We start from the raw sequence: 261,294 nt of genomic DNA on the forward strand, positions 1-261,294 counted from the left end.
TCTCGAGATACACAATATTATGTTTTTTTGAAATTGTTAATAATTCTTTAAGTCAATATTCTTAATTCTTTGCAGTCAGAGTGACAGTTATGTTGGCATGCTGGCATGTTGCGTTGTCATTATGAAATGTGAATATGCGCACTAAAATTCATTTAAAAATGGGAAATCTATTGTTTCTATGGCACAATAAACAATTTTAAATTTACTTCAACAAACTGTGAATTAATATAAAGGGTTAACATGCAGGACAATAAGAAAATGCAAAATTCTTTTATTTCTTTCAATTGAAGGTTCACAGTGATTGTTTGTATAAGTAACTTATAGACAATGCATTAAAACTGTATTTAAATAAAATTTTCGGTAAGTATTCTATTTAGGTGATTTATTAGACTGGAAATTTAGAAATGATTGCTGAATCACCTTACTAATGATATATTAAGTTTTGTTATTATATTGTATTCGTTAAGTGAGCGAATGTGCGTTGGTAATCGACTGTGATTACGAGTAACTATAATGACTTATGAACAAGAACCATGTAACATTTGTATTTGAAATATTGTTACATTGTTACTGTACATGCTGTTTTCTGTAAACAATTCTAAAAATAGAAGTCACTTATTTATGCACATGATATTTGTGTTTAATTTCCGTATCTTAATTACGTACACATGTTAAACAAGTTTTTGTTTGTCGTATGAATTTTGAATTTTCAATTCACGTAATATAATAAAGTTAGATGTTTTACTATATAAAATATAGTATATAAGTATAATAATTTATATATACATTCTAGATGTATAGAAGAAATATTATAAAAAATATAGTGTAAGAAATATACTATAAAAGGAAATATTTTTTATTTTAAATTAATCTAAAAATTTCCACGAAATTTTGTACAGTAATATGAATGTTGATAGTAACTGATGAAAATAATCGAATATTTCACGTTTTATTTATAATGAAATATTACATTATTATACAGTTAATAAAAACGTTAATTGGCTTGTTTAAAATTTTTCAAAATTGACAGAAACCTTTTTAAAGAATTTTTCGTTAAATGTTACTTTTTTAGAGAAATTCTCATTAAATACTTTTGATAAGTCTTCCGATAAAACAAAAGTACATATGCATAGCATGTATATTTATTTAGAGAAAGGAAGGTGCTCTAAAGCTTCACCTTCAGTTTATGTTGATTTTCCGCTTTAACCGACTATATAACTTTCAATCTGATTACAGTTTTGCAATAAATGTACGAATGAATATGAACGACTTATACCTTGAAATGTAATTTTAACGTCAGTTCTTACATTGGTCCTCATTTTTATCTTGCATTGAATTATAAAAGTATATTACTATATATTATTATCAAAAGGCATATTCATTCATAATTCAAGCAATAATGTTTATTTAAAAGTTTTCACGTTTTTGTACTCATAAAATACGAGACGTAGATATTTTTGAAGCAAGGATCGTTCGAAAGTAGAAAGAAAAGTGTCGAAGATATAAATAATTTATTTGAGTTAAAAAAGTATTTGCATATGTACGTTATTTCTTTTACATAATCACCATGGACTTTGACATACTTTTAATACCTACAGTGTCATATTTTTTTTCATTCGAATGTCAAAAAAATTCATCACTAGAGTCTTATATCAATAATCAACACCATTCTTTAATTATGTATTTAATTACCATTTGCTGATTATTGTTATGTCCAGTTCTATTCTAAATATAAAAATAAGTAATAATCATTTGATATAAGATGGATGCTTAAAAAGTTCTCAATGAAATTGCTCTAAAGTTTGAACGGTTCGAAATGTGGTGTGTAGTCGAGCATTGTGTAAGAAAGTATCACCACTTTTGTTTTTATATAGTTTCAATTTTGTTAAAAATTTCACACTATGAAATTCGAGAAATGAGAGATTACTTATTATAGAAGTCATTGTTAGTTATTGCTATACACTAAGAAATACGAATGTAAATAGCACGTTTACGAATGCTTTATGAAGCTGACTTTGTTTTTAGTAAAGTTCTACGTCGGAACGCAAATGTGTTTGACTGAACTAAACAACACACCAAAGTTTATCTTTTTTCTTTTCTAACAATTGGTAATTTTATTCCATTTGTTTTGTAAAAAAAACGTTCAATACCCAAATTGAAACAAAAGATGGTTAATAGTTGGCTTGTATATATTTACATTGTTGACAATCATAGCCGCCTTGTCCGTAATAATTGTGTTAAGATTAAACAGTAGGCAGGTAGTTAAAACATTGAAAACAGATACTATATAAATGCAGTGTCGTTTTTACAGCGGCTTATTTTAAAAATACGCGTTGATAAAGTTTATCTGGGAATTTTGAGGACATTGCATGCCAATATATTGCAAAATAATGTAAGTGATAACAAGAGAAATAAATAATTCATATAATAACATCGGATATAGGTACTATATTGATCCATAAATAATGTATGAACAGAAAAGCGGTTTTTCATTTGATTTACTAACATAATTGTTAATTAATTAATATTCATATTCTTTGTTATGTATTTATGTATTCATTTAAGGAATTGAATTTTCTTCTTGCTGGTATTATTTATATTAATTACTCTTTAAAGTAATTCTAGGGTACATATAAATTACAAAATTTGTTTGCAAACTTTCGTACAAACGGTAACGACTACTTTTTTCATTGTTTGTTAATGTTAAATTGTAACTGCACATTGAGATAATTCATAACGGTTAAACTGTATTTAATAACTACATCTTGTAAAATAAATTACAAAAAAATGCATTAATTGTATTTTTGAGAACTTCGAATTATTATTTGCATTTTAGCAACTATTTTAATAACTTGTTTTTATATATAATGGATTAATAACAAAATTAATTAATTAATTATTAACAAAAATGCAACTAACACATTTTTTTTGGTAATTTATTTTACCAGGTATAGTTGTTAAAAATGCAGTCTATAAATTATATAAATTGATTATTTTTTTGAGCCCTTAATTACTTAGAATAATGTTTGACATTAATTTTGTAGTATAATTGTTTGACCGTATTAATAGTTACATTTTATTTTCATTGGAACAAATGTTATTCTACTATGTAAAAAATGATTATCTATATAGATGACAGGTAATAGATAAATAGTATAAGAGTGCTTTATTCTTTATTTTATTACAAATACCCAATAAACAAACATTTCACAAAACGTCAAGATTTCCTTGGTCTCTCAGAAATCGCCGAATTGAGGACAAAGATAATAAATGAATGACACCATTGATTCTTTTTTTAACACGTATATTTCACTTTCCGTTGAAAAATAATGCCGTAAATCGTCGTAGGAAATAATAGAATCTGCACAAAAATCAACTCACTCGGCGCACCACTATGATTCGCTTGAAATATTTACAGTGATTGAAACTCTCTCGCGATGTGAGGTCTTCGGTTACGTACAGGGGGTTGGCGTTACACGACGGAGGACGCATCGGACCCTTCTCCGCCATGTTTTCGTGCGAGAACCCTCGTAAGAAGGAAGGAAGGAAGGAAAAAGAAGGGTTTTGGACGAGGGTAACGTGGCTCTGGAAAAGTGTGGCGTTTCTTTTCATTGTACAGCGATAGCGAAAACGTGTGCAGTGCTAGCCTACCCTGTTCCTCCATTAATATCATAGAAAGACATCCAATAAACAACGAATAACGGACACAGTGTACCATAGAAAACGACGATTCCGTGAAACAAGTTGAATTCGTTACTTATTTTTTTTTCTTTCCTCTCTTAGGACGTGTCGTCGTGACGTAATAAATAACGGCGAGCGATAGTTAGTTTAAATAGCAATATGAATTATTAGTAGTGGAGTTTGCTGGATAGCGGTAGTTGCGAAGCGAGATCATAGACTCAGCTTGGCGACTTTTTTTTTCTTCCTTTATAATGTCGAAGTATAGTCGTAAAAGGGAGCTGGGGGAAAGGGGCGAAAAAGAGAGAGTGCGATAAAGTTTAATGGTCGTAGTCAGGAACATGCGACATTTACACATCGAGTACATTATACGTCCGCGTTACGTCATCCCGCGTCTTTTTCGTGGATTTTCTGCTGCGATTATCATCGCTACCAGATATTCAAAGGAATTCAACGACTTTCTTCCGCAGCGCAAAAAATACTGGATTCCCTTCTGAATTCTTTGTTGTATAAGATTAGAAATGGATTGATTTTGCTCTTTATACAAAGTCAGTGTCTCTTCGCGAAGAGAATTACACGAAATCAAACCTGGGACAAAGAGTAATTACTTAAGTATGTGATCGAGTTTTACGATCGAAAGGATCATTTGAAAGCAGACGTTTTTTTTATAAGGCAATGAAACATTATGGTCACTTTCAATTGAAAAGTACTTCACAATTTCGTGTGATGGGGAAAGATGTACAATGCTGGCAGAAATTTTTGGAGAATTTGAATATTTTTAGGCTATTGAACAATTTCTTCTGATTTATTACACAAGGAAAATGTAGAAATAATCTGTACAATGTTTAAATTTAAACATAGTTTGAACTATCGAAGTTATTCATAATTCTAGATCTTAAAAATTGTTTAGTAGTGCCTTTTAATTTTTTACAATATTTCCATAAAACAAGAAGTTTTTATTTTTTAATTTCTTTACATTTCAAGTATTCCTTTCATTGTTAAGTAACTGTATCATTTACAGTGAATATAATAGTTCGAACAGGCTTTTCAAGCACAAGGAACTATTACAAGGAAAATCTAAGCAATGAATAACATTGTTAGTGTTTCATTTTCTGTTGTATTATGATGTATTCTTTAAAACAGAAAAAGTGGTCGGAAACTTTCCACCAGCACAATACATATATAATAGAGATTGTTTCCAAAATATACAATTTAAAATTGTACTTTCAATTGATCTTCGAAACTTCAGTTTAAATTTAATTATTAGACTGCGAATCATTACACATTTATGTCAAATACAAATATAAAAACCACGATAATACACCAAATGCAATTAAATGTAATATTGTCCAGGCTCTAATGGTAAAATATTAAAACGAAGAATATTAATTTCTATTTAATTCCAATCTATCGAGAGAAATTATATTTGACACGCAAATCCGCAGTCTATTAACACTACTTCTATCGAAGATGTCAAAAAACACTTTTTGAATTTTTGACTTAAAATTATTTTCTCAGTTTAATTATGTTTCCTCGTTTGAATTTTGGACATTCCCTATAGCTAATTTTATAATCGTTATTAGGAAAGCCGAAAAGTCAATTCAGAATATTCGACTAAGCTTGGGAAAGAATTTTAAGTTAAAATTTCAAAAGGTGTCTTTTGATGCCTTCGGTAAAAGTAGTGTTACTGATACATGGTTTTATGTTCAATTATATGTACTGAATTAGCTACATCGAAATTAATTTTTAAGGAAAATTTGCATAATGTTCTTCGGATTACTACACAAGCAATAGTGTTTACTTGTAAACAATAAATCAAAAGAGAAACGATCATTTAAAAAAATGATTAAATAGAATTGATATTCAATTGATATTCAATTCTATTACTATTGAAAGAATCCTATTAAAAATTCTTATAATGTATAGAGCATCCTAAAAGTAGTACACCCTCAAAATTTCATAATTTGATAATTTTGCTACAATGAAGTAAAAAAATTTTCAAATTGATTAGGAAATATTCGTGTACTAATTTGTTGAACATGTATTATTACGAAAAGATATCACATGTTTATTATACACTATTCTCGCGAATAGTATCCAATTCGATCTGTAGAATTAGTACCCGGTAGTAATGTCCACCACTGAAGGTTGAGTCCTCTCAACAAGCCACGAAGCTCGACAAACGGATAGTTTTAATATGATACGTTGTTCAGTGGTGGTAGATATCGGTGAGACAATACTAATTCAATGATAACACTTTTTATAACGGTTTTTTTGCAAATGAAACTTTTATCAACACATTTGTGAGATTCTTCTGATTAAAACAAACCCAAACATGACATACTTCATTTTCTTCTAGTAAATTGTGATTTAAATTACTGTAATTTATTAAATAAGGAAATATGTTTTAAAATATATCGTGTTTGATCTTCCTTTAATCAGAAAAACTTGGCAATTCAATTGATAAAAGTTTCAATCAGTAAAAGTGAGAAATAGAAAAGTTTAACGTTATTGTAACGCAATTGCGTTAATATCCTCTCACCTATCTGTTTGTTTTGATTGTTCCGAAGTTTGAATCTCTTGCTCTTTCATTCGTGTCGTCCTTCTCTACAGAAGACAACCAGAGGGCTCGGCTCGGATCTTATCTCGACTTGGAATCTATACCTCTGGACGATTAGTGCTCGGTTGCAGTCCCGATTTTCGGGTACTAATCACGAGAATGTTGTAATAAGTATTAACACATTGTTGGTGGGAGATGCCACTAGGCGTCTTCCCTTCACAGACATTGGTAACCAGAAATACTAATCAGAAATAATACAATTATTTAAAAATTATTAATCATTTAATCTTCATTTAATTCTTCTGAATAGGCGTATACCGTCAACAATGTGTTAAACTATTATTCCAGAATAATACTGTGTAATTTGAGAGTACATATATACATGCACTGAGAATGAAATAGAGACAGACACTTTCGTTTAACATTTGGAGTATCGAACTGAGATTTGTCCTCCTTAATTCCCTGGATCACGACTCTTGTACGAAACGAATATTTACAACGATTACACTTTTTAGCAGTTCAAGTCATAAATATTACATTAATACTATATACACTCATCTTTCTCTCCGACTGTGTTTACAATATTCGAGTCCCATTTCATCGCTGTATCGTTGTATATAATTACAGTTTTTCAATGACATTGGCAATTACATTGTTGAAAACTGCTTGCTTCTGGTATTCTTATAGAAAAACACCTGGCCTCGCGACCGTGAGATCAACTGACAAGTCAAGATACTCTTGCGAGCCAGTAATAATATACTACAAAACTTTCAATTACGAGGAATACATTTTTATTAATTTCCTTCAAAGTGTTCGTGTTATGCAAGGGTGCCTACTATTTTTTCACGTCGTTGTGTTAGTACTAGAATTACCACATCCGTCAAAATGACGTGTTACAGTTTTCTTATTTCGCAATTATTGGTATTTTAAAAGTGTTAAATATCATAATTAATTTTAAAAATAAGAAGTTTTAAAAATAACAAATCGAAACAGCTGTCGTTACAGTTATTATAAGAATTAAATATTAATCATGTTAAACGTTCGATAGTTCTAGCGTTAGCGACTTATTTATGACCGATTATGCAGTACCTTACTATACTTCTTCCTTCTGAATTAAAAAACAGAAGTTAGATACTGTCTAATTACAATTGGAGGACGATAAAAATATTTAATGACTTTTTCGAATTGCAAATGATTGATGATCAGAACAATCCTAAAAATTTCTTTATTTTTAATTACTTTCACAATAAATGTTGAACTTTAGATGGTAGTCTTGATTTTTAGTCGTCAGTACCCCTAAGTTTATTAAGTGATAATTTCTTATTACTCGGAAGTCTATCAATTTTTTAATACTGGTGTTAATGAACAAGCTACCAAACTTTTGAAATAACAACTTAAAGTATCGTCATACAAGGTTACATCGTGCAACGATTGCTCCTAAATAATTAACGTCAGCGATGGTATGTACTATGTACATAGCATTGTATATGTAATAAAAATGGACGAAGAAACTTCGCCGTGTTGGTGGCGATGGATCTGGCAAAAGTATTTGGCGACAATGACTAGAATTGGAGGAAGAGCTTTATGAGCGATATTATTTGTGACACACTGGAAATGCCAGTTCAAATTTATCTTGTAATCGATGCAGGGTTTTTATACATATATTTGCAAGGCAGTGTGTCGTTAGAATTAAATGCAGTTCATTTTGATTTTGTGCTTTCCTACGTTCGTTATTCGGTATGGCAGTTTTTGCTATTTTTGATGAAACTATTTGCAAATATTAAACTCATCCAAAATTTAAATACAAATGTGTTACAAATATATTCTATAAGAAATTATAAATAATTAGATGCTTTGATTGAACCCCAGCTTTCAAGAATTATTTTATTAGTGTAACCAGGAATGAAAGATACAAGTTTCCATTTCATTCGAATTTAATTGTTGAGCTTGGAAATTTTTCTTTTAATAAATTCATAGTAGTTTCGATAAATATTGCAAATATTATTGAATAATGTTTGAAGATATAGGAAACTATAGAAACGAACATCAACTGAGGTAACTAAGAGCGAGAAGTAACTTTTTGTTTCTATAAAACAAAATAACAATATTTAAATAATTTAATATTTGTACTGTAGTGATATTTTGTAATAGTATAATTTTATTGATCGTTTATAAAGAGAACACCTAAATCGCTTTAATCTGTATTAAAAAGTTCTAAAATCTTGAAATTTTATTTTGTCTTCAAACGTACTTTACACAATACAGTTTGCGTCGGTCTCTTTTGATCATATGTACCTACTTAGAATCAGCGCCTAATGGTATCGAAACTGTACTGAATCGTGGAGAGCGAAATGCTCTGCGAAAACTACAACGTCACTTTGTTTGACAACCTGTGTAATTTGTGCTACCTGACGCCATGAACATGTAAGAAGATTTATTATTAATGAAGCAGATAATTTTAACATTCCATTGTAAAAGAACCATTCTAAGTATTGAGAAATACTTTAAAGCGATTCGAAAGTATACTGTTGGAATTTTATACAATGTCTTTCATGGTTATTGTAATAAAATTTCTAGATAAAAATTGTTCAGAGTGACGATTTTAATGAATCATTGTTTCTTATATGTTGGTCAACAAGTATGTAGTTTCAATTTAACCCTTTGTGATTCGAAGAATTTTAAATTTCTCACTACAATAAAGTACAAAATATATAGCACACAGCATTAATATATTAAATAATAAATGATAAATAATAAATAATAGATAATAAATAATAGACAATAAATAATAAAGAATAAATGATAAATAATAAATAATAAATAATAGATAATAAATAATAGATAATAAATAATGTGCAATAAATAATAAATAATAGATAATAAATAATACATCCAATCAATAAAATTAATCCAATTAAATACATTAAATTAAAATTGGTGGCGCTAAAGTACATGATATAATTATAATATTATCTACAAATAATTGTAGCAAAAATGTATAAAATGCAAAGTGATTGGAATGAAATTTAATTTTGAGTCTGCCTCGATATGGACCTACAAAAATTATCACTCTGTATTCTCTCTCATGTTTTCTATTAGAATATATCAAAGTGTTGCTTTGCTTTTCTTTCTTGTGAATTCAAAATTCCAATAATGTGATTCGGTCGTTGTTGCTATAATTGATGGAAATCTGTTGATGTATGTCAAAAATTAATATAAAATGTTGGACCACCGCATTGATATGTGTTGTAAAAAGAAGAATGAACACACTGGACCTCCGTGGGTTACCTTAACAAAACTGTAAGAGTATACCGAATCAATTTAAATCGCGTCTCGATACCTCCAACAGTTCTTTTTTTAAGACACTTTGAATTTAGTTGTTTCTTTTCTTGGAAATATGTATGCCAAACCTTGTCTTTCATGGATAACAGATACACATATATTTAGGTAACAGTGCATGTTTGCCAAAGGTCGAACAAGATAATGAGATTCGTGTTTGATTCTGAACTTTGATTCTGATTTCTGCTTTTTCTTCTTTTTGGTCTTGTTCCAGTGAAGATTGACCTTCGAAATCGTGTTCGCTAACAAATAATTGTCGAACAAGCCATACTCTCGGGCGGTTTAATGACCTAGTCACTTGGGAATCTCCTCAAGTGGAGATGGTATTTCATTGAAATCGCCGACTCAACATTTGAAGTGATTCTTAATTACTTCGATAAATGAATCTCGTGGTTTTGCAATTTCCGCCGAATAAGCATTAATCTGTTTCGAATAACACATTACTTGGGAATGAAAATTAAAATTCTTTTGTAACCTCTTCGAGAACCATGATTAAGAAATATTGATTACGAATAACAGATGTTTATGGGGGACTTTCGCCATTTAGAATTAATTAATTATTAATACTCTTTATTAATCTGCAATGTACAATGTACATTGAGAACATTAATCTCCAAGGAGAATTTAGCATTAAAAGATTGCACAAAAATATTTATGCAGATATAATTCAATTTGATTATGTTGTTGCTCGTTAAACTATTTTTTTGTGATACATTTAGTAATATTGATTTGATATTACTGTTAGAAATTAATGTATGATATTTAATGTAGGATTTTGATTATGCCATTGAATCATTTCAATTATGTCTCATAAACTTCTATACAAAATAAAACATAACTTGAGTAATTGTTATTTGTAAGTTCATATGCATTTTTCTTTGGAATTTTTAGAAGACCATACACCTGTTCGGGTAACGTAAGAATAGAGAAAGAAATGTCTTCTAATATATTAGTTTGTGAATAAATAAAAGTTTTCCAATATATTATTTTGTAAATACATAAGAGTTTTCCAATATTTTAGTTCGTAAAAAATAGAAGTTTTACTAATAAGATGAAAATATGGTATATACATACAGTGTTGGTTAAAAGTTTGGAACCACTTGATATGTAACGTCATAAATTAGAAATTACATATCTGATAAATATATAAAATAAAATAACAAAAATTATATACTTTTATATTTGAATAATACCCATACGTCAATGTTCCTTTATCATACACCAAAGTTTATCAATGAAAGTTGTTTACAAAATATGGAAGTTTTTCTTTTAACCGATGTATTGGTGTCAAACTTCTGACCGACAGTATATATTAAAATCATTGAAGATAAGCAGCTGTAAATTGTCAACTGTTGAGTACTCTAGACTGCATATCATAAATTACTCTCAATTTTTACTCGTGTTATATAATTAGAAGGTGTTAACTAAAAAGAGAATGAAACCTAGGAACTTTCCCAGGGAACTAATATATAAGTACATCTTGTTACATATATCATCAAATGATATTTCCCATTAACTCAGAAATCCACGGAAAGTTACTCCCGTGGTTACACAAGAAATATCGCCTATGTGATTAATTTGAAAGTTGTAAGCCTAAAAACCGCGGATATATTACGAAGACAACAATGTATAACAGATGAAAGAAAAAGATAGAATGTTTTGTTCGTATGATGCGAATTTTTATATATGCTGATTACCATCGAAAATTTTAATAATTATTGATGCAATACATAAATTCATTTCATGTAATGTAAACATGAGTTATATATTTAAATTTCTTATGTGACTTTGTTTTAGAAGTTTCTTTTGGAATGAATTAATATTATTTAAGGAAAATGTATCCGTATATTCTTGAAATTTGTATAGTATCAATTAATAGATGAATGTTGATTGATACGGTATACTCGTATATTTTTTTAAAGAAAATATACATTTCATGGTTTTGTAGATTATGTTTTGCAAATGTACGAGATCCATTTAGAGTATCTTTTCCTTAAAATTATTCAAGTGGCATCTTTCTTATTATAAACGTGTTTTTAACCAAATTTAAGGCGAGGATGTACATAATGTTTCAGCATGTACGTTGTACATAATTTAATTTAACCCTTCCACGATTTTTAGTTCACCTACTCATTTGAAATATTATTGCAGAAGTAAGAATTCATATACTAAAATAATGTTGGTATATTTTTTTAAATTCAGAAGTGTTCTTGAAGGAATGAAAATGCAACTATAATTTCCAAATGATATTTAATGTATTTACCAAAGATTGAACATATAATATGATTCGTGATTGTAAGGTAACCACATGTTTTCAGTTATAATATATTAATATTTACAATTGGAATTAGGGGAATTACCTGTTTTTGAAATCAATTCTAGTTTTGTACTAACGATATAAACACTACTAAATTAACTTAACATTTACTTAAAAATTGGGTCATTTTTAATGTGTTTTATAGTTCGAATATTTATTTTTTTAAATATATTTTTAGATTGTTGATCCTAAAATCATAATACTATTAATGAATAATCGAAATCGATTAATCAAATCTGATTACACTGTCGATTCGTATGATGGAAATTCAAATAATTAAATGCTTGATAAATGTTCATGAGATTACTAGGAATCTAAATAAATTAGACCTTTCAAGTAAAACAGTTTTGCATATTTCTCATATACTTTTCATATAAGGATTGGAATTTTACTATTTTAGAATGTAAATGTATGAACAAATATTTGTTTGAAAAATTAAGTTCCTCTTCGTATATTTAAGATATAACACAACTCCGATGTTTTACTGCATTTAAAATTTTTTAAAGGTCCTGTTATTTATTTATTATATGTGCGCCGGAACAATAAATAAAGAAAAACAAAACAAATGTTAACGAATTTAAAAAAAATTAGTACATATTTGAATCAGAAAATATCTAAAAAAAATCGCGGTAGAATACATTTTAATGTAATTTATGTGTTACGAAATTGAACACGTGAAACATTATTACATGTAATCCATCTACTGTAATTCATTTTGAATGATGCGTGTCATACACGCTATTATTCTTTTACCAAACTCAGAGTCCAACAAATGCCCACAACAGAATCACTCGAAATTAAAGCTATCTTAAAATTCTCTGGAATTACAAGAACCAAGGTTTAGAAAGCCTAGAAATCAATCAGAGTAAGTCACATTTTTGTTTTACGTAATTTAAAACTGTTTTCATCGTTAAACCTTCGAGTTGCGGTCTCAACTCGAAAAAGTTTTAATGATAGAAACATTTCTAAAATTCTTTAAATGCAAATCTGACTAACATATTCGACTTCTGAATCCTCCATTTATGTATACATGAATTTTCAATCTTCCAAACTTGTGTATGTTTTAATCTTTACATACAACATCGTACGTTAAGGCTGAAGCCAAAATGCATTCCACAGTTGTATCACCTGATGTATGAGACGCAGATCAACATACTGATAAATGTCCTCTCAGTGCCGCGTATTTTCGGGTGCTGTGTATACTGTATACCGTCAAAATTTCAGAGTAATCCGAGCTGGTCGCTGAAGACACGTAGAATCCCAGCTGAGAACCACTGTAATTCATCGAAACTCGGTTTCCAGACTGTTGAAAATCCGCTAGACCGTGAAGAAAGAATGGGAATATAGCAGAGAATAATTTCGAAGGGGCGCCTGTGCAACGAAGACGCGACTCGCGCGCGTCACGGCGGTTGCGAGGTTGCAGGCGCCGTCGCGGTTTCATCTACTGTCACGCTATAAAAACCGTTGTGCGCGTTCAAGAGAGCATTCTTCTCTTTTAACTGCTATGGACGGATGTATACGCGTCGATCGTTCTCTTCGTGGACCGGGCTGCCGGCTCAAACTTAAAATCAAGGAGTGCTGGCTGCCCGATCGACGATTTTGCTTTTGATTCACCAGTTTCCTCCAAATAGAATCCCCAAAACGTTGCGTAGGAATGTCGAGAAGTATCGCCGTGGAAAATCGATAATCGGCGAACGAGCATTGAATTCAACTCCGTACGGTTTGATTTTCCACTTTAAACTTTTGTTTCGATCGAGCATTCCGATCAAATCTCCGCGTACTTTCTGATATTCCGTCTTTTCATTGCATTGATCAGCTTGCCGTGCTGCCTTGTCAACAAGAGTCACTGTGTCCCTCTCGATTAGTTCTTTCAGATTACAGATCACTTCGGAGCTATCCTGGCTCATAGAGAATCTCGCGGAGGGCTGATCTTCCTACTGCACGTCGATGTTCCAGGGAACAATCAGTTCAACGATCGGATTAGAGTGCTTTAGATCAGAGGTGTCTAACTTACTCCCCTCGCGCTAGTAACTCGGAAACAGTGTTCACCCACTACCTCTACTCAAGAAGCTGCCCCGGACTGAGTATGTGGACAGTTCTATGTAGTGTTCAATACAAATGGGTAAAAGTAGGCAGGGAGAGGGTAACTTTTCGCGAGGGGAGTGTCACCACAGTGCCCATTGGCACTGATTTAGACACCCTCGCTTTAGATGAAACCGCCCAGAGCGTCGTGGAAGTCTTGCAGATAGGCGAGCAGTTGGGGCATCGTTGGACGATCCCTGGACAGGCCTAGCCAGCACACCGCCATTACGGCGAAAAGTTCGTCTGGACACGGCCGTGGTTGGGCTAATCGGTAGCCGTCGCGGAGACACGCCATCATCTCGAACGGGTCCACTTCGACATACGGTTGTTGACCCAGCGTTGCTAATTCCCAGAGGAACACTCCGAATGACCACTAGGAGAAAAATGCGGAAGGTGATTATTTATGGAACTTATACAGTAATGATCGCTTAAATTCCACAATTTGAGACTTCAGCAATAGAATTTAACCGAGCAGAAAATACAGGAGGAAGCTATTTCCTTCCAGTAACTGACTCGAGCACATCCTGACAAAGGCAGAGAATCGATACAGTGAGTGGAAGCGGGATAGATTCGCCGAAAATCAAGGGTTGAAACGCGGGACTTCAAAGCGATGCCGTACGCGTTAAATACAAACATGCAATAAAGAAAATTTCAATTGTAGTCATTTTAATATTACCTTCTCAAATGTAGTACCAGTGGATTTCTGAGATTATTATGATTAAAATGAGTCAAAACACGTTGGAAATCAGAGTAGCCTTACCGATTTAATGTAATTAATGGAATTAAAGGTTCATTTCCCCTAAATCTATAAAGCTAGACCGATTTACGTCGTGTTTGCACTTAGGTTAATGAGAAGAATCTCGATGTTCTATCGATACTATGACTGAGAAGGTAAGCTTGAAATGACTGCAACTAAAATTTTCTTTATTGCATGTTTGTATTTGGTCCGTGCGGCATCACTTTGAAGTTCCGCGTTTCGACCTCCGATTTTTGGCGGACTGTGACTGTTCCCCGTGATCCGTCCACAATGTGTTAACATAAAAATACTACTCGCCTCTTGCGTTATCTCCATTGGCCATCAAGCTAAAAGTGGGCAAGAGCAAGGGGATTATTCCACTGACGAAGCTCGGGCAATCTCGACTTTCTATGCATGGTCATTAGTGGTCCACAGCAATAACAAAGGATGGAAGCGAGATCGGATGCGACGGAGTGAGATGCAACTATAGAGAATTTTACTTTTTATCGTTACGTCTCACTTCATCGCATTCGGTCTCGTTTCTATCCCTTGATATTGACGCACGCCAATAATGAGCATGCGTCAGAAGCCGAGTCGGCCCAAGTACCATGAGTGTCTCCTTGCCCCTGTCCACTTTTAGCTTGATGGCTGATGGAGCTAACGTAAGAGATAAATAGTATTTTTATGTTAACACATTATGGACGGATCACGGGGATTCTCATGTTTTATATTCTAGAACTTGTGGCAATCACGAGAATTCTCGGCTTTTCATTGTTGTTATTTATCCCTTCAATAGAAACATACCTAGTCAATGAGTACAGTTAGAAATAAAACTACTGGTTCTTAATGTGTTAACTTAGTAAACAAAGAAAGCAAGTCAATTCATTTTTCTGTTTTACTACAATTTTCAGTCAATTTTTAGTTCCTTATTATAATGTACCGTAAATAATAATAAACATAATTTAATCTTTGGAGCTTTTTAATGTTAACTATGTTCCATAAAGGTTTTATTTTTAGCTTTCAAATAGCGTTAAATTATCTGCAGTTATTTTTGATGATATATAAATCGGGTGATTTTACTGATTATTTTAAAGTTCTAATTTTGTTGTTTGAAAGGTTCTTTCTTAAAAAGCTTTTCAAGCATATAACTTATTTATTATAGCAATTTATTGGGTATGTTATTGTCTGTATGAAACGTTTATGTTTGAGAAAATCAATAGTGAAACATAAGTGTTAAAATATTGGTAGACAACGAGATCTTCAAAGTAGACGATGACGCGTCTTATCAATGTCAAGTTATGATGCGACGGAGCACATAGATTGTAAGATACAAGTGGAATAAATTTCGATAGGCTGGAAACACTCGTAGATCACGTATGCCGGAACCATCGTTTAGTTCCGAATTTTATTGGAAGCCGATCGCTCGTTGTCTCCAGCAGACACCTAGGTGTCAACGTTTTATTGGCATTCGATACAAATTATGACCGTACCACGTCCGTAGCTGTGCTATATTGATTGTGCTGGAGTGTTTCCAAGGCCATCCAGCGAATGGGTCTGTTCTCGTTGTCGCCGAGACAATGGTAATCCTGAGGAAAGAGATCTCGCGCCAGAGCAGTGTCAGCTAATCGTACTCGAAGACTGCTTGGCTCGATTAGGCAATTTCGGGCAGCGATGTCCCTACAATCAACAATCGATTACATATAATAATACAATAATACAATAATAAGATAATATAATAATATAACAAAGTCTACATCTTTACATGTACTGAAAAAGATCAGTTAAAGGAAAAGAATGTTACTGTGATAAGAAATGTTGAATGTTATGTAAAAAGATATACAAGAGAACCTCGATTATCCGATTTAATTAGGCGACTTAGTCTATGTAAATAAAGACTTGAGAAGACATTTTTTAAAGCATGTTTACAAAATTCGATCGTATATATTTTATAATTTAAGAATCTATATTATTAAGATGGTGGATACAATAACTGTTAGACTCTTGGAATTTAAATATTTCGTAATATTTATTGGATTTACTATGAAACAGTTATAATTTATTGCTAAGTACAAAGAGTTCGTCATTAACATAACATTTTTAATTAAAAATCTCGTTAGGAAACTTCTACGAGACAATGCAAGGTCATAGATAGCAGAAGTTATGATAGAGAATATTTGAAAACTTAATTGCGAAATTTTCTATAATTTATCCTTCATGTTTTTATGCTTTATGTATAAAAGGAAATTAATATTTATGAAAATAAAATATATTGCATTGAGAAAGGATTGTTGCAAACAATAACAATTGTTTGAAAGATTAATGGAATTGAAATGATAATAAAACGATATGAATTTTGATGAAATTTACATTCATGATTATTTTTGGAAAAATATTTGATATGTAGTTTTTCATAGGCAATCATTTATGATGGAGAGTTATGAGCAGTACTCAAAGTTGTGTTAAAAGAATATTTTTCGGAATATGTCGAAAATTAGAAGTTATACGATAAAAAAGTTATTCTCTTTTAAATTATGTACTTTGCAATTGGGAATTTTAATTTCACATAAAAGTTTGACAAAAAAAATCATTTGCTTACGCTACATATTAAAAATTTGAACTTTTCTTGCAATTTTTCCTGCTAAATGTTAATTGATTTTCATACAACTTTGTTAGTGTAATTTATGAATCAAAAGAAATTGAACATGCTTTCAGAATTTTTTATTTTTCACCATGTAACAATAATCACTATATTTTTTGTTTTCCCCATTTCCAGATAAAAAGTTATAATTATAAGCATTTATTATGGACACTATCTTTCATATAAATTTCATCAAAATTGGTCATGCATTGTCTCGTAAAGTGTAAATATCTTTCTCTATTTAGCGATTAAAAAGTTTTTCATTTCTTGCTGAACCCCTTTAACTCTCGTGTATATTGTAAGGCCTTTGATACTTTTACAATAATGTGTAAAATACTGTTATTACTTTCAAAATTTTTAGGGACATTCAATCATCAATCATCAATTCGACATCCTGAGATCAGAACACAAAATAAGAAATATGTTTTTTGAAATGTGTTTTTTTATTATTTTAATTATATTAAAATTCTAACCGTAGAATATCGAAAATATCAACGAAATAGTAGTAATACATTGAATAAAACTTAAATATCAAGAAGTTAATGCTTAAGATGTATTATTTAATCCCTTCTGCTAAAATGACGAATCTGATTCATGAGCTTTTTACGCCAATGTAAACAATTATGAGCTACACTTGCCAGTACGTAATGTAAAACTCAGTAGTGGAATTATTTGATGATAAATTGTCAGTGTAGAAATCATTATTTCGGAAGGAAACATTAAATATCGTAAACAATATGTAAAAATGGTACTAATAATATTGAATTCCATAAGAATCAACAATTAGATGAGAAATAATTTAACATTTTATTAATCGAACAGGGCAATCTCCCATTTCTTTTACGCATCTCGAACGTTGCCTTTTGACTTCTATACTTTCTGTTTCCTTTTTTTCCTATCGTTTGTATAGTTAAGTTGTAGAAATTAAAATATTAATAATAATATTTATTTGAGAAAGTTGCTACACGCTTGTGAAAAATATGTAATCAGTAAGGTGATAATTGTGCAAGAAATAGTGTTTGTGGTGATACAATTTCACTTGTTCAAAAATCTGTACGACTAATTGTGAAATAAATATTACTGCCCAGTAATAACCAACTTAAACTGCTTATGCAAGAAAACTGTACGTTTCTAAATTATTCACTGTTCTACAAAATTAAAAACCATTAAATTGTCTGCCCGTGCAACATCACCTGCAAATACATTGCAGCAAAAGGGGTTAAACAAAATTTTCGCGAACTTATTCAGTTTCGCAACAGTAAGTTAGAGTAACAGATGCAATTACCTGTGTAAAAGCCCCCGACCGTGCATGAACGCCCCCGCCCTGGCAACCTGCGCGCCAACATGCACCAGATCCCTGGTCACAGGATGATGATTCCCGTCGGTAAGGTATAACTTTAAATTCAGCTCGCCCGGCGTACTGGTGTACGCCAACAACGGGCAAGAACTATCCAAGCAGGCGGCTGCGAGCGACGCTATGTTTGCATGCATTAATCCAGCCAACTGGGAACCCTCTACCACCAGCAAAGACGCCTGATAAGCGGACGCCACTTCTAAAAGTTCAAAGTTTTCGCATTAGTTGGACGCGCCATCAATTCTTCATAACGCTTTGACGCTTTAAAACTCAAGGCAGGTGTGCTTGAAACTGTTCAAAGTTTCTAAACGATTGTAAGCTTCAGGCACAATCTGTTTCTTTTGATGAACGAACATTTGGCGACCGTTACTTTGGCTTGCATTTATTAAAATTTTAAATAGCTATGTTACTTGTCGTCAACGCGGTATTGGGCAAGATATTAATGTTTTGTTATTAATTATTAATAATTAATATTTTATTATATTTAGACATAATAAGACTGTTTCTTTTTTTTAGTATTTTTGTGCCTCTTAGAAGAAGAACGCAGACTTTCTTCTTAGACACAATAGGCTACGTATACTTGGTTTGGAAAGCTAAATGCTCTTAAGTCTAGTTTAAACATTCATTTTTTTGAATTCTGTGAAGTCTTACGTAGTTCATCAATTAACCGTTCTACTTATGTGCGTAGAGTGCGCTTGAGTAAGAGGACATTTTGACAGTATCGGTAATACAGATCATAGACAAAAAATTCTATTTTATGTTTGGTTTACAAGTAATCTTAAATTTGTAAAAGTCTTTACTCCATAAATAGCCTATGTCGTAGTCAACGTATATTTCAAAGGATTTTTTAGTCGTGCGCAGTACAAAACTCTTGAAATATGAAATTCTTTGCCTAGATTAATCTATTTCATTTTTCGTTTGTGTTATTGTTTCGAATATCAACGGTTGGTACAAGACTTCCTACTTTATCGTGAACAGTTACTGCAGAGTTCACAGTGTTTTTATTGTAATAAACATGTAATTACTTTATTTATCTTACAAAAATTTTAGTATATGTGTTGTTTATGAAGTATAATACTTATAAACATTTTGAATGACAGATATATATTCTAAACACAATTTTTATGAGCAGTTTTCCAATTATAATGTTTTCAAGCTAGATGATTAAACACATTGTTGTTTATTTTGTTATTAAATAAGATAAGGAGGAAAAATTATATGTGTTTTTTTATAACGACGAACGATAGTTCTGTAATTTATCATGTAATTAAAAACTTATACACTTCTTTTGAGAAAAGTATAATTAATTTATATCTACAGTGAAATAAAAAATAAGAAAATTTTTGTAGACCAAAAGAAGTATTTACTATCAAGGTATTAACTCCTCACACATGATAGTCTTAACTTAACATCATTGTAATTAAATTTCTAGAGCTTCATCGCTCAGACTTAACTACAAAATTTGCAAACCACGTTTCAAAACTTGTGAAACAGGAGCTACACAATTAGACTATGCATACTTATGCAAATCTATGTATAAAACTTCACAGATAAATTCAAACAAATGTAAACAAAATGTAATTTTCTCCACGAAGAAAGGAAACCGTGCAGAAAATTTCCGTAAATTAAACATCCACAATACAAAATTTTAGTTATATTTTACAAAATTCTGTATATTTTTACATCTTTCATAAACCTGTACGTCACGCGCCCGCAATTTTTCATGGTCTATTTACACCGTGTTGTTTCGCTTACCATAATATCATACTCCATACGTACATTCGTATGCATACTGACATAAAATCCGTAGCCCGTTGATCCGCGTAACTCGTTAAACGCGACGGTAAACACTTGCTAATGTAATATTAATACCTGTCACTGTTTTAATGATGACTTCCTGTTCACGACCAGCCAACTCAAGAGTGCCTTTGTAAACGCGGCCGAACGTGCCCTCCTGCACCAGATTGCGACAGTAAAGCGCGGACCTGGACACAGCCAGCGCTCTGGCCTTCTCGCAGGGATCGTTCGTCTGCAAATTAACAAGGTGGAAACGACACGGATATTAAACCCGGTGTTCACAAACATCAAAGGGATTCCTAAACAATTCGCGGCCGTTCCACGGCTTTCGATAGTCCCATCCGGGATGCATAATTCATCACCGAACAAAATCCCTTCGCGTGCTGGCGGCAGAGACGAAGGGGATAGCGGAGGGACTCATTAAAAAAGCATTTGTCGCCTGTAACGAAACGCGAATAAGATCGCGGAGCTTCCGAAGGACAGGCAAGAAGAAACCAAGTAAGGAAGGACAATCCCTCGGCTTCGTGTCCGTCGTTATATCGTCGTTCCCATCGCGCGTTTCCCTTTGTTCGCCGACAGTTTTCCCGCTCTCGGGGGTTCTTGCGTCACGAAGCCCAGGAAAGCTGCAAAGCGGCGCGACTACGCGGCGAGCAGGCCCGGGAGGGTGGCCGGTTATTCATTAATTTCAATTTTCCGGAGTTTTGCCTCCGGCCCCTCCCATTCCATTTGCGCGCGCTTAGGCGTACGCGTTCGGGGCTCTCTGTGCGTGTTTCCGCGACCCGTGCACGCATGACCGCGGGGCCGTCGAGGGGGAAAAATAGGAGCAAAAAGGGTGAAGAGGGAGAGAGACGGGAAGGTGGAAGACAGTCGAAAACCAGCTCGGAACGTATTAGCATGGCGCAAATTACTGGACGATGTATTGGATTTGGAAAGGGTATGATGACAGTGTTGGCAGGGAAAGGGATGAAGAGGATGGAACTCTGCGGAGTTGACCGTCATTTGGCGGAACTCGGGGCGCGAATGGACACGATCCAATAGTTTTATATTGAAACGCGAGGGGTGTTTGATATGTAAGGACGCCGGTGTGATGAACGGCTGAACGAAGTGAATTTGGGAAAATTTTTATTTGAAAGCTTTTTCACCTTTTGCATTACAGCAACGTCTCAGACCCGTGGTGAAGATTTTAATTTATTAATTGTGGAATTTAGTTTTAAAAATGTCTCGTTTTGCACGCGATAAAATCAGAACATGAAGTGTGTACTCATCTAACGCAAAAGGAATGCTAAGGTACATTTTAATGAAAAACTGAAGCAAACAAACAAGAATTATATGTTCATTTGAAAAAATAATGAATTCATGGTTGAAAGAATTATTTTATTGCAAACCTTAAGATAACGTATATACTCGTCGAACACCATTAACTGCTTAAAGAGAATCTAAGAGGGATAAATATTATTCTTTTGTTATGAATAATTATTTTTTGAAGTATATACGTAGATACGCCTAAAATTGTTGCTTTTTTAATAAATTATTAATGGTAAAGTAGTTGTATCGATTATAGCTGAGAAGTAAATCATAAGGCAAGGTGTTAAGTTCATTGTTGAAGGGGTTGGTGTCTATTCTCTTTAAAATTATATTTTAGTGAATTTAAAGTAGCTTTTCTTAGAAATGTCAATTCCTTAAAATGATTAAACCAGCAATCATTGATTATTTCTTTTTATTAATAAAATTATTGTTTTTTTATTTAACAGGTATTTTTAAGTATTTGCATTTTAAATTCGTGGAGTGTTTCTCTTTAAACGTTTCGGTTTGACAACAGGTAGAAAATAAATAAGTACTAAATTATGTCTTTTATAGACATTTTTCCATACATTTCCCTTTTAAATAATTAATATGGCATACAGAGATTCGTTGAGTTGAGGTACTTCAATTTATTTAATGATTTTTTTTTATATTTGTTTTATTTATTGCTGACAAAGTATATTTTATTTGGCAAAGGAAAGTTCACTGTGAAAGAGAATTGCATTTATGTTTAAAAAACACGTTTTGTAGCATTTGGAATTAGAGTTAACTGCTTTTGAACTCTTGCAGTTGCATTTAAATAGATGTCAGCGTAGTGGACACGTGTACAAGGTCTGTTTAATTATAATTACCAATCACAAAATTCAGCTGAATCGTGTGTCACAAACTGACAAAATGTACAATACGTTGCTTTTGTATTTATATTGCTTTTTGGTAAAAGTATTGAGTACTAATTAATGAATATGTAACAAATTTGGAAATTCTTCAAATAATTTTAATATTCGAAGAATTGCAATTACAATTTTATAAAATTTAATTACGATTCTAGGAATTAAATCAATTTGATTATCGAAATCCAAATTAATCTATTGACTTCTATCATATTTCTATTGATTTGTTTTAATTTAGTTTTCATCGTAATTTTTAATTATTTTATACATAGTCCTATAGTTTCTTGCTATTCAGCTAGAGATCAGTGATTAAAGAAGATTTTAAAAGTGTTTTATACAAATTAAATAAAGAATCGATAGTAATTCGTTAATGTTACATATAAAGCAAAGTAAATAATTTAGAAAACAGGTATAAAAGAAATTAAAGAGCCAATTAAGTATATTGAGCGGGTTACCCTGTTTTTATTATTATTACGCTTTAGAATCATAAATTTAAAGAGAAATAATGCGATCACTTTTTGCAATCAATTATTCTTTCAATTATAGATTGCCTCTTCAAAAGCACTTGATATTATCATGTTAAAATTTAATATGGCTTCAATAAAACTATTGCTGACATTTGTTTTACTTTTTAAAACGGCAGAAGTGTTGCACTTGGTTGATTCTCGATACGCTCAACTGCGAATCAGCAATAATAATGCAAACAGCAGTTCATCTCCTTTCTAATTTTGTATACATAAACTTGTTGTGTGTAGTTTCGCATTCGTAGCTCGGCGCTTTCGACAAATTTAAATTGTCTCATCACGTTTTCATTAACAAACGAATAAGGGAGAAAAGAAGGCGATAAGCAACACAGGATTCTAGTGCAGTGGAAATGGACAGAGGGAGAACGAGAAAGCGAAATCAACGAACGGACGGAACACGTCGATGAAAGGCGGAAATAAAGAGAGAGAAAGAGGATTAAATTGGAAATAGACTTGTTTTTGGACGCGAAATTTTAATAGCTGCCTTACCGACACCCGCGTTGTTATAATAAAGGTCAACGTGACGTATCCACAAAGAGTTTCACTTAAATTGAATATCTAACGTTTTGTAAGTATCACTGAAGATTTGAGACGATGACTAATTATAAGAGATGTCTATGTAATTTCAATAATGTCATTTTTAACGTTGGTTCAAGGTCACCGTTATCTATTTGTTATGCCGATATCAGCTTTATATAATTAAGAGAGAATAATAAATATGGTATTTTAAAGACCTAATAAAGTACACTAAATAAAATTGTAAAATAAATTCAAATAAATCAAATAAATAAAGAACATTGAGAGTAGCAAATTAATTGTTCACGTGTACCTATATATTATAAATAACATTGACTTTCATTAAATTGTTCTAAAAATCTTTACCACGGATTTCATTCGTTATTACACGGCAAAAAGTGAAAGAAGATATCTTTCTGAATACAATTTCCAGGAAAAGAGTTAACCATACACATGCTTTTTTAACACGTAGATACCTTATTCATCGATTCATTGCACTTCATAAAATAAATTGCCGTAGGACGATAAAATTAAGCCTTTTCTATACTTACAGGCAACGTGTATAATTGGGAGCATGCATTGCTATTAGTCGACGAGAAAAAAGAAAGCATAACGGGTTCGCGATTGCCGCGGTAAATGAATGGGGAACGGAATTGAACCGTCGTCCGAACGTTTTTTGTTGTAATGAATGTAGACTGACGAATCGCTTTTATACAATCACAATCGGGCTATTGATTTAACGGCGCCGCGAGCGAACTTTTTTGCTAGATGCGCACGTAGCGGCAATTCGTTTTATTTAGTGGGAGGATATCGTCAAACATCGCCGCGCCGTTTGTTTTTCGCGACGGTGAGCACTTTTAATGCTTTATTCCTAGAAAACCGGACTCCTCGCGCCGAGGACAAGGTTTCCATATAGATCCAGAAATTTATAACAGATTTTTCAATTGAATACATTTACATCGCGAGGAAGTATGAAGAAAAAGGTCCTTATCATCAATTTTTAAAACTTTTATTTAACCCTAATCGTACCATGTGTTTTAATAACGAATCATACCACAATGTGACTCTCAGTCACTTATGAGAATAAAAGGAACGATTAAAATGTTATTGTTTTTGTTTATAGAGCCTAAATTTTAAAAGTCCCAAAAAACTTTTGGAAATTCAATATGAAATAATCAAAAAATTAAGTAAAAATTTCAAATGTGACTCAGAGTCACATCGTGGTTCGATTACGGTTAATACTAGGTTTACGGACATTTATTGTATATTTTATTCTACGGCTCCTAGCAAAATGTTCGTTCCTTCGGATTTTGGAAATTAGAAATTTAAAAATAGATAATTGAAGTACATATTAGTATAATTGCCTCAATCAAAGCCGACGTAAACATATACTAAATAATGTTTATTAAATTCAATACGCGTCAAACTGACGCGCTCCATAAACCTAGTGTTAACTAGAAAAATTAAAAGTAAAAAGAACTTTATATTTCAGCATTTTGTAATAGAAAAATAGAGAAAATAATATAAAATGATATTTCAAATGTAATGAAACGTGCATAAGAAAGAATGAATCGCAGAGATGTGGTATTGATGTTGATCTCTTCTGATAATGATCAACAAAATTGAGTGTGTATATATATATGCTCCGGTGATAGTGACCAGGAAAATTGAGCGTATATATACATTAATGATGCAAATGGGTTAATTGAACCGAATCAAATCGTTCACGACGAAAGATGCTATCTGGGAAAGTGGATTTGATTTAATGAAAAAAATGAATTCAGGTAGATTGGGTCAGATAGGTAAATACATAGAGTTGGCGTGTCTACTTGAGATTTCATAGCTAACGGTAAATGTCAGCATGTGGTGATTTTATATGATTCAATATATCAAATCGTCGACTGAAATTTATAAACTTTATTTGTTAAATGTTTACGACATTTTTTATTGATTTCACTGCTCGAATACGTATTCTGATTGATTATTTTTGAATCCCAAATTTTGAGACTTAAATAAACGAACATCAATTGTTCTAGGAATAGTAGAATAAACTAAAAAATAAATGTTTGTAAACCTAATTTTTGTAAACCTGGTGTGTTAACCTAGTGTAAATTATTTGTTGTTTGATAAATTCGTGACATGAGTAATTTTCTTCTTCTGTTGTCTCCGTGTAATGTTAACATTCAAATATCTTTTAAATTAACAGTCTTTTTTATATAAATATATAGTTTAATGTTTTGTTAACACTTATATCAATTAATTTATTAGAATCTAAACGATTCTACATAAAGAAACACATGTAATTTTTTGTATCTTGTATGCGTTCATCTGTAACAAAATTACATGTGTCCAAATTATGTCCTCGTGATATCAAATAACTTTAATTTTTACACCAAATGTTTAATTTACTATATATGAATACTTGTAAGATTGATTAGGCAAGTTTTATTGAATCGATGTAGGTTTGAATTTGTTCAAGAGTCAAATTAAATTTTTTTGGAAACGAAGTTAACTATGAAATAACTTTCTTTTCATTTACCATGATTTTTATAACCGTTACATAAAGAATCGTATAGGTTATTTAAACATTCAACAGTTTCCTTGTAAATCATAAGTATACAGAACAAATGAAGAAGAAAAATGTTTTGACTGTTTTTTATAAACATTATAATAGCATATGTAAAATTTTTACATACTTATATTTGCAGTATCTTTAATGGATTAAAAGTGACTTTTAATTTAACTAAATACATTTCTCAATGTTAATAATTATGTTTTTATGTTGTTGTCAAAAGCTCATTCATTGGATTAATAAATTTATTTGTGCAAATTACAGTTGATTCAATTACTTAGAAATAACCAATTATAAATTTCAGTGTACTATGATAGTGACTTACTTGCAGTGTCCGTGAGTATTCCATGATAATGAATATTAAATTCACAGAGTTGCAAGTTACTTTCTTGTGAATGGAACCTACATTGAACAGCCTACGTTGCCTTATGAATAAGAAATAATAGTAACTACCATAGTACAAGATATTAGAACTGTTTTTTTCTAATTTTAATCATATTGGATCTTCAAGACCACCACACATTTACACATACTTATAGATCTCCCGACATGTACTTCCATATGGTACAAGAAAATATGTAATACACTTTTTTAAATTGAAGATCATCTGTGTTTTTTTTAAACATTATAAAAATAAAGTATTTATATGTGTTATTATATTCATTGGAAATACCAATGCAATTTTTGTTTCTTTTATTCTTTTTATATTTAATATTCATACAATTGCTTCGACAAGTGGGTTAACATTTTTTTCAAACCACCCCAATGAAATAATTAAAATTTCGATATAAACATATAAACATGTTCGTAATCCACATGAAATATTATTATACGCATCAACGTACGAGAATATAAAATTCTTAATAACAATATACGAAAATATGTTTCATTTGATGTGAACATATTTTTCTTGAAGAATTTAATATAAAATTAAAAAAGATATTCAATTATTATTTACTTAATGTAACATTAAAAATTTGTTTGAATAAAACATCTGTGTCAAGTGGAAATATGTACTTTTCTCCAGCCCAAGAGAACAAGGATGAAAATTATTCAAAGAACTGAGAAGTTAATTTTCCGGGTATGAGGTTTATCTAGAAAGACGTTCTCAAAACAGCAAGGAATTTGCAACTAAAATGCATATAGTACGAAGCTATGCATATTAAAAACATACCGTCCATTTCCGTAAACTGTTCTGGCAGAGGAATGGGCAAACGGTGGCGCGCGTCTATCGAGAAAATCGGGAAGAAAACGGGGTTTGTTCCTGTGCCGAAGGCTTCCGGTAGACGGGGATGGTAATGACTTCTTCAGCAATGGGATCTCAAGCGTATCATTTTACAAAAGGGATAAGACGTTGCCGGATTACATGACTGGGTGAGTTTCAAAGACCGGTGAATACGTTTTTCCTAAAATTCGTGGGTCCGTGTCCACCGAATATTTTAACCTTTATCTTAGCAGCCAAAATGTTTATGTTTCTACAAAGTTTAGTGCTACAGTATTTTCGCATGAAGTTTTTTATTCTGAAAGCAAAAATCAACGTAGAAGTATTTACAGAATTTTGATCAGTGAATTTTGTTAAATTTTCACAGAGACGTGACAAATTAGTGTAGAAAAAGATATAAAAATAGGTAAGGTAAGGCTGCTTAACCATTTAATTACGTTTGAAGAGTACACACTTCATTTTTTGATTTTATTATACGCGAAACGATAGATTTTTGAAACTAAATTCCACAGTGAACAGGTTAAGCAGTACCCCAAGTAGCAGCACAAAGAAGAAGAATGTATAAATTATAAGATATATTAAATAAACAAAAAATGGTTGCTTCATTCAAAACTTTAGTGAACATTAGTACTATTTATTTTAACAGAGTGCGAAATTCCAATGCTCTTACATATAATGAACATATCTTAATATATTAAGATCAGTATTTTATTTCAATATTTCATATATTGATATATCATACAAAATTTCATATTACATATCAAACTTTATAATTTTGCTGTATTAAATCAAATAACAACTGGGAATCGTCTCTCGAATGGAAAGGGTTAAGAGTTAACCACTGAGAATTAATCCGTTCAATAACAGCTCCGACTACAATCAGCTTCCACGTAAAGAGCTGTATGTATGTAGATACTATCGTCATCTATATGCCGACATTTGCTTGTCTGTATTATTACATCGTGAAATAAAAAGAAATTTTCATTTGTTACAACAGAAAAACTATATAGTAAAATCATCAATAGAAATTATTAGGTGAGTTTAACAGTACAATATCAGATAACTTTGTTAAAGTTTACATCTTTTCAGAAGGATTGGAAAGACATACCACGTGCGTCGAGATGATTTTGTTCTTAAATTGCCAATGATGTTTTACATACGTCACTGGTCTTGTCGTATTACACACACTAGACTGTTTTAAAATATATCACTCTATACAAAATTGTAAATAAACAAAATTTGTGTACAGATCTAAAAATAGCTAAAAACAAAGTTCTTCGTTCAAGATTTTGCGAAATCATTGAATTAATTGTCAGCGTAAGAAGTTAATAGTTCCATTTTAAAATTGTATCGTATAAAATTCCTGATCAAAAAATTAGAGCCATTATAATTTTTAACATTTTTCGCGATAATCATAATATTGGAAGTTCATAGAAGGTAATTTAATAACAATTTAAACTAACTTGACGGGAAATCGCACATAAATTGAGGAGAGAGGTTAAAGATTTGTACAGAAAGCTCATTTGTGGTAAATAAGAATTAAAAATCAATTCCTCCAGCAAATATGTAAATTTCCTAGCACAACTATTTCAGAAGCATTCTGTATTAGAATAAAAGAATAAAAGAAATTAATATTAATAGGATAAAAAAGGTTATGATTTTGAAATAATATTTAAAATAAGTTTAAACATAATTCAAACATTTAACTTTAAAATTTCGTTACATTTTAAGCTAAATACGGATAGAGAATTTAAACATTAGGCGCTCAATAATTTCTCTCATATTTTATTCAATGGGATGACTTTATATTAAACTTTTTCATTTGGACTGTCCTTATTGACCTATGTCACATTTACTTGAAACATTTGTTTAATTCTGTATAATTAAAGAATTCAATTTTTTGTAATAAGAGCAATAGTCATTAATTTACGTTCTACGCACTCTTACAAAACAAGATCAAATTGAGCTAAATCTGTTTGCAAGGGTAGCCAGCAAACATAATAGATAAGATAGATATAAATTTTACAAATTACATTTACATACTGCTATGTACAGTAGTATTTTGCACAAGGCGGTTAAAAAATTCCACATTATATTGATTTCATGTTTACGAAGTGCGCGTTAAATTCGCTTTTTCGATATTGGTCCAACTTTTGTTTCTGTTTGTATTATTTTCTTATGAAGAGTGTTAAACTTTTATAGTTATTTTTCAATAGCTTTTTACGCGTTATTTAATCGCAACTATTTCAGAAGCATCTTATACACTTGCAGAGCCATGCCAGACACGAACCATGTTTACGTTCCTGTAAACGCTTCCCTTTTCCTCGTTCTTCGTGACGGATCACAAACCGCTGGTTCGAGGGTCGGGCGTTTCGAGACGGCGACACGAAGGGCTCCGGCGTACGCGTACACCCGGTAAATTGATCCGAGATCAAAGCCGAAACAATCACAGGACTCACTTCCAGTTTCCCTTGCCCTTTTCCCCGCTTTTCAACGTCGTTCCCCCGGTGTTTCTCCGGTTGCGGAGGGTTCTACCGGCGAAGAAAGGTAACCGCGTGTGTAACCTCACCCTCTCGCCCCTTCAACGACTTCCTCTTTGTACTACGGAGCCCAGGTGATACCGCGCTGTTTCTTTCCTCTCGGGGAAATTAATGTAAAACGCTCTTTTCGCAGCGGAAACTGCCGGTTAGACTTCGTTACGCGAATGGAGCTACGGTCAGCTGCTCTCGCGGAACTCGATTGCATATTTATTCGACATTTCCGCGATCTCTGTGTGTTTCTTCCCTTGCCTCCTACTCTCTCTTCTCGCTCGAGCCGCCAGTGGAACGGGGAAAGGTTGTTATTCTAATCACCCGCGTCTTCTCGGAACGCTCGACGAGACTTTGAGGATTTTACATAGCTTTTTTCAGCTGGATACGGCGACACTTTCGGTGGACGTGGTAGGTACTTTGTTCGCAGAGTGTTTTCTTTGACCGGTTGTCTTATGAATTAATATTTAGAATTTAACATGGAATATGAACTTTTTCTATTCATGCTTTTTAGTATTTGAATATATTGTGAGAAATATATTCATCAGAGACAGTCAAATTAATCGTAATATAGAAAAACAAATCTGTTAAAAATAGTCGACGTTATTATCCTGAGTTACCTTAGGTTAATAATTTTTAGTACAAAAAGAAATTTCAAATATATCTAAAAGATATGAATAGTTCTTTATTTGTGCTCTTTAGTATTTGAATATATTATGATAAATACATTCAACAAGGAAGATCGAATTAAATATAATATGGAAAAAATTAATTTGTCAGAAACAACAACATTATTGTCGCGAGTTATTTCGGGTTAATAATTTTTAGTACCAAAAGGAAATTTTAAATATAACTACTCGGAATAAAGAGGCAAGGGATTAATATTTTGAGTGCTGTATCACCTTTATATAGTTGACGCATAAGAATTAATACTTATGATGAAATGTGAAACAGTATTAATTTAACAAAAAGTAGTATGATATTAAAAAGTATATTAAAGATTTATCAAATTTTAATGTTACTTTTCATATTAAACAATGAGCTTCAAAAATATATTTTCATAAAGTAACACTAAACATACTGGCAATTTAGCTACCGATCATACTTTTTGTTGAGTTTTTAATAAATAACAAAACTTTTATTAAATACACAAAGCGTAAATACATAATATAAACCGCAAGACACCATAAACAAGTAAGATATGAACGTTTAGTGTTAAAGACGCTTAACGGTACTATAATAATATCAACCGTGTGTCTATAAAATACGCTGTTGCAACGAGTTTTGATCATTCAATAAGTTAATCAGGTAGTTATATATTATTTTCAACATACCGATATCCATAGTACATTTTCAGAAATAGTAGCACAATCTGTATTAACAAGTCCAATCTAATATATTGCAATTTTTTTCGTGCCGAATTTCACTTTGAAGGGTTGAAATCACCCCTTGAAAAAAATGCAAATTTCTCTTTCCCGTTGATTATCTTGAGAACACTAAGAAGTTGCGGAAAAAAGTTTCAACAAAAAATATATAGTTCTCCCGCGTCTATAAAATTGTAAAATAAAATTTTCAAATTAATCATGTTCAACATTAAAAGTTGAATTACTCACACACAAACTTTCATAATTTTTTGAATTTCCAGGTTCGATACAGTTCTTTGTAAGACATTTTTTATATATACGTTAAGTACAAATTCCTTCCTCATTGGTATCATAATTTTCCGATAAGTCTCTTGAAAGGAACTCTTCTTATCGGACAGTGGCGCATCGCATCGTTCCGTATATCGTTCGATTTAGCGGGACCCATTGAAATTTGAATTCCAAGCGACTAAAGGAATCAACCGACTGGTGATGCACCGACCGAAAGCGGCGACGGAAGTGAATAGGGGAGATCGTATTCTTCAATTGAGAACAAGAGGAGGCAAAAGACCGAAAAAAGGAGCACCACCCCGTATTCGTTCCTCCACAGTAGACTGCACCCTATCGGAGACGGATATAAATTGTAAATTGCTGATTTATCCGCTTTATTCGCTCAAGTACAGATGATCGATTACTCAATTACTCTAGCACCCCTTTATACAGACGACGAGATGTGGCGAGAGATACGCATTTGCATTGATAAAGGAATGCTCGAGATTCTAGTTACGATTGGCAGCTAATTTCCCTATGTTGAATAAGGGAACTTCTGTGACTTTTTGTTTTCAATGAAAATGTAGGATATTTTTAATTGTGGAACAGACAGAGGAAAATTTTAATCTGATTATTTTTACTTAAGTAAATTAGCCTTACAAACATTATTTGCTGAAATATATCACTATAGCTGTAGTGTGTATTTTAAATAAAAATTATTACATAATAGAATTATATCATAATAATATCATAATTATATTTCAACATCCTATACAATAATTTCCTTATTTTATTTTTTTTAAATATGAAACTGTGGACGAAATTTTAAAGGATCTATTCAGATATCTTTTAATACGTTAATGTTAATAAAGGAATACACACCATTATATTCTTTAAATATGCTTCCGGTAATACACAGCAGTTCTTTTTATACAAAATATTATGAGTTACAAATATGATAAAGAAATTTATTTATTTAAAACTGGGTATAATGTAAGTAGTTTATCAAGACATTTTCCTTTCTACTTTATTCTATTATCTCAGATGGTTCTTTATACTCATGTACTTATTCCAGTACGTTTTAATGAAACATAATGTTTATACAACGGAAGTTCCTATGCTAATAAATTCTTTCGTGAGAATGCCGAACGCTGGGAAATGTGAATATGAATTAAAGATAAGGGGAAACAAAACATTTTCTTCATTATTAACTTCTCATCAAGTAACCTCGAGTTAAGAGTTTTGTCAGTCAAGCGGTATTGATGGCACTGAAGCTTAAGATATTAAGACATAAAAGAGATAGAATGCATTCATTTGTCGCCATATGAAATACAATATATTATACATTAAATATTCTTTCACTAGAACAATAAAGAACAGCTTATTTTTTATTCATTTCTTTTATCCTTTTTGTTTGTTCAGTTTATATGTTTGATTAATAAAATTCCACAATTTTTACTATTGTTTGATTTCACGTTACCATTATCATTAATCGTAAATAATCCTGAATTCCTACACAATAATATTTGCAAGTTCTCTTATTCTTAGCATAAAACGTAAAATCTGTTCGAACTGTCAGCTTCTCTAAACCTCGCGTTAAGACTATCAAAAGATTAAGATCATCCTTTTACCCGATCATTGTTCAAAAGTCTTGACAAATACCATACGTTCTCTCGACGAAAGAAATCTGGATATTTCACACCTTTCCCGAAGGGGTGGGCACTGGTTGATAAAATGAAAATCTCGACAAAAGAATCGAAAACGAAAAGAAAAGTAATATAAAGGAAGAAAGGAAAAGTACTATACATTTTGGAGATTGTAAGTTGGTAGTGCTTGAAATAGCTGAATAAAGGATCGAAGGGTTGGAAAGGATCGAAAGTAAGAAACTGAGAGAGCGCAAGGGAGAAACAGTGATAGAAAATGCAGAAAGGAGAGGCAGCGGGAAGAAGTGAGATTGAAAGAGAGATAGAGAGAACACAGAAAGGAGAGGGAGAGAGAGGAAATGGGAGACAGAGAAAAAGAGAAAGAATGTATGCATAAAAGAGTGTCTGTAGAAGAGAAAATGAGATAGTTGTTAGTAGAAAGTACTGTGAATTGTTCAGGAGATAAGTCTTGAAAGGAATGCGGGTGTAATTAGTCAACTTTTATCTTTTCTCATCTCATTTACGATACTAATTTCCTATTCGTCAATATAATTACACGTATTATTAACACTAAAACTACCGAGAAATCAGAGTGACATATTTTCAATTTTTTATCAAAATTAGAACAACACGTTTCTTGAGATTCGGAGGATATCTTTTTTTTGTATTTGAGTTTATTGTAATGTGGTCACATTAACAGTAAAGTCTTTAGTGGCCACCAACATTCGGATACATTATTTATTACTTAATAGTACATAATATATAATACAAGATTTTTTGAATAGACACAAGTTAATTATAACGAACTCAGGAGGTTGATTTGTCTGAAAAACTTAAGTACATTCTGAATACTGGTGGGATTATTCAGGTTCGTCTTCATATCAGATTTGATGTTACAGTTGTTTCTTTTATAGAAAACACGAGGGCAACTTATTAGAATGTGTTTAATGCTTAGAGGTATTTCACAAAGTATGCATTTAGATGGAGATTGCAGTGTTAGTAAATATTCCTGATTTGTGCAAATACACGAATTCCATTGAAAATTTATCGCAAAAACGCCTTCATAATTTAAATACTCGTAAAATATAAATTCTGAAGTAGGTCAATTTGACGAGTCCGGCAGTTTTACTGTTAATCGTTACACGTAACTAAACAAAACCATAAATAATATATCTCGTAAGACACTTCTCTTGTATCTGTACTGTCCTGTTGCCTCCCTGACGTTTTAGCTTGTTGGATAACCGACGTCTGTTCTTCGTAAGAGCTAACCAAGGCCGCAAATTCGACAAAGTTTTACGCGCGTTGCTTGCACACGAAGCCAGACGGAGAGTAGCGGAAGCGTTTTACGACTTCCACTTCCTACGTGGGTGATGAGATTTCGCAACTCGAAATGAACTAACATCACTTCACTTCTTTACACTGTCACAAGCTTAACACATTGCGTACCGGCTATTTTTCAGAAAACTGAATTGTACGGGTAGTGATTTTCAATGAGATCAACTTATATCACTAGATATAGAAAAACTCAGGTATCATATTGTTATGTAATATACTTTAAATAGATAATCAATTCGAATTAAATTTAATATTTTTTTCTTAAATGTTGCGGTAATTAGCAAAGTTGTATAGCTAAATGTCTTTATATAAAAACGAGATTTCTCGTTACCAGTACGCAATGTGTTGACGTGGGAAAAGGGGAGAAAAAAGAGAATATGACTGTCTTCCGTGCTCGGCGAAATCGAATTCGTTTATTCCGGGTCCTAGAGCCGTACTGTCCGTTGCACGAGAAAAGGCGAGAATTTGAAATGCGTTTCTGAGTGGTCAGACCTGAAAGAGCTCCGCCCGTTGCTTCATGCATTTTCGGTTTTAACGTGCGATTGGCTGAAACGGTCCCATACACTGAATTCCTTGCGTCACGTGACGCACATACCGTAAGATCTATACTGTCTCGCTTGCCTTCTGTGGTGCAATGGATGGTACTGACAGTACATCTCTCACATTTGCTTCGGCGGCTTTGCGTTTAACCCTTTGCCTTCTAACAACATGCCAACATGCCTCAAAATCAAAGTAAATATTCTTCTGTAATCAATTATTATCTTTTTCCAATAAACTATCAACAACAGTCGTATCGATCAGAGTTGAGAAAGAAATCATTAGGCAAGGCGTTAGAAGTGCACAGGGGCAAGGGGACTCTTCCACTTACAGTGTTCGGGCCGCTTCGACATCCGACGCCTGGTCATTTTTGGCGTGTGGTAATAACAAAGAACGGAAGCGAGAATGAATACAACGGAGTGAGACGGAATTATAGAGAATTTTGTTTTTTATCGTTACGTCTCACTTCATCGCATTCGGTTTCGCCTCTGTCCTTTGTTATTGCCACGCGAGAATAGTGACCAAACGTTGAGAGCTGAGGCGATCTGAACATCGTGAGTGGGAGAGTCCCTTTGCCCCTGTGCACTTTTAGCTTCGTGATCGCTGAAGTAAAACGTGAGAGCTGCACTGTAAGTATAGTCCTGCTCTGACGCGATGGCGTGTTACTCGCGAGCGATCAGGACCGACCGGCAAGACGATTCTTCCACTCAGAATGTTCAGGTCGCCTCAATCTTCGATGCGTGGCCGACATTGGCCGCGTCGCAGTAACAGAGGCCAGAAGCGGGACTAAATGTGACTGAGTGAGATGTAACGATAGAGATCAAAGTTCGTAGTGTCTCTAACTTCGTTCTCTATCGCTACAACTCACTCCGCCAATAATAATCATGCATTGAAAACCGACGCGGCCCGAACATTGATAGTTATATATTGTAGAACATCGATAGTCCTGACCGCTCGCGGATAGCACGTCATCTCGTCAGAGCAGGACTGTACATATAAGTGCGTACATTGAATGGTAGGGATGATGAAATTTCACATGGCATAATCCAAAAGGGATGACAAGGTGGGTCAAGGTTCGCTAAAGACAACGTAAGGCGGGCGAGGATCATGAATCCGTCACTAGCTCTGCAAACAACTGGTTTCACAGATGCTGAAGAAAGGGACGGGAAATTAACCTAGAGAGACAGAGTTTGTAGGAAACAGGAGAGACAGGCCAAAACCGACACACAGTGCTCCATTTACCTGAAAACGTGGCCAAAATAGAAAAAAAAAGCTTCCAGTACACGGAATCTAATTAATGGCATTAGTAGGTAGGATATCTATGTACGATTCCCGGAAGTTTTTAATGTTTTAACAGCAGCTTTTTCGAAGATATTCAACTTCAAAGCTGATGGTTAGAATTTAAGATGCTACTTTGAAATTAGATCACTGATTATTAGCTCATTCTATTAAAGCAAAAATTATAAATTACAATTTAGAATCATATGGACTATGTCGTACGCTAAATTAACTCCTCGACCTACAGTGTTATAACAGACTCGTGACGAAAGTTCAAACTAAATTTGAGGAAGCTAAGTGTCGTTTATTTTGTTTAAGTATAAATTAAATATTACTTTTCTATTAGTCCGTTCCTCGTCTGCGTCCTCAGTGCGTTCGACATTGTCTCGTGCACTGTACTGTTGCAGAGCACTCGATTCTTAAGCGAAGCTGGCCAGGTAATCCTTACGCAGACTCAGTTCCGGTTACCGTGAAAATGTTTTCGCGTGTAAGTTTATTTAATATAGCAAGTTCTTGAAACTTTTGTGATTTGAGTAGCCCGGCGAAGACTCCGCCCACGGCGGAATACCGCAGCGGATTACGCCTGGATATTAGTGTGTAAGAGGATTAACTCAATTACAGTTTATTAACTCTTTTCAACGAATATACGGTATGACAGCTGCCGGTGAGCCTGGAACTTTATGGTGAATCTGGCGCTGGTGAGCCATCAAAGAGCACTGCCAAAGAAATGCCACTGGATCTAATTACCTTGTAGGCATTAAGAGTGCGTGGAAATAGCGATTTTGTATCAGAGAGGATAATTGCAGGCTGTTGGGAGGATTTACGCTCCACTAGCCAACTTTCAGAGAGATTTAACTCCTTGCTTCATAACAACGCGTCAAACTCGTGGTGAAGATTTAACAAACATGAATATTACTGAGTTCATTCAAAAGTAAATATTCTTCTTCTGTAATCAATTATTATACTTAAAAGGTAACATAGGCATTCAATATGCCTAGAATTTTTCTCTTCTTGCAATAAATTATTAATGTCAAAGTATTCTTATCGATCAGAATTGAGAAATAAATCACACGGCAAGGGGTTAAGATTCGACGTCTTCTATTTTATGAATATTAACCCCTTGTCTTATGATTCTTTTTCATAACTGCACTTATTGGAACTACTTTATCATTAATAATAGTAAAAAAGAAGAATTCTATGTTTGTCCTATGTCTACATTTATTCCAGTGATTAACAATTGATAATAGAAAAATAATAAATATTTAATTTCAAAGGAACTGAACGTAATGATATTTACATTTGCTAACACCTGTTCGAATATTTCGTCACGACTCTGACATGATATTGTAACACAAAGTGTTAATTTATTAATTAATCCCTCAGGGGCGGTACCCTGTTATTGGTTTCCTTCAGTTCCTTTAAATTCTTCTTACTGCGTTACAAATATTATAATTTGTTGATACTTTAAGGTTTTCTATATTTTTTATTGCTGTTCTTAATTTTATGAGGCATAAACAGTGGTAATTAAATCCTAACGAAGGAAATAAATGCGCTGAAGATGAAATCAGAGTCAGTACCCTGCGCAGACGTCCTTCTTGAAGGTTTAAATGATTTGTAAATATTAACAAGTTTTTACAAATTTGTGTTTTCAGTGTATCTCTATTTTCTTGTGACAAACAACGACGTCAGCAACAGATGTAAAAAGTGATGTTACTTTTTTACAATCTGTCTACTTTTAATCTGTAAATCTTCGGCTCAAATATTTGGCTCACCCTGGATTACCCGTATGGATTTTAAATATTTCCAATGTATACTCCTGCACCTATATATACAATTTGAGCGACAGGCAAAACTCAAGGTTTATGTATTTTCCATCTTCTTTGACAGTAGATGGAATGATCAATATAAAATACAAATATAAATAAATTCAATGTTTTCTTATCCTTATTTTTTCTAATTTAGAAAATCATTTTAAATACATAGCTCTAACTAGTTAGTATAATTAATTACAGACTGTTTTCATTGGAATTATCTTCACTGTGGACACTTTTGCAAATCATTAAAACATTACAAAAATTCGGCAAGAGGTAGTAATAACGTTATTAATACAGCTACCTGAAAAATTTGTATCATGATGCTTTTTAGTTTAAATGACCTAAGAGATCTATCTTTCACTTATATGAAAACAAGTTTATTAAATACATAATTTTCTTTACCGAGAATTATTTACATGGTAATACTTGTTCAGAAACAAATTTATTTCTATCATAAAGAAATCAACTAATAATTGCTTTTAGACTTAATAATTAACAAACTATGAAAATAATAACGCTAAAACCGTTTGTTAAGGTTTAATCCTTTATTCTATGATTTCTAACACAACTTACTTCATAATACTTCACCCATAACAATTTACGACAAACAGAAAAGAATTTAATTTCTACGTTTCCTCCGAAGGTTAATGATTTACAACACAAAACTAACACGTAATACATACAAAAATAGTAAACAAACCTCAAATTTGTTTTAGCTAAAACTTCTCATCTCAAATCTAACTTGACATTACAGAACAATGGATTAATCCTATGATTTATGTTTCAACTGTGATCGATGCAACAACATTGTCAGTAATAATTAATTGAAAAAAGAGAAAAATTCTATGCATGTTCTATGTCTACATTGGCTCTAAACTATAATAATCAATAACAGAAGAATATTATTTATATTCGTTAAATTCTATTTAAAACATTCATCACGAGTCTCACAAGTTATTATAAGTCGAGGGGTCAACCAATCCTCCAAAACTCATAAAAATGCTCATTCTATCAATTAATACGTCAGTCCCGAACATCCTCATCCCAGAGCTACATAGTACCCTTTACTTAGTAGTAAAAAATGTATACTCGAACTCTTCATAATCCTCCTGTAATCCCGAACGGTGTTCAATGGAATATAAAATTCAGTGGATCGAAGCGCGGATATTGTATCGCGCTTAAAGTAAAGCCGGTTAAACATTTACAGGCTTGAACGCGGCGCGCGCGCGCGGCTGTTCCGAGTTTCATGCAGCGGGGCCCACAGGAAGCGGCCGGGGGTAGTAGATACTTAATGCAATATCTTCGCCAACTTCCCATAAAATCATTTTCCAGCGTACCTGGCTTAGATGCGTCATATGGCTGGAAGCGTAGTAACTCGCCCGAGAACCGCAGGGTCTCGCATAGAGCGGCTCCAGGTCTGCAATGGTCGCGTAACTTCCGGAATTCGCGCTTCCGGGTCGTGGGTCGACCCTAACCAGAACAGAACTTCTGGGCAAGCCGCCGGTGTCTGCTGCTGAATAGCTGCAGCAGGGCAGTGTTTTCCTAAAAGGACAGACGACTCTGTAGCCACGTAATGATTATACACGGAGTTAATTATTTCTGTAATGCGCGACATGCTCCGCGCCGACTATACCGCTGCGTAAATAATAATCCAACCGGATATGCGTTACCACCACGCCACCGGCTCTTCCCTCAGCCCGTCTTATCCTTTAGCTTTGCTACTGTTCCCGTGACAATTAGAGCTACGCGAGCTAATACGTAAATTAGTTATATTCATGGGGATTTTCGGTTTTGTCAGGTTTTGTGGAATGAAGTTTATTCCTGGGAATTGGTTTTTCTTTTAGGTATTCTTGGAATGTTGTAGGGATGCGTGCCGCTATTAAATTGTATGTTTAAATATTCATTACAAAGAATTATATTTTTAAACTGGATTTGTTTCACTTTTTAAACTGCAATTAATTATGTAAGATTGGTTTGGTTTTTGTGATTTGAATGTTTTTGAAATTGAAATTAATTTTTTCTTCCTTTTTTTCTTATAATATTATTTGTTGTTGATAAACGTTAATTTCTATTGAGCCTGGTGCTAGTATCGCCATAATGTATTTACAATATTTTTATCTTTTGCTACATATTTACATGTGTCGTTAGGGTCGCAAAAATATGAAAATATATTGTTACGAATATATAATAGTATTGCCTGGTAAGGAATAAAAAAATAATTATTGGTGGTGATTATTCCTTAAATAGAAATGACACTTTTAAAGCTATTTCTGAACAGCATGGTGATTGAACAAATTTAAAAGAGTATTTACTTTTTTCCCAAGAATGTAATTATAAGTAGATTACAAATGTTTGTATAAATTCTCATTTTTTATTAAGACGGATCTCAAGTAAAGATAACAATTAAAGGATCGAGAGACATTAACGATACTTCGCGCACATGCATGACGAATATATATTTCAAAATTTATTTTACTAGGAAGTAAATTATTCTTTCTACATTCATTAGATTTAGACACAAATAGTTTGTATATGTGTTTTATGGATATAAATTCTAAGGCAGTATGTACGTATGGCTAATATATTTTGATGGGACTTTGATGGAAAAAAGTTTTAATAAAAATATTTGACACACATTTATTTTGTTAGTTACCAATCACATTTAAGTAAAGAAAGCAATTCTGAAATTTCGAGTGAGAAATTGATTTAATCAAATCTCTTGTAAATGACTGATGTTAAAAAAACGTCGCAAATTAACAGATGGTGTTGTTTGAATAAGAAATACATTTGTGTAAATTGATTTTGGAAAATGTAATTTATTATATGTGCACTTAACAACTTCATCTCGTTGAAAATATTGTTCAGAAGAATAAGTCAATTAATAAAAAATGTATTACTTTATATTATATCATTTAAAACAATGTAAAGCACATTAGTTTCATTTTTTTGTAGCATAATAAGAAATAAAAATTCAAGCTGCTAAAGTTAACTTAATAATTTCTTTCTGAATAATTGAAAAAACGATTTTATTCTAACAGTATATTGTCAAATGTATTGTAATGTTAAATAAAATATGATTCAACAGATAGTAATTAGATTATAGATATTATGGTATTATACCTTTTTGTATAATTCTATAATTACATAACCAGAATTTGATTTTTATACACTATTTCGAAGTTAATAGCATTACCTTTCAAGATGCAAATGCATCTCAGACAGCCGCTTTTCCACGACTATTTTATCTTTCGTAACTTCTTTCCCACTATGATGGTATAACTTCTTTCAGAAATTGTAGTAAAAGTATGATGGATGCTTTCAAAGTATTTTGTGAGCGATTTCAACTCGTCCGATCGGAAATGAAGTGCACGACACGAGCAAATGTTGAAGCTGGGAAATACTTAAAACTTCCAAAATTACAAAACATTTTTTCGTATCGCACTTTGGTTTACGATTTTAATAATAATCTTATAATTGTTATATGACAAAATTAATCTGTGTTATTAGTGTGTGGAGCGATGAAAGAAGTGTGATATTAAGCAGCTTAATAATTTTATAAATAATTTTATATGAATGCAACACTTATTCGTGTTAATCGAAACTGATAGATGAAATAATAGGTGAAATAAGAATAGATATAGTTCATTAAAGAAAGGTAATACTTTCATTGTTATATTTTTGAAAATCTAAAGTTGAAAAAGTCATATGTCAAAGTGACTTTGCGATTACAATTTATTTACTATTTTTATAATTGAGTGTCTTTGAAATAATAACTTCAATTCGATACAGTTATAGATTTAAATATTTTTCAATTTTGAAGTTCAATACATTTCCCTGTTGAAGTAGTCATAAAAGTATTGAATTTCTGTTTAAAGAAAATATTTTTTAAGATATTGAAATACAGAGAGAGTACAAATATTTATTACAGGTATATTCAAAATTGAAATCGAACAGTGTTTAAAGAAGCTAATTTACGACTTCGTTATTTACAAAAAATGATTTTAAGTATCGTAAGTAAAATGTTTATGAATAGGAAGTACATTTTCTTATATTTTCAAGAAAATGATTGATAGAATATTTAATATATCATCATAGAATATGTAAATATTTGAAGTTTATAACACTTTTAGCAACAGAAAAAACACGTTTAATTTTTTAAATGCAATAATGTATTTATATATTTTTCAACAATATATGACAGTATGTGTCCATATGGCTCAACTATATGCAGCAGAATGGCACGAATACATTTGTTTCAAAATTTTGTCAGCAGTGCGAATAGTTCATTATATAAAAATTACTAACTTTTAAAACTGTAATAATTTTCACAAAATCAATAAAAACAACAAAATGAATCCCTATATAATTAATTTCAATATAAAACATAATCCTTGAAAATATACATTTTCAATATATTTTCTCTAAACTAACTGATTTCCAACTGAATATCCCCTTCAACCCTTCCATTCCAAATATCGAAATAAAATAGCATGGTTCCTTAATTTATGCGCGATTCCCCGATAAGTTAGTTTAAAGAAAAATTTCCCTATACCTTACCAGAAAATATAGAATATTTCCAGTGAAAAACTTTCGACTGCAAACCGTTAAATACACAATATACGTCCTAAAACATCCTACAAAAAGGCTAAAGTCCTTTGGATCTGGAGAGTAGACTTGTCTGTTATTTTACTACGTGACCGAACCGCGAACCGTCCAGATTTCGACGCGACTCCTTTGGCCATGCTTATCCACTTCCGTGTCAAACGACTTTCCCATAAAGTCGGTGGAGAGATCTCTTCCTTTTTTGCCGGCCTCGCGTTACGAGACACGCCGGAAAGTTCCCGAATACATCCGCCACGGCATCCTCGTTTGATCGATTCCGCCGAAGGTCCTCGTAGCGTGTGAAATTACCGCTTAGCCCGCGGGGAAAAATTTTCAAAGAGGGTCTTTTCTCCCTTTGCAGCGCGATATTAGAGGCGGCGAGAGGTTCAAAAGCGGCGAGATAGGAGACTTGGGAGAAAGGTCGTGGAACGAGGCTGGAGATAGCGAGAAAACTAAAATACTGCGAGAGAATTCGTCGAAGAACGCCGGGTTCCGATATTTCCCCGGATTTATTGGCCGTTTTGCGCATGTAAATCCGCCCCGGCACGATTTGGCAAAAAGTTGAGCGAAATACGGCGGAATGCATTGCGCCAACGATTTCAAACATTCCACGTTTCGCTTTTTTTTTCTTTTCTCTTCCCGTTGCCTTTTTTTCGGGCGAATTTCCGTATCTATGGCCGAGGACCTCTCGACTGTATTTTACGGTGCGCTGAAACTTTCGATTTATTTTCCTTCATTTACTTTGTTTCCTCTGTGCCGATGGCTTCGAGTGGAAACGTCGTTCTATGAAGATGCGATAATGATTTCATTGATACAATAGGTGGAAGTAGGGGATTAATTATATTTGTGGATGTCTGTGATCTGTTGCTGGAATTAATGTTTCGTTCGGCTTGTGTGACGCCGCGTTTCTGTTTCAGTTGCTGCGAAATGCTTGCTGTGTTGAAATTTTCTACTGTTAGAAACAGTATATTTTTATTCGTTCGTTAGTTTTATATTCGATTAATTTTTTATTTTATTTTTAATTTACTTGGTTTGTATTGTATCTTGGGAATTTTTCTTTCACTAATCTTCAATCTGCATTGTTTTAACGGCTCTCTGGTTTTATAGAAACAACCCTATCTACTTTATTAAGATAACCTATTTGTATACGATGAAAACAAACGTGCTCCAATTTGTGAAATCAAGTTAATCATTGATTATTCTACTCTATTTTGTAATATATTTAATTACAAGAAGGAACTGCCAGATCTATTCAGACTTATGAGAAAGTAAGATCCGCCTAACGAAGATGCGACAACTATTAGGACTTCTAAAAAATATAACTTTTTTAAAAAAATTATAGATTTATATATCAAATGTCTAATAACCTAATTTTAGAGACTGATATGACTTTAACTATTACTAAAAAAAGAAATGTAAAGAATATACATTAAACTAATTTATATTCTTAAAATCTTAGCATTAATTAATTTTTATTTGTTAGTAAGAAAATATTCATCATTTATCTACGAAATTAACACTGATATAATATACATTTCAAATAAAGTAACGGAGTAAACAAAAAAGAACAAAATCCTTCTTATCTGTAATTACTTGCAGACATCGGGATAAAAACGGACTGAGATTGGGATTCCCTTGTGCTCTACTAAACGCGGATTTCTTTTCTCATTAAGGGTTGGTAATATTTTTTGTCTTACTAGATTAAAAAATGTAACCCGTAGAATACTACACTTTTTATTAGTGTTACGAAATATAATTCTTTTTCTTGTACCTTTTTCATGGTCAATATTAGAGTTTGTACGGTAAGTGTTTGTATCTTCTTTCTAATATATTTTTGTATCATTTATAAGTAAGTCTTTGTATAACCATTAATTTTTTAATTGAAAGTGATGACAACATTACGTAAGGCATAATCATTGCAAGTGTATGTGTATATCCGCTCTTCTGTTCAATATTTTGTTTTCTCTTGTACCAAGGGACCTTATTTACGCAATTATCATTCACATACAACGCATCCACGCGGAACAAATCTTCGTGTAAATGACAGTCAAGTGTACATCATCATAGTCGAAATTATCCCGCGTTTCCTTCTCTATATTCATTGATGTCGTCAGAAGCATGAAAACATAAAACGATCTAATACATCCAGCAAGACACGAGTCTGGTAGACTTTCCCATCCTCATTCGCGAATCGAGCATTCTACCGCAAAGAGCGGCGTGTCCCTATCGAACCCCAAAATCGTCCTTTTCGCGACGAGATAGACGGGGGTGAGAGTGCGAGGGTGTATTCTGTGTTTACTCGAGCGAGCGGATGTAAAATCTGTAGCCTCGTCCCCGCAGGGAACGCACAAGGGGCAGGGAAGGATCCAGAAGCCTCGTTTTCCCGTGCGTTATCATGCTAGAGAGTCTCAAAAGAGCTAATATATCCCTCGAGAGACAATTGGCCGATGCCGAGACTTTCCCAACGCAAAAGGTACCGCGGAGAGAAAGAAAGGGAAGCTACTCTCGCCCGTCTCTGCCTCGCGAAGATTCTTTTCCATAAAATTACCCGGTGTATTAAAGTTTGAAAATATTGAGCCACTCACCGACGCGATGCCATTATTTAAACCATGTTTGCGGAAGTACAAAACGTTGAAGGCACAACGCAAGTTTGAATTATAAACGGAGATTTCCGTCGGTTAGAAATCAGTGGTTTTGTAGAGTACGATATGAAGCATGTTTCGCCATGAAGTCGATAATCTTGGGAATATTCTCCTGACAATGAGTGAAAACTGTTATTTTTCTTGCGTTATATACGTAAATATGAAAATTTTCAGCTTTGTAACATTAAAACTACTAAGCAATCCGAGTGACCTATTTCTAAGTTTTTATATAAATTTGAACAATATATTTTTCGAGATTTGATAGGTCCCTTACTGCTGTATTTGTACAAACACACAAATTTATTTTACAATTTTCTGCAAAAGCCTTGTCATAATTTAAATACTTGCAAACTAAACATTCTAACATGAGTTAGTTTGATCTGTCTGGTAGTTTTAGTGTTAAAAGTAATATATAAATTTGTAAATTTTGATAACTTTATGCTAAAACGATAAATATGTATCGAATGCTAATTAGCATTGGTTTTACTGTAAGTTTGAATATGTTATTGTGCCGTTTGATAACGGTAAAATGTAAATGTGGAATATTTATAGCTTTAGTACAAGAGAAAGACACTTAATAAGTAAATACATGAACGAACAAGGTTATGGTTACTGACTGTTCGATTTAAAATAATTTAATGTGATTTTATCATGTTTTATCACGTTAACAATATTGTCCCGTTTAATTTGCATATTGATACTGAAAATATCTGCTTTTTTAAAATTCTGTTAGCATTTACTGTTACTGTTTATTATGGTTATAAATAATAAATATTATACGTGTATGGTTTCGAACAAGTATCTAAATGAAAATGGAGAAAATATATGGGAAATATTATTTTACTCTTGCACCTGAGTGTGGTATGAAACAGACATGTGCAAGGAAATTAAAAAAAGATAAATAGTTTGAAATAATTATATCTTAACGTACAAATGAAACTAATTACTAATACACGAGTTCTTTTATTTACAAAAATTCCATGTACCATGCTTCTTAACACTAAAACTACTGAGTAATTACATTGACTTTTTGAAATTGGTCTATAGAAACTCCAAGAGTGCATATATTAAAGCTTTAATTAATTTACAATTCAGTATGTATATTGCTAAATCAATTTCTTTAATAATTTCTCAGAGAAATGATCTGCTATCTTTTTTATAATTGCGAACAGAGGAAATCAGGAATGGGTCATTTTGACCCGCTTCATAGGTTTAGCATTAAATACTCTTATTATTTATTTTCATAAAACAATAGTCTAATGTAATTTTTTAATATTATCAGTAATCATCTGTGTGAGATACTTCAGCACGTTTAATAATGTTTCAAATATATTCAGCTTATTTCTATTTAGATTGTCGATTAAGTTTCTTTTATTGCAAGGAAAAATGTGTGCAGTAGAAAGTATAGGAATCAACAACAGAAGGCACAGGAATAGCGATTGAAAGCTTCAAAAGATTTAATAAAATCCGGTAAGGGACAATTGGACCACTTAGAGGGGAATTGGAAAGGCGGATTGCGAAAGGGGATAAAGATGAAACGGAAAGATGACGTCCTTATGTTGCGTGCTTTCCTTAACCGCATTTTTCAGAATTTTAATATGACGAAATTCATTTCGCAGATATTGCGCGGCACGGCGAGGGAATATTTAAATCGTTAATGCGAAAAACAACTATCGTTCCGGTGAACGTGTAATTAATATGCACAACCGAGAGATTCTCCACCGTACTCGTCGTTAAGTAGATTTCTGGTACACTCGAGGTTTAATGCGAGTAACGCAAAGAGCGTCTCTTAATTACAGTTAGACTTAATAAGGGTTTTAATTGAATAACGTGGCAGCCATAATATCTCATGGGATACTTCTGTTAATATAACTTATTATTTTGTTGCAGATTCTCAGAGACTTTATAAATTGAGAAAAGATTGTCTGCTACCTACTTTCATCCTGGCTGAATAGTATTAATAATGATACAATGTATGATGTCATTACATTTGAATTCATTTGATGATGTATAATCAATATTACAATTATAATATTGAGAGAAAAACAATTATAATATTCTTTGAATTACTTTAAATCATTAGGATTTAAAAACCATTTTTTTAGATAATCTAATTTTAAATAATGGTCTCAGTATTGAAATGATATCAATTTATAATTTAAAATCATTTTTCTTCGTATAATACGTAATGTTGATAATACTTTTCTTATCATTCAGAATGATAAAATATACACTATAAAAACTTTGTTTTTATTTTTACCGAAGTCATAATACATTACTAACTAGTTAGGTATCATTTTCTTTACTATTTTGAAACCTAACATTTTATAAAAATTGAGACAGATTTATTTCAGTATTAATATCAGTGCGACTTTGAAACTCATAATGATAATGGAAGTAATTTTCATTTCAATATAGTTTTCTTATTTTTTTCAAAGGTTAAATATTAATTCCTTTTTTTTCTTTGCGTTATTTTATGAAATTTACTAATTTCTAACAAATGCATTGCAATAAACTTTGATACAATAATAAAAATTTACCTGTAATTAGCGAATACATTTCGCTATGAATTACAGATTCTTCTTTATTTCATAGTAAATTTCAAAATTTTATTTGCCGTTCTATATCAATTTAGATTTAAATGTTAGTGGATACAAATGAAATAAATGCGAAATATCTTCTGAACGAAATTTAATTTTCTTTTAACTGGATTTCATTTATTAAAGAAAAAATGAATAAAGATGAAATAGATCTTGTTTCGCGGATTTAAATTATATCTTTTGTAAGTAAATCGCGCGTAAAATCTCGTGCCGGAAGTCTCGGAAGAATTAATATATTCAAAGGAAATATGACAAGTCTGCATAAAGAGGAAGGAAGAGAAGGGGAGGGATGAGAAGACGGGCGAAGAAGGAAAAGTTCTCCGTTCCCTGAAACTTTGTCTCAGATCTTCTTTTACAGGAATTTTGTTGGATAAGATGTTCTTGGTAGATATAGTTAATAATGTATGCATCATAAAATAGGTTATAGAAGCTTCGCGGTGAAGCTAAGCTTTTAGGGGAAATGGATAATAACATTTTTTTACTCTGTGTTAATTAAAGTTGTTAAGACACTTTTGAAGTTTATGTTTTAAAATGAACTTTCTGATGAGAAGATGATCTACTGTGTTCTATTAACACTTAAGCACCTAGCAATTTCAGAGTATGAAATATGTTGAATACCGGACGTTTTATGAAATCATTTAGTGAAAATCAATTCTGTTTTAATACGCTAAAAACAAATCGATTTAAAAAGAATATACAATGGTGTATATACTTCTGATATGTACATAAATATGCATTAATTAATGAATTAATTAAACAAAAACACATAGTAATGTGTGACAAGGTGTTAAACTGTTAAGATACTGTTCCATTTTATTGCTAATTCTTATGATTAGCTTGTAAATCTCATTAATGTAGATAATATTAGAATGTATAAAACAGAATGAAAATGATCATTTATGTTAAAACTAGAACTATTGCATCCACAAAAATGGCGAATTTCAATTTACTTATTATGCAATTATTGATACCTTAAAAGTGTTAAACATTCGAAATGATTTTAAAAATAAGTAGTTTCACTTGAATACTATAATGACTGTATAAAGAAACCAAAAGAAAGTACATTGTTAGAATTTTTATAGAGATTATACATTAATCGTATTAAACGGTCGGCAGTTCTAGTGTTAAAAACGTTATTATTTTAATTTTGAATGAAGAACACTACGAATAAAATGTGCAAAGTAAGTTTAAATATAAGAAAATGAATTTAAATATAAAAATAAAATGTGTAAAATGACTTTAAATATAAAATTAATAGGATATTTTAATTTAACACGGATTAAATTTATACTACCATACTGACAATGAAATACCTATTTTTTAACAACGACTCTAAGAAGATGAACATTATATTACAAACACCACTTTACAATACCAGAATGAATATTACGCCATACAGCCATAAACATTATAGTTCATAGTGACGAATTCATGAAAAAATATGTGCTCCAATTTACAAAGAAGAACATTCATAATTTTGGAATACTATTTTAAAAGAAACAATATTCTTTTTATTACAATAATTGTTTCTTTAAAAAGAACGTTTCTCACTTAACAAATTTGTTTCCATGTTATTTAAAGCAATAGAGATATTTCAGCTTCCACTTTTATATAAATAACTTGTATAGTAATCATTAACAATCGCTTTTAGTTCTTTTCTAGACTCTTTGTTTTACGTACTGAAAAGAAATACCGTGTAAATGGTGCCATAAACTACAAAGCCACGTGCAACAATCACGTTGTTCTCACGCTTCAACGAAACCAGAGCATCGGGTCACGATATGTATTCTACATACAGTACATACACACGTGAATTTTACTTAATAACAGAATTACTGTACCAATAAAAATGACTAGTTCTAAATTTTTCATTTTGTAATTATTGTTGTTATAAGAGTATTAAATATTCAGAATTATATTAAAAATTAATAACTTCACTGACATATTATAATAAATGGTGATAGAAATTAAAAAGGAATACGTTACAATTATAGGTATAAAATATATTAAAATTATCCTTTTAATTTTTATATAATGTACATATCAAGCATATTAAATAATAGAAAGTTCATGTGTTAACGGGTTATAGATTCTCGTAATTATTTTATTGGACATTTCAATAAATTACACTTTATGTATAGTATTTATTCATGTACAATTCTGAAATCAAGCAAACATCATTGGGGGGTTTAGTACTTTTCAATATGAAAAGAGACTACTTTACTCAATCATGTTACTAGACGTTTCTCTGTTGAATTTATGCAATGACTCATAGTATTCAAATGATTAATTACAATTATTTCTAGGTTATTTAGAAGGTGTCAACACTTTTTATTTTTAAGTAAGAAATGGTTACAAACATAATATACGTAAAGTCATCATTTCTACTTTTCTGCATATTTTAATAGCACAACTTTGCAACATTTAACTAGAGAATTTTAGAGTAACCGTATATGTCATTCAGCTAAAGTTTTCGTGTTAGTATTATTGCTTTCAAATTGTTAATAATTATCTTACATGTGGAGTCATGCGAATGGTTAAATAATCCCAACAAAGATATGTATATAAGGTGTCTCATTCTAATCTATAAATGTAATTATCTCCGAAACTATTCATTATCTTAAAAATGTTTCAATTATAATTTTTTCTGTTCTTTTTTAGGGTGCAATAATTTGTTACACCTAATTTGCTTCTAGGTAACTTAGTTTGTCTCATGTAACTTCATTTAGATCACTCGACGCGGGAGGTCATTCTCTACAAAAAAGTGTTAACCTATCTACATTGAAATAATTGAATTCATAGACTAAAACGGAATATCCTGTATACTTATAAAGAGAAAATACGAAGTATTGAGGGCTCGGTTCCATAAAAGAATATTCAAAGTTAAAATGAATTTACTACTGAACACTTTACATTGTTGTTGATTAATTGATCGTTTAAATATAAAACATAATAAGCAGAAATAATATAACAGTTACAAAATAAAATTCTGCATAACTTAATACGACAAAGTTCGAAGTAAATTTTGTATTTTGTTTACATTTTATACAGATAGCACAAAAAACAAGTTTATAAGAATTTCAATTACATTATTCAATATTTTCCCGCAAAATTTATTATATTTTTTAGCTTGAATTTGAGGTATCGTTGAACCTTAATCTTTAAAAAAAACATACAGTAAAAATTAATCCCGATTTGAGTCGAAAAAAACCCTAGGCCCCGATCAAGATTAAATAACGAATAATATTAAAAATAATCAATTTTATAAATGAAAATGACACTCTCCGCATAATCTTAAAATTATTTTTCCCAAATGCAGTAGTTATCCTAGTGCCAAAGAGGAATGGGTCTCTAGCTGGAGGGCAGGATCCATTGTCTCACATGATCATTATAAAACAAGGAAGATATTATACGTGTTAAAGTCATCTTCGATTCGAACATCCGCGGAGAAGACAAGTGGTTCAAGCAGAGGGAAGAATATCCGGGCCGGAAGGGCTAGGGAAGAGAGTGGTTTCTCTCCCTCCGGTTCTTACATCCTCTCCCGGTGGAGTTCCCTTGAACGCCCTTGCGCGTACCCGTGCAATAAAATGTCGGCTGGCGTGCCAAGCGACCGACGGATCACTAGGGCTTATTGAAAGGATATTTCATGTGGACGAGTTCTTCCTATCCAGCTTATCCATCGAATACCCCGCGGGGTGTAGGAACTTTCAGTCCTACTGTTTCTGTCCCTCCGAAAAGGAGGTATAGCTAGCTTTTAACGAGGTTGGGCATTATTCGAATTGTTCCTTTAATGAATTCTTGTTAGCCCAATATTTCAGCCGGATAATGATTATTCGATACTCGCTGTAAATTATTATATTTATTTGTAATAATTTAATTATTTATTCGAATGTCGATGTAAATGATTTTGAACGAGTGCATATTGCTTCGATGCATATCTATTGGGGTGAACAGAAAGTTTTATCGGTAAAGAGGAAAATGTAAATACTTGATTTTTAAAAAAACGAGGAGAAATAAAAGGTATTTAAAAAATGATGAAGTAGAAAATTTCCCAAATTCATAAGAATTTTCCTGACAAACGAGTTTCATATTTCATTAATTCTTTAAAAGTTTTACATGCACTAACATTCATAGTTCATTTATAAACAATTATTCAAATAAATTATTTTGCAATTGATTGTCCGTTATACGAATTATTTTTTCCTTGGACAGAAACCAGTTGTGACATGAAGTAGAAACCACTATTTCTATAAATACGACATTAGAAAACATTATTTTCAATAATTTCTCTGAATACCAATATAGGAAAACTGAAGTTTTTATTACTACATTAAAACTTCTCATTCCTCGCATTTCCTCCAAAATAAAGTTTTCCTGTGAGGAGTAATTTTTATCGTTATCTACGATATAAATGATAATTGATGAAAAAATACGTGGCACATATTTTTATGAAGACCACTTTCACTCGAAACCTCATGAAAACCGATGTAACTTTAGAATGTCGCTTGTAAGTTTTTGCATCCAGTGGAAAACTCGTGACAGTTTGTAACGCCGGCTGACGACGACTTTTCGCTCCGGCTACTCGAGGGAAATGAGAATGCGCCACGCGATACGTGAAAATCCGCCAGACGTGCGTACCTTACGAGCAACCGAGCCTGTGCACCCGCACTCCCTCTCCAATTCTGATTTATTCGCGTGCGATCGCGTCCACGTTTGCCGCGCGGATGGAATTATGGATTTAATAAGCGGGACACGCTCGATAAATGCATAATCGCGCCCGCTTCTCTGCGCAGAGACGCTTGTTACTGTGGAATTGTTTCGCTTTGATTTTATCGACTCTCTGCAAAGACTGGATAATTCATGCATTACTTGATCATTACTTTGGATTTGCTTGCAACTCTCTCGATTGTGCTGGAATAATAAAGAAAGTACTAATAGATTGGTTCTAGAAATGTTGTGGGATTGTTTATTTATATATGGATATGTTACCATTAAGACAATCTTATGAAAATATTGTACTTTCATATGTACATTCATAAAAAAGGTGGTTCTACGCATTATCAAAATATATTTAAGTAGTTATAGCATAAAAGATTTATCGTTATTTAATGTTGTTGTTACACTGGTGCTATAGATGTGCATTTGTAGAAAATCACATTTATTAATATATTTACTTTTGTATGAATGTTATGTATTTACTTGTTTCATTAAATACATATTTTTAACATACTCCGTTCGTGTTATTATTGACACTTAAAAGTTATTGCTTGGCATACTAGAATTATTAAAAACTGTAGTGCTGCTATAGCTCTACTCCGCTGGGTAGATAGGTAAATAAGTACTCTTGCATCCTACGATGCTCCTATAGTTTTGCCTTAAGTTCATTTGCCCGCACAGAGTGAATTTCAGAATTACTTTGAATTAACTAAGAATAATGTTGTTGTGAAATTGTACTCACTGTGATTCCTGAATGCGAGCCTTGCTGTTGCGAATATACAGAGCGCTTGCGACACTGCCGACGACTAATATTAAAGCGCACGCACAAGTCGCAGCGACGTAAAGTGCCCCGGCACCATTTACCAGGGGTCCTGGTTCCAAACGAACCGAGTCGTTTCTCGGAGGTGTCTCTATTCCTGAAAACAAATAATAATTTTCCTTGTTTACGTAAATTTAATGTTTTGCTTTCCATATTCATAGAATACGTAATATTTCGAGCATGGTTTTATTTATTCAAGGTTTAATTAATCCTAACCCCATAAGCGAGGAAGAATTTTTACAAATTATTCGCTCGATAGGGAACGTTGGTTTAGAATATGGAAACGTAAAATATTAGGAAATACTTGTTTTATTGTTGCATTTTTTACAGTGTATCAGTATGTAAACTTTATAGGTAACATATGTATATTATTAGGGGCACCCATAAATCGTCAATCTTTTTTAGATAGCTGAGTTAATTTAAGCTGACTTATATATATTGATCAGTGAGAATATGTTTTTTACGATATGTTGCAAAGTTTTAATAAGAATTTATATCTTTTATCTAAATAATAAAAAAATTATGTAAACTTAAAAAATGTTTAATATTAAAGTATTTTATCTATTATATTATTATATAATATAATAACTATATTATTTATATTAGAATCCAATAAATTAACAAACTAAATATAAATAAATAAATTTACGAACATTTTTGCAACTAATTTTTCCTCTCTAAAACGAAAGTCTTGACTGCAAAAATGCACTAAAGTTATTATCGCATTGTAGCACACTTAGAGTCTAAAAGATGAACAGTATAAAACTTTCACACAATACACAATTTTTTCAAAAACAATATACGTTTATTTCGTAGAAATAACAATCTCTTCTCATAGAATAGCAACACAATTATTCCGTTAAAACGTTTACCATAGATCGCGTTTATACCATTAAAGTTATGGCGCTAAAGTGAGACTTTGATTGCATAATTGCGGGGAATCCCGCCGATAAGCATAGTTTTTTAATCAGTGGACTTTTGTGTCATCGTGAAATAGTTGCGCTACTAGCGAGAAACGGGTTTAAGCCGCATTACGCTATGGACAATCCATTTTGTCGATTAAATCGTTTCCTGCGCATTGTCGTTAGATGATTCGAGTTGAAGGATCCTCTAGCAGTGTTGTTTAATCCGCGGCTTATTTTAAAATTTTTATTACCATCACGGTGTATTGATATTTCCCTTGATTTCAAAACTTGACAAAAACTGTTAAAACAGTAACTTTATACGGTTTATTGTTACTAAAAATAGTACGTTTCTTCGTTCTATCTGTTTTTATCTTTTTAGTAACTTTTATTTTGTTTTACTTAAATTTAGAACTTTGTAGTAAGTTATAATTATTCCTGAGTTCTCCTTTTGCAATTGTTGAGAAGATATAGATAATCTTTTGAGAAATTATTAAATTATTCAATATAATAGTAATATATCATAACTACGCTAATCCGATAACTGTGGAATTTAGTTTAAAAAATATCTCGTTTTGTGCGCATCAAAAAATGATGTATGTACTCATCAAACGCAGGAAGGATGCACCTAAAATATATTTGAATGAAAAACCAAACCAAAGCAAAGAAAAATTATATGTTTATCTGAAAAAATAAAGAATTCATCATTGAAAAAATTATTTTCATTTCAAGCTTTAAGATAACGTTTATACTCATCAAATGTAGTTAACTTGTTAACGGTTGAATGGAGGCCTCGAATAAGGATCTATGCTATATTTACTACATTCGTGTTATTTTACTTGTTGTTATACGTTTTACAGATAGTCCCAGGTAAATAACATGAAATCCTTACTTTATTGAAACAATTAGTAGAAATATTACTAGTTTCATAATATTTATATATTAATAAATAAAAACTGTGTAATGTCATTTAAATAAGTAAGAGAGCGAAATTTTTAAATAATTGACAAATCTTTTTGCAAATATCTTAAAATATCTCAGAAACGAAAACTGAGTGGTGCTAACATGTAAAAGGAAAAATTTGCTCGGAATCACATCTTCAATAACACATTTCATCAAGATCGATGAAGAATCGCTAACCTATGTGTTAGAAATATTCAAACTCTACGACAAAGTTAAAAGCATTCAGTTTTGATTCGTAATTGATAACATTTTTTTGTTTAAACTTCCATGTAACATCTATTTCATTTCCTCCGAATCTTGTTACAAATGAAATCAATTCCCATTTCGTTCTTTAAACATAGTGCATTAAATTAATCCAATTCTTATTATTGTCCATCGATGAAAAAGTTTTGAAGGTTTTTATAAAATATAAAAAAAAGGGTTTTTTACTATATAATTCCCATTGGTTGCTATTACCCTCTTCCACCTTTTTATAAGCTTATTTATTCCGCCATTGCAGAAATTCTATGATTTCGAATAGAAAAATGAATCCAGTGATATTTTTTTTATTTCAACGAATGTATAAATGTACAATAAATACATTTACATGTATTATTAATATATTAAATAAAATCAATAAATATTTAACAAACATACAAATGCATAATATACATATATATTTTTTAAGTATTATAAATATCGAATATATTAATAAATATGTACATATATTGTACATTTGCATATTTATTGTTCATTTGTACATCAATCTTTCCATCAATCAAATGATATTTTATACGCAGAACGTTGTGCATTATTGGTTTATCCAATCCACGTGATTCATTTATATTCGTTGGCATCAAATGAACGAGATCGACTAAGAGAGCATAGAATTAAGGACAAAATAGAACTGTGGAAAGGATACTTGAACCAAAGACAGGAAATCCCTTTGACATTTTTTTTACTACGCATAGCCACCGTTGGAACACGGTAGCATTAATTTCTTTTCACGTGGCTCGGCCGCTTTCCGCTCCACGCAACGCTGCATTTCCCCTTTGTATTCCGAGAAATTCCTTACTAAACAAGAATACAACTCTTTTTCGCTGTGAATAGTTTTAGGGATGTCACGTTGTAAAGTCTTTAGTACGACCGTTTTAGTGCTTTGCGATGTTGCGTACTAGATGACTTTGTGACAGTGTTTGTTAAACAGACAGGATTGCATATGTGAAGACATTTTAAGCACATATCTGAATTTTAATGCATTTATTTCTTGAATTATAGCATGAGAAACCTATACATTTTTATTTTTTGCATTGTGATATCGAGAGGAATTTGTTCTGGAACTTTCAAATTCAATAGAATATATTGTCAAATTTCTTGCAGTACAACCGCTATTCATTATTGACAGTTAATGTTTAGGATAAATATAGACTAGCTGTGCAACTCAAATTTCTGTTCCTTCTAATAAAATATAAATATAATTCTAGTGCAATTGTTGAAAAAAGAAGGAATTAATTAATTATATAGTACCTACAGTTTTAACATACAAGTTACATTTATCAAGTTAATTTTTTAGATTTTTTATGCTGTTTTTTCTCCTTTTCTTTCCTTTTCCTGTACTTCTCTATTTTTCCAATCTTAATAAAGAAATAAGATTAAAAAAGGGAAATAAAAAAAATTTCCTTTTTTTCAAATCTGTATTATTCCTTTTGTCTTTGGTTGTCATTATATTTGGGTATTAAGAAATATTTTCTTATGTATATCATCAAACCAACACTATTCATTTATCCTTTATATAATGAAAATTATTCTGTACTAAAAGTTGATGACCTAGTAAAATCTAACAAATGTGAGATATACAAAGCGAATTTGAAATTCTATCAAATTCACAATGAAAATCCTGTTATGTTTTCCAATAAGCCTATCCATAATGATAGGTGGGTATTACAACTATCAGAAATTTCTCATTATGTTCTGTAGAATAATATTTAATCAATATTGAGATGACAATAATATTTAATTCAATAGATTGACAATAATATTTAATTCAATGGATTGACAACAATATTTAATTCAGTAGATTGATAATAATATTTAATTCAATAGATTGATAATAATATTTAATTCAATAATGAGATTCGGAATGTTCAATATCACGATAATTTAATGAAAGAAAGGCATGGCTGATTTAATTTGCATTTAATTGAACACGAAATCATTCAGGTCAAATTTCCCTAGTGTCAAAATTTCTATTCAACTTCTGAGTGCTAATAATGATATTTTTTAATTTGCTAATTGTCTGTGATAGAACCATTGAAAAGATCATTAATTTATTGTTTTTATATAAGCCTGTAATTATTAATAAATCACAATTCTTCTGTTCATGATAGACTACATAAAAATTCAACACAATATTGTAACGTGTAATACTATTCTTTAATTATTTTTAACAAACATACAATATACATTGACATAATTGAAAAGTTTTAACTATTCATTTATCATATAAGGTACAAGAGATAAAAAGGTAATGCGGAGTGTACAAAAATAATAATATTGCATTGAATTCTTTAAATAGTGGTATTGAGAACTGGTATTAGTTTTTCATGTAGAATATAAAGTAGCATCGGTTATTATATAAAAAAAACATATGAATTCATTGAACAAACTACAGATGACCTTGAAGTGTCGAAATCTCTTTCACTCGCAAAAAAATTATTACTGCTACAATATAATCATTATTATATCGAACAACGTATCGTTAGGAAGATCTATTCTCTATTGTAATTTTATTTTTACAACTGTATTTCTAAAATTTTTTATTTGTCTACAGATTCGCAGACTATTAACACTAGAAACAGAGCGTTTAATACGATTGATATGTAATCCCTATAAAAATTGTAACAATACATTATTTTCAGTTTCTTCGGACATTCATTATAGTATTCAAGTAAAACTGTTTATTTTCAAGATGATTTTGAATATTTAATGCTTTTAAGATGTCAATAATTGCGAAACAAAAAATCGAAATCAGTCATTTTGACTGATATGGCAGTTCTGGTGAAGACTACGCAAATATCGCCAGTGACAATCGACACTCGGCGAGAAAAATGTGTAGTTAAACTGTCAGAAAGATAAAAAAATAAAATTTTAACTTAAGCTTTTAACCAGTTAACTGCGTTTGACGAATATATACGTCATTTTAAAGGTAGATATGATACCATAATTCTTTCAACGATGAATTATTTATTTTTTCAGATAAACATCTATTTCGTCTTTGTTTTGCTTCGGTTTTTCATTAAAATATATCCTAGGTACATTCCTCCTGCGTTTGACGAGAACGTACTTAATTTTTTACTCTATTGCGCGCAAAATCAAAAATTTTTCAAACTAAATTCCACAAGTTAAGAATTGTCGTTAACCCTTTAGTCCCGAATGGTACACATAGGTACCATAAGCATTTTAAATGATCGGAGATCTAGAAAACGCCTAGATAAAAGAAAATTGTACCACACAGGAATCTTTGCTTCTAGATGACAGCTTAAATATTAATCAGTTGTCGGTACATGTGTTTTGGTTGATTACTGCACAGCCGTAAGTGTTTTTTCACAAAACTGATATTAACAAAAAATACATATTCAGGGACAAAAGGATTAAAGATCCTCTCAGAGTTTTAACTGGATCGGTTAATTTGTTGAGATTACTCGAATCAATTAATTTTCTTCGCGTAATCTTTGAATATTGCACGATGTATCATCTATTAAGCACGAAGAACCACCGACTGTAGTTGGAAAAAAATGCATTTAAAGTTGGAAAGAAGCTTTACTCTGTGATCCTGTTGCACTGATAAGCTTGTTGTCCTCTTCGTCCGTAAAACTGTCACTTGATGGTTACATCTAGATTATTGGTATTCAGCTGCTTATGCCAGACTGGTCTCAAAATTCTCTGAATTCCTGGAGGAAGATGAAGTCTCCCTCCAGAGTCTACGTGTACCTTGTGGAGGAATGTTTCTATCAGCGAATTGGAGTTAGTTTGGGTGGCTCCTAAAAAACTGCCCTTTCGTAAAGTGGCGATGATTTCGCTGCTGGTTAACTTAGTACATTACGTAACGGCTATTTTTCATAAAACTGAATTACGCGGATAGCAATTTTCAGTGAGATCAACTTATATCGCTATATATATAGAAAAACTCAAATATCATATTGTTATGTAATATATTTTAAATAGATAATAAGTTCGAATCAAATTAAAAATTTTTTCAAATACTGTGGTAATTAGCAAAGTTACACAGCTAAGTGTCTTGATATAAAAACGAGATTTCTCGTTACCAGTATGCATGTGTATGTATGTGTTAACAAATTAACTTAGTTTTTTAGGAACCGTCGCAAACATTTTCCCTTGACGTTCGACTTGCGTATGGACTTATGATACGCCATAGCTACTGAGCTACCAGAAGACCTTCGAATTGTCTATTACTCACTTACAGCCCTAAGGTCTTCCGGTCATAAACACTGGCGATCGCTACGGAATGCAGAACTCTGTTACGTGCTTAAATTTCTCAAAAATAGCAGAAATCACTTATACATCGTAAATCCAGCATAAATTTACATTACAAAAAATTAAATATTCAGGGACAAAAGAGTTAAAGTTAACTAAAACTACCGAGCAGTTAAACTGACTTCTTGAAATTCTTTTATAGAAACTTCAAAAGCGCATCTATTGAGACTTGAATTGATTTTAAATTTAGTTTGCGCATTGCTACATCTATTTTTTTAAATAACTTCCCAGAGAAACATCTGTTATCTTTTTAATAATCGTAAAAAGAAGAAATCAGGAGTGGGTCAGTCTTAATTAGTTTTAGCCTTAAGTAGATCGGTCAATTAGGACTGAAAAAAAGTGGCGCGAACCATTTGAAAAAACGAGGTTCCGAGAAAAGCGCATAATACGCATAATGTAAACTGGTGTTTCGAGTCTAACGAGTCGTATCCTTTTTGCCCGTCTGCGTTATCCTTTCCGTTTCGCGGCGCGGCGTAGCGCGGCGCAACGGGAAAAGCCAGGGGCGGGTGCTTTCGCCAGAATAAATAACGCGAACCAGACGGATGAACTTTACACGATAACCGACAGGAACGGTTCGCGAAACACTCGGACGAGGAAGAATTCGCCGGTGCGCGATGAGATGTGCAGCGGAAACAACGGGAGGCAGGGAAAAAGTTAAATAAATCGTGCGGGACTTCGGCCGCGTTCGGCGCCGCTCCCAACTTCTCCGGGGGATCTTTGCTTTTTTATTTACGGCCGGACGACGTCTTTTTAAACTGTCCTCTCTTACACGGCACAATGCTCACCGAAGCGGACCACGCCGAACTTTTTAAGTAACTTTAGTTTTCATTCCCTCCACCGCATAATTTCAGACGGGAACTCGTACCGCGGACGCGCCGGTTACGTTCTGTTGTTTCTTCGTCCGTCCGCTTCTCCGGCCGGCCAATTGAATTGTTGGCAAGTTTACTTGTTCGTTGATTATTCTCTCGGTTAGCTGGCGTAATTACCGTGTGAGGGGTAATTGCTGCTCCCCTTATACAAAATCGTTTGTGTTTCTTAACATAAACGGAACTCGCGTTCCCGGTCATTTAAGAGCAGCGCTATCTTTAACCCTGTATGCTGGTAACGAGTTTAGAGGCTCGATGAAGTCTCGCGTAAAACATTTTGTTTTCATTAAAATGTGCTGTTAACTGTGGAATTTAGTTTGAAAAATCTTTCGTATTGCGTGCAATGCAATCAAGAAATGAAGTGTGTACTTGTGAAACGCAGGATGAATGTTACGTGAGGTACATTTGAATGAAAAACCAAAGCAAAAGGAAGATGAATTAGAGTAGACCGAGGTGAATCGGATCATTTTCTGTTTGATATCAAGGAATTAAAAGTACTTGGATGTTAACGATGAAAAGCGGACAAGAATTTTTTAATCATCCGGTAGAAAGTAAGAAACAAAAAATGGGAAATATAATTTACGATATAATAAATGTGGACTGGATTCTTATTTCAATCCAATTCATCGTATGATCCGATTCGCCTCGGTCTACTCTATATATTTATGTGAAAGAGTGAATAATTCATCGTTGATAGAATTAGTGTTATTCAAACTTTAAGATGACGTGTATACTCGTCGAACGCAGTTAACTGCTTAATCTATTGTCTTATGATTTCTTTTAACTGCGCTCGATTAAACTACTGTATTGCTAATAATTTCATTGAGAAAGGAAAGACGCTAATGATTCTTCTGGATCTACCTTTGTTCTAAAGCTTAAAGATTTATACTGGACAAGTAATATTTAATTTATATAAAAAATAAGTAAATCAAATTTAGGCTTGGGGAAGTCGGTTGAAAATGTTTATCACGAGTTTGACTTGACTATCCGGGGTTAATGACTGTATATAGAATGATAGATTTCAAAACAATGTGGAGTATGTAATGCAATAGGACTATCGACCTGTATACGTCATTGCTATTTTTGGAACAAAAATTATTTATTTTAGAAATGATTTATTTATCAATTATTTTTTAAAAATTGAATGTAAGTAGATGCTTCAGCCTGTATTACTTGGGTCTAGAGTTTTTATGTTATATTCAAGTGTTATATCTACACACTCTGCTTTTAGGAGCTTGAAAGCATGATGCAAGTTGTAAGAAGTATACGAAACAGTATGATGTTAAAAAAAGTATTGTACAGTCTATTAATTTACTATTATTATACTAAGTGTTAGAATTTTTTAAGACAGTTTCGAATTTGAATGAAACCCATAGCTTTATATGCTTAACAAGAACTTAATGTTTATTATTGTTAATTTATATTAATATAAAATGAGGTGAGGAATAACATAACAAAAATAATATACAGGAGAAAATTACCGTATCTTAAGATGATAACTAAAAATACTGTGTATTTGATTCTGAACTGGACTGGTTAGGAACTGAATTTAATTTAGACCATACAGAATTATTATCGCCAAAGAAAATAAACTAACATTACTTTCTTAATTTTAAAAAAAGTGTCTCCACAATATTATTATTACGTATGAAGTTAGCCATCCAAACTGTATTTTTATTTTTAATAGTTTTCAAGATAAATTCAAGTGTGTCAATTTCTGGAGAGTCTTCACCGATAATTCTCTGATAAACACATTTTTCAGTAAAATGTCAAACAATAATTGCAATTTCCTGAACGCTTCCATATTTCAATTTATATTCAGTGACCCAATGAAACAGATGCCACGATGCAAAAAAGGATCTCAGCAATTAATGGCTGAAAGCGTGCGAAGAAACCTAGGTGCCTGATTTTTAATTACAAACGCCGACGGAAGGGTAACGGTTGGCGGGACAAAGGAATCAATTTGCCCGCGTTGCTCGAGCACAGCAAAGGATCGATTAAACTTCGCTTTCGTCGACGCACCGACAAGTAACTTGCGGGTTTAAGAACAAGCACAAAGTCGAGAAGCCACGTTGAAGGCCCGGTAGAGGTATATCTCAGTTAAATCCTGGCCGGCGATGCTATCCGACACTATCAAACAAACCTTAACCGAGATTTACGGAGGCCCAGAATTAAGTCCCTGTGGGATTAATAGAATGACCCTCCTCGAGCCGCATTCACCGAGTCACACCAGGCTCTCTTCTGTTGAAACAAATTTTATCCGAACGTGGAACACGCGCAAATTGCGGTAAATCCCGTGAGGTGAACAATATTTTTAATTTCACGTTATTAACAATCTACGGTTGGCCGGTTTTAACGAAAAAATATTACTGATGATAACGTCGGAGAAAATGGCATTACATTGCGTCAGGAGCACTAGAAAGCACATCTGAGAAACAATATCATCCTGTTGAGGCTTTGAACGTTTATAATAAAATTAATAAAATCGATGGAATTCGTTTTTTAATACGAAATCATTTTTAATTTGTTTTCTTTTCTTATTTTAAATGTGGCTATAATGTATATATTAAAATTATTTCCTTCGCAAAGTTAATTTGATTTAGATGGCATTAATAATATTTATTGATAAGATGTATACGAATAAGCATATACCTATAAGCATATGTAAGGGAACAATAATTAAAAATACGTCAACTAAAAATATGTATAAAGGATGGGAAAAAGTTAGAAAAGAAATTAAGAAACTGTATACATGTGCCATTCTCTAAATATCTTCATAAAAGTATTTCACGATAAGATAATAGGTATTAAATATTAACGTTTGAATTTCAAATTTTTTGTATTGTAACTCTCTTTCAAAACAGTGTGTCACCATCTTGTTAACATAAAGTTGGACAATATGTGAATAGCGTTCTGTATCTACTTTTACGTAATCTGATATAAAAAATTCATTATCTCCTATTTAAATTAGAACGTGTATCCCATTTAAATACAGAATTTTCTATGCGAATATAAATCTTTGTACACGAAATAGTACTTGAAAATTTCAACTATTGATTCAATCAATTCTCGAGCCTCAGGTACAATATCGGTGTATGTCAATGGGACGTTATTGATGATGCTTGATGCGTACGTGAAAGGCAGAGCACATGAATTTAATAATTCTGTATAATTTTATCTGGAACAGGCAGATAGAATAACACATATAATTCAAATATTTTGATCCTTGTGATTCAATATTCATAATTTAAGGTATATTTAAATGAGTATCTAGAAAGGCCAATGTTACACTTTGTAAATTACTGCACACTGTAGTAATTGTTAATAATAATAATTCAATAATTAAGAAGTAATTTATTACTTTTTAAAACCCCAAATTGAAGCAACTCCTTTCGTTGTTTTTGCTAATCAATCTTATAAGGTTTTGGTACATTGCATGAAATTTGTAACATAGACCATTCTCCATATAATCATCAATTTTACTTTTCCTTTGTGCATAATTTCTGATATTTAGCATAATAATTAAGTGTACCACAGCCAATTTATCAATTAGGGCAGATCCAGGCAAATCGGGACGAATCGGATAAAAATAAGAATATTAGTCACATTTGTTACATTGTTTTAGGAACCAACATGCTGATCGTCCATATTATTTTATACACATTCCCTACACTTATTTCAAGGTTTCGCTCCAAATTCTAGGGGTGGATATTTCTCACTTTCCAGTTTCTTGTTTATAAAATGAAGATTTTCAAGTTTTTTAATATTGAAGCTGAATGTGTATTAATAACAAATTTATGAAACAAATGTCGATTCTAAGTTTTAACTATTAGTTCTTCGCTGTTAAATCTGAACTGGACCGATTCGTCTCCGTTTACCCTATTTCATGAATGATTTTATCATGCTGCCCTGTAAGATCCGGCCTTCCTTCAAGCACTATCATATTCGGCAAAGGTTTATATTTATTATGCATAAACAAATTTTTCCGCATATTTCCGCCTGTCTTTTAGAGCATTTTATCTAAAATGTAATACGAAGCGTTCGAATTGACCATGCGTAGCCGTATACTCGTATAATTCTATTCTATATTATATAATTAATTGCAAACATATATTATTACCTAATATGTTATTATTATTTATTTTTCTATATACTGCAACCCATTCTATATAAACATGTAGTTTTTTTATATAAAGTATTTTATATATAATTAACAATATTTAATATTCACTCATTTATTATATTCTTCATAAGTAATTTTTAATTTATATACAATCATTTCTTGTCGAAAAAATTCGATACATAGTTTTAATCTTGCCCGGCTGAAACGGCGAAATCGGCCACTGTGCGACGTTACAAGGCAATGGATTAACGTCACTAATTCCTCCCTGTCGGCGCGTTCCCTTTCCTCGAAGATTCCTCCCATGACCATCGTCAAGCGTTTTCAACGTACCACCGCGCACACAGCCCGGAGGACGAGTACTCGAGGAGCCAACACGGGATTCGATTATTTTCGAGTGGTCTCTAGGCGATTTCGGATTTTTGCAAGACCTCTTAAGAACCGGAGGACCCGGGGATGTTCGTCTGTGGGGGATGGAAACCCGGCAACGGGTCAAGAAGAAAGCAAATCCCGCCGAAAAAGGAACTCTGTACACGGCGCAAGTACTCGTCGGCCGGCGAACCCTCCCTCAGAGGCGATTACTTATTTTTCTCCCTTCCGGCGTTCCCCTCGCCGTCATCTCCCACCCCATCGCTGCAGCGAACGCTTCTCATCTTCTTTTCTACGCGGTCGATCCTCTTGATCTTGGACGGCAAGATCTCCGCTCTCTTCTTCTTTCATTAAATACACCTACTCCCGACGAGATTCAATTTTATTCGGCGGATTGCTTTTCGTTGTAACGGCGACTACGCTGGTAACCGGATCCGGATCAGTGTCTGTCAAGCCTCTGCTTCTTACTGTTTCTCATTTCCGTCTCTCCCTTCCCGTTTTCCATCTCCTTTGTCTTTGTACACCTCGGTTTTTAATTTCCATTTTTCTCGGTTAGTTGGGTAGAAAGTGGCGTCTGTGCGTCAGTAATCGTTATGTTGTGGGTTTTGTTAAATAAAACATATATTTTAATGAAAATAGACAATTGTATAGGGTATCGGTGTCTAATGTGAATCGCTCCCTTGCCAAATTGATTAACTCCACCTTCAGAATTTTTTTTAAGCATTAGTGTTAAAGCAATTGATTTATTCTCAACTATTTATATTTTAAAAAAATGTCTTTATTAATAAAGATTAATACCACTAAATGACAAAATTTATTTGGCCACTGAATATTAAATTGTTTATTTCAGAAACCAGTCTAAATAATTTCATACTTTAGTTAAAACTTTTGCTAGTTTTATTAATACGTAATAAAACTTAGTTAAGAATTTTTTAATGACATAATGTAGTACGAAATGATAACAGTAAATTGTTTGTTATTGTTTCATCATCACAAAAACAAATGCACTATAAAAATTATTCAATCTGTTACAGGCAAACTGCCACTGAAGCAAATACTTGTGAATTTTTTGACAATTATCAAATATATAATATATTAATAACATCTTCAATAAAAAAATGTATATAATACAGTTTTTCTGCCATAATTTTTATTTAATCTTTATTTAACTCCCATAATCATGCAAAAATTGTAGTAATAATAACGATTACTTCAAGGATATTCTATTTTATATACTTTATACGTCGTTAAATAAGAAATACATCTGTAGTGATACATTTTAAAATGTTTATTTGAATTTATAATTTAAAAGGAATTTTATAAATCATAGTGTATTATTTTATCGTTTATCTCCACTTTTGTTTTTGGAGTTATCCGATTTGGCAAGTGAGTCATCTATATGGCGCAGCTCCTAACATGGAACACCATATTTCGCAAAATAAGTAGCTTGACGTGTTAGTTACTATGGAAAATACATCAATAGTAATAGAAAACAATCATATTAATAGTTGAATATTTACACTAAAACTATCGAGTAATTAAATTGATATTTTGAAATTCGTCTATAGAAACTCAAAGAGTGTATCTATTGAAACTTTAATTGATTTACAATTCAGTTTGTCAGACAATTTCTCAGAGAAACATCTGTTGCCTTTTTAATAATTACAAAAGCTACGTCTGGTAGTTCTAGTGTTCATTAGGAATTTGTGTTATGTAGTACGTTACGAACATTATTGTGTTTGGTAGTACGTCCAACTTTCTAAACACTTGTCTATATGTGTGTATTGTTTTAAAATTCACGGCTTCAATTATAAGAAAATGTGTTATAATATATTAAATGGCAAAAGAATTGAAACACACAGTTGTAGAGTACGTATGTGTATAAGCAGAATTGAATATTAAAAGTAAATATAATTATGTAGAAATGTGTAGAATTAAAATTCCTTTTTCTCATTGCGAAATTTATTCGGTAGTAAATAATATAAGAATTTCTATATATCTTTAATGAATATGCTGTTTTAATATATTTATTTATTTATAATTGAAATACAGTGGCGTTTAAAAGTTCCCGGCCAGATCGTTTTTGAAACTTTCCTCACACGATGAAGGCTTCATGAACTTTTATGTATTGTATGAAAAGATACTATAGAAAAATCAATACCATCTATACTTTATACATATTTTTTCAGAAATAAATGATTCAGTATGTTCAAAGGTTTTCGATCAGAGTGTTTAAAAAAGGAAATAAAGCTTGTTTTTTATTATAATAATAATTTAATGTATAGTGTTTGACATATTACACTTAGTATTTTCTGGCCATACCCTTTGCATTAATCACAGCGACACATCGATGTGGCACGGACTCAATTCTAAAAACGATCTGTTCGGAAACTTTTGAACGCCACTGTGTATGCAGATTGCATGTAATTAATCATATTACATCATTATTAACGCATTAAGGCAAATGACGGCTGTAGCCGTCAAATCTTTGTTTATATGTGTGGTATTAATGGAAATTAAATATGTTTTACTTAAAAAAAAACATAGGAATAGTTAATTGCATAAAATACAAATAAATAGAAACGATATAGCTCGCAGTGTACAGCTCTTTTCTCTTTTCAGGTCAACGCAGCTCTCTCTAAAATCTCGCGCCATCCGCACTTAAAAATCATTCTCTCACTCACACGTCCAACAAATTCTCAAACACACCCTACTCTCACCACGACGCAGTCATCATCCTTGCTTACGCATCCCTTGAGAAAACCTACCAGCCCTTGGGCCTAGTTTCCATGAGTCCCTTTCTCTTTTATGGCCCTCTGAATACTCGCTGTCCCACTGTCTTAAAATTATGATACTACATATGCTAGTAAATGGCGTCTATGGCATATTTTTTGTTATAAAAACTGGAACTAATATTTCTCGGAAGCAAAGTGTTTTGATATAAATTTTTGAAGTATAAAAAGGACAAATAAAAAAATATGTGCAAAAAAGTGTACGTGAATCAGTCATTTACTGTGCTCACTCGTTTTGTACGCGAATATAAATCTACTGCTAAATCTCTTCTGTACATACGTTCAAAGTATATGTTAACTTCCCAACATTTTTATGCTCTGATTTTCCAGCAACGAATTATTTTTCATTTTCATCTTTTATCAATATACGCATAAAATATTCACATTGTTTTTAAACAGCGAATGATACAAGAAATATAAATATGCAGAAACTATGAAAAAGAAACATATTAGATATGCTCGATTACATTCTCAATATATTCATTTATCAAAATATATAGCAAAAAATTGATTTTTCTTTATACATTTTCGTGCATGTCATATCTTATTAATTATTAACTCCAAATTTTATATTGAATTAATAAGAATATATTGAGGGATCTCATAAATAATGCGTTTTTAAATATTTCTTTTACATTATTATGTTGTAATAATACGTTATTTATATTTTATACTTCTCTAATGTTACACTTATAATTCTTATAAAATAATCTCCTTCATTGAGTATAGATCACGCAGAAGAATATATGAATCATTTATTTTGAAAGTGTCTTAAATCCATTTTCAAAAAAAGTCAACTTAATGGTTACAATTCCAATTCTATATTATCTTTTTATTTTTAATAGGTTTTTCTTTTCTCTCTAAGGGACTTAAGCCACATTCAAAATAAACTGCTCATATATTTATACACAATTACATATCTTAAATTAATAAAAGTTCTGTTTATCTCAAAAACGCATTATCTATGGGACGACACAATACAAGGTACACGGAATTTTCATTATTTTGACGTGGAAAGTCCACCGTGAAATAACATCGCACGTTTGTATTAACACTCAGTATACTCGGTTTCTTTATTCCTGTGTTGAGCCTTTCTCTATCCCATACTCTGTTTCTTATCCGAGGGTGTAAACACGGATAGTTTCGACCGAGAGGAAAGTCTAACTCCATCCACCTGTCTGGCGAAATGTTGTTCCTACTATTTCCACGATACTCTCGATGTTCTTGTCGATTTCCTGCCGGGAACGGGATGTTTCCTCGCCAGTCGCTACAAGAATCACGTCTGAACGTCATATCGTATCCCTTCGCGCCACGAAACGTTCCTTTCGGAAGATTGAAGAGAGAAGCTACGAGATTTCGGATATCTGCGAGTCTGTGTTTATTCGGAATACGGAAAGATAACTCGTTTTCCTCTCGCCAATATGAGCGTGTTTCTCTTTTTTTTCAAGATGCTTAAACTGAATATTGCATATCGAAGAACGTCAAGCATGTTTACTTTGATGTTGAAAGGTACGAATAAAATTGAAAGGCAGACTCTATGACATGCGAATATCTGATAATCCGGATCTGTCGATATCTCGACCTGAATATTCGATTAATCTGAATGTCATTTAGAGATACCGGGATGTAGTATTTAAATACTTATTTAATGGTAAATAATTATCAGCAGTTTCATCATTTCAGCTTTTAGACGGCTGCTAATTTGGAAGGAATTGATTTTAAATTATACGTCAGTTATATACACATAATTTAATATTTTTTATATTATAACATAGGATAAAATACGTAATACGGTTCGTAATGGAATAAATAGAAATAAACTAAATTATTTCTTTTTTAATAATCAATACGAACTATTACCTTTTCGAGCTGTTATTGATGACCATTGTTAGACTTGTGCTTTGTACAAAATGGATATTCGATAATTGATTCATAATGTGCTTCTATACTTTAGAATTATTATTTAAATTTGATTATTTCGCATTACTATAAAACACAATGCCTAGATCACATGGAATTCAGCATTTTAAACTCTACATAACTTTATTTATTTTAAGAGTATACTTATATTGTTAATTATTTATATTAATCATACAAAGAGATCAACCCATGTTAAAGAACAAAGTTTATACGAAAATAACGATCGAGAAATATAGAAAAAGTGATAACAAAAAGTTCGATTGAATATAAGCGATGTTACCTGTGAAGTGATTAAAAACTGTTTATACTTCAGAAGCTAAGAACTAGAATAATAGATTTCAAGTTTGCTGGAAATTGTTATACAAATTTTTATTCTTGTTGTTTGTACCGTCACAAATCTGGCTCGAAGGATCAACAAATGTTACGTAGTAGATCCGGCTCGAAGTACCGAAAAATGCGACGTCGCCCGTACACGAATACTAACGCGGATTAAATTCCTCGGCTGGGGTTGTAAATCCCAGCTTTAACTTTAGGTCTCGTTAATACTCGCGACGCGTCGATTTACAAATTTCTTCAGAAATCGACTGATTCGACTCTGATCTCCGAATGGTTGAGATCAGATCACTAGTTGTAGTTGTCCCGAACGATGGACTGACTACTGTTTGAATGAATGAATGATATCTCGTTACTCCGAACGATTGAGTATCTGAGAATATCGTCACTCCGAACGATTGAGTGATTTCGTGATTGATTGTGTGTCCCGAACGATGCACTTTTCCGATTAACATTTAAAAATTTACATGATACCATAAAGCTTTCTACTAAAACTAAAAATTATGGATTTCTTTCTCGGCCTCTTAACCCCTTCACCTACAATGTCATATCAGACTCGTGACGAAAATTTCAAACTGAATTTGAGAAATCTAAGTGTCATTTAGATTTTTTAAATATAAATGAAATATTACTTTTCTATTACTAATCATCAACCTTTGAAGCAAATGTCAACATAGAATAAACATAAAAATTGTGTCTTTCCCTAATAAATTACTAACGATAAAGTAGTTGCATCAGTCATAACAAAAAATAAATCATAGGGCAAGGGGTTAATATGTCTTCTGCATCAGATAAACATCATCATTTTATTATTTTATTAAAAATTCAAATAACAGAATGCGAGTAAACGCAAAGTGCACTTCACTTATATTACGTTCAACGTGTAAAAAAAAATTACACTACCGCGAGCTGGAAATCTTACGCTCGAAAAGTCATGAGTTCAAATTGCTGGGAAAATGGTGAAGAAGGAACTTTTCAAGCATTTTTAAAGAAAATAAAAACTTCGTGTAACCATGTTTAAATAATGAAATCATTTAACAATAAAATGGAGCAGTTGATCAAGTAAATAATAGCTTCAAATGTTCGTAAAGTAAGATACAAATCTATACTTTCTGTTTACGTCTTAATTAATTTTGCAGTTTTACGAAGTATTATTTCGTTTCCGTTTTAACGAACGAGGAATGATTCTGCTTCCTGCTTCAACACCTGTCTGCCATGATCGAGTAGCTATTGTTCGTTGGCTGTCCACGAAATATCGCCTTTGTAATTCTTTCTCGTTTCGTCTGCAGCGTACAGCGGCGCGCGGCGGATTCCTAAGAGGAGCGCCGAAGTTTCGCGCGTCAAATGAAGTTGCTACAAGATAGATCCAAGTGCTCTCCTCGCGAGTCTCAATGAACTCTAACGTTTCATGTTCTTTGTCTCTACTCGCCTTGCAGGTGTCTAAAGTTTGTGGAATTCAGGGAACTAGTTGCGAAGGAATCACGAGTGTTCTCCTTTGACACTTTTTAAAATCACTTTCCGAGTAGCATGAAACAGCGATATTAAGAAACTGGGATTTTTTAATGATCATATCTGGATATTTTTATTAACCAGTGCCAGAGATTTTTTCTATACATATGCGAAAAGTTCTAAAATAGTGCGGGAAATACTTTGTATCAAAGTTAATTTTGAAGTATTTCTTTAGAAATTTGTACATGGTATTTATGGCATATTAGGTTACATTTAATTAACATAAAATAGAAAATAGTGTTTCAAACCCTATAGCAATGGATAATCGGTCATTCTGAAAAAACATTTATAAATAAAATTAAAACAGACTTTATGCAATAAAACCAATTATTGTATTTATATTTAATTAATTGTTTTTACAATATATATAACACATAACTTAGATTTAGCAAAATAAAAAAAATTAGAGATCATTTTTAGGAACATTTGTGTTTACTCACACACAATCTGTGTAGTCCTTTCTTGCGGTTTGAGCATATAAGGTTAGATCTTTTTACCGGTTTTGCTAGATTGCACTTCTTCTGCACCATGTAATGCACCGTTGTTTCTAGTAAACTTTGCCTTGGACGATATAACTGTGCTAGTTCATGGAATTATTTAAGTGTCACAAAACAACGTTGTTTTTCTACTTTATTGTAACTGATGGCGTGATGGCGCGATGGCGCTCCTCAGCACTCAAATGGTTATTTTTATTTGAATTTATCACATGTGTAAGGAAAAAAGATCTGTAGTGTAGGAAACAAAAATTTATATTCCACTCTTTTTCCTAATATGTACATGAAAGGATGTATTTAAATGAAAAATCGAATAAAACTGTGGTCGTTTCTAATATAGGTAGCGTTAGAAAATAATGTGAACATATATTCTGTACTATATATAAACATATTTATTTTTATATCTTTATATAATGACGACTGAATAATGAGTGAACAAAACAAACTATTTCTGATGAAGTACATATCATATTGATCGTGTTGCTATGTTTTTTATATAACATTTTGAGTGATTTTTAAACCTAGAAAACACTATTCTTACGTACATTTGAGAAAAATCAACGAAGATAATTTAATATGGGTTTCGATAAACGAATATATTATTAATAACTGTTTTCGTTACATGAAATTTACGAATATATGTGTGAGCTGTTTTATAAATTAGTGGTTTAATCGAAAAGTATATGATTATACAGGGTATCCCATTATCATACATAAATGCAATTATTTCTGCAACTATTTATTTAAAAAAGTACCTCAAATGTACTTAAAGTGTAGTTTATCTATGTAAATAGTTTAACGGTTTTTTGTGAAGAATGAACTGCTGGATCGATTGATGCAAACAACTTACATGATTATATGATAAAACGAAGTGTGTTTTAAATAAACTTAACTTAAATAACTCATTCTTACAACTGAATGAAATATTTTAAACAGATTAAATTTCATTTTTAACCAGTTCAGAAGAAATGAAAAGATTGATACAATTTTTTTGTTTATATCAATCTTTATTACAAACCTTATAATTATCTTATAATTACAAACAAAAACTAAATGCTTTGAACTTTGATGCGCGTTTTGAATATTTCTAATATTATACTTGGAAAAATTGTAGTGATCTTCATACTTCTTACACAAGCCCACTTAGAAACAAACTAACAAGAAAAGTTATCGAACCCAGAAATTCAAAAAATTATGAAACTTTGTTTGTAAGTAGAGTAGGTCAAGGATAATATATTGCAATTTTTATTCGTACCGAATTTCACTTTGAAGGGTTGAAAACACCCTCTGAAAAAATGCAAATTTTTCTCTTCCGTGAATTATCTTGAAAACGATAAAATATAATGAAAAAAGATTTCAACAAAAAATACGTTGTTCTTTCACGTCTATAAAATTGCAAAATAAAATTTTTCAAAATTTTGAACTTGAACTTTGAATATTAATATTAATTTATTTATTTTATATAATATTTTCAAAATTTTAAACCTGAGTTTTGAATATTTTATTTTGTAATTTTGTAGGCGCGAAAGAACAACGTTTTTTTCGTTGAAACCTTTTTTCGCTATCTTTTAACGTTTTCAAGATAATTCATGGGAAAGAGAAATTTGCATTTTTACAACGGTGGTTTCTCCCTTTTCATGTAAAATTCAGTACGAACAACAATTGCAATGTATTCAGCTTGAGTTACTCTATTTACACACAAAGTTTCATAATTTTTTTAATTTCCGGGTTCGCGATACTTTTCTTGGTACGTGTGCCAAATTGCTGTCCTTTCAAAACAGAAAAAATTGCATTTAAGACATTTTTTAAATAATGAATAGTTTCGGAAACAATTGATACACTTATAAATTAAAATGGGACACCTTGTATAGGTAGAAATAAATTGAAAATATACAATAAAAATGTTTCAGTTTGAAGCCCTGGTTTAAAAAAGTTCGAGTTTAAATATGTTTCGTCAATAGGTATACAAATACAAGTGTGCTTGACAAATTTTTAAGTTTAAAATTTGAGAACGTGCTGTTACATAAAAAAGATTATTTTACATTTTTGACTGATTTTATCATGCGGAATAGCCTCCTGCCTATTACAACACTTGTATTCACTTTGAAGCATTCAAGTGCATGCGTACTCCACGAATTTTCAATCCAGATTTTATCGAAAACATATAAAATTTTATTTTATTTGTTCAACGTGTCTTTTACATGGAATCACACCTTGTCAGTTGCATCGCCAGTTAAAAGTCACGCTGTAACAACATTTAATTGAACAAATTTTGTTAGGAAAATACGTCTACACAAGTTTACGTAATTTAAGAAATGTTTAAGGGAAGAATCCGCTACGATCAGAACATTCAACTTTTCCATCTTTAACATTCTGCTTCATCTGCATAATTTAATTGACTTTCACAGTGTAATGAAAGAGAGTAATCGTATTTTAATACAGTTAAATGAATTTATTTTACTCATTTGTGCAATCGCATTTTAATCACTAGATTTCCACAGGTACCGAGCAAATATGGCGACGACGATCTGCATACGTGAAATTCTAATATGGGAAATTATGCGCTGTCGTTGTTGACAATGGTTACATAGAGGGCCATAAATCGTGCGTAGAATTCGTGTCTGAAAGAGACCATTTACGAATGTTTTAACCACGCGTGCATCGAAATTATTGTAATGAAGGCATTGGCCGATCCCTGTAGACGAACTAATTAAATTCACGATTATGTAAAACAAATAATTATTGATCCATCGTAATGTTGAAACATCTGTGGACAAATGCACTGGCAGTGTAGAATAAGCATTCTAGAACAGGTTCACAGTCATATTATGTGTTTACGTTGGGTTAAAATTCGAGAGGAAAAATCACCAAAGATCTGGACAGCTTTGCCAAAGCCTAAATCGATATTATTTTAAATTATAGCAGGTCGTTTAAATATTTTCCTACGGGCTCTGTTAATTACACCATTCTTTTGCAAAACAAGGATATATAAACAATTGTTTCAATGTTTTAATATTAAAAGTAGAAAAAGATTCAAAGGTGGGGTTAGTTAATTTGTTTTTTAAACAATCCAACTGTAAATTAAAGGAAAAATGGTAGTAAAATATTTAATAATTCCTATATAATGTAAATGTATCAATAACTGACCAGTCAAGAATGTAAGGACAGCATATTATTATAAATATAAATACAAATATAAATATAAACATAAACATAAACACAAATACAAATACAAATATAAATATAAATATAAATGTAAATGTAAATATAAATATAAATATAAATATAAATATAAATATTAAAATAAATATTTATATTAGATTTTAAATAATAAATATTAGATATTATATATTAAGATGAAATACTTATATTTACATTATCTTAACTGCTTAGTTATTAATTATTATTACATTTACCTTAGTAGGATAAATGAAGGTCTTTGCAATTACCTTTGAAGCAGATTTTATTTCTCTTGAAAACTAGAACGGTATCGTTGTGTTTAGTCCCAGGTGGAGCAGTGACATTCAACCTTAAGGTTAAAGGAATTTCGGCACTCACGCGGCCTGAACAAGCTAATCGGATCCTGAAAACCTGCAATGTGACGGGCACCTCTCCTCTCTCCGACACGTTTACGTTGGGCGGAAGCAGAGCCATCATTCCGGAAATGCCACCCGGGACACCTACTACGTCATAATCCAGCTCCATTGAGTACGCTAGCTGCAAACAAACGACAAAGGTGAAATCAATTTTCACAAGTTTATCAAATTATTTCTAGAGATTCTATCAATTTACATCATTTATAATTTCAACCATTTCATTTACAATTAAACTAAGTTTTATTTGTTCATTTATTTATTTATTTAAAGTCATATACTATATTTAAAGTCATCCATCACTTTTTTATTAGTTATTAATGTTAAATAAATTAAATATGTTAAATAAATAGAATTAACTAATTTATTTATATTAAATACGTTCATTTCATTTATCGGAATATGAGAAAAGATATATATATATATATAATTTAATATATTAATATATATTAAAGTACATATATGAACATATATGAAGTACATTTATTTATTTAACGATTTATTACATTAATTCTAACTATTATTATTTAATGTCATTTCATAATATTTACTTTTATTGAAACAAAAGTTGTATATAGAGAAATGTAATGATTGCAGGATAATAAAGTAATTGTAATTATTGAAATCTTAGCGAATCGCAATTTTTAAACTCATATGAATGAAAAAATATATAGTATAATTTTTAATTTCTTTCACGAAATAATGATAACAAATATTGTAATTCCGAGATGCACAAGAAAATACAAACTGTGGGTCGCATCATTTTTGCATTCAACCATTTCTATCATAGAAAAATTTATACAGCGTTCATAGTTATTAAAAAATAATATTAATGTGTTAAAGAATAATACACTTATAATACAGAAAAATCTTAAGTTTATAATATATTACAATAAAAATATAGTTAAATGTTTTTCTTGAAAAGCTTGTAGTAGTAAGAAACGTAGCAACAGTAATAATAATAATATAATAATAATAATAATAATAATAATAATAATAATAATAAAAAATAATAATGATAATAATGGAATGAAATACGTCACAATGTGAAATCACATGATAATCAGATGCTTTCACGCCCTATTTACACTTTAAAATACTGCATTTTCTTCGAAAAATCTTCGTTCGTAAAAATAGAATAACTTCGATCTTCAATTACTATATAATGTTCCCCTTCTCCGTCCGAATTTCATATATGTAAATTAGAGACGTATGAATTTCGTGTATCCAATTTTCATGTTAATAAAGCCCTGCACACAATTATTGACATTATGTACTATCAGACTATATGCGCATACAAGATCTATGAATGCCCACAAACTGTCTACGTAGTTCTATATTCTATACGAAGATAGTTTGCAGACTAGTACGGCCATCTTTTTGTCTCCCATTGGAATTGAAAACAAGAGACAATGTCTGTGGACGAAGTCTCATTAGTTGAGTCGCTGAGGTGTGCAGTATAGTCTCCCTATCATTTGTCGGATACGAAAGTTTCGTCATATTATATTGTTACATGTTATTGCTTCACAATGGAAAAGAGGACTTACTATAAAACTTTTATTTCTAATTAACTTTACAATCTTGAAATAGTATTTTTAATTGTTCTGTACAGTATAGAGGTCGTAACATATTTTTAATATTCAAATATATTCTGGAAATTAAATATTCTACAATACTTTTTATGTACAATACATATCTAATTTCTAAATAGATACAAATACAAAAGCCTAATATACAATACATCTAAAATTGTGACAAAAAAAGGAATTTCTGCTGAAATTTCTGTTATACAAAGCAGAACAATTTATATTTATAAATATAAATTTATAAATATAAGGGATTCACTACAAGGAGGAAGATTTTAGTATATACTTATATTGTAAAACTAAAATAAACGTTGAACCATAGCCTTTTGAGACTTTTCACTGTCTTAAAATCTTTTTTGATATTTACTAGATATTTCATATAGAATATTCATAGATCAAGTTAATATTGATCATCTGCAGAGAAAATATTCTTTTGAAAATAGTTAAAACAAAAGGAGATAGAGAACAGAAACGAAGATTCTAGGGTTTGCGAAAGTAAGACGTGACATAAGAAGTATCCTAACAATAAGTTTCTCTTGTTCGCATTAAGCACGGCATTTACGGTGAAACGAACGATAACGGACATGCAATAAAAATACTTTGAAAACCATAAGCCTCCAGGCTTAGTGTCACGGAAACTTAAATGTCGTCCCCTTCCAGCAAGATATGATTCTAGATATGCGACATTTTACACTGAATCCTTGAAGACTTTTTTATAGAATCGGTATCTTTAGGTATGCAGTGTTTCATTTCTGTATACTTTTAACATTTTCTGATGTTATCTGAACGATTTGAAAAGTAAAGATTCGTTAAAAATATAGAAAATACGAATTTTATGTATTACATAGAATTTTCAAACGTGAAAAACACAATGAAATACATAATTTTACTAAAATATTAAGTAACCTCTGTATTATTAAGAAGCTAAATTTTGTTTAAATCCATTTTCCCTAATTATTGGGTCATCCCATAAGTAATGCGGTTTTTATATTTCTTTTATTTTTTAAAATAAAGATAAACAGCTGTTTTTAATCGAAAACATATTCCCCTTCATTATCTATGAATTGTCTACCTATACATCAGAATTAATTTAAAAAAGGTTTTGAATATCTTTATTTTTAACAATAAAAGGAATATAAAAAACCGCAGTATTTATGGAATGACTCAATGCTACGTTTCTAGAGAAACTATTTTTCTGTTACAGTATTTTTATAAAGCACGTTTTATGCAAATTAAATTTTTGCATAATATGAAATTTGGAATACTATAGCAGCAGTGTTACACTTACGTTTCTGAAGTATGAACAATTTGTTATATTATACGATGTGTATATCAAGAAGAATGTTAAAAATGATTCAAGATGAATTTAAGTATAATGTTTATAGCTTTCATAATTTATAAATGATATGGTCACATAATTTTCATATGATATTTGAATAATGGAAATTACTTTTAAGATAATGTAACACTGTCTACTTAGAATAGAAGTTGTGCTGAAATTAATATTCTTGCAATTTCTCTTTTTACACAATTGTTAATCAATTATAAATTACTGTTTTAAATTTCTAGTAACTTACTGTTTTAATTTAATTTTAATTATTGTTTAATAAGTTAATTTAGTAACTATAGAACAGAAAAATTTCATATTCATATAGTTGCCATAAATAATATTTTATCAGCTTTCACTTAACAATAGCTATCTCCGTAGTACACTGGCATTAGTCAAACCGACGTTCACGTGCGTAACAAAAATATCTTGGAAAGAACTGGTACATTAAAGCGACAAGAAACCCCTCTTAGGATGCATATGATTACACACATGCAATCTTTCACACTATGTAGATTCATCCGTAAGTTATTTCATATTTGCTGCGGGTTTATAATCTAAATAACTTCATTACATTTGAATTATAAATCTTAATATCTACTGTTTAAATATGAACAAATTTACAAGCTTCGTTCTTTTTCGCACAGAATTTTGAATTATACAAAAATAAAATCAGTAACTTTTATGTAAAATTTTAAGTTGTATCATAACATTTGGTTTGCACGATAACTACATGAATACGTAACTTATATAAAAAGAGATAAATTCATTAATAGCTTAATGCAATATAAATCCTGCGACTATTTCGTACTGTAATTTCCACATGTTCTTACAAGAGTAATTATTGAATCACTAGATTGTTTAGTTTTCATTAGTTATATATTACTAGGATATAATCTGACAAAATATTTACACTTTTCGCACATATGTTAAATTTTAATGAGAAAGCTCTTAAAGGATAAAATCATATATTTTAATTGAATTTCGGATAAGTGCTGTTTTTACTGAAAATTTCCCTTTCATATTTTAAGGACAGTATTTATTCTATGAAAACATCAATAATTTGACCGATTTCTAAACAGTTCGACTCTTACTACACAACAGCTCTTATGGAGTCATAGTAAATCCATGTAAACAGAATATATAAAAATAGAAAAATCTAAACACAAAAAGTTCTACATCATTTATATGTTAACAAACACAAAAATTTCACTGATTTCTAGTACCTATCTTCAACACAGTTGTTAAAACAACACACCAATTCACACCAACATCTACATTTCTCGATTACACCAACCCAAGACATTTAACACTAGAACTACCAAGCATTTTACATGATTAATATATAATCCTTATGACAGCAGTAACCAAAAATTTTCTTTGGTTTCTTCATATCATATCATATTTTTCAAATCATTTCAGGTATTTAATACTTTCAAAACATCAATAATTGCGAAATAAGAAAACTGAAACCCATCATATCTGACAGATGCAATAGTTCCAGTATTAACGTTCAAAGTCCAATTATGTTTTTCACACAATCAATCCTTTTTCCACCATAACATATTTCAATAAATATTTTAATAAAAATTTTAATAAGTATTTCAATAAATGCGTACGTATGCTGTGCGTTATCCAAAGATCCCTCTCCCGCGATTCAAACACGAACTCCAACCACATGCTAGGACCGCGTAACGTTTAGTCTCCTTCAAGCATCGCTGATACAAGCAATCCCACTATCTGGAGGTGGTGGATTTCGCAAACAGCGACCCTCTCCCCCTCGTCCGCGGGGTTCTGTGTAACTCGACGGCGAAAGGGAATGGGCGATGGCAACGAGTAGTGTGTTTAAGCACGCCACAAGTTTTACGAGGTGGCATAAATAATGTGGTTAGTGCTTCGTGATGCAATGTCAACGGAGGCGATTCCACCCTCTGAGACCCCTCAGGAGAGCCTCCAGTAATCGTCGTAATCGTCGCGTTGGGGGGTTACGATGGCGTGACACCTGCCTATCCCGTTAGTTCGGTTGAAACTTTGCCGATTCTTTTTCCATGTTTTCCTTTTTATTCGCTTTCTTACGTTTTCGTTGCCCCAGAACGTATACATTGAAAGTGACACGCGTAAACAGTCGATTTGCGATAAGATGAACGCAGAAATTTTACTTTTCGCTAATTCCTCTCTGCGGTTGAAAATTATTGTTACAGGGTAGTGCACGGTGTGTGTCAAGCGCTATCATTTTCTTTCCTTTTGTTATTTAACACTTTGACTGCCACGTCAACCGAATTTGGGAGTTATGTTGCCACAGCACACTGGAGGAGTATTCCCGATAACGAGGATGGGATCTTGCCTGGATCCAGAGGAACACCAAAGTTGCTTAGATTTTGTTTCTTATTGGGTCATACGATGGTGAGTTTGAATTAGAAAAACGTGGTTAACTTTCTGTTGACGGTCACATGATTAGAATAATTTTGTTCTTCTTTTTGGCGGATGGAATTTAGGAAAGCTCGGGAAAGACAGAATTGAGTAGTAGAGAGGGGGAAACATTTGGGCCTTGATGATTCAAGTTGGAGGTAGGAGTGACTAAGAATTTGGATGTTGGACTGTCAGTTATTTTTAGATTTCGTTAGATGTACAAGATGTTTACAGAGTGGTTAAGTTTACAAGTAAACTTAGTTGTAATTGTTGTTTTTAGATAGGAGTGATGGTAAATACATTTTCATGATAGGTGTGATATGAATAATAATAGATATTATGAATGTATAGGGTGTCTAGCAGGATAAGATGTAACATCAGGTGATTCTCGGTAACGTATCGAACGAACCGAATTTTGTTTAATATATGAAATATAAGAAAGATAGTAGAGCAATCGTTATAAAGAATTGTGACTTTTTAGTTTCTGCTTCATTAATACTATTGTTTACAGACATTCATTGTACAGTTTATTCTATTCTTCTCAAAAGGATTCATGTTCGTCCGTTTAAATCTAAAAAATCAAATGTTTAAAAATGTATTATTCGGAACCATAATCACGTAATTATAAAAATAATGTTTATAAAATTCAATATGAGTCACATCTTTTGGTTCCGTAAATCTAGTGTTAAGTAAAATGTTTCGACTACATTCGAGTTTTGATGAGTGTTTGTTTTGCGGTCAACGCGTTAACCCCTTCAGATTTTTGAGTTGCATTATAATGTGCATTGTTGTATAACTTTCAATATATGACAAAATATTAAAATTGTCACAGGCAACTATATGTATACTATTGCGTTAAAGTTTGATCGTTTAAAACTGACAAAGAAGCGTATCAAACCTGGAAATTAAAAAAATTATGAAACTTTGTGTGTTAGTAGAATAAGTCAAGCCTAATACATTGCAACTTTTTTCGTCTCGAATTTCACTTTGAAGGGGTGGAAACACTCCTTGACAAAAATTTCAAATTTTTCTTTCTTTAAGTTGCTGCGATGAGTTTCCATTTTCGTATATTCTATTAATAGGTGTTTTATTGTCAATATTTTATTGCATGTATCATCACACCATGGGCTAGGTTGGATATTAGATGTGTGACAAACTAATGTATCCAATTACTGTTCTAAATAATTTTGTTTGGCCTCGTCTATTTTTTAAAAGTTCCGTGAGTGTAGATTTACTGGCTAACATTTGTTTTTTCATTCTTAACGAGGTGCTCAGAAATCTGTCTGAAGGATATTTTAGTCTGATAAATGGTGCAGCTTAGTTTTCTTCTACAGCTCAATTGGCAACGTAATACTACTTCGTATCCTAATACAGAGATTTGAAACGTAGGCTAAGTCAGAGTTTAGTCTCTCTTGAGTTTAGTCTTGTTCTACCTCAATTCGGAGTATAATCTTAGTGTATATTTGAGGTTTAGTCGAAGCTATAACTCAAACCAGAGTCGAGTCTCTTACAACTGACATAACTGAATCTAGTTCAACATTGTGAAGTTAAGTAAATAACAAAGAATCAACATCTACAGTATTTATTACGTAACACCCTAAGTTCACTAAACTGTAGTGTTCTGTTCAATTGAGAATAGAACATAGTTCTTAATAGACATTAACACGTTGCTTTATGTCGGTCACTAATGACTGACGCTGCTGAACTACTTGAAAACAATTATAATATGACTGATGCTGAATAAAATTGTTTATTAACGTAAATAAGTTGATAATAGTGAAATGCAAGGATTGTGATACCGAATAATTAGTAATTGTTCGTATTTATCTTTGCTACAAAGGAATAAATGTTATTTTGAATAGGAACATTAAACATTAATAATTAACTTTTATTAGAAACATTTTTTCGTCAAATTATCTTTAAAATTGTGGCGACAATTTTCTAAGACATCCTGTACAACCAACAGTTTTAAAAGGAAGTTTCATATTTTTAATAATTAAAAGAATTCTCAATTAGATTTGTGATTAATTATTAAACCATTAAATATCTTTGATATATTTATCTCTATTGGTAAAAGTAATTCTAACGTATAAAGTTTATAAAAATTACATATCAAATAAAATTTGTGTTATGTTTCGATTAAAAACGAACTGATAATTAACAATGAATATTTTTAAACAACGATTAATTATTAGATATTAACTTGGTAATTAATGTTAATAATTAACCACTGAAGAGTACTTTTATCACTCGATCAAATCAATCATGATTATTGACAATTGATTTCTTTTAATCATAGATATTAATTAATCAATTGAATAAAAAAGTATATTTAAAAACATACCAATGATACAAAATTTCATTCATAATGACTTTGAAGGATCAAATATGGAAAAAGCTCTTCTATATCTTAATGGAATATGAAAGTACCTAGGGGAGGGTGCTGCATGCGCTACGCTGGTCACCAGATCGTAACCCCTTTTTTAATTCATATGCTGTAGCTGAGTTAATTGTTGAGATATACTGCTGCATGAATAACTATGCCGCGAAGTGCGAACTAAAGGTATTGTACATTACTAGAATGTAACAGCTATATAAGTTTTAATAATTTCATTACTTTTCTTTATTAGTACTTTGTTACATATAGTAACTTTTATTTATTTCTATTAACACTTTCAATATTCTAGGAATAGATCTGTATAGTAGATTTATATAAATCCCATGGAATTTTTTAGAATTCTTTGTGTAAAACAGATTATTCTAAAATCTATGAGAGCGATATTTTGTTCCTACTTTCGATTTAATACTGTTTAAAACTTATACTGGTTGTTTAATTCATTGGATACGTTTTGTATTATTTTCTTTTTTCTTCAAAAACAGCACGATAATAAAATTTCCAATTACACATTGCACGTACCTCTCTATAAAAACACTACTCTTTTGCAAAAAATGCCGAAAATCGAACTCTAAGGCCTTAAATATTCTAAAATTACTAAGTACGTAACTAATAACTGAAAATAATAACTATATATATATATATATATATATATATATATATATATATATGTATTTATATTAAATTGTACATATATATTCTGTTGAATATTACTGTGATTGCGATACATATTGTCAAAAGTATTCGTGATTTTCTAAATACAAAAATAAAACAATTCTACTACCATAGATGAAATACTAAACTCGTAATATGACTTCAAATCTTTATACAAAAAAAAATCTACTAATTGTCCTTTACGAAAATCATAGTTAAATAGGAATTTATTTTCTATGCTCATGATTTGAAATGTTGAATTTAAAACAAGTTTTATATTTTGTTAAGTTCTTTATGTGCATATGTGACGACAATGCGCATCTACATATATACTCATCCACATTCTGTTCATAAAGCTTACAATTAGAGAATTTTGTGAATAATTAAAAGAGTTTGATTACAACTGGCAATTTAATTTCAATGACATTTTCGATGGCATTCAAACTGAAATATCTTGCGCGATTTAGTATCATTTCGATCATACTCAACGCCCTTCCGTTTATAATTATTGGAAGGGTTGGTACCGATGACACGGCATCAGCCCACTCCATTTACATCCCTATGAAGGGGTGGCAACTTGGTTTTATCGCCCTATTTCGATGATGTCAGCAATTGACTGAAGCACTTTCAAGAGTGTTCACCATTCAAAAATAAAAACTTAATTTTCCGTGGTTGCCATTTTTTCTTATACGCATATGCACATGATAATTAATTAACGATTAGTCTGAAAAATACATAATATTTGTTTGCTCTGATATTAGATAACACAAAATAATACACTTCTGGTAAATATATTTGTGTTTATAACTCTGCGTCTTTTCATTAAATTAATTACAAATCCGTTTTTAATTTAAATATTTTCCTGCTATGGTGGGATTATTTTTAATTGCTTTAAAAGTGATACTAAAATCGTTGAAAGCATTGACGATTATTTCGAGGATCGAGCGATATATGATTTTTTTGTGAATAGAAAATAAAATCATTTTTAAAAGATGATACAATTTTTGCACTTAAAATTTAAACTACTTTACTTCAAATTTAAATTCAACTTAAAAATTAAAATACTCTTCGACAGTCAATCAATTTTGTCTTATTTACACTTTTAGCAAGCTGTTAAAGCTCTTAGATAGTACCTCGGGTAAAATAGATGACAGTCAAATAATAATTTTAAAACGTAATGTAATGTAAGTATGTACTAGAATGCAAAGAAAATAATAAGAAAACGAAATTAATTTCAAGACTAAATAATCTTAAAACATTTGAATATATTTTGCCACAAGTCGTAAAAGAATATAAACATTATGAATTAAAAAAGTATTATGAAAAGTATTATGTATTGAAAAAAATATTATGAAGAAAACGGTTTGTGTTACAAAATTTGATTTCCCCTAACACTGAAATAAGAATGAAGTAGGTAGTATTTTTCAGGACCTTTCAAATGCTAGTATTTTTGTTCAGCATACTTGGTACTTACGACTGTCCAGAGAAATTAAATGTCATTTTGATAAACGCAATAATTCCGTTGGGATAAATGTACCCTTTCGTAATTGGGGAAGAACGTCTTTACATAACCAACGAAGTTTCTCTTGTTCTCGTAATATTGATTAATTATAATAATTAGCAGTTGCAGTTAAACAATTCACGGTAATCGCGCTAATTAAAAAAATAATAACACTTGACAATCTGCAGAATAAGGAAAATAAATGACAATCTAAAAACTCAACATAAATATTTCGCTCCAAATATTACTAAAAATATGAAAACACAATTTAACAGGGAATTTGAATTAAGAATTCGAAGAATATTCAAAGAAACAATACTCAATGAATAAATTCTAATTATTAGAGATGACGTGAATTCCAAAATATGTAGATGAAAAAATATTCAGACAATTAAACACTGATTTTCCTTATTAACGATTGTTAATAACATATAGAATATAAGAAGTACAAATTCTTTTCTTAGTTACGAATTTAAATGTCACGACTTATTTACGACTTCATTTCTAACTTTAATGGTTAACTACCGAGTTCGAGTCCTAAGAGACTTACTGAATTTTCTTCCTTAAATGATAATATTGTATATTAATAATATTATATACTATTATATTTGATACAAACAAAATTTTCCTGATTTTAATGTGCACAGAAAATTAACTTGAATAACTTAGTATCAAAAGAAATATCAATATTTTTTGGGGTCGACAGTTGAAATCACCTAAATATGTTTTAATTTAAATTTTAATTAATCTCATTGTCGATTTATTTTTATTTTTAAATGATATTTATTAGCATATAATATGCATCTAAATACTTTCCGCTTCAGAAATATTTTAATAGTGTTTATGTAAGTATATTAAAAAACAAATACATACGTTCATATAAGAAATATTTTTGCAAACTTTCATACGAAACAGACATTTTTTGACTTTTTTCTTTGTTTAAGCGGACAAGTCGTAATTTCTATTATAAGAAATCAGTCCACTAAATAGTTTATAGCAATGAACTGAGATCAAAGATAGCTTGATGTCTTAACACTAGAACTATTGTACCAGTCAAAATGACTGGTTTCGATTTTTTGTTTTGCAATTATATCTTAAAAGCACTAAATATTCGAAATGATCTTGAAAATAAATAGTTCCACTTGAATACTTTAATGAATATCTGAAGAAGCTGACAATAATCTGTTGTTACAATTTTTATAGGGGTTACATATTAGTTGTATTAAATGCTCGGTAATTCTAATGTTAACCCCTTGCTCTACAATATCATGTCAGAGTCGTGGTGAATATTTCAAATAGAATTTGACCAAAAAATATTATTCAATTCGTTTGAATGCAAATTACATATTATTCCCCTAATATCAATGATTATATTTTAGAGTACACGTTGACATAGGAATTTTCTTTTATTTTCAATAAATTGTCGATAACAAAGTAATCAAATCGATCACAGTTCGAAAGAAATCATAGGGCAAGGGGTTGAATAACCCGATAAACTTCCACTTAATTAGATATTTAACCCAAACAAATTGCGTGGAAAGCGTTTTCGTATTATCCACTCTGGATGATTTTAATAGCCTGAAAATGTTTTCCCTGCCAGCATCCGCTTCAGTACGAGAACGATTTCACGGGCGCGCAGATTTCGAAGCAGCTACTTTGAATACTTCAACTGCTTTCGAATGGTACACGGCTTCGCTCGTATATACGGCATTGTGTACGGAACAAACTTCCATTCGACGAGAGCCCGTACATCGGCCGTTATTGTTGGCGACGACCAAAAGGAAGCCGTGTTGTGCATGACATCTAGCGCGCGCTGCGAAATGAGGGGGCAAACGTGCGTACATAAATAAAATACATAGACTTCCAATGATTCTTATCGTTCGCAGCTAAACAGCCTATGCACTGAGAGTCCATTTGTTTGAACCAAAGGTTGCATGAAATTATTAAAATCTCGCATTCGTTAGAAAATAACCGTTGTTTTATTACTATTATTACCTGTCTCGAGGAGCTGTTATAAAATGCAGTGTTTTGACTGAAACTTCTCTATTCCATATATTTTTGTTTAAATAAGAAACTTTTATTTTCTTGGAAGATGAGAAAGGTTTTAGTTAAATACTTATTTAGAGAAATGTTTATTTCGCTGTGAAAATGTTAAAGCTGTGGTAAACAGACTTTTTGGAATTACTTAGAGGTGAGTATATTAGAAGCTGAAACCTTGAACCATTCGGTGAAGTTTTATTCTATAAAAATCAGAATGTGCTTTTTGCTCTATATTGTCCTTGCTTTAAATTTCTCAAATGATGATAGTTTAAAAATATTCTTTTTATACTTTATCCTTAAATTTTATCCTTAATTGAATATGAAATAGCTGTGAAAACAGAACTTTTACAATAAAGTTATTGCGTTAATGTACAAAATTAATATAAAATACAAAATAAATTACTTGAAAATCAAAAATTCGGTAAATAATTTTTGTTCATAAAAATAAACAATTTCTTTCAATCTCTGGTTTGAAGCTGTTGGAGGACAGTCAGTTAATTGAATTATTTAAACAATAATAGTCTGTTTATAATAATAATAATAATGCAACACTTTAATAACGCTTCAATAAAGCAACGCTTGTCCTAAAGGACTTTTACGGTTGGCTTAATTTTCATATATGTGTTTCGTAACATTAGATTTATGGAACTGGGTTTGATAAACTTCAGAATTCTCAAATGTTTTTGAACAACTTATATTAATTCATATATCGATATGAATATACGCCCTAATTTACTCCTCTGTCGATTTCTTAATATCCAATATTTATATGTAGTATACAGTGCACTTATTTTCCCGGAAACAACAGATTAAAATATAGAGCCAGAATAAATCTAGACTTTGACTATTCTTTATTTTGCAAATACGATTTACATTCAGTAATGTAACTGGTGGATGTAATGCTTGATCAGTTTGCGCAGTCACCACTTTCCATTTCTAACAATTTGAATTTGAATTTGAATACAAGTAATGGATTCTTCACTGGAATCTCGAATAACTGATATTAGTTGTTTACATTGTACAATTTTGAAACAATCTGTTTAAGTTTCTGGAATACTTATTATTCAATAAATTGGAAACGCTCAAATTAATATTTACTTCTGTTCATAAATATTACCCGGTTAAAAAAAGTAATATTTTGTGTAAGGTTGCAACACATCTATGATATTTAATACATTTGATAATTTAGTTATATTATAGTAAGTTTTATACATTATTTTGACATTTACAAATAAAAGAAAATTAATGTTTAATAAAAAAAACAAACATCTATGAAAATATCTAATAACAAATACTGTCTATCAAAATTTATAATTGCTCCATATAAAATACACAGGATATTAAATGTTCTTAAAAAGAAAGGAAGCACAGATAACATAAAGTAAACATTTCTTCTTGTTTCGTCTTACTTCTTTCACGTTCTCATATTACATAAATAACGAATTTAACAAGATTCTAGTTACTTTGAGAAATACTCGTTACTAAAAAAATTCCTCGAGATTTGTTTACGGCGCCGAGTATAATCTCCTTTTTTAATTGATTAATACTGGAATCCTCTGGGCTGTTCCGGTGAGTGGAGCACGTCGCGTTGGTAGATTTCGATTGCAATATTTACGTGCGCGATATGGAACGCGGCCTGTGAAACTGAACATCCGTGGAAAAACTGCGATGATAAACGTGGAATGAAGCCTGGCGAAAAAGATTACCGATGACTGTTGTTTGGAGTGATTAATCGGCGTGCATGGTTTACGAGCAGCATTTCGATATTTCCAGTCAGACACGTTTAATCAGTTATTGCCCACTGCCATCCGAAAACTGGTGCATTTTAATTTAACAAAAAAATATTGTCCGGAGAACACGATTGGAAAGGTGATCGGATGAACACGATTCTAATAAAACACTCGTAAACGCAACCATACACTATCAAATTATAAATTTGAAATGAATTTAGGTAGTGTTGGTTATGAAACTTATTCTTAACTTGGAATTTCTTGTTTGTTAATAATACATTAATAAATATTTTATTTTAATGATTTGTGAGCACGTGTATATTTTCATTTTAAGAAGAATTGTTATAATTTAAAAAATAATGATATGTTTATAGAATAAATCTTTTATTGGATTGAAAATGTCATATCAACTAGATGTGTATTCTATGAATTTATAGCATTTTCTTATTTCAAATGCGAATGCATTTCTCGATTTCAATTCCTATATATTAAAACACAGGATTCTGTATTTGCATAAAGATCTGCAATTTAATTACTAAATGTTCACATTAATTTATATCTCAAGGCGATATAGGCCTTTATAATATGATTCTCGATCGTATTCATCAGTTTAAATCGTTGAATCGTCGCAATATATTACACGTAAGTAATGTACATTGAAGTCTAAAAATATTTTCATTTCATATTCGTCAGCAAAAAAAATGGCCAACTGCATGTGAAAATTTCCAACAAAATCACCGATCAGCAAAGTGTCAAAGCCTGCTTATAACGCAAATTCTATTACAGGTCAAAATGGTTATCCATCACACGAGCTCCAATCCACTGTACCTTTTTCTATCAGTTTGAATACGAAAGTCCGTGCTCCTCAAAAATAGCGATCCGCGTCCCTGACACGGTAGCTGAAAAGCGTGCGATCAATAACCGATTGTCCAGCGGCCGTAGATCTCAGGGCCACTAGAATGCCAGCAAACACGAGTAATCGGCGACCTCCGCAGTCTCTCGGCGACGGAATTATAAAAATTGTCTCTCGTTTTTCATCGGGTGCTCCGCTCGAAGTGCCATTTCATCCGTGAAAAAGGCAGGTAACACACGCGTGGCCCCGATTCGGTCGTGCGCAATCAATTGTCAGATTCACTGAGAAGAAGGTGCACGGCGGAAAGAAAGTGGAACGCGATTCGTCACGTACCGATCGATTCAAAGACAGCGGCCGTGTCTGAGCGAAGAGTACGTTCTCCAACGACGTTTGGTAACTGTCCATAGAACTAAACGAGCAAGGAGCGGCGAGGGGATACGTCCCTTCGCGAAGAACGTCGACGCCTCGGTCTCAAACGGTTTTGTTATTAACTGATTCGCATAAACGAAGATCGCGAATGAAATAGAATACCACGAAATGAGATAGAAATAAGAACGTGACGTCCACATTCACTCCCTATCGTTTTTTTATTGTATATTTTAAGTTCCGTCAACCCTATCGAGTCATTGGCAACTACTTTAAATTATGCAGATGATTATCTATGTATATGATTGTACTGTGTATTTCTTAATTGTGGATGGCTGATTAAATTAAATGTACTATTTCGATTTCTTTTAAAAATTTCAAAATATTAACTTTTTGCACTCGACAGGTGATACTCAGTCGCCATCTAATTTGATGTAGCAAAATCATAAAGTTCGATATTTAACATTAAATTTTGTAAAAAGCATCAATATATGAAATATTGAAATAAAATATCTTCGTTTCTCAGTTTATGCGTGATTTCTCGGTAAGTTAGTTTAAAAAATGTTGTCTATGTCTCATTAGAAAGCGTTGAAGATTTCTAGTGAAAAGCCTTTGAATGCTAAGGGTTAGAGCACGAGTGAATTGTTCGGGTTACTTTTTCAGGGTTTTCTTGTATTTGATATGTATCTTACTTTGTTGTATTCTGTTTCATTTGCGCTCTTCGTTACTTCGAGCACATCCTGACAAAGGCAGAAAATCGATATAGTGAGTGGAAGCAGGATAGACACAGATCTCCGAGCATTGAGGGTCGAGACGTGAAACTTCAAATAATGCCGCACGCGTCCAGTACAAACATGCAATAAAAGAAAAATCAATTTTATTAATTTCAATCTTATTTTCTCAAACGTAGTGCCAGTGAATTGTTGAGATTATTGCGATTAAAATAAGTCTGAACACTATGTAAGTTGGACCAGTTTTACCGACTTAATGTAATTATTAAAATTAAACATTCATTTCCATAAAACTCTGATTTACACCGCGTTTAGACTTATTTTAATCAAAACAATCTCAACAATGCAGTGGCACTACGTTTGAAAAAGTAAGATTAAAATTAATGAAATTGAGATTTTCTTTATTACATGTTCATATTTGACGCGTGCGACATTGTTTGAAGCCCACGTTTCGATCCTCGATGTCACGCCCTTATTTATATCTCACTTAGTCGTATTCTGTTTCATTTGCAATTTTCGTGTACGCGAGTCAGCCAATAAGAAAGACGGCTGAAATCGAGGTGTCAACGTTGATCGCGAGTGGACTTGTCCCCTTGCCACACTTGCCCCTTCAATTCGAGGGACAAGTTACCAAACGTCGTTGGAGGACAGTACAAAGAGACACGGAGTTCTGTTATTACGAAATACCATTGTTCTTTCCCCGCTGGAAAAAGTTTACGCTCTGATTTGTTTTTCCCTAGTTTCCTGTCGCGTCGCGCGACCGCGGGACCGTCAAGTTACCTATCGGCGTCGCGTCGAGATTAAATCGGCGGTCTTTGACAGAGAGATAGCTCGGGGGGGGGGGGATACTTCGTGCACCCCGGGAATTCGCGGGTCGAACTTTGTTTCAATGATCGGCCTTCAAAGCACTAAGTATCACAAAGCGAGAATTTCGATTCCAAAGCGATTCTTCCGATCGTTTGCTGCTCTTTTCTACCCCCCTGGGTCTAAGAAGGTAATTGAACTTTGGGGTCGTTTGATTCTGACCCCTGCATTGCGGGTTTTCATGCAGATTTATAGGTTTGCGGATTAGTTTGCGAAAGCTGGAGTGAACGTGTGAACTGGTGCGATAATTATTAATGAGTGGTGATTAATTGATCGCTGACGTTGCTGGAGTTATTAGCGCTGGAACCAGATGAGTCTGAATGATCTAATTTAGATCCCTTAATATTACTGAAACTGTAAAGGTGTAATTATTGAATATTATTGGTAAATATTATGAAGTAATTGGTAAGTTTTGAGATAAAAGTTTTTATGAGCGTGTCATGTTAATATATTCTTGAAAGTTTTGAAAGAAATTAAAAGCAAGAAACTGTAGCTACCTGGCACTTCTAGTATTAAATATTAAACACTGAAAAGTATATGCTTACAATGTAATACTAATCTTTTAAAATTCACGTTGGAAAGTAGTCTTTAACTTATATGAAGGTATTAATAGTGATGATTCCATTAAAGAAAAAATTAAAACCTATAATTTTAAAACATTGAAAAGTATATTACAGTTTTAAACAAAATCCTTTTTATAAGAATATTTGTTTTGAAATAAATAGCTTCTCCCTTAGAATCTCTCATATCAGTAAAAAAAGACTCTGATACCTTAGGTGACTCTATAATCTATACCTAATTATAAAAAATTTTTTTAATTACAAAATTTAGAAAATTTAATAAAATTTTCATATACCTATATAGATGTTTCTTTTCAGTAAATTCATTAATATAGCTAATGCAATTTTTCAAGTTTATTTATTAGACACGCATATATAAAAATTTTAATTTGTATAAATCTTTTTGTAATTATTTTATTGAAGTTTGTACGCTCAAACATGTTAAGACTGCATAATAATATGTAATGGTCTTATAAGCTTATAAATATTAATATAAACCAATCAAATTGATTACAGTAAACTGCGTGATTATATAGCTCGTAAAAGTTGAAAATTTGATCGAGTTTGTTAAATTAAATTTTTAAACGACCGAGAATGACAGAGAGACATAATTTTAGTTAAATATTCGATACACAAAGTTCCGCAGGAAAATATTGAGCAGTGTAATCGGAACTCATAAAATTATTTATTGTGGTACATACATAAAATGTGTACAAAATCCAGAATTTATTTCGGACTGTGTCGTATTAAATCACCTAAAATTTTATTTTGTAACCGTTTTTTTTTATTTTTGTTTATTATATTTTATTTTTAAGCAATTGATTATTCAACAACGATGAAAAGTGTTCAGTAGCAAACTAATTTTTACTTTGAATATTATTTTATGGTAGTAAATTCTCAATGTTTCATATTTTGTTTTTCTAAGTATACAGAATGTTCCATTTTAATCTATAAATATAGTGATTTCTAAAACTATTTGTTACTGAGAAAATGTCTCGAATGCAATATTTTCTGTTTCGATAAGTTTTCGGCGTAAATAGGTTATCACTTTTTTGTGGGGAAAAATATGGTGCACCGATTGATGCAAATACTTAAAAATTAGAATAGTGATCTTCATATATCTTATACACATTCGCCTAGAGACAAACTAAGGGAACCAAATTACTATTCTTTATAAAAAAGAAATACATTTCAGATATTTTTTAAATAATAAATATTTCCGGAAGTCATTGTATTTATATATTAAAATGAGACATCTTGTATATTCGTAATTTCTTTTAACAGTGTGCTATTCTGCTCTAATTCAGACTATAGTAAATTCTGTGATCAATGCTGCACAGTATAAGTTTGCGTGGGCACAATAGTAATTGTTTCCTAATCTGCCTTGGCCGCAATTACTGCAAGTTTCTGCATAGTCTTGAACCAAGTTTCACGACCCTGAGTCATTAACCTCGATAAGAGTGGTAAAAATTCTCCGTTAAACTGATGTACTAACTACGATTGCTCATAATATTGTCCATACCGCGATGAATATAATTGAATTTGAATAATAATGTTATTAAAAATGATACAATAATATTTTTAATATTTAAAATATATATATATATAGCAATCTGTTATAAAAAGTTTTGCTGGTAACATTTAGGCAACCAACCAAATAATAATTAAAACTATAACTTTTTTCATTAACTTTAATGGAACTTATTTAACAGATTTCATTGAAAATTGTCTTTTATAAAAACAAAAAGTGTTTGGTGTGAAATGCAAATAATACTAGTTCAAGACTTACTAAATAACAAAAGAAAAAATAAACAAAATAAACGGCAACGCGTTGCCAAGGAGAAAGTAAATATTTATAATGAAAATAATTTATTTCTTGATCTGAAATATGTGATTCTTTATTTCCTTACCTTTTAAGCATATATAAATAAAAGGTACTTAGAAAACGACGAAATCCTTAAAAAAATTTCAGAAGGTCATAAGAATTTTTCCAGATGAACCTTTTGTTAAATCCAGTAGTAATAAAGTATAATTTAAACTACAAATAATTAAATGTAAACTATTAATTCGATACTAAAGTATTCACTGAAATATCAATTTTTCACAAAATATAAAATGTATTTTGAAAATAACATAACATTAAATTAAATACTAAATTAAGAATTATTAAACTTCTTTTACAAATCTAAAAAATCCAATGCTTTTATTATTGTTGATGACTGTTAGAAATTCGATTTATGAATTTCTTCAATGCGAGTGCACGCGATGTTCAGTGTGATTTTGGTTCGCTAGTGTATTACGTTTTATTATATGGCGATACATTTTGATATTACGTTAAACGTTGTTGTTTGTAGCTTTAAATAAATTCTGTTCTCGTATATTCCCCGATTAAATAATCCGACAAAAATAATTCACAGGATGTAATACGAGATATTAAAGAATATATAAAATTATGGTTTACATTTCCAATAATTACTTTCCTACCACAACTTTGAAGTGTAAATGAATTTTGAACGAAGTGGAGTTAAAGTATAATAAGAGTTAAAACTGACATACGCTTAAGGAACATTCATTTAGTTTTTAAAGGATATTCCGGTTTCCGGGATATGAGCTAAAAAGATAAATCCTGAGAAGTTTTGCATGTCATTTAGACCAAGAAATTTACATAATTCCCTTGAATTTTGCAAAAGCTGGAACTTAAAAATAAGTACAACGTTTGGATCGCATAACCAAGAAATATTATGTAGAGAAAATTGCGCGTAGAAATGCACTTCCTGGATTACGGCTAAAGTATACAATTTATGTTTGTGATTTTTACTTCAGAATTACGTTTATAACCGTAGAAGTCCACAAACTTTCTCAATAAGAAGACTAACAAAAAATCTAGATTTTGTATCTAGAAACTGTTGTAATAAAAATAGATGTATTAAGTTTCATTACTTAGCTGTTTGTGTTTAACTTAATTAATTTTCTAAATTTTACAGTATGAAAATTATATAACAAAATCTTCATAAACAAAAGCAGTTTTAAATGTTCTATGTTTCCTTTATTTTTAAAAATAAAGATAAACAGCTGTTTCTAATATAAAAAATAGTCTCCTTCGTCATCTATAAATTGTCTATCTATACACTATAATTACTTCAAAAAAAGTTTTGTTCATCTTTATTCTTAAATATAAAAGAAATTAATTATTTCTAGAGAAATTATTTTTCTGTTGCGGTATCCTTATAAATCAAGTTTTACACAAATTAAAGTTTCGCACAATATGAAGTTTGGAATACCATAGCAACAATGTTACACTTACGCTTCTGAAGTTATAACAAATCTCTAATATTATACGATCTTTACAACCAAAAAGCTTGTTCAAAATTATTCTAGATGAATATAGATATAATATTTATAGCTTTTACAGTTTAAAAATGATACGGTTACATAATTTTCATACGATATTTTAGTAATGCAATTCATTCTATGGCAACATTAAAGACTATCGATGTGTATAAGGCGTCATTGGCAATTATGGAACAAAAACTTCTCAGCGTGTGTGGCACGTTTTGCCAGCGCAAGAGGACAAATATCCCGTTCAATAGCGTCCTCTTTAAATTTCCCTGACTTGTCCATTTATAAATTAAAAGGGGTCAATATGGATAGTGAAGCATCGCGTGTGTGCTCTAGGGACTCCATCGTCTACGATATCGATAGTAATTCTATCGTCGTCATGAGCCGTTTTTTCGGAGGCACGCGAATACGTCGGTCCTCCCTGGAATATTTCAATAAAACATTTAGTGTGTAATGGACTTGTGCGTAGCTAGACACGAACGCAAGGAAACTGCACCGCCGGAAAAGGATTCCCTTCCCCTTCTTCTCATCTTCCTCCACCTGTTTCCCTTCCTCTGTTTTATCTCTTTGAGTTGAATAACATTTATGTATAGGCGGCTTAATACCAGTTCTAACGACGCGATGAATTAATCATTAACTACCCATCTCTGTTATCTGCTAGAAGCTCGCCTCGCCCACGTGCATTACATGCTATGGTATTTAGAGGAAAGTACCTCAAAGCAATGGACTACTGGCTGACACATTTAATCGGGGATGATCATTAGTCTTGAAACTCGAATCGTTTCGGATTGTTGGGAATAATGGAACTGAAAGACAGCTATTACGGTGAACAATTTGTCGATCATTGTATGCATTTGAATGTGTAATTTGTATCTGCTTAGTTATTTAGTCAGTTGGTTGTAAGGGATAATAGATACTCGCGTACGTGGTTTTATTTAGGTTGAAGTGGAAATAATATTTTCTTTTATTTTCATACTTTATGGTAGATTTTTATTGTATCATACAATATCTTCGAAAGGAAATAATATTAATTTTTTGAAAAATACTGTATATACTCTTGGTTTTATTTTGAAATATCTCATCAAGCAGTAGATTAAGCTCACAGTTATTAAAGTAAAATTTTATTTCATTAGTTATTCGAATAGAGTTATTATTGTATTTTTGTTTTCTTTGTGATTTTATTGTAATTTTTGTTATGAGGAATATTATATTCGAGAAATAAGTTCTTAGAATATCTTTTGAAAATTTCTGTTTAGAATTAAAATATTGATTCATCTGAATGGTATACATAAATATTATGGTACACATACAACATAAATATTACTCCATTCTTTTGAATTCAAATTAAATATTATTTCTGTGTTATCAATTATTATACTTTAGAACAAACATAGACATAAAATTTTCCTAGAATTCCTCTCTCTCTTTCAATAAATTATTAGTGATAAAGTATTAATATTATAAAATTACACTTTATCTTATTTTGTAATTATGTTGTAAATACTTCATAAACAAAATATTGAAAAAAGTATTGCATGATGCTATCCAATATGTTAACGGTAAAAAACGTAAGTATACATTTTTTACACTAAAAATTAGCATAATAAACGAAATTATTTATGAGATAACTTAATATTAGTTCTACTCCAAAGTTCTGCCTGAAAATGTCATTTCAAGTTTCCAAAGATGAGTCATTCTAAAAAAATGGAATCCACAAATTATCATAACGCTGCGAAGAGGTCATTGGTAACGATGGAAATGATATTGTTGACTAAATATTACTAAAAATATTGAAAATGTATTATTTTCTTTCAATTCAAAAATAGACAGAACTTCTCTGTAGACCAATAGTTACATCGGTAATAGTTAAGAAAACAATCATAGGTCAGAGGGTTAACAAGGTACTAGGTGCTACGTTCTGGAGAACATATCCTCGATGATGCCGGTAACGACAAACTCAATTTAACGAGCGGTTTTAGCGACTTTAATTATTAGCCTGGCTGTACTCTAGAGGGTCTTTTGGATTATGCAAGCGTGACAGAAGCCTGGAAAGAAGGAGAGGGCCAGAACGGAGGGTGAGCGAGACAGACAAGGGCTGTTTGCACCCTCGGTGTTAACGCAATATGCTCGACTTTGTAGGAGATGGAAACGTTTATACGCGAACGCTCAGGTTGCCTCTGTCTGCCTGCACTTTGACTAAGCGGTTGGTCACGTTTGTCCGTATTCCCTTTGTTTCCCATTTCCATCTCTCTTGTTTCGTCTGTTCGGTCTTTCTCAATCTTGCCTCCCGACTCCGGATTCGTGTGTAATCAGCAGGGCTCTGTTTATCATTGCCCCAGTTCCATACCAACTACTGTATAAATCATCCAGTTGTTCAGGATATGAAAAACGCGTTTGAAGCTTTGGGGATGCCCGCAATCGCTAAGGATTATTGACTTAGCTTTCATGAATATGTCTGACCAAATTGAAGCCAGGATTTAATGAAATTTTATTCAGGTGTATTTTAAGAACAATAAATGAAACTGTTTCATGATATGGTAATGAGATGCCTCGATCTCATTTAGATTTTCAAATATTTATGTTCTAATTGTTTTTAGTAGTATACTGAATCTTGTACAGAAGCCTATTTAATTATTCTTTTTATATATATTTATGTTCATTAATATATTTTTCTCTTGTTAGATATCAATGACATTTATGATGTAATAGTTGTTTTAAAACGAGTGCGCAATCTCTCCTGGATCTACCCTGTTTTCTGTATTTTTTAAGAATAAAAATATATTTCAATAATTATTTGTTTGATTGTTAGGTGCTGGTTCTATTATTTTGGTAAAGGATTACATTAAGAAATTTTATTAAATTGAAAATAGTGAGTGAGTAAATAAATGAGTAAATTGAAAATATAATATATATTGATGAACACAGTGATGAAATATGTATCTATTTCCGTATACGTAAAAAAAATTGTACATCAAACGAAGGAACTAACTTTGAAAAAATATATTGTAATAAACAAAAAATTAAATTATTTAGGTTGTCAGTTGTTTATTTAGAATTTAGTAGTATTACATACCGTTTAACTTTATTTTTAATTCACTAAAATCATTCATGAAAATAATAAAATTTGTTGTCAATAAAGATGTGACTTTGCATAAAGTTCAACAGTCTGGCTATACTAATATTATTTATATTGTTAGGGCTATCTAAATTTATTTTTTTCTTATCAGTAAACAAAATGCATTTTCATCTTTTCTTCGTCATTGTTAAACTTTTACGCTGTGAAATTCTATTCATGACACAAAACGATAAAAATCATATTTTCCAAAGTTTGTAAATTTTGTAAATAACCATACCTAACATTACCAACAAAACTTTAAATAAGATTACAAAAATATTAAAATTTTTAATCTAATATTGAATAGTGTAATAGTGTTTTCGTTATCGTATTTTCTTTGATCTATCAATCATAGAAACTTCAATAGTACCTCTCGAAATTCCCCTTTCTCAAATATTTATATTTACTTCCCCTGTACGTACTACATCTCTAGTTAGAAGCTTCGCAGACCTTCAAATCAGCCGCGAATCTATCGGGTTTCCCACAGACTCCCAGACAAAGCAGATCCAATTCGCGATAGCAATAAAGTGTCAACCCTTCCTTCAGCTTGTAGAAACATTTCGGTTCCACGTGTCTACGCGGCTGCAAACTTTCACCCTTCGGCATTGTCCTCCCTGGATTCTCCGAGACCATCGGAAAACTGTCAGGGCGATTGCGCCCGATGCGTGATGAGGCGTTCACCCGGCCGGCAAACGATAATGTACACGAAACAGAACTGCGATGTCGAAAAGAGGAAACTTACGCGTGACAGCAAAAGTCTCGCAATGGAGACCCCGATGAATGGTGTCAAACTTTTATGTAGCGTGTCGTATTACTTTTACACTTGCCGCTTGTATATACAGTGAACGATAAACAGGAAAAAGCGCGCAATGTAAAATACGCACAGTTCATAACCCGTACATATAAGAATTGTACAATTGCAAAGCAAAATCGCAGGCGGGGTAGGGACTCTGCATATTTATTGAATTATTGCAAAAAGTACTTACTCATTGTTCAACCAATTATTTATACTTCGGCAATTCTTCTTAAATACAACAGTTTTCTAGTAATTTATTATAAGTATTAATGGCTGCTGCTGCTCTGTATTCAAAAGAGGTTTCTCTGTTTTCTGAGGAATGGAAAAATTTATCACAATTTTCAATTAAAGTATTGTGTAAATCCTTATCAAAAAGGATGATAAAAATAATTGAGAACCACGAAAGTCTCATACATTATCAAACACAGGTACAGTTATATCATTTTCATATTTGTCTATTTTAAATTTATGTAATATGGAATATTTTTCAGACGTGCTATCATTTTGTCTGTATTCATTTGAGTATTTGTATTTTACTAAGAGAATTCGTTGAATAACGGTCAATAAAAATTATGTTTACATATTAGCAGGCGGTAGTCTTTATATATCATTTGCACCTGCCCTATGCCATAATTATAACGCGAGAAATTAAAGATAGCGCATGTTTAATTTACTCAAACAGTATCGGTTGTTAAGAGGCTTTGTGAACATAAGTGAAGGTGTATATTAAATAATATACAATTAAGTTTTAACAACCGATACTGTTTTATCCACTAGAACTCCAATACCCACAATTTAACATCTCATTATTATCATTAAAATTATATTATACTTTCAACGGAAAAGTTTTCTACTTTTTAATCTGTCTTGTAGTACTAAAAAAATACTTTCGACCATATAAAGCGTGGCTTTTAATATCGTAGACAATATAAAACCTTCAAGATGTAGTTGTATATTGAATAAGATTACGATATCATTAAATTTAAGACTCTTTCTATCGAACGGAAGTTATTCCATCTTCTAAAGGACAACGACGTTAAAATTTCACTTCGATGGCCGGCAGGAGGGGTCGACGAGTCGGCAGATAATAACGATAAAAATAAAACCGCCAGTTGTTGGTTAGCTTTGTCGGCTTCACCGTGAAAACTCGAGGGTGCCCGCGTCGAGAAAAATATCATTCTTGTTTATTTCGTCTCTGCCCCTTTCTCAGCTTACTTCTTTCTTTTTTTTATTGCTTCCCCTTTCACCCTTCGTCGATTCATATTTATCTCTTCGGTCCATTGTGCGCATCGCTTGATCGTAGTCGCCTTCGCAGGAAAATAAAACAAAAGGAGATACGACTGCTTTGGTTCTCGTAATGGAAATCCGGACTGCAAAAAGGAATTAATTTACCCGATAATCAGAGGTCGTGGAAATGATCACCGATCACGTCTGTAGCATTTCAGACTTCATCTCTCCGTGATAGGTGCAATTGTCCTTCTTATATTGATGAGGACAAGGTTGAAAATGGATTTTATATCGATATGATCGTCGAAAGTGTTAACCCTTTGCACTCCGGATGTGTGTATGTCATGCTGAAGATGACAATACAAATTTGTTATAGAACGTTGGAAATTGTTTTAAAAAGTACCACACTTTAAAAGATTATAAAAACTAAATTTTATTATAATAATAATAAATTAAATATACATGTAACTTTCAATTCTGTTGCTGCAAATTACTTTAATTCAACAACATTGAAAATAAATCGAGTGCAAAGGGTTAATCCTTATTGAATGCTTGCCTTGTATGCATGATTCTCTCTAGGTTGTAGTTTTCTTTATATTTGAATTTATTTTATGGTGACCACATTAACTCCTTGTCTTAAGATCTATTTTTCAACTATGATCGACACAATTACTTTGCTATTAATAATTTATTGAAAAAGAGACAAATAGGTGTATTCTATGCCTACGTTTGCTCTAAAGTATAATAATTGATAACAGAAGAGTAATATTTAATTTGAATTCACAAACATTCAGTAATATTTGTTTGTTAAGCTCTGTTTAAAATCTTCACCACGATTTTCACACGTTATCATAAGGCAAGGGGTTAACAGTAACGTCATTAGTGACCACCAACATTTGGATACATTACTTGCTTAATAATACTTAATACATAATGACTTATAGTATAATAATATACTAGTTATATGAATAATAATACAAGATTTTCGGAATAGATATAACTTAATTATAATGAATTTAGAAGATTAATTTATCTGAAAAACTTAGGTTGTAGTTGTTTTCAGTAAATGTGTGAAGAACTGTCAGTATTGTAAAAGCAACATTTTCATTAGAAATGATTTATCTTATAAAGGAGTATTACGAATGTATGAGTTGCAAATAATTATTTATAAATTCTCAATATATGATATTCTTTTAAAGAATTTCCGACATCAGGGAATAGTTGTCGCACGTTCCACGGAAGTATATGCTTATATCACTATCCAAATTCATAAAATTATCTTCGTTCATTTTATGGATTCAAAATATTAAAATTTGATGTAAAAAGTCACTGTTATATCACTGGATATATTAATCGTTCTGTTGGTAATGTTCAACTGGCAAAGCAATTGTGGGCACATTCTACGGACAGCAAGTTTCGACACGATCCGTCTTGACACGTCACACGTGCTATATGACTGCAGTGACAAAGTACTGTTGTCACGTCAGAGGTGACTTACGACCGTTAAGGGTTACTAAAATTCTGTGTTTATCCAGGAACTAAAATTGAAAACTTTTATTTCAATGTGTACATGTAATTTTTGAAGATTTATCCTTATAATTCGGATAATATCCGAAAAGGAATATCTTTTGTATGCATTATGTTATAATGATAAATATTTTGTAAAGACAAATGCATATGTAAAACATAATAAAGAAAAATTCATACGTAGGTATTAGTAGACGATTCAGTATTTCTCAAAAGTATTTATTAAATGAAGTAATTTTCACATTTGTGTTAAAACCATTTGTACAGAATACGCTTTACTTTTTAAAATATATAAAATAGGACAGTTAAGTTTTTTCTATATATAAGTATTTTTATTATTAGATAGCATTGTACAGTGTTTTAAAGGATGTTAAAATGTAAAATTAAATTACAAAATGAGTAAGGTAAGAAAATGATTTAAAAGTATAAATAAAAAAGAAGATTTTTACACTACAACTATATGTCCTACATTTTACGTATGAATCTTTTCACTGAACGATCAATATGTCAAACCTTTTAATAATGAAAGAATACTTTTCTTCCCCAGTCTGTACTGAATATTGATACAAATTGACTCGAATAACCTATGAGAACCAGTGATTTCAATAGGTCTGATACATTATTTATTTATAATAACATTATTTAATTGAATAAGAATATTAGAAAAATATTCGAAGTATCGAGGATTGAAGTGAATTGTTATTTTTTATAAAAATGACAAATCTGTGTTTGTCATATGACTTCAGCATTTGCAAAACAAAAAATTATTAATAAGCCATACTGAAATACTTTTAGAAAATGCTCAATAAAACAGTCATGAAAATAATTTCAGTTAATCATTGTATTAACCCTTAAAAACCAACTATACTTTTGTACTCCAAATAATTAATAACTTCAACATTATATAACAATAAAGTAAATAATGTATTGTCATTATACTATACAAGTTACTAAAATAAACATTATATTAAAATTAAGTAAATAATCTACTGTCATTACACTATACAAGTCATAGTTATTATGAAAACCAATTTCCATACTATAATTTATTTACAAAAGTATTTTACTCAAACAGATCAATTTGAAAATGTATCTGTTAAACACTGCATAGTTAAAAGCTAAGAATTTTCTTTACATTGTGTAACATTTGATGTATTATAGTCAATCGATGAAAATTCCAGTTATCATTCTAAGATTAAAACAAATTTGCATGAGTATGCTGCTAAGTATTTAATTATATAATTTGATACAACGAAAAAACATGAAATATTAAGGAAATATTTTCCTGACGGTGATCTTGTGCCTCGTTGGCTGCTAGAAATCGCACGGGATTAATTTTACGACAAGAAAATCCGGTTAATCGACGCCTGTAGCGTATAAACTGCGCTGTGACAGCGACGTCGATTCCGTCGGTTAACGACGGTTTGTCCCCTAATACGAAAACATTGCGTCCCTCTGGTGCCACAAAGCAGGTGGACCTTGGGGTCGGAGAACAAAGTCTGGTAAAGGATTGCAGAAACTCCGAGAAAAGTTTCGTGCACTGTTCAACTCGGTTAGAAAACCGCAAATATCCAACATAATCTTGTCATTCGTTCATTTATTTATCTATTTTGTTATTATATATGTATTTTATATAATATCTATGTATTTCAATTTACCATTTACAACATCTTTTGCTACGACTGATGAATGTTAATTGATAAAATTCGTTTTTTTAAATGTAAGCATAATAATAGATTTATAAAATCGTCAATTTGGGAAATGAATTCTGTGAATATTATTTATCAATAAATTAAGTTAACTTTGATTGTTGTAATCATTTGAATAGGTATCCTATTTTATTTCTACAAACCTACTATTTATCTGTACTAATATAATTATAAACTTTTATGCGTTGAACCATTATGTAGTAGACTTCAAATAAAATATCATTTGGATCTCATTATTAACGTTATTTGTTTAAAAAGTTTTATTATCTTTTTTATGTACTTTTTAGAAGTCGTTAATTCCGATATTTTGATTAATATTTAGAAATTGACATGTATAATTATAAAGAACTGCAATGCCATTAGATCTTTAGTTTCATGAAGAATTTATAAATTAATTATTTTTTGTTGTGTAAAAACAGGCTGGGTAAAGTAAAGCGTATAAAACGCGCCACAATGAAAAATATAACAATATTTTATCATACATATTTAAAAATGTATTGATAACAGTGTTGTGTATATATGATTTGTGACTCTGATGTTTTATTCTACACACTTTAAAGATACTATGTACTATGTTATTCTATTATGCCTTGAAATGGGTGTGGAATAGAATAAATCGAATGTTCGTGGTAGTAAAAGAATTCAGAGAATGATAGCGTTACATTTCAAACATGAAGTTGAGATGAAAGTTATTCTGTAACATTTGTAATTTATGTAACACTCTTCCTTCTTTCTGTTTTTCTTTGCTCTGTGGCAAATAAAATAAAACTAGAAGTTTTATGAATCGGTATCTCGTGTCACGTAATTTATTAGAATATTTCAATTTACATAAAAATAGTAAGAAAGTTTCTTCGTCTTATGTTCTTTTAAATTTCTATTAAACAAAAAAACAACTTAACACAGTAACTAGAATTGGAAATAAAATTCTTAAATTCGAGAGGAAATTCTAAGAAAAGGTCAGAACTTTTCTAAGTAATTGTAACAAAATTTATGCAGTATGAAATTAATAAATATCAACCTATAAGTACAAATTAACAATATATTCAATAGTTCTAATAATTTTATTCAAACGAATATATTTTGTAACTTTGAAGTTACAATGACGTCGAAAGTTTACCCCTATGTGTATAAAAGTTTAAGTTAGTTAATTATTTAATTTCATTCATCATTTTGCGGTAAGAAATTAAATAAATCAATTTAAGATTGCAGAATATTTCTTTGGAGGATGTTTTTGTACGTTTACTGGCGCAGTAATTCACGTTTTTCCTATCTACCGGCGAAATTCTTAAAATTTCTGAAAATACTAAAATTATCGTTAAATTAATTATTGATTATAGAAATTAGTTTTTAATTGCGCTGCTAATCAAAAGTTTAGGACCACATGATGTGTAATGTCACAAATTAATGACTATATGTCTCATAAATATATAAAATAAAATAACAAAAATGATATATCTTTATGTTTGATTAATACAAATATGTCCATGTTCCTTTATCCAAAAAACTTTTTCTTTTAACCGATGTATCCATCTCAAACTTTTGACTGACAGTGTATATGGCAATTTTTTTCTATTTAAAAACCAGTTTAACCCTTTAACCTGCAATATCGTATCACACTTATGACGAAAGTTTTAAACATAATTTAAGAAATCGAAGTGTTACTTATGTTTTTCAAATATAAATTAAATATTACTTTTCCGTTATCAATCGTTAATATTTGAAGTAAATGTAAACATAGAATAAGTATCAACATTTTTTCTTTTCCTAATAAATTATTAATAATAAAGTAGTTATCGACCATAGTTATGAATTAATCACAAGGCAAGCAGTTAAAGAACTACATATTTGATGGTACATGCCGTCTGGTGTGACATCGAAATGTAAGCCATCAGTAATACACGTCGTTTAATGTGATATCGAAGTGTGAGTCACCAATGATACGTGCCGGCGTGAACGTGTTAACACTTTCGCTGCCACAGTGATGCCATGGGACCGGAGCTTCGAAATGACTTGAAAACGATTATAATTCATAAAACAACCGACGTTGAATAAAAATGTTCAATTGCGTAAAAAACTAGATAAAAGTATAATGTAACAATTCTGTTAGCAAATAGTTAATAATTGTTTCTTTTTATTTTTGCTACGAAGGAGTAAGTGATACGTAAAAAAACGCTGATGATTTCAGTGGCAGCGAAAGTGTTAAGGTTTACCTAAGGAACTTGTTGTCAATTTGGTTCAAATTGATGGAAAAATTATTACTGCTCACTGTATTAACATCCTAAGTAGAAATTCACTGCAATGAATGGAAAAATATGCTGAAAGAAGTTTTCCTGTCAACGAGATAATGACCTCGAATAAATTTCAAGAATGACATTTCCATGTTTTACCGAAAAGAAGTTGGAAAAATCCACTAACCAGAGTAATTATGAGATCTCAATCCCATTGAGAGTTTGCGGACTGTTTTAGATGAGCATATTTGTTTAAGTTTCTATACCAATAAAGATTCGTTCCGGAAAGTAACAGTGAACGTAATGTGCTTTCTCAACAAATATATCACAACATTCAATTGATGGTATGTCGAAGGGGCTAAATTGAAGTTTGTGATAGAACAAATAGTAATACCAAAGATGATTCTATAGATAATAATTCTTCATGATAAGTCAAATCACATAAAATTAATATAGCATTGATAATTAATTGTTTATTCGAAATACATTGAACAATAATTTTACTAAAGTCTAATAATGTTTTTGTTATTCCTAATTCAATAATATCCTTAACACTAAAAGAAAATTTCAGTTGCATTTTATTTCTTCTCATATTAATACAGAATAATGTACAAGAATTCATAGTTATTTAATGACTTCTCGAAATACAAAAATTTAATTGCAAAATTTAAATAAAATTTAATTATTAGATAGAAGCTGCAAGTCGTAACAAATGATAAGGAAACACATGTCAAATATAAATATTGACAAAATATTAATCTAAAAGTACGAAATACATAATCTTATATCTATGTAATCAAATTTATTTTCATCCACATAATAATTACTTCATTCCTTCAAATAAAATACATTCTTTTCGTTTCTAATTCACAATTTTCATGTTTCTATTACATTATCCAACGTACTGATATACTGATCCACAAGGGTACTTAAATTCGGTATATTTATAATGAAAATGTATTCATTGAATAGCAGATATTTTGAAATTTCCATATGTATTATGCTTAGTGCAAAAACATATAAGAATAATGTTGCAGAAACTTTTGGAACACATAGGAACTGTAGGAAGTTAGTAATTTAAAAGAATATTATACAAAATATTAATCGACTTTATTATTTTATCTCGTAAAATTGTACCAACGTTTATTAATTTTCTGGTGATTTCATTATTGAGTATTATCCGATCTTTCTTGAAATGTTTTTTTCTCATTTTTTTGCATCAGGTATTTACACTGATCCACAGAAATACTTAAAATCGATATATTTATAATGGAAATGTGGTACTCATTGAATAGTAAATAATTTGAAATTTTTATATATGTATATATGATGCGTAGTGTAAATATACATTCCATTCAAGTCAAATAACACACGCCTGAGATATCCATTTCCATCACAAACACCTTAACATTAACCCATTGCCTTATGCTATCCGGTCAACCTCGTGATGAAAATTTCAAACTAAATTTAACAGATCTATTATTATTTATTTTTTTAAAATATAAATTAAACATTTCTTCCCTATTATTAATCGTCAATGCTGCAGTAAACATGGCGAATAGAATAAGCACCAAATTCCTTTCTTTTTAATAAATTATTAACATTGAAGTACTTCTATTAAGTGCAATTGCAAAAGACATCACAGGGCAAGGGGTTAAATATCTCTATATACCACTGTACGTTTCCAAAAACCTCTGTAACCATCTGAACTCCACTAACACAAGACAATAGTATCCCTTTCGTATCATTTACCTTTCGCTAACCCGTCACTGTATAACATTACACACTCAACCAGCGACCAGTCGTTTATTTTACACGATCCGAATATGTTCGAACAAGAAACAGCGCGGCGTGTATCGTGTCGCGTATAATCGAGATCGAAGAGAGCGAGCTGTATCAAAGCTCAGGAATTTTGTGTACCAGGTACAGCAGAACCGTTTATCGTCGCATTCGTAACGCGGCAGTTCAGAATTACCGAAGTCTTGATGAAGGGTGCCGGTGGGGGGAGTATGAGCCGGGGGTCAGAGGGAGGGGGTCGAGGGTACGTAGGGCAATTTTCGCGTAATTCGATGGGGCGTGATCGTCATAGCAACTCCCGATACCTCCGTCCACCCTCTTTGGAAGCCGGAGCCTGTTCAAACAAGCCTCAAACTCCATACCCGGGGCCTCGTATCCACCATCAGCCCCTCTCTATTTCACCCCCTTGCCCGCCGCTATCTTCCGAGTCTCTTTTCCCGTTCCGGCTGAATTCCCTTTTCATTCCAACCGTTATTTGTCAGTTTCACTTCCCATAACTATCCTTTCTCTCCTTCGCGCGCGGATTCACGGACGCCACTCGAACGCCGGGGCTGCAATAACTATTCAGATTTCCTATCCGCCGCCGTGATCGCGGCGACCCGATCGTTCCGTCGCAATTACGAGGATCTACGGCGCGGCGCGCGACTGCCGAATTGTTTTTCGTGATTGTTATTGCCGGCGGACTGCGGATGTTCACGCCGACGCGTGTCTCCGTTGGGGATGGATGGATTAATTACATCCCTCCGCGAAATTAAAGGTCATTCGTTTATGGAGAAATCGATTCAACTTGTGCAGTTTTCGTGAGTTTTGAAGAGTGAAGTTTCGATTTTTGCGTGGTTTATTCAGTTTTTTAGAGAGCCCTCGTTTGTTGTATAGTGGAGGGAGAAATTGATACGTTGCTGCAAAAGTTTCTGGAAAGTGTGAGGAAAGTCACAAGTAAGGTTGAACTAATGATTCTATTGTTTTTTTTTTAAATATTCTCCTTCGGTATTAATATATTTTCGGTTGGGTTGTGTTAGCATGTTGTAATCTTAAAAATATAAAGCTGCATGAAAGTAATATAATAAAGTAACATGTACCTATACTCATTATATATTAGAGATTATAATGTATGCTATCTATTTTTTTTCTTGAATTAATTTAGATAAATCTGAATTCTTTAAATAAATGAGTAAACTGATTAACATTAATACACGATGAAATTTTAATAAACTGATAAATATTAATACGCGATGGAAGTTTAAACTTCGAAATACAAAAGTATGCTCGTTACTATAAGATTCACAATGCATTAAATATTCAACAAGAGTTAAATTTCCTTCATTCTAGAAAATATGTATTTCAACCCCTCCAACCCCTTTCTATTGATTAGAAAAATAGAGTTTGATATTTCTTCTATATCTACATTTGCTTCAGATATTAACTCTTTGCCCTATGATTTTCTTTCTAATTGCGTTCAACAGAGGTATTTTATTGTTCATAATTCATTAGAAAAAGAGGATAATTTTACATTTATTCTATGTCTACGTTTGCTCAGTAGCATTACAATTAATAATAGGAAAATAATATTCAATTCGAATTTGGAAGAATGAAATGATATTTATATTCCTTAAATTCTATTTGAAATCTTCACCACGAGTCTGACACGATATTCTAGGGCAAGGGGTTAATAATACAAGAGTAATATCTAATTTATATTTGGACCGTTTATTTTGAGTGGTGTAAGTCCATTTTTGAAAAAAATGAGATATCACGTAATTCATGCTTAATTTAATGTAAATTTTTTATGTATAATTAGTTGGTGTTTAATTTCTTAAAAAATTCCCATGTTTTGTAAAATTTAAAATTGGTCGGTAAATGAAATTGCATAATCATCGATTATGAAAGTGGTGTAAGTCCAATTGACAGAGGTAGGTGGCTTAGCAGATGGTTGCCGATCAGTAGCCTGTTATTTTACATTTGTTTTATATTACGTGTAACACAATGTAGAAAACATGATAAATTCATTTTACATGAAATGAAACGAAAGAATTTCGTTTTAATAAAAAATCTTCAAAATGCGATTAAAAAACAGATAAAAAAACACTAATGGAGAACAGGTAAATTGGTTGCAAATATGTTGGATGAGGTTTCTCAAAAGTGCACCATACACTATTTTATATAAAACATTGATGAAGGACAAAGAATTTAAAACTATAAATTTATTACCTATACGTCCTGGAAGACAGCTAAAATTTGAAAAAATCGCCCTGGCGCCTTTACACCAAGATGCCAGGCCTATTACTTATGAAAAATATAAAGACATCAAACAGTTATTACCTTATATACCTCCGGTGCATCATGCATATTTCGAAACACTGCCACATGCAGAGCATAAGTAAATACTATCAATATCTTGTAATTTTAATAGTGTAATTAGCGTCTAAAATTAAAAATATTACTTCTATTTTATGCCGTGTCATTATTTGTAAACAAAATTGGATTAATATGAAGTATATTTTAAGTGATATTTGATTTTTCAAAATTGAAATTAAATGGTTGTTACAATTGTCTAATTTTGAAAGTGGTGTAAGTCCATTTGCAGCCCGTAAGTATACATCAGTTTAGTAAAATACGCCTAAAACAAATTTATATATCCAAATTACATATTGATAAAACAGTAGAAACATTGCCAGACTTCATACAATTTGCCTAAATTTTTTAATTAACAGATATGTTAACCTTTAATTTTCTCGAAACAAGAGAAAATGGACTTACACCACTTTCAAAATAAACGGTCCATTTAAAGAAAGTAAATAACAGTTAGATTCGTCAAATTCGTTTTAAAATTTTCATCATGAGCTTGACACGATATCATAGGGCAAAGAGTTAAATTGTAAAAAAGATAAAAAAAAGTAATGTGCCCACTAAATACGTTTAAAATGGAAACAAATAATAGTATAATAAATATGTATAACATACCCATGAATGATAACAGACTAGATTCATAAATTTTATTCTCTATCTCAACAATCGTAAAGATACAAACATAAGTACTGTATTACTGTAAACTTTATAATATAAAGTTAAGTTCGAATATCAAGAATAATAAAGTCACAAACTTTACACAACCCCGCAGATTAGTTACTTCTACTGCGCTATATTCGTCACGCATGACCTTTCGTTTCAATAATTTCTTCTACTTTCTTGTAAGAGGTATTTTTAATCGTTCTACCTTCTCGGAACATGGGAACAATAATTTAAAGGCGCGATGAATCAAGCATAACCTATTTGCATATACGTTTAATCCATTCTAATTATGCCAGTTCTACAGCCCAAAGTTATTTCCATAACTAAGCCGCTTGCATAATTCAGCAATGCCTCTTGACGCTACTAATTCATATTATTTTGTAGTCAATTACTGGAAAATTATGAGTATAGGGTATATCAAGAGAAGATGATCCTTACTCGTGCCTTTAATAAGACCTTCATTTCCGCTCGGAATAAATGTTCTTAAGTATACGTTGGAGTAGGTATTTGTAATGGAACACTTCTGTATATTTGCCTGTGTATAGCGATTTATAGCATACAACGTTTTTAAATAATATTGTTAATTATTTTATGACGAAGTTCTTGATTCAAATATTTTGATATTAGCAAGAAAAATATATTTTCTCTAAGCATGGGACACATTATGTATCAATCTGACAAACATTTATAAAAATTGCATTGCAAGCTTATTAGCTTGATGATTTAATATGTTTATCCATATTATATTTTAGATAATTATAAACATACATATTTATTGCAATGTTAAATACACGATTAACGATTTATGTGAATTTAAACAAAATATTCAACATAACATGAAGCCATTAACTTGGTTAATAAGTTTGGTTAGGATGTGTGAAGACAAATTTGCTCATTTTATTTCACAACTTTCTATCAACTTTGAATATATTTATTACAAATATTCATGAAATATTAATGAAAAATGATAAGACCTTATGGCCAATTCGATCAATCAATTTTTGTGGTCAAATGTCGCCGTAACGAAGACGTCGAGCTTCGATATTTAAAATCGAAAACTACAAATAAATAATTTAATTATTCAACTAACGAGAGACTGACATGTGTTTTTTTTCTTTTGGCATTTAAGACTTTGATGTATAATTCAGTATTTAATGAAAAGAAATGTTAGAAGCTGAAAACAGTCTCATCCGCAAAGAGATAATAGAAAATTGTCGACCATTATGGGTTAATATCAGTTAAAATATTCCAATAGAATATTGTTGATGTTGACAATTAAAATTTTGACAATTTAAATTGAAAAAATATTTTATACTGTAACATGAAATTCTATAAAATATCTTCTTTCCATTTCAGTTATCAAAAATATAAAAAATATTGACATTAGTAAATATGCTTTTCTTTTGAACATTCGTATAAATTGTTGTATGCATAATTAATATTGAAACGAATATTTTCTATAGTAATTAGTGTTTTAAACTCTTTTATATTATTACATTTTGCAAAATATCTTTGCATTAGTACCTTTTATTAAATATTAAATGAAAATAAAATTTAAGTTTTGAAAGTATTGTATGTAATTTATATTGATGTCTAAAATGCCTAGTTTTAACAGCTAATTTTATACATCATTGAAAGCTTTGCTTAGTATTCGCACTGGTAACTTTAAACTCTCGATGTTTCACTGCACGACGCCCAAACAACCAATGGCACGCTCAAGATTAAATAACCACCAGTGGATTCATAATTAGATACTGTATTTCTCTGGCAAGAACTTTCTTCTCCTCTCAATTTTAATTAACCAACTTGCTCGTCCGATATTCGGTTCGCACTGCGAACACTAATTTCTGGCACAGGCGAGAAGGAACTGTATTATACTGCTTCGGTCTAACCCTTTCCTCCGTATCATTCGGAGATGTTAAAAAACTAAACAATAGTTAAATTTGACGAAACGTAATGAATAATAGTATATTTGACACAACAACATCAATATTTTAAGAGTAATTGAGAATATCATTTTTCTTGTACATGGTTGTCATAAGGTACTATTTACTAACATCAATATTTTAAAATCATTAACCAAAGAAGTAAATTTCTGTTTATAATCGCTTATTATTTATAAATTATTTTAAAGAAATTTTGTTTTTCATAAATATAGTTATCAAGAAACGTAGTAATAATTGTAACTATATATTTGGCTGTATGATTTACTATTATTAGGTGATCCAAAATTGTTTTGTTGACTTTAGTAGCCTTTCCTTTCAAGCTCTGTATTTTACAAATTTCTAATTCATATTTATTCCACAGTATATTATTTTATAAGTCTAATTCTAATTACATCAACAGATACATTTATATTCCCGTTAATAATTTCCAACCACTTTACAAATTTTTCACTACTGTATAACAGGTCTAAGTATTTTAGTATGTTTATGAAATACTTTGAAATTTATAAACAAAAGAAAATTGATGTGGAGAAAATACTGTCTATCAAAATTTACAGTTATTCTACAATATATAATATAAAACAATGGTACCCGATTTTGTACAACGTCGCACTGCATTCAGCAAACAGCTGGAACTTACAATAAATTAGAAAAGAAATCAGAAATGAACAATACAATATTTTCATTAGATGCTTTTCGTATACACTGAAATGTGAATAGAAAAACGATGTTGAAAATTCATTAACTATACATGTACGAATAGTATATTATATCATTGATTATTACTACTGACACTAGTGTTTATCAATATTAATTGTGACAAAGTATCAAGTGCTTTTCATAATTATTTGGTATATACTCTATCTTTCTGTCTAAGATATTAAAATGAGTGAAAAACAAATAATATGATACAAAAGTCCGTGTTTATTATAAACAGTAAACCGCTAATTTCGAGACATCTTATTTAAAAATTTTATCCTATTTTCATGTAAGGATCATTCTGCCTTTATTTACGTTACAAAGTATAAGTACTATATTCGATATTAAGTAGAGACAGTTTTGAATTATACTGCTGTTTAAGGACTGTTTAACAATAAAATAAACATTTTGTGTTACACCATATCATTTAGATAAAATGTAACTGTAATAACGATAAAACCATATCTTTAGTAAACTTTCACATAAAAATAAGTCACAAAGGTCATCAAAAAATAAATTCAAAGAGGCAATACATATATTTTCTAGGAAACTGTTAGAAAATAAAAATCATTAATATTAAAATTACCAAGCAGTCCCACTGATTAATTTCCACTTGCTCATACAAATTACAGAAATGTATTTATCAAAAGTAATGAATCAATTATTTAAATAATATATCTTCCTCTCTTTTTAATAATAGTAAAAAGAATAAATTTGAAATATAACAATTTGACAACTCCAACGTTAAAAGAGCACAAAATGTCAAAAGCTTCTACGAATGCAAAAACTAATAGTACAGAATTCTGAAAGAGAGTGTATGAAGTTTATTGATCGTGTAAACCAAACCTGCAGATCGTTATAATAAACATATTGAATTAATCGAGTATTTGACAGGAAGAAAGGAAATCATTTACTGGTCAGCGCAGTCGAACGGCGATACTATTGCGCCGGAATGCCCGGCCGTAGGTTACAAGTTCCACTAAAGCCATCATAAACTTGGGGTGGAAAGACTTCCTCGCGCGGTTTATTACCAGATGTGGCACCTTACTACTGCTATTTATCTTGTCCAATGGAGCATTGCGCGATAAACATTTTATCTCCGGTCAAAGATATGCGAAAAGTTTCCAATATATTTATTACCAGCATAGTGACATCGTTTCTTCAGAAACCAAGAAACATACCTAAATCTTTAAGTGACACTTTATGCTCTCGGACGAATGTAATATCTTAAATTATTCAAGAACATGAAGGCACATACAAGGTGTCGTATTTCATACCCTGATAAAAAGACAAAAGATCGGAAAAGTAGTTATTATATTTTACTCAGTGCTTAATATTGAATAATTGTCGTCTGAAGCATTGTTATGTAGAAGAAATATTTTGGAAATAAATTTAGGTAGTGTTAAATAGTGTTTAGGGTGCTCCATTTTAATCTATATATTCAATTCTTCTCAATATTGACACTTGAACTACCGCACCTGTCAAAATTCAGTGTTCTTATTTCGCAGTTATTAATATTTCAAAAGTGTTAAATATCCAAAATGATTTATAAAATAAATAGCTTCACTTGAATACTATTTTGTAATGAGTAAATAAAGAAATCGAAAAAAATCTATGATTACATTTTTTATAAAGATTACATATTAATTATATTAAACGTTCGGTAGTTCTAATATTAATGATACAATGTTACAAAATCTGTTGGACTTTAGGGAAAAGAGTTTTAATAAGAAATAAACTTTTATATGTATACAATGAATGTGAAAAATAAGCAGAGCTAGCATTACAAATACAAAGGATTTATAATTAAAATACACAAATAGATTCCATGAACTATTCTGCTTAATTCGTGATAGCACTTTATTATTCGTGATATACTTTGGATACTGTCAGAAAACCCCGCACACTCATTGCACTGAAGGATAACGTCATTTTTAAAGTTCTAGCACGAATAATGGTATCAAACGCCACAAAAGCGAACTCTATCCATTCTACGCCATTCTTTTCCTCCGCATCTTCATTGTAGCTTTTCCCACCAAATCAATCTTCTTTATATTTCTCACTCTTCAGTTTGCTCGAGCGTTTCAATAAAAAACATAATCTTAGGTACACGTTGATAAAAAGTTATTTACCTTTTATAAATTAATACAATATAAATGTCATTTTAGTTTACAATATTACAATTAAGAGGATCTTCTTATTTGCAAAAGTAGTTCCTGATAGTTTGCAAATTTCGATTAGATTGAGAAGTAATACAAATTTATAAAATGCAATTGAAAATTTGATATATATGTATATTTATTTATATTTTAAGAACATATAGCAACGTTTTTTTCGATGTAATGTTTTGTTTTGAATGGTTGCCAAGATTCACGTAGCTGATAGTTATTTGATAATATTTGTAAGTCTGAATTGATTTTAGGGGGGTCGAAAGGAAACCCATTTTCAAAAAAGCCATAAAGGTTCTTCATTTCTAGATATGTACTATAACATGCATAGGGTTTCATTCAAAAACAAATTTTTATGTCTGGCTCTCTCTTCGCGAGTCGATATGTTATGGCAAAGGGTTAAATTACCTTTTCGACTTCCAATACTATAATTACCACAAAAATGTGATGTAAAAGCTATGGCGGTCGTAATTCTTTGATCAGGAACTGTATATACCTAAAAAGAAGAAAAACGAGCGAAAAATTCCCTGTCGCTATGTCATTCGAAATAAGGAAAAACAGGGTGACCAAAGGGATCACCAGTGGCGTGTAGCCGTCACACGATGTCCGAATGAAAGATATAAATTATGAATGAGTTATTCGGTCGGTATTGCGAAACGCGCTTAATTATAAAACCGATAAATTCATCCTGCGGGACGGGGAGCAGACGTCTGGGATCCGGGACGCTTGATAAACGAACCTCTGATCCCGACCTTCCACCTTATATTGCTGTTCAAGCACCTATGCATGCTCCCGCCGTTGGTCCGCTTAAGTTGCCCCACGGTTCTCACGACCCCCTGCCGTTTCCGTTTCTGCAAGGTGCGCCACCGGCTCACGCCCCGGCGGACTTGCATCGTCCGATGCCTGCGACCAAGGCGACCGTGTAATTAGATCCTTGGTTCTCGGGCCGCACTACGCACGTAATTACATTTACGACGCGCGAACGTATGAATATCGATTGAGACGTCCCGCGCAGGGTGCTCATCAACGCTTCCAATCATACTGATAACGCGACGCGTCACGTGTGATAGGTTAGTATCTATTATTACAGGTTTCTCGGTTTCAATGTTTGCGCGAGCTGTCTCCAGTGCACTTGGGATCTGGAATACTTTGAGCCAGACTGATTAAACAGTTGTTTTTGACGAGTATGCCCGTCATGAAGGGATGGCGAGGTTTTGGGTTATAACGAGTATAATTGTCTAAAAACAGCTAACTGGCTAAGGGAATATTCATTTTGGAAACAACCAATTTTATGAGTATACATTGTTTGAATGAAAATTTTTGAAATAATTATTTGTAGATATGAACGCGTACATGTACCAGAATGAGGTACACACGTTTTTTAAAGAAGTTGTGATATTTAACTGGTTAAACATATAGTAAGACTCTCTATAACGCGATTGAAATATAGTTAAAAATTAAATATAAAAGATTCTTCGTGAGAAAATGAGACGAGTAGGGGAAGAAGTCGAACCAGTATCCAGAATATTTAATCACGTTGTATGGGGTTCTACTTATAAAAACGTATCGAGAATGCTTGTAATGAAAGTCTCTGAAAGTAAACAGAAATGTTGCTTTAACTGATTCTGATCTGATGCTATACTTGTTATTGTTAAACTTGATGTAGTTGGTTAGACAGTTAAGTCTTTGTTACTGTTTGCGAGTTAAGTTGATTAATGTAGGGTTCTTCTGCAAAGTCATACTACTGTAATACATTTAATCACAAAATGTTATTTGAAATAAGAATACGAAACCACATTAAACCATTAAAAATATAAAACTGCATTAAACTATTATTACATATACAAAATTAATATTAAATTATTAACAACATACTTATAGCAAGAGTATAATTGATTAGGATTCACTATACTTTATGCACACATAGAGATATGTACTTACTAGGCTAAAACCCGATTCATAGCCAACACGTAAGCTTTACCGATAAAAGATCGCCACGTGACCGGTGATGGTGCTAGATAGCTTGCTTATGAGCTCACAGTAGTTAAAGTATTAATACACTAAATAATAATGCTGATAACATCTGTGTAATATTTTCTAGAACATTTTGCCAAAGCTATGCTCCTGTACATGTTTTTATTACTAACAATAAATAAAAACGATGAAGAATGAACTGCTAATTTAATGTCCTCATACTTCCCTCAAACTTAATCTGTTAACTGTGGAATTTAGTTTAAAAAATCTTCTGCTTCGTACGCAATAAAATCAGAAGATGAAGCGTGTACTCGTCAAACGCAGAATGAATGCACCTGTGGTATATTTGAATGAAAAACTAAAGCAAAACAAAGAAAAATTACACGTTTATCTAAAAAAATCAAGAATTCATCGTTGAAAGAGTATCATTTCAAGCTTTAAGATGTCCTGCATATAAGTGAAATCCAGTTAACTGATTAGGAACGTGCCCAAATAAAGAAACCATGACTGAATAAAAGAAGTTTAAAAAATATAATACCGCTAAAGAAATGGAAACAAGATTGAAAAATACTTTAAGAACACAACAGATTTAAAACTCCCTAATTAAGCCGCGCGAGGTATTTAACTCCTGAGGCGCTTAATCCTTATTAACGAGCATCCGAGTACCGAGGACTCGGTCTTCAATCACGTAGGCGGACGAGAAAAATCAGACCTCGTTAATCATCGACGTGCAGTGGACGCGAACGCGACGTCGCATCGTCAGTATCGGATCCTGGAGTACCGGAAGGCGGATGCACAATTTGGCGTTGTTCCAGATTGGACATATGTCCCTAATTCTTAGTTTGATAAACGATGGTCTGGCCCGGATCCTCCTGGCAGCAGCTGGCGGCGTTTCTTCGAGGAGCCGCGCCCGTCACCGTTCACCGACGCTTTCGGGACAAAGCGTCTGAATGCTGGAATCAGGACGGCCGTGTAATTATGCGCGTGATTGTGACTCCGACACTGGATACAACGACGCAGGCGCCGTCTAATCGAACACCTCGACAACGGACGCAATTGGCATAATACGTCCCGTCCTACGATCCCGAGTTCCTCTAATAATTCAATCCCGTCAACGGTCCTTGAGCGCGCCGGAAGTACCGTCGGCTCTGGAACAACCGGAACGTACTCGACGGAAAGGGATTTCACCGAGTGACTCTTGCCCCCTATTGTGTTTACTTCGAGATTGGTTTTTGCTGTTGAATTAGCTACTATACTCCTCTCACGTTAGTTTCATCGGCCTTAGGTTTTAAAGTGCACAAAAGCAAGGGGACTTCTCCACTCACGATGCTCGGGCCTCGGTGCGCGCCAATAATGACCATGCGTCGAAAGCCGAGCGTCGTCAGTAGAAGAGTCCTTTGCCCCTGTGCACTTTAAAACCTAAAATCGATGGAACTAACGTGAGAGGCAGATTGTAATTTGAAACGTATCATTTCGAACGATGATGTTGCGTCGTAAATGATAAGCTCGCGAAGCCGTCAGGTCTAGGTCATTTTTAGAATTCTCAACTGGACAATAAATGTCTTTCATAGTTATGAGTTACAAATTCTTGTAATTTAATACAATAATAAGAGTAACGTTAAAAGTGTGTGAAAATTCGATGATCAGATTGGGTTAAAGATATTAGATCGGGTTACTGAGGGTTTTTAACAAATAATAATAAATAAAATAAAATATTATAACGTATTGTTTGGATATTGTTTTTACTCCATATTATATTCTTATAATTTCAGGAATCTTGGGAAACTTAACTCTTTTAACAAATCCGAATATTTGCTGGTGCTTAACTCGATTCGACTCGATATTTTTGGGTTCTTACGCACTTCTAGTTATCGTGCGTTATTAGCTTATTACCTGTCTACGTTACGGCAAGAACGTTCCATTCTTTTAACCCCTTGCCTTATGATAATGAACATAAATATTACTTAATTCATGTGAATTCAAAAGCAATAGTATTCTGGTGTTATTAATTATTATACTTTAGAGCATGTCTAGAGTATGTCTAGAATTTTCCTCCTTTTCCAAATAAATTATTAATTACAAAGTAGTTGTATCGATCACAGTTAAACAATAAATCGTAGTACAAGGGATTAATAAATCAGTGTATGAAACGATTGAGTAATTTTTTTCCGTTTTATCAACTTGAACTTATCTAGAAATTAATTAATCCGCACGTCCACTCTCTGCAACAGGCCCAATGATAGAAACATTTATTTAATACCATAGTTCGTAAAATAGCGCCAATTAAGCTACATTTTCCAGCTTTTTATCTTTGCAAATAAACTCAGTTTTTTCTTTGAGGCTCAGGAGAATTAGATTTCCAGCAAACTAAGTCAGAACGCCACGAACATTCGTCTCTTCAGCACGAAACATTTGACGATAATAATATGAATTCTATTGCCAAGTCCGTAGTCATTGCTAGGTGTTCTCTTGAACGATAGCTCGTTAATGGAATTCGCTTAACCTCTTGACGCTGAAGAGCACTGCAGATGGCAAATGACTCGAGTATTCCTATCACTGTCAAAATGGCTGAAACCTGAAGATATCGCTAATTGTTCCAAATCAGGGATTTATTGAAGTATTGGAGGCGAGTGTACAATATGAATAATTATATTGCAGAATATTTATTTCATCGTTATTTCTCGCATCATGTAGAACATATTTATGCACTTAATGCAATTATTGAATAATTAGTACATTAGATAATTATTAAGTAAACTTTATTAAATATAAATTGAATCGTATTCATTTATACGTGCATTTGTAACGATACTTATTATCGTTATAATTTGCTTTCTAGGCCCTGCTTTATTCAAATTATAATTGTTCTGTTGTTAAAAAAATCATGAAGAATAATTAGTAAATTAAAATTTGTATTTTATACAAAATATCTTATTTTCTTATGCACAAAATGCAATTTGATATTTAGTAATACATTTTGATAAAAGAAGTGAAAAGAGTACTTAGAGTTTTGTGAAAATCATATACCCATCTACTTTTATTCACTACAAACGAAAATAAATACAAAATCAGTGAACGTACGGGATGAATCGAACAAAGAATTTATTTGTATAGTATGTATAATTATTTATGAAGCGAACTCAATAGTGAATATTATTTAAAAAGGGACTTTTTAAGTATTTGCGGTTTTCGGTGCTCGCTCACTATATTAATATCGACGAATTTAATTTGATAGATGAAAGTAATAATGAAATTTTCGTATTATTTGTGTTCGGAATTCATTTCATTTATTTTGAAATAAGTCACAGTTTGATGAAACTGGGCTACTTCATGTGACTGATTTTGTCGGAGCGATGCGCCACATAGTTTCCATTCATGATCAAGTGTCCTAACTGGGTATAGTTTAAAATTTCGTTTAACTTATTTTAATTACGATTAATTGGTGGATCGTACTAAATTTTAGTCAGTTATGCGAAGTTTCATAGTGTTAGAAGTTAATTATAAGTATTTCTAAACAAATTATGATTTGTAAAACTGCTTCCTACTAATTGAAAAACATATTGCAACTTATAAGATGCCAAAAATTAGCGTCTATGTAAACACATCTGTGAATTTATTGTAACAGTAATCGATACGTAATTATTCAAGCGAATTATTCTTACTAAATTTAGTTAGTAGTAACTTATACAGTTGGCGCTGACCTGCTTCCAAGTTTGCGAGCGGTAACAACTTCGCAAGAAGAGGTCACAGAGTGATTATCTGTTTCCTAAATGTGATTAAATTCAAGCTGTAGAAGTTAGCGCGTACAAACAAACTGAAGAATATTAATTTAATGTTACTAACCACTTTAAACAAGAATGGCTGTAAATATTAACATTTTTGTTATTGAATGAATTTCATTTTTATTTGTAATAGTGAAAGAAATGGAGGAACCATATAGGTTATTGCTCTAAATAAAATAATTCTGCATACATTCTGCTTCCTACCATTTCTAAATATTTGTATGTACTGTCGAATATAATTGTATTAGACTAACACCTTAACACACAAGTTTTCCAATTCATATACACTATTCACGAACTTCAAGTATTAATTCTTCACTGTTAACATAAAATTGATATATATATATTCGATTTTTTGTGAGAAAAGATTTTCGTTTATGTTGAAGAAAGGGGATAACATTTTTAAATTTAAATAAATTAATAAAGTTCAAAACTGCCCTTCGTTATCACAGTAAACCTCTACATGTCACAAGCAGAACCCATAAAGAAATAGAAATAAAGACTTGAAAATTATGTTTTTCGAATGGTTCTTCTTTTTAACTTGTTTTTTTATATTACTGTTTGTTCATATCATTTTCATTATTTTCTGTATTTCAAAGTTATAAAATTAAATGTAGGTATATAGTATTACTCTATAGGATTAAAAAAAAATATATTTTACGGTAGGTGCAATGCAAAGAGCATAATGATACAAGTAAGAAAAAGTAGGTTTTCATAATGATGTAAAAAGATAATATATTCTACACATATTACATGTACTAATTGTTGCATTGTTAGGTTTAATTACTGCTGACAAATTTCTGTTTATTTATTTCTATACAACGTACGGTTGAAAAATGTCAACCTACTTTCTTTCAAAAATAGTACGACCGTACTGCTTCAAGTAGCACTTGAAAAGTAAACACTCATATACTTATAAAGTGCCTCAGGTATTTTCTACAAAACGGTGCCAGCATATTCTGTGAAACTGATGTTTCATGAATTTGCTTTCGTTTGCAGAATTGAAACAAATTAGTGAAACATCTGTTTTGGTATACTTACTAAATGAAGCACTAAGTTGAGTTTATTAATTAGTAGTCGTCGACTGCAATCATTACAGACAAAGTTCATCAGCATTACTTAATACGCAATCAAAATTAATACAAAGTATTTGCAGTCACAAAAACAGAAAAAAATTAATAATTGAATGTAAATAATATAATAGTATATAATAATAGTGTATAATAACATATAATATAAATAATGTAATTCAAGTATTATCAACGTGTCTATATTTTACTGAACACAGAGTTAGTCTATTGTTATTTCATATGCTTGTTATGATTAAAGTGTGAATCGTTAGGCATATATAGAATTTAATTCAATTTAATTTAACTTAATTTAATTGAATAACAATAATTTTATAAAAATTGAAGTGAATATAAGAAGCCCAGTAAAATTTATTAAATCTTGAAATATATTAAATTCGAAAAGTTCTATATACAAAATTATAAATGTATCAAATTCACAGCATACTTATATTGTGTTAATTAATATTTAACAATATTTAAGTAATTTTATTTTCTCGTCCTTATTTATAAATATAGTATGCTGGTGCCGTCTCATGGAACACCTTGTGTAACCAAAGGGAATTGTGATTTATAGACCTGTTTCTGACGTGCGAAGAACTCTTTTCACGACATCTTATCAGGCTTACTTGCAGATTGGGCTTAACAGGTACAATCGTTGACGTTGCATAATTAAGACGATATTCTAAAAGTATCATTAGCCTTTCAAATGCTTTACTACATTTCTTTCTAAAGTTATATTGGGTAAAGGTTTTATTTTAAAAATCCTCTATATGATTTCACACAAAAATAAATTCTTTAATATAATTATCGTTTTTCCTTATAAACTATATACATTTTGGATAACATTATACAGTACCTTTTCTCATCAAATATACCTATAATATTGAAGTTGCTCGAGAATTGTTCTATAATTTGTAATTTGTCGTCGTGTTGCATTAATTGCATTAATTAATACCGAAATTGAGTGGAAGCGCAATAACATCAATGGGGTATTAGTAATACGAGTACTAGGTGATTTCATTTCATCCATCGTATATTGGATACGGAATTAACTGAATTCAAGGAAATATATTTCTTCAAGTTTTATTTTAATATTTTGAAACAAAATTAAACACAGCTTTTAGAATGTACAACAACATTTCAATTTATATTCGTCACTTTTCTCATTATTGTTACTGTAGAGTTTTTTAAACGTATATATTACTGTACATTGCAGAATTTCATAGTTATGTCAGTTTTTAATACTAAAGTAGATGAAAGAAATTTTCCCAGTGAGCAGCGAATTAATTTGATATAATATTTCAACGTTATAAAAACAGGGATTAGTAAAAGAACAAACGAATTTAAGAAATTATTGCCCCGAAAAATCAAAACTGTACTATGTTCATAAATATCTTTCATGTGAGTTTGTTACTGTTATTCATCGACATAATGCAATCCAGTACAATGCGAACAATGCATTGTCTGGCAGTGACATCTGCATAATTCACAACGGTCAATGTTAATCAGCCACCTGTCATGATATAAAATTCCATTAGCATTAAGTGCTGAAATGTTAATTGCTGCATGAAGCATTATTATTCATTCGTATGATGGACTTTTCTTGAAAAACCATAATTTTTTAATTAAATATATAACATAGAATATAAAATATTATCTACGTAGTAAATTTTCCTACAGTTATACGTACAATAGAACGAAATCTTATTTCAGCCATTAAAAATGTAATAAAATGAGTCACATTTAATTTAATTTTATTTTTAATTTTATTATTATTGCTTTTATTACTGTTAATAATATTATAAACGTTGCATAAGGAAAATATTTTATCATTATATTTCTTTTGTATTTTCTCGTAGATTGAGTAATATTATAACACATATTTTATTATTAAAGTATTATTATTTAACAGATTTAATGTTAAATCTAAATAAAATGAATTTTCTAGTAAAAGAAATATTTACATGCAGAAATAGTGCGATTCACAGTTTTCGTTTTGCTTAATTTACCTCGCTCTTCTAATATAATTATAAATATTTTACAAATGAAGATAAAAATTAGTTTATTAAGTCTATCCCTTCCTTCATAAAATTTATATAAACTACGTTTCTAAAATAATTATTTTACCCATTTTTTTAACACTACTGCATTTACATCTTTACACCCAACGTTTGAATCGTCATACATTATTGTAGAAAAAAGCTGTGAAAAAGTGCAGCAGTTTCTAAAAAATGTATACAAATTTTATGAAAAGATTTTAATAGGGCAGCTTTTTTAAATCTCTGAGGAAGCATATCAGCTTGTTGCGAAACGCCAGTAATTAAGATGTCTGCCTGTCAAATGCAGCATCCCTTCATCATCTATCGGATGTCCATAACCTGAACACAAGATAAGGACATCGTTGTTGGGAAGGTGCTGTAACCTCTCATTGCATCGTTAATCCTTTATCTTCGACAAAACAACCAACGCCAGGATTGCACTATGAATCTTAACGATTCGAGCTTCTGAGACATCCTAGATGCTGACAAAGCTGGTAATCGACCAAACAGCTTGAACGCTACCGTCGACCGTCATTTACTTACTGAATCACAGGTCAATTGAAAATTTACGACAAGCACGTGAAAGTTACGATATTGAAGGTTCTAGGAAATGTGCCGATCCAGGAATATACAAATTGTAGATTAAGAAATCGCCAAAAGGTGGCTTTTCGAGGGGTATAGCAACTTGAATCACTGAGATCAGAGATAGACAGTGGCTATAAAAGATAGCTGATTCAACCTCTTGTCTTGTGATTTCTTTCGCGACTACATTCATTAGAAGCCTTTATCCTTGATCACTTAAGAGAAGAAAGAGATTTTGTTTCAATATTAATTTATATTTTTTCTCAGCATTGGGTATTGATAATAGTACTAATATTAAAAAAAATGCACAGGAACTTATTTCACACCTATTATATTCCCTAGATCTAGCAATAACATATTTTCTTCTTTTCCGTGCCTTCGAAAACAATTTAAATGGACAATTTTTTTCAAATTTCGAACAAGTAAAAAGAGTAACACAGTTATTTTTTAATAATAAATCTGGAGATTTTTATAAAAAAGTAATAGTAGAAACGAGAAATTCACAAATAACGATGGAAAAATGCACTTTCGGGATGCAGAAATTCAATTTATATGCAATACATTGAAACAAACAGAACTTATGTAGAAACTTAATAATTATCAGGTTCACCTTCAGTCCGATGTCATCAAGTTTCCAAAGATACGTCATTCTACAGAAATGGAATACACAAATTACCATTACGCTATAAAAAGATCATTAGTAACGATGGAAATTATACTGTTCAGTAAATATTAACCCATTTGCATCATTAGCGTATATATACGCTCAATTTTTCTGGTCACTATCACCGGAGCTTACATATACGCTTAATGTTGTTGGTCGTTATCACAAGACAATTGAGTGTGACGTTATATTGTCCGTTAGCTAGAAAATAAAAATGAAGGGTCTTATCGGAAATGAAAGTAGTAATTCTGATTGGCAGTAATTCTTTCTTCTTGTTGTAATTTTCCTATTTAAATAAAATTTTTTTAAAAAAGTTGGTGATAAGCACCTTATTTTGTATACTTCCTAATGGGTTAATAAATGTATTGGAAATTTATATTTCTTTTAACACAAAAACGGACAGAACTTTCCGGTACAGCTATTATTTAAAAATTCTTCTTGCAGTTCAATCAGTGAAAGTTCACCTACACCAGTACCCCTTATCCGATTTTCAAATATAAAACCTGCTCGCGACAATACAAAAGACTCTGTTAGATATGTTCCACAGACTAATACCTAAACGTGGCCCGGTCTCTTCCGGAGTTTGCCAACTATGAATGAACCTATGGCAACGACAAATTTCCTCATCTAACTTTCTACTCTGAGATGAGATGATCGCTCAATGCCACCATCACTAGCGCTCCTATCCTCGCTGTAACTCCACTCATCCGCCTACCTGGCCTTCTCGTTCATCCCACCAACACCTTCGGGAAAATTAATGATGGAATCCAAGAGTTTTCTATAGGGAACTTCACCGTTAGATCCCTTAGGATGGAAGAAATTCGCAAAGGAGACGTAATGGAAGGCAACGACAATGGATTTTTCTCGGCGCTCGATCCGTGAATGGACATTGCTTCTATTCCCATTCTATTCCACGGGACTTTTATGCGCTCTGTTCGCGCCGCAGGACCGAATCGTGTCACGAGTCGCGCGAATTGTCTTCTCAGCCAATCAACGGACACATTCTAACGGTTAAGAAAGAACGCCGGGATAGAGCTGTGCGAAGTGGACCACTTTTAAGAATTAAACAGAAGAAAGGAACTATTGCTGAAAATGGGTTAATAAGAGCTTTTGTCTTTCATTAAGAGTGTCTTCGGCTGTAGAGATGTTCTCGTGCTTAATTTTGTGTTTAGTTTTTGAACTGTTGATTTAAAATTAATATATTTGAATATGAATATATGGCCTAATTTTGAAACTTATAGAATCAAAAAGTTATTTCTGATGATACAATGATATTTAAAGAGAAACATTATTTGTTTTAACGCTGTTTCCTTTCCTTCAACATTTCTGGTAAGTTTAATTGGCAAAAATTTAGAAATATGAGATTACTTCTTGTACAGAAGTATATACTTTAGAACAAAAGAGAATATAACTGAATTAATTAATAATTTTTTGAGATATTCATTCCATTAATGTAAAGAATTATTTCGAGAAAAACACATTTAATTTTATATGGAGAAGATGTTACAATTCTTAAGACTTATCATCAATACTGCTATTCCATGACCATTTAAAAATTGCACTGTCGCTTCGAATATGTAATATTTCTATTAAATATGCTTTCATCATAATACATAAACATTTTAGCTTGTACGTCTATTTCCTTTGGCACATACATAACTTATAGTAACGATACATGACTGTTATTCAATGTTATATTCAAACATACCATAGTTCCTACAGCTTTTGCTTTGCCGTAAAACGATATTTACTAATTCTTCAGAGGTCAAATCAACGTACAATACGCACACGAGTTAAACATTTGCATCAATATTTTGTTAAAATAATTATTAATTTTATTTCTTTATTATTACTTCAGTGTTTTTCAAACCTGACATATTTCAGAAATACCTACGCGAGTGGTTTATTACTCGATGCAACGTAAAGGTTAACATGTTGACTGTCACAAGAAATTTTGAAATAATCCCCACGGGTCACCATCTGCTCATTAATGCGGTCGTCATAAACCGACATACTCAACGCTTAGTGATACTATCCTTGTACTCCTAAAACATGAATATGAAAATGTACACCTGAAGGTTAGACCCCTAACTTTCACTAGATATCCGTTAGCTTGTTATAATTTACGATCATAGATGTTTAGAATACGTTAATGTTACTCTTACCTAATTTTATGTATATTTATTCTGCTTCATGTGCTTTATTTTCAAGCAAGATTTTAATATCTATTATTTCTCATTATTCGCTTCTACTCTACGATCAAACATATCCACATATAGTATTGAACACATGAACTTATAAGCTGCACGAAACATTTTTAATATGTACGAAGGCATCCTTTATGTATCAATACATCAATCATTTGAAAAAGATTATAAGATTATAAAAATATAAAATAATTTATAAAATATAAGGATATAAAAATGAAGAATTAAGTTAATTTTTCAAAGTATCCATTTTATTCCTTAATTCTCTCATATTTTCAGTTAACTAATCATTATATTTTTAGACATGTTCATTTAAAATAATTATATAAGCTAAGTTTTCTTTCTCGGGCGTTCTTTGTGCTTTACAAAATCCCTAAATAATTATAAAAAAATGCAAAGAATTTTTCATGTCTGAAGATAAATTCTTTCAAAATAATCCTATTTATATTAGACAATTAAAAGTGACTCATTACAAGACATCCAACTGAAACACTCGAGCTTAAAGTCGCACGAACACCGAACAGGTATCTTAATTATACAGTGAAGATTCCCAGCTGAAAAGAGAACGTCTGGACGGCGTTCGTAAACAGAAAGGAGGACACGAGTGGTCGAAAAAGAAGACGAGTTTAAGGTTTATTTGCTCGGATGAATGACTCCTTATTTAATGGAAAGCGATTAACTTCTTTGCGAAAGGTTCGCTTGATATTTTATCGGTATCGCGGCGGTAATGAGTCTCACCGAAGAGTTTTTACGACGCGACTTTGTTTACCGCCCCTCGCCTTCCGCTTGTCCGCCATCTCTGCCCCGGTGACGTTGTCACGTGGCTCAATTACAAACTCTCCAGGTGGCGTCTGTGTTCCGCGAGCCTCTTTTCTTCGGCGACGGTTCTTATTCCCATGGGAATTAACGAGCCTCCCGAAGAATCAGCTCGGAATTAAATCGCGGTGTTCCTCGCGCGGGGCGAGCAGCTTGAAATTGAATACACTCGCGAGAGAAAAGGGGGAGGCGGATTCAGCCGTCGGGGAAGAAGCCTTGCGGAGTTCTTTGGAAATGGGACTCTTGACGCGGCCGAATGAAATTATTAAAACGTCAGCGCCACGTATCTGGCGATGAAGCTATTACTAACGCGGACACGGAAAAAAAGATCATACTGCCACAGATTTACTGTATCGAGAGAAAGGTCTACAATTTGGCAATTTTCTTGTTACGATTCGTTACGCTTTTACTGAGCCAGCTTTTTCTTTTATCGTCGGTTCACTTAATTGAGGGATATACGAGCCGTTATTGTAACCCTTTGCACTCGACAATATTTTTTACTATAAATGTTCATTACTTCCTGATGGAATATTAACGATGTTTTTTGCAACAGAAAGAATTATCTTATATGCATTAAGGAAGAAAATTATTTTATTTCCATATTCCACGTGTTGATATATGGCAAGGAATTTAATATTGAATTTAAAATTTGATAATTTTGATGCGTCATATTTGGCGATGAAGCTATTACTAGGGCGGTCACGGAAAAACGATCATACTGCCACAGATTTACTGTGTCGAGAGAAAGGTCTACAATTTGGCAATTTTCTTGTTACGATTCATGTTTCGCTTTTACTCAGCCGGCTCTTTCTTTTATCACCGGGTTACTTAATTGAGGGATATAAAAAACATTATTATAACTCTCTGTACACGAGAATATTTTTCACTATAAATAGTTATTAGTTTCTGATGAAATATTAACGATATGTTTCACAACTAACACAAAGAATTATTTCACAGAAATTAAGGAACAGAATTATTTTACTTCAAAGATCCCGCCTTCTTTTACGGGAGTATTTCTTCCGTGTGTTACGGCAACATAACAGGTATACGGTTTTTCAATACACTCGCCGAAGGAAGAAGGTAAACACCTGGTGGAAACTAGTAGTTTGTTACTATTGCCGATCGCAGAAGCGGATACTGTGCACAGCCGTTGTTTCCCATCTACTTCGCGATCAAGAATCGAACTCACGAGGAAGCAGCCGATCGCCGACTATATTATGCATTCACTATCTCAAGACTGTCTCTGCTTACTGTATACTTTAACATAATAAGACTGCATTATACAGTATATACAAAATTTCCAGTTTAAACGCGGCCCACGTTCGAGCCTTAAGGTCTTGTAGAGCGGCCGTTTAAGTTTCGGAACTCCGCCGGGGTACACGAAAAGTTAAGCGCCGCGATATCCTGTGTGATATCACGCAATGTAGAAATGCGGGATAGGCCGCAACTTTATACATGTGACTCCTCCCGCGCAGACACCAGTGGTTGGTTTTGGAACAGCGACTTTAGGCAACATGAAATTAAATTACCACTTGCCTAATGAGAATTCAATCAATTTTAATACCTCGTGTACGAAGGATGTATAAAATTATATATTATAATTATGTATTACAATGTATAAGTAATAGATAATTACGATGAAGTCATTCCGAAGGAGATAGCTATACGGGAGGGATGAGAATTTCAATTATCTTGTACAAATAATAGATATAATTATTATTGCAATTGATTTTTCTTTCATTACTAATTTTAATGTTTGTTGATTGTTTTGTAAGGAAGTAATTATAATTTGTTTGTAATTAAATCTGATGTAATTCTTTTAGTTTTCGTTTAAATGCGTTTCAAAGAAAATGACTATCTCCTCTGGAATAACTCTATATAATTGTATAATGTGTATTTTTATTTTTTTACATTACTATTTCTTATAATTGGTAGTGAATGAACGATAACGTTATAAGAATTGATTGAATTATTTCTCAGAATGAGCTGATAGCAGATTACAAATGGAAAGTATGATTATACCATTGATTAAGTTATTTTACGGAATGAATTTAAAGTAGATTATAAATGAAGAGTTATATGTAATAACAAAAATTGATTAAATTATTGTACAGACGTCCAATAATTGGCTGATAATTAATCACATTCAGGAACTGGACACTTTTTACCTCAAATGTAAGTAACAAATAAAGCGGATGAATAATTACTCCAAAGAAAATCACAACTAAGTTAATTTTTAGATGCAAATAAATACCAAAATTTTAACATCGGAGTGATATGTTTAATGTTTAAAAATACTAACATGTTTTAATTCGGTAAATTCTTTAACCTTTATTATTGCTATAATAAGAGAATTGTAAACTTATCATTTAAAACAACTATAGTGTATGATGAAAAATAGAACTAGAAAGTTAGACCTATGAATTATTTCACACAATAATCACAGAAACTAGAAGAAACCTTCGCAAAACTGATACACGCGAGTTCATAATTATTCTAAGAATTCTAAATCTCAAAATATAAACTGTTACACCGTTACACTTAAATAATACTCATAAAACGTTTTCCAATAACTTGAATTAAAAAATCACTTATTGATACGTCTCTCGTTCCCCATAATCATTATTTAAAAAATCACATCCTTGACATCACTTCAAACATAAACAACATTCCAATCAAACAAAATTGGCTATACTGTCAAAACACCTAAAAGTACATACACCTGACCCTCGATTTACGCGAATGAAAATCGCGTAAATAGAGTCTGTCCGTACAAAACAGAACAAAATATTGGAAAGAAAAGCTGGTGCAAGTGTTAGAAATTCATATGTATCTCACATAGCCAAACCAGAAAGTAATAATAATAACATTAAAAAAACACAAAAATACCTATATTTTATGCGGTGTTACGAAGTGAAACGTAAAACGAAAATGTTTTAAATGTTTATGTCGATGTTGACTGATGCGATCGCACGAATATGTATCCCAATCGTCTATTCTTATATCTTTAATTTTTGAGATTTAAATGAACGAACATCAATTGGTCTAGGAACAATAAAATAACATGTACAATAGGTGTCCGTAAACCTATTGTTAAGATCGCACATAAAAACTACCGCGTAAAAAGGTTGCGCGTAAATCGAGAGACAAGTGTCTGTTTTTCTTCATCGAGTTCCGTGAAATCGAATCCTGGGAGAACGATGGTTAATCAGTCGGACCTAATCAACCGAACAGAATCCCTTTATTTCATTTCCTCAATCTAGAACCGAACCACGTGTATCGGTTCGACCAATTCTTCGGCAGCTTCACGGAAATTACAACCCCGCTCCGGCCGTGCCGGCCCGTCCGTCGCGTCGCATCGCGTCGGGTTTCCAGCGATTATGTCGTATAATCCGCGGTGGGTGCGTTTGTCACGGACTAGGCGGCGTGTATACCGTTGGTGTCGGGTGTCCCTGTGGGTGATAGTCCCTGTTATCCGAAACGCAGGGCTGTTATCCCACAGGACTTACCATACGGAAGCGTCGCGGCGCGCATCGAGGAGGAAGGCCAGCGCTCTGTGCTCAGGGGCGAGGGGTGCCGCGGGGGTGGCAAGAAAGGACGAGGGGTGGAGGTAAAGGGTGTGGTCGGTCTCTAGATTCACACACCGGGGCAGACATTAATCATCTCACGTCACCGGCCCTGATCTCGGTGAATTTGCAATTAATTCGAAATTGCCGTCATCGTTTGCGTCTGTAAGACACGCCTCGTTCACATCAAGAAGAATCGCTGCCATTCGCGGGTGCCCTGTTGATTAAGGGACGAGATTGGATCTCGTGATTGATTTAAAATTGAAAATGTTATGTTGGGATGATTTAACTTTTTGAGGCTGTTATGTTGCCACTCCCGGGAAAGAGGGTGGGATCTTGTCTGGATACAGAGGTAACCAAAGTTCCTTAGGTTTTGCGTGCTTTATTGTATCTCATTATGTGTGATATCAATAATAATAGTAATAACAATAGTAGTAGTAGTTATTATGAACATACATATAGGGTGTTTAGTTAGGTATGCCTTTATCCTTACATAGAACTACTTAACATTTAGGAGAAACTAACAAATATATCAACTCATTCCTACGCTCAATTATTCGTTCAAAGTACATAATAAATTTAATAATAAAATAAATATTTGCGTAAACCCTCTTAACAAGAAAACGAAAACATTAAAACTATACCATATTTACTTTAAACATTAGTTTCTCTAAACCAGTAATACACAAACAGTAATATTAAATTAACATATAAACAAAATGCCTTCAATACAATGGGACGAATATTATAATGAAATAGTTCTAGAAACAATTTACAAAACATTCAATTCACTGTTCAATAATGAAATTTTCGCCACCGGGAGACAATTTGCAGCAGGAACAATAATTCAGCTAGTCCCAAACTTTCGGCTAGTGGTGTACATGTGTGAGCGCACATGCGACCACGCACCCGCGGATATCTATTGCATGACGTAATAAATTGTTTGTGGTCTCAATTTAATTAATTAGCGGCTGGTCGCGTAAGCGAGCCGGCTGTATGGGAGGTAGTGATTAAAATGAAAAATGAACATTAGTCTGATAACGAGGATTCGAGTGGACTTTATGCGGAGTTTGTTGTAAAGGGGCGAAAGGGTGGTCGGTGGGGAGACAAGTGGTAGTTCCGTATAATTTGATATGAAACAGTTATTCTCGATCGGGGTGGCAGAGGGACGAAGGGGTCCAGTCCTATATGCTTTACGCGATCAGGAATGAACGATGAATTATGGCTGCAGGAGAGTTTTATTATTGTTAGATTTATTGTGCTCGCAAGCACACGCCGTTGGGGGAATTAATTTTCAGCTCGTCCCGTTGATTTAATTAGTCGCGAACCAAGGTAGAACGTGTTCGATTAAATCGTCCGCGATGTCACTTTGCGTTTTACATTCGCCAATATATGTACTGGTTTAATGAAGATAATAGTATTAGTGATGTAGGACGGCGTCCATGAAAGGCTGGAGTCAAATCGTAGTTGAGAGAACTTTACAAATATCGGTTTCGTGTTTAGTGGATCTCTGTTAATAACATTCATGCATGAGGCTCGATATATGTGTATTCAACTTGACAAGCTTCGTCAGGAACGATGAATGGAGTTTGTAACTGATATCGTATTGAAATTCGTAATTTATTTAACCCGTTAATTAAGATAGTTTCTACTGTTATTAGTAATCTTCTAATGAATAATTAAGATGTATATAGTTGTTCAGCGTACTGTGATTAGATGTTTAAATATAGGAGTTGCTTCTATCACAGTTGGTGTTAATTGTAATTAACTATAATAATAGTTAATAGTAATTATTCTTGCATGATAAACTGTACCTGTATAGATTGTAAAATAAGAATAATCGTTTAATAGATTTAACTTATATGCGTAAAATATAGTAGATTTAAACTAAACTAAAGAATACCGAAATTATGAACACATTCTTTATCACTAAATATTTTATTACACTTACATTCTTTGTTATTACATTCCAAGCATATGACTACTATTTTTTAGAAATGATACTGTTATTTATGTTATTTTAAATTAAATCTCACTTAAATTCATAAAGATAAATGGACAAAATTTGTACTTTATGTACAATACAAGTGTATAAAATAAGAATTGAATTTTTAAAATTCACTGTCTGCAAGGGCGAAAACTTAAAAAAATTAAATAACCTGTTTAGAAAAGTTCAAACAATTAAAAATTTTGTTCTTCTTCACTATGATAATACACTTCTGTCCTGAAACTTTCATTTATAACACAAAATATTGAAAAAATATATTTGAATAAAATTCTGGAAGACTCGTTACTGCAAGAGCCATCTACGTCAACAAATCTTAACCTCTCATTGCATTCCGTTCCCGATAGGAAATTTTTATTAACTTTATTAATAAATTAAGCGACATTGCAAATTGTGAGTATATTAGTATATGTATGAAGTTCCCATACGGAAACAATCACAAAATGCAATAAATAACACTGTTCATTAATATTGTCTTATATATTTCATTATCATACCAACATTTAAATAGAATAGCCATATATTCTTTTAACTCTACATAAAAATTCCACGTTTAAATATTTGTGTAACAGATATTTTTTAGATTACTCGAAAAGTATTTTGTACAAAGTTTTTTCTCTGCAACTTTGTCTACATTTACAATATTATTACTTTATTATGTAGAGCGCGTTGAAATCAAGGGTGGCTTTCGGTGGATCATCAGCTCCGTTGAACTGCGATAAGACAGGGGTGCGAGAGGGCGTACTCTTTCGTACAATAGGGCAGAGCCGATCTAGGCTGCAGTAATATCTTTTTTTTTGGTCGAAAGTACGCCCCATCAAGTGCCCATCGTTCTCATGAGACCGATGGTGTTACAAGTAATTGTCGCCCTGGGGTGATTGGGCTCGATTTTCCCCACGTTCCTCACGCCTTGCTCCTCTACCGGGAAGAAGCGGGACGGAAAGTAACGAAAACGAAAGAGTGAGAAGTTGTAGCAAGACAGCAAGAAGGAAAAAGCGGCCCAGTTAAAGAATAAATGGGGACGTGATGAGGTGAAGCGAAGTTATGAAAAATATATCAGGATTAAAGGAATAAGATAATGTTTGAATTAAAATAGAAATTCAATAAAAAATAATAGAAACATCCTACGTATTGTAAGATCGTTTTTCAACCACGAAAAGGATTAAATATTTTTTTTTGGTATTTTTGTAATTATATTTTTTTGAAGGCAATTTTTGGTGGAATTTGCTTTATATGAATAACGGTAAATTTATAACGTTTGTAGTTTTATTAAGAGACTAAACTTTATCCACCAGCGATTGTAATTAATGTTATCGTATGTATGTAATCATTAGTTATTAGTAAACATTTAGAGTAAAAGTTATAAGAGTTAAAAAAATCATTTGCAGTAAAGAATTACTTTTTTTCTATTGTTTTTCTTATTTATGATGTTTATGTATTCTCCATCGTGTAACACATACTTATATATTTAAAATGCCAACACACAAAGAAAATATGTTTGTTCTTCGCAAAATATAAAATTAAAAGATGGATACTGATATCAAGAAATACTTAATTATTGATTAAGGTTAAAGAAATTTTACAATAATTTTTATTAATACAATTTTTGGTAATTTTTATTTCATATATTTATAAGCACATAATACTGTTTCTTTTGTGAATCTACACGCATATAATTATTCTAATATTGACTATTTAACTATTATAATTAATTCATCGTTGCTAATTTAATATTATACTAAAGGGTAATTAGCCCAATATTATAGTCAACTATTTTAATTAACACTAGAACTACCGATCATTTAATATGATTGATATGTAACCCCTATAAAAATTGTAACAATAGATTATTTTCAGTTTTTTTCACGCGTTTATTACAGTATTTAAGTGAAACCATTTATTTTTAAAATTATTTCGAATATTCATTACTTCTAAGATATCAATAATTGTAAAACAAGAAAAGCGAAACCAGTCATTTTGACTGGTACGGTGGTTCTAGTGTTAAACGTTTTCTACAAAGAACAGTACTATTTAGCATCTCACAATTCAAGACCTCACCTAATTCTTTAGTTTCACCAAACAATAATATCCCGCATATAGTACTAACCGTATGCAATTCCAATTTTCTCGTAAATTAAATATTCATTTTCACTCTCGTCGCAGCTTATTAGTTTCAGATAGAATTTAAGACCACCCCGCCAAGGAAGGGTAACACAGAAGTAGCAAAGGGAAGAACTCCCCGCAATTCTAGAGTGAAACGCCCTCGCGAAGCGCCCCAGTTGCCGTCGAAGGTTCTCTAGCTCGAGGGAAAAAGTAGCGACGAACTTACGCCTAACAAGAGGATGATTCACAAATCATCCCCAATTCCGCAGGTTCCATCCCTCGCCGATGAAAAACTTCGTTTCAGCTTCTATGCTCTGGTCCGGGGCAACCAATAACTTTCTTTCTTTTTGCTCGCCTGGCTGAATTGAAAACAAAGAGAGAAAGACGCGAACGACGGAGTCAGTCGGGAAGAGGGAAGAAAATAAAACAGGACAACTCAATTCGCTGTTTCAGGAATCTGGAGGTTAATCGAGGGTGCTATCATTGGAAATTTAGATCCCGCTTTTTGTTTGTTTCACGCAGCCACGCTGCGCATTCCGCTTGAGGAGCTTCTTTCCGTCTGCATTTCTTTTACCGTGAACTTTGCACTTTTGCGATTGAGTTTCGGAAGATCATGGCGGAAGAATCGTTTACTTATTGTCGAGTTTCTTAAGTATTACAATGGGATGGTGGAATATATTATAGATTCTAACCATTTTTGTGTTGTTACGTTTTGTTTGGATAATGACTAATTGGAAACGTTGGTGAGAAAGTTTTATAAGTGTTTAAAGAAACGGTAACTATAATATGTCAGCGTGTTTAGTGTATACAACTTATAAGTATATTATTGTATACTGCTTGTAAGTAATTTATAAATATAAAGCTATGTAATTATAGAAGGAAGCTGTGAAATACACGACCATGTGATGGAACACTACGAAGCCAACTGCGAGACAAAAGAATCTTTAATTATATATGTATGTTGTGTATACCACATTATATTGCGTATATGTAGTGTAAACAATATACATTATAGTCGTACTTTACAGTAGGTACATAACGTTGGTTATGTCAACTGTGTCGTTTTAAATTGTTTATTAAAGTGTGCGATGATCCGAATCTTCGCAATAGCAAATGTAATTAAACTGCACGTGCTTATAAGGAAGATAGATACATTTGAAACAAGTTTAGAACAAGAAAAATAACAAAAAAACAATATCTATTTTAAAGTTTCCTAATTTTTGGATTTTTTATGACAAAAACAGAATTTTTATTCAATTTTAAGTAAGGATTAAAGTACGAATTATAAATAAATTTATTTTACATTTACATTTTACATTGTACAATTATTAAAAAACTATATCCGCTGTTGGTTCATAACTCCAAACTTTCTATTAAAAACAAAATATTTATATACAAAGTGCTATTAACGCCAATTTTAACTTGCGCTGCACCATTCTGTTGTAGTATGGCTAATTGTCACATGCAAAAGCTTCAAATAATTAAAAACAAACCTCAGAATGATATGATCAGCAAATACATTCACTCTAATCATATGCTTACACAATGAGACTAAAATTGAATACCTAAAAGACCATGTCACAAATATCTAGCTCAAACATTCTATAATAAGCCAACTAGATTGCAACAAATTATTAAGTAGTATAACGGATATAAGAAATCATATATAGGTCTCGATTATAAATACAAATAATATAAACCTGAAAGCCTTAAATCACATTCTATTTTAACAAGCAAACCATGTACTAACAAAAGAAAAGAATGGACTACGTTAATGTTTAATTATGTAAAAAAAATAATTATTTCATTATATTAGATTACCGCAAATGCACGAAAATATATTGATAAGATTATACACAGATTAGACTAAATATACCGGTACGATAAGCTCTAGAGACTGAGCAGGTGCTACAATATATATTAGAATAATTGTTAAGTAGCTTTATTTATTACATGAAAAAATGTACATATCATCATTAATTATGTTTGTAATAAAGAGTTAAAAAAGGAGCCTTACTGACGAATCAACTAGTAGATCCCGGACGAAATGCTTTCTCCCTCTGTCCTAATCTCTTCAAAACCTCTTCCTCCTTTCCATAACATCCTATTCCGCTTCAAAACGTTATACAACAAACACAAGGCTAACGTAATACAACACTTTTAGTCCTCACAATTTTAACATTCATTCAAAATAATTTCTATAACCCCCAACTTCAATATAAATCACGTTTCGGCGTAATATATATAACCTCATTAAACAAATGAGGACGCCATTTTCAGGTGTCAGATAAGCATCGATGAGTCTCGTCGAACTTCAACGACCGGATCGTTGCACACTTACTTCAGGGGTCGATTGTTTCGCAGATAAAAGAAACAAAGTGCGGTGAGTCACGGGAATTCGATCCGACTTTCTGGTCCAGATCTGATCAGATTAGGCGCGAAGCAATCCTAGAGATAGGCATGATCGCGTGCCGCAGATAAATATGGTTCGGAACGACGCGATAAGTCAGATCGGCGAAATTTTCTCCGCGCTCGGAGCGAGATCCTATCAAGGGCGAAAAAGTTTTAGGAAATGGAGCTAGCTGAGTCCACTCATCCTATAAATGTTACGGGGAAAGGTTAGGTGTAATTGAGATCGGTCAATTTTCCGCGAATACGGCACCGAGGGGGATAAGTTCGTATTGCAGTAGAAAATCTTGACTGAAATGTAACGTTTCCTACATTGATTGGATGAGACTCAGCCGCTTCATCGAGCGGAGAATTTTCCGCGATCGCATTTTGAATTCTATCGCATTTTCCGTCCCATCGTGTCGAACGATTCGGATGTAAATTATCGTCCGTGATTTTCTCTCGGATCCCCTTTTACCACGGGTCTTATTTCAGTTACATTTTTCCATCGAGACGGTTTTACCTTTTTCACGCTTTTGATGAATCACGATACAACCGGCGCAAAACTTTTATTGAAAGCGTCGATGGAAGTGATGACGGTAATAACTCGATTATCAATTTCGTGTGTTTGAGCGGGCAGGATTGTCTAAAAGTTTTGTACGGTGAAACCTTTTGCGTTACCAGTGTTGGCTTTATTTTAATTGGAATTTTAATAGAGATGGAAGCTTTGATAAAGAAATGGGAATATTTGGTACTAGTTTTTGAAATATGTGATTGATTCTTTATGAGATAGTGGAATTGTATAATATAATTATAATATAAAATCAATAAATATTTAGAGGAATATGAAAAATGTTAAAGAAAGGTACCAGTTGTTTATTTATAAGGATTAAAGAGATGAAAACGAAACGTTTATGAATAATATTCATGTATTTATATGGTAAGTTTAAAACTATTTAACATTTCATTCAAATTTGTAGTCAAGGGAAATTATAGTCTTTCTAATTGTAAAACAAAAATTTAATTCATGAGATAAATTACTATTACTTCTTTTACAGTTCTACATTTTTTAACATTACATTTTAATATGAATTCATTATTATTACATTCTCTAAAAAATCAACCACGAATCATAAGTATTCACAAATAACAATTTTCACAAGATAAAAATTATACAATTTATATTTTACCATTTCTATAAATATCTAATGTAATTCCATTACTACATATCAAAACATCGTGGTTACAAAACAATAATACACTTACCGAAAATATAAAATTCCTTACAATATTGTTACACTTTTAACTGTATTATATTTATCCTACGCTCCTAATATACTTCCCATCCCACAAAAGCTCTGTGCAAGAATGAAACAACAAAGCAGCTTTACCCCTGGCCGTATGATTTATTTTTTAACTATAATGGATACAACTGCTTTATCGCTAATAATTTATAAGAAAAAGAACAAATTTTGATGCTTGTTTTATGTCTACGTTTACTTCAAAAGTTAACAATTGATAATAGAAAAATAATACTTAATTTATATTTAAAAAAGGAGCAAATAACACTTCTCAAATTCAGATTAAAGTTTTCCTCATTTGTTTAACACGATATTCTAAGGTCAAGGGATTAATTAAGGGACTCGGTTGCGTTATTCTTCACCGAAATAAATTCTCACTAACAATAAGTTCAAACGGGCTTCATCTATTACGGAAATTGGTCCATACCACTAATTCCTGTTTTACTTTATCTCGATCCGCAGAAGGCGCAGGGGCTGTCTTCGAGCAAAGAAGATAAGGTGAAACGGCGTTTTCGTGACCGCGAAAATGGAGAGATTTCGCGGTTAACGAACCTACGTGAAATCCAAGAGATAACGAAACAGGGAGGGGGATAGAGAACGCTCCCGAGGGATAAGGTGACTCGTTGTCCCGGCGCCCGCAACAATAAAGCGTTACCGGAACGGTGTTCCCGCGTATCTGGAGCTACCCCTTTCGCCGGGCGTCACGCAGCCGCGCAATTTTACTGGAGACCGACAGGTGACGCCCGACCGTCATCGACGTTTTATCACGTCGAAATTCGAGAATTCGACGAATTTCCTGCTTGCGTTCCGCGGTAATGTTGTTGTCAGTCGGATGGAATGTCCTTACACTCCAAAGGGATGCTCGAACATTCGTATTCAGTGCACTGCAGTCCTAATTTTGATCTGTGCCTTGATATTTTACTGATAATTCTTTATTTAATTCCTTTTCATATAATTAACCCTTTGCACTCGATTTTTTTTCAATGTTATTGGGTGTAAACTACAACATTCTATAATAAATTTGTATCGTCATCTCCAGCGTGACATACGAGTGCAAAGGATTAAAGCTTGATAACTCTACTTAATACCTTGCTGACCGGTCACGAGTATAACTGTGTTTATTGGTTCAAGTTGTTCATGACTTTCGTTGCATTTGAAAGTGATATAATTACTTATAATATTACTAATATTACTAATTAGTAATATATATTTGAAAGCAATATAAATATTTATAACAGCGTTCTAGACTGTATTCATTATTTTAGATCATTAAAATCATTTTGGCATATTACATGTGAATAATGTGTGTATATTAAAGTTGAAAGATGTTTTCTATAAACAAATTCACCGATCGGAAAGGTGTTAATCGTTGATAATTTGGTAGAAAATGAAAATAATTTGATGCTTATTCTGTGTCTATGTTTATTCTAAAGGTTAAAAATTAAGAGGAACAAGTAATGTTTCATTTATATATGGAAAATAATTAAGTGACATTTACGAGGAACAAATAAAGAAATTAACGTCTGTCGAATTCGGTTGAGAATTTTTATCACGAGCCACACTCGATATAGTAGAAGGGGTTAAAAGGTAATGCCATGTGTCTTGAAAATATTATTTAATTTAACTACATTAAATGGTTATGTAAGCTTAGGGACAGAACGAAATATTCATTCACTTATATTGAACGTCATCCCTGAAGTGTTAATTTATAAAGGAAGTAACGTTGAATTTTTAAATATTAATCACGTGTTACTATATTCTTACAATATTGAGCCAAACTTCTGATGGAAACTTTATATTGAACCTTTATACAATAAATGTGATATATACGCTAGTCTTTAGAATAGATTTATTCCTACTAGCGAATTTAAGCAGGAAATAAACTGTAGAGCACAGGGTTAAGAAAAAGACAGGGAATAATTAGAAATTTAATTTCGTCACTGACACTATTAAAAGTAACTTTATTTTATAACTATTTTAACTATTTTACGAAATATAATTTTTCATATTTCTTTAATGAAATAATTTATAAATACATTATATGAATAAATCTACATTTAATGAAGTTCTGTAAGTTTCATAAAATGTAATGAATTCAGTTTTAAATCTACGATGACATGAGAATTTCCATAACGGTAAAAGCGTTTCCATTAATCTTTAGATCCCCCAATTTCTCCTTACATACTTATAGTAATTAATATATAAATTTGCATGTTTTAGTCACTGCAAGAACGCACAGTACGAAAATACGGCACATCAGTGTTGATTCTCAAGTAAACAATACTGAGTCATTAACGTCGAAACTCTTAAAAATACGAGTACCCTTATGTCCTTGCGAGTGGAAGAGTAATATTATTACTGAAAACTCATTTTCCGTGAGAGGCTTTTAGAGTGAGTATAGGGACCTCTATTTCCAGTGCAATTAAGTTCACTGAAGAGTAGTTACAAAGAAAAGTATGTTCTATCTCATTGAACTGATCAAAGAATATTTAATGGACTTCGCAAAAAGCTTTCTTCATAACAAAAACAAAAAAGAACGTGTTCAATTATCGTTCGGAACGAATAAATGTAAGCCTACTAAATGATTTTTATTAAAAAATTGATTGTATTCAATGTAAACATAATTTAAACAATAATTTAAATATCGAAATACACTTAGCCGTCCATTTACACGGCATTCGAATTACACGATTTGAGTTTAACACGGTTAAGTTAAGTAAATGTAAAAATTATATTAATTCTTTCTATAAATAAATCATACTGTTTCATATGGTAGTACTTCTTTTCAACATAAACTGTGGACTTGAATTGCACGATTTCAATTTACACAGCATTTTCGGGCAACCGATTTGTCATGTAAATTGAGGGTTAGGTGTATATTCTAAACAGAAATTGTAAGTGCCTAAGGAATAAATATTCTATCTACAAAATTGTTTATGTTAATGAAAAGATCCAATTGAATCGAAATTTCAAAACTATATTCTTACAGTCGAATATTTTACTATTTAAATAATACTTATGGAAACTGATTGTACAAAACTCAGAAAATAACATTTGTAGAATTGATTGACATAAAGGATTTATTAACTGTTCTACGGAACACAAAGAAGATAATAGAATTTTAAACAGACATTTATAAATAGTTAATACAACATAACTAGGAAAAATTAAAAAAGAGTAATTCTCTAAATTTACTCGAGAATTAAATAAAATGACTGACTTTATTTTATCTTAAACGGATTAACGAATTTCTTTAACCGCAGGTAATCCTACCACATCCTTCTCACGTTTCCCTCCAGGCAGTTTGCCTAATCAAATTACAAATTAATCGACACCCCCTCAGATTCGCCTGTCCAACAAATAACACGGCGCTTATCGCGTGCATAATGGTTTCCTTCACGCAACTCTGTACGGTTAAAGAACATCGTATTCAATTACCGCTAATAAGCACCGGCACCCCTGCCTTGCCGCTCAAGACACTCAGCCGACAATTACGCCCGGCAATAAAGTCGAGGTCGGCCCCTCGTCAGAAATTAATACGGAATTCGCGGTAACTGAAGCGCGTAACGACAACCATGCACAGTCTGATTTCCTTGACGTATTATCGTTTGCAGGGGCGTATTAAATAGCGCAGAGAACTTTGACTTTTTTTCCACGAAAAGGACCATGTTCTCAACAGAATCCTAACAATGACATAAATTTAACACTAAAACTGCCGAATATTTAATACGATTGGTATGTAATACCTATAAATATTGTAACAACAGATTATTTTCAGTTTCTTTAGATAGTCATTGCAGTATACAAGTGAAATTATTTATTTTCAAAATCATTTCGAATATTCAATGCTTTGAAGATATTGATAATTGCGAAAAAAACTGAAATCCGTTATTTAGACTTGTATGGTAGTTCTAGTGTTAATAAAATAATATTTCATTTTTAATAAAATAATATTTTATATTTTACACTAGAACTACCGAGTATTTAATACGATTGATATATAATCCCTATAAATATTGCACCAATGGATTATTTTCAGTTTTTTCAGGCAGTCATAGTATTCAAGTAAAACTATTTATTTTTAAAATCATTTCGAATATTCAATACTTTGAAGATATCAATAATTGTAAAACAAAAACGCCAAAACCAGTCATTTTGACTGGTACGGTAGTTTTAGTGTTAAGGGATGCACACTGATTTTTATGAAACATCGTTGAAAAATAAATTTGATAAAAAATATATATTCATTTACGAAAGATAAGAATTGCGTGGAACATTAACCCCTGAACTACTGAGCATTCAATATAACTAACATAATTTTTAAAAAAGTTGTGACAACAGATTTTTAAAATTTACGCTGATATTTATTATAGTACGTAAGTGAAACTATGAATTTTAAAAAGCATTTTGAATATTCCATATTTTTAAAATATCAATAATTGCAACATGGGAAAACTGGAATCAGTTATTTTTACTGGTACGATAGTACTAGTGTCAAACAAATTAATTCTCATGCTAACATGTGCGATCGATCATGACAATAGGACGAAAACTGTCAATATTTGGAAGCATGTCTTACAAAAATAGTATATGTTGAAGCATATTGTATGTAGGAAAATTATGTTTTCATTGATTTTCATTGATTCCCTACTTTCTTAATCCCTTGCCCTATGATTTGTTTCGTAACTATGATCGATACAATTACTTTATCGTGAATAATTTATTAGGAAATGACCAAATTTTTATGCTTATTCTATGCCTATGTTTATTCCAAAGGTTAACGATTATAGTAGAAAATTATTATTTAATTTATATTTTAAAAAATTGTACAGTGCTTAGTTTTATCAAATTTAGTTTAAAACTTTCGTTACGAGTCTTACACGACATTGTAGGTCAAGGGGTTGAGTAATACATAATCCCTTGTCCTACAATGACAAGCTAGACTCGTCATGACATACATGTCATGTCCGATGTACCCTCGGAGTACAGCCTTTGAAAGCCTGCGCTGGAGTCATTTCTGACCCCACACCGATATACTTTTAATTTTCAAAATATATGAACCTCAAAATTAAATATGTTGTTTTCATTCTAATACTTTATATCATGTAGTGACTTACTCAGATTCAAGTTTCAGTAGATACCCTCTTAAAGTTTCTACAGAGAAATTTCAAAAAGACAATTTAACTGGTCGATAATTTTAGTATTAAACAAAAGTCAACAATGCCTCTCTAACAGTTTAAATTTTAACACGTTGACTGCCACGAAAAACAACAGCGTTTTATTTGTCACTTATTCTTTTCCTAGCAAAGATGCAGAAAGAAGAATTCGTAATTATTCGGTATCACAATTCTTACGTTACACTATTATCTAATTATTTACTGAACATTTTTATTCGACGTCAGTCATCTAACCAGTCATAATTATTTTCTGGTAATTTGAAAACTCCGGTCATCGGTGACCGCCATGGCAATCAACGTGTCAACTAAAAACATCTACATACATGACCAATCAGCAATAACATAATCCAACATTTTCAATGATTATCATACTCCATTGATTCCGCGACGCGACATCGTTCCAGCACAAAAGCGCGGCAAGGGGTGCGCGACTTTTCGCGTTTTCCCTCGCGCGGGGGTTGTTCCGTAGGTTTCCGATGGGCTCACTCGGTTTCCTTGGTGACCGAAGGGAACGCAACGCCGAACCGCACACGGTTTATACCAGCCACCCTTTCCACCTTCTCCCGTTCGAATACTGCCTGTTTGTATTTGATATTGATAGAGTATTGATACAGCCCTCCTGTAACCCCTTTGTTCGACAAGCTCGCTGCCCCTACCACCTCCGACCCCTCAGCACCCACACTCCAACCAGCCCACTCCGTCGTTCGCCCTTCGCGAACCACCGTGACGGACCTGCCCGTCCCGGTTCTCGGGTACACGAGCGTGCCATGAGTTACCATTTCGGCCGAGTCACGTGTTTACTTTGTTCCGCATTGTTGCACCTCGCTAATGGCCGGTGCAAGCATTTTACCCGGCACCGTGTACGGTTATGCGCGGCCGTATCGCGCCCTGAAAGGTCGTTATAAGCTGCAAAATGGACGGATCTCTTTTAGGAGAGACGACCGCTGGATGCAGAGTTCATGCGAGATGGAAAGGAACGCGTAATGGCGCGGCGTATAAAGGTAGATCATCTGGGTTGAAAGGTTCGGATTTTTCTTCTTGCTTTTTAGAGTTGTGAATGTGGGTCCACGCGGGTCGGTTAGCGGTTGTTCTTTGTTTTATGGCGGGTTGGAGGAAAGTGAATGATTAAGCCCTTGCCCTGTGATCTATTTCTCAGCTATGATAGATACAGCTACTTTGTTATTCACCCTTCTAGTGTTGCCCGAAGGAATTATACTTAAGCAAAGAATATCGAACCAATTCGATTTAATTTAGTAAGGCTTGAAAAAAGTCACTAAAAAAAAAAGTAAAAATGATATGTACAAAATTCGAAAAGGATTATATTACGAAATAAAGAGAGAATGAATTAATGCCAGTTATATTTCAATATCGTTTGGCCTTAGTTTGATATAGGACACGTAGTATAAAGTATAAATATCGCATTTTCAATTATTTGTTACAGAATCACTTATAAAAGTAACTACAAAGTTATTTATAGCAAATAATCAATCATCGCGGAACCATTTGTAACGTTTTATAAATTTATTTTGAAACAGAGTTCTATCACGATATGAAGGATAAGGTGTCTCGTTGCGCGGCACTAAAAGAGTTAACAGTTTATAGAAAAAAAGACCAACATTTTTGGCCTACTCTATGCCTATGTTCACTCTAAACTATAATAATTGATAGCAGAAGAATAATATTTATGTTTGTTAAATTCTGTTTAAAATCTTCGCCACGTGCCTGGCACGTTATTATAAGACAACGGGTTCATTTTCTTTATGTAATTGTGGTGCTTAAATATAGGAAATGTTTTCATGTGTATTTTTTTTGTAAATATTGTGTTGGCGGTAAAATAATAACGGCTTTATGGATATCTATGTAAATTTATTATAGAGTTATTACTAAACCCTTGGGAAACGGATGGCTGTTATGTCCCCTCATAAAATTTGCATTTTATGCAAGGTTTACAAAGAAATACATAAAGTCAACCTTTAAATTTATAAATAGGCAAATATATAAATATAGGAACAATTATGTCTGGGCATAAATGACCCGAAATTTGTAATCGTAGGTTAATCAAGTACATAACGTCCCTTATATTCCACAGTAGGATTGCGTTATTTTATAAGCTTCTTACTATTTAATTAACTACCAAAAACATTTTTAGTTTGGTTTAAACTTATGCACAACAGTAGATTTATATCTTTATGAATGTCAATTTTATATATATAATGTTTAATCTTTTTAAAATTCAATGGAAAATTAAAGTGTTTCAGATATTTAAATGTCCAATAAACATATAAAGTTTGAAGGTATTATTTAGCAGGGTATGATATTCATTATAGACTATACTCATAATAAAAATAATGATAACTTCAATAGCATTGAGTACAGTAATTTCACTATAAGAAATCAGTAATTTATAATAAATTCAATTGTTTAAAACAAACCCAATTTTTGTTGGTTTAGCACTAACTGCAGTAGCACTTTTCCTTAACCAGCACTTTACCGTAACCAGTCAAATAACTGATGACAAAATAAAGGTAAACAAGTTTGATAATAAATGTTTCTTAGTGAAAATAGAAACAAAAGGAAAGCCAGAAATTAAAAACCTGATTAATCGGACAGTACAAGAATTGACATAAAGTTATATAAACGAAAGTAGACGCAGAATTTAGAATCTGGTCATTTGACCGGTTCTTGGTATGATTAGTGTTAACTCTTAGCACTCCAAACAATGTTGTAATCTATCAACAACTCCAAGCCTTTGTTATAGCGCCAATAACAAAAATTAAAAATGTTACATTACAATATTTCTTATATTTTTTATTTTTCTTCTTAATATAAAATTTCGGTATGTAGAAAAGCCAATAGCCTTAGGGTAGTTTTTCTAAATGTATTCATTAATACGTAAGAAAATATTTTTAAGAGACACGTGGTCACGGACAGCAGTACACTTTACAAAGTAGCGAAAACGTCAAGAAACGATATCAAAATATATAAAAATTACCAAAAACTTTCCAATGGCACGGAACGTGTTAAAATATTCGGTACTACATATGGTTTCATGGTGTCAGTGGAGCCTATAGGGAGCAAAAGATTAATACGATGTGTTGCGTTTTTACTCACCGGATGTCCGACCAGGCTCTGCCAGGAAAACTCGAGTTCCGCAATGTTCGCGGGTACTGGCACTACAAAGTTCATCGCGTACGTATTGACCACTCCTTCCCTGACATAGTACAACTCAGCCTCGAGTCCTGAAAACAGAATAGCGACGTATACCAATTGGTTGATCAATTATGAAGTAGCCGTGCCGGCAAGGCGAACAACAGGGAGAAAATTTCCTTTCCACTAGTCTTTGTGAATCGACTGAATAAGCGACGCCGTGCGCAACGCCTATGAAGGGAGTCGAGGACATTGACCGAAACTCCGTTTAAGAAGTACAACCGCGATAGCACGAAACGATTTAAAACAATTACCATGCCAAAACATTACAAAGTTAACGTTAGTGTAAAAGTATTAAAACGACAATTCCATTTATCGTATATAAAATATAATTAATATGTTATTCACTTATTATTTATATCTGACAGAAATAATCAGTTGCTTATTGTATTTTTATACGATAGGGTACTATATAATAAAACGTTGTAAAATATACTTGTGTTTCTGTCTTTTTTCTTATTGACTAACACCCACTTTGAAGGGGTGAAAACAGCCTTCAAAGTTGAGGGTTGAAATTTTTTTTACAATATCTCTGAAAGTAGGGAGTATAGGAAATAAATGTTCTTTTTCAATTGTTCGCCTTAAAATAAACAATTTAGATTCCTTTTGTACCATTTTTCGCAAATTTATTTCGTATACGTGCATCGACTCTTATCGATTGTTATACTGGGCTAAATTTTATTGCTTGAGAATTCCCTTAACTACCGTTTCTAAGGCACTGAAAGTAACATTAAACCTTGTATTAGGTAGGTTAAGGTGTAGTTTGATCGAAAATGGTTCAAGTTTCTTCATTGAGTTTATACCTCCTAAATATAAAGTAGAAGTAATGTTTCCTATTTTATGACATACATTTTCGATTAAATTTTGGAAAAAACAACAGTAGGAAATCAATAAAAATTAGAATAAAGTTTTAAGCATGATATTAAATCGTCCCTATTATATTTTGTAATTATAATTATACTGTGTTATAACTATTCTTTCTGCTTTCCATAACCCGTAAGCATGAATAGTAATACAACAATAAATTGTCAGTTTACAACGAATTTAATTCATTCATTAGTCTCTTCTTGTTAAACATATTTATTTTTTATCATATACTATGAGCATCCACATAAATTATCACCTGTACTGACATCTCACAAATCCCAGTGCTAATAAAAGAAGGAATATTGATCTAACTAAAAATGCAATAAAAATCAAAGTAACTATAATCAAATCATTTTACGGTAGAATATTTTACACACTTTCTTCCTTAAAACTAACAATTGAAATGTTTCAATTTCCATTCTCGGCACTTTCCCTTTGACGGATGCACGCTGCTATTATCATTCGTTCCCTCAACGCTAGGACTTTACTCCGCGGTTCTACATTCTGCCGCGATTCACAATGAACCAAACATTCCCCCTAGAAATCCATCAGCAACAGTGAATCAGCAGAACTCCAAGGAAACTAATTTCTTTCCATCGTTGGAAGAGGACACCGCTGCAAATGTTCAAATACACTTCCTGCCGCCGAGGAAATCGATTCGGAATTAATTACACGGCGTATCTACCCTACGGACTCCAATTAGAATGCGTCCTTCAGAAACGTGCTAGGATAATCCAGCTAGATACACCCGATACGATTAATTATAATCAAACACTGTGACATTTAATTACACGACAGAGATGGATATTCCATTCGCTGGCCCCGATTTTCAGTTTTCATCCGCTAATTACCTACCCGGAATACAGACTTCCCCTTAATCCGTGCTCTATTTTATCCCTAATCCGTACTCGGAAGATCCACCGTCGCGGACTTTGAGCGAGTCCCTGATACGGTCACTTCGCCAGCGATTCAACCCCCTTTAGGGGGTTGGGCGGAGAGTTATCCAACGATTACTGTCGCTACATTCACCTCCAGCTAAGATCGTATCCGCAACCGGAGTGTACACCGTGGAATAGCGATTGTGCTCGGGAATCCCATCTCGAGAAATCTCGAGATTGGTGGTGCTAGTTAAGTTGCGATTCTGGAAAAATTTTTACTTTTTATAATTCGGATTACTTGATGCTGCGGAAAACTGAGTATCCTGGGGATTCGGAAAAATTGATTGACCTATTAACCGTCTATTGCATGAATTTTGTTGAAAAGAAGTCGAAAAGAAATATATGGCTGTTATTCAATTTAAGGGTTGGTGTGGTAACTAAGTAAATAAGAAAATAGTAATCAATTTATTTATTGTAGTTTCCATATAGGAATTTTATATACAGGGTGTTTCTAAATTATTGCGCACAAAGGACAGGGCGTATAGAACTCACTAAGCTGAGTAAACCAACCCCAGTAAACATGAATCTGAAACTCAATAGTTTCCGAGATAGAAATACGTTTTGTTTAAGAAAACATGTATGGATACCGAATCAAGGACATCTCAACAGGGTATGAAATACTATATATCACGGCGAGAGGTATTTGACCGTGACGTGACCTTGAAATGTCCTGGTACATAGACATGAAATCTTTCGCTTTAGTCGTTATCAAGACAGCAGCATCCAGAGTTACTGGTTCATAAATAATAATAAAAAAAATATAGAACATTTGAAATTAAGTTTCCGATTGGGAATGGAATGTAATAATGGGTTAAGATTCATTTACATATTTATTTTGGTTATGTGAATTTGTAAATTTTATTTTAATGTATGAATCAAAATATGAGATGACTTACTTATAAAATTTGAACATGCGAATATGAAAATAACGATTTCAGTCGAATCACTATAGATGATGTAGGTGTTGGCGTTGTTTTAAAATAATAGCAAAATGTTATTGTTTTATTTTATTTTTTCATATTTTGATTAAAGAAACGTCTTTTAGAACATTAAATAAGTTTTCCTTTTTTCCCACAAAATCCGACATTTTACATTACTCGACCTAATACTAATACAGGCATTCCCGCACCTCGAGAAAACAAAAATTCAGAAAAACGTAATCACTACCCCAGAATAACGCTGGATATTTCACGGTCGGATATCTTGTAACGCGAATCCAGCGAGATTCGAGTCGCGCCGCACTTTTATTTCCTATCCGAGGTTTATCCCTTCTGCAGCATCTCTTGGATCGTGATCTAGGAACGTGGAAGGTAGATTCGCGCGACACACGTCCCTGGAAAATCTTGTAGACAGGCTAGATACGCGATCTGAATTTCCTCGGGCGATTGGTACGTCATCCGTCTGGCTTCACATATGACTACGCAATTCGATATTACGATAGCGACAAGCCGACGCTGCGACTCCCGACCAGCTTCGGATGCGAGTGCATATGCGTCTTTGTATACAGTGTGATAGAAAAATTGTTTCGGAACTCTGAGATAGATAGTGCTTGTTGAATGACGCAGCGAAATATGGATAAACGTATGTCGAAAAACATGCACTACCGGTCAAAAGTTTGCGACCAATACATCGGTTAAAAGAAAAACTTACAGTTTTTGTGTATAACTTTTATTGGAGAATTTTTATCTTTTTATCGGAGAGAAGTTTATGCGAGGTCGTTATGTTGTTAGAAACTAAACTTCTTTAAACCTATTTGTCCGTTAATTGCGATAAATATATAGGATGTTAATACAGTGGGCATTTATCCATCAATTTTAACCAAATTGACAACAATTTTCGTAGGTAAATCTGAACGCGTTCTCGCTGGCGCGTACCAGCGGTGGCTCATACTTCGATGTCACACCAAACGGCGTGTACTATTAAATATGTAGTTTCTTAATCCCTTGCTCTCTGATTTATTTCATAACTATGATCAGTAGAGTTACTTTATCGTTAATAATTTATTAGGAAAAGATAAGATTACGATACTTATTCAATATTTACGTTTACTTTAAATGTTAACGTTTGATAACAGAAAAGTAATACAGATTTTTGTGTCAAGTATATAGGTATACATATATGTTACAAATAGGAGCTTGATTAGTCTATTTGTTCCTTGTATATTGTACTTTTTCAAAGCACGAGTAGACACGCAACATATCAAGAATTTAAAAACACCATTATTATTTTTTATATTATTATATTACTATTAGTAGTATGCATTCCATTATTCTAAATATTATTAGATTATTCCAAATTGCTTCACAAAATCTTAATCATTCAAATAACATAAAGCTTAGAACTTATTTCAACACCTGTATTAAACTCAGATTTCATATTTTCTTCGAGCATTCCAATAAACGGCAACATTTCAATGAAACTTTACGTTCCACGACATATTAATCTTACTTTTGACAGTCGTAAGCATTGTTCCCAAAAGTTTGTTCCGAAATTTATGGGACACCTTGTATACGCGCGAGGAGACAGTTACATTTATTGTATCGGCAAGTGTCCAAGTGTGTAGGACGGTTTTTCAGTAGAACCGTTCAGTTCGATATCTGCGATTGTTCAATGCATTCACGCACAATGGAGAAATGGATGAGAAAAATTGCAGTTACCTCTCCTTCTCACGTTTGCTTCACATTTATTCCCGATGCTCGTATTAATCTCGAATAATCTGTTAGGACAGCAAGTACTCTGAACTCGTAATACGTATGCATCTCGGTAAAAGGGGCTAAAATAAGAAGAGAGAAACGATTCTGAAATCTGGCCAATGTAAAGCACGTCGTGAATAGAGTGTCTTTCCTGAGAATATGAATCGCCCAGTGATATTTTCCGAGGAACAGTCGTCCTATCGGATATGTACTAGCGCGAGGGTAATTCCAAGCAGTTTAAATGTGAGTGCTCGTATTAAGGATCACGATGTAGATTGGATATATAGTACGTACGTGATCCGCCGCTTTCGACATTAAAGATTTATACATGGTTTTAGGTTGAAATTGTGCTGCTCGACTTCGGTCAGCAGAAAATGAAATTGTAACGGACGAATTCGGAATACATTTTAGGTAGACGTTGAAAGATGTTCATTCGCTTGAATGGTATTCAGTGAACTGAGGACCTTTATGTATTTATGGAGATGTTTGTAAATTCGCGAAATGCAGAAAAAATCCTGGTATTAACGCACATTAGCGATATGCTTAGTTTATTTTTATCATGAGAGATCTAGTTGGCGAAATAAACTTTCCTCTCGGCTTTTGGGAAACGGGAATTTGCATGTAAATCCATAATGGAATAATGAGTCGAGATGGGCTTTTTGGATACTGTAAAATTATGTAAAAGAGTAAGTTCCTTCTGCAGAGTAAAATATAATTACTCTATGTTATATGTTATACTTTATAATTAATTACGTGGCAACAAATGCCACGCCTTAAAATAGTTATGAAGAAACCGTTGTAATTCAAATTTAATCCGTTTGCATCGTAAGGAAGCATGGAAAAGGTGATAGTGACAAGAAAAACTGAGCGTATATATACGCTAATTATGCAAATGGGTCAATAGTCACCTATGTTTAATAAAATTGCATTCAATGGTTGCCAAATGAAAGTAGTGAAGAATGTCCTTTATTTAACTTACAAATGTTAAATAATTTCATATCATACCAAATGACTGCCCTCTTAAAATATAAACAAAAAATTACATTTGGGCCAATTTTTAAATAACGAGTAGTTTTGAACATAATTGCATTTACAGATTAGAATACGTGTATACACCTGTATATGAAGATACTATTCAAAACAAGCAATGTTTAATAGTAAAAATGCTATTCAAACTATTTCAACAAATAACTGTATATTCAGAAAAAGCATACATGGTAAATCTTTTTGTAAGTACCACTTCTCATAAAAACTTCGCAAAAATCAGCAAACACGGTATATTTCTCGTCAGAAACAAGATTGAAAATATGTTCATCGCGTCTTCTGTGACACTGACTAGAGTGAATGCGTCCAGCCTATCTCCAAAAATAGGAAAACTGGCTGCATACGAGCAACAGAGCTGTTCTACAGGCCAAACACCGAGCAAACTATAGTTCAAGTGATGCAGTCAACCTGGTATCGCGCGTTTTAACAAATTACATCCCATAAAAGTTTATCGCGGCCAGGCCCCGAGGCTTCGCGCGCGGCCCGGTCACGATTCATAATTTCATTAGCCCCGAGCGAATTTTACGCGGCGAGTGTGGCCGTGCCGTGAGATACGCGCGATGCGAAATCGTTGACATATTTACACGTCACTTTATCAGTCGCACCTACCCGGCTACACCTGCACGAACGCCGCGCACGTGAACGCCGGAACTGGGCGGCTATACACGCGGATACGAACACCGATGTTAACCAGAATTAGGGAATACTCGAATTGTTCAACGTAATTAGTCGAATGAATTCTCGCTAGTCCAGTAAATATCAGGTCATCCCATAAATACTACAGTTTGTATAATTCCTTTATTTTTAAAAATAAAAATAAACAAAACTGTTTTTAATGTAAAAAATATTCTCCATCATTATCTATAAATTGTCTATCTGTATATTATAATATCTTAAGAAACAGATAAATAAATAAAGTTTATGTTTATTTTTAAAAATAAAAGAAATAGAAAAACTGCATTATTTATAGGGTGACTCAGTACTTTATGAGCTGAATAATTAAGCCGTTTATTTCGGAAACGGCTTAGATCCATTTAAAAAAAAAATCAAGTTAATAGTTGTAATAGTTACAATTCTAAATTATCGTTTTATCTTTGGATTGATTTTTTAATGAACTTTAGCTGCTTTTAGAATAAATGATTGAATTATTCTACTTGTTTTTCATCTAAATCTTTTGTATATACTGGACGAATTTAATGTAAATTTAAAAAGTACAAGATTATGCAAATAATTTTAAAGTAATATCCTGTAGCTCAGTGTGTATTATTTAAATATAACATTGTTACGTTAGGTAGTCTAAGATAAGTCATCATTTCCCTACTATTAAAAGATTGCATTTGGAACTATTTATTGTTTAATATGTAAGCAAAATTTAATTGCAAGATATCGAATTCTACTATGAACTGTTGACTTAACTTTTTTAGTTGATTACTATCTTACTGATACTCTGTAGTCGATCCCTTAACGATCACTAGACAGAACAAGCTTTCATTGATCATAGAGGTTGATTTCGAAACTTCGTAATAATTTTTTAATATTTTATTCTCAAATCGTGCACTAATTATTGAATTTTTAACACAACATGCAAAGTAAAATAATGTATTATAAAATATACTAATACCATAACAACACATAAATAATTGTTCAAATACATTTCTGGTTTACTGGGTATTTATTTAATAAATTGTTAATTTGTTTAATATGTTCTCAGTTATTGGTTAATTGTTTAATAAATTCTTAGTTATTAGTTAATCATTTAATAAATTCTTATTTATTGGTTAACTGTTTAATAAATTCTTAGTTATAGATTAATTGTTTATTATCACGGAATAAACTTTTATTTAGTATTTTTATACTTTATTCGTTATTTGAGTAAAATTTGTATACGATATGCTTATTAATTCGTTTTTCAAGGACACGGATACTCGCATGATGCTCACTTTCCCTGCCTAATGCAGCACACGACCATGCATCGGCACCCACAGGGAAATATTTCAAGAAGATAAATCTTAGACGATCTCCCGAGAAACACGTGCAGTCAACTCAGGTGAATTAAGTTCGGTGATGGCGTCGGCCGTCTCGACTAGTCAACAAACGCACGCAATCAGGCCTGTTATGAAACGCTGTACAATGTCACGAATCATGCCTAAAAATAAAAAAATGAAAGTTCGAAATTTTGTACTTCGTTTCGTGACAACGAAAGTTCACATTTCTCCAATTTGAATATATTAACAACAGATTGAAGTTGCTATTCAAATTCGACGTTCAATTATGATTACTGTCCAAGTTCAAGGTTCGATTAAGGTTACTAATCAAATTTGAACTTTTATTAAAAGCACTATTTCAAGTTCGACGTTTGATTAAGGATGCTGTTAATTAAATTCATGTTTAGTTACAGAATCCAAGGTAGTATCAATAATATATTACAAATACCTGTTAACTGACAATTTGGAATGGCAGAAAGTCATTTTTTCTCGTTTTCTTGTTTAAACTCAATTTAAAATGTCGCTACTTTATTACCAATGAATGAAAAAGAACTTATTTTAAAATATAAATAAGTCCAACTGACTCAAAATTTTCGTTGCACTTTCCAAATTATGAAGAGAGTTAAATAGAATCTAAAACTATTGATTATTTTATTTTTTAAACTAAAATGGTTCTTTTTGTATCTATTGATCTCGTATAAATATTCTGTGCTAATAAGTGCTTAATCGAAAGAAGTCAGCGCAAATTAATGCAAGAAAATTCTACTTATACAATTATTTTCTAATGAAACATATTTTTATCTGTTATTTTGAAATTTATTATCCATTAACATGTGTTGCAAGAAGAACAACACTGTTATTTAATGTGAAAAATATATTTTGAATATTACTTTCTAATATGAATGATATGGCTTTCACAAACAAAATTAATTTGATGAAAAAATAATTTTTCACTTCTATTTTCTATATATTGTACGTTCACTTACATTCAGTTACTGGGATTAGGGTAGCCATTATTGAACTTTCCATTCGCATACTTTTGTTTTATGGGAATTGTTTGTCTTCGCCGCGAATAAGAATTTGTAAGGGTAGACTGTTCACAGAATCGGTGGACCGGAGTTAGAAACTCCCATTTGTCGGGATTAACCTATGTACACGTTCTGTGGTTGACTTTGCCGGTTCCGACCTTCTTCGAAAATGAAATGAAATGAAATGAAATGAAATGTACTTTGGAATAATACATGGAATCAGATGATTAAAAATATGATTATCGAATGAAAAAAAATGTAATTGTTAGTTCATTACATTAGCAGGTAGTTAAAATAGTCTAATTTTTTGCCTACGATATCTTCCTAAAGCTTCATTTGAGAACCTGCATTAGTATTATTAAAAGTGATTAGAATGTAAGATGCCACTTTACTAATTTACTTAGAACGTTTGAAAAATGACAAAGTTATATTTACATACAGATATTTATAATACAAAATAATAAACTTATAGTTAATAGTTAATAAAATTCTATTTAGTTTGCATGATGCAGGACCAAAGAGGATTAACCATCAGACTTAACGTCTTTCACACATGGTGAATGTTTTAAACTCATACTTTTTTTTTGTATATATGCAATATAATTTTATTCGATTATAATTGCAAAACTAACATATTTATATTTACATAATTTATTACTTTATCTTATGTTCTTCCCAACTAAGCATTGTAAAAATAAATAAATACACAATCATCGATTAAATTTTAAGCAAAATATCATAGTTCTATACTGAGTTTTTCCAGTTTCTGAACTATTATAAGTTTAACAGAGAACACTCAGAATATTACGTACACATGAACAGTTACAACTTAATGTATACATACAGTTTTAAATATTGCGTTTATTAACGTGGAGCTGGAATAAACCAGAAAACACGACGTGAGATGGAATACATTGTAAATAAATACTTTTATTACTGCATTTGCTTTATTCGACAGAAATGATACTTTCACCGTAATGTTATATTAATATCTACAATACAAAAAATATTTAAACTCTTATTTAATTTTTTTAGCCCCTTATTTCTTTTTTAAACGGACGTAATGTTTTTTACTTTGTTATATACACATAGTAATGGTATTAATTACTATGAAGTATGTACTATCATGCTACAATCTTTAAAAGGATTGTTTGAAGATTATTCTCATAATGGTTAAAATTGAGATAAATCTTTTCTCCAAATATTACATAATAAGAATCGATTAGACCCAGTCCATCAGTGAAAATTTCAATTTTGGTTCACCTAGAATGTATTCACCCTCCTGACGACAATCTTCTGCGACAAATATGCATGCAAAATTGAATTTGCCTGGGACGAAATACATTAAAGTTTTCTTGAAGTAGTCGTCCCACGAGAGGGATGAAATAGGGGAAACGGTTGTCAACGTGTCATCGCGCGTTAAAATACTACGAGTTCTGTGATCAACAGTATTTTTTGTAGTCGAAGTATATGACAAATGTTTTATATATTTACATTCATATGCATGTATTTTTATATAACGGATGCATTTCAACCCTTACATGTGAAACTAAATTATTCACAATTTTTGAAGCTTTAATATTTAAAACCTGAAATTAATATTCAAATTATTCAAAACATTGTAAATCGACAAAGTGTCTAAGACGTAGGGATCGAAATTGCTTTTCTAACAGTTTTACAGCGTCATAAAAAATTGATTGATATATAGACATTGATTCTTTGATATCTGTGCTTATATAGAAACAAAATAATATTGATAGTATTTTTATGTGGTTACCATTTTAATAATACTCTAAAAAGATATCGTAATACTTATCGTAATCTTATCGTGAATTCGCCCTTTGTCGGTCATATCCAGATTATTCTGTTAAAAATGTTATAATTTTGTCAATTTTACACGTTTATATATTAATATTTTTTTTAAATGTTTTTAAAAAATAATGTATGAAAGCATACATAATAAATATACATAATCATATTTACTCGCAATCTAGTGCCCATTCGACTTGCAAATTCGACGGTCAACGGTAAATACCGAAAAGTAATTTCGTTAAAAAAGAAATCGCTCTCCACCCCGTTCTTCCCTAACATGCCCCGGTACACAGTGCAGCCGCCTGTGAATAAAACCCAAAATTCGACCATTCACACAACCAAAATTGAAAGTAACCAATCTGTTGCTAACTAGTCCCTGTTATAAAAACTGATTTTCGTTTCAGAAATTAATGAATAATAATCACTGTTTAGTACGCTCGAAGATTGCCCTACAGACATTTCGTGTTTACTACGTATTTATATTTTTACCTTGTATTCATTGTTAAATATATTTATACGGATGTTTAACACATTCTCCGAAGCATATAACTCTGATTTCATCAAATTTTATGTAAATAAACTCCGTTTCTTTATTTATATAATATTGGAATCGAAACGCAAAATATGCATTCTGATTTAAAAAACTTCATAATATCCCCATAATGTAAAAAAAAATATAACCTCTATACGTTCAGCTCTATATCTTACAACTTTTGTCTGAAGTATTTTTCTGTATTGCTCATACCTTTTAACCCGTTGGGTTAAAACTCGTGGCAAAGACTTTAAGCAGAATCGAACAAGAACGAATGTTACTCGATTCTTTTGAATTCAAATCAAATATTATTCTTCTGTTACCAATTATTATACTTTGGAGTAAAGATTGATATATTATATATTTATCACTTTATCCTTCTTCTTAATAAATTATTAACGACAAAGTAGTTGCATTGATCATGATTGAGAAATAAATCGTAGGGCAAGGGATTAAGTTATTGAGTTTCGTCCAGAAAACGGGCGTTTGGCCGCACTGTGTGACTTTTCACCACGAAATTGCCGGCGAATCCATCAACTGTTTCACAGAAAATTCCCCTACGTACATACGCGATCGACCGCGAGGCGGGTCACGGAGCGATTTATCAATTTAGCGGCGAGACCGCGGAAGGAAAAATCAGCAAGGCGAAGAGGGGTGGTCCCGTTTACCTCCCACGGGACTCGAGTGCCGCATATGGGAAGAGAGCGTCGGAAGCAGGAAGATAGGTTATGGGTTCCTCTGGGCGAGGTGTCGATGGCTGCCTCTTCTGCCAGTGCTAAGTAGAAAATCATGTCTGCCGTATGAACGGGCAGCCACTACTGGCACTCACCGCGGACTACTAATGTCGAAGGAGTGGCTGAATCTTAAATGTACGCTCGAACTTGCCGAGACAGCGCCGCGATGCGTTTCTCAAAGTTACATTCAGATAATGCGGAGGAAACGTTTAATTCGCATTAGCAATTCTGATTGATGATGTTCCCGTGACTAGATGGAAGCGAACGTCTCGCTACTTACAGACCCCAAAGTCTGTAGTGGATTACATTTGAATCGTTATACGTCGAAAAGCATTCGTTCGATTCTATATTCCATGGGCGTTCAATCAATTTAACCTTCTTTTATCCAGTTAACTGTGGAATTTAGTTTGGAAAATCTCTCATTGTACGCGCAGTAAAGTCAAGCAATGAAGTAGGGTGGACCAACGCAAAATGGATCATGGAACGAACGGGATACAAATAAGAATATTGGCCATATTTGTTACATTGTTATAGAAACGAGCGTGCTGACTACGACATGTTAATAAAATGATACTTCCTGAAAAACAACAAAAGAAATTAAAGACGTGGAGGGACACTGTTAAAAGAACGACGCAGACTAATATGGACGGATGAATTAATAACATATATACGGGATCTTCCAAAGAATAATATTGCATTTGTTGCAATGAAAAATTTATCTACCCACCCTCAATAGATTGGGTTCAATGCAATCTTTGCGAAGAGCTGTGCCACAAAAACTGTACGAAGAAATGTAGTGTTAAAAGGTAGTATATCTGCGATGAATGTGTTAATAATTGATTTTATTACCATTAAATTGTACAATTTTGGATAAAACAAAGAATTTTTACAAAAAATTCAATTCATTTTTAGATTCTCGAATAATCAGTGAAAAACTAATAGCTAAAATGAACATATGTTTTTTGTAAATTTGTTATTAATACACATTCAGCTTCAAAATCAGTAAAAAAATCTTTAAAGACTAAAAAGTCTTCGTTTTATAAGCAAACAACTGAAAAATGAGAAATATCCATTTCATTTCGATATTTAAAAAATACCGGAAAAAATAAAAAAAATCTAAAAAATCTTCGTTTTATAAACAAAAAAACTAAAAAATTTTAAGTTTGAACAATTTTATTTTACTGATAGTAAAACTGAATGTGTATTAATAACAAATTTATGATAAAATATACTGATTTTAACTTTTCACTATTAGTTTTTCGCTGTTTAATCTGATCTGATCTGATTCGCCTCGCTATACTCTATATACTCATCAAACGTAATGAAAATATGTTTATAATATATTCTGACGAAAAGCTAAAGCAAAACGAAGAATTACACGTATATCTGAAAAGGTAACTAATTCATCGTTGAAAAGATTAGTATCATTTCGAGTTTTAAGATAACACGTATACTCGTCAAACGCAGTTAACTGGTTATTAATGGACTGGGAAAATTTGTAACAATCGTGATGCATGCGAAGAATCAAAGTAGCTACTAATTATTCACTTTGATTCTTTGAAATTATGTGTAATTTGTCAGATCAGAATAAGTTATACTTTATGAGTCCAATTAAAAGGGACCACATATCAAATGTAAAAATATTTGAAAATATTTTTCGTAAAACTAATAAAGCAGAGTCAAGGATAGTAGAGTCAAGGTAAAGGATAATTTAATTGGAGTAGATATTACATTTTTAATGGGTTTCGTTTGTGAACTGTCAACTATGGGTGTATGAAACTTCCATCGACATCATTATTAACCTTTAATAAATTATTATGGGATGGTAGGACAATTTAGCAAAGTATAGAAATTAATCAAATTAACAACCGAAACTCGCTTTCAAATTGAATTACACTTCATATGCTTTGAGGAATTTACGGTCAACATCATAAACCTAATGAAACCACAGTGCGCCAAATTGCAAACTGAAACAAGCAGCTTAATGCTTGTTTTCAAATGAAAAAGTTTATGTCAATAATTCATGACTAAGTGAGGAACTAAAACCATTGTTTGTAAAGTTATCCACCGTAATGTAGAGTTTGAATAGTGCAAGCTAATTACTTAATTATTATCATTTAAATGTCATAAAATTCTGTATACAATCCCACGAAACATAATTTACAACGAAATTTTTTTTGTAACTAAATTTTTATAGATATGTCATCTATGTTATCATTTTTTTATGCTTACGTAAAAGAATGACATCCATGTATATACTTTTTATACAGAAGATTCAAACAAAAAAATTTTTTTTTATTACAGAATTTTAGTTTTAAAATTTATAGGTTTTAAAAAATTAAAAGAAATACTAGATTACGGCTGATCTATGGCAGATGTAAAATTATTAGGATATTGATAATAATCACCTTATTGTACATTATATGCTTCATTGTATGTGACATATCTATTATTTAACGATAGTTTCATGATTAAATTATATTATTGCTTGTGCATGGTCACTGAGTTTGTGATAGAATTCGGAAAATCGTAAATTTAGATACCTGAAAAGCTAAATGTTACAAATATTTTGCGGGTCGCTATAATTCGATGATTTCAAAAGTCGATTTCCTTTGAACTCTCTTTTACAATTTTTACCTTAAAATTATGATACTAAAGCATTAAGTACAAATTCGAAAAACTGACTGCGATTAACTTTAAAATGGAATATTTTTAAACGTAAATGTACGTTTTAAAACGGTGCTCATGAGTCTGTGACTAAAAAATATCTAATTTCAGAGGATTGTTCATATTTACAAAGGGTGTATTTATACGGCCAGTAAAACTAGCACAGTACAATACATTTACCGTTTATTAAACTGATACGGTATTGGATATATTATCACATCCATATCGATTCATCAATTAACTAAATACCGAGAATGTGCACAATATTTTCTTGTTTTTAATAGTATAATTCACCCTCAGTTTCGTAATTTTTATAATTGTATTATAAAAATTATTATACCTTTAAAGTCTCAAAAATGTTCAACATCGATTTATTCCAATTTAAATAGTTGGATGTGTATTTGTACTTCGAATAAATACAAGGAACATGCGACAAATTTCATTTAACCGTAAATTTTATTTACGTAATCGAAATACAAGCTATCTTTCCTCCTAAAATAAAGTGAATTATGAAATTAACTAACCCCTCCAGACCTGATTTTTGTACAAAATTATGTTGACTTAACTAAAAACAAATGCTCGTCATTCAACGCATCATCATAACATGTATTTCAAATAAAATTATAGTATTATACTACTTTTTTAATAAAAATAGGCTCAAAGCAAGGGTGTATACTTATTCTATTGCCTATCGCAATTTTAACTCCTTGCCTTACGATTTATTTCATCTTAAACGTTCCTGCTTACGCTATTTAATTTTGTTACAACTCCGTGGACATTTTGTAACATAACTGTTACAAAAAATCTAAAGTATTACAAGTTCGATGAAATTGATTTATGAAAATAATATTTTGGCTACGATACTGCAGATTGATAAAATAACAAATAGACCTAAGCCACGCACGGAGAACATGTGCGGACGAGACTTGTCATTTCCACGCAAGGGGTTAATATTTTGTCAGATACTGAAGTAATAAAATGGTGTACATTATAATGCGCGATAGGTCTGAAGGGGTTAAATTCACTTTTTAATGTACTATTTCTTAAAAACTTACGCGTAGATGCACTTAAAAGCAGGAGATCGAAAAATGGTTCGATCAGATACAGAAGGCAAGATGAACACATAAAGAACGTAACGTTCCTAATTTTTTAATTCAATTTCTAAACAATTTGTTAATTTATTATCTTTTAGAAAATTAATACTTTTCAACTTGTATCAACTAAAGGACATCCCCTATTTACGTACCGTTAAATACGAACGAATCAGAAAGACGAGTAAACATCGTACGCGTAGATGCACTTACAAAACAGGAGACCGGAAAACGGCTCGATTGAAGTTAAAAGGCAGGACAAACACATTAAGGACACAATATTCCTAATTTTTTAAATCAATCTCTAAACAATTTTTTAATTTGTTATTTCTTAGGAAATTGATATTTCTCGACCTGTGTCAATTGAGGACCATCCCCTATTTACATACCGTTAAATACAAACCAATCAGAAAGACGAGTAAACATCGTACGCATAGATGCACTTACAAAACAGGAGACCGGAAAACGGTTCGATCAGGGTCAGGAGGCAGGATAAACACATTAAGGACATAACGTCCCTAACAGGAAGCGTACCTCGCCGAATGGGGAGGCCCGCGTGATACGATACGCTTGTCTGGGACGGAAATTCTAAACGTCTTCAGGGACGAGGGTGAAAAACTCGACGGGGATTTTGGCGCCGCGGCACACCCTTGGAACTAATCTCGTGTCTGCAAACTCTGTTTCCTTTGCCCGGGAGTTTCCTTTTGTTTATCCACTCGTAAATGGAGCCGATCGTTCGACCGGCCTGCTAAAGGGAAGATAAAATGCACGGAATCCTATTACTTTGAGCTTGCGTCTGTATGAAAATCTCCGGCAAGTTCGTTAATAAAGACAAACAGTGTTCGGTCTGAAAAGGAAATTACTCAGATCTCTGAGTTTGCGATGAGAAACAAGTTATGTTTCCTTACGAACATCCCACCCCTACGGACAAAAGAAACGGGAGGAAGTTTCGTTTAAGTTTGCATGGATCCTGTAATGTTTTGTGTGTGATATTAATTCCGCGGAATAATTGCATTCCAGGTAGGCTATTGAAGGTAATAATATTCATATTACGTCAGTTTGTTTGATGAAACCGAATTTTATATCTATTATAATTGGTGTTATGTTACGTGCCAGCATTTTTAGTATTCAGTGACAATGCTGAAGTAGTCATAAGTTTGCTATATTTTCATACATGCGCGTCGCAACTCACAAAGATAGGAAATCATAATTGGAATAGTATACGAAAAACTGAATGATAAACGTATTATATTAATAAATTTTAAAAATTTTAACATGTTAGATTTGTACATTGGTTCGCAAATGTATATAAAATCGATATACATACATATATATGTATTTATAATAGAAATGGACCATTCCTGACGTTCGTTACTCGATTTCAATGAAATGTATACATATTATTCTCACAAGTAAATCAAACATTATGTTGGGTCATCCCATAAATAAAGCGGTTTTTATATTTCTTTTATTTTCAAAAATGTAGATAAACAATACTGTTTAAAGTAATTATAATGTATTGGTAGAAAATTTATATATAATGAAGGAGAACATGTTTTCGATTAAAAATAGTTTTGTTTATTTTTCAAAATAAAAGAAATCTAAAAAAACGTATTATTTATGAGATGATCCAATACACACGGAAATTTCAGGATATCCACTATCCGATCAATACATTTCTATTAAAAATATATCCATTTTAAATACTTTTGTAGATCAATGTACCTAACAGTGACAAAGAATATAGAAAGATATTTCAAAAAGATTCTTTCTTAAAATAATATTCTTCTAAATTAATAACTTCCAACAATCATTTAAATATACAGTCTATAACGTGACAAGTCAAGTACAATATTAATTCTGTTTTCGTTATAATAACTCCCAATAATATTCACAAAATAATTACTTTAACCCCTTCATCCCTAAACATATATATTTTTAATATGAATTTTATGAAAAAAAACTTACAGCTACACACTAATCAACCAAAACACATGTACCGACAGCTGATTAGTACTTAATCCTTAATCGGCTGCTGGTTAAGTTAGAAAATTTACGTTGGCAATATTTTGTAAGCCTGTACAAAGAATAACTTTCGTATTTATCCGTATCTTTTTATGATTTCCAATCAAAGCTACTATTGTCAGCGGCATTAGTATAAATTTATAAAGAAATTGATAATTGTTATGATCAATAACTTAAAAACGACTTCAATCTACAACTAAGTTTAAACGGATATTTTTACCCGACCGGCTGTTTATGTGTTAAGTTATCAGCCATAAGCAAAGATGTTCGTGAGGTACAATTTTCCTTTATCTTTAAAGCGTTTTCTAGTTTTCCAGTAATTCTAAATGTCCATGGTAGCTATGTGTACCATTCAGGACGAAAGACTTAAACCATAACTTTAAATTACCGGTTCCGCCAATGAGATATAATTAAGAATTCCCATCTTGAATATTAAAATGGATTCCATGCGCCATTAGAGGTTCCAAAACTTCTCTGCTGACAAGAAAGTTCTAATTATGGAAAACACGATTCTTGCTCTAATCAAGGAATCACGACAGACATCGTACCCGTTGAATCGGAATAGTTCCGCTCCCCGGGGAATCCAACTCGCCACGATCCTCCGAGATTCAATACACTTTGCTCCTTCTCGCTCGCAGCCATTTATGAGATCACAGACACTAATCTCGAAACTTTTCCGAAATATCTCGATTTACTCAACGAAGGAAAGTTCCGTCGATTCGATGGAATTTAGTTAGAGCCTAGGTAAGTTTCTAGAAAACTGTCGGAGTTCCGCGTAACCGTTACCGTTACATTTTCATGAGTTAACCGGCCACCGCACCGCGCCACTCCGCGCCGAGTGTAATCGATAGACGTTAATTTCGTTCCGGCCGATTCTGGAAAATCTCGTTATCGAGACAATCGCTCAAATGGCAGGAGAGTTTGATGGTCTATCTTGTTATCGTTGTCAACTTTGTTTTCGCCGACGGGTAAGCGAGCCGCGCGCCATTCGCACGGCGGCGGTCGGTCGCGCCCCATTCTACGTTGTAATTACTATCGGATTTGCGAAGGATTAAAGGTACCCACGATACCAGAATTAAATCCCGCTGTTGAATGCGATCGCTGCTCGCGAGTGTCGCTAACCATTTTTGAAAATCGATGCCGAGCTTCATGATTCATGAACGACGCGTTTTGAGTAGGGAAAACACTGCCATCGATACAATATTAATGGAATAATACGGAAACGTGTCGTGTTGTTTTAAAAGAAATAAATACAGATTTTGTTTTTTCTGGTATGTTTGACTGTAACGGTTATTTAGTATTAAAGTAATTTTGGATTATTGAGCCTTGCATTGATCGAGTCGATGTTTTTTGGGGTCGCAAAAGTGTAGTGGAGTTTGGGTATAGGTGAATTTGATGTTACTCCTGCTTCTATTTAAATAATATGGTATATTGTGATTATGACTTTACTGTTTTTATACAAATGTATGTATAATCTCTAAATTTATAAAATTATCAATAGTGATTTATATTTTATTTCGCTATAAAAACCAAGTTCTTCAATAATCACACGAACCATTAAATATTTTTTAATCGTATTTTTACTTATTACATAATACACTGATTGATGTGCAGTAAGAAGTAAAATTCAGTTACTACCTTTCTAAAGCAGTAAAGAGTAATATTGAATCAAGTACCTTTCTAAAAAAACAATAATTCATACTCAGGCACGTATAGTGTAATAGCAGATTTTCTCTTTGATGTCTCGTTGAAGCAAAATGTTACATATTTATCGTAAAGAATCGCTTGCTCTTAAGTTCTGCTAAATCTTTTCAAAAATTCTGTATGCGAAGTTCAGTGAAGTGAACAACAACAGTTCAAACACTTGCAATTTTAAAACTTTTTAAATATTCAGCATTTTTTACGGTAGTTTTGCTCGTTATTAAACATTCACAAGGTAGGCAGGTTTATAATGCAAATGCAACTTTTCTAGTATTTTTAGAGTTGGGAATTCAATGTGCACTTAGCACTTATTCGTTATTTTCCTTGATTCTGTATTTATACATTTACTAACATTTAGAATAATTCTGAACACCATTTCATTGACGACAAGTCTGGGTATCTCTCTGCGTCTAAATAGTAATTAATTTGGTGTAACATAAACTCGCGTAGACGCGATACACAGCTACTAATAAACGTTTATGCATTATAATATAAGTATGTTTATAATATAGATGATACCAATAACTATTAAATATTATTACTATAATATTATTATATAAATTATTATATTTATTATTTAAGTAAATTTATATTCAACACTTAGACCGCCAAGGCACCCAAATTAGGGTGATCTAACTTTTTGTATAGATTTAAAAATTAATATTCTCGGTGACATATGGAAAAAGTCAAATTTCATTAAATCTACAAGATGCATGAATATTAAGAAAGCTATTCCTATGAAAAATCTTGACTTTTCAGTTTCTGTTTCGCTAGGAAAATTACTTGATCTTCATACTTGATCTGAAATTTGATCTGATCAGTGACGATTTAGCAGTCAACGTGTTGCCAAAGCCGAAAATATTCTTTTTTAGATCAGGCTTAGTATTCATTTCATATTGTAATATTTATTTTATTTAATATGTAATAATACTTGTTATTATTGCTATTATTATTACTATTATTATTAATATATTATTATCATTATCATTATTATTATTACTACTATTATTAATATTATATGATATATGATATCTTCTAAGAACTAAACACGTGTAGTAACTACCGCTCGGTTGAGCTTATTCTACATTGAATCATTTATCGCGATACGGTTCACAGTTCGGCGCTTCTGCTGGCGCCGAATGGAATTTCAGGCTGTTCATTTGTCGCGAACCTGCAGCCCCAGTCTCGTTGACTGGTCGAATTTGCAATAAAGAAGATAGATGGAACGAGGGGGATGGCGCCAGCTAATCTTTTACTCCTTCATTTCTCATCGTTTTCCTTTCTCATTCGTTATTCATTAAGCTTTACTTTGTTTGGTCGGGTAAGCACGTCGAGTTCTTTTCGCAGGTATTGGAAGCTTTGGATCTTTTTCCTTGACATTTGCTTTACAATTTCATTAGGTATGTCACAAATCGTCAACAAAGTAAATTAATCTATCATTTATTTCTTTCATTATCATTTGGAAATACACTTAACTCTCGATGTACACGGTAGATTGGTTCCCCGAAAGTGTCGTGTAAATTGAATCCACAATTCACATTGAAAAGAAATACATATGCAATAAATTTAATGAATGCATATGAAACAGTATTATTTACTTTTTACTATGAAATATATTACAAGAAATTACCAATATCACTCTCTTTGTCTTACGAGGATTCCTTTTATATGTCAATACATTTTCTTTCAATTCTTTTTCTTCCTATCTGCGTTTTGTTTTTAGCTTCCTTTCTACTAAAGATTTGTTGAGAAGAGTCTGTTTTATTAATACCCATTCGTAATTAAATATGAAAGTGAGACAACCTAAATAAACTTCAGTTTACTGTATTTATATATAATGGATTCAAATAAAACTTGGAACATATCTTTTATATAACTTCGAATATTTTGCTCTTGCAATATTTTATACTGTCCTGCGTTTCAAAAATAAAAATACTCGAGATAACTCGTGATTATTATAAGTAGCCAAATAATTCTTTATGAAACAAAGATAAACTAGTTAAACGGTAAATATGTCTTAATAGAAACAGTTACGGGAATTAATTTAATGAACTTTGAATCAAATTTTGAAATCTGTCATTCGATCGTTCGCAGTACATTTAGTGTTACGATCACGCATAAAAACTGCCGCATAAATAGTGTTATACTTTAGCACACAAGAAAGACTCGCATAAAAAAGGACCACGTAAATCAAGAGTCAGGTGTATAGAATCCGAATTCCCGCAACAATGCGTCCAATTAAAATATTTCTCACAATTACGAACAAACCACCCCCATATTGCCACTCAGCAAACATTTCATCATCGATATCATCTTAACAGGATGTAAACAATGCTCTCCGGCGGTCGGATTTTTCCATCGGTCCGCCTGGAATTCCCGGGAAACATTAAGCCAGGCAGTCAGGTTCAGAAAATCCTCGGCCCTCGGGCGCCCCGGCTGGCACGGCAACAGACGAGAGAGCTCTGTGTACTCGATATTCTCCTCAGCCGTTAACCTTCCCCCGAAATTCCTTTAATCCGACATAATCGCGGCATGATATTTTCATAATCTTCCTCAAACTTTTACGGGATATGCCCGGTCTATTTCAACGTCAAGTGTACCTCGGGAGTGGGCCATTTAGGTGGGCCAGGTATCTACCCTCGACGTCGAACGCGGCTGGGAGGGATCGCGGCCGAGCGAGCAAGCGAGTGAGGGAGGGAGAGAGGGAGACAGAGGGTCATTTTAGCAAGCTGGCGTTACTTTTCGCAAATTATCTTGCCGGCGAGAGCCCGGAGCACTTCGTCTGAAAATTATCTGCGCCCATCCAACAGCAGTTCGCGTCCACCCCTCTTTCTCTCTCGCGCATCTCGCCCGTTTTCTTCGTCCCTGAAAATTTCCTTTCCCTCTTTCGCTCACCGGGACCTCGCCGCTCGTCCTCGCGTTCGAAAGGGGTTGCGCAGGCTGCAGTTACGTCGGATCGTTTGCGGAAAAAGTAAAAAGGAAGTGTCGTGAGAAATCTGGCGAGCGAGGGACGAACGTGGATCGGGAGACAAAGCGAACCGCGAGAGAGGGAGAGAAAAAGAGAGAGCGAGAGAGGGAGAGAGAAGGAGAAAAGAACAAGCCGACGTGCCAGAGGGAGAATCATTGTTTCCCCGAGTGGGCCGCAAAAGAGCGTCGTCGAGTTAGAGGGTTGTTTGTCTTTAATTAAAGTCAGTCGCAATCCGTTTCACGTGCTCTGACAATTCTACCCTCCGCCCCTCCGCCACACCGCGCTGCTACCCTTCCGTGCTCGCTGCTCTGACCGTCCCTCCGATCCGCTATATCGTTCAGCCACTTACCAGTCTGTCAAGCAGAATTCTTAATATTCAATTATTCCGCGGCGCTTTTAAACATCCGCTTGTCTCTCCGCCGGAAACCGATCCCACGAGATGAAAACTTCTATTTTACCGTAATTAACCTCTTCCGTTCTCGTGTTATTTAATAGGACGAAAGACAAATATTTGTTCGCCTGTGCGGGTTATGCGACGAGTGGGCTGTGAATGTTTGAGAGTTTATAGAATTCTGGTTGTATAAAGTGCAACGATGTGAGGGTTGGAATGAAATTTTACTATGTTTATGTTTGTTTGAGAATGTGGGAGTTTGTTGAGACGGCAATAGATTTCTGTTTGATACTTATATTCAGTTGATTTATATTCTAGAGATTTATTTTTAAACATTGGAGAAGGTCTGTATTTTAATGATACGTTTAACCCTTGTCTTTCGGCATGTTTTTTTAGTGAATGGATTGTTAGAAGCTGAAGTGCAATGGATACTTTACTGTTGAAATGAATTTTAGAAAATTTTGAAGGATTTCGGTGGTTAGCTCATCTATTTCTTTTAATTCCTAGTTGCCCAGACGTTTAAAAAAAAATTTTTTATTTTTCAAACTGCTAATGAATATTTTTTAAACCTTTAATGAAAAGTAGGATGAAAATGAAGAAGTAATTGTGTCCTCTATTAGTAAAGGCCGTCACTAGTAGAGATAGTTCGGAAACAATATGGATTAATTTTATCGTTAAATTGAGATAATGGTAGAATTACATTATTTACATTCAAGTAGATCGAATAAAACTGGAAAATCATAAAATATATCACGCTTATTAGAGAAGGAAATCATCCTTTTTATTGTTTGCTAGGAGAGTAATGGAAAAATATAAATGTAAAACAGAAGAATTCAATGTAAATATAAAAAAAATATTTTTGTCATATTAAGAAAGAATTCAATCATTTTTCTGAAACAATAATAATAAAAAATGGTGAGATCGACAATTGAAAATATTATTGCAATTAAAAAATTTATTAAGAGTTTTTTAACTATTAATTATTAATTTTTAAAGATTACTAAATACTGGTCGTAAATGAAGTGTTAAGTGAAAAATCGATCAGACGCTGGAATTGCAAGGAATCGCAAGAAGACCAATGGATCAAGGATTACCTACTTGTTCCCAATACCCAGAGGGATCCCTGGGGCCGTCCCAGGTAAATTAGTTGGCAAAGTGCAATAGCAGCCAGACAAGATGGTTAGATATCTCTCCTCAGAAACAAGCCGTTATGTTAGGTGCATACCCAATGATGGAAGAAACCGGGTTCCATTTATCAACTGTACCACTAGAACCTAGGGTTACATGAAACGATACATTATGCAACAAAAGCAGGAAAACGTGAAACGCCATCGGTCATGGAACGAATGAATTTTACCAGAGAAAGTCTTCCAGAAGTTTAGTAAACTTAAGATATTAAGTAACATATTAAATGATTGATAAGTAAATAATTTCGAAGACATGCTTTTTGGACATATTAATGTAGGTCAGGATATAGAGGATAATATAAATATTTATATGTAAATACGTCAGAAAATATATATATTGATGTAGATAAAAAATATATGATAAAGAAAATGTTCAAAGTGCATGTCTCGTGTTTTAATTATTCTAGAATTTAAATTGGTAGGAAGTGTCATTAAATTTTAGATAAAATAATTAAATAATTCCAAAGTTCTCTAAATTATTTTTATTTCGAAAACTAAAGTGTATAGGATATATACCCATATGACTTTTTTATTTGTATTAGTGTGTTTATTTATTTACATGAAGTATGATGAGAGACCTTCGACTGTTTCCAAGTAATTAGACGTAAAAATACATTCGATATAAGTTTATAATACATTCGATAGTTTCTAATATAACATACAAATTACACCTTAGCCAAATCTTCATATCATTTGCAATCCAAATTAAATACTATAGTGAAGTCACAAGGAAATGAGATTTTCGACGGACCTTCAATGGGTCATGTAGGCGGTAAAGGGTGAACAATAGAACTGCCATACCAGTTAAAATGACTGATCTCGATTTTTTCATTTCGCAATTATTGATATCTTAAAAGCACAGAATATTCGAAAAGGTCTTAAAAATAAATAGTTTTTGGTCGTATTATCAAAACTCTGTGGAACTTAAATGTCGTATTATTCGAGGCTTGTCATTTTTCACGCAGAGTTAAATTAGTGCATGAATTCATCAAAAACCGAATCAAACATCCAAAAATTTTGCGACGAAACGATTTCGATTCTTTTTTTGGCCCGAATGTGGTAAAACCAGGGGACACATGGGTATAAGTACATAGATTCACACGTCGTCCCTGGGGAGTGGTGATTCTCTTCCCACGTGATCGCACTTCGCAGGAGGAGAGCTCTAAGCTAGGCTTGAAACGAGTTCCTGATGGAACTGATATTCCCAATGGGAAGAAATTTCGGCAAAGACCGAAAAGGTCGGTGGGGAATTCTGATAAAACTGGTATTCATTTCTGTGGACGTGGACTTGGAGAGGGCCGCAGGAGAGGGAAGGTTGGTAGCAGTGCCACGATCGCAAGTATCTGATGCAGCTGATGCCGAACCTCTTCGAAGGTAGTTTCAGCGAAGTCCGATAATCCTTATTCGATTCGCGATCTTTTGAGGATGGTAACCCAGACCGAGATGGAGTATATCAGCTATAGTCTATAATCTAGAAATCTATAATCTTTTCAAGTGCACGTTCTATCCTACTTATCCTTCTTCTTTTACCCTTTTGTTTTCTTTTGAACTTCACGAGGGTCATTTCATATTTTTCTACCATTCTTGTGTATTTTTTGAAGTAAAATCTGACCTGATTGGAAAACGAGTTCAAATGTGAGAGTTGAATACATTTTAAATTATTTTTGTAATCGTTCACCCCTTACTCTATGATTTCTTTCATAGCTGTGCTTGATAGAGATACTTTGTCGGTAATAATTACTTACAAAACGAAAACAATTTTATGCTTATTCTATGTTTAGGTTTACACCAGAGGTGAACCATTGACACTAGAACAGTAATGTTTAATTGATATTCAAAACAGTAAATAACATTTAGGTTTGTCAAATTCAACTGAAAAGGAGATTAGTTTATTATTGGTCTGTCTTATATATTATTATTAAACACAAAGTTGTTATATAATATAATTAGTATTCTGATATTCTATACTATAGCTTACTTGTAATAAAACAAATTGTTTTGTTATTAATTTTAATGTTAATGCATAAATATAAAATATGAAAATAGTTGTAAGTGTAGTTAGTAGTAATCTAAGTAGCATACATTAGATTTTACTTAAACATTTAATAACGTAAAACAGTTTCTTCATTACTATTCTTATTATTATAACAAAATCCATAAGAAAAAAAATAAATTCGTATTTGATCGAAAATCTACAATTTAGAAATGACGTAGGTACATACGTGTGATGGAAATAACGTGTCTCCTTTTGAGATTGAAGTGTCAGTGGAGGTTGTTATTGTCTGTTCTATAGATAAGTTTGCTCTGTCGATATAGCTCGTGAAATCAGTCTGGATTGTTTATTTTATCGATGAGGGAGAAATTCTTACTGGATGATGAAGTATAGTAAAACTCCTTCTTCGAAGGACGTTCTGCTCTCCGGATTTTCTATCATTTTTCTGCTATGGAGACAAAATGTCTCCTAGCAATAAATGATCAACCTAAATAAATATTATTTATAATAATTCAATGTAAAACTGTACACAGTTGCAAACGTTGAAAACTTAATATATTAGCAGGTGAAGATGTACGAAGTGTATAAATATTCAAATAATGTGTCAATTTTCAGAATTTCCATTTTTTATCAAATTTTCACATGAGAAAAGTGGAACTTATTGTTAACACATTGACTATTTCGGTATGCGAAAGTTCTTGTAACGAACACTGTTATTTCAGACACAGGAATCGCTAATATATTATGAAGCTTGGAATATAGATCAGGCTGAAATTGCCCCTGCTTTGTAGAGATGATTGGCCTCTCATCCGCACTCCTGTAATTTACTGTTAGGCAAGAATTGTTAGTCTCTAGAGATAAGCCCCGCACTAGTTGAGCCCATCTTTCATGTAGCTCAGCATTGAAAAAGTCGTTGAGTAGCTAAAGAAGTGTGCTAAAAAGTTTGTAGGTAATCTCTACATATGTACCTTGTAGATATACCAAGATCTCCCTTCGTATAATGTACCAAGTTTTCAGTACTACCGCACTACAAGTTATCAGTTCATGAAAATATATCTCAAAAATACTTTAAGAGACATTCTGGTTACAAAAATTGATTCATTTTTCTTACATATTTTCTGCATGTAGAATCCCATAAAAAATTCTGCAGAAATAGACAATTAAAACTAAATGTTCAATGGATTATGTATAATACCTAACATGCGCTAGAAATACCTACATAAAAATATAAAGCAGAAATTGTTTGAAACGGTGATCATCATTCCAAATATGAGGAGAAAATTTATAATTCCGAAATTATATAGTTTTAAACGATAACATTATTTTTCTAAATAGTTTTTAGAAAAATATTGTAATTTAATATATTATTAAATATGTATTTTATACGATTTCACTTATATGTATGTACATTTTTCATGTGTGCAACATATGAAGTTAATTGCATTTAATGAGTACATGTAAAGCTTGAAATAATACTAATACTTTCAACAATGAATTCTTTATCTTCTCAGATAAACGTGTAATTCTTCTTTATTTTACTTTGGTTTTCCATTAAAATATATCTTAGGTGCATTCATCCTGCGTTTGACGAGTACACACTTCATTTTTTGATTTTATTGCGTACAGAACGAGAGATTTTTTAAACTAAATTTGACAGTTAACTGGTTAAGCTTTCCAAGGGCTGAACCTGCATTTTGACAGAAAGAAAATATTTTTCTAGAAAGGACTGTGGAATTCTAAAACTAATTATCTAGTAATTGAATTTCTTTCATTTCACTACTCAGAATGAGGTATAATAAAGTTAACATTTCTCGATATCCATATGATACATATTTTATTTCATTATTGAACATAAATACAAATGATAGTAAACGAGAAATATTAAATTCTAACACAAATAAATAAATTTATGTTCAATACAGTAGGTTAAACACCAGAGGTTAAACAGCTTTCAAATGTATGCATACATTCACCCTTTTTGTATACATGAAATTATACTTATGCTTAGTTCTGCTCTTAGACAGAAAACTAAACATTGGTGAATATGTTTCTTCATTTTTATAATCAACCATTCGAATAACACTGGCCAACACGATTTTGGTTACAAAAAGTTTAATGGGCGATCTTAATAATATTTCTCATGCTAAGTTCGAATATGCAATCCGTATTCTCCATCACCAACAGTTTTACACTTTGCAAGAAAAGTTTGAAAAGTTTTCATAATTAAGGCACATCAAATGTATAAAATCCAAAAATTAAGTTTTTCCTGAAAATTGATTTTCTCAAAAACTGTGATAGAGGAAAACGGATTACATATTCGAATTCAGCGTGAGAAATACTATTAAATTCACCCATTGAATCTTCTGTAATAAAAAAGAAGCTTTTTGTAAACCAGTATAATCGAAAGTAATCGATGTTCGGAAAAATAACGTTCCACCATAATTTCTCTTCATTATTTATTTCACAAAGCAATGAAACATTAATCTTGGAATTAAATTAATTATAAGTAGTTGTTAATCACAGCTACACATATTTAGAATTAATCATAACTAAATTTAAAATAACATGTCTATACTTGCAATTGAAGTTTATAATACAATATATTACCCTTAATACCCTGCACAAATGAAAGCTGCAATTTCATATTGAAGAAGTGAGCAAACACACGCGAATAATACCTTAAAACGCTTTCAGAAAATGTGCGGTAAATCATCAATTAGCATTGTTCGACTCCTGTGAAATCCAGTAAACGAAAATGTTCAAAGTGAATATTATTCCATTATCATTATGTGTCGCGATGAAACACTTCTCGTGGATAAACACCGACCAATATGAACAGTACCGTGTTTCGTTGTGGTTACGATATAATAAAAACTCAGCAACCCCTTTTTTCCCCGTTCATCTTTCGCCTATCAACCCAACTTCGACGCTTTTGTTCGTATTCCGAACCGCGCGTACTAACAGCCGCGATTATTTAGCGGTAATAGACTCTCGAGTAAAACAATGAATACGAGGTTTTACGACACACCTGCGCACGACAAGAAAAGCTGGTGCCGCGTGGCGCGGATAGTGTGAGGTCGGATGTCAGTGTATATTAAGGTTGACTGAACCCGATGAACATGAAAACTAACTGGAGAGTTTCAGCTGAACTTTTTCGTGGCGCGGAAACTCCTTCGCACTGAATATGTTTTCCTCTTATTATGATGTTAGTGTAAAACCGTGTAAAAGAATTCAATTATTGGTGTTCATTGAATTTCGAGGATCTTCAAGAAATAAGTTTTGCTTCTTTTAACTTTTCTTTGCACTTGTATGTCATGCTGGAGGTGACAATACAAATTTGTTATAGAACGTTGGAAACTGTTTGAAAAAATACTATATTTCAAAAGATTATAAAAATTAAATCTTGTTATAATAATAATAAATAAAATAAATATAAAACATTGAATTTTACTGCTGTAAATGACTTTAATTCATTTTCCTAGAAATAAATATAAGTTTGCACATAACAACAGTGAAAATATACCGAGTGCAAAGGGTTAATCCTTATCGAACGCTAGTTTTGTATACATGATTCTCGTTAGGTTATAGTTTTTTTTATATTTGAGTTTATTTTAAGTTGGTCCTATTAACCCCTTGTCCTACAATTTATTTTTCGACTATGATCGGCACAACTACTTTTCCATTAATAATTTATTGAAAAAAGAGACAAATAGGTATATTCTACACCTATGTTTACTCTAAAGTATAATACTTGATAACAGAAGAGTAATATTTAATTTGAATTCACAAACATTGAGTAGTATTTATATTTGTTAAGTTGTTAAGTTTTGACCGGCCACGAGTTAACTTGTGTTTTCATGCCCAAACGTTGTCGACCGGTCACGAGTTAACTCGTGTTTCCACTTGCATTAGCTACTTCAATTTTTGAAATGCAGGGCAATATAGAATATTGCAAAAGAAAAATATTCAAAGTTATGTAAAAGGTATGTCCAAAGTTTCATTTTCATTCATAATGTATCAGTACAGTACATTGAAGTTTATTTAGATTATTTCACTTTCGTATTTAATTACAGAATAATAATTGGTGACATGGAATAGCTTGACACCAAATTCAAAATTTGGAAAATTTGAACTTCTTGAAAAATTTTATTTTGCAATTTCATAAACGTGAAAGAACAACGTATTTTTCGTTCATAATTTTTTTCATTATCTCTTAACGTTTTCAAGATAATCCACGGAAAAGACAAATTTTTCATTCAAGGGGTGGTTTCACCCCTTTAAAATTAAGTTCGACACGAACAAAATTTGCAATGTATTAGGCTTGACTTACTCTACTTACATACAAAGTTTCATAATTTTTTAAATTCCCGGGTTCGATACTTTTCCTTGCCAGGAGCGTGAACAGACTGAAGATGATAATTGTCGGTAATTACGGTCCGAGTGTCACTTTTGAGCCGCGATGGAGGGCCACGGTCGCCCTTTTTTCGTTCCTTTGGTTAGCGGCGTGCCTCTAACGAGCCGTCGAAGTTTCTGTCCACACAGCCGCTTCTCGATCGATCCCAAGCCAAGTGTCGTTGATTGTGTTTCACGACTCGCGCGCTCACCGAAACCACTCGTATCTGGTCGGTGCTCGTTCGAAGTGCAATCGAATCGATCAGCGCGACGACGCTCGTGAAAGGACGTTTAAACGAATTTCACTGTTTTCTTGGTCGTTTCCCGCTGACGATCGGGCACCTGGCATTTGAACGAGACGCCAGACCAACTTAATGAATGTTTTCGTTCATGCCCGTGTAAGCACCCACTTCAAGACACCACCGAACCCCGCGTATTTCGCGGCCGAAGGATTTGATTGGGACTCTTTTTTGCGTTTGATGTCTCGATTTTATGATGTTATCGATTCTTCACGACCCGATGGTTGAGTCGCATCTATGTGATTCGGTTATAACAATTGCAGACAGAGTTGCTCACTCTTAATGAACGTCTAAATTGTTTTTTGTTGATGTTGAAATGAATAGAGATGAGTAACAAGAAATAAAACTAACTCGATCACACTAATTATAATATTGTATAATATATTTAATAGATAATATTTTAATATTGTACAATGTTAATATACCTATATGTTGACATAGTATTATAATTTTCAATTTACGTAAAAGCTTACTTCTTAAATTAGTGTGTTTTTAAAGCATTATTAATCAGTGGAAGTAAAAATTTCAAGCATATGGTTTCCTTGTATCTTTTATTTATAGTTTACACACGTGAGTTTAGCAAAAATTACAAAACATACACAAATTTTTAATGCGTTACTTAAATGAATAATTTATTCTACTATTTCTAAAATCTATAAAAGAATTTTTTATTTAATTCTCACTTTTGAGAGCTATTTTCACTCCTTTAGTATAGAGGCACGTCAGTAAAAAATACGTGCTAAAATTTGACAAAAAAGGTTATTATTGTTAAGGCTTACTCTTTTCAATGGAACCAATTCAAGTTCATAAACTGGTTTATAAGTAGGTTAATAAAATAATTATAAACAATATCAAAGTCAACAAAGCGATTTCCCAATACATATTTACCAATTATAAAACTTTTTAAGAGACATCAAAAATTATTTGCGCTTAAAGTGGCATACATCTCTACCGCACGTAAACTATAAAAATGTATAAGTCATTTATTATTACATACTCTTATCATGATTTATTTTCCATTTTTTTGTAAGCATATTCCAAAGAAGCTTTTTTTCAACAATCTTTCGATAAGAAATAATCGTCTATAAGCGAGAAGCAGTACATATTTAACTATCTCGAATCCTATCCGCCACCATTTTATATTACGAGGAAGAAAAGAAAGAAGAAAATAGAGAAGGAGTAGCACGGAGAAAGTTGTTCTCCGTTGGTGGATGGAAAAACAATGAACCAACTGTAAGCGCACCTACAAGAGGCTGCTTTTTCACAGACAGTTCGTTTCGCCGTCTGAATTCGTCGATGATTACCACGGTTTTTTAATTAACCGTCGCTGATTAAGGAACCCGTCCTATCGTTCGTGGCACTGTACCAGCGATAATTAGGCCAGCTGAGTCGACTGCAACTTTAGGGGCGGAAAAAAGTGATGGAAAAACTGGAAACTTCCTTCCCGAAGAGCGTAATCGAGTTAGAAATGATAACAGAGTTATGCAATAAAAATATTTTTTGCACGTGCACCTCAAATGTAATTTAATCATGCATAATGTGCTCTACATCGTTTTTTCCACTGTGCGCCACTTTTCTGTATTACGCAGAACTTTTACCGTTAATGAAGCTGTGTACTTAATTTTGTAACGTGCGGTGTTCTCGTATTTTAATAATATTAAATTGTTGGGTAATGTTTACAATCTGTGTATGTATATTAATGATTAAAAGTTTGTTTAGGATTACTTAAATTTTTATTCGTGAACAGAATGTGAACAAATGTTTAACATTTTTATATTTCGAATCAATATTTGTGGATATAGAAAAATGATGAAATTATATACAAGGTGTTTGCGTTATTTTTGTCTAGTATTTTTTTTTTTAATCTTGGTAAAGTGTGAGAAAAAAATGGTACAGGACAATTATACGATTTACTCTGGCCAACACAATAGTACATTTTATTTGAAGTTACAAAATATGGCATTATGTATTTAGGAACTCAATGACTCGTTTTAATGTTATTTTTTAAATATTTTTTTGCAAGATTTGTTGGATTGAATAGAATATTACAATTGAGAATATCGTCACCGAAATGAACGCTAGTAACGAACGTGTTAACAGTAAGAAATTATTAATTCTCTGATATATGACAAAATTTCTTTCCAATTTTTTATTTAAAACTAAAAATATCCAACGGTGAAATCAATGCAACAAAAGTACCAATACAACTAGAATCCGAAATATTAATTACAAATCGACTGTAGATATTGTATGTTTATGGGGCCCTCTACAATTCTCAAATAAATAACGTATAAATATGTTATAAATAAATATAATTTAAAAAAATTATTCAAATAGTAACTTCATTTTGTTAATAGGAATATATTTATTCGGTTTTGTTTCTAAAATTAAGTAAAAATAACAAAGTTTACTAATCCTGCTTCTTTAATGTTTAATTTACATCTTGTTTTTGAACGTTTAATTTTACAAAATTCCAACAGAATATTACATCTAAGTTGTATTCCTTACTTTTCAAATGTCTTATCTAACTTTTTCTTCAAATAGAAGCGATTCCTTTTACATAAAAGAAATATTAATTTCTTCACACATAGTAACTCTTTTTTAACAATGGGAATGTATTTACATATTCAGTTTCGTATTAACGTTAACATTCCCATTTCCCCAGCTTCCCCTACAAACGAAATGTTATAATTGACAACCATTCACGCTAGTTCCCTATCAGCACATAACTATACACGACACTCTCAGGCGTTCCAAGAAAACTGCAACAATGATTCCACGTCTTAAGTCCAACCCTGTCTGCAGCAGACTTCCGCCATATTAATTGTCGGGAGGAAGTCGAACTCTCCCTTTCATGTGATTTCTACATAAACGACAATAAATGCCGTTTCGTACGTCTTGGTACGTTCTCCGGGTGTTCTAAGCACGCAGTCCCTGCGTCAGACACTCCTCGCTGGATTTATTTCCTCGGCGACGCGGTGCAGGTTACGCACGCGACTCGTCGAATTGGATTTACGGCGAAAGGATCCTCACTCAGACGTCAAGAAGTTCTCGCGCCCCCGCCCACCGTTGCACACCGTTATCCTGCCAACTTCAGGCGGTGATGCACCATGTACGTCTAGCACGATCCTCTTCACGATTCCCTCCTAGTTCTAGACTACGTCTTTCTAGCTCTGAACATCCGGATTTATCGTACCGCAACATTCATTTATCTTATTGATGCACATGGTAACTTAACCGATCGAACAAGGTTTTGCACGGCATCGAGCAAAATGTAATTTTATTATAAATTAACCAGTTAACTGCGTTCAACGAGTATACACGTCATCTTAAATCTCAAAATGGTGCGAAGTTTTTCAACGATCAATTATTTATTTTTTCGTATAATTCTTCCTCGTTTAGCTGTAGTTTTTTGTTAGAATATACTATAGGTGCATTTGCCCTGCGTTTCACGAGTATACACTTTATTATTCGATTTTAATGCGCGCATAATGAGAAATTTTGCAAGTAAATTCCACTGTTAAGTGGTTAATTGTGATATCCGGTATTGATGCACGTGGTAATTCATTGAATAGAACTAGATTTTGTATAGTATTTAATTACTTTAATTTAGATTGTGGATTCATGGAAATTGATGGACATAGTAAATCATTTGTAATTGAATTGAAGTTGTAATGAGTTTCCATAAAAGTTGAAATTGTTTCGTGATTCTCTTGTTTAAATTATTATTAAATTATTAAATCAATTTTTAAAGATACATATGTATATTTTCCATCCTTTGGACAAGTTCTTCGTACATTTTGAAACGAACCTTTCGGTGTAACCTGGTGCACTTTAGTGAGTGAAAAGTTCTTGACAAGTTTGCCCACTTAATACGGTAAAATATATGCAATTAATGTTACAAGTAGTTAGTAATGTTTGTTTGAAAGCTTCAAGTGAAGTTGTCGGTAGCATAGTGCTGATAATCGTATAGAATCATTTTGTCGATGAAACTGTTGTGGAACATAACTACTATCACTCAGGGCACTTTAATAATTTTAATCACTACAATGTTTATAAGTTTTATTAGTTTACACAAGTTAAAACTATTGTAGGCAATCCACAAGCTGACAACTTCTTTTCTTAGAAACATTTACATTGTTATATAGATTACTCTTCAGTGGATTTAATAAAACTGTTCAAAGTATCCAAGAAATATTAAAAAAGAGAGACACATTGTACTCTTACAAACCGCTCAAAAAATGAAACCAAAAAAAAAGTGGCGACATCAAACATTATCTTGAAACGAAGATAGTATCAAAGTGAGTAAGAGCAGAAGACGTATACAATTAAATAGTTAATAATGAATAAAATAACGAATATAAAAGTTACTTGGATTTGTATAAGAAATAATCTGATTTTAAAAGAACTGTGAAGATATGAAAGATGACATTACCATTAAAGAAATCACTTTTTTCAACATGTAATGTAATGTAACATGTAATTTCCTCAACTCCTTTGAATAACAAAAACAGATAACAAATAGGAACAATACAGAAACGTTATGAACATTTAAATTAAATACAAAATACAAATAAACTACAATAATTAATTGAATAAATTATTTACAAAATAAAATGTCTTTAAAGTGTCTGCTTTTTGTTAATTTTAATTTGTATTTCTGTATTTTAAACGTCGATTATTTTCTGATAATATAATTTCAACATTATCGAGGTGGCATTAACACACGAGATTTTACAGTACCCTTAAACAATAAATAAAACAAATTAAAAGCTTCAAGAGAATTTGAAATAAATTCTTCACTTGCGTGTAACTTAATAAAATCCTTAACGAAGAAACTAAATACCTGTGTAAACTATTATACAAGACTATAATTATGAACAAGGTCTCACAGGCTCCTAATTAAACAATTTTTTTCAATTAAACATTTCTTCGACGTATAAGATCCACGTGGAAATAATCAATACGTAAGAGTACGTTTATACCGAGAAGTAGGAATTCAGTGAATATCGATTGTTATAACCACCACAGAGAAAGTATTTCACGCACGACTATAAGCCAGCAATGAACGTAAACGCGATTTACCTACTGAATATTCATTCAAAGCTCACGATTATTTATTTTCCCAAGCGTGTCGGATTTTACGGCTGTGCATTTTCAAGCAGAAGAAACGATCCGCAGGGGATCCGATGAAAACTAACGATTTATAGAGAGTCATCGAGTTATTCGGGACTATAATTAACGCTCACGCCATTCAGTTTTTATTGCGTTCCGAGAGTACAATTTATATCGACATAGAGGGCCTTATTCGTTCCTGTTCCGACGTGGAACAATAATTCTCGTTGTAAAGCGCTGAAATTTCCAGCGAAATATACATTAAAATATTTTCTTCGCTTGACACGTCTGTGTCTTTTTAAATTCAACTTTTTTCGAATATTTTTTAGTACCTCCCAAATACTACCAATTTTCACTGCCGATTTGTGGAAGAAAATAATGTACCTAAAGGGTAAAGACAAATCTTAATTACTTTCTAGAGATTTCGTCACTTGAGAATATTTATTTTTCTTTGAGATGAACATTTTTTAAGTTCAGAAATGTTTGAAGTTGAAGTTTCTGACTCTGAACATTTTATTTTAATATCATTCAAAAATATAGTTCTTAGTAATATTAATTTTGTAGATATTTATTCAGACTGTAAAGAGAAATGAGAAATTCTGAGTGTTATTTAAAACTATTAGTATTTAATATTTATTGAATCTATTGATTATAAGAATAATTGAAATAATCGCAGCACTATCTGATATAACTAATCTAACTAAACATTAATAAATAACTACTAAACCTTTTCATCATTCTCCAACTAATTTACACTGCATTATTTTTACTCGATGCATTCGATATTCTGTCAAAACTGCGCTTGCCCAGTGATATGAAGGTACTACAGCAAATACCAAAACTTTTTGGCCAACGGAATATACAATTATCCAGAATCCTTGATATATTTGTTTGTGTAACGAGCCCGTTCTCATTAAAGAAAATAAAGTGCAGCCAATTTGTTACAGTACCTACCTATATAATCAATGATGTATTTGTCAGCCAGTTCAATAACTTTTTGCCATTTTCTGGACAACTTGTACAATCCTTTAGTACAGAGTACTCTTCAGCATTTTTTATTAAACAATTCAGATATATGCAAATTTACATCTTCTATGTTTTTAAATGATGATCCTTGCAGAGAACTTCGCAAAAAGCTAAGTAAATAAAAATCCGACAGTGCAAGGTCTGAAGAATATGATGGTTATGGTAAAACATTCCAACTGAAGTCCAACAACTTTTTAAAAAGTCGAAAAGTTTAACATCTTGCACTTTCCTAGATTATATACTTCGCTTATTCACGTTGGGAATCTTTGATACAAAGTTTCTCGGGAATCTTTTGAACTTCAAAAAGAAAAAAAAAGAAAAACCGTTTACAGATTTCAAAGTGAATTGAGTTGGCCAAAATATTACCATTCCTTGTAATTTCGAACCAGTGACTAGCAAGGCTGTTTTTCGTTGCAACTTTCACTTACAAAGAAAGGTATCGAACCCAGAAATTCTAAAAATTATGAAACTTCGTGTATCAGCAGAATGAGTAAAACTTAATAGATTGCAATTTTTTTCGTGCCAAATTTCATTTTAAAAGAGTAAAACCACCCCTTAAAAAAATGCAAAACTTTTTCCCGTGAATTATCTTGGAAACAGTAAGAGATAACGATATATATATATATATATATATATATATATATATATATAAGAAAAGGGTAGAATTATTCTATTTCAACATTTCACTTATAATTACATTATACGAACTTTGCTATCGAATATTGAACGTTATAATTTCAACATTTTCCGACGAGATATAGACAACATTGTTCGAAACTAATTTAACGGCAATTCATGGATAAATTAAGCAACAAAGTTATTTGATTTTATTATTCCACATAGCAGCACAAAGTTTAATTTAATATTTTAAAGTATTCTAAATATGCAACTTCATAGTTTTACTGTATCAAATCAAGTGGTGCCATGATTAAGAATCATCTCTCGAGTGCAAAGAGTTAAAAACAATAAGTAACATTTAGATTCCTCAAAACCAATTTAAAATTTGCATCCCAAATTTGCCACGATATTATAGGACAAGGGGTTAACACAAGAAACCACCGGCTCATAAGATGACCTAGTGCATATCAGAAAATAGTTTTCCCAATCAACCTATCCCAAAACGATAAACTACACGGCATTACAAGAACTATTCTCGCGGGGCGTCACGAAAGGACATGGAAGAAGGAAGGAAAAAAAACAACGGCCGGGATGGACGAGCAGAGAGAGGCAAAAGCATAAAAAATGTTCGAGGATCACGAGCAATTTCCATCGGACGCGGTAGAACGGGTATTACGCCTGCAGGCAGATTTTATGCGGTGATAGAGTTCGACAGGTACGACCGTTTTGCAATATGTGCAGGCGCTCGACAGACGGTCATCCGACGATTTTCAACGCATTCTGATTTCCGTTCCGGCTGGGAAAGTAGCGCTTTTTTCGACACGATGCTCGACAGTCATCGTCATTCTCGTACCGCGTCCCGAACGTTACGAAGCGAGCTCTCCGCGCGCGGCTGGTCTAATATTTTACTAGCGAAAGCACTTCACCGTCCCATTTGTACAAGCGCGCTAGTTTGCATCGCGCGCCGTGAAATATCCGCGCGAAAAAACGCGGAGGCCCTCATAAAAATTGCACGCCCCGAAACGTCATGAATGAAAACGAGCGACGATCGGTGTTTTTGTCGCGCCGAGCATCGTCCCTCGAGATTTTTACTTATGGTCCCTTATAACTGGAATCGGAATAGTGCAGGAAGAAATATGGTTGTTTCGTTTTACATCTCTTTCTGAAAGTTCGTTTGTGACTTATATGCTTTAAATTCTTGCGTGAAGTGCGGGTAAATTAATAAGGTCATCTGTAACGAAAGATGAAAGTAATAGAAACATGATTTCATTGAGTTTCCGTGTGTATTACGGAAAAGGCACTTTTGATGCTTTTAAGAACATGTAATGTATTATAGCACTTTATGGTACCTTAACTGAAATGTTAAAAATGTTAAAAAACCATTAGTGTTAAAAATAAGTAAATAAAACAATGTTTTCGTTATATATAAAAGATCTTATAATATTCTTCCTTTTTTTAGGTAATATACGTAATTTGGTAGGAAAACATGAGGTAACGAATTTATTTTAAGCATTAATATATTTATACTTCATTACATTCTTTGGATTATTTTTTTAGTAGCTAGTAATAAATATTATGAAAATACCATATAAATTATGTTTGAATATGCACAAATAATGTAACAGATGTAATTATTTTTATATCAAAATTTTTACTGTTTCCAACACGTACGTCTCTCACTAGATACGATTTCGATAGATAATAAAATATTTCGTTGAAACTTCGTGGCAACCCTTTAACAGACAGTCTCTACTCGAAAACATTATTGTATTAACTTTGCAAACGTCCGTTATGATTATATATTTAAATATGTATAAATTTCCCAGTCCCCTTCCTTTTCCATTCTCTGTACATATATGACTATGTGCAAACGTGCTAAACCACTTTGGACGTCATGCGTGCGCCATGCGTTTGGCACGTACCATATGTCACATGGAAACCGATGGCACCTCTGTACGATCGATGGTCCTAAAAACGTCGAGTAAGCTCAGTGCTATTCGAACCGAAATAAGTTATATTACTCTAGGGTATTAACCTCCAATCCAAACCACGAAAACATTTGATGAACCACGACGACAAAGATAAGAGGATTATTATATCTAGAAGACAACAATAATTACATAAATATTAACTTAACTTTAATTTTGATTTTAATTTTAACTTTAGTATAATTCATTTTAATTCCAATTGTGATTTTAATTCAGAATTTTATTTCAATTGTAATTACAATGTTCATTCAAATTTTAACTTTAATTTTAATTCTAGTTTTAATTCAGATTTTAATTTTAAACCTAATATGAATTCAAATTTAAATGTATTTAATAACTGATTAATTAATGATTAAGACCTTATCTTTATGTAATGTATTTTAGCTGGAAATAGTAGTAGGGTCAATCTAATGATGTATTTACATAATTATTACTAATATAAATCAATTTCCAAGGAAAATACTATGATATAAAGTGAATAGTGAAATAATATGGCATTATTAACAGTGACGATTATAAAAATAACATCAACCATAAATGCCAAGAAAATTATAAGAAACGACTATTAACTCCAATTAATGAATGTTTATGTTCCTAGTATACTACAATTTCCTGTATGAGTCCTATATTCGTATTTTAGTCTTCTTGCTTAAAACTTCCACCATATATTTCAATGCGACAAATGAAAGTCGATATAATCGTATACAAATAATTCAAAAACATTTCAACAAAGACATAATTTTTAAACGCAACTAGGAAGCACATATTCGAGTACTCCATCATCATCACAAGAATTAACCACTTTCCACATTACATTTTTTTACTATTGCTCGCGTAACTTTTTACCATCAACCATTTACAAGAAACGCAAAGAAATGTTCTATTTCGTTGTAAGGGCAAGTTCACTTTGAAAATAATAAATTTATAACAATAAAATAGTCTTATACTTTAATCCATGCACAATAAACAACATTAATTGTTATTATACTAAGACAATCTAGAATTCTTCATCTTTAATTAATTATATTAAATTAATCTAGAATTCTTCATCCTTAATTATATTAAATTAATCTAGAATTCTTCATCCTTAATTATATTAAATTAATCTAGGATTGTTTCTTTATACCGATTGTGCTCGAAATATTGTTATACTAAAAACTAATCTAGACAGTAATTCTAGTTAGATTTATATAATATTAGCTTTTAATGTCTTTATCTTTGCATTTTATCTCTGATTTGATCTCTTTTAAGAATATATTTCTCATAATTGATTCAAACACTACAGAAATGAATTCGCAAGTGAAACAATTAAGAAGACAGAAACACAAACGAAAGTCACACAAGCAACTCTTATTCCACTGAAACCCCTAATTCAATATGCAGGACATGTCCGATAAAATAATTAAAGTATTTCCCAGACTCCGGGTAAAATTATGCTCCCTTACGATCGCATTCTATCAACGACGAGGTCAGCCCGCGGATTAAAGGAAAACCCCTAATACCATTTTCCTCGCCATTAGATGGTTTATCGATCGCCGGGGTTCTAATCCGTTCAACCGCGAACGGCGCTGGTCTAGTCTAGACCTAGGGAAGGGACCACCACGCCAATCGAAAATGGAATTGCCTCCGTGCATCGAATGAAGCATATTTTTCCGCGGAGCAGACCAGGCCGACAGACACGGGGAAGCAATGGTGTCGCAGCTGCGTGAAATTCACGACTGCGCCCGTAAAGAGAGAATGAAAAACAACTTTTCGAGAAACGACACGAAGGCTACGAAATAACTCGGCCAATTCCCGTATTTGCCCATTGACGCAATACATTTTACATTCGTCCTGGGGTTTATATTATCAACCGACGCATAACGGGGTATTTCCACAATCTGGGTGGTCAAAATTAACCCCTTGCCTTATGATTTATTTCTTAACACTAGGTTTGCGGAATGCGTCAATTTGACGCATATTGAAGTTTATAAATGTTATTTGGTACATGTTTACGACGATTTTAATTGATTATAGCAACGTGTCAGACTCGTGGTGAAGATTTTAAAGAGAATTTAATAAATACAAATATTACTGAATTCTTGTGAATTCAAACTAAATATCATTCTTCTATTATCAATTATTATAGTTTAGAATAAACATAGATATGGAGTGTGCCAAGAATTTTTGTCTTTTTTCTATAAACTGCTAACCCTTTTAGTGCCGAACGATGATATAGTGTTGTTAGTAACAACTTACGGAAAGTGGCAACGACGATATATCGTTGCGTATGCGATGACACTTTATATTCACATCGTGAGAAAACTATGTCTCAAAATAGATTTATAATACATTATAAATGGTTGAATTCTTCTTCAGAAGCCTTATGCGGTATGTTCCACGAATTGGAAAAATTGTTTATGAGTTTAACTTTTTGTTATATTCCGCGATGATTGATGCAGAGACTGTGTATACGCTAGTGCGATGAGGTAGAAATTCGACATGTGAAATTTGCTACAAATAATTTTGTAGTTACTTTTATAAGTAATTTTGAAAAAAATAATTGAAAATGCAATACTTATACTTTATACTACGTGTTATATCAAACTAACACATACTGTTTATACAAGAAGACTAATTTTTCTATTTTTCCTGGTGACTTTGAATAAATATTATTAGTATGATTTTCAACAAATATTGAAAAACAATACACATTAATTTATTCTCCCTTTATTTTGTATTGTGATTCTTCTTGAATTTTGTAGACATCATTTTTACTTCTTTTAAATGATTGTTTTTCAAGCCTTACTAATTACATCAAACTGATTCGGTATTCTTCACTTAGGTACAATTCTTTCAATGGACACTAAAAGGGTTAATAGTTTATTGTTAAATCCCTAATTTCCAAGATCTAGACAGATGAACATCAATTTATCTATAAAAAATAGACTAAACAGTACAATAAACATCCTTAAACCTAGTGTTAACTATAAACTGAACGTTTATAGTACATCTACATTTATATCGAAGGTTAACGATTGACAATAGACAAGTACATAATACCCAATATAAATTAAATAGTACTCGTCTATTAAATAACATTTTTTGTATCATTCATATTTTTTAAGTTATTGAGTTCTGTCCAGAAAACGGACGTTTGGCCGCACTGCGCGCCGCGGCTGGTGCCGCGCGATATTGTCAGAGAACTTTCCAAACATAACTGGTTTGTACACCGGACAACGAAATTGTCCCGGTAAACAGACGAACGGCTGATGAACATATATTAATTTGCCGTGCAAACACGCGATCGGTGAGAGAGCCTCGGACCCGTTTTATCAGCGGATCGATGATCCGAACGTATACCGGCCGGTCGCCGAATAAATTTTGACGCGTCTTCCGCGAGGCTCGCGAGTGTTGCGTAAATCACGCGGGGTTGCCAGCGCGCGGAGACACATGTAAATATGTACGGTGTATCACGGACACGAGGGGGCGGAGGGGGAGAGCGTGTATCGGCGAGCGAGCGAGCCAGTGTTTGATCCTATATAAATTTCCCGTGCAAACCGGCGGCCAGCGTTCGTCAATTGGATTGCAAAACACTGGGCATACTTGCCAGTTGACATATTAATCGCGACACAGACTCCTAGGCGCGTGGCCCTTGGACTCGGCTTGAAATGGACAGCCGGGCCCAAACTAATTTCTTGGGATGTCTCGTGTGACGTGGAGTTTGAAAGGTTTCGTGGTTTTGATTAATGGAACTTTTTCTCCTGTTTTATTGCTCATTTATGTGCTAATTCTTTGCGCTTGAAAGTTTTTAGTAGAAGTACTCAATATTTTTTGATGGGGTGTAGATATTTTTGGAATTGATTTAAGAAAAAGTCGCATAAATTAACACTAACCGTTCCGGCTCTTTGCCGACTATAATCACTAAAATTACTGATTACAAAATAAAGGCAAATGAGTTAGATGATAAATTTGTTGTAGTCGAAACAGAAACAAAAGGAAAGACGAAAACGGGGAAACTGATTAATCGGACAATATAGGAAAACAATATGATATAAAGAGAAATAAACGAAAGGAAACGCAGGATTTTAAATCCGGTCATTTGACCGATTCCCCGTAGGGTTAGTGTTAACCTTTTAGTTACTATATGTCGCTGCAGTTGCTTTCGTGTATATCACCTTTTTCAACGGTACGCTACTATAACGGCACCATTTTTTCTCTGTCATCGATAGCTGTGCACGTTATAGTTCAATATAACGTAATTGCAAAGTGAAAAATTATATCAGTCGCAAATCGTAGTGCTGCGTTTATGATACGCAAACCGCGCCAAACCTTGCCGTACAGAGGTATAAGTCCGAGGCTAGTCCCATCATAACTAAAAGTTTAAGGAACAAAGATATCTTATTTCAATGTTTGACATATGGATGTATTGTACGACGCTTAATATTAAATATTAAACTCTATCGACATATTTAAAATATCGTATTTTGTTTATTGTTTGGATAACAATTTTGTTATTCAGTTATATCCATATTTTATATGTTTGCAGTGTATAGCGGTTTGTGTTATTTCCATTTTGTGTATTTAATAAAAGTATTATGATTTTAGACTAACTCAACAGAATTAGGATGCAAAAATACGAAAAATTAGAAATATCATAAGCTTTGAACTAAAACATTTTTATTCTACAAACAATATATGAAACTTTCTGGAAACGATATGTTCTGAGTTGGCGTTTAAGATTTCACAAACCAAATGTTTGATTTATTTTAAACGTGACGAACACCTTGAATGATCACTGTCCTACTTGATCTCTTGAACAAATAATTATTTTGTATTTTAAGATGATGACTTCTCAAACGCAGTTAACTGATTAATTGATATTTATTATTTTACTAAAATAACCTAGAAAGGGAGCTGCCTCGATCTTCCAGCAAACCCTTCAATTATTATTGCCAGAAATTTTTAAAAATTCGTCTGCGTACGACGCGTCACATGACACGGACAGTGCGTAGAAAACGTCACGTCCTGACGTTCGTCCGCCATCGATCACACGGATTTCATAAAACCGAGGCCTCCTTGCCTAGCCCTCCTCCGGTCGGACATCCGGTCGTTCCGCGCATCACGTCAGAACGGTTTGTAGCTTTGCACATACTTCCATCTCTATTTCGCAATTTTTTTTATTTTTGGTGACCGCCGACGATATACCAGTCTTGCGAAGAAATGAAAGGATCGCCGGCGCCGGGGTCAGCTCGATGCCGTTATTTATTGCGCGAGAGCGCGCCGAAATGGAAATTGCAATAAATAACGACTATGCGCTGTCATATTAATTCTTTCTATTCCGCGTTCGGCGGGCCGCGATAATGGAGAAATAACGTCCGACAGTAAATCGGGCAAGGCTCGTGAAACATTTTCGTCGACAGATAGAGCATACGTGATAAGTGAGGGAAATGACAATGTCGTGATTACGAGTTAAGTGAAAATTGAAATTTCGCAATTATAAGTTGTCCGAGCGCAAATACGAGCTTCTGTTTACAGGGAAATTCGTTGGAAAAAAGATTTACCGCATCTGCCTGTAATTAAACATCACGCGGAACATCGCGTGATTGATATATTACTTTAATCGAACGTTTCGCAAATTAAAGTAGATACAACGTGGAATGCACGGGCTGCTATGTCCTCTGTAATCAACATGTAACAAGTAAAATTCATGGGAAATTGCGTGCTACGATTAACTAGTAAACGTGTTTGAGATTGCGAATAAAAATGAATAGTATAATACTTATTGTGATAATAAGTTAAAATAATTACGACATACTATGATTGTAGTAGATTAATATGAACGTAAAAAGCTTGCATGTTTTAAGAATCTTCATAATATTTTAAATAATTTAACAATTCCTTTACAATAAAGGAACGATTGCTTTAAAAAGAACTGTTTAAAAATTATATTATATTAATTACTCTTGTGTCTTACGGAAGGCGAAAGTTAGAAATTTATAGAAATTAAAGAGAATCAGAAACTCAATTACACAAGTATTAAGTTAAAATGAAAGAATTATTTAATTTTAAATGGCAAATGATTAAAAAGTTCCTTTAAACGTTGATTACTGATTTACGATTTGAAATAAATTATTTACATAATTCAAGCACGAATATAAATAATAAATACACAAACATTTACTAAAATAATACTAACGTTCCTAGTAAATCTACATTATTACACTATTATTCATGTTAAACTACAGTTTGATATAACATAAATTACTCAAGAATTTACTATTTTCCATAATTCTTTCATTATTCTTTCAAATACCTTCAAATGTTACATAGGCATTATAGAAATTGTATACCTTTTTATGCTTAGTTACGTATTATTTGAATATGTAGAATGCACAACTTATCAATAAGTTCTACAACTTATACAATTTTTATTTCAACATATTCTTTCATGCAACTGTTTTATTTTAGTCGTCTTTACCATCCGAAATTGTGCACGTGTCAGCATGAAATACTGTTAATCACTGCTAAAAGTATGCGTTTGATATTTGTTGATGTCTCTTTCAATTGTAACGACATTTGCTTAAACGCGTGTCGAATTACGTTACAAAGTCCGACTTTCATCGAAAAACTGCATTATTGACGAATCGTTTCACCGCAAAAATGAATGCGTGCTCCCGACACGCGTAATTTGTCCCCTTTCATCCACTCGTGGGGTCATGATGCATTAGCAGAAAATTCACTTACTTTACGATACATAATCATTCCCAAATTTATATTCACTGCATTTTCTACCGCGATTGCATAAACGTTTCAGCGCTCACGGCATTGTCGGCTGGACATTTTAAAGCGGTCGCTTATACATAGAACATTTTAAAACGCGATTAATTATTCCGAAAATTTCAGTATTAATTAACTCACTGTAATGGTACAGTATTATGGAATCTATAGTGTCAACGTGGATTTATATTGTATACGTTTCTGAAGGTTAATTTATTTTTTATTTCGTTGGTAAATTTGTTATATGTCGCCACTCTACAATGGCATTAATGTTGAATATAATATTAAATACTCTTGAACGTGTTAAATGTAATTTATGCGCGGAGAGTGCAACAAAATGTACTGTGAGTAAGTCAAGTCAGTACAATAATTCAATGTTTATATTATAAAATTTTGAAAGATCTTGTAAAATAAAATCACTTTATATTATAATATATGGATAACTAAAATTATACTTATTGGATCATCCGATAAATAACACGGTTTTTTACATTTCCTTTATTTTTAAAAATAAAGATGAAACCTTTTTTAAAGTAATTATAATGTATTGATAGATAATTTATAGATAATGAAGAAGAATATGTTTTAGATTAAAAACAGTTTTGCTTATCTTCATTTTTAAAAATAAAAAAAAATCAGTTCGAACATAGTTCTAATAAATAACACAATATCATTCGGCATTGTTTGAATTTAACTAACAAAATGGGTTATTTCAAAATCATAAATGAAAATTTGTATACTTAACCCAGACTCAAATGTCAACTGAAAGACTCTGTATTTCCAAAAGCGAACAGACTCGAACAAAATGTAATATGATTACATATTACTGACGATGATAAGCACAAACGTAACAATTGGTTCAATAACATGTGATCTTTTAAGATCTAAAATTCTCGCTAATCAACAATGGAATTTGATTGGACCATAGTCCAATGAAAGTTGCATTTTCACCACCAATTTTAACTCTTTCCCTTATAATATCGTATCAGACACGTGGTAGATTTCAAGCATAGTTTAACAAATACATATTGTAGTATGTTGAATTTTTAGCGTAACTTAGGATATTTTTAAGAAGCATGGATGCGAGAATGAGTGTGAGCGAAGTGCAATAAAGAAGAAAAGCCTGCACAGTGTCACAGGCCCAAGGTTTCTATTTCGGCTTTGAAGGGATTTGTTTAAGAGTTGTTTGAGAATTTGTTGAGAATGCGAGTGAGAAGAAAGATTGTGGAGGAGAGAATGATTTTAAAGTGGGAATGTCCGAAAGAGAGTCTGTGCAGAGAGAGTCGTGCGTTAGCCTTCATAGCAGTAAGTTGTGTGTTACTTTACTTGTGTGTTGTTAGTATATAATTTCTTATATTTAAACGTTACTTGCTTTATTGTTAATGCACGCAGTTATTTGTTAGTTTTCCTCTATTCTCACATATTATTTATTTGCATGATTCAGATTAAATTTACACATATTCCGTGTTGCTGAAGAGAAGAGTTTCAATCACAGCACAGAAGTAACAGGTCTTTCGTTATGTATTTTGTTTATAGTTTTTATTGATTCCGCGTAGCTACAGCAACAACTAGCAAATTAATATGAAAAAGTAGATGAGAGAAGATGAAAGCTAACTAATTAGACCTGCATTCTTTCCACGGTTCTTCCCTTAAGCAACATCGAGTAGAAGGCATATAATTGTACATTTTTCTACTAAATTAGAATAGTCTAACCAATACAACTGCCATACTAACTCATAAGAAAACATGTTAACATGTAATCAAACTATACTTTCCCACATCTAAAAACAACAATATCTCACCACGATTGTTCCTAGCATCATTACAAACGCAGCCTGCACCATGCAGACCAAAGAATATTTAATTCGATAGCAAGCGGAATACCCTAAAATATTCAATCCATCATTGGCCCGTCATCCACAGATTAAGAAATGGAATTTCAATCTTTGCTCCTCATAGTTTATTTAAGAAGCGACCATGCGCGACGCGCACACGCCTGCCAGCCGCATCGTTGCGCCGCGCCGTCGGGGGCCTCTATCAATACGTAATGTATTTGCACTTGCGTCGCGGTGTGTGTCCCGTATTTATGCACATATCGACGGAATATGTGAATCCACAGGTACAAACGCGCATTCGCACGCATCCGACCGTGTGCACAAACACGAGACACGGGAGGATCGCTCAGCCATAAACCATGGCGGTTTACGTTATCGTCTGGCCGGATCTACCCGTCGGCAAACTGCTGCAATTTGGCTAACGCTCCTTGCAGGCTGTGTGCTCGTGGAAATTGATAGGGCCGAAACGACGCGACGCGACACGGCCTGCAGCCCGCTCCACGGACGAACCTGTCCCGGGCTGCTACGGTTTTTGTCAATATTTTCAGAGCGCGCGGGCGCCGGCTATGATAAATGGTCCCCATCGGAGGATGCCTACGTCGTTCGACGTGAACCGTGCTCCTAAGCCACCCCAGTTTAGAGGACAATCTGCCCTGGCAACCTGACAGCAGCTTCCGGCTCGTGGTCTTATCGGTACACCTTTATCTTGATAAACCGGAATGCAAGGGAGTCTGGGGAGCCTTTGACGAAGTGGCACGTACTGCTGTTCAATGGAGTGTTGAGATCAAGTTTATGTGGATAATATTAAACTGCGACGCGAGTGAATTTTGTTGTAAGCTTAAACGCTTTTTAGCTTGAACTCTAAAACTATCGTACGGTACGGTTAACGAATTGATCCACTCCAGAATGTTTATTTTGCAAGTATTTAAATTATGAGCGTTTTTGCGAAAGATTTTTAATTAACACTGAAACTATCAGACGGGTCAAAATGATTCATTCCTGATGTCTTCTTCTTGTAATTATTAAAAAGATAACAGATATTTCTCTGAAAAATTATTAAAGAAATTGATTTAGCAATATGCAAACTGAATTGTGAAGCAATTGAAGTCTCGACAGATACACTCTTTGAGTTTCTATAAAGAGGTTTTGAAAAGTCAGTTTAACTGCTTGGTAGTTTCAGTGTTTTTGTGTGTCTGCACATATATAAGACTAGAAGACAGATATAAGTCAATCTAATTACTCAGTAGTTTTAGTGTTAAGAATTTCACTACTCACACTACCATATCATCGATCCGGATGAAATTTGGAAAACTGTTATTCTTCGATATGATGGTCTGGAGGTTATATTGTACTTCGTTTCAATGTGATTTGGGTACTTTGTCAAATTATGGACTTTAGGTAGTTCGAATTTCGAAGAATATGTTAGTTGGGTGAGATTTAAGTATGACCATTTTTAGACATTGCTTGTTTCACGGAAAATATGTATGAAAAATATTATTACTTCAATATTAATATGCTGTGATCTTTAATGAGAAGGAAAGCATTTATTTAACTTCAGTTTTTGTAAAATATAGTTAAATATTTTTATTTTCTAATGAAGATTTATAATCTAGCAATGAGTTAATTAAGTGATGCACAACTAAGGTATGTTTTTGAAATTCATTATTTGAAATACTAATATTATAAAATTATTTAATATGGAAAAAAGTGTACTTTAATATTGATATATTATAATCTTTAATAAGAAACCAAGTTTCTATTTAACTTCAGTTTTTATACAACATTTAGTAATTAAATAATATTTTAAATGAGATCTTCCTCTTACTAAATGATTTTCTTACAATTGTGTCGGAGATACATATAACAGAATTAACGAATACTCGTTGAAAATTACTCTCGTTGTTACTTGAGCAAATAAAGATAAATTAGTGAAATGAATAGATGTAATTTGCTGCAATTAACTATTATTCGAATCTACTATTTGACTGACAAGAATTTATTTGGTTAATTATCTTAGACAAATATTTACTTGAACAATTCGAGCAATGCCCAACTCTGTTTCAGTAAGATCTGCCAGGTGGTTGAAGGTAATGTAGTAGTGTCTACGGTAGACTCTCAGTCGATTGTATAAATACTTAGTAATTCCAACTGTTCTGCCTGTTCTGTTCTTGCTTTTGTTACCCTAGGTAAATGTTAAAGACGCTGTTTTAAATTTAAATTAGTTTATTATGTTATTGTATTATTATATTATTATATAAAATTATTAGTTGCACACTTCTCGAATAGTTCTCAGGTAATTAATATGCTTAATAAGTACAACAAATATTTGAATCACTGTAGAAGTTATCGTCATTTAAGTGAACCACAAATATAAGAGCATTTTTCTATAAGACAAATTCAGTGATGTATTTATTGTATATAAACATACCAGGAATACATTACACATGGTTAAAGTTTACTTCAATTACGTTTATATTATTATAATAATAAATGTATTATCTGAATTAATAAAAATTACAGTTATAGGAGGAATATTTATATAGAATTCAATCTCTAATAAATAACAGAAAATAAAGATAATTTGTAAGACTGTACTTGCATGCATACATTGAAATTATTTACTCCACTTTTAATTACATTCAATTACGTATTATTTTTACTGAATTATTCTACCAAATAAGAGAATTTATTAAAGAAATTAATAACTACAAAGAAAGCACTTTTATAAAAGTATAATAAATCCAACAATCTTGCATTTAATTTCTATTTCTTTCAAAGTAATTTTGTTCTTCTACCTGCGAATGAATATTCACTTCAAAGAGAATTGCCTTCAGAAAAAAGAGAACAAAGCTCTCGCCTCAACTATAGGTATACTTTTAATATTTGCATTATAAATGTATTGACAATATACAAAGTAATGCAGACACACAAGACTGGTGTTTACGTGTCAGTGATAAACGTATATTTATCTTTACCAAGTAAAGTTTGATGATATTACTGTGATAATCTAGAGCTAAAATATTGAATTGATTAACTTAATAAACAAATTCTATTTACATTCAATATTTCGGAAAAAGACTCGTGATAAGATTCATTAAAAAAATTGATTTTACATTAATACGACTATATAATTTTTGGATTTGTATCAATTAACACTTTGACTGTCAAGTAAACACTCGTCAAAAATTCCTATGCAGTCGAAACAGTTTTCTTAATTGAGCAGAAGCTAAATTGTCAAGATTCTTCATAATAATTGCTTTACTATCATTATTATATCTCATACATTCAACAAAATTCGTTTTGTTCGATATGTCACCAAGAAAATTCATGTTCAAGTGTACGTAAAAAATAGTGTCACCCGAATTTGGGTGATGGGGCAGTCAGAGTGTTAAGCATTTTGTTATTCTCCTGCTATTTCATGTGATATTAACATATTAAAAAATTCTTAAATATATTTTAAGAATACATGAATACATGTAGCTAATAATTTATGTGCACTGTTGAGCGTCGGGTGCTCAAGCTATGTCCTCTCACGAATTAACGTTGGAGGACGCGTTGAAATGGTGTCGTGGTGTAATGACGATATCGATATGATATTATATGATACGAATACGATACGATGAGTTACGATACGAATGGTCGATGAGTTACGATATGATACGATACGCTGAGTTATGATACGATATGATACGATGAGTTAACGCTGCATCGGGCAGCGTAACATTGTTGTTTGCTCAATATTTGAGATTCTGTTCTTCCGGGAAAAAAAACACTGTACTTATACTGATTTTCTCTGGTGGTGGGGGTACAAAAATGGAGTCCTTGGAGGAGCATCTCCCGAACTTGAAAACAGCGTTGAAAGGCGTATGGTGGTTTTGTACGGGTTTTTTGGCCTGGACCTTGCCGCACTGCTTTATTACGGGCGAAAGTGTCCATCTGACCTTGGTGCCATTAGAAATTGTTTACACGTTTTCGAGTTGTCACCGATGCTCCTCCAGCTCTAGGTAATCTAACGGTATCGTGCAGTATGCGTCTTTCGAGTGAAGGCGTCAACATGCACTATGCATATAAATAAGTAATTTGATAGCATCTAATATTATAATGAAATTCAGTTGATCTGATATCGACTTTGAAAAACAATAAAAATTATGTTTATATTCTTTAGTAAAAATTTATTTCCTTATTTCTTACTTAATAAAACCATATTTCCAGTTTCATATGATTACAGCTTAATACCAAAACATTTCCAAAAAGCGTAGCTGTCGGTCGTTCAACTCAAGATATTCAAAATCATATTTCATACCCTCGCAACACCCCAGATTTGGCAAAGTTTGCGAACCCAAGTTCGCCGGGAGATCGATCAAATATTTCCGCATGCGGCAAGAACTGTCACGCGATTTTCCATCAGGCGCGTTCATCTGGCATAAGTGATTTTCTCGTGTCGTTCCCAGCGACACAAGTCGAGCCGAATTATCCGATGAGAGTTGTTTCACGAGGTGGTTACGGCAGTCAACGAGAATGATAACGTTGTCGGCTGTTTGTCGGTCCGTTCGACAGTCCAGACGGGATAAACATGGCAAAACCGATTGTACGGCACGCGCGGACGTGTCTGGTAGCAAATTAAAAATCAATTTCAGCACCGGCTAATTCGAAAGTGTTCGGACGGCCATTTCTACGGTGCACGGCCGGGGCGAGTTCGAGCGAAAACCATTTCCTGAAACTTTACGCGTCAGCTGGCCCGCGTACCGTAAGTTGCATTGTTTGGAAAAAATGTTACTCGTTAACGCGAATGCATATTTTTCACCAACTCAGACAGTTAATTAACTATTGTTTCATTATCAATTCCGGACGCAAATCATGAAACACTGATATATGACTGGTCTCCTGGGAGAACGTTTTGCCTGGAATTATTGTGGATGTTACAGCCTATTTAAATCTTTTTAACACATTGATGACCGGTAATTTCACGCAGAAGTTGTCCCATGTCACCGGTTATTATTTTGTAATTAAAAATGGAAGTGAGACAATATAAATAAACTTCAATATACTTCATTTATACATAATGAATTGAAATGAAACTTTGGACATATCTTTTATATAGCTTTGAATATTTTGCTATTGCAATATTCTACATTGTTCTGCGTTTCAAAAATTGAAATAGCTAATGCCAGTGTAAACACGAGTTAACTTGTGATAGGTCAACAACGTTTGGGCATGAAAGCACGAGTTAACTCGTGGTCGGTCAACAGTGTGTTAACCCCTTCATCTACAATATCATATCAGACTCGTGACGAAAATTTTAAATCGAATTTGAAGAATCTAAGAGTTATTTATTTTTGTTAAATATAAATTAAATATCATTTTCACATTATCAATCGTTAACCTTTGGAGTGTACGTAGGCATAGAATAAGTATCAAAAATTTCTCTTTTGCTAATCAATTATTAACGATAAAATAATTGTACCGATCATAGTTAAGAAATAAATCATTGAACAAGGGGTTAATAAGGTAAGAATGAGAAAGGTTAGTGTATCGAATCATTAGTATTATTGTTATATTTGAGCAGCACACTTCAACGCTAAACTTAACCCCTTGTCCTACAACAACGAGTGAGACTCGCGGTGAAGATTTTCAACATGATTCAACAAATGTATATATTACTCAGTTCATTCGAATTCAAAGTATATATTATTCCTCTGTAATCAACTATTATACTTAAAAGGAAATATAGGCATAACATATACTTACAATTATTCTCTTTTTCCAATAAATTACTGATGACAAAGTAACCGTATCGATCAGAGTTAAGAAAGAAATTATGGACCAAGGGGTTACTTCAAGTGAAAAAGGTTAAAAATCAATGTTTCCGATTCCATAGGAGATAAAATTCATCGCGACACGCGTAATTTAAAATAATCAAGGTCATCGCTGTTTAACTCGTGACCGGTCAACGATGTACTCAATTTCTATACATCTTTGTATCAACAAGGACTGTTTCATTGTTTGTACTCGCGACTTTATGTTTATTACTTCCAGGAGAATATACTTTGGCTTCTATTAAAGTCATCTAACACGTGCCGGGAAATTCCGAACGACCAACTAAGATTTTTTTTTACCTGCAAGTCACCTGTTTCGGTAGGAGCATGGTCACTGGCGCGCCCAAATATGAGGCTTACGCACAAAAATAATGTACTTACACGCGTAGCCCATTTCACCAATGACAAATCTGTTTAGTTGAATCGCCAATAGGAAAATTACTCACTTCCATGATTTCCGGAAGTCGCCGAAGACGCATCCACCTTCCTTTTTTGTCAATGACAGGAGTTTTCTAGGAACTAACCAGTCAATCAGCAACGAGACTTCATTAGCTCACAAGCATTTCTAATTTACGTTTATATATTTTCTGCGCACAATTTTATCGACTGAGGTCGTCACATAATCAAACTCCAAGCATCAGCTAACTACAGTCCACTTTAATTTTAATAAATTATTCAAGGTTATTTGGAGTTTATTACGTAAATTGACTGATTTAATTAGATATTGAAAAATTTAATTCACCCTTGTTTACGAAGTGAGATAACAAAATTCTGAATACCAAATCCATTGACTGTAAACAGCAATACACTTCAATTTTTAGCGACACATACACAGGAAGGTATGAGATGTATATGATATACGAGTATCGCAACCAGATGAACAGATCTTTGCGAATCTGTTGATCCGATCTTCTCTAAACCGTATATCCTTATCAGGATCGAAGGCTCACCTCTGCTGTATTACTATATCTGTATTACTTTCGTCGAAATACGAAGTGGCCTCTCAGTTGTAAGAAGTTACTTCGTGTTTTTGAATTTGAAATTCGATGAAGTAATGCAGTTAATAGGATTAACTGACAAATAAAATAATTATTTGTTTAGTATACGACTAAAGTTTTAATATCTTTATTTATATATCTTATCTACGTTTAGTTATTTAATATTCTTAAATAACATATATAGCAATGACGTTTACGATCTTGATCACTTTTTTCCTTTTACATTCGCAAGGAATACGCGGTCTTTTTCAATATTTTCATTGCACTTTTTAATATATTTTTTACTGTACAGGTCTATTTAAAATATATGTATGAAAATACAGCATGAGAAGCTGTGTCCTATCTTGGAAAATAAAGTTACAAACTCTTTCATTTTCATTCATCTCAACATTGAATTACGCTAGAATCTTCCAGATTTCAAACTTTTGAGAAAAGTTTCCTCCTTCACAGGAAATGACGAATTTTAACCACGCGAGTTTTCCGTGCGAAACTTAATTTTGTATATTATTTTAGTAATCTTCTGTATCAGGAACAAAATAATTTCTTTATGTTTATAAACAAATTTAAAGAAACCTATTTATATAATATTTTAGTTTTCTTAATATTAGTCGCGTTTACAGAGTCCTAGTAAAATTAAATAATGTGAATAGGCACATTTAATTTGAAATAAAATATCATCCCTTAAATATCAAGGTAAAAAATTTTACACTACGTCCGCTGTTGATCCTTGAGATCAACATACATTAGAAGACGCATTCTTCTAAAAAAAATTAGAAAAATTTTACTTACTATATGTTTTAGTGTTAATTGAATTTTAACTCCTCTCTAGTATTTTATCAAGCTATTCTTAGTTATCACCAGTCCCATTATTTACTAGTCTCATTAGTTAATTTTTATCTAACTCTCAAAATCTGCACAGCAAATAAAACCTGCCCGCGTTTCATACCGAAAAATAAAAAACTCGCCCACAATTAAAGGGTTAATATGTTAGTATAATCATCCTTATCTCAACAATTCACAATTTCGAGTTCCCTGTCAATCAGTATCGGTTCGCAAGTACAAACGTTCTTCGCCAGAGACGCATGCTGAATTCGCAAGATAAGAGGCATCAGCCGGAAGTGTACTCGTATTTTCATCCCCCGGAAGGCTATCTCGTGTGTGCTGCGCTGCCTCATCTTCCTCTATCATCCGCCTCTGTCTTCTGCCTCGTCGCTGTTCCATCTCTGTCACCGTGCATACCTCCCCAACCCCTGTGTCGCCCTTTTTTCGGTGCTTTCAAGCAATGCTCCGCCGGCGGAACGAAGTTTTCCGGGAGAACTAAAGTCATTTCGTCGGCGCAATCTAAGTTAAGTGACTTTCAAGAGCCCCGTCGGCTAAACTCGCCCCCGGTGGATCGGTCTTCGCGCGACACGATCAACCCTTTCTCCCTTGGACGAGCAGTTCGCGCGTGGCAGGGGTCAGACGAACCGAACGGTGCCGGGAAATTCGAGATCTAACGAGGATTACATCCTCCGTTAGGCGCCACGGGTGCTTAGGCATCTGAGAAATCGACTCCAAAGCCACCATTCTTCCCGTGCAGTGACGCCACAGACCGACGTCACTTCGTTCGACGATGCCTCCACATCCTTTCCAACACCGTAGGACGAAGACTAACGGTTCAAAGTTGCATTGCTCGGTATCGTGCATTTTTCAATCCACCAACGTGCCGTTCCGCAGCTTGAAAACGGTTGAATTCGTGCTTCTGTTTGTTGGGAAATGGGCTGATAAATTTCAAAGAGGTACTTGCGGCACTTCTCGTTGCTTTCTTTTGTACTTTCGAAACTTGTGTTGTGTTTAGTTCTGAACGGGAAGAGTTTCTTCCTTCTAACATTGAATTGGATAATTTTGTGACGGTAGAAACATATATAACGCGATTAAAATATTACGCGCCACAGGGTTTCACGAATTTTGCTGAAATTCATCTTCTACTGGAAAAATTCACCGGATACTGCTAAAACTTGTATTAATACTACAAGTATCAGGTAAAAATGACCGATTTCAAGACTCTTATTTCGAAATTATTAAGATGATAAAGATGCTTCCGTGAGAAATTTCAAAATAAATTCTTGCATTTGTGCAGCAATAGGAAGCTCTTCAAATTTCACGAAACCTGCTTTCCTAATTTTTATGACAAATTATAAATATCTTGCTTATATAAATTTCTCATGGAAAATCTCACTTTCATAGCTGTGTTTCGACGATTTTTTAATGGCGTTATAGGAGGTCCTACTGTATTGTAACATGAAAATTCGGTACACAGGTTTCGATTGATACGGTTTCTGGTGGATCAAACAAATTTGTTATGAATGAAGTCTAGTGTGGAGTGTATAATAGATGAAGTAATCAATTGACAATGCGTTATACTCAAACAATATTAGTGAATCATGGCGAGTACCTCACACGTCATTTCCTCTTTGCGTGGATAAATTAAAGTGTTCATTTATCAAAGTGATAAACTACCAAATTAGCGAGCATATTTATAATGTAAAAATTAAGTGATAATTAATCTCTATTTTGTAACGAAATAACATGATAATTTGAATTTTATGATTAGTAAAATACATAAACTTTATCTTAGGATTTAATTCGACACTAAAAAATATTGTCGACTGAATTACGAAAGTTTATATAAGTTACCACTTTCATAAATATAATAAGTAACGAATATAAGATGTTCAAGCAGCATTTTCACGTATAGAGTCTCTTTATTTAATAAACAAGCAAGCGTATATTATTATTCATATACATATACTTTTATCTTACTCGTCGAACGCAGTTAACTGGTTAAATAAAATTCAAATCCGCAGGTGTTAACAGTAGGAACGTAATTCAGATAAAAATGTCCAAAGCAACGAAGGGATTGGAAAATGTATCGAAGGGTCGTCGATTTCTTTTTAATCGGATTGATCAGTGATCAGTTCAGTTGCTACCCCCATCACGTCCCTACCGCTCGACGCGCGGTATCGGGATAGTGGGATGTCGCTATTAACGTAAAACCATGGAAAAACGTGTGGATACCCGACCATAAGACCCTTGACACCAGAAACGAACGATGGAGCCATTCTGAGCGATACGCCGCCCGGATTGGCTCGATTTTCGAAGAGTCACGAGCGGCCGCGCGCTCGTAAATACAGTTATTCCACTTTTTTCTCTTCCACGGTAGCAAAAAACTGACGCTCCCAAGCTGTGTACATAGACCAACCATATACAGACGGATAGAAGGGAATGAATCGTGCAACCGTAAAGTGATATCGAATGGAATAGAGACTAAGCATATATAGGTGCGTGAATGCGGCTGGGTGCATTGCTGTTGACCTCCAAAAACGAATATTTTGCGAAATAAATTGATACAACGATCTTCCGCAGTGACGTTGCTGCGAGGAAATACGACTTACTATGACATTTAAGTGTGCCAGAGTCATTTCTGCGAAGTCTTTTATAGAAATACGTGGATCGATCGATAAGCTACTCTCTTTGTTTTTAGGAGGAAGAACGAACACGTAAAGAGGTTCTTTTGTATTCCTAATGTGTACTTATATTCCTACATCGCTTTTTTACGTAGGTTATTAATGAGTATGTACAGTCATTTTAATGGAAATTCAATTTAGTCACTAATGGTTGTAGATGGGTTCGTTTTGATATAACGTTCATAAAGTTTTATTTGGTTTTCAAGCTTATAGTGGTTCACTTAAATCAGTAATTCTTCTTGGTAGATGCAACAAGTAGCTCAACTTGTTTTGACGGAATGCGTTCAAAAATAGTTCCTAACAAGTTCAGCGTGTTTCGATTGGAATGGTCTTAGACGTCTCGGATTTACCTAGTCGTTGAAAGTTCAGTTTTCTAAGGGTTGAGTATAGAAATTAGAATAATTTTTCGTCCAATTTCCGGTACCGTATGAAAGTTATTTCTATCGTAGTATTTATTGATAACTGTTTTACGTCGGAAAATAAAAAGAAAAAGTTATAAAATGTAACTTAAAGTCTAATTTGTTATTTTGTTAAATTAGCAAAACTATTTTTCAAAATCAGTAGATGAGGAAATGTAATAGAAAACCTAAAGTTATATTACCATAAAAGAACAATTTTAAACATAAAATGTTAATAGATTTACAAAACTAATTATTTATAATTAATTAAAAAAAAATCGTGTATTAATTTATGAAATTAATACAAATTTATACGAAAGGTTTTGTACTTTTTAAGGTTTTGAAGAATTATTTTATCTGTAATAGTGTTTCTGAATGATGATGGAAACGCAAGTAGAAAGAGTGAGTAATATATCAGTCCCAACGCGTGCATAACTTTCAAACACACGTACATATACGTATTTTTTCCATTCTTTTAAAACGTATTCTGGGAAAAGAATATTCATCATGTGTCTAATTCATTACTACTTTGTTTTATTTGTACTTTGTATTTAGAATTATAACTACATACGTACCTAGATTTATGACTAACTTGAACTATAAAACAATCACTTCTTTTCAACATCGTTGAGGAAAATATACAGTAATATTACTAACCTTAAAAGTAACGATTTATTATGGACTAGTATTTTATTTAAAAATTCCGTACAAGTTTTACGTGTATCACCATTATTATATACCTATCATTATTTGTTTAATTTATTGTTTGCATTTATTTATAGAATAATTTTAGACCTAAAACAAAGAATTTGAAGTTCTTTCTACTACCCGTATATTAAAAACAACGAAATCGGGAAATGCAGTCACAAAGAAAGAAATATCAACTATAACAGTATTTTTACTGAAGATGTCAAAAAACACCTGTTAAAATTTTAATTTGAAATTATTTTCTAATTTTAACAATTTTCCTTTTATTCACTTTTAAACTTTTCCTATAATGATTATAAAATTAATCTTTATTAAGAAATTTAATGGATTTCATTAAACTACTTCTTAGTAAAAATAGGTATATAAGAAAGAACGGGGAAAATAATGTTAAAAATATTCATTAAGAAATTCTTGTTGTCACTGACTGAAGTTCTAAATTCACTCAAAATAACCACTATCGAACCGTAACATTCTAAATAGTCTCTCAGTAACACTTCATAAATTTTTCTCTCCTTATGTTTCTTATATTTAACAAAAATATTTTTAGTTAAATATAATTATTCTTTCCCCCTATGCCATTGAAATGACCTTCAATTTAAAAATATTGAAAAATCTTGTACAGTGTCGCATATTATTGATACCAAAAATAAATTATCTGCTTTCATATTTCTAAATTCAAGGTTATTTCAAAGTCATAGTACTAGAGGTCATTAATTTTACCTAGACATTAGCTACAACGCTATGAAATTAAAGATATACCAGTGTCATCTAAAAGATTTTATGTGATTCGAAATTTATTTATAGTGTAATGTACAGATTACTAAAAACTAATTATCTTTCGTTCGATGCATTTTTTGTTAGATTATTAGGAGTCCCTGAATAATCGTGGTAATAATTATTATTGTCCACCCTGTATATTACATATTTGTAAGTATGAATATCGTTTTTTTTATTGCTTATGCAAAATTTATTTTCCTGGATATGTGATCGAGGATAGGATAATTCACTTTATTTCGACTCTGTGTGTTTATGTGTTTTACAGTTTAATAAAATCTATTAACGGGTAATACAAACCTAAGTTAGCATTAAAGATTATTCCAAGTTCTCCTGTATCTTCAAATCCGATAAAATGAAAGAAAATAGTAACAGAGCCTTTTTATTCCCATAAGAACAATCATTGTTAAAGATAATTGTTGAAGACGACTGAAACTTTATTTCACTATTTCATTTAATTGAATCCCTCAATTACAAACGTTTTAGTTTTTTAGATAAAACCTATTTACATAATTATTCCTTTTAAGATTCACTGTTGTCTTTAACTTTTAATAACTTTCAGGCTGGTATTATGTATTTAAAAGACTACAATACATTTTCCTTAAATGTAGATAATGAATATTAATGTACAATCACATTTGTGTTGACTCATTTAAAGGAATATTCGTTTATATGTTTGTTTATTCATACTCGCCATGAAACTAAAATGCATGCAGCCCAAACAGAAATTTTTGATGAATTAAAAATTATTCTTTCGTAAGAAATTCTATCATCCCCTTATCCTGTGATTTTTTTTACAGCTGTGCTCACTAAAACTATTTTATCGTTAATAATTTTAATTCTAATAGTCTAGTAAATAATTTATTAGAGAAAAAGAAAAATTTTATGTTTGTCCTATGTATACATTTTCTCCAATGATTAATAATTTATAATAGACAAATAATATTTAAATTCAACTCAATTGAGTATAATGATAATTAAGTACATTTGCTAACCTACGTTCGAAAGTTCGAACATGCCGAGTCTGCCACGATATTATAAGATAAGAAGTTAAGATATTATTAACTAAGTCACTCGTCCCGTAGAAACTAAGTTCTACTTTTCAGATATTAAAAGAGTGTTTTTAAACATTCTATAATTGGCAAACCATTTTACGTAAATTATAAAATGTTGTCGAGACTAAAAACTAATGGATAATGTAATTAATGTGTAAGTATAATTATTACACTAATAAATATTACAAGTATGGATATTATGTTTTAAATATTATCTTACGATAATAAATTTATTTATAAAACTTTACGAAAAAAACTGTTTTTGAAATGCCATTATAATTTCTACTCAATTGACTTATTCAAACTTTCCAAAGCTGTAGAATCACTGTTACATTACATTACTCATTTTCTTTCTAGAAGTACAGCAGCGAGAACAAATTTTGAAAAAAATATGACCCTCTAACTTTAATTTCATTACTTTACGCGGTAAATATAAATTTCATTGAAATAACAAAAACTCAGTAATTATCTGCAACAGAAAGAGCCTTCACAAGTTCTGAACTACGTCCATAACTGTTACAAATTCTATTACCCTGTTAAAAAAATAATACAAAACAAAAATGCCCGTATCAAGTATTATTACACACTAATTTCATTGAAATATTCCGTCAATCTTCCTTCTACGCTGTGTTTTTGCACGAGATGAAAAGCAGCGCGAGTAAAAAGGTTCCCTTAAAACTCACCCAAAAGTTTCATAACCTGGGACTGGCTGATAAAGATGTTCAAATATCCATCGCTGCAGCCGACAAGAACCAGAAGAATGAAAAACTTGCACCGCAGCAAATCACGGTATCCAACAACATCCCACCGCATTGTCTCACAAACTAGCATGATGCGCCGATGTAATCATGCGCGTAAATCGCACCACTTTCCTCCGTTTTTTCTACCCTGCACGGGATAAGCTCGCGCCGGCGAACTTCACTCACTTCTCCTTTACGCGCGAAATCATCTTCCAAAGTTTTACTCTCACATAGCTCGACGCGATAGACAGTTATCGCGTGAAGACCAAAAAAATTGTCCAGAAACTCCTGTCCTCGAGCTTTTCGTTTATCTTTTCCGAAGACAGTGTCCTCGAAGAATCAAATTGTTACGCGTTAGTCCAATTCGCGATGGTTGCTGTGGCGTTAGAAAAAAATTCGAAAAAATTCAGTGGTTCAGAAGCATCGATTTGATACAATCCATGCCCGAGTGGATAAATTCGCGGTCACATGGCAGCGTGGGTAACGTGAGTCGGGCTGTGATCCCAGGACGCTAGCAAATGCCACCCCGACGACGTCGGCGTCAGGACGTAACTGACGGCCGACGCTCTCGAACACGAAACGTGACGTGATTTGCGCCTGCGCCCCTTCGGGGTGCGACGCTGAATACGAAAACGGCTGACGAATCAGTAGGTAAAACACGGCCTGCGTACGCATTGCATATCATAGTGAGTGTAAGTCACACCTCTGAATCGCTGCTGAACTTTCGGGCAAAATATCGTGGAATGCGAAATTATCGCGCGGCTTTGTGCCCTTTCTGAGGCGTGCGTCGTGAAACGCGGGATGTACCCGAACATTTGGTACCGGAGGATTACTCGTGCGGAAGTAAGTCGAAAATTTTATCATCGACTAGTCGTCTTAGACAAGATTTTAAATATGTTTTTGCCGCGAGTATATTCCGTGATAAAATGAGAGGAAATGATAAGCTGTAGAGTTTGTCACATTAAATATAAAAGATGGTATTATTTATTATTATATTGTAAATGAATTAAGCCGCATGTCGCTGAATATGAACATTGGTGTTAGTGCAATAATTTTCTAAATATATTTATTTAGTCCACTGTACAGAACTCTCTATACTATAATTTATAGGTAAATATAAACTGATTAAAAATAATTACTTAAACTGTTAATCGAAAAAGAAAATTCATTGAATAATTTGTTTGCAACTTCATTTTTTAATAACTTTCTCCTTTCTCATTCATTTATTTGATTAACAAATCTCAGAGTTTAGTGAGTCATAATATTTGTTCTAATATAAACTATGTGGCATCGACGTTCATTGCTATAAAACCTAGGTAATATTCAGACATTAGACTTTATTGTAGATTAAAGTAATTTCTAAATTACCAATCTCAACAAGTACCAATTTATTTATATATTTATTTATTGGACAGTATTATCTATTATAAAATGATAATAATCATATTTCATATCCTCAAAAAATATTGATACATACGAAAGTTATAGCAGAATTCATAGTTCACCTCCTCTTCCTGCAAACTCACAAAATATTGTAGTAAGATAATGTGTTCAAACCGTGATTTATCACTATTGCTATAGTTACTGTTACGGTTACTATAAATAGAAACTTGTTCTTGCCCCTTTGCCTTTTTAACTTATGGATAATCTACCAACAATGAAGAAAGAAACAAGCATGGTACAACTGAAGGCTACACGGTTCACTTTCTCTTTTTATTAACTCTCACACTACCGATACTTTTTTTGTTTCATTTTAGGACAAAATTAAAATAAACAAAGTTAAATTGAATAACCAAATGTAAATTTTAACAAAACACTAAAATTACAGAATAATCCACACTTTTAAATCGAATAACAGAGTTGTTTCGTAAAATGGACCCTAAACTACCATTGGGGTGGACGACAGTGCAATCAAGTGGCTTGTTTGCACTGGGACGCTCTGATATGTATTATTCCGTTGGTAGTCTAAGGGTTAACGCGAACGTAATTATTTCCAAAGCGTGCATACCGCATCTTTAATTTACTTTTTTACTGTTTTCATGAATATTTATACTTTTTACCATTTTCACAGAAGTTTTCTAAATTCCACCATTTTTACTATTTATATCCGACCCATGACCAATTGTCGAAAGTAATAATTGAAATACCTACACGTAAACTTTATGAAGCTTCCTAATAGAATAATAAGCGAGTTTTATTTTCGGTAAAATGCAATATTATATCAAGTACACGAAAAGTGGAAACCAGTATACTTTCTGAAATTAGTTTGCCCAGGAGCGACGATCTCAAGGGAAAAGAAGAGAGTCAAGAATTGTTAATGAATAGGTTAGTGGCCAAGAAAAACTTGCTTTAATGTTTGTGAAACTTTAGGAAGTTGTAATGATAAAGTACTGAATTTTCTAAGAGGAAGAATCAGTTCTGCACAATCTCAATTGCGAATTGCCGTATTTCGCAAGTATGCATACAAAGTGATTTTTAAATGCAACTATTTATGGTGATACATTATTATTGGTATTTTCATAACATTCTATGAACCCTGTCAGATTCATGGCGAAGATTTAAAATATTGTTCAACAAAAATAAATGTCATTTAGTTATTTTGATTTCTAATGGAACATTAGTTTCCTTGTTTGCAACTTATTTGCATGCTTTAGAGTACATCTAAACATACAAAAAACGTGGAATTTTTTATTGCAATAGTATATTATTAACGATAAATAGTCCTAATGGCTGCGACTGCGAAATTAAATTATAATGCAAAGGATTAATCCTTACATCACTCTGACTCCTCTTCGAAATCCTGCTTATGCCGATAAATTGACTCCAGCCAATATTCTGCAATTCCTACTTGGCTTAAATGAAGATCTGTCCTTTTGTTAACTAATTTAGGATACTCTCGGTACATTAATCATGCAGAATGTATGTACAGTAAGTTTTCAATATAGGCTATTACCGTAGAATAGAATTTCGATATATAGAAGCTACTTAATTTTCAAAACATCCACATGTATATTTATATTTCTTAAATGCCAGGATAAATACAAAAAATAAGAAGATTCAATATTTTACACAAAAAGATCTGATAGAAACAGTGAATAAACGTATTCCAAGCACACCCCTCCATTTATGCTAAATTCTTTTTACGCGGGTCTCTTTTATGCGGTAAATTATAATATTATCTACACGGTATTGTTTATACTCAATCTGAATTTAGTGACATCGAATAAAATTTACTTTTGTTTTCTAAAATGTTATTATTATTATTTTCTGTTAAGCTATGTAAAATAAATATGTGTTTATAAAATTTATACGAGCTTTATTTTCCAATAGTTTGTCTTCTTTTGTATATACCAATACACTCTATTTACTCAATTTTGATTCACGTATAACAAATCCACGTGGAATCGATACTCCGCGTAAATGGAGGGACGAGTGTAACACGTTTAAAGTTTTATTCCCGCCTGTGCTTTTATATCACGTGATTAGTTGACCAAAATGGCTATGTCCCGGCAGTGGTGTAAAAGTTTTTTCGCGTTCTCCACTTAGTCATTTTAAAAAATTACAGTCACCCAGGCAATCTACATGGCCATCAGTAAGTAAATTATTTTTCCTCGGAAGAAATAAAAATAAATAAAAAGATAGATAGCTTATTACCAACGTATACTTACAGTTAGTTATTACTTTATTTTTCAATATAGTCATTGTATAGTATAGTATTTATAAATACTTTGTATAATGAAAAAACTGATAATGAATTTCGATTTAAAAAAAATGTGCGCCTGATTTAAGTATCATCTAATCATGTTAAGGTTATTTGAAATAACCTTAAAAGGAATAACTTACTTCTTCATCGTAATCATCATAACCTTTTTACGGCAGTTTCAACATTTTTTTCATTACCTACTTGTTGGTAAACTGGTCACGATGATGCGTATATACACACATACTAATAATCAATTAATTACTCCTCAATTATAAATATATTATGCTCACAAAATTCAAATGATCACAATCACTTAAAACTTGAACGCACTCTTCAAACGACGCGGTAATGAATGCGAACTTAAACGTAGCCACCTAGCGGTAGTATGAATCATTTATTATGAAAGTGGTGCAAGCTATTTTTCCTTGTGTTGAAATATTTAAAAAATTACAATTTAGTCAACTGAAAAATAGTAATACAACCTATTGAATTTATTTATGTTTTGTATGAATTAAAATATAAACAAATAAATTATATAAACTATTTTTATGAAAATGAAGTATATTAATATATTTTCTTAGGTAAATAAATTGATTTACAAGATTTTCACATTAAATGATTACGCAATGTTATTGTCAAATTACATATTGAATAAAAAGTTCACACTATATTATATATAAATTGTTTATTCCCCAAACTTTCCAAAAATGCACCAGTTTCACAGTAAACGGTTTATTTCATTTACGGTAGAAGTTCATCCCTTGAATGAAAATGATAAACCTCGTTCGCATGAATTCTGAGTGTTCCACAATTAACTTTTCAATTTAATTTATTAATCTACCGTAACTCAAAAAAAAATAATTTCCATATTTTCATAGGTAAATTTAATATAAGCTGAAATATTTTGATTGCCTTTATAATTACTTGCGTGCACAAAATTATGGTAAAATGAAATTGTCTAAATACATGTGTTTGCTACGAAATAAATCGCAAAGACTTACCTTGGAAGGGCAGAATATTTTTTTCTTTATTGCACTTCATGCATTGAAGTAAATATAAAATCTCATATAAAGTTTTACGAACTAGAATTCACAAATAAATACGCTGCGGTGTTGTTACCGCATGTTTATTTTTCAAACAATATTATTGCTGCTTTAATGCGCATATGCGGAAGTGTATGTAAGCATGTTGTTCACGTGTAAATAGTACAACGTACTCTGTCAGTTAGAATGGAGTTTAAATTATGCGCCCCGGAAGTTAAACTACGCTTTAACAGCTTATCCTTCAAAACGATACATAATTTCCAGCTATATGAAAATGGAAAATAATTTGCACTGCAATGGAAAGCTGCCCAATTATAGTCTTCTCGTTACTTCGAGAAAACTGAGAGTAAACTTTTTAATGCAAATTAAATTTCATTTCGTTGAGAAAAGTTTTAATATTTTGAATTCGTAAGAATGTTTTTCACACTCTTTGATAATGTTTGTTCATTAAAATGAGCTCAATTTTAACTGTTCTTGGTGAAACTATAGATCAGTATTACTATCTTCATAAGAGTGAATAAATTGAAGTTGAAAAATTGATTCACTCGCATAATTTATAAAATTATTTACTTTTTATTAGTACACACATCAACATTTTGCACGAAATTATAAATGTCTCCGTCGCTTTTGGACGTTAGTACGTAATGAACTTCTATAACTTAATGTATAAAGTACGCAGTGGTCTATTGCAGAAAAAATTAACAATTATTTCTTGCTATTTCATAAACGTTAACAATATATTACTGAATTTAAATTTCATATTAGTGCTATACATATGCACAACAGTAATTTATTTATTACTTCTTAAATGCCCTACTTAACATGAGTATCTAAGCAATAAATAACAAAAGTGTTTCAAAAATAAATATTTATATCCTTATCATGTATACAACTTTCTAGAGCTTCATACATATTACTTTTCTATGCTCTATTTTACTGGAGCTTTCAAAAATTTAGTCATTCAAATAATTTTGTTCCATAACGTACATATATTTCTCATTACTTTGTATCGTTTAGTTAATGTAATATACTGACGAATATTATTAATATCAACCCTCCCTAATATTGGATCTAAATTACTTGTTCCGAAGTTCAAAGTTATTTCCAGTACTGAAACGTTCACGTGGTTTAGAACAGAGATATCCACTGTTCGCTCGCGGGGCCACAAATTTCCTATGACAGTAAACTCCCCTGACACCACAATGCCCTATCATTCTAACAGAAGCACCAAGCAGAGCGATACTCTGTTAGAACCCGAAGATACACGTAGATGCGAGATAGTATTACTATTCGGGCGATAGAAATAAAGATGTGCAGGGAATAAGCTTATAAATTTTACGTATGTTCTTACACGCCATTTATACTTCGCATTTTTCTTTACGCATTGTTGAATTTCTCTTCGATCTAAGAATAAAATTCTAGACTTATATTTCTTCAAGGAGGGAGGATATAATTCATATTTGCAATCTTAAGATGTAAACAAGCAAATGCAATTCAAATCATCGTTACCTCGTTTAGATATTGCGTTTCTTATACCATAGCTCTAGTATATATAGAAACAAATAGTATATCATCGACTTCCAAACGTTAATGCAGAAATAATTAAGTATGCTTCGATGATTAGAAACCGAAATTTGAGAAATAATTTATAAATTAATACTTTATTTACTTCATAGAAAATATTATTATACTGAGATTTTTTAGAAGTTCTTTTAGTTTTTATTTTACTGAGGATTAGTCCAAGTTGTACACTATAAACCAATAAACTTGATTCATTTCATATTATACGTTAACAAGTCTTATGTAGAATATAAGTAGTGCAATGTATCAGTACGTGAAATATTGAAATAAAATCATTACTATTAATTTTATAAAATAGTTTCGTGAAAACTAAACCCATTCCATTCAAAATGCCAACCATTCCCAATACAATATTTCTGAGTAATTCCTAGAAACATTAGATCTTCGATTCTCGATTGACAATTGGACAGAAAGGGTTCAGCAGTTCGAAAATGGTAGAATTTAATTAAAGTTCTTTCTCACTCTAGCCATTAAAGTCTCTGTCCCGTCCATCCCCTTTCGCCATTGTCTCCCTTTTCTCGTCTCCTTTCGTTCATGCGTTGCCTCGCTCTTTCCCGGCACGACTGCGCGAACACCATACACAGTTTGCAACTAGGATTCACGGTTTGATCTTTGTCGGTTTAACTTATATAGAGTGGTAGCGTTCTCTGTCGACGGAACGGGACTTTAATTATACCACGAGGTTAATTAATTCCGTCAAATCCGGCAAAACGTACCTCAGTATCCTCTTCGCTATCCTCCCCATCCACCCTTTTCGGTTCATCCCATCGAACGTGCAAAGTAAAATTTATTCTGCAACACTGTATACATTTGTGAACAAATATACTTGTTTGTCTATAACAATTTTCGTACAACCTTTTCTCTAATGTCTGATTTAATCTTAATAGAAATAAAAGATAATCAAATTCCATTGCACTCATCTTATTAAAAAGTCATTCATTTAATTCAGAATATTGTTAATTACAATGCTTTTTGTATATTTTAAATTGCGCAACTCAGTTGGATAATTGGAAACTACTTTAAATCATGCAGATGGATTATCTATGTGTATGATTATATTGTGTATTCCTTAGTTGTGGATGGCTGATTAAATTAAGTGTAGTACTTTTATTTCACTTAGAAATTTTGAAACAATAGAATATGAGTGAACTGCTCAGGTTATTTCTGTAGGGTGTGCATTTATTTGACAGTTTTTTCTTTCCTTTTGGTATTTCATGCACGATATGATGATGTGTTCGATTGAGTTGTTTCACGTAAAAATAAATTTAAATAACATTTGTATGAAAATTAAAAAGATAGAAGTGGAACAGTTTTGAAATAACATTTAGAGTTAAAATAATAATTATACTGGTATATTCAGCTATTTTTACTGTTTACATTTTCATTAGATAATGGAAATGTTTTAAGTTAGAAATCCTAATGGCTACATAGAAGCTTCGGATAATTTTATAGCCTAAAAACTTTTTAAAAAGTGTTAAAGAACCACAGTAGTCAAATATATTCTCTTCGTAACATTTGTTTTGCCGTGCACTAAATAGTCCTGATTTTTCTAAACTAGACGAATGAATAATTAATTATTCATTAATTCTTAAGAAATGTCCGAAATCTTCTGCAGTACATTTGACATATTTGTTTTCTGATTGATGTTCCTTTCAGTCTCCTAAAATAATAAATAATTAATAAATATTGAATGTTTGTTCCAAATAAATTTCAATAATTTCTGCTTCAATCTAATTTTGTCAATATATTGTTTCAATACCGGCTGTTGGTTTTCTATAAAAAATGTAGGATCTTACCCTAGGAAAAAAAGAGAAACAGTAAAAAATGGCCTCATAAACGTGTATCATATTCCACTTTGGGTTCGAATTATAACTAACAAAGTTTTCTCAACAGTTTGCAAATATGTATAGAGAACTATGAAAAACGTCACCAGACTCACGTTTGTACCCAAACTGACTATTTTAATGTATTCCTATAAATCTACAATATTTGCACGGTTTGGGAATACAGAAATAGCGATAGCGTCGAAAGAGACTCAAATTATGATATATATGATATGATATATTATATTTGTATCAAGTTTTTTATTGTGTTTCTACCTGTCATCCATCGTTGATGCTCCATTTATTGTGAATCATCCTGTATGCAGAATAATATCACAGCAGACATAAAGTCAATTGGAAGGTCACTTCTCTGAACGTGTTACTCGTGTCAGGAACAATTCTAACTTTTATATCCTGTCAATTGAGAAACACAATGAGTCTGTATCTGAGTATTCGTATTATTAAATGAGAGAGAACGAATAAAAATAAAGTAACCATTTATTGTAGGTGAGTACCTATTGGAGATTTCTAACGATCACTTTAAACTTGTTTTAAGAATGTTTTGTGTTAAAGTTTTTAATAAAATTTTACAACTAAATGTTTCAGAAATAAAATCTTCTGATGACTTAATTTTTATTGTCATTATACACACAATAAATTATTCGTAAGGCAAAAGAAACATAAGTAGAATTTTAATAAGTTCGAATATTGAATAAATAAATAGGAATTTTCATTAAGTAAGTGAATTACCGTTCAAACAATAATATCTTATGGTAAACGTTTTCTCACGAATAGTAAGTATTTATGTATTTTCAAATAAAGTATTGTATTGTACGAAGTAAAACGAAGCGATGAACAAAAAGAATAACTGTTAGAAAAGTATAGCACATATATATAATATATACATACATATCGACGTATGTTTTGTTGTTCTGGGTAACGATTTTGTTATTAGTGGTTTTTTTGTTTTGTCCTTCGTGTTAATAGTCCTGTTGTAGTAAGATTTGTATTCTGTTTAATAAATAAAGAAGTGTCATTATTTAATAAACCCAACAATAACTTCGTATTTTTATAATTTCTTAAAATCATATTTCATTAGCTTTGTGATACAATATATTCAATAATACATTTATAGTACCACGAGTATATTATCATTATTTATTATTTAATATATCTCATTAAATTAATGAATAATTATCTATTATTTAATTGTGATTTATTAAATTGTTTTGGAAGTTTTAAAAATTAATCTTTGAATATATGAAACTTTTCTTCGCTCATGCAAATGAGAGTGTTAAATTCCCTTTGGAATTGAGAATCTTCTTATTTATCTGCATGAAACCGCAATATGTGCTGCGAAGCGGAATTTTAATTATACGGGTGGAATTAATTAACTTCATGAAATCTCGTGGAACACACCCAAGTTGATCGAAATCGATCAGTAACTAATTAATGGTCAATCTGCTTTTTTCCTCGGATTGAATAGCTTTTCTCAGTTCCCATTCACATGGACTTCATGCAGTTTACTGCTATGCAGAAGATAATTGGAAAACGAAAACATAGATCACATCAATGAATCACAGTTAGTTAATAAGAAACGTAGGATTATAATTAAATCTGTTTTGTACAATTTTAATTAAATTCACATAAAATTTAAATTACGTATAATCTGTGCTCAGAATAGAGTGTGATTTTGGAATTTATTAAAAATATAAACATAAAACGTAAATATAAATACAGATATAAATATCATAGAAATATAATTCAATTTGTTATTAAAATGAATGATTTCAAATAGAATCGTATTTAGATTTTATTGTATTATTAAAATTTTAACAGTAAACCACTATGAAGTGTTAAGTAAATAATTAATATAAACACTAAAGTCTCAAGACATTTTTACTACTGATTATAAATTCATAGTTTCAATAAAAAAAAATTCAAAATTATGAATACGATTTACACTTTCTAACTAACATACAATTATTTTCCTTGAACTTGCCAATTTCCATTCTCAAAAATTACTCAATCCAGTTTTCACAGAAAACATTTCAAAACCTATATATTCATATAGATATTTTCTCAAGAATCAATTTTCATTCACTCAATTGTTAACTAACCTATTAACTGCGTTTGACAAGTATATACGTCATCTTAAAACTCTAAATGAATTCTTCCTCGTTTCGCTTTCGTTTTCCGTTGGAATATATTATAAGTGCATTTGGCCTGCATTTAACGAGACTGTACTTCATTATTTGACTTTATTACACGTACAATAAGAGATTTTTCAAACTAAATTCCACACTTAACCGGTTAAACGATCTAAAAAACATTACTTCTCGTGCACGACGAAACATCAAAACTACGATTGTCCACGATGGCGTCGAAACAATGGACGTCGAGTTACTACGATCGATTTCCGATCATTATTAATTATCAGAGTTAATGATCTGGCTGATTGGAGGGAGTCGTCTCGAGGACCTCGTTAGTCTCTCGCCGGCTGCTTCTTCGATAAAGATATTTGTTCATTCGTCCTGTCCGCCGCGCCAGTTTCACCTGATGTCCCGTGATCGTTAATTAAATAAATTCACCGCTAATTGTATTCGGGCTTTTCATTAACGAAGTGTCGAATCGTTACCGGTCCCCGCAGAGTCGTGAGACAACCGTGCCCCCACCCCGTCCTCGACCCCCGGGGATTTCCCAACGCAAGGCTCTCATTTCACCGCCCAACATTAAAAATTTACACCTCCATGCATTTTGATCGGTCCGTTCTGACGATTAATTAATTGCACTCGGCGCTAATATTTCATCCGTTTATCTGCTTCCTCAGAGAACAGGTAAGCGGCACAGTAAATATTATGTCTAACACGTTTCGAGTAAATATTTGTGTAACAACTACTGACGCTCTGTTCCTCATGTGTTGAAATTATTTATTCTGTTGCTTATTCTTGTCGTCTCTGTTTAGAGGATAATTAATTTCGCTCCATGGACATCAAACGATTAATGGATACTTGTAATTACAGTTGAATTCGCTTCGTTTGGAAATTGGGAGCTTCTAATGTTTATTTTGTACATTATGGTGAATTTCGAAAGCACTGTGGCACTCCAAAGGTTAATATATAAATCTGTAAAAATATATTCCCAATTTTGATAAAATATTTATTTCATCAGAAATAGTACTTTATTATCTATATACTGAAAGAATATATACACTACTTTAATAGATTGACTCAGGAAGAACTGCAATACCAGACTGCAAATGTTCAATGAATAGCAATTAGAAAACAAATACATGTAGTAAAAATCCCTAAGTTTAAACATCATTGCTGAATTTAACAGGAGAAATGGAAATATTACTTATTAATTACGAGAATATTTCTAATTAAACCTAATGTCCTTTTATCAAATTTATAATTGAAAAATTTAGTTTGTACTTAAATTTTGTTCATTTACTTGTAAATTTGCATAGATATCTGTACTCTGGCCATTATACATGTATGATATTGTTGACGAATATTTCATTATCAAATATTTCGTGACAAGTTTCAAAATGTAATGCATGTCAAGAGACCTCGCATGGCATTTCGAAAATCTATTTGACATTCGGTCGCTTTGTGATGTACTATCGTAAATTGATCATTAATTTCCCAGAGGAGTAACATTAACATATTCATGTAATATAATGCAATTTTATCGCAATTTTAGTTTGTTCAGACAAGCACTGACAACCCAGTATGCAACATAATAAGATTGCAAAAATTACATAAACCAAACGATTTGAGGACTTGTTTAAAATAGTAATTATAACAGAGCAAAAAAAAATGCTTATAGAAAAAGTATTGTATTTTTCATCTCTATTTTACATTTCTCAGTAATGAAACAATGTATAAAATAGTTTAAAACTCATTAGAACTTAATTTACAATTTATTCTTGTATCTTATAAATGAATGGCAGAAAACAAAATTCACCTTGTACAAAAGCGTTACCTTTAAACTCTGAAACACTAGATATGTATTTACCAAAATGTTATCACTTTTAAACAACAACCTTAAAAGCAGTTTATATATTATTATATATAGGCTTCTGCTTTCACGACGCATTAAAAAATTTAATTAATATGATTAATATGGACACACTTTAATTAGATGCACTCTCAACAGGTCGTCTTTAATTGAATATCTAATACTATCCTGCTTCAATAAGGACATCAGTTAATTCACATAAGACACAAATTGCTTAGTATTATACACATTAGATCAAATTATAGTTTTCACATCATCAAATCTTAGAAATTGACTCAATTAGAATACTAAGACAAACAAACAATCTTAATAACCAACGTTTCATAAAACAACTTTAAACGATAACAGAAGTCTCTACTTTAAAAAGATCAAATTCATATATGCTTGATAATTAAATCATTTACGTAATAATGAACTTATTTTTTAAAAGAATCGTATATCAATATGTATAATAACAAAGATTTCATCAACAAAAGATATTCACCATTGTTATTGTTATAAAATGTTGAATATTTTTTCTGTTATTGTTATAAAGACACACATGAGTTTGTAATGATTTTATTGTTCCTACATATTGAAAATATACTTAATATAGAAATCTAATTCGAATATTGTTCACCCCGTAATTTAGATAGGACGATGAACACGGTATACCAAGCGGATAATATTTGCTGTCATAATACATTGAAATGAACGGACCAGTAGAGGGCGATAACTCAAGTCACTGTCCTAAAAGCTGCAATGATATCAAGCTGAAATAAGAGGTACGGCGATGAAGAAATGTAAACGCAAATATTAATACAGAGTGCCGGATAGTGTATGGCGCCTAAGAGCCAAGGGGAAACTTCCTCCGGAGATCTGTCTTCCTTCGCTTCTTTCGCTCGTTCAAATATTTAATGGATTTAGCTACATCCCCGCTCACTGCTTTATACATATTCGTTTGACTTCGCTGTGCGCGTTCTACGATTTTGCGCGCCGTAATTCCAATGGATTCGCTAGCCTAAACTTTCGAGCTTATACGGCTGGAATTTTGAACAATCGCTTCGTTGCGAAAAAACGTTTTATTAGTACTAGGTTCACCGACGTTTATTAAATAGTTTATTCAATAGTTCTTAGTTCTTATTTTCATAAGTATTTAAATTTTGAAAAATAATTTAAAGATTCCGCTATCTCTTAAAATAAAAGCAAGCGTTTCTTTATACCTTATTTAAATTTGTTTTTAAATTAAACCTTATTTTTTAATTAAAACTTATTTTCACTACTCTATATTTTAAAATGCCTGTAGTCTTATAAATAATAAAAATTCACAGTCGAGTTTCTTCCGTAGTTCTTTTTTCAAATCAAAAAATGTCTGAACGATAAATGGTCATAGCTCGCGGGACAATTCTGTGAGGTTGACTCATTACTAAGGGGAGACTCGGCGCAGTTCTGTAGGGCTTGACGTGTTCATTCGATATTCTATCGAGTTATGTCTCGACAAATATCGATTGAGCCCGATACACGTCAGTGTTCAACGCTCCCCTACCGAACTGCGGTAACATCATCGTATCCCCGTCGAAATCTAGCTGGCCATGCTGTGTAGTAGTCGATTACTTGGCTCGCACCGCTCACCAAAAAATCTGTAAAACTCTTGGAAAGCTCATTCTCTCGCGCCGTTCGCTCAACCGGGCTGACCGGGCTGCGCCACGGATTTGCTTGACCACCGACTACACCCGATAGAACGGAAAATCGACTAGGGGCCTTCAAATGGTAAATGTCAGTTTCGGCTCAATAGAGTACGTTTAAAATATCTTTCACACATTCACTTTATCACTCTTCCCGACTCTTAAATACTTTTACTTTCTAAAAACTGAGAATATTTTAAACATGTCCTCGATTGTTTCATATCGCCATATTGTATTTTGTTTATTGTTTAGGTAACGATTTTGTTATTGTGATATATTCATATTTTACACGTTTGCGGTGTCTTGCAGTTTGTTTTGTTTGCGTTTCGTGTATTTAATCAAAATATTATTATTTATTAAAAACCCAACATTTAATAACTTGTATTTTGCTATTGTAATTTTGTAAACGATTCTGCTATTGCGTTGCATCCATATTCTTCATGTCCTGGGGTTCTCAAGTGTTACTTAAATGTATTATTATATTTTGAGTTTTATGTTAAATAAAAGCGTCATTTAATTAAAAAAAAATCAACAGAGCTATCTTTATTCAGTAAATTTTGTGACTGTTCAATTAACACAATTTGATAATAAGGGTAACTATACGTATAACTGTACTTTGAATTAAATTCAATTTAAAAATAATATTATATAATACTTGTGACATAATATAATTTTATTGGTAATGATCCTCGAAAGTACTTTGTATATATAAACGGTTAAATGTAGTCTTCTGTAACCCCTGGAAGGTAAATAGTTCTAATTTAAAATGTATATGTAACTAAAACAAATGATGTTTGTGGAAACGAACCTGAATCCACACACAAAATTTATAATTTTTTGCATTTGCATACGAAAATTTTCGAAAAATGTGTAAAATGTAGAGTTTATCATACTTCTGTATACAATTATCATGTACTGAAAAAACAATAACTATTACTTCAGAATTGGAATACATTGTTGATGAATATTGTTCTTTTGGAACAACCCTGAAATTAAATGGGAAATTAATTACATTATGTTATGTACGTATGTATTTCATGTCTTCAATTTTGGTTCAAAAATTAAATCGTTAGTAATTCTTTTTAAGTAATATAATAAACTATAAACTTGCATAAACAACCACAACGTAATTACAACTGTAGATAATTACGATCAAAATGTATTAATTTTTTGTAGGACCGAACAAATGATTATTATTTAAGAAATATATACGTTAACATAAAAAAATGGTTTATCTGCGACAGGAGAATTGATATTAATTACAAAAAAATATGTACTTCTGAAATTAATGCAAAGTGTAATTAATTTGTACCTACTATAAAATTATAAAACAGAAAAAAATCAAATCATTGTTTCTCAAAAACTTCAACAATAATTTCTTAAGAATTAAACACATATGAAACTAAAATTGTCATATTGTATGAAAAATAAATAGCATTAGAAAAAATAATAACGTATAATATTATTTAAGTTAATACATACTTATTAAACTTTATTCGCTTTGGTATAAAATAATATAGGTATAAAGTGAGAAATTAATCGAAACTCTTTGAACGAAGTACCTTTCAATACTTTTTAATTATTTCAACTACCACAGAGGAGAAGATATGATGGTATTCTCAAATAGAATTTTCCAACTCCGAATTGATAGCAGTAGATCACATTTTCACTAGAAAATGCTTGAAGGTAGCGTGAAATGGATTGCTCTTGTGTTCTATCGACGGTTATCTATTCCGTTCTTCCTGTTTATACAGCATGTTTATGAACGTTAGTCGTTTATTTATTTATTTTCTCAAAAGCAATTACCATTTGCAAACTATGATGATACATTCAGCAAATACGTGAGAAAATCTAACGTTTCATAATTGCTCATTTTGAAAATACAAAATAAATTATTTAGTTAATAAAAAATTATTAACTAATAATTTACAGTATCAAAAAAAATATTTATTGTTTTCAAAACACTGTATTCTGAATTAGAAATAATTTTTGCATTATTTCCTCTAAAATAAATTACATTATATTATTTAAAAAATTACGACATTGAAAGTATTCGAAGTATTACAATTTTCATAATATGAAAAATATTACGTTGTAATTTGAAATTCAGCACAAGAGAGACAATTCTCACAAATAATTAAAACTTACACTCTATGTATTACGTTACATTTTTTTCAATTCAGTATATATATATATATCGACAATACGAAACAGTATATTTAAGGAACAAAAGTAGTAAATTTCAATCTGAAGATAGCTTTTGATTATATAGATTGAAACAGTATCTTCTATGCATACAACTATTATTAAATAGACTGTGAATGTTCATATAGAGATTTTTTATTTCAGATCAAATTTGAAAATAGTAGAATTTTTTAAAATTTGTGTCTCCTTGAAATAGATTTGATAAATGAAAATTTACCCAAAGCTGTATTAAATTATACTGAACTCTGTATTTACTACATGAAAACATTGACAAGACGTTATGCAATATAATATAATATAATACAATATAATATAATATAATACAATATAATACAATATAATATAATATAATATAATATAATATAATATAATATAATATAATACAATACAATATAATATAATATAATACAATATAATATAATATAATACAATATAATATAATATAATATAATATAATATAATATAATATAACATTAACATAATAAAACAAAGAATATATCGCAAGATACAGCAAGTATAATAAATAATGGAGGCTTGATAATAATCTTCCTCTGGAAGATCAAATATTTTCATATGCTAAAAATGCAAAGAGATCCGCAGTCTAGTTATTAACATTCTTGATAAAGTTCAATAGAATAGAGAAGACGTCGATTTTGCATGATTCGGTTCGAACAGAGGGAATCGGAAGTATGGAAATCTTACTATGTATAAAGAGCGTAGGGGGATCCTACTACTGCGACTGGCAAATCGAACGCATTAAAAGTCCATTATCGGTCGCTCGACAGTGGGAACAAGGGAGGTTGGAAGCGAAGAGAAAGAGGTCGGCAGAAGGGGGATGCAAAGGAGAATATAACGAGAGAATTAACACCCTTCTACTTGTTGACCCTTAACTCAGCAGCTCGTTTCAGCTTTGAAAGAGAACACTTTAATACATATGTATAGCGAATGACAATAGTATTCGTATATTTCGTAGGGCAAGATTGCCACTATCTAAATTGTCTATGTATTTCGTTATAATTATCAGACTGTAGGTTCTAATTTTTCAAGATCTTTCTATACTTTATAATTCTTTACGAATCTATAGCTTAGTAATTAATGTATACTAAGAATATTTAATGTTAAATATTTTGTATGCGTTACAAAGTTAAAGGACTAATTTATTTTTCGTGATAATGTGGTAATATAATTTTATTCTCGAACCTTTATATTTTCATACGTATACATTTTCTATGAAAAACACGTTTATTTCCGGTAAACGTTTTTTGTAACGATTAAATCAATATTTATGAAGGAACTATTAATGCTTCATGAATCGAATTATTACAGACTCTATAAATAATAACTACAAAATTTTAAAAAAATGGTTTTAATTATTCATAAAATTCTTGTTTTGTTGTATTTTACAAATTGGTACTTGATATAAATAAATAAACTTCACAATTAGGACACATCATATATTCAATTCACTGTTATGTTTGACTAAAAATAAAACTTTTTTCCTTATTCTAATGTGTTCAATGTTAAATACCACTTGAACTTTCCAAGGCAAAGTAAACCGTAAAATTGCTATGCATTAAGAGCCATTGTCTTCAAATTATTAATGTCCCGCGTGAATGTCGTGTATTTGCCGACAGGCTGAATGGTGGAAATTATCTTTATCAACGTTTTTTTTCCTTCCATTTATCTTCATTTCTCTCGAATCAATTTACTGGTAAACTCCGCCCTACGGAAAAAACAAACTAGCGCATTAACTCCATTAAGAGGGTGTATAGGCTATAGAAAGCAGTTCTCCGCGTTATACATTATATGCATTATAGCTTCATATGCGTTGAAATATATTAGTACTTATGTGGGAATAATAATTAATTTATGATAAGTACAGGAGATTATTTCCTCTTTCCAACCATAAAATATTTTTTTTTTATATTTACTATAATGATTACCATTATTGAATCATTTATAATACTCACATTTAACAAGCAAAAAATTTTTTCATTAAATAATCATGTGGGTACACCATAAAATACTAAATGGAAAATTATTCAAAGTGGAAAATAGTTTATTTGATATATTTATAGTGTTCCACTGACAATAACTATAATAATAACTTTTAAGATTTATAATAAATTTAATTAAATTACAAAAATAACATTTTAAGCATATTTGGTTTATAACAAAATTCAAACGATATTGATACCTTACTGAGGCAGTATATAATTAAAATTACATAGTTCGTTATATATTTTTCTTCATTACTGAAAACGAAATATCAATTACATTCTGATTGATCTAGAATGAGTAACATGGTATTCATAATATACATATTCTTCACCTGTATTGTTCATTATATTATTTTTTGTAATATTCAGTCAATTTCTCTACTACATAAATACAACATATAACTTAAATAATCGTGATATAAATATATCTAGCGATAGGTAATTCCTATCTAATTTTATTACCGTTTATAATATAGCGATAATAAAACGTTATGTTCTGTGATTTTTAGTTTGAACTGTTGTTTCTGGAACTATAGTTTAAAAAGTCTGAGGTACAGTCGATGTATCTACGTCAAATAAATTCGATTATATGCCCCTCATGAAATAGAAGAAAATCGCTCACTAACCCCATTCAGACGTCGCGTGGGTCGTGGCTAGCTGTTTGTTCTGTTATAAGGACTAAAGGAGAGCACACATTTCGATTGGAATACTGTCTGTTAAAGATAAGGGTAGCCACCCCTCAACAGAAAGGATCCTACAATATGCTAGACACCTCACTGTCATATACTGGGTGTACATTTTCTATCTGCAGCTATTGAACTTATTGAGAATGATACTTGATAAGAATGCCCGTTGAAATATAAATAAACAGGAAATAGAAATAACAATAATAAGAAATGAAGCGTACCGAAACAAAATATTATAATTGCACGTTAATATATATATGAAAGTATAATTGGAAATGTTAATTATTTTAATTGTTCATTAATTGTGTTATGACAATTAATATAATAAAATACTATAAAATAATAGAATATTACTTTATATCAGTTTAGAGAAAATATAATTACTATTGGTAAAAGATCGTTTTATCCTCTATACGTTAAACATAGCACATAATATTACAACACATACTTTTACGAACTGATTATAAATTAATTCTAATCAATTTAATATAATGCGATTATCACATACCTATGAAAACTGTAACAAATTAAATAGAATTTATATTTTTTAACCGTCTCAGTTGTCAAGTTTTTACTTTTTCACTGTTTCCACTAAAGAAAACAATAACATGCAGTTCTTTTACAGCAGATAGTTATCGACTTGAACAATTATATCTAATCAAACATATAACGAAGTATTATAATACTCTATAACCGGAAACTGTTTACTTATTTACCTACACCTATGTTTACAGTGATAGAACAACCACAGTAGCAATTATCGGTATAGTGTACATTTATGTACGCATGCATATATAGGCTTAAACACATACAATTATGAACGATGAATATTCCAAACTATGTAGTATTCGTAACAGGGATGTACACGCGTCCATATGTTCTTACTAGTATAATATTGGTAGAGATCGTATATGTCTAGCCATAAACAAAGCAATTTAGAAATCCTCCGCTAAATCCAGTTCCATTATCAAGAATATCCTGTAAGAGGATTTTAATAAATATCCTATCGGGAAATGATTGTTACATATAGAACTAGCATAGAAGTATTTATCATTTACAAAAATGATATATCTACAGTTTTCTATATATTTCAATTATATGATTTCCTATACAATTTTACTACATCAATTTTCTCGAAGTTTATATCTACCACTTTATGGTATTTACCGCTACGACTAATTCTTATATTATTGGCTTGTCAGATTAAAATGAAGAATTCTACCATTTGTATCAAACATATATTTTTATAAGGTATTATGTATAATGTTTGGATACTTATTTTAATTTTTAATTAATAAATAGGAATTCGTTTTCAAAATTCACATGCTGTGAACAAAATATGGATTATAATTTTAATTCCTTTTTCTTTGCTCTCTACGTTTTCAGGTTTCATTTCTGTTCCATTTTCTTTTAGTGTCTTCTACGTTTTCTGCCATCTTAATTATCTTTTTATTTCTCCTTCTGTTATGTCTGGTTTCCCATTTTTATTTCCTGTGGTCTTTCTTTCTCAGCCGTTCGTTTTTTTTTACTTCTAATAAATTCATAAAATATCTTTCCCATTTATTCAATTAAATGTTTTCTTGTATTCTTTCTTTTTTTTACTTTTCTTATTTGTAAAAGGTCTCTTCTTCCGTGTTTCTTTTCTTCCATTGTTCTAAGGCCGCGTTTCTTTTTTACTTTACTTCCTTTCTAAACAAACTTTGAAACCGCTAATGGAAGCATTAAAAATATATATCAATTGAACTGTGCTTACTTTCAAAATACTTTCTGATTATATTTATTAATTTAACAAAAATGTCTTCTAGTTTCTTTCCAATCAGATCTTTGTTGTGGTGAGAATTAATGTAATACAGTGGTATTTACTTTAACCCTTCAGGAACGACAGCCAATTCTCAGTTTCCTTCAATTCTTGTAGATTCTCTTTTCTCCGTTATAAATGTTATCAAAATTTGTTGACGATTTATAGTTTTTTATATTTTTCGTAGGTATTTATAACCCTCTAATCGAGGGCGAGTTTTTCATTTTTCGATATGAAATCAAGAGCTAGTTTTATTTGTTATGCAAATGTGTCCTGAGAATTAGATAAAGACTAACTAACGGAATTAATAAATATCGGGACAGATGATAATTAATCCCTTGCCTTATGATTTCTTTCTCAACTCTGATTAATACGACTACTTTGTCATTAATAATTTATTTGAATAAGAGACAAATGTAGGCATATTCTATGTCTATGTTTTCTTTTAAGTATATGAATTGATTACAGAAGAATATTTACTTTGAATTCGAGTGAATCGAGTAATATTTATGTTTGTTAAATCATGTTGAAAACCTTCACCACGAGTCTGGCTTGTTGTTATAAGGCAAGGGGGTTAACAATAGCGCAGTAAAATACTCAACAAAGGTTACAATTTAATTAAGCAGGATAATTTTACAGAATATTTAGAACGTGAATTCCACGTTGCCCACGGTTGGAGATTCAATTCTGGAAAGTTGAATAAATGATAATTAACACTAGAACTAGCAGATGGATCAAAATGACTCACTCCTAAATTTTTCTTTTACAATTATTGAGAAAGTAATAGATCCTTCTCTAAGAAATTTCTTAACAAATTCGTTTTGCAATTCGCAAACAAAGTTATGAGTGATCGATGCCTCGATAGGTGCACTCTTGAGGTTGCTATAGAAAAATTTTGAAAAGTCAACTTGACTGCTCGGTAGATCTAGTATTAACCTAATAAGAGAAGGATAAAGGCACTGAGAATGCTATTAAAAACGATATCCTGCATCAAGACACTCCTTGAAGGATCAAATTTCCATACAAGTGTCAGAAAGACTTTTCAGTCAATCATAGTGATGTCACACCACTGCCTACGCATTTTTCGCTGTTCAAAGCAGTGCTGGGACTGATTTCGCGTCAAAGCGTCAGTAGGTTCGCCATTTTTTTCTCCACCTCTTACTAAAATTGAAAATGAATTCCCCTCAACAAGTTTTTTACGTTTGGGAAAAGGAGAAAGCTCCAACACCCGCGGTATTCACCACATTTGCCAGCCAGTGATTTCTTGCTTTCCTCAAAAGTGAAAAGCGTGTTGGGGGACCTCATTTTCGCCCTCTAAGGAGGTGAAGAAAAAATGGCGGCACCTACTTTGAACGCTTTGACAGAAGGTCAGCTTCAACGTCGCTTTGAAGAATAAAAAATACATGTACAGCGTTGTGTGGACTGAAACGGGGAGTATTTTAAAGGGGCGCATAATTAAGCTCTTCAACGATAGAGACATGTACTGTAGGAAGATCACTGGCTGAGCAATTCTAATCTATTGTTCGTCAATACGATCATTAGTAACGAATCAAAACTATAGAATTGTAAATTAGAAGGCTACTTATTGCCCTTGTGTCCATTCGCTAGACATCAAGTCATCTCTCAACTGTATGTCTACATTTAATTTTAGTTTCTTGTTTACTACCACACCCGACAACATGACAGGTATCAGCTTTCTTATTTCGCGATTATTGATATCTTAAAAGCGATGAATATCTGAAATAATTTAAAAAATAAATAATTTCACTTCAATACTATAATAAATATACAATGAAACCGAAACGAATCTATTGCCACAATTTTTATATGGATTACATTTTTATCATATTAAACGCTGTAATTTAAAATGTTCGTGGTACCTATGCGTACCATTCTGGACGAAAGGATTAATAAACAATTATTCGAAGTTATTTGAAGTATACACCTACGGTAATTTGTTTAATTGCGATTCGGCGATCAACATGTTAATCCCCTGCCTTGCGATTTCCTTCACAACTGCTTCTGATATAACTACTTTATTGTTTCCAATTCACTACAATAAGAAGAGCCATTAACACTCATTTTATATCTACGTCTACTTTAGAATACTACGATTGATAATAGAAGAATAACATTTAATTTGAATTCAAACAGATTAAATGACATTATTATTTATTAAATTCTGTTTAAAATCGTCGTCACGAGTCTCACAGGATGTTGTAGGGCAAGGAGTTAAAAGATATGGCACGTATATTTTCTTTTCTTTTTTTCTTTTCGTTATTTAACGTCACATCGATTTCTCAGTCATTAACGACATGCCCGTTTAATTATTAGATTTCCTTTCACAAGTCAACTGTTTTGAGAAATGCAATCAGCTTGTTTCTGTCGCTCTGTGTTTTGAAGATTTGTTATATTTGATTTTGTATTTTGGCCCTGCTGTGATGGGTTTCCACTTCAGTACATTCTATTAGCATGTTTTATTGTCAATCTTTCGGCACGTAAATTAAGTGAATTGATCCTGAAGCATAGTTCCAGCTAGAGAATTACGTCTACGGCTAAAGCCAGGAGTTTTCGTATGATATCCGATAACGCTGTCAGACCCAGGCAGAAGACTTGTAAATCACCCTGTAGAGGCTCGCAGGCGTACGTAGCGCAGGAGGGCGGCAGGTCGAATCGCGTACGCCTTATCACTTCGTGCCACATTGACTGAACGACGAAATACGATTCCGCACTTTGTTTCCCCGTGCACCGACAGATAATTGTACGGAAGCCGGCGGTATTGCGTCGCTTAGATTACGTTCGCTCGGTACCTTCTTTGAGACCGGGCACGAATAGCCCGCGGCACAGACGAGGAAATTTGAAGGCGATGAGCGGGAATAATTACTTCGCCAGCCACGAAACTAAGGGATCGGGAGACCGCCTGGAAATTGAACGGATTCACGCGTACGCGTGAAAAAGAAATTAATTCTGTGTTTGAACATTTCTCTCGTCTCTGTCTCGTGTATAGTATAGCTTGTAATTATGGGAGATTATAGACGTAGAATGATAACGGTTGTTAGACGTAAGGAAAATAATAATTTCAAGATGTTTCTTTAGAAAGTTCTGTATATGAAAATTGATTTGGGAATGTCAATACTTGTTATTTTCTTTGTTTTGAGTGTTGCAATATTTTGATGTCGCACTTAATAAGCTTTATGTAATTTTTACGTTGTTATATATTTTGTAAGGAAACCAGAGTGTTTACTATTCTGTTAAACTTTTTTGTGTTTTAGTATTTTGATGTAACGGTTTTGTTTTAGAAAATTATATTTGATTAAATTGTACACTACAGATTTTGCTCTAAACCTTTTTGAAATGTTTCAATGTGACTATGCATTTATCTACATCTATTTCTGTATTCTAATGCCTTCGAAGCATTACCTTTTATTTTGAGAAAAATAAGAAATGTAATAAACAATTATCCTTCTATTTTGATGAAATTTTGTAGTTTTGTACAACAACCATAAATGAAGAGCACATATTTTTTTATCTCTAGAGACTCAAGTTTAAGGGATGAAATTACCCCTTTAAACACTGACACTCACCTTGTAAAATATTAAATACAAACGTATATTTTGAAGTAATATTTGCCAAGTCAGACAGTTTTTTTATATTATAATTATTTCTGTCATCTACGCATTTTATTATCACCGAAATTTCAATCAAAATATTTTTTGATATCGGTTAACATTCAATAATAGCTAACGATATGTAGGTTTATCCAAAGTCCGAACGTGCCAGATCTGCCATAGTCTCGCGAAACGAAACCGCAAGACCCTTACCGTTGGGGACACTCGCAAATTCGACGCGGTCACGTCGTACCTTCACCATATTTTTAATTCCAGTGCATTCCTTCAGCTTCAGAATGAAACCAATTACAAATTGTTCAGCAGTTGTGTACAGTCGCATATCACCCATCGAATCAATCGAATTTAATCAATCGTGCGAACAGTTTCTAAACAGTTGACGAGCTGCCTCACCCAAACATTCATCGAAGCACTCTCGAATCAATTGTAGCGCAATCTCAAAGTGTCACAACCAAATTATGTTCTACATGTAATCAATTAACACGTTGAATGCCGAGCGATTTCACGCAGGAAAATACACGAAATGGAAGAAAATATAATATCAAAGTATTTGATTGAACCGCGTTCTCATTGTTGCACGGTTATCTTGCTAAACGTCACTGCTTTAGGTTGCATTATTTCTAATACGAACACGTTTTCAAATAAGCATTGTTTCAAGTGAAATATAGTAATTCGATTTGGCATTTCGATTGACACGGCATTCAACGTATTAATCATTGAACATTCATAAACTGTTGCAAGCAATCGGAAAATTTTACAAACCTTCATAATCGATGTCATATAATTTTACTTGATCTTGTGCTACGCGACCACTTGCTCTACCACGGAAAAACAACTATAAAAAAAAAACAAAAATCAAGTTACCAATTTGCGTTTAATTGATTTAGGCTGCAATCATATGAGACAATTTCGAAGAAATTGAAGAATTAACACTAAAACTACCGAGCAGTTAAATTGACTTTTTGAAACTCGTCTATTGAAACTCCAAGAGTGCATCTATTGTGACTTTAATTCATTTAAAATTCAGTTTGCGAATTGCTAACTCAATTTCTTTAATAAATTCTTAGAGAAATATCTGTTATTTTTTTAATCATTGCAAAAAAAGTCAGGTCTGGTAGTTTTAATGTTAAACCATTTTGTAGTATTGAAAATTACATTGTTACATACACATTAGATTAATACAGTAGATCACTAATTATCTAAACTAATTAGGAGGCAAATCCGCCAGGATGGTCGTTTTGAAAGAATTAAAAGAAACAAGTCTTAAATTAATCACAGATTAAACAGTTTTCAAATGTACCTATTACCTACACACTGTACATATTTCAGGAGGATTGCAGTTATTTACTTTAGTCTAAAATGTTTAATTTGTCAATAACTAAAATTCACTTTAGTATCCATTTGTATTTGTAGTTATTAATTATCCATCTTAAAAAATCTACAAAAACTACTAAATTCATCAAGATATTATGTACGTTCACAACGATTCAGAATATGATCAAGCACAATTTAACGAGGACCATGAAACACTGTAATTTCTGGTGCGTACCATAAAACACCGAGCGAGGATTTTCATTATTCGTGTTCGCGGATGTGATCGTAAAAAAATAATTTTCCCACGTACCAAACTAACCGAAGCTATTTGGATTAAGGGGAACTTTGAATTATGTATCGAACGTGTCCGTTGAACGTTGCATCATGGTCCGATCGTTACGTATCAAGCGAAGTATCGTTTCCCGCGCTACTGCACTAACTTTGAAGTGAAACTTTCGAACATGACACTTGCTGCATTCTCCTCTGTTCACACACAAGCGATGTTTCGAACTTCTGATCTAACATTTACGTTCACTGTATGAATATTTCAAGTTCCACTGAAGGCTGGAATTTGTGTCTCTTCAGTGAACGATGAAAACCGTGAGAACACTGCATTTACATACATGCCGTATATACTTCGAGTTAAAAAGGGAAGTTTGTCGAATTAGCGGGGAACATAGAACCGTGGAAGTTAACAGTATAACTACCAAACGGAGGAAAATGACTACACTCCTGATTTTTTCTTCTTGCAATTATTAAAAAGATAACAGATGTTTCTATGGAAAATGATTAAAAAAATTGATTTAGCAGCGTACAAGTTGAATTGTAAATCAATTAAAGTATCAATAGACGCATTCTTGAAGTTTCTATAGAGGAATTTCTAAAAATCAATTTACCTGCTCAGTAGTTTTAGTGTTAAGACAGGTGGTAATGATATTAAATTATTCTCTGTCTAACTCTTTAAATCCCAAATAAAAGCTTTTAGAAAAAATACATTTATTTTCACAATATACGTTAACTAACTTATCTCTTATACAAAAATAAATGTTTTTATAAACAATGCTATTCTATCTATCGAAAAAATAGGTAGCGATTATTACATCGATTTTATGCCACCGAAAACTAAAGGGTTAAATTCTCTAGGATAATAGTGACACACACGCTGCGAATTCTTTCGGTTTTAAATGTTCGCTTGTTTGGAATTAATTTTCTTATAGTAGCGATAAAGATACTTTTCGAAATAGAAATTAATTAATAAAGAATTCATGTTTTATAAAGTATTTACGGTCAACTTAAAAAATTTTTTAAATTGTAATACGTTTATTACTATGATCATACATAGTAAAAATGTTTTAATGGATAATATAAGATATTATGTTTCACGACAGTATAAATTGAGCTCATCTTACCAAATGAAACATTAACTTTTATTTCACTTTTATTTCACAGGCCTGCCTTTTCTATTATGCTTTTCAGTTTTGTTTCGTTTGACTATTAATTCAATTTTCTTGCTATTTACTTTCTTACAATTCCATTCGTTGTTTTTCTTTTTTTCTTTTATAACTTTCTCTAACATACCTAGTATTTAATTACTTGCATGACATTAATATTAAGGTATTAAACATTTTAATACTAGAGCTAATATGTATATTAAAATAGAATTAATATTTCTAGTGCATCATAAGCTGAATACATAGATTGAAGACTGACTTCAAAAATTTACATTCTATCAACCTGAAAATAATATTTTGAGCAATAAATCGATATTATATTATTTGATAAATTAACTAATATAACAATAAGTAATTAATTATATTATAGGATTTAAATGGAAACTGAATTTCAGTTTAGAACCTTAAATTCTTTGATGCGTGACACTGTTGGTATTAGGATTATCGTCTAAGTGTATAATTATGTTTTCGCTTTTCGAATTAAATCCCTCGAAAAGGAGTAAATACTCTTGTAAGTTTTGAAGGATTAAGAGATTTTGTTCCCTACTGGCCGTATCGTTGACAAGGGACTTTAAACTAAAAGTTTGCAAGATATTCGCAAAGAAAATAGTAAAATAAAGAAAATCTTATTATCCCGAGGCTGAATAGTTTTAAATTAAATATATATTAATGCTATTATATTTAAAATTCTCTGCTTCATAACACTTGATTATAAAAATTGTTCATTTCATATAAACGAACAAAATTGCTCTCTTGATTATTTTATTTACTTTGCTTATAACTAAATAATTCTTGTAAATAGTACTTTCCCTTGTTACTTGAAACAAAGGCAATGTGGTACACAGAATTATACAGAGCGATACAAAAAAATTCTTAATCTCTAGGATACATAATACTTATTAGATAGAATAGACAATTCTAATGAACATATATTTAAAAATTAATATTTTAAAATTATAAGCAATTCTTTGTTTGAATCAGAGCGACTAATCTTTGGGAATGTTTGCATTGTGTAGAAACAATGGATTATCTATTTTTTTTCCTTTTTTGGATGTATCATAACATAGGATCACCATAATTATAATTGTACATATTATAGCTATGAAGAAAAGAAATGACCAAGTGGTCTTAGTCTACTCGTCAATTTCATACGTTAGATATAGCTCTTAAAGTGAGAAAATCAATTTTTCCAGAAAAAAATAAAATCATTTATGACTTAATAAATGGTAATTTTTCGACCCGTGTATGTGAGAACTTTTTTGCGTCATTTGAAGATTATTATTTAACGTATAAATGCTGAATATCTTTTTTATCACTTCCTATAATATTAATACATATTCCATTAAAAGTCTTTTAAATCCTACACCGTTAAACTAGATTTACGTGAATTTGACACATATTGAATTTTATAAACATTACTTTGTAAACGCTTATGACAATTTACATTGATGCAATTACATGAATGTATATTCTAATAGTGCATTTTTAAATCTCCAATTTCCAAAATCTAAACAAATAAAGATTAATTTTTCTAGGAACAATGGGAAAACCGTATAATAAACGCCCGTAAACCTAGTGTTAAAGTAAAAACCGTGAAATCATTACATGAAAAAATTTCAGCAAGATCTACAAACTGTGTAAGAAATGTGCAGATTTCATATAATAATAACAGTTTCGTTTCGAGTCGATAATTAAATTAAGCTATTTAGATTATAGTCACGCGCGGGCGTTTCGAAGGGCACTAACAAGAACGGAGTAATAAAAAAATTACGACTGTGTTTGCATAATGTTCAAGTTTACTAAATTTCATCAACAGGAAATGCTTCGGTGAAATATATTTGCTACCCTCGAGTATTCTACATTGTGAGGTGAAAAGAATGAAATTCTTTAAAAAATTTGTTTACGTTTATTTAAAATTGATCAGATATTCTCAATAAAATTATGACTATTACACAAATGTTTTTACTATTATTCACAGGAAATGTGAATGTAATTCTAAGCCATGATTATAATTATTATCCAATTGAAAAATTAATTCTTTCATACACATTCTTTTCCGGAGTTTGGTAAAATTCCAATTAAAATATTGACTCATTCAATATTATTTATTCTTCAAACTGTTTAGAAAATTATTCAAAAGTTTGTATTATGTTTAGTTTACGTATCTCTATCTACCACTAATGCTCTAATATTAAAGCAAGATGACAGTATGTTTATTATTTCACGATGTTACTATATAAAGGACTGTAAACGTACTTCTATCTGCTTCTTACCATTCTTCTTGTTTTTCTACCTTTCATTTTCTGGACTGAATTACCTTGACAAACTCGATTTTGTTAAACAAGATGATTCAGAAGTTTGAAGAAGATTTTATAATCTATTAAATAACATTACAATTAATTAAACTCAAAACCCATTGACTTTATTACATGCATACATACACTCACATTTCTTCATTTATATACTATCTGAATATATCTACACGAAAATCAAAAATTGTATAAGTAGGAATTATATCTAATATGAATGAGTTAACCCATTGCCGTATGATTTCTTTCTCAATTCTGATCGATACGATTGCTTTATTATTAATAATTTATTAATTAATCATTTATTGGAAGGAGAAGGAAAAGAAAAATTGTAGGCACATTCTGTGTCTATATTTACTCTTAAGTATAATCATTGATTATAGAAAAATAATATTTACTTTGAATTCGAATGAATCAAGTAATATTTATGTTTGTTAAATCATATTGAAAATCTTCACCATTAGTCTGACACGTTGTTATAACGCAAAGGGTAAATAATATTCGTACATACAGAATATCAATTCTAAACTTCATTTTAGCCCGTCTTTATACTTACTTACCCCTATAATTTGCGAGCAGTCCCGATATTTTCCGATTCGATAAGCGGGGACAAGTTTCCGCTGTCGTATTGCATCACGAAGTTGTTTAGAGGGAAAACAAAGCGATCTCACGGCATTAAATTAATAGATCCGAGGGACGAGGAAGCTGTTTGCGACTTAAGCCTCCCTACGTGACTTCCGTTAAGACCGTCAGCTTACTTTCTTCTCCTGCCGATCATGTTGAACAAACAATCGCATTAAAATCTCTTTGGAATTGTTCCGCGCCTACTTTCCTCCCTTGCGATGTCTTCATCTGCTCCACTTTTCTCCGAAAATTTAACACGTAATTAATGCGCGTTGACTAGGTAGAAACTTGGTACTCTCTATTCATGTTGTTGTTAACTCCTTATCCTATAATTCTGGGTCAAACATGTAGCGAAGACATTAACCTAATACTGTTGTGCATCTAAGTGCAATTGAATATTTCTAAAACTATTCAATTTTTGCTGTAACCTAATATGTGAAATTTAGAATAAATTTATTTCTTGATAAATAATTTCAAGTAAAATTGAAAATAATCGTTACAAACCTAATTGTGAAATAAATCAGAAAGTGAAAGTTTAAAACCAATTTTTGAGTAAATGCACGCTGTTATATGTAATTAATTATAGCTTTATAATCTGGTTTGCAGAAACTACATATTTCTACATATTCTTATTATAAAAATTACGGTTTCCAATTGTTACTTTTCTTAGATCTATACGTTTTCATTTTACAGTATTGAAAGATTGCATCCTCTCTAATATACACTTTATACACAAGAATTATTTTAATAAACTGTTCTAAAACATTATCAAAGTAATTTCGATTTTGGAGTAAATTGTATTACAGTACTCAAAGAAAACAAAGTTCATACACGATTATATTAACTCATACACTCGATGGTTTTCGTATTTAATATTTTCTTAAACAACAATATTCGTTTATTTCCGTTACAGATTCCTATCTACCCCTAAAATAAATACAGCATATTCGCACATTATATTAAGTTAAGTTGTTTATTGTATAAGTCGTTTTATATCATAGAATAACATCCATACGAGAAAAACATCCGTAGTATATATTCCCGAAACCAATTGAATGCTATAATTTCTATACGTCTTTATGGTCGCATAAACTTTATTCGAATTCTTACGCACGCCATCGCATGCGTTTATCTTCTCGAATGTCTGTCCACACGACAGGGAGAAGGTCTTTTATTGTTGAGAAACTTCCCGACGGGTTTGGCCACGAGTTAAAAAAAAAATATCGAATGACGGGTGAGGGGGTGAATTTATTATTAGCTTCGAGCCAACTAGGAAGCAGACTATTGGGCAAAGTCCATTGAAACTTCCCTACCTCGAAGGGTAATAAAAAAAATGTAGGGAAAGAGAAAAAGAGAAAGAAGTCAGGACAAGAAATAAAAAATGAAAGAAAAAGCTGCGCATAGGAGACGGAAAGAGCTCATACAGAACGACGTTGGGAATCGTATGGGAACCAAGGTATTGTTCTGAGAACGTTTCGGCTAGATATAAGCAAAGCTTGCATGCCCATGACTTTTTATTGTGTGCACACTGTGCGCATCTAGAATATAAACCAGATATTATTTAATTTAACATTATTTCTTTCACTGTCTCTTATATTACTTATTTATTAATATTTTTAGTATTATAAAATTTCTGATACTGTGAAATGGCACTATCAAATATTGTGAAAAGATAAAAAGTAAAATAAATGTCTCTTAAAGAAAACGGAAGTAATGTTAAATAGATTCAGGAGAAAACTGTTATGATATTATTTATTACATATTATGTTTAATTTGTTCAAAATTAAAACGTAAGGCACCTAGTAATTTTCGAATATTTAATATCGGCATTATTTTAAGTATGAAAGTTTTCTTTATAAAAGTAAACAGCTATTTTTCGTTAAACTTCGGTGATTACTAGATATATAATTTTGTAAAAATCGTTGATACAACAATAGTATCTTATTCACTATAATCTGGAATGCTATTCCTTTTTGAAAACAGATTTTAAATTCAAAAAGAAAAATATACCTAAGTATATAAAAAATATTAAAAATCAAATATTCTTCCATTTAATCAAATTAAGAAATTTACGAAATTAAGTTACTTTAAGCCTTATTCTTTTTTTGACAGTTCCAAATATAACAGGCAATAGACTACATAAAATACATGATTCAAAATAAATTTGCCTCAAACAGAGGCAAATAAAATTATACAAAAATAAATCAGAGGCATAAATCTTTCTCCAAAGATAAATCAATTTTTATAACACGAACATCGTTTCCCAGAAATTTCCTTCCACGGTTAACTGTCACGAAATCTTAATTGCGAGAAACATCGATGAAACCATGTTCATCCCCGGGATTTTATTTCCCCCCGTGGGGAATGTGGAATGGAGTGAAAATGGCGGCCAGCCAAATTTTATATATTCCGTCCGTTCGTTCGTGGACAGCAATTTGCAGCTCTTTACGACGTCCGCGGGGTTGAAGCTCGCTCTTCTAAAGAAGGTACAGGATTGGCCAAAACACGTTGACAGACACCCTCATCCCCGCGCCATTGAAATACTCCCCAGTCGGATCACATTCACTCCCGATGGGCTTAGATGGCAGGGGGTTGTTCGGATAGAAGGCCGAGCTTTTACGAGCTCTTGGCTCGCTCGAAATTTGTCTGGATGCCATCTGACTAACCCGAACCTAGATTTCTTCTTGCCCGCATATTCCCTGTCCTCCTCTCTCCCCTGGAACTAAGGGGTAAATCAAGAGACAGCGACCAATAAAAGTGTTGAGTCACCCTTTCTCTACTCGCCGTTCGTGTTCCTTCCTTCATTCTCCTTTCGCTTTCCGCGGGAGCTGTCAAGAAAGGTGTACCATGGCTTTTGTTTAGCTACCTCTCGTTTGAGTGACTCATAATCCGCGAAGTCCCATCTACCACTTGCTTCGTAGGGGTGAGTATGTATTTTAAGAACATGTATCGGTTTACGAGATTCACACGAATCAGCGCGCCACCTAATGGTGGTTATTCAACCCTTAAGAGGTGTCTTGAAAGGAAAACAGGTAAATGTTAGTATTGTTATGTTTGTGTAGGGGTATAGGAAAGCGAGGGAGAACCAGGGCTGTAATGTATTTCTGTATGTACCAGAAAGTTAGATGAAAACAATCTTCGAACAAGGCTAGATTTATTTATTGGATTTTAATCCTTTGTCCTATGATTGCTTTCCCAATTTCGCTGAACAAAGATATTTTATTGTACATAATTAATTAGAAAAAGAGAATAATTCTGCACTTATTCTATGTATACGTTTACTTAAAAGTAGTAAAATTAATAATAGAAAAATAATATTCAATTTGGACTTGAGAGAATTAAATGACATTTATATTTGTTAAATTCTATTTGTAGTTTTCACCACGAGTCTGACGCGATACTGTAGGGCAAGGAGTTAACCTTTTGACTACGGCAGAATTTTGTGTCAGCGCGCATTTCTAAGAAAGTGTATTAAACCATTAAAACACTGAATTGAACTTAACTAAACCAATGCAAAATAATTACATGTATATAATGTATAACTAACGGAACATGTAATTGTTGAATTAGAATTTACTTACGTCTGATCTAAGCTAGTTTTGCTGAAATTATTGTGAATAACATTTTGTCGGCGCATACAGGCATGTACAGGTTAACACGTTCACGCCAGCGCTGTAATTCACGTTTTCTTAGCCGGTGGAGAAATTCTTAAAATTTTCGTAAATATTGACATTATTAATAAGTAAATTTTTTTTACCAAATTAGCTTAATGAACTACATATTTGATAGTACACGGTATTTGATGTGACACCAAAATGTGAGCCATCAATGGTACACGCCGTTTAATGTGATATCGATAGGGAAAAAGAAAATATCGATTCTTTTTGGAAAAAAATTGTTCTGTTCACATGGAGGCACGCGAAAATCCAGTTTTAGTCCATAAGGGTGGGTAAAATTAGGAACCTTTTAAAGACGCATAAAATATAATATAACCATAAAATTTTTGTTTCCATAAATGAAGAAATAGTAAGAAAGTTACTTTCAACCATTTGAACAAATATGAAACTATTCTCATTTAGTGTAACCTATAGAATTCATATTAAGAGACAGTGCTGAAGTATTTCAGTAAGCAATGCACATCATAGAAAACATTGGGAGCATTGAAATGAAATATGTTTGAAATTATTCTATTACTAAAACGTAAAGTTATAAAAGTTCTTTAATACTTTGGAAGGAAGAGTTTTAGATAATAAATAATATCTTCGAAGTACTAAAAAATTTACAAAAGAAATACCAAGAATTCCAAACTAATAATTCAAAATATCTTATAATATCGACTCGTGGCATGTAGGAAAAACTTTTAATTGAATTTAATAAATTTAAATATTTCTTGATTTATATTAATTGAAGGAAAGTACTATTTTGTGCTCATAAATATTGAACTTGAACAATGAGCATACATGCGCTATAAGTGTATAATTTATATTCTGCTGGGAATTGATTAATAATGAAGTGATTCTTAAGAGGTTAGTCATAAAATAAATCATAAAACAAAGGGTTAATAGCAAAGGATGAAGTTAGAAATGACTTTCTTCATAGTTCAATTTTACAGCCAGTGGGGTGCGTAAAAAGCGAAATATAGATACATATAGGATTGAACGAGACAAATTGCATTCTAGGTGGTACACATTGAACGTGAAGTCTCCTGCATGAGAGCAACAACCCACCAATCAATGAAATTTCACATATGTATAATATATTTCTCTCGTTCATTTATATTACTGGACTCGAAGGTAACACAATTATTGAGAGGATACTATATTTAAATTAAATATGAACGTATGATTAATTTGCAGATTATTCGTAATAATAATTATGTATTATCCGGATATTCTATTTAATCCAGAGGTGAACTTAAATTTTGCTGTCTTTTTTATGTAGACTTTTATAAATTAATTTAATAGCAACACATTGCAGAGTGTTGATTGTAAATAAATACATATGTTTTCGTAATCCAATTAATGTATCGTTTATTTTATTTTCAATGAATGAATTTCATGATTCAATTATTCCAGTAAAAATTGTTTAAATACTGTTTTTGCATTAAGGTATAAATTGGATTTTATGGCATAGAAGTATATATTATTTTTCTTAATAACTAATTGATGGCAAGTTGACATCCACATTTGGGAAACGCAAGAAGTAGTGACATTAAACGATTGAAAAATAATAATTGCCTGAAATAAAAAGAACTTATTCAAATAGTTAATAATTTAAAAAAGTCATTAAAGAACATTTATTAAAACATAGTAAATACAATAAGTTGAACATAATACAAAGTTGCTGACAATGAAGGATATGAAAACGAAGTATTAGAGAGTGCTTACTATAATTATTTGATCCTAATGATCCTTAAATATTATACAAGATAAAATAATCAGCAATAAACGGTAAGCAAAATAAGAGCTTGAAATTAAAAAGAAAGAATAAAGCAGGTTTGCAATGAAACCGAATGGTCATGAACGACAGCTATTTAGTTTGTATTTTTGTGAGTTTCAAAAAGAAAGGTAAACAGATGGTTGAACTCGGAACCATGATTCGACGACTACAAAATGTTTTGTCAGAGTGCCGACTGCTGAAACATTTATCACCAGGCTTCTTCTAACCTGTCTTGCATGTTTCTCATTTTAGAAGAATTTCTTTGTCTTCAGGAACGTCCAAAAAAGGAAGAAAAGAGAACCACTTCAAATACTTCCTTTTGTCCCGTCTATCCTTCTCTTTCCTTTACTCTTCACTCGTAGACCAAACCATTTCTTTCGTTTCCCGGCGAAAAGAAGTAAACGAGAAGATACAAGTTGCAGAACCGTGAGTCTGTTAGAAATGTAATGTGCAGCGAGGTATCACGAGCGTGTCGTCAAATTCATAATTTCCATCATGCCCTTTTTTATGACAAAGAAACGTTGCAATCCTCTTGCAGTGTTGAAGTGCAACTAAAATGAAAGAGAATTCTTGGCCGCGTTACTTTTTTGCTCAGAATTTGAAGCGTCTTCTCTTTTATTAAAAAATATTCAATTATTGTATATAATTTCCAGTCGAGAAATTGTGAAATATAATTTATACAGTACATTAACAGTAACATCCAAGAATTATAAAAATTAAATTTTTCGATTTCAATTTACTTTGGTTAATATCTATATAATGCAAGACAAATTCTTTCGTTGACATTAGTTTAATTTGTAGCTGTACTTCAGTTGAAATTAGTTCTAAAATAATTGACCAAATGTTCATTCAAACAAACTGTAAAATACGATTAATTAAACATAAAGAAGTAAAAGTGGCTGTTAAAAATGGAAGTTATTTGTGCTGATTATGTAAATAATAATAAAATAACAAAAAATTATTATTTATATAGCAATACCGTACTTAACATTTGATTTTGAACATGTCTCAATTTTCATTACACCTTCGTAATGTATTTAATTATATATCGTTAATTAAATACTCTCAGAAATTTTTAACAAATTCCTTTAAATAAATTAAATTAACTTTTTAATAAATTTTAAATAATTCTACTTTTACATGATTAAAATAAAAAATTAGCACTTACGAAAATCTTCTTTAATTAATTATTTTAAAATAGTATACTTTTAATAGGGCACGGATTACGTAGACTTAAGTTAATTGTTGCAATTTCGCAGTAATTCGCATTCTAGAACGTACCACTGACTTCGGTTTTATTTGATTTTCATTTTTCCCTTTTTTCAGTGTAATTGTCAGTATTACCTGGTTTATTAAAAAAAAGGATCGTATATCATTGAATAAAGTTTGGTAAAACGAAACCTTTCCAATTTTTAACGTTAAAAATAACAGAATCAGAATAAAGTAATCACTTTTTTTAGTTTATACCTCTGTAATTTAAAAATTAATTAATCAATTATTGTAATACCATTAGACAGATATCAGATTGACATTACCTTTGGTTTGGCGAATGTTGTCACTATAGAATATACTTTAGTTCATACTATCAATTATATCTATAGTTTCAAACAGTTCAGAATCCTTCCTCGTTAAAATCGAAAATTCCATTCGCATTATATTCATCATTATCCCACTGATATTTGTTTTAAGTGTATTTTTTAAAAAACTATTCGCGGCCAATGTTAATACAAATATCTTTCATTAAAAAAATGTAATATATTCTATATACCGACACCAAAGTAACATAAAAATTACAAAAATTTATATTGTCACATATACTTCGTCGAATTTCATTGAATCAAATATCTTATAACTGCATAAACATTTTTAATCTACTCATAATATAAATAATTCAAGAATATAATGATTCCAGTGCTATTAATACATTACAGGAAAGTTTGCATAATGCATGTGGTATAATGCATCAAAATTTATTTATAACATTTTTGATCTCCTAAAACTTTGTACAATAAATCGTTTACAAACATTCAACGAAACCTTCACTTTTTAAAAATTATGATATAACCTCATAATTTAAAAAACTTTATTCTAACCCCAAGTGCTAGAAATGATACATTACACAATTATTATGAAAGCCTATAAAAGTTCGAAATCTGAAACCATATAATCAAGAGTAAATTATTTAACAGTATCGTCTGTCTCCATAAAATCAGAAATTTCAGTAACAAAAGTAAAAAGAAATTTCGTAATAGCGATAAACTTTCCCAACGCGAATTGGCATTTCCTATCACACGTGACAAATCCGTGCACGGGAACACCGAAATCGAGGGGGTTAGGAACGCGGGTCCGCGTTAATAACTAACCCCGTGTCGCATTGCGTTTGCTCGTTATCAATAAAATTAGACGCAATTAACGTATCGATTAAATTATCGAGCGATGAAATTTTCATTGATTTACAGGCAACTGGGCTTGCATAGTCGGACAAACTGGTCATTGTTCGGGCATAAATATCACGCGTTAGTTTCCCGTAAACGGGGAACAAAACCCGCGGATAATCGGCGCTCGCCTGCGACATTATCAAAATCCATGATAATGACGCGACCGGCGGTAATTCGGCGCCGCGTCCAACGGCGATAAAATTAGCATGAACGAGGCTTTCGTGCGCGCTTCGCACCTGCAGTTCAAGAGTAACGGGCCATGAATGAGCGCGAGAGGAACGCGCGGGAAATGGTGCATGAATGGAAGCCTCGAAAACACTAACGACGAGTGCCGCCTGTTCCGTCTCACAATTCCCGGAAAATTGACGGAGACTCACGCATGGCCGGTCTTGTGAAAAACATTTTGAACAGTTGATTTTTATTCTCTCCGGGGATATACAGTTTTGTTCGCTCGAATGGTTTTAAAGCTTCTTTTACTAAATTATAAGCATTGTAAAAGAAAAGAATTTTCAGTGTTTGTAGATGAACTCTTTTACCAATTTGATAATTTTTAAGTATGTTGTAGAAATTAATATTTAAAATTACTCTTTTTTCTTTAAAAAAATGTCGACCTCTTTTTAGTTTCCGGAAAGTTTATAGAAAGCTGCTGCTACTGCCAGTAAATGGTTAATTCTATTCAATTATGAGACATGTATTTTGAAGAAGTAAGTTTGCAGGAATCTACGGTGTTTCTTAATAAAAGAAATTTCCGCAATGCATTCATTGCTGCATTATTTATGAACCTTCTTAATGGTCCTTAAAGTGGAAATCCTCTTTATGGTCCTTAAAAGAGTTATTCAATGTTCGAACTAAATGTAAATTTGTTAAAGTTATATAAGGTGTTTTAAAGAAACATCTGGTACTTGAAGAGCTTATACACATATGTAGTACTCACAGAAAAAAGTAAAAAATCATTAAAAATCATTAAGTATAAGAAAAACGTTTCTATTTCACATTGTCTAGTCTCCTTAACACGTTCACTGCCACGGTGGTCACCGATAACCGGAGCATCAAAATCACTTGAAAACAATATGAATTTGTCAGATACCTAATAACTATATGACAGTCTCACGTAATCATTTCGATACAAACTAATAAATAACTGCTGTTCGTTATCTTTGCTACAAAAGAATAAGCGATATACAAAGCTCTGAAGGTTTTCGTGACAGTCAACGTGTTAAGATGGCATGATAACTCAGTTACTAAACACTATAGAAAATATTGATTAGTAAAAACTAAATCTTTCGTTCAACTGTTTAACATACAGTATTATTATGGTCACTAAATTCAAATTTAAACATACCATATTATTGACTGCAAGAGATATTTTCAAACTTTGTACTTCATAAACTTACAATTAGTCCCCTTAAATTAGCCCAATGCTTTACTTATTAAACTCTATTAAAAATCTCGGTTAATATAAAAATTATGCTTCCTATTTATTTGTTTAACATACAGAATTATTACAATCAATAAATTCAAGTGGAAGGATGCCACAGTATATATAATAAAAGTTTTCAAATTTTTTACTTCTCACAATCAGCCCCCTTAATACAGCCCAATGTCTCACTTATTGAACACGTAGACAATCCTGTGTAGTAGAAAAACGATACTTTTTCTTTAATAGTTTAACATACAGGATTATTATGATCACTAAATTCAGGCTGAAACGTGCCACAAGCAGCCGACGATGCGAATAACCGGATAGCAGATAGAAAGTGTAGCTGATAGCGACGCAGCCAAAGAGGAAATACGAGGGAGGGGTTGTCTCCGCTTTAATAAGACGCATCACCCGTTGAACGGTTTCGAACTTCGGATCGACTTTGATTAGAGCATCCTGCTAATGACAGGGGATCGACCGGCGTTTAATCTAATATTCAAAACTGTCTGGGTTAACTCATCAGGAACAGAATATTGGCCCGTCGGGGTTCGAGGGCGTTGGCAAACCTATCCGTGGTTGCATTCACCGATCCTTGACGCGATCACACATATCACCGTTCAGCGTGCTAACAATGTCGAGCAGGATATTAGAAAAGCTCTTCGGTCTGATTTTAAATTACGGAAAATCAATCCCGTTTCAAAAACGAAGTATTTTGACCTTTCGTCCTATGATTTCTTTTGCAATCGTTCTCCATACAACTATTGTATTATTTATAGTTTACCAAAAGAATGAAAGCATATTCCACACTCATTCTATTACTAACAATTACTATCAACTAAGACAGGGGCTACTAAAACTAAGATAGGGGTGTCCAACCTTTGTAACTTCAAACAATAGCAGTAGTTACCCATACAGATTGAAAATTTTTCCAATCGTTACTTTAATGAATTATACTAGTTCCTGAAGAAACTGCTATAATTTCAAACGAGAAAAAATTGTACAATAAGGAAAAGGTTCACTTATGGAAAAATAGCATGTTATGAGTAACTTATTAAATTATAAAGCTTTTTCATTTAAAGATTTTACTACTTTTAACTCCATTATGGAGCCATTTATTTGCAGTTACTACTTAAGGATTTGAAATAATAACAACTTTACTAATTACGAATATGTTGTTAATAATAGTAGGTACGCAAAAGTAAATTTTGTTTAAAAGATTTTAGAAAACTTAAAGTACGTTTTCACATCTATTTATGCAGTAACTTGATCACAGGAAAAATAGAAACAAATTGAATACAATAAAAAGTTATAGTCATTATTTCCAGCTCAGTAAATTATAGTTTACAAAGTAACAAAATTAGATGTTCACGAGTAACCATATTTGCATGAACACACGCGTACAAAGCACGTCAGATTTCCTCATAAACATTATAAAATATCTCATAAATGTCCTCAACTTTCATACCGCACGAAAAATTTCTGGACGATTGTTTTCCAGCATCGTTTCTGTGACTTTTCTGTAGCTAAACGCAGAAAACTCGAGGAACATGTGAGTTTATTAAAACTATTCCCCAAGCATTGAAAAAGAGAGAAAAATGTCTTCTCCCTGTGGCAGAATACAGCTGTATTTAATTTCAACAGGCCAACCCTTGCAATTTTCAGCCGAACTTTTCCGGCCGGAGGAAACTTTTTTAAATTAGAATTCCTTCAAATCTGCATCAGACACTTAATATAAGTTTGTCCGATGTTTGTTTATAAATTTGACTCGCAAATTATTTTCAGTGGCGAAGGAAATACATTTTTCTAAAATAAAATTGTGTCGCTCCTATACATCTAGAAGAAAGTCTCTTTTTCTTTTGAAGTTTTCAATTCTAAACTATCGTTACTTATCGTTACCTATCCAAATCGTTTCATTCAAACCATTGTAACTTCGTTTTTCTAGATTTTGAGATTAAGCTCGCTTCATTATATTTGAAAAGATCAAATTATGAACATATATAAAAAATTACAACTTTTTCCTTTTTCAGAGGATCATGCAGTAATATACTTCGACTGTTTCGTTTAAACTGTTCGAACTTCTTCAGTTGCTTGAATTCCGACATAAAACTTGTGTTTTATAACGTTTTCAAAACATTAATCTACGAAAATGTATTGGAGAAAGTCTAGTTTCTGCAGTTTACAAACACTTTTGCCGTCTTAAAGTTCCAGTTAAGTCGCAGAGTTGTCTAGCGTGTTTCCTTCAAGATTATAAAACTTAGTTTTCGAATTTCGACTTTACATTTCCTTTATTATATTTTCAAAATGTCATAAAGTTTTTATGGGTGAATTCAAGTAATTTACAGCGGTAGAATTCGACGTTTTATATTCATTTTATTTATTATTGTTACAATAAGATTTACTTTATATAATCTTTTACAGTGTAGTACTTCTTAAAACAATTTCCAACATTCTTAACAAATTTGTATTACCATCTCCAGCATGACATACGAATGCAAAGAGTTAATTTCCTATCGTTATCGAAATAAAATTTTCCTCTAACAGCGCGTAACACTGTTTCTTTCCATGTTTCATGGCTCCTTGAGTTTCTTAATAACCTGCTGTTATAGAAACAGCCACGATTTCCGTAAACGTTCCAAGTTATAGGTAAATCGGTTGCACCGGGGAACAATGAGGCCGCGGCATATGTTTCGGAATAGGTCACGTTCGACTCTAATTTGATGAAAAGCGATAAAGGCGGCCGGGATTCCGCGGCACATGTATCTCCGTGTTATTCCAGAAACGTACTCCGACGTGTTGGGATCTTTGCAATTTTCGCCGAAGCTTCCCAGCCGCAAAAGCTCATCTCGTGTAAGTGCTCTCTCACAGCTTTGATGCTCAGCCGTACGGTTCACGTAAGTGTTCGCCGCAGGTTCCGTTGAAAAGAACGCGGGAAACGGTGCAGCCCGGCAGTTAGATTTTATGTTTATCTTTATTGAGACTTCGCCGCGGATACGTGGAATTGCGGGCCACTTAATCGAAGACAAATCAAATCACCGGCGCCGACGGATTTTCCGTGGAAAGTACGTAATTACGGTAATTCTTTGGCGACCGAATCGATTTCCGTTCCGTCCGTAATCAGACTGACCGCGAATAGAGCGTCGCCGGTTCCGCCCTGCGGGGCGTTTCATTTGCGACCTTTTGAGCAGAAACTCGTTAATAATCCTAACACTCTTGTAGACAGAATTTTTCTCTTCGAACAAAACTGATGAATTATATATGGAGGACATGTAATTATTAACTCTTCACGGTCCAGAATTTGTCTAACCTTGAAAAACTTTTTCCGTACGAAATTTAATCAGAAAGAAAGAAAATCACGTGTCGATTTCTCATTATTTGAATAATTTAATTATTCATTCACAGTTTAAATTAAATATTATCTTCGTTTTAAGCATTTATTCGTGATACACACACGAGTATATTTGGGCGTTTATTTTTTCACGGACACTCACTCGTCAATACATTCATACGTACATATATTATTTAAAAAAATTATTAAATAAATCTCTGTCCTTAGTCATACATTCTTTTATAGAAATTAATTTAATTTAATACCTGTAATTTCCATAAAAGGTATTTCATCTGAAAAGTTATTAGTTACTGAATTCGAGTAATATGACATTATGGAGTTACATAATTCGTTATTTGTATGATTTACTGTAAAAAATGTAAAGCCTTACCAACATTTATTCACTTTTCAATAAGTTGCATTACTATCAAAGAACAAAAAATTGTTTTATTTGCATTTGATGTATACCGAATTTAAAAAGGAATACATGAAAAACAGGTGGAAAAGTAATACGTTGGAGGACATTTTAAATTAACATTGCAGAAAATGTTTGAATGCTTTACCATTACACTGTAGACATTTCATGTATCTTCCCTTCGTTACTGTAATGACTAATTCAAGTTCAGTCGTAACAGAAAGTGTAGCCACTGGAGTTTATAACCTAATGAATATACGTTTATGTATCTTCTTTAAGGAAGATATTATTTGGAAATTGTTTTACAATGCTTTTAACGTAATTAACATGTACTATTATTTAAACAAATTACATTTTTCTATTAAATAGAGAACATACAGTTATGTGTTGTAAAATAAACGACGTAATGTCAGAAATCATCACACTTGATGTCTGTAACAAGTTCGAGGAAAATGTTAAACAATTTAAACAATTTTCTACGACTTTCGTTAAAGTTGTTGAAAAAGTAATGTAGATTTTGTAACTATACAAGTAAATTCACTTTTATTCTGCAGGAAATAATAAATTTGAATACTTTTATTTATTTGAAAAATACTGTACGCATGAAAATCAATACTTCAATCTGTTGAAATTTTAAGAAAACGAGAACCTTTCGTTATAAATTCATTTATATTAACAAGAATTTTAGTATAAAAATCAAATTCTATCCTCAATTTTCACACTGCTCGTTACCGAAAAACAAAGCCATGGTTGATAATTTAATTATTAATACAAAGTCGATTCTTTACTATTGTTGTACAGTACTATCTTTTAATAATGCTATGTTCTTACTTTTAATCAAGTATCCCCAATAAATAATCTCATATTGTCTCGATCAAAAACCAAGATTACTTTAACTCTAACTCAACAAAATAAAATTTCAATTCCGTCTTTTCTGCACTGGTGCAACTGGTCTGTTCTGTAAGATGTATATTCTACAAATACAACTTGTATACATTATAAACTATATTTTATTTATTTGTATAATTACTGTATCATTATTCAATAAGCAATTATGTATACAACTATTGTTTATCACTAACGACCTTGCCATTGATGTAACCACCTAAAAATAAATAAATAAATACACAAAAATCAAAGTTTCCAGAAAATCCATGATTATTCTACACAAAACAACTGTAACTTACCATTGGAAAAGATGAATTTTTTTTCATTGATGATTCTTTGGAAATATATTCATCACGTTATCTATCCCAAACTGAAACGAGGTCCATTTACATCCCCGTTTTGCGCGTCGTTTAAACGCATCTAGGGACACAGATACCTGCAATCAGTGAGGGAATCAGGCTCAAAGGGCTGCGCGCAGAATTCCCTGGAGTTTCGGGACGACTGGGTGAACACCCCCGAGCTGAGCAGCGACACGTCCTTTATGCGTCAACTTCTGGGAAAGAGCGGAATTTCTCGGGTCCGTCGCGTTAATTGGTGAAAGATCCAAGGCGAATCACACTCAAAGACACCGAAAGCAATAACCGACCAATTTATGCGTCCCTAAACGTATTTTTAAATACGAATTCATCTGTAATTACGCTGGCCCGGGGATTTCTTTGATCAAGCCACGCTTTAAGGTCGCGTTCCCGCGAGAAAATTTCGCTAATTACGATCTCCTTTTCGCCCCTGGGAAAACGGCCACCACAAGAATATAGTAATTGAGCTCTTCCGACAGACGCCTCGAGGAATTATGTACTTTGGACTGTTGTCCTTGTCTGATCCGTGATCCTCGTTACGCCACAACTAATTGCTGCGCGAACCCCGTGAAAGACCCCGGATGACCCCTGCTGTGGAATATACGTAGGTCAATCGGGGAGAATAAACACTGCGGGTTAAACTATTTTGGAAGCGAATAATTGTACCTCATAGAGCTTACTAATAGGTTCTTAACCAATTGCCTTATGATAACGTGCCAGACTCGTGATAAAGATTTTCAACAGAATCTAACAAATATAAATATTACTAGATCTACGTGAATTCAAAAGAAATATTATTCTCGTGTCATCAATTATTATACTTTAAAGCAGATAAGAATATAGGGTACGTCTAGAATTTTCGTCTTTTTCTAATAAATTATTAATTACAAAGTAGTTATATCGACCGAAGTTAAAAAATAAATCGTAGGGCAAAGGTTAACCCCTTTAAACCTGATGCATTCAAGTAAATAGTTGAAGCGGCTCGGCGATGGGTGATCAAAAGAGGAAGAACTTGTTACAATAAGGATGCCTAGCAGGGCATTATGAATAATAACAAACTATCAAAATATAACTATAAATATAAATCAAATATATGTAAGCATAATTTTATTTTATTGACTTAAAAGCAATGCCATATGAATTTGTATATTTGTATATTTACAGTAGTAAAACATATTTATGCTTGGCACATGTGCCATTTAAACAATTTTGAGATGTCTACAATAAAAGTCCTTTGAAACGAATGTCATAATTTAAATAAAAAAGCATCAATGAAACTATATTATTTAAGGAACAATGTATGGATTCTGATGAATATATTAGAACTAACATACATTCAATTAGAAGGGACATGCAGGAGTTGTTCCCGAACAGATGTGGTTTCGTGCACCTGCAATTGCTCAATTGTTCCCAATTGGTTTGAAAAAGGGTCGATATAGAATCAAAGAATGGAATACATCGAGCGTTTCAACAACTCATGTCCAATCTTTTAATTGAGTAATGCCACGAGGGGGCTAATAAAGAACATGCAGTCCACTTCAAACTTTTTGACATCAATACTTTTAATCACGCACGACTTTCTGTACCTATTCTATTTCATAGTAACATTTTTACACATGTTCTACGTCGAGAAGTATGTTTACATTATACGTGTTGAAATTATAAAATATTTTGTACCTAATACAATAAATAATTGTAATCAGTCCTTTTGTATCGAAATAAAATATTGCCTCAGTATTATTAATGTTTAATATTTATATAAATATAAATTTACAATAAACTCAGAATTGTTTCAACAAATTATTGACGATAAAATAATATTAATTAATACAATTACAAAATAAAATGATTATAATGTTTTAAGCAACGAAATTTGATGAAATTTTGAAAACGTAGTTAAGAAAGAATTGTATAAAAGCTTTGAAAAATAATCAAGTGTTTTGATTTTGCGAGTATTCACTGCTTGTTATTGAATTTTTAAAATCAAAGGAATCTAAAGATCATATTAACATCTTAGTAGAAAATGTTAAACGTTAGAATCATTATTAAAAAATACTGATATTTTTTCGAATATTTCGTCGCACTTCAGAATTCAAAAATATTTTTCCAGAACTCATTTATGACTTTATTATGTTTTAATATGAATTATCAAGTTTACATTCATTTACTAATACATCAGAATATTTAGTAAATGGTCATCTGAGATATAATAAATTGAAATTTAATAAAATGGAAAATGGATATGAAAATCTAATGAAAGCCGCTCTATGAAATGATCGTTCAAATAAAAAATTATTCACAGTTTCGGAATATAATCATTTTATCTCAACCAAAATATTCATGAAAAATTTCATGCTGCTAAAGTCTAAACGAGTACCACCATTAAAAATTGATTCATAAGTTACATCAACTATTCGAATACTTTCTCTCGTAAGTTATGTAATAAATTTTATCAAATATTTATGTTCATCCTTTTATGTGGAGAATGTTTTTGAAATATTTAATGACAACATTTGCTTAATAACCAAATAACCTGTTAATACCATAATTATGAGGTAAAATATGTCGACTATTAGTAGTGCCATATTATTCTGTATTAAATGGTACTTCCACAAAATCTTCAAATGATTCTTTGAATCTAGTATGTTAGATCAACCAAAAATTTATATATATTTTTGAAAATATTGTATTTGTAGATATTATGATACATAAAACATGTTATAAACAAATGAAAATATTATAAAATACTAAAAAATATCAAACACAAAATGCAACGCAGTGTAAGTAAGTCTAGCTTATCGAAATGAAAATTACCCTTAACTATCCTAAAGAAATTCGAGAGAGCTAAGTTTTTGGCAAGCTTAACATAAAAAGATTTCACTAATCTATTCAGAGTATCTTTAATGCAACTCCAAGATAAAAATGATATTAAACTTTGTACAAAGTTCTCATTTTAGACTTGGTAAGAATAAGGTTAGTTCATGATTTATCCGTGCTGCAATTAATGAACTCGTCTACAATACAAGTATATATGAAAAATGTACTTCTATCATCAAGCTTAATTTATTCTACATAAATACAAATGTTTTAAAAATAATCGAAAACTTCATGTTTCAATGATTTTATACCAGTCTATAATTACATATTCAAATTAATTAAATACTAACATTCACTAACCATGCAAATGTGCCAATCAAGGTTTACATTAAACAGGCTTAACCAGTTAACTGTGTTTAACAAGTATACAGGTCACTAAAGCTTGAATTGTCATTAATCCTTTCAACAATGAATTCTTTATCTCTTTAGATAAACATGTAATTCTTCTTTGTTTTGCTTTAGTTTTTCATTAAAATGTACCCTAGGTGCATTCGTATTGCGTTGGACGACTACACACTTCATTTTTTTTATCGCGCGAAACGAGACATTTTTCAAACTAAATTCCATAGTTAACAGGTTAATTCTCAATCATTATTTACACAAACAATAAACAACGCGATAACCAGACCGCAAATTACCTAAAGTTCGTCCAAAGCTTACTGCTTAAGACAAACTCGCCAACTGTTACCACAATTAATATAAATTGATTCAATATTCTACTCTCCACTCGCACTAATTCGTCACAAACGCGGTCGCGAAAATAGGTTCACGAGCATTACCCAAACATTTCGGTAGGACCCTTGTAATTGAACAAAGCCGATATTTCAAGCCCAATTGGACGCGTAATAAAGTCTAGTGCAATTTCATATTCCCGAAGAATTACTCGGAAGCCATCAGTTCATGAATCTAATCAACCGGTGTTACTCATCCCCCCATTCTATACCCCTTGTCGACGCGTCTGGGGGACTTTTCCAACTTCTGGCAAATCTCACCGCGGCTGGGAACTTGCTATTCCGCGGTGTCCGTTAACCATATTCGAGCCAGGGCAAGGGGCAAGGGGAAAATCGAGAGTGTCCCGACGAAAATTCAGATTCCCGATGATAATGTTCCCTCCTTCCCGGCAACGGTATTCGCCTTAAAAACCGGCCGAGCATGGAATATTTAAATTCCAACCGTCGGAAATTGTTCCGGCATTGCATAGCGAGGTGCGCGCAGGGCCCCGCTTCGTTACCGCCCGCGATTATTGCGCGTCGGGCAGAGACCGGCCTCATATGGCGCATACCGAGTCGCTGCACACTCGCGATGATATTAATATTTCGTGTGTCGCGATGTTATATTAATACAGAGCACGTATAGAGTACCGTATGTCGGCCCATACCGTTCTACGACGGATATCGTAAATCCTGGGTAACTTTCTCTCGGTCTTATGACCGATCCACCGCCCTAAAGGGACTCGCGGGGGATGGAACGTTAAAGAAAGAAACGGAGGCGCGAAGGAATCTCCGGCGATGAATTGAAATTCATAGTATGGTCGTGCTGGGAACGACCAACGGCTTTGACGGGAATGTGGAAAACTGTGGTGCACTCGTTTTATTGTTAATTGGTTCAGTGTGGAGCTTTATGGGAATTTGTGTTCTAAGAATGTGGCTAAGAAAATAAAATTGAGATGGAAAATAGTTTTTCGTGAAAAATAATTTAAGAAATAAAAACGCTTTATTTTCGTTAAAGGTTCCTCTGGTATTACAATAATTGACCAGGGTATATACAACATTGCGTCTTTATGGCGGGGAAAGACAATAAATAAAAATACACATAAGCCTATAAATATAAATACTTACTAGTGTTGGAAACGACCAACGACTTTGACGTAAATATGAAAAATGGCACACTCTTTTTATTGTTAATACTAAGACTTATTTTTTTAACTTATTTTGTAAGTATTTAAATTATGAAGGTGTTTTTGCGAAAGATTTTGAATTAAATGTTCGTATTTGTATAGATACAAGATAAAGAGACCCTTCGAATCTCATTTCTTAATTTTCCTAAGATTCTTCGGATCATTATAACTTTAATATTATAATAACTTCAGCAATCCCAGAAAGAATTAAAAAATATATTTTCAAAAGAAAGTATAAAAATTTATAGTTATATTTGGGCAAGATATATAAACTTTATACAAGGTACGAAAAAGAAAGGTACACCTGTATCCTTCGTTCCGGAAGTACGATCGCACGAATAAAAAAGCAATGTGTCTGCCGGCAAAGTGTCGTGAATATCGGCATGAAACATCGATGCAAGGCACCTACTGCCTACTGTGTATATCTTGTACAACATAACGAATGTCAGTTGTCAACTGTCAACCATGCGATGAAAACTGTCAGGAGGACTGATGATTTACCGCGACGATTGATGTCTGCGTGAATGGAAACAAATGGACTGATTCTACAAAGAGATTTCACGTCAGAGGTGTGATTATTGAAAGTGCTTAAAAATTTATTGTGTTCATTGGACACTGCTATTAACGATTTTCCCTAGAACGTCTCTTCCTGCATGCATTAATGTAAACTATTAATTCGAACTGTTGTATCCACTGGTTCGAATACTAGAAAGCCGTTCGAGTGGAAATAAAATGAATGTTTCTACGAGAAATATATTATAATTAACCTAACAGGGAATTATTGTAATTGCTTCCGAACAATTAAAAATTCAGTAATGATATTCCTTGAAAATTTGCGTAATAGAATAATTATTACTACTATATTAATATAACCTATTTTGATATTTTCGTACTCAATAAAAAGATCTTTTTCTTCGAAGAAATAAATAGTGACAATATAAATGTTTAACGCCACATTGAGTTAATTTCAAAGATTATTAAAAGTTTCATTGAAATTTCAGGAAATAAATAAGAAACCTTTCTTATAATGGCGAACAGGAAGTACTGCGTAAGAGAAGATCAGTTAATGGAAGATTCAGAATGGCTAACCTTCTCATTGGAAATCTTCTCACGAGCTCATCAGTTATTGACAAACTTTACGGCATTTTTCAAGTTCGTTTCACTTGAAATGATTGAATT

At 32.1% G+C, this 261,294-nt stretch overlaps 1 protein-coding gene across 1 annotated transcript; it reads right to left on the reverse strand.

Moving 5' to 3' along the window:
• Nucleotides 1-3,308: 3,308 nt before the first annotated feature.
• On the reverse strand, nt 3,309-211,749 carry LOC116426099 (tyrosine-protein kinase Dnt). Its single transcript, XM_031974585.2, has 9 exons — nt 211,154-211,749; nt 149,432-149,559; nt 75,924-76,191; nt 53,596-53,770; nt 39,631-39,835; nt 20,577-20,733; nt 18,636-18,903; nt 16,203-16,389; nt 3,309-14,349 (listed from the first exon to the last, which is right to left on the reverse strand). The coding sequence occupies exons 1-9, from the start codon at nt 211,299-211,301 to the stop codon at nt 14,101-14,103; spliced, it is 1,785 nt and encodes a 594-aa protein (XP_031830445.1). The 5' UTR covers nt 211,302-211,749; the 3' UTR covers nt 3,309-14,100.
• Nucleotides 211,750-261,294: the final 49,545 nt, after the last annotated feature.

Source organism: Nomia melanderi, chromosome 12 (assembly GCF_051020985.1).
Source record: "Nomia melanderi isolate GNS246 chromosome 12, iyNomMela1, whole genome shotgun sequence".
In the NCBI taxonomy this organism is placed as follows: domain Eukaryota; kingdom Metazoa; phylum Arthropoda; class Insecta; order Hymenoptera; family Halictidae; genus Nomia; species Nomia melanderi.

Coding starts and splice junctions, on each gene's coding strand:
- LOC116426099 (XM_031974585.2), bottom strand. CDS start 211,301: ATGCTAGTTTGTGAGACAATGCGGTGGGATGTTGTTGGATACCGTGAT. Junction 149,560..211,153: donor CCAGGTTATGAAACTTTTGG/GTGAGTTTTAAG, acceptor TTCTGTTTTCAG/GACTCGAGGCTGAGTTGTAC. Junction 76,192..149,431: donor AGAGCCTGGTCGGACATCCG/GTGAGTAAAAAC, acceptor GTTTGTTTGCAG/CTAGCGTACTCAATGGAGCT.